At 41.7% G+C, this 288,358-nt stretch overlaps 2 protein-coding genes across 3 annotated transcripts; both read right to left on the bottom strand.

The window, feature by feature from the left end:
- Nucleotides 1-45,620: 45,620 nt before the first annotated feature.
- On the bottom strand, nucleotides 45,621-48,206 carry CBLL2 (Cbl proto-oncogene like 2). The gene is given in 6 exon segments (XM_059158520.1): nucleotides 45,621-46,168; nucleotides 46,170-46,230; nucleotides 46,475-46,626; nucleotides 46,628-46,740; nucleotides 46,858-47,149; nucleotides 47,151-48,206. Coding segments are annotated over 6 exon segments (1,002 nt in total). The 5' UTR covers nucleotides 47,313-48,206; the 3' UTR covers nucleotides 45,621-45,946.
- Nucleotides 48,207-73,733: 25,527 nt separating this feature from the next.
- Nucleotides 73,734-285,514, bottom strand: PHEX (phosphate regulating endopeptidase X-linked). 2 transcript variants are annotated; one of them, XM_059157511.1, is made up of 22 exons: nucleotides 285,144-285,513; nucleotides 279,753-279,821; nucleotides 272,459-272,620; nucleotides 247,485-247,571; nucleotides 246,194-246,420; nucleotides 237,962-238,030; nucleotides 235,159-235,275; nucleotides 232,370-232,453; nucleotides 231,073-231,218; nucleotides 215,734-215,827; nucleotides 213,151-213,279; nucleotides 180,228-180,329; nucleotides 146,492-146,569; nucleotides 137,245-137,348; nucleotides 127,549-127,607; nucleotides 101,393-101,447; nucleotides 95,908-95,975; nucleotides 92,174-92,304; nucleotides 85,595-85,660; nucleotides 84,486-84,590; nucleotides 80,001-80,077; nucleotides 73,734-77,083 (listed from the first exon to the last, which is right to left on the bottom strand). In XM_059157511.1, the coding sequence occupies exons 1-22, from the start codon at nucleotides 285,259-285,261 to the stop codon at nucleotides 76,981-76,983; spliced, it is 2,250 nt and encodes a 749-aa protein (XP_059013494.1). In that variant the 5' UTR covers nucleotides 285,262-285,513; the 3' UTR covers nucleotides 73,734-76,980. The 2 variants fall into 2 exon arrangements, with proteins under 2 accessions (XP_059013494.1, XP_059013495.1); XM_059157512.1 differs by lacking the exon at nucleotides 73,734-77,083 and adding an exon at nucleotides 79,730-79,861 and having other exon boundaries at nucleotides 285,144-285,514.
- Nucleotides 285,515-288,358: the final 2,844 nt, after the last annotated feature.

Here is a 288,358-nt window from a genome sequence, read left to right as displayed (position 1 = left end):
TCTCTGATAAATAAATAAATTTAAAAAAAAAAAAAAAAACTTTAAGAAACAAGACCACTAAGAAGCATGAGATTTGAGAGGACACAGTACTGGAGTTTCTGAGGAAAGAGGAGTAGGTATGAGAGAGTTGTCTCAAAGAACAGGAGAGACAACTGCCCAGGGAAGTATTACAGGATGGTCAAGCAAGGCAACAGCTACAGTTCTTAATTTGAAGATAGGCCAGCAGGGGGGACTGTGTGTTACTCTCCAGTGGCATCCAGCTCCTCAGAAGTAAGATGGGCAGAGATCTGAGTTAAACCCAGGTCAGGAAGATCAGGTAACGGAGAGGCCAGAGGTCTGAGTAGATCTTGGATGCCCAAGCTGCAGAAGAGTCATCACCAGAGCAGCTGTGGAGAGGTGGGGAGGGAGAGTGGGAGAGAGCTAAAGGCTAAAGTCATCTTAGGAAGGAAGGTGACAGGGAGGTCAGCAGATGCAACAAACAGTCAGCAGTGGAATAAAAGGCCAGTGAGATGGTGCCCAACATTGCAAAAGGGCTTTCTTTTCTGGAGTGGGGGGAGGAGCAATAAAGACACAATCCCGGGGCGCCTGGGTGGCTCAGTGGGTTAAGCCGCTGCCTTCGGCTCAGGTCATGATCTCAGAGTCCTGGGATCGAGTCCCGCATCGGGCTCTCTGCTCAGCAGGGAGCCTGCTTCCCTCTCTCTCTCTGCCTGCCTCTCCATCTACTTGTGATTTCTCTCTGTCAAATAAATAAAAAAAAAAGACACAATCCCGGCAGACCCAGAAATCAGAGGGGTGAGGGTTGGGGGCTACAGGGAAAGCAGCTACATCAGCGGTTCTTACCCCCAGGCAATTTTGCCCCAGGGACACTGGTGATATCTGGAGACATGTTTGCTTGTCACAACCAGGGGCAGGGGGAGTGCTGATGACTTCTCGTGGGGAGCAGTCAGAGATGCTCCCAAACGTCTCACAGGGCACAGGACAGTGCCCACGACCAAGAATGTTCCGGCCCAAAGTGTCCACAGCATGGAGGCAGAGAAACCCAGAGTCAGAGCCAGGAGGTAAAGGGAATCTTCATAGAAGGGGGTTTTCCAGCAGGCACAGTGGAAAGGCTTGAGGAGCAAATCGGCCTTGGGAAGTCAGGTGGACGTGGGAGACAGAGACTTACAGGGAGAAGCGCTGGGCAGGCAGAGGGATCTGGGGAGACTGGCTACTTGGTGGCGACTGAGGGGTTAGTCCTGAGGAGGAGAGGGAAAAGCAGTTCGAGTCACATCCCTGCTTGGGAAGTTGTGCATGGGGGTGAGAAGGGCAGGGTGGGAGCTGGAGGAGGCGGCCCAAGTTATGCAGTATTTGGGGTTCTCACCAAGCACAGAATCCCCAAAGCTGCTCTTCTGTTCTGCTGTCAGGCCCATGGCAGCCAGGGGAAAGGCAGGCTTAACAGGAGCTTAACCTAAATTTCAAACCTAATCCCTGAAAGGAAGACAGAGATTTATTGTACAGTATCAAGATAGATGTCTATAAATGGGCAAAAACTCAAAGTCATAAAATCCTATATTAAAATGTCACATTTTGAAAATGATGGAAACCGACTATGTGCGGTGTGATAAAAAAAAAAAAATGGTAGTGTTACTGTGCCAGATGAATGTAGCTTAAATGTGTCATTTACATTTGACAGTTTCAAATGTTCCCTTTTTATTCCCTCCTTTGTGCTAGAACACTGTAAATTCAGAGGAATTTGTGGCTCTCGGTGTTCAAAGATATTCCCTTCTATTTTCATAGAGTCATCAAGTTGAAAAACAAGCTACACATTTCTTAGAAATGTTTTTTCCCAAAACGGATGAATGATTTCACTGAGATTTTTTTTAAATAAAAATAATGTTAATGAACACCCACCCTGTGCCAAGAACTGTGACCCAGAGCATTTCTAGCTATTTCGTTAAAATCCGTGCTTAATTCTCTCGGGACAAATAAGTAGGCACAAAACTTTAAGATGATTATTCAAATTCGGTTGTAATCTTTTAAACTTCACAAGGATGGTATAATTTGCCCATGAAAGAAATTTTGCATTTTAAGAAGTGCCTCTTCAAATTATTAATCTATCTGTAAGTTAAACCATTGAAAAGGATTTTGAAATCAGGTAGTCGATAGTCAAAGCACTGTTTACAGCCCTGGATTATTGTATTTCAAGTACCACCTTATTAAATCATGCATTCTAAATTCAGATTGCTCAGAGATAGTTTCGTGATGAGCGAACGACCAAACAGTATTGATACCACTGAGTTGTTTGACTGCCTCCAGGCTCCGTGCTGGTGATTTTTTTTTTTTTAAGATTTTATTTTTTATTTATTTATCAGAGAGAGAGAGGGGGAGAGAGCAAGCACAGGCAGACAGAATGGCAGGCCGAGGCAGAGGGAGAAGCAGACTCCCCGCTGAGCAAGGAGCCCGATGTGGGACTCGATCCCAGGACGCTGGGATCATGACCCGAGCCGAAGGCAGCCGCCTAACCAACTGAGCCACCCAGGCGTCCCCGTGCTGGTGATTTTTAAGCAGTCCTCTTAGCTTCCTCCTCTCCGGCTTTGTCAGGACCTGTCTTTGGTCTGGGAGCCAAGTTGTGCCCTGTGGGTAGAGCCACACAAATTCGGCAATACTCCTGGGAAAGCAGCCGAACATTGATAATGAATGGAAGGGAAACAGTTGAAATCTCACTTTAAAATGTCTTCAAAATGTCAGAAGGGTGTTTGGCTCGTTGTGAATGGCAGTGGGTCTGTAAAAAACGGTTTCTAAGTAACTGTTCTCCAGGTGGTTCATCAATTCTGGTGGAGGTCACCTCCTGCTAGGACCACCCGGAAAAGCAGTGGCTGTAAGGGAAGTGGTATCCAGCTCCACGGCTTCTGCCCAACCTGCAGATCAAGATGGAAAGGGATGGAGGTAGGCGAGTTAAAAAGAATAAAGTCATTTGTTCCTCCAGAGTGGGGAAAAAGAAAGGGCGTGGGAGGGAATGAGAACACCAGTCTCTCCATCAAACACACCTCAACTAAGATTTGTTTCTTCTTTTTATTTCTCTGCCTGCTGGAAACATAAACAGGAAGGACCCCAGAGAGGGGGCCCAGGGAGAAGGAGGGCGCCCCCCCCCAAGCCAGAGTGGGGGTGCAGGAGCTGTGCCCGAAAGGGAGCTGGAGAGGAGATGCTGTGTCATTCTCTCCCCTCCGCCCCCGCAGGGCTCCTTCCCTGGCAGCCGCTGGAGACGGAGGCTGAGCTAGAAGCCGCAGTCCTGTTGTGAATGAAGAAGCTAAGAGAACTTGATATCAAAGCAAAGTCACAGAGCAGTACAGGCAGGAGGAGCTCGGTGAGTTCAGCACCACAGCAAGCAGATGAGAAAAAGGAGCCAAAGGGTCCCTTTCTAAAGATGCTGAAGTTAAGAGAGGGGAAGCGCCGGCATTACCCAAGTTGGCACATGGTAAACAAAGGAAGTGTTTTTCCGCTCAGGCTGGCTAACTGCACAGGCTGCAATTAAAGAGCCTTTTTCAATGTTGGGTCTTTTATAATGCGAGTTTAATAAAGAGGTGCGTGTTTGATAATTGTAGTGTACAGAATGCAGTTATGCATTTTGGGGAGGGAATTTGGGCATCAATGACTCCCCAAGCTTCAGGAAAACTGTCGTCCCCGCCACGCTGAACCACGAAGGAGGCTTTGGCACTCACTTGGCATTGAAATATAAATATTCGTGGACTGGATCAATAAATGAACTGTGAGAAGGTAAATGGAGGCGTATTAAACATTTGAAGAGTTTATCTGAACAAAAATCGGTTCAAATAAGGCAGCATCCAACCTAGCAGATGGAAAGGAGCTCAGAGAAGCAGCACAAAAGAAAAGACCTTTCTAGGCAGAAGGGAGCCAGAGCAAGGAAATGATACCGGGGGAAAGAGCACTCTGATCACTGCGAAGTCACTTTCCTTCAAGGGAGGCCAGGGGTCTATCAGGCAGATGACCTAACGAGTGCTGACCAGTGAAGTCACCATGTGGGGAGGTAGGACTTAGCATATGCAACTCCATTTGGGGCCCACTGTCCAGTTTTTAACTAAATGACTAGACGCATGCATAAATGAATAGACAATGCAAGCCAGCTAGTCCCCGGATCCCTGCATTTTCACGAAAAGGGTATCCTGAGAGCACACTCTGGAGAAGAGAAAACTGAAGTTCTAAACTAACAGAAAATGCCTCCTCTGGGGGGTCGAGAGCATCACTCAGTTTTCAATGATAGAGTACGTGCATATTTATGTTGATCTAAACACACGGGTTAGACAGCTTAATTCACCGTGGTTTCTCCTCACCGCTTTGTTTCTTTAGAAATCTGCTAAGCAAGAATTAAGTGCCCAAATGTTTGCAGTGCGGCATTTCCGACATTAAGTGACAACGGACAAGCTCTGTGGCTGAGCACGATAGGCATTTCCTCCCAGGAAAGCTTTCCAAGATGTAAAACTGGCATCCCATTTGTGGTCCTTGAGACTGAGTGATTTGCCCTCCATTAAACATGCTTTGCAGTTAATCCTCTCAAAAGTGTGTTCTTAAGCCAACTGAAGAGCTCTGTGCATTAAGAGATTTGGTTGATGACCATGTTTTAATGACCACCAGATCACCAGGCAGCGGAGTTCTTTTACCCGCAGTTTTCCCCTGATAGGTCCTGCTTTAGATACACAGGCCCTGGAAGATGGGCTGGGGAGCCAAGCCAAGAGGGGAGAGTGTGAATTATAAGCACATCGGAGTCTTACAAATTGGCAAGCCCACTTCCTAAGTAGAAATGTCCCTTAGCAGAGGCCATCTGTCTCATATTCTATGTGGAGTCTTCTACCTGTTCTTTTAAGCAACAAAATAGGGCACAGCAGCAACTGACCACCCAAAGGACATGACTTCAAGAATAAATGAATGGCTCTGTCTAGAAAGCAGTGGAACTGTTAGATATGACTGGGGAACAAGCAGGACTGGCCTTACCACATCCTGCCAACCTGACTTAGCACTTCCCTCTCCACATGGGCCCCCTCCACCACAAAATATCCAGAGGCTCCTCTTGGTCTCCTCTGATATAATTTTGTAATTATTATTTAGTCTTGGTCAAATAATCAAAGACCTTGAATCAGGTGGCTTCTGGATTTGAACCTGACACCTTCCCTTTCCAGCAATGTAACCTTGGAAGAAATAACTTCAAGCTCCCCACGACTCAGTTTCTTCATTTGTCAAATGGGATGAGACTTGTACCACTTTCAAGGGGTTGCCATAAGGTGTGGGATAACACACGTAAAATGTTCAGCAGAGCACCATGTAATACACACTCACGAGAGGCTCAGCAGTACTACCAGTGGCTATCTAGTATTATAATTAGAGTTATCCTATGGAATCGTCACACCTTAGAGGTAGTGGAGGTTTGGAGAGTATTAAAAATAATGACCCCCATTAAAATCCACTGTTATCATGGTTTGGTTTGATTTTTAGCACTCATCTTTCAGGCCCTACCCCCGAAGACTGTGACTAGAGTGATCTAGTGGGGCATCAGGATATATTTTAATCTCTCCCAGTGATCCCAATGTGCAAAAAGAGTTTAAAACAGCTGACATACCGCAACTGCCCCCACCCCACTTTACAAATAATGAGACTGAGGTTCAAAAACTCACTTGACCTCCTCAAGGCACTAGCTATTTGGTATTGTCAAAGAGCGTGTAGAGCTGGACAATAATCAAAAGGGTAAAGCCAGATTTTATTCAGGACTATTGCTCTAGGAGAGAGAGACCTCAGCATGGATCTAGGCTCATCTATGAATACAGCATGGACCAGTGGGAATTTATGGCCAAGGAGCAGAGTGGGAGCTACTGGATAGAAAATTAGTAAGAGGAAACGTCAGAGGTAAGGAGGATTTGGGCTCAACCCAGCTAAGGGGATTCCTTGCTAAAGACAGGACAGAGTGATCAGGCACTGGCTGGAAGATGGGGGGAGGAGGTTGAAAAACTTGATTTGATATCAAGAGGCATCAGATATGGAAGAGGAGGGCTCCTGCTAAACTGACTTAGCAGGGTTTTTGCTAAAATTGGGTTTTACAAGGAAGTGCCCAGATGGGCCTAGGAGAAGATTCAGGAGCCTGACTAAAGTTCCATCAAGCAAAGATTTTGTCAGCATGTCTAAGCCTCAACCCCAATATTGGTATCCCTGCCCCTTGTTTATAACCCTAAAGTGTTTCCTTAGTCAAATTCTGCTTTACAAGACACTACTTATTATCTAAAGTATGTATTTTTGACATGTAAGGGGGCTTTAGAAAAGAAGATGGCCAGTCCTTCACTGATAGGTCACCCACGAGGGGCAGCACAGTTCTTGGTGTAGGGAACCTAAGAGTTCTGGGATATGGGATATGGGATCCAAAGAAAATTCTAGGGTCCTGGCCGGTGATGCACAGGTGCTTGGGATGTTGCTGCCAAAGGCATAGGTGACCTGGAACAATCCTGGAGTGAGGAGATGGACATGAAACAGAGCCTGTTCAATATCTAGACCATGCCTTTGCTTACTTCTATTTCTCTTCATTCCGGACGATGGATGTCTAAATATGAAATCTAAAACTTTAAACCCCACAAATTCGGTTGGACAGTAGCCTCCCCCCAGCACAGGTATAGGCCCAGTCCTGCCTCCAGGCCTTGAGTCTGCTGCTTCACCCTCCAGCTGTGCCCTCTCTTCTCCTCCTTCCTGTCTCTGCAAAATTATACCCATTTATTGAGCTTCACCTTTGTCCAAACTAGCTCCACCTTGAAAAATTTCTCTTCACACAGAGTCAATATCACACAGTCAATATTTAATCTGATTTAGAAACTCAATTATGAGCTCCTAAGGGCAAGGAATTGCAGGAACAGTGTTCTGTATCTAATATAATAATACAAGAATATAGCTGAGCACATATTAGATTCTTGATAAACACTTCTGGTATGCTTTATTTGGGATCTATTTCTTCTGAAAGGGGTGGTCCTGGGTCGGGATAATGAAGGAAAAACATTATAGATTAGCTAGAGATTAAAAAAAAAATCTTAGTAAGTAGAAAAACATAAGAATAGACTGAGGAGGAACTAATATAACAAGGAAGAAAGAAACATGGAAACAATCAAAACCTCTACTCCAGAGTGAAAGTCGGCCTCCTGGAGAAAAACATGGAATGCAAGATGACTCCTTAAAACCCTCATTCTCGATTCCATAGAAAATTTACAAGGAGACTAGAGGAAATGCTTTCTTTCCTTTGAAATCCAGAGGGAAAGTCACTGTACCTTCTACAATAGTTTGGATTATTGTTCAACAAATCTTTTTTCTCCTCCCCCAGCCACTGTGATACAAATAAGGCCTTAAATGTGCCTGTGTAATTGGGCTTGGCTCTTTCATCCCAAAATTCATTCGTGAGAGGACCACACTAGCCAGTGTTCCTTCAGCCTAAGCTCCATAAAATGGTACACTGAGCACACCTGAATCCAGCCTAGAACTTGGAGCCCACTCCAGCCAACCTGCAGCCTGAAAAACAGCCACCCAGCCTGACCCTGCACAACCACAATCAGGATGTATAGAGGCCTGTGAACAGGCAAATAGATACTCCTTTATAAGCCTCGAAGTCTGAGGGTTGTTTGTTATGCAGCATTTCTCCAGCAGCAGCTGGTTAATACACCTTCCACAGCCTGAAGGGAAACGTTGGGTTGAATGTATTGAAAAGGAATAACTCAGATAAATTCATTGTCTGAGTCTCTCACACCTAGTTTTATAGCTCACATGGCTCCTGGCTCTCGAAGCTGGAGCCAGCTAAAAACAAAAGGACCAGGAGGGAGAAAATATCCTCATGCTCACGCAAGCATCTTTAACAGTAGCTCCAGAATTTCCACGTAAAAGGAGGTTTGAGGAGCTAATAAGCTGGAAGAGGTGGCCGATGCAGAGAGCTGAGATCTCTGTTTGTATAATACTTACTTGAGAAATGTGAACTCTCCTCCGTGTCAGAGCTGGGAGCTGGCCAGTAGCAGTTAAAGGGGAAGGACAGAAGGATGTTAATATATTAACATTTGTACCATTTTATGGAGCGTAGGCTGAAGGAACACTGGTTAATTAACAGGTCTGAGTAAGACTCATCTGATACTAGAACAAGGTACTGAACAAACAATAGTCTATTTGGGGGGTTGAAAAAAGCTAAAATTCACAGGAACAACAACAGAGAAAGAAAATGAGAAGGTAAAGATTAAAAGTAAAGGATTCAGGACCTTGATATCTCTGTTCAATAATATACCACAATATCTTATACACATACACTATACACACACACACACACACACACACACTATACACATGTATACATATATATTTACATTTTCAAAAGATATTAAATTCATGTAACTGAACATTTACATATGTATATATATTTACATATATATTTATGTATTTACGTATATATGTGAAAACTCGCCTGCCCACATCAGTCTACTGCCCTACCCCCCTCAAACTCCTAAGTGGTTACTTTTGTTAATTTCTCAAATATATTTCTGGAATTTCTTTAGGCAATAGAAATACAGCATTATAATTTTCTCATTTTTAACACAAAGGAAAGCTCTATACCCATTCTGTTCAATACTTTTTTTTTTTACTTCATAATATATCCTGGAGCTCTTTCCATTTTGGGACACAAAGAATTTCCTCATTCTTTTTTTTTTTTAATAGCCACATAATATTCCATTCCTTGATTGTTATTGTTATAACTCCTAATAAGACTGTGCTATTGCTTGAATGATTTCAAGTTTTACATTTCTTACAGATAAGTGGTTTATCACTACATTTGTTATAAATGGGATAATAATTATTCAAACTGAAAATGTGGTAATTACAGGATGAGGTTTGCAGTGTCTGAAAACAATCTCAGAGATGTCGGGAACCTTAATAAAAAAAAATCTGAAGAATCCCTAAGACTTCTTAGCAGAAAATAGGCATTTAGGAGTAAGAAACTCCTCCGGCGGAGCCATCCTTACAGAATTAAAGAGCGGACCCACATTAATGAAATGCCAACAAGATGTGAGCTAAGAGATCTTGTCCTTAGGTATTCATGTTTTATTTATTTTTTTAAGATTTTATTTATTTGACAGAAAGACACAGCAAGAGAGGGAACACAAGCAGGGGGAGTGAGAGAGGGAGAAGCGTGAGAGAGGGAGAGGCATGAAAGGGGAAGAAGCAGGCTTCCTGCTGAGCAGAGAGCCCGAAGCGGGGCTTGATCCCAAGACCCTGGGATCATCACCTGAGCCGAAGTCTGAGGCTTAATGACTGAGCCACCCAAATGCCCCACGTATTCATGTTTTAAATATTCACCTGGGAGCAAATTAAATTGGGCAAAACAAACACTTGTCTTTTGCTTTCTGTTAGAATTCTGGGAATTCAGATGCCTGGGTGGCTCAGTTGTTAAGCATCTGCCTTTGGGTCAGGTCATGATCTCAGGGTCCTGGGGTCAAGCCCTGCATTGGGCTCCCTGCTCAGCAGGAAGCCTGCTTCTCCTTCTCCTGCTCCCCCTGCTCGTGTTCCCTCTCTCGCTGCCTCTCTTTCTGTCAAATAAATAAATAAATACTTAAAAAAAAAGAATTCTGGGAATTTGGCTATTGTTTTCACATGCCTTTGGGGGCCATGTTTTCTCGTTTCTATTCTCTCCCAGGACCCCATCTGGGTTTGGATTGAATGTCTGTTTAAACTCCAACTTTTATAAAATCAAATTCTTCACTTTTCAAAGAGCTGGAGTTTTAAAAATCTTATATAAATATCTTCTTCCTTTTACTGATTAAATCCTGAGCCTAATTTGGTCTTAAATAAATTATAGCCATCATGATAGGTGTTTTTTCTTTTTTTACAATTTATTTATTTGTTTTTAGAGGTGGGGGACACAAGAGGAAGGGGCAGAAGGAGAAAGGAGAGAGAATCTCAAGCAGACTCCATGTCTAGCATGGAGCCCCACATGGGGCTCAATCTCATGACCCTGAGATCATGACCTGAGCTGAAACCAAGAGCTGGACCCTTAACCAACTGAGCCATCCAAGTGCCCCCACCACAGGTGTTTTAAAGATTTTATTTATTTATTTAACATAGAGAGGGAGATCACAAGTAGGCAGAGAGGCAGGCACAGAGAAAGGAGGAAGCAGCCTCCTCTCTGAGCAGGGAGCTCAATGTGGGGCTCGATCCCAGAACCCTAGGGTCATGACCTGAGCCGAAGGGAGAAGCTTAACCCACTGAGTCACCCAAGCGCCCCCAACAACAGGTGTTTTAATTATCAACTGCTATATAACAAGCTTCCCCCAAAGGGAGGGGCTCGATACAAAACTTGCATTTTCCTTAGGACTTTTTAGGAATTCAGGAAAGGCTTGGGAGGGCACTTCAACTCTGATCAACATCGTATCTACAAGAGAGGAGGGCTGGAGGCTCCCCTTCAAAGATTTCTTTAGTCACATGTCTGGAGCTTCTTGGTATCTGTCTGTCTGTCTCTTGTCACATATATTCCTCCAAGCCTTCCCACATGGCCTTTGCTTCTTACAGCATGGCAGTCTAAGGGTTGACCAGACTTCTTATTTGGCAGCTCAAGACTCTAAGGATGTTCGAAGGGATGGGATGTGGAACTTGCCAGTCTCATCTGGCCTAAGCCCAAGAACTACCATAGGAGCATTCCCATGATACTCTTTTGGTCAAATCAGTCACAGAGTATGTCTATATTCAAGGAGAGGGGAACAAAGAGCTAACCTCCTGATAGAAAAAATATCAAATAATTTGTAACTGTACTTAACTTAGTCAAGTTGGAACATAATCCATTCCATTTCCTAAAATCTTCCACCTTTTAAAGTTTCACTCAGAAACTAAGCCTTCCAAATACTGTATGATCTCATTTACCTATGGAATCTAAAAATGTCTAAGTCACAGAAGCAGAGAGTGGAATGGTGGTTGCCAGTGGCTGGGGGTAAGGAAATGGAAAGTTGTTACTCAAAGGGTATACACTTCTAGTTATAAGATGAATAAGGTCTGGAGATCTAATGTACAGCATGGTGACTATAATTAATAATACTGTACTGGATACTTGAAATTTGCTAAGAGAGTAGATCTTAAATGTTCTCACCACGCACACACACACACACACACACACACCCCAAGCTAACCACATTAGCTTGATTGTGGTAATCATTTCACAATGTACAGGCATATGAAATTATCACATGTACACCTTAAATATATACAATTTTTGTCACCTATAAAAAAACAATAAAATATATTACAAATTATTTTTTTTAATTTTTAAAAGAAATTAAGTTTTCATCATACTCATTTGAATTGGGAGATGGTTTTGTTAATGTGTATCTGTATATTCTACAATAAAGCACAAACCAGCATCGTCTTATGGAGGATGAAAGCAGATACGCCCCTGTCACATAGCAATCTCCCCCCCCGTTGGATGTCACAAAATAAAACCCTCACAATATCATTTCAACATCTCAGCCAGGGGAAGAAGTAAAACTGGTTGGAATACAAAAGCGTATGACATGTGAATTCACCTTAACAAGTTCCGAAACGTAAGTGGCAGTTGAACGTCTCCTGGGACATCATGACAGTGTGCTTGCAAACCGAGGGTTTCAGAGGGGAGGGGGTTGGGGGATGGGTGAGCCCGGTGATGGGTATTGCACTGGGTGTGGTGCATAAACAATGAATCATGGGACATTACACCAAAAACTAATGACGTACTGTATGGTGACTAATGTAATAAAAGAAAAGAAAAGAAAAAAGAAACATGCGTTCTGGAGATGCAAACACTGAGTCTGAATCCAAGTGCTGCCATTTTCTTCCTGTATGACTTTAGGAAACCTACAGAGCCTCTCCTAGTGTCCTAGATGTAAATATATGTGTATATACACATATACAAAATAGGGACGCAGTGAGAATTTAAGCAAATAGTGCACATAAAAAACTTAGTGTGTGACATGTTTTAAGAACTTCATTTAGTGGAAGCCAGGGTTGGGAAAGAGGGATGCTACAAGCCTCCATCCCCCCAAATTCCCACAGAGGGATATGATGAGACATGGATGATTAGCTGGTCATGCAGCATAGGTTTGTGACCCCTAAAGCAGTGGTGTTTGGCTGAGAACAGATTGCCCCTTGGGGTCATTTACCAGTGTCTGGAGACAGTTTTGATTGTTACAACAATGGGGGTATTGGGGCGCCTGGGTGGTTCAGTGGGTTAAGCCACTGCCTTCGGCTCAGGTCATGATCCCAGGGTCCTGTGATCGAGTCCCGCATCGGGCTCTCTGCTCAGCGGGGAGCCTGCTTCCCTCTCTCTCTCTCTGCCTGCCTCTCTGTCTGCTTGTGATCTCAGTCTGTCAAATAAACAAATAAAATCTATAAAAAAAAAAAAACCAACAATGGGGGTACTGTTAGCACCTAGAGGACAGACCAGAGATGCTGCCAAACACCCCACAATGGACAGGTCAGCCCCTCACAGGAAACAAGTATCGGGTCCATAAGTCAATAGTGCTGAGGTTAAGAAACCTTATGACAGAGGTATTTGGCCAATATGGTGATCTCGATCCAAGTAGATTCAGAATTTCAAAACATCTGCTCTGCTACCCCTGCACCCTACACTAGGCGAGGCTCTGCTTTTTCGGATAAGTAAAATCAGAAGGTGACAAAACGCCCAAGATAAGGCACCTATGGTCTGGCTTGCCAATGGGTAGCTTATTTTGGAACGTGACCCCTAAAAAAGAGAAACGGGGGTACAGGTAAGGGTGAAGCAGGGATGGAAAGCCAATCTAAGGGCACATTATTAAACTGTCACCACTGCGAGCAGTCACATCTCAGTGTTTCTGGAGATTCCCTGGGGAGCCATGTAGAACGCACCTCAGAACTGTCTGCCCTAGGGACTAAAATTTATCTACTGACTGCCATTCCCCAGCGGTCAAGGATTCTTCCATGGGGGTTAACTGCCTTCAGGTCTGTACGTCCCCTCAGAACACAGAGGCTGCAGGGAAGGGCTGGGTCAGCTCCTCAGCACAGTTAAGGTAAGTCGTTGTCAGAGGCCATCTGCATAGAGCTGGTTGTCCCCACAGGAATATATATGGGCCAAGAGGATACGAAGTTGGGCACAAGATATGTCCAATACACTCAGTTTAGTAATTTGTTTTGCAGCAGGGGGCCCTGTGTTAAACCCTCCCTGCGGCCCGTTCTTCAGCTTTACAGATAGAAACAAGCAACCAAGCTTCTGGCAATTTTTCTAGCTGAGAGTGAGGCACTAGCCTGGAGGGAGCCTGATTTTCTTTCCTGGTAATATTCCATTTCTATCTGTACTGAATTTTTCCCAAACAACTCGTAGGTGGTATGCTTAGGATGACCCAGCTGCTCAAATAGCATTCTGGGCACCCTTTGTCGTCAGGGCTTTCTCTCCACCTTCTGTCCTCAGGGCTAAGGGCTTTCAGACTCTTGAGGGCAGAGGATGGGCTGCTTCAGCCACCTGATGTCACTCTTTGGCATCCACGATTCTGCTCTCACAGTGAATCTACGACTCTAGGATTTCCAAATGACCAGCTGCTCTCAGTCCTAGTGATCTTCAGATGACCATAAGGCCACTCACTGGACTACTGGCCCTTACCAGGCTGTGTGGCCTGGCCTGCCGTCTCGGGGGTTTTGGTGACGCAAGACTACCACAGTCATCCAGTGGCCTTCCCTCATCCCAAATGACTCTGCCCACCGGTTCCACAGATACCTTGTCTGTACCCCTGGGCGGGACATCTTCTACTTCCGGGGTGACCCACTTGATCTCTTCCTGCTGGACAACAGAAATTCTCTTCACCCAATGTATCAGGTGGGTCCATTTGTGGTTATGACCTCTTGTGTCAAAAGGCTCAGAACAAATTCCACAATGTCACACATTACAGAGAAAATGGAAATTTACCAGGCTAGGATCATAAGACAAGTGAGGACATAAATGTTCCAAATGTTCCTTCCTCCCGTGAGCCACATGGAGAGGCAGCCCAGAGTCAGGGCATGGGTCTACATTCCAGGAAAAAAGACTCTGGCCCTTTCACCTTCACTATTAGCATGAATATGAGGGAAAGTGGCCTTGTCAGAGAGGCCATGGACATACTCCTGGGCACCAAGCTGCCTAGATTTGGCAAAAGTTGTCCAGGACCACCAACTAGCAGGAGTCTGGGGCCTACTGGGGCCCAAAGGAAGTTACTGTCATTTTGTCCACATATGGGAGCTATTGGGAGCAGCTAGTCCCTCTCAAAGAAATGATGCCAACTAGGCTGAATCAAGAATTATATTTAACAATGTCACATTCTGTCAGAAATCTCTCTCCCCATTTCTGAAAAATGTAATGACTTATTTCATAAAATATACAACCTTTTCCCAGATTTATGCAAATCATATAATTAAGAAACAGATATATCGTTTTTCATTTGGTTGCTTCTTAGCTATCTTCATTATTTTTTAAGTAGGCTCCATGCTGGGCATGGGGCTTGAACTCGCGATCCTGAGATCAGTCCCTGAACTGAGATCACAAGTTGGATGCTTACCCAGCTGAGCTACCCAGGCACCCCTACCTTCATTATTTAGGGACTATTTTCGTCCATTTGCTCGTTAATAAATGAGACGGCATGACCAGTTCAATCTTTTAGAAAATAATTTTACAAGCAAGGACGGAGAAAGGATTAGCAAGTAAATATTCGGGACCCGGACACTCCCGCTGGGAGAAAGAGGAGCCCGATCCCAGCCAGGTCATTGACTGCACCACCCAGAGTGAGCCACCTGGGTCACTGTGGTACAATCCAGCTCCTTGCATCCCAGGACCGCTGCAAAATACGAACATCTTAGCAATGTCCCTGTGAACAATTCCAGCTAGCAGCTCTGATGCTATTGCCAACAGTGCCCTCGCATGCATGTGCACCATTCATTTCTCTTCTTTACACTTCCGTTGCTCCACACATATACACCAGCTAGAAATGTCAGTGACACTGATTACGGAAAGGAACGGGACTCTAAGTAGACAGATTTCCCAAGCAACTGCCCATATGACCATCCAATCCCTTCAAAAATAACCAAAAAAATCAAAATTAAATATATAAGAGAGATTCAGTTTATGTTCACATTCCAAAGCCCTAGACGTATGTGATTGCTCAAACACAAGCTGGAAGAGGCAGGGGGACTAATGCTGACTTTAATATCAGGCTGTGAAACAATGCAGTTCCAGTGACAAGCAAAACATTGCTTCTGTCCAGATTCTCTCTCTAGCTACTACGGCAGCCATTAATTTTCTGCCCTGATGACAGCATGCTCCCTAATGTTTCCCTTGCCACCTTTATTGTTCCTGGTCAGCCACAGCAATCCCCTCTCCACAGAAAGTAAAAACAAGTGCCTGCTACGGAAAACACAAAACTTTCATCGGTCTGGACAGACGTGTGCCATCAGGAGCTCTGACAGCAGCCTCAGCAAAGGAGAAGCCAAAATTCTTCCCTTTAGTTCTTTAAAAAGAGAGAGAGAGAAAGAAAGGAAAGATAAAATCATACTGCATAGTGGGGAGACTTCTTCCAATAGAGGAGGTAGTAAAAAAATATGGCCACCGTGTTTGAACACAATTGATTTCCAGGGTGTTTATAACACAGACAAAATAAACAGGAGGAACTGCAAATAAACAGCACTGCAAATGTCATTTGGTCCTGAGGGGTGCAGCACCCGAGCAGCCCAGGGAAGGAACCAGTCATCACGTTTTCCTCAGCCCACGGTTCACAAATCAGACAACAGCACAGGGCTCTCTAGGTATCACGGCGCTCTAAAAATAACCGCCTTGCCTCCTTATGTAACCCGGAGGCAATCTCATTCTGTTCCTAAATTTAGAGCCCTCAGCAAAGGCCAGTCTGGTGGGGAGGTGGTTGGTGGTGTCAGTTAGCAGAATGACTCATAGAGTTCAGCTAATAAAAAATTAAATTCATCTCTTTCTGGAATAATATAGGAAGGGATACAGGTATGGGAAGCATTTTTAAGAGCCCCAAATAAGATAACGCAAGCTCTGTTGTTGCAGTCAAGAAGAGGATGACTCAAATTACCTTGTGATAGAAACAAAAATCATATTAATGTTTATCTGGTAATCTTAGAAGGAGGATTTCTGAAAGCATCAACCTGAAGCCACTGCTCGCAGACTGTTTTTATGTGGGGGTCAGCAACCGGGTGTGTGGTGACAACTTCTCGAGTAAAAACAAGATTTATTGACTTTGAAGTTTTCCATTAAATAGACACACGCTTTCCTTTTCTGACCTTCATTGTTCAACTCTGTTATCGGTTCTAACGGCAAGTTTACAAACAGAACTACACACGCACACCCACACATATCACAAAAGCACGTCTTCCCCATAATATACTAGGACGGTTAAGCAGTGTTTATCCAGCATGCACAGTGCCAGAGAATTCTAATGGCCAGAGCTATTTTGCAGTGATGTTCCACAATAACAAATGCTCCCAATGGTGGCTGAAGCGTTACAATATTCTGAAGTTTCTTTTGAATTACGAGAGAAAGACAGTTTTCTGGTTTGAAGGAAATATACTAAGATTCTCCAAGCAGTGTTTATCTGTAGATAGGTGAAAGGAATTTTCCATGAGCTTCCGGGACTCACAACCTGGGTTTGAGTTCAGACCCGTTGGCAATGCACTTCGGGAGAATTCATTCAAACTTTTCCAAGCCTCAAAAATCCTCACCTATAAAATAGGGTTAATAACAATATCATAGTCAAGTGCTATAAGCATCCAGTGCTCTCTATAAAATTGTTCAGGTTTGTTTTTGATGCTCTAAGTCTAGTAGAATATGAAATTTATCAGCATAACCCTTTCAATAACTGTTCTTGAGATATACAGATTTGTGGTACTTAATTTATGCATTTGTACAGGAACAAAATTGCAAATATATCCACAATGGAAAAAAATCATTTATCAAATTCATATCTTGTGCTTTTATTTACACATCCATTCCCAAGGTGAATTACTCATTCAAATATGAGCATCTTCCCTAAGTAGAGCCTATAGGGAAATGAGATGCCGGAAAAGAAGGAAACACGATAGTAACAGCTAACACTCAGATTGTCCTTACATCACACCAAGCGCCTGTTCTGCACCCTTCTGAGTACTTTAAAATACCCATTTTAATCTTCCTAACAGCTCTCTGAGTAGGTACTATTATTGTCTCCACTTGGGGGGAATGGGGTGAACTGAGCCACTGAGAGGTTAAAAGGTACTTTCTCAAGGTCTGTTAGTCTCTGAGCAGCATGGAGAGACCCCAACTCACCAAGTCCCACCCTCCGGTGTGGGTGTTTAACCACGATACCCACAACTCTGGGTAATTGTAATGGGCTTTCTGGTTGGGTTTTAGAGGGCTGTTTGCCTCTAGGGCCCCAGCATCTGGGAGCTTCTTGCCCAAGAGAAACCCCCAGCAAGGCTTAGACCCTGCAACTGAATAGGGCCCTCAAATCTAAGCAGAAAGTCTGTGATAGTCATTGCCTAGTTTCAGGTGGGTCCGGCAGTTCAACAGAAAACGTCAGCAACCTGAAGCACCCACCTGCCTGCACACACAACCCTCTGCCAGCGACCCCCTCCCCAGTGCCAATCAGAAGCACAGAAGCCACCCATATAGCAAGCCAGACATGGAAGGTTTGGTCCCTGCAGTCAGAGGAAATCATTTCTGGGGAAGGAAAAGCACACATGTGCACACACAAAGAATATGGCCAGAGTTCTCTTGTCTGTGATCACCTACCTAGCTAATCTGACAACACAGAAAATAGGAAATTGCAAGAAGGAAAAAGAGGGGGGAGACAACTGAAACAGATGGTGAAAAGTTCATGTTCAGCTCTCATCAACTTTCCTTGTAGAACAGAGCCTCCACTCCTTATTAGGAATTTATGTGTGCTAATTTCACGTGCTGTTACTTGATTGCCATATTGGAAAAAAAGAGCAAGAATTGTTAAGTCTGAAGAGGAGATGAGTAAAAACGCACACACTGACTGGGGTAATAGATGGGGAGAGCAAAGAAACGGCAACTTAAAATGGGAAACCCGAGTAGTATTCAGTAATGACAGCCCATTAAAGTAACTAACACCTCTTGATTACACCAGTAGGGCCTGAAGACCCAGCATAATGGTGCTCTTCCTGATGATTGTAAATCATCCAAAGCATTTAGACCATGTTCAGAATTTTCAAGGGAAAGAATCACAGAAGATAGAAATACACTATAAATTTGCATCAAACAATTAAAATAAATGTTGACATTATAATTATCCTCTAATGGGAAAATTTCTTTAACTGGTCCATATTATTTCCTCATCGTGTCAATGTATTGAGCAGCGATTATCTTGTGGAATCTTTGCAATGGGCCACGCTAAGAACTTGAACTGACTGACGGTGTGTACGTGAAGACGGTAGGAGAAAATACAGAAGCAGTGTTTAAGATTTCCTCACCGGGCAAGGTTGAAGGAAAAGCTGAACAGGATGAAGAAGGTCACAGATGATGAGACAGGCAAGGGAAGAGTACGTACCACTGGAAAGACATGATCGTGTCAGATATAAAAACCCTGAAGTAGTGATAACATGATCCAAGCCCCCAAATCCTAATCAAAATCCTTATCATGGGCAAAAAGACACTATCTCTGAAAGTTCGATCCCTGGCCCTGTTCGCTCACCATTTCTTGAGACGGAAGCACCAACACCTAGGTTTGAAAGGGATGCTTAGAGATGTCTGGAAGACAGCAGCCTCCCAGTGCGCTGCTGTACTGGTGCGGGGAAACAGATCCCACGTGGGCCACTTGCTGCTGTGCCGGCACCTTTAAAGGGAGGCGAACACGTGAAGCAGCGGGAAGAGATGCGGGGGTAGAAGGTGGCCCAAAAAATCTTCTTTACTTCATACTTCAAGCTGGATGTGAAGCGCTAAGCAATACGGTGCCTGTCTTGTGCCACCGGGGCCAGGAAGCTCAACACATCTGCTGTACATACACATGGAGCTGAGTCCACAATATAAATGCTCTTTATTTCCTCCTAGAGGCGCGGACTATTGATTTGACTGCTATCCCTGGGCAGAGAGAAAGAATTAAGATTTCATCTATTTGCCTTTGTACAGAAATCCTTTCCATCCAATGGGGCATGGAGGAATGACCTACACAAACAGGGACTGCTATGTTTACCTTTCTTTCTCACATATTTGTGTTTTCTCTGTGTGTGTGTGTGTGTGCGCGCGCGCACGCGCGCGCATAGACACCACAGCTTCCCCCATGACTACACTGAACCGAAAGAAGCTGGAATAAGGTGATGGAAAATCCCCTTACAGAAATCCCTACTGTCAAACAGCATCTCTTACTGAGTCATTTACTCCTCTAACTGCCTAGAAAATGGCCTCTTCCAGGGAACTAAATGGCATCTCAAGTTGCTTGAGGAATCTAATGCACCTCCTTCTACCAGGCAATCTGTTCTCTTTTCATATGTAGCATTAGGCCTATTATCCTTAATTCCACGCCCACGCAGGCTGTTACCTAGGCAACAACATCCTCAGATCGCAGATTGGTCAACCCCAAATTTCCATCTATCTTTGTGAATCAAATGGGTGGCTAATATGATCAAATATACCAAAATTAACTTTCAAGCAGCTATAAAAAGAAATTTGTAAAAATAGCTAGGGTGTCAGTGGTCAAAAGGAAGGTTGATTTCTACAGGGAGGTGTTAGGCTGTTGTCAAGGCATAAGAAGGTTTCCGCAGAATGGCTTCATCTCCCCAATTAGAAGCTGAGAAGATGCTGGTGGTTTGGGGGATTTTTTTTTTTTTCTGTTCCTTAGAGGAAACGTGTGTTACTGTATGTTTGGGATCTCCCAGAAGCAGATCCAGAGTCAAAGATCTGGGTTGAGTAGTCTATTTGGGAGGGGATTCCAGGCAGGCAGAAAGGGGAAAGAAGCCAATAATGCATTAATGAGCTGGTTATTGCTATAGGCAATTGGGACTGTCAAAGAACAAAAAAATTCAACAGAGTCAATCTGAAGATCTAATTGGCTTTATTAAGTGATTCACGGATTGGGCAGCATCCCATCTAGCAAGCACTGAGATGATCTGAGGAGCTGTATAAACTGGGAGATGGGGGTGGGGGAACCAAGGAAGTTACTAGCAAAAGAAAGACTGTTTGAGGATAAGACCTCTTCTTTTTTGCAGGGAAAGAAACCTACAGGGTTTTTCCCAGGCAGAAGACCTCAGGAGTGCTGCTCAGGAAATTTTAGGCTGACTGATACAAGGTCACATTCCTGGGAGAGGGGAAAATAATAATTGTAAAGACTATAGTTACAATTATAGTTGTAAACTATACAAAACAATCAAATCCTTCTCCCAGCACCAATATCCACATGTGAAAAACAAATGTTTCCATGACTTTATGAACTCCCAGGCACTTTCAGTAATTTCTCTAACTTCTCCAGTTCCTCATCCGTAAAATGTGGATAATACTAACACCTAACCCCGGGATTGCTGCAAGGGTTCATCTTTGTGCTATGCTTATGTAATGCCTCAGCACTCACTAAATGGCAGTGGGGAAGAGGGGGCTTGAGCAGGTTTGGAGACTGAGGGTATGGACGCTGCGTAAAGTGATTTATTTAATGAAAAAGTTGGAAAACAACATCCTAGAGGGAGAGAAAGAATGGAATTGGGAATTGAAAGCTTTATATTCCCTAGGGAATTCTGTTTAAAACTCTCAGATAATGATTTATCCTGATGTATTATAATTAGTTGTTTATGGGTCTACATTCCCCACTCGACTCAACTCCTCCATAAACCTCTACTTCCTCAGCTCAACCTATGTGTCGGGCCCTGCTATGGGCACTAGAGTAGTGAATGGCCGGGGTGAGGAGAGACAGACCTAAGTAAAGACATAAACAAATATATGACAGGAAAGTAGTCATGACAGCAGAAGAAAAAAAATGAGGACCCAAGAGCGAGGAAGCTCAGGGAAGACTTTGATGATATATTGACATTTGAGCGATAAAGGCAGGCCGGGTTTGGGGACCCAGAGAGGGGGGTCCCACAGGACTAGCCAAGGGTGTCCTTGGCTTCGTGATGGATGGAAATCAAATATGAACCAGCAGGAAGTGAAAACAGGGTTTACTGATAGATAGATATCTATATCTATCTATCTATATCTATATATATATATGAGAATGTATGTGTGTGTGTGTGTATGTGTGTACAGATTACTTAAATAAAACGTAAAAAAAAAGCTCTGGCTTTTACTGAAATACATATATATATATATACACACACACACACATATATATATGTGTACACACATATATATATATATATATATATATATATATATATATGAGTGTGTGGGTGTACAGATTACTTGAATAAAACGTAAAAAAAAAAAAAAAAAAAAAAAACAACTTGGGCTTTTACTCTGAGAAAGGAACCCGTTGAGGGTTTTCAGCAGAGAAGGGACCTGATTGGTAGATTTTAAAAGGCTCACCTTGGTTGTTGTACATAGAACAGACTCGAGCAGAGATGGGAATGACAAAGCTAGAGCAGTTAGGAGGCAAAACACTGTCTTACTTTCCGTATCCCCTGGGTCTAGGATAACTGCAGACTTAAAATTAATATCCGAAAGACAATTCCTCTGCCTGAAAGCTTTCTCCAGATAGGTGCATGGTTTGTCACATAATTTCTTCAGAGAGTTGCAGATAAAATTCAAGATGTCTAGGTAATGTTAATTGTGGATAAACAATGAATAATTTGCCATATATCATGAGACATACACTTCAAAAGTATTAGTTGTTTACTGGATATTCAAATTTAACTAGACACCCTGCATTTTTATTGCTAAATCTGGCAACCCCACTTTAAGGACTTACACAGAGGAAGCTTTCCCTGACTGGCAAACATGAACATGAAGTACTGTCCCTCCAGGATTCTCTAGTTCTTTTAACCCACTTTACTTATTTGCAAACTTCTGATCATTATCTGACATGATATACATGGATTTCCTTCTCACTTGTCTCCCCAACTAGAGGTGAGCACAGAACAGGAACTCTGTTATCATCACTGTGGTATCCACAGAGCATAGAACAGTGTCCAGCATATAGTAGATTCTCAACGGATCCTCATAGAAGGGAAGAGAAAGGCTGGGAAAAAGGAAGAGAGGGAGCAAAGCTAGGAGGGAAGAAAAAATGAATATATGTAGATTAGGAAGAAAAGAATGGATGAAACTATAGCTAAGTTTTCTGGAGGAAAAAGGGGAGTTTAGAAAGCTCAGTTTTGGCTCCCCCCCCACCTCAGGGCACAGGAATTGAGGTTATCTGCTGAAACTGAGGTAGACAGAGTTGGGTAGAAAATTCAATAAGAGAGACAAATGTTTATAAAGTCACAGTGGGTAATCACATCAATAAGTGAAAAGATAAGAAGTGTAGGATCATTTCAATAGATGCAGGGAAAAACATTTGACAAAGTACCCCATCCATTCATGATTTAAAAGAAAAACCCCTCAACAAAGTGAGTTTAGAGGGAACATACCTCAACATAATAAAGGCATATATGAAAAACCCACAGCTAACATCACCCTCAGTGGAGCAAAACTTAGAGCATTTCCCTTAAGGTCATGAACAAGACAAGGATGTCCATTCTCACCACTTATTCTTTTTTAAAGATTTATTTTTTTGACACAGAGAGCACAAGCAGGCGGGGGTAGTGGCAGGCAGAGGGAGAAGCAGGCTCCCCACAGAGCAGGGGGAGCCCAATGTGGGACTCGGTCCCAGGACCCCAGGACCCCAGGACCATGACTGGAGCCGAAGGCAGATGCTTAACCAACTGAGCCACCCAGGTGCCTATCACCACCATTATTTAACATAGCATGGGAAGTCCTGGCTTCAGCAATCAGACAACAAAAAGAAGTAAAAGGCATCCAAAATGGCAAGGAAATAGTCAAACTTTCACTATTTGCAAATGACATGACTCTCTAGGGAAAACTTGAAAGACTCAACCATAAAACTGCTAGAACTGATAAGGTCACAGGATACAAAATCAATGTACAGAAATCAGTTGCATTTCTATATGCCAGTAATGAAGCAAGAGAGAGAGAATTAAGAAAATAACCCCATTTACAAGTGCACCTAAAATACTAAGATACAATACTTAGGAATAAACCTAACCAAAGAAGTGAAGGACCTGTACTCTGAAAACTTAAAACTCTGGTGAAAGAAATGGAAGATGACACAAAGAAATTGAAAGACAGGGGCTCCGTGGCATCTCAGTCGGTTAAGCTCAGCGTCTGCCTTGGGCACAGGTCATGATCCCGGGGTCCTGGGATTGAGCACTTCATCAGGCTCCCTCCTCAGCAGGGAGTCCACTTTTCCCTCACCCTCTGTCCCAGCCCCCTGCTCATGCTCTCTCTCTCTTTCTTGCTTTCTCTCACTCAAATAAAGAAATGATTTTTTAAAGATTTTATTTATTTCTTTATTTGAGAGAGAGTGAGAACATGCATAAGCAGGGAGAGTGGCAAGCAGGGGGAGGGGGAGAAGCAGGCTCCCACTTAGAGGGGAGCCCAGTGTGGGGCTCGACACCAGGACCCTGGAATCATGACCTGAGACAAAGACAGGCACTCAACTAACTGAGCCACCCAGGCACCCTATAATTAAATAAATAATCTTAAGAAAAAAAAAAGAAATGGAAAGACATTCCACGCTCATGGAACAGAATATTGTTAAAATGTCTATACTACCCAAACCAATCTACACACTTAATGGACTCTCTACCAAAACACCACCAGCATTTTTTCACAGAGCTACAACAAACCATCCTAAAATTGGTGTGGAACCACAAAAGACCCCGAATAGCTGAAGCAGTCTTGAAAAGCAAAGCTGCTGGCATCACAGTTCTGTACTTCAAGCTATATTACAAAGCTGTAGTCATTAAAACAGAGGGTACTGGCACAGAAATAAATGCATAGATCAGGGGAACAAAATAGAAAACCCAGAACTAAAAGCACAATTATAGGGTCAATTAATCTTTGACAAAGCAGGAAAGACTATCCAATGAAAAAGAGCCTCTTCAACAAATGCTATTGGGGAGAATGGACAGCTACATGCAAAAGGATGGACCACCTTCTTATACCATACAAAAAAAAATAAATTCAAAATGGATTAAGGATCTAAATGTGAGACCTGAAAACATAAAACTCTTAGAAGAGAACACAGGCAGTTTACTTCTCTGACCTTGACATTGGCCATAGGAATGTTTTTAAGACAGGTCTCCTGAGGCAAGCAAAACAAAAGCACAAATATTGGGACCATGTCAAAATAAAAAGCTTCTGCATGGCAAAGGAAACAATCAACAAAACTAAAAGACAACCTATGGAATGGAAAAAGATATTTACAAATGACAGATCCAATAAAGAGTTAGTCTCCAAAATACATTAAGAATTTATGAAACTCAATACCCCAAAAATGAACAATATAATTAAAAATAGGCAGAAAATATGAACAGACATTTCTCCAAAGAAGATACCCAAACAGCCAACAGACACATGAAAAGATGCTCAACATCACTCAACATTGGGAAATACAAATCAAAACTACAATGATATATCACCACCTCACACCTGTCAGAATGGTTAAAACCAAAAGGTCAAGAAACAACAGGTGTTGGCAAGTATGTGAAGAAAAAGGAACACTTGTATACTGTTAGTGGGAATGCAAACGGATGCAGCCACTGTGATAAACAGCATGGAGTTCCCTCAAAGAGTTAGAAATAGAACTACCCTACGATCCAACAATTGTACTACTGGGTATTTACCCAAAGAATATAAGAACACTAATTCAAGGGGATATGTGCACCCTTATGTTTATAGCAGCATTATTTACAATAACCACAACATGGAAGCAGCCCAAGTGTCCATCGACTGATGAATGGATAAAGAAGAAGTAGTGTATATTTATACAATAATATTAGTCTGCCATAAAAAAGAATGAACTCTTGCCATTTGTAACAACATGGATAGAGCTAGAGAGTAAAATGTTAAGCAAAATAAGTCAGTTGGAAAAAGAGAAATACCATATGATTTAACTCATAGGTGGAATTTAAGAAACAAAACAAATGGAGGGGTGAAAAAGAGAGTGAGAGACAAATCAAGAAACAGACTCTTAACTCTAGAGAACACACTGATGGTCACCAGAGGGGAGTTGGGGATGGGGATGAAGGCTTGTTGTGGTGAGCACTGGGTGATGTATGGAAGTTCCGAATCACTAAATTGTACACCCGAAAGTAATACAACACTGAACATTAACTAATTGGAATTTACTTTTTTAAGATTTTTATTTATTTGAGAGAGAGCACAGAGGGAGAGTGAGGGAGAAGCAGACTCCCGGCTGAGTGGAGAGCCCGATGCGGGGCTCGATCCCCGAACCCTGAGATCATGACCTGAGCCAAAGGCAGTTGCTTAAATTACTGAGCCACCCAGGTGCCCCAACTAACTGGAATTTAAATAAAAACTTAAACAATGAATTGTGGAACACTGAAAAATTTTTAAATAATCTAAAATAAATAAATAAATAGCTTAAAAAAAAAAGAATGTCACAGTGGGGAAATGAGGAAGTGAGTATACAGTGGAAAACATAAAGAACTATTAGAATATGAAGGCCCTACCTGAGGTTGACAAGCATAATAGTAATGAGGCTCATCTCATTAGGCTCACAATTATCTCCAATGGGGCTCAGAGGCTTGGGATTCGGAGAAAACACACATAAAACAGTTTGGGCAAAGGGTTGAACTTTGAGAAAGTCAAGTGATCAAAGAATTCAGAAACTAACTCATAAGACAAAATAACCTAAGATTCAGGCTGGATTGGGAGAGGAGAGGGTCTTGAGGGAAGTTATTAGACTTGTACCTGAGGAAGGGACTGAATGCAAAATCTTGGTGTGAGGATGTATACAGTTAGGATATTGGAGTCAGAGAGATGAATTTGAGAGTATCACTCACTGGAAGAGATAAAGTGGTATCAAGGGGATTACTTGTTCCACCTGTGAAGCTGGACTATTGCAGTTTGAAACCCAACCCTGCCACTTACTAACTGTGACTTTGAATAAGTTATTTAATATTTCTGTGCCTCAGTTCCCTCCTCTATAAAATGGGATAATAGTCATATCTCATAAATTATGTTATAGTAATCGAATTACTATATATAAAGTACTTAGAATAGTCCATAGTAAGTCCCTGGTAGGTAGTATTAGCTATTATAATTCTGTATGTGAGTTTTCACCATATAACAGAGATGAAAGTGATTGTAATACAGGAGGTCCACAGTGCCAGATGGGTTTCATTTTTAAACAAAAGGCAAAAATAACTCCAAGAAAAATTAAGGTGAAGAAAATGTAGAAATAAAACAGACATATGGAAAACAACCTGAAAACATCATAACTGAACTGATCAATTCAAGACTTAGTTCTTTGAATAAAAGTGTTGGCAAGGATATGGAAAAAAGAGAGTGCCTGTGCATTGTTGGTGGGGATGTAAGTTGGTACAGCCACTCCGGAAAACAATATGGAGGCTCCTCAAAAAATTAAAAATAGAACTAACATATGACCCAGTAATCTCATTTCTCAGGAAATGAAACCCCTATCTTAAAGAGATAATCTGTATCCCATGTTCACTGCAGCATTATTTGCAATAGCCAAGACATGGAAACAAAGTCAGTGTCCATTAACAGATGAATAGATTAAAAAATGTGATACACACACACACATCCAAAGAAGAAGAACTGTCTTTTGTGACAACATGGATAAATCTTGAAGACAATATGCTGAGGGAAATAAGTCACACAACAAGGACAAATGCTACATGATTTCACTTACATGTAGAATTTTAAAAAGCTGAACTCCTAAAAACAGAGAGTTGAATGATGGTTGACACAGGGTAGTGGGTGGGGGAAATGGGGAGGTATTGGTCAAAGGGTACAAAGTTCTAGTTAGAAGATGAAAAGGATCTGGGGATCTAGTTCACAGCAAGGTGATTATCATTAACAACACTGTATTATATACCTGAAAGCTGCTGAGAGTAGATCTTGATGTTCCCACCAAGAAAAATAAAATAAAATAAAACAAAACCCAGGTAATTATGTGATGTGATGGGTGTGTTAACTAACCTTACTGGGGCAAACATTTCACGATGTATATGATATATCAAATCACCATGTCGTAACACCCTAAACTTACACAGACTTAATGTCAACTAAATCTCAAGACTGGAAAAAAGGCTTGGTTCTTGGGGAAATTAGCATATCTATTTTTTAAAAGTAAAACAAAAATTTAAAATAATGCAGGGCATAAATACAATATACTCATGTTTTTTAAAAATATTTTATTTATTTGAGAAAAAGAGAGCAAGCAAGGGGGGAGTGGGGTGGGAAGAGGGAGATGGAGGGCTTGATCCCAGGATCCTGGGATTATGACCTGAGCCAAAGGCATAACTGACTGAGTCATGCCCAAGATATTCACATTTTAATCATTATAATCACAGATAAGCTATTAAGAAGGAAGGAAGGAAGGAAAGTCTGTTTGGAAGTATGGGAGAGCTGCTAGGGCAAACAAACACTAAAAAGGGGGAATTGACAGGGAAGTCCTCTGGCATTCTGCTTCTGCGTTTTCCAGAGGGAACTGAGGAGATTCTACTCATGGAGCCATAAGCTGAGAAGACAGGCTTTTCCCAGGGAGGGGATGCTGCTAAGAGGCAGGGAGACCATCAGAGCATTGGCTGCCTAGGATTCCAGTGAAAAGGGAGAAACAGAGATCTGAATTTTGCTCCTGCCCAGTTTTCCCCTCAAAACCTCTACGGAGCTCTGAAGCTGCCTAAGACAGGAGGCAGGATGCTAGGCAGAAAGCCTCTAAAGAGCAAACGGTTGTACTTAGCAGTTTTTCCATGCTGAGGACATTAGGAGCTTGGGACCAACCACAGTAGAGGAGCCTCCCAGAATACCTCAGATTCTCACTTGGAACTGGGCAAGGGCTAGTCCATCCCCTAGGAGCATGAAGCAAACAACTGGTAGACAGACACCAGAGAAAACACAACCCAACCTTGAGTCCATTTCCCTGATGGAAGGGAACTAATATCTCCCTCCATTTGTCTAGAAGAGGAAAGATGAAACCTCTCTGGGGAAAAATCACATCATCCTACACCTCTAAAACTTTTTATACACAACATCTGACATGGAATTGAATACTACCAGAAGTAAAGGGTTCCCAAGCCAAGGGGAAAAGAGCTACTACTCATAGACCCCCACAAATGATCTGCATTTTAGAATTAGCAAGAACTTTGAAATACCTAAGATTAATATTTTCAATAAAAACAGCAGAAAAGAGGGCAAATGGATGAAAAGATGGGAAATATCCTCAGAGAAATAGTATCTATAAAAAAGCAATCAAATTGAAATTCCAGAACCAAAAAACCACAATATTTGAAATTAAGAACTAAATAGTTATGTTTAGCAAGAGGTAAGACATAACAAAAAATAGAATTCATAAATCAGAAGACAGGTTAATAAATATATATATATATATATATATATATATATATATATACATACAGACTGAAGCACAGAAAGAAGGGAACAGTGAAATATCTAAAACACAGTTGCAGATAAAAGGAAAGATAGAACATGGCAGAAACGATATGTGAAAAGATAATAAATAGTGTAAGAATTTTCTCAATAGATGAAAAGCACCAGCCCACAGATTCAAGAAGCTTAGCATACTCCAGGCAAGATGAACTCAAAGAAAACCAAAGCTAGGCATCCCAGAGTAAAACTTGTAAAAAGCAAAGATAAAGAGAGAACTTTAAAGCAGCAGTGAAAAGATACATGAAGGGAAAACACTACGATCTCTAAAGTGATAGAAGGCGGAAGGCACGGAAATGAAAATAAGTGCCAACCTAGAATTCGATATGCTGTAAAATACTCCTCAACCATGTAAGTGAAATAAAGATGTCTCATGGCAAAAACTGAGAGAATTCATCACCAGCAGTCCTACAATACAAGAAATAGTAAGAACAGTTTCTCAGGGAGGAAGAAAATCATCTCAGAGGGAAACATGGAAATACAGGAAGAAATGCAGAACAATGACAAGGTAAATATAAAGGTAACGCTGAGTACTGAATACATAAAATATTTTTAAAAGTCTTGTGTTTAAGATCTATGTAGAAATTGCATAACAGTATCACAAAAGGCAGAAAGGGAAGAAATAAAGTTCAACTCTACTAAGATCTAGTAGGAAAGTAAAACTTACATTATTTATAGTAAAATGACAAGTTAAGGAAGCAGGCCATAATCCTTAAGGTAACCATTAAATGAACAGTAAAAAGGTATGTAACTAACAAGCTAACTGAGGTGGGACATTGAGTTAAAAACCAAATGCTGATTATCCAAGGGAAGGTAAGGAAAGAAAAAGGATCACAAAACAGGTAGGTCAGTTAGAAAACAAAGTAATTTGGAAGAATAGAAACTCAAATATACCAGTAATTGAATTAAATGCGATATGTCTTAGTGAATTAAAAAAATCAAATCCCAAGTATATAGTGCCTATAAGAGAAACATCTTGAATGTAAAAACACAAAAATGTTGAAATAAAATTATGTAAAAATGAAACATCATGTAAACAATAACCAAGAGAAAGTTAGCATGGCTATGCTAATAAGCAGAAAAAGTGCTAGAGAAAACACACTGATGGTTACCAAAGGGGACGTGGGTGAGATGGGAGCAAATAGGAGATGGGGATTACAGGTGCACTTATTTTGATGAACCTTGAGTAATGTACAGAATTGCTGAATCGCTATATTGTATATACACCTGAAACTAATATAACACTGTAGGTTAACTACATTGGAATTAAAGTTAAAAATAATTTATGACCTAAAAAGAAAAAAAAGAAAGAGTCAATTCTAAGGCAAAAATATGATAAGTCAAGAGCAATAAAAACCTAAAAACATAGCTTGAAAATATGTAAAGTAAAAGCTGACAGAACTAAAAGGAGAAACAGATCCATAGCTACAGTTTTTAAAAGACTTTATTTATTCATTTATTTATTTGTTTTAGAGGGAGAGAGAAAGTGAGTGAGCTGTGGGGGAGGGGGAGAAGAAGAGAGAAACCCAAGCAGACTCCATGCTGAGTGTGGAGCCCAACCAAGGCCCAATTCTACAATCCCACAACCCCAGGATCACAATGTGATCACGACCCAAGCCAAAATCAAGAGTCAGAGGTTCCGTGGACTGAGCCACCTATGTGCCCAGATCCATAGTCACATAAAGAGGATTAAATTTAATTAGCCATTCATGTAATTGGAAAATTAAACCTTCAAAAGTATTATCTCACTTAAAAGCTTTTTCCCAAACTATTCCTTTTCTTTTACTTCACATATGTATCATTCATATCCTGCCCTTTTTAATGGCTGTATGTCAGATGCTATTTTATTTTTTAATGCTACTATTTTAAACTAAAAAATTAAATAATATAAATGTATTTAACAGGGGCACCTGGGTGGCTCACTCCGTTAGGCCTCTGCCTTCGGCTTGGGTCATGATCCCAGAGTCCTGGAATCAAGCCCCACGTCGAGCTCTCTGCTCAGCGGGGCGCCTGCTTCTCCCTCTGCCTGAAGCACCCCCTGCTTATGCTGTCTCTCTCTCTCAAATAAATTGATAAAAATCTATAAAAAAATATGTATTTAACAGTCATGGTAAACACAAAAAACATGATGCAATCAACTCAAATCAAATGGTAGAGTGGGGTAAGAAAAAAGGATACTAATTGTATCATTTCTCAAAATAAAAAATCAGTAGATACTTTCTAAAAAATAGAGACAAAATAGATGAATATAGGGGAAGGGAAGAAAAAGTAAAATAAGTTAAAAACAGAGAGGGAAACAAACCATAAGGGACTCTTAACTCTGGGGAATAAACTGAAGGTTGCTGGAGGGAAGGTGGGTGGAGAGGATGGGGTAACTGGGTGATGGGCATAATGAGGGCACATGATGGAATGAGCACTGGGTGTTGTATGCAACTGATGAATCCATCCATTCTACCCCTGAACCTAATAATACACTAAATGGCAACTAACTGAATTTAAATTTAAAAAAATAGAAAAATTAATATATAAAGTTATAATTATAAAGCTTACTACAATGTCAAATATATGTATATTTCTAATTATCGGAATAGACTCACAAAAAAATAAGAAATAAAACTAACCAAGCCAAAAAGGACATTTTAAAGATATAACACCAAGCAACTGTAACCAAAAGAAAAAAAAGAAAAAGGTGAGTGGACTTTTGCTTCCACTAATGACAAATTAGGTCACTGTGATAAACTCTCCCACCAAAAACCACTAGAAAAGTATGACAAAATACTTTTTTACTCTGCCTAAGGACCTCACAATATTAATAGGATAGGGAAGCACTACCTGGACAAGATCCAGGGGAGAACGGATGCCCTGAGAAATGAACCCTTCTTTAGAGTCTCTACTCCTGAAAGTATTACATAGTCCAGGAAGGGATGGCTGACAGGCTAAGGAATAGTTCAATCAATGTGGTGGCACTAAAGGAACAGACAGTGGTGTCTCGGAGCCACCAAAGAATCCAGGGGCGGGGAGTCCTGATCAACCTTCCTCACTTTGGATCAGATCTCCAAAGGTCTGCGCCCTAAAAATCAGCATGCACTGAAAGTACATAGATGGGGCACCTGGGTGGCTCAGTGGGTTAAGCCGCTGCCTTCGGCTCAGGTCATGATCTCAGGGTCCTGGGATGGAGTCCCGCATCGGGCTCTCTGCTCAGCAGGGGGCCTGCTTCCCTTCCTCTCTCTCTGCCTGCCTCTCTGCCTACTTGTGACCTCTCTCTGTCAAATAAATAAATAAAATCTTTAAAAAAAAAAAGAAAAGAAAATACATAGATGAATGCCGGAACTGCGGGCCATCTTCAAGTCCTCCCCATCCCTGAAATTGGACAGAGGTGATCAAGAATGCTCATGCCTCTAGGCCTCTATTAGAAGCAAATGGGAATCCTCTCTGCAGGAAAAGAGCATAATCTTGGGCCTCAAATTATTTCTACAAACCATTTTTCTAATACAATGTCCAACATGCAAACAAAAGCAGATAGGCTGGAGATATGACAACACGAATTAAGACCAGCGGGGGGCGGAAAATAGAAATGCAAGGGAGGATATTGGAGTTACCAGACAAACGCTTTAAAATAAATGCGCTCACCGAATTCAAGAGATAAAAAGCAATTTTGAGAATTGTAGCACAGAAATGGAAACTATACGAAACGATCAAAGTCCTTCTCCCAGCACCAAAGATCTACATGTCAAGTAAAAAAAACATAAAATCTATAACACAAGTGGGTATTTTTTTTTTTGTAGCATTAGTACATGAAATTATATATTCACTTCTTTACCAGGCATAGAGTGAGCTTGTTTTCTGTCTAAGCCACAATTAGGTACTGAGGGAGATAGGCAGATAAATAAAACATGGTACTCTGCTATCAAGGACTTTATAGCTTACAGCCATATTTATCGCACATTATTCTTTAAAAACAAAAAACAAAAGCACTGATTGGTGATGCCCTAAGGTTCCCTCTAGGTTGTTATTGAAGGGGGAAGGAAAAGGAATATGTTTTGATGTTCAAATGGCTTGGTCCTAAATCTATTCCCTGTGGAAGCTGCTAAAGTTGAATAGATGTAAAGGCATCACTGCTGTGGGATGTGTACAAGGGCTGGTCACCTTAATCTAAAATGTTGAGAAAAGAGCCACAATCATTCATGCCCCAGAGCACAATGGCTTCAGTGTAAGTACTATGATCACACAGGCCTTCAGGTCAGTCCATTCCTCAGCCCACATATGAAGCACAGAAAACTTGGTCCCATTTATGTTTGAAACTGTATTGATTTGGGGGCTGTTGAAAGCAATATATTGCTTTTCAATTTCTTTAAAACAGGAATCTGTTTGGGCCTTCTGGAGAAAATAACCTGTTCTCGTTGCTGAGCAGATGCTTGAATTAAAGCATAAGTTACTTAACTTCCATGATAAATATCTCTCATAGCAAATATGGCCTTGAAAAGTTTCCACTTGGCATCTAGGAGGGAACAAAGTCATTTCTTAGAAGCATAAACTTCTTTAAGGCTGATTCATGAACAAAGGGAATGAAAGCTGGTCTGTTCAAAGAAAACACATCCTACGAATCCCCTTTATTAAAGCATTGTAAGAATGTGGAAAATCAATGTTTTCTTATTTCCCTCTCCTAATCTATGTTCCCATAGAGCAGGTAGGCCAGGGTCTGACTCAGGTAACCTCTCCCAGGTGGCCAGGCAGTTGCTGCGTGGGTGATGAGAGAGGCATTACACTTCCAGAGTGAATCTGTAACCATAGCCTTTAAACTTCTGCAAGTTTAGAACAGTTCCCTGTTCTAACAGTGCATGCAAAGTAAAGCCAAAAAGTTACCTAAGATGAGAACAAAACAATGGATTGTCCTAAAAGAAAAGACATATCCAGGCAATGAATCAGAGGTTCTGTGCCTGGATTGGCCACGAGATTTTCTCCCCACTTCTCTACCTTCAGTTAAAAAATCCCAATCCTAGCTAGCATCAACTCCCTTAAACTGAAGGAAATTTGTTCCAGCCAAACTCAATGGCTCAGGGTACTGTTTGCAAGGTCTTTACATTCTGATGTAAGGTGACGGTGACAAGGAATGTTAGGTGGGCCGAACCTAGTACACATTGCTCCCCTTAACTATATGTTGGGGGAGGGGGTTTCGATTGAGGATCTGTAAAGATTTTTACAATTAAGCATTGAATTCAAAGTACAGGATAAACTCAGTTTGGTTCATAGTTAATTTAATCATATTCTATAAAGAAAACAACTATAGATACTGGGCATGCACATTCATAGAAGGTTGAAAAGGATTCTGATTTAACTACCCATCCTTTCTCACTAGGAAATGGATAAAAACATTGATTAAGGATAATCATATTTTCCATTGACTCAAAATGGATGAAGGACCTCAATGTGAGAAAGGAATCCATCAAAATCCTTGAGGAGAACACGGGCAGCAACCTCTTTGACCTCAGTCGCAGCAACTTCTTCCTAGGAACATCGCCAAAGGCAAGGGAAGCAAGGGCAAAAATGAACTATTGGGATTTCATCAAGATCAAAAGCTTTTGCACAGCAAAGGAAACAGTTAACAAAACCAAAAGACAACTGACAGAATGGGAGAAGATATTTGCAAATGACATATCAGATAAAGGGCTAGTATCCAAAATCTATAAAGAACTAATCAAACTCAACACCCAAAGAACAAATAATCCTATCATGAAATGGGCAGAAGACATGAACAGACATTTCTGCAAAGAAGACATCCAGATGGCCAACAGACACATGAAAAAGTGCTCCATATCACTTGGCATCAGGGAAATACAAATCAAAACCACAATGAGATATCACCTTACACCAGTCAGAATGGCTAAAATCAACAAGTCAGGAAATGACAGATGCTGGCGAGGATGTGGAGAAAGAGGAACCCTCCTACACTGTTGGTGGAAATGCAAGCTGGTGCAGCCACTCTGGAAAACAGCATGGAGGTTCCTCAAAATGTTGAAAATAGAACTACCCTATGATTCAGCAATTGCACTACTGGGTATTTACCCTAAAGATACAAATGTAATGATCCAAAGGGGCACGTGCACCTGAATGTTTATAGCGGCAATGTCCACAATAGCCAAACTATAGAAAGAACCTAGATGTCCATCAACAGATGAATGGATCAAGAAGATATGGTATATATACACAATGGAATACTATGCAGCCATCAAAAGAAATGAAATCTTGCCATTTGCGATGACGTGGATGGAACTAGAGGGTAACATGCTTAGCGAAATAAGTTAATTGGAGAAAGACAACTATCATATGATCTCCCTGATATGAGGAAGTGGAGATGCAACATGGGGGGGGGGGCTAAGTGTGTAGGAGAAGAATAAATGAAACAATATGGGACTGGGAGGGAGACAAACCATAAGTGACTCATAATCTCACCAAACAAACTGAGGGTTCCTGGGGGGAGGGGGGTTGGGAGAGGGTGGTTAGGTTATGGACATTGGGGAGGGTATGTGCTATGGTGAGTGCTGTGAATATGTAAACCTGGCGATTCACAGACCTGTACCCCTGGGGATAAAAATACATTATATGTTCATTTAAAAATTAATTAATTAATAATTAATTAATTTTTTTAAAAAGAAGAATAATCATATTTTCCATTTGTAATTCATTTCCTCTCTGATGCTACTGGTATACTGTCCACAAATACATTTCTGTACTGCCCAATGCTGGTCCAAACTGGTCCATGTTGGACTGGGCCTGCCTCATATGAGGTGACATATATTGCATTCAAACAGTATTCTCAGTTTCTAAATGCTAGCTTATCAAAGTTCGCTACTTAAAGTTCACAACCTTCATCAAATGCATTACTTTGGTTCCATTTCCATCATTATTTGCTAGTGCACAGATCTGTATGAATGACAGACACGAAGGTGCTAACTCTTCTGTGGTGTAAGTGGGTTCTCGAATACCTTCTGTCAGAGCCCTACAAGGCAAAGCCTCCTGCAGGGTGTCTGCAGTGATCCTGCAGCCCTTTCCATCTTCCAGCAGGAAAAGAACAAGTTATGGTTTGAAGGTTGCCTGCCAGAGATTCCCCATTACTCATAACACTCTTCTCTGTAATATTGCTTCTGGTGTCTCCCTGTCAGAGAGCTCCCTGCAGGGCAGCAGCTAAAGTTAAGGGCCGGCCGTTAAGATGGAGATATTGAAAAGTTTTGTATCTCTTACACTTACACTTACATGTAAGTGTAACTGGGGACCCACACTTTAGCAACTGGGATCCCACACTTCTGATATAGTCAAGACTGTGGAAGCCAGGGCTGGGCACAAAAATGGGATGGGGATCCCTCTCAACTAGGATGCGTGGAACTGCAGCTGTCTGGCAGGACAGGGTCATGGGGGAAGGCAGACCAAAGAAGACACAGACAACTCAAGAGAGCCCCCAAACCTAAGGCGCACGGCAAAGGAAAACCTGGTAGGGTGATAAGGCAGCCACTGACCACAGTGCTTTGGACACTATGGTTCAGAAGGCAGACAAGAGGTAAATGTGGTTCATAAATACAAGGGACTTTAAAAAAAAAAAAACAAAACTTGTGGTCTTCACTGTGAATGAAAAGGGATGCCAAGAATAAAACACTAGGTGAGTTTGATATAAAACCGGTCTCTTGAGAAGTTTTAAAAAAGCATTTACCTGCTCCTTCTTCAAAGATATGTTATTTAATAACACATTATTTCCCTTTTTTAAATATTTAAATCTGACTTGTTCTGATTTATTTTTAACATACAGACACACTTATTTTCATGGATCTCATGGTCTCTAGTTGTCACCTGGGATGTTTCCTTGGGTAACCTTGAGTGAAATTCACATTTTACATTCACAGCTATAAAGCCTTTGTAGGGGGCGAGGGGGAAGTCTTCTTTTCAGTAAAATGTTCTAAATCAACACAAAAATTTCAAACTACCGTCTTCACAAGAATTTACAATGTGGAAAGGGAAACCTAAATCTTTCCAAAGAACCCATCTATTAAGGCAAAAGGCAATATCAGTTTTACCTAAATCTCTAAAAGACAACAGTAAATGTCATGGTAAGCAGAGTAATTCTCAATCCCCAAATGGGACAGAGAGAGGCAGAAGACTGGAACCATAAAGACGGCAACCATGAGAAAGAGTCAACTGGCCATTGCTAGCTTCAAAGATGGAGGAAGAGGTCACGAAGGAAGGTATGCAAGAAGCCTCTAGAATCTAGAAAAACTGAGCAAATTGTTTCTTCCCTACAATGTCCAGAAAGAGCTCAGACTTACCAACACTGATTTTAGCCAAGCGAGACCCACTTCAGCCTTGTGACCTCCAAAACTGTAAGATAATAAATTTTAACTGTTTTAAGCCACTAAGTCTGTGTGAATTCATTGCAGCAGCAAATACAAGTGTTAAAATGCTTTGGGGCATTTTGGACTTCCTTGCTGTTGCCATTCTTTTTAAGAAATTTGTCATGGAAGACAGTATTCATGCAATATTCATGCATCTTCTTCCAAACAATTCCCATATTTCTTAGCATGTCAATAGGGCCAGTCAGCCTTCCCCTATCGTAAGATATTAAATGATTTGCTTCCAACACAAACTGCTGTATTCCATCCCCAGAGTTCCTGACTGATGGTTGGGTTGGATGGGGAGGTCTAAGAATGCATTTCTAACAAACTCACAGGTGAAGCTGATGCTACTGGTCAGAGAACCACAGTTTGGACCCACTAGTCTAGAATAGAAAGGCATATAAACAATTAAAATACCCTGTGATAATTGTCGTGATGTAAACAGATATAAATGGTACCTTTACCACAGTGCAGAGGCATGAAAATCATGCACTTGGGTGGAGAAAGTTTTATAAAGAAGAGCTATTTCTGTGGATACTTGAAAAGTATGACCTCGAAGGAAGGAAGGAAGGAAGGAAAAGAAAAGTGGAGGGAAAAACAAGAAAAGGGGTATTTGCCAGAGGGAAACCTGTATGGACAGATACAAAGAGAGAAACTATCTTTCTTTCTTTCTTTCTTTCTTTCTTTTTTCAAGAGGACACTGACTAAAGAAAGGGCTGCCCATGGGTAAGTGGTGGGAAATGGGGCCAAAGGGGTGAGAGGGGATACAGGCTTGGTATAGAGACTTTTCCTGGTATTAGAGACTAAGCAAAGGAATTGGACTTTATCTCAAATGCTAGAGCTGTGCATTGATGTCTATAAACAGACTTATACATCACTGGGCTTCCTTGGCAGTGTTGGTGGAGGAATGAGGCTGGTGTTGAGATCAGAAGCAAGGAAAGAGATAAGGAGTGTCTTCCAGCAGTACCCAGAGAAGCAATGAATGCCTACTATAGTGAAGGTGGAACCTACAAGGCTTGGTTACCAATTAAATATGGGGAATGAGGAAGGAGTGTGGAGGACTAAAGAATGACCACCAGTACATCTGGTTGCCTAAGGGAACCATTCACCAAGAGAGGAAGCACTAGAGGAGAAGTCCCTTGTCTGGGAGATGATGTTGTAGTAATGGCTTCATAGGGGCTGCAGTGTCTGGATTATAGCCAAGGGAAGAAGGCCAGATGATAACTGTAAACAACTCTGAGTTGCTAGTATTACCAAAGCACAAAATGAATTTAATGTTCAAATATAATACAAATATTCACTTATACACTTGTGAAAAGAACAAAAGTAGTTTTATTTTCATCAGATACCTTTTGTAGAACAGTGTGCAGTGTCCTCCCATTCTTCCCTGGCTTAATGAATGGCCAGCCCCTTTCAGATTCATTGGCATTGGGAAAGAAAAGAGACTAGGAAAGGATTTAATAACAATTCATTTGTGATAAAATATACTTTTAAAAGATTTTATTTATTTATTTGAGAGAGAGAGAGTGAGCAAGGAGAGGGGCAGAGGGAGAAGGAGAGAGAGAATCCTCAAGCAGGAGGAGAATCCTGTGCTGAGTACAGAACACGACTAGAGCCTCAATCTCACGACCCTGAGATCGTGACCTGAGCTAAAATCAAGAGTCCAACATTCAAGTGAATGAGACACCCAGTGCCCCTGTGATAAAATACACTTAATGGTAATCATACTGACTGAGGTAGGTGCTCTTTCTCAAAGCACCTGTTTTGGAGGCTGCTACTTTGCTCTTAGTCCCCTATAAATACACATGGGCTTGTGGATATGTTCTATCTTTGCCCTAAAGAATTTCATTTTATTTATCTTTTCCTATGCTGTATAAATGTTTAATGATAAACATGTTCTGCTTTTATAAACTAAGGCAATATTATTTTAAGGTATTTTCCCTAATAAAGAATAGAAGTATTTCAAATTTTATTTTAAAGTGTATTCTAAACTGAAAACCTAAGATTATGCAGACATCTGTCCCTAAAACATGTTTGCCCAGCTGCTCCTCACTGTTAAAATGTAGCCAAGTGGTATCCAAAGTGATGTCGGTCTTGGTGGCAGACATCTGGGCTTATGTAGAGCTCGGAGCTAATAGCCTACTCATATATAACTGAGATGTAACAGAGAGAGGTGGGAAGGCTGGACTAAAAAGAGAAAAGGAAATTTGAGGGGCACCTGAGTGGCTTAGTCGGTTAAGCCTCCAACTCTTGATATTGGCTCAGGTCATGATCTCAGGGTCGTGAGACTGAGCCCTGAGTCAGGATCCATGCTCTTTCCCTCTCCTTCTGCCCTTCCCCTCCCAACTTGGGTGCATGCACACTCTCTCACCCTCTCTCTCAAATAAATAAATCTAAAGAAAAGAAAAATAAATAAATTTGTTTTAAAAAAATTCGAGGACATCAACTTAGAAAGCTATTTCGGATTACTGAAATACTGGGAGCCATGAAAGGATGAGCCTCCTTAGAGGCAAAGATAAAGAACATGTACCAGACTGACCGTAAGTCAATATACTCCTGAATATAGATCTGTCAGTCATAAAGCACACAGCTAAATCTTTCATGTAAGAATAGGCTACCCTCCATAGCTCATCTACTGCACAAATGTCTCTCAAGATACCAATTCAGAAGAAAAAGTCTGGAATAAGGATTTATGCGGATAAGCACAAGACTTTACATACAGCCTTCAGTAATCTGATCACCAAGACTCTAGGAAACACCAGGCCTATATGTAATGTCTGCTTAAGCTAAATTTCAGTTTGTTCACGGTTCCTGTCAGTTTATTGCAGGTCAATCATTCTTACAACTTGGATAGTAATGAGAACACTGAAAAATGAATAAGCAAAGAGGACAAAACCTGAAGAAAATATTTAGTATATTAACGCATTCCAAAGGTGAACTTTCTCCATGTCATAACAACAAATGTTTGTAATTCGTGTTTTCAAACACCTTACGTTAAAGCAAACTTTAATCGTAAAACTGGATAGTATGCAATTCTCTGATGAAAAAGAGAAAGTGAGGGCAAAAATGGCTCATATTAGTTAGCTACTGCTGTGTAACAAATCATCCCAAAACTCAGTGACTTAAAGCTCTAAGCATTTTTATGATTGCTCATAACATAACAGGTAGTCTGGGTGGTTCTTCTGGTCTCAGATGAGCGCTTGCCTATGTCTGCGGTCAGGTGTGGGTCGGGTTGGTAGCCCTGCCCATTTTGGCCGGCACTCACATGTTTTGAGGTTGGCAGACTTTAGGTTTGTCTAAGATGGCTGTGAAGGGGGAAAAAATGAGCTCTCCTCAAAGTGTTCTCTCGTGTACCAGCACTGGAGGCCAGGTTTGTTCTGAAGGTGGCAGGGCTCTGAGAGACAGTGGAAGGACACAAGGACGCTAGGCTCAGAGCTGGAACACTGACACTTCTATACCATTCTGCTGGCCAAAGCAAATCATCCAGCCACATTCAAGGGACTGGGAAAAGAGACTCCACTTCTTTATAAGAAGAATGGTGAAGGCGTGCTGAAAAGGATTGATTTAGGAAGGAGTGGAGAACTGAAGCCAATGTGGCCATCAGTCTACCACGTCATAGACCAAAGAGAATATCCGAGTCAGATATGAGGGGAGAAGTTAAAGCTCAGTGAGTGACGGTTTGTGAGGTAAACAGACTGCCCAACTCTTTCCTATGCTGAGACGACATGTGATTAAAAAAACAAAACAAAACTAGTTTCATTCAGCAGAGGAAAAAGCGTTCTATAACCCCACTTATGCCACCCAAATATGAACACCATCTGTAGCACATTTTTACTTGGTTCTGATCTTGAAAGATGCTTAAAACACAACTGAGTTCCCCCTACTGGAAATGAAATCTATCTCTTGACTATATTGTCAAGAAAAAATGGCATGATTTTATTCGGCATCATATTGTTGAAACTGTAATGAGGTGTCCTGAATTTTGACACTTTTCAGAATGATTTCAGATAATAAAACTTTGCCAAGAGAAATCCAATACTTTTTTTTTTCTGAATTATCCATTTAGTCACTACTTCCTCCCCTTCCTTAATTTTTGCAGACTCAATCCAAGCAGAATTGCCTTTTAGTGTCTTGGGTTCCCGAGCTACTTGTAAATCAAGAATAGTTGGATCCAAAGTAGTAATAAGGGATATTTAGCCAACGGTATGGCGTGGCACGATTCTGCTATGCTCTGAGTCCCAACACCACCACCCCACTCAGAAGAAGGGATGAAAGATGCCTCCCCCTCCAACTCCTGGGAGAAGGGCACTTTGATGAGACCGCTGAGAGGGCGGAATATGCAACACTGGGATCAGCTGGCAGAGCCAGAGTTGATTAGGAAAAAGGAAGTGTGTTTCTCGTGGGCCAGACACTGTCCTTCACTAAAGGCAGCCAGTATGGAAGTGATCTTGGGCCCTGGTACCAGAGAGCCACCTGGGGGGGTAAACACATCTCAGTGCACAGAAACTGTAAGGATCGCCAAGTTCTCAGAGGCCGAAGAAGAAATAAAGAACTAACTGGAAGAGAGAGTCATTCATCTTCCTCAAGGAAACTTCAGGGAAAGGTGTAGAGCAATGAAAGCAATTCCTATCAATCACAAAAGTGCCCATAGAAGACAGAATCAATTCTTAAAACCTGTGGTCAGGCCCGGAAAGCAGTAACCCGGTTTCATATAGTGCCGATCAAGTGAGACCTTTCCCAGTCTCTCACCTCTCCCCCTTCAATCCCTTGCACATCAATTCTGGAGGGCAAAGACATCCACTTAAGGAAGCAGAGGAAGAGACATAAAACAAATATGGGTAAGGAAGGGAGTTGACCACAACATCCTCCCCTAACTGTTAGTTTTACACCAGCCTCAGCTGGAAAAGTAGAGAAAGACCTCACCCTTCCATCAATTCCAAAGTCTGACCATCACGTTGGACTGGACATTTTACTCACAGATCTGCGGGCTTTCCATCCTCTAAGAGCGTAGACATAGTTTTCAGATGGCCCCAGTTTTCACTCCAAGTGCAGCATGCAAAGGCAGGAACACACTTGGTAGTCTGTGTTTTGAAGGAAAGTCCTGTGGCTAGATGAGCGGGAGTAAGGAAAGAACCGCAGGTCAAGAGCTTAGAAATTCAGAGGAGCCGAATTGTATGGCCACGGAGAAGAAATCAGACATGAAGTACAATACGAAATCACCGAGGACCAATTTCCATTCTCAAAGGATTGCCTTGGTTACTGTGTACAGAAAGGAGGGCGGGCAGCCGAGAATGGGGACCAGTGGCTGAATTTGTTAGGCAGCTGCTCCCAAATCACCTCGAATACTTACTGAAAGGTCACATTCCTAAACCCATCCACCCCACAAACCTACCGAATCAGAATTTTGTAGGAACAAGGCAAAGGCTGCTATTCTCAGCTGACTCTCCAAGAGATTCTCTAATGCGGTCAGTATCGAGAATCACCCCCCTCTGTCACACACTGGCCATTCTATGGGCACCCACAAAAGATCTTTTGCTCACTGTTAGATTTATGATCTCTGTGAAATGTGCATGTTTTTAAACCTGCTTCTTTGCTTCAACCACATTTCATCCATCATTAACAATGTGCAGGATTTTCTGGCTCAAATATTTTTGGTTCCAAATTTAACTTGGGCTTAATTTTACTACTTATTCTACCTTTATATTCTCTTTCCCTGATTTTTTATACATGCTATTTTTTTGTATTTATGCATCCATTTTGTCGTTTTTAAGAATTAAACTGGGGCACCTGGGTGGGTCGGTTGGTTAAGAGTCTGCCTTCAGCTCAGGTCATGATCTGAGGCTCTCTGCTCAGCGGGGAGCCTGCTTCCCCTTTCTCCCTCTGCCTGCCTCTCTGCCTACTTGTGATCTCTCTCTCTCTCTCTCTCTCTCTCTCTCTCTCTCTCTGTCAAATAAATAAATAAAATCTTTTTTTAAAAAAAGAATTAAATTGCTACCTAAGCTGTTTTCAGAACAATAAAATCCACTGTACAAACATTTCATTTAGACTATTATAGCTTTAAAACCTCCAATATAAGGCAGAACTCACATTATTGTTTTCCTTAAAGAAAGGAGCGTTCACCTTAATTGTATCTTTCTGTCCACCAGTCATTTGAACAATCCCTGAATGAGTTGACACCTAAAGCCATTTAAAGGTTTTGTCTGCTGTAAACACATTCATCTGATCTGCTTTGCTGCATAACATCGTATTTCCTAAACCTAACTGAAAATAAATCATCTCTTAAAATTCTACCTCTTGTAGCCTGTGAAATTTTATCACGATACTGCTGTTTCATCCAGTACATCATCTAAGTGGTTTCCTATCACATTGAACCCCTGTGAATTTAGATAAAAGCAGGAGAGTTCTTCATTAACAGTTAAGAAGATGTAAGGTGAATTTGACTTATCTTCTTATTACAAGAAACAAATAATGGGATTGTATCTTAAGAGTAGAGTTTTAGCTGCTCCTGAACTTGGGCAAACTAGGGAAACAAGTTTGTATCAGTCCACGTACCTACAATAATATAATAGAAACATTTAGCCCTGGGGCACCTGGGTGGCTCAGTTGATTAACCCGTTGACTCTATTTCAGCACAGGTCATGATCTCAGGGTCTTGGTTTTGAGCCCCATGTGAGGCTTTGACGCTCAGCTGGGAGTCTGCTCAAAAAGTCTCTCTCTCCCTTTCACTCTGGCCCTCTCCCCGCTCACATTCTCTCTCAAAAGTAAATTTTAAAAACCTTTAAAAAAAGAAGCATTTATCACCAACAGTTCACAGTATTGCGCTCTGTGCTTTTAGTAACAAGGCTTTCTCACTAGAAATACTGCATTAACGTTGGACTCTCAAACTGCTAGCTGTGATACATCTCTTACTTAAAAATATATATATTAGTTATTTTAGGCTGACCAAGGTTAAAATGGCTATTTATATGATTTCTTACTTCAGCTCTAAGCTCAGATATGTGTTTGCATCTGATCAGCCAAAAAAAAAAAAAAAAAGAACTTGCTTTGCCTGCATCCAACAGAATAAAATGATAAATTAGCCATCAGTTTATCCTTTGCCAAAAAGAAATATGTTCTAAATTTATATACTATAAACTGCCTAATAAATTATATCCACATACTACACATTTCATGTTTCTATTATATACCATTTAAGGGAGAAAAAAACCACAGATGTTTATTCAAATGACATATAATAAATCCTAAGACATATGTATTCTGTATAACATGTAAGTGGTTACCTTACCAGGAAGATAACAAGTCCTTGTAATGCAAAAAAAAATGATTAAAGTGAAATTCAAGCAGTTTAGTAATCACTTTTATCTTTTCCAGTACAGTACAAAGTCCTCTGGCAGTCTTCACTGGTAATTTCATGCTAAAATGTTCCAAGTTTAGAATACTTCACCAATAAAAGAAATAGGAAAGTATTTTTTTATCTCAAGTTAAAGGAAAACACTTATCACACATGATAAAGAAACCCAAGCAAATGTGAGTTTGTGACTACACGAACGAACAGGTATCATTAATACATTATTTGAATTCCTCCATGGCACCTAAATTGTAATTTAAAGCCCAATAAACAAAAACCATAAAACAGGCCCAAACTCTACCATGAAATGGAGAATCATAATAAAATCCATTTATCCCTAGGGGTGTCTGGGTGGCTTAGTTGGTTGAGCATCTGACTCTTGGTTTCGGCTCAGGTCACGATCCCAGAGATGTGGGATCAACCCTGCTCTGTGCTCAGTGCAGAGCTTGCTTGAGATTCTCTGCCTCTCCTTCTCCCTCTGATGTTCCCCCTGCTCACTCATGCTCTACATCTCTCAAATAAATAAACCTTTTAAAATACACAAAACTAAAAAAATCTATTTATGCCTAAATATTTAGTTTAAGACAATGATAAGAGTAGCACACACTTCATCTAAATAATGCCATTTAAACAGTGCTAGGACATAATGTTACTTAAGACTAATAAGTGTGATGCATTATGTGAGTCCAACCATTCTGAAAAAAAGATATTAACAAGTAACAGCATCCCCATCAACTTGGAGCCTACAAAGTCAATTACTTTGCCCATATCTTTCCAAATGATTTAGTAATACCTTTTAATATTACAGAAATAAATCCATCAAAGAACTGCAATTCCAATGTATTTTGGTGCTTTTGGAACTGCCTAAAAATGGAAAAGCATGCGAGTGAAATGCATTATATACTTATTATACCTCAACATTTCAGTGTCTAACATGGGAAATAATTCCCTACCATTTAGCAATCTGTCTTATGTATATTCTTGATTTGTACTTACAGGAATTTTACTATTCTTTCGGAAATTAGTGTTAAAACATGGTTTTCAAAAAACTAATATATGATTATGCTTAAATTCACAAAAATATAGCACTTTTACAACCATACTGAAATTCCATCCTTTCACACAGGTTCACAAAATACATCACAAAAAAAAATAAACAAAAACAACAGTTTTAGAAGTCAAACAATGCAAATTTATTTCAGGAACACACACTATAAAAAATCACCTCTAGGTCCATTAATAATGCTAAGGGAACAAAGTTGTAAAAAAAAGGTATGCTCGACTGAGTCATTTATCCATACCACAGTATAGAACTTGAAATAAATCCTAAAATCAAGGTTTAAAACCAATTTAAGAGACAAGATCCTAAGAGTTCTTTGTTTGTCAGTGAGCTTTACACCCAGTGTAGGGTTTGAACTCAGGACCCCAAGATCAAGAGTCAAGTGCTATACCAACTGAGCCAGCCAGGTGCCCTGTAAGTGTTTAAGAGTAATTTTCCTTCCCCAAACAATGTTTAATTAAAAAGTTAACTATATTTAAGGTTTTTTCTTCAGCTCTTCAGTTCGAAATATTATTATCGTTGTTAATATGATGTACATCTTCTGTCTGATCTGAATAATGAGATTGAGGAAGTAGGGCTGGAGAAAGTGAACCTTGCATTGGTGAAGGAGGTAAAAATACTTTTGACATAGGCCATATTCCAGAATTTGTTCCACATGGTTGTGTAAATGGAAGGCTCAGAGTTTCTTGCTCTTCAGTGAACTAGGGTAAAGAGTTAATGATTATGATGGTTAAAAGGGAATCCACTTACAGGTGGGCCACAATTTTGAGAGGAGGACATCCTGGAAGAGGAGAATTCATCTAAGGTAGCACATGAGCAATAATATATCCAGGAGAAGAAGTTAATGGTGATAGACCAGAAGTCATGGGTGGAGGTGGCACTTGACTACAAACCAAGTAAGGAGTACCTGAATCCTAGGGAGATACGACATTGGCTGGCTTAGTGGTGGTGGAGAAGATGGGGGAGAGGGGTACCCAAGCTCTAGAGGCATAATAGGATGAGGGTACCATTCCACTGATTGATTTCAATATTCAGGATGATGATAAGCGGGAGCTGGAACAGGTAGAGAGGGTTCTTTTGCACCAGGATTTGAGTCATTCTGAATAGGGATGATGAGCAAATTGCTGTGTTCCCTTATTGAAATACTAAGGGTTTCTTGATGGACTGAAGGAAGTGAGGGTGGAGACAACTGCTGAAGGAGCACATAGATCCTCCCATGGCACAGGATGCACAGTAGGTGGTGACGTCATGATGTGCTGCTCTGATGGGATACAGCTCATAGGGTCCTTGTCTTAGCAGTGTTGCATGAATATCAGCTGTCGGTGAAGCAATATGATGATGAACCTTCCCCAGTGGAGCACAGTTAAGTTTTTCGCTTTCTTATGGTGGTGCTTGATAAGAACTCATAAGTCTTTTTCAGACATATATGTTTGCTTGCATCCTTGGACAGTGCTGCCCATGAGGACAGAACTTCGCATATGCTCCCTGATGAGTGGTACAAGAATACTACAGCCTAGATACATCTTATCTTCATTGTCATCATATAAATTAGCACAGTCATAGCAAAAGGCATATTTGTGCAGAATCACTGGCCCATAAATTTGAATAGGCAAATCACATTTGTCACAGAAATGCACTGGCGAATCATCCTTTTCCCCTGTGATGTTCATCTTATAGTCCTCCCAAAGGCATTTGGGAATGTTTTTTCTTTTTTCCCAACAGTTCCCCTCCTTTACAGTCATACTGCCCATCTTTGTTATATTCAAACTCTTCTTCACCAACAGGCATCCCCTTCATAGTTGTTGCAATTTGAGACACCAATTTGGCTTTGCTCGCATGCTTGAAAATGAGCTTTAAAGACATTTGTCTGCAAACATCAAGGCAACCTCCTGATCCAGAATTCTCTGTGCCCAGTAACCCATCATTAGAGGCAGTGGAAGGCACATTTCAGCTCAAACTGTAGCTGGGAATAGGAGCCGAAGACTCACCTTCCTCTGGCCCACATAGCTTGGACCTCCAGGGTCTGTCTTCTTCTCTCTCCTGCCCTATCTTACTACTCTGGTGAAGGATTCAGGCACAGGTTGGACAGGGGAAGAAAGAGCTTTAGTTGAGCTGTTGAGATTGCTAAGTGATTCTTCATGAGCCACAAGAGAAAATGACCTCTAACTGTGGAAATAGACTGATGGGAATGGGGAAGGGGAACACAGTAGTAACTCATAGACCATTGCCTTCTAGACTTACTTATTTTTATACAAATGCATTTCTGTAAACTGCCTTAAATCCCTTGATGGTGTGTGTGTGTGTTTGTGTACTTCTATCTGTACAAGCATACACAAGCTTACACAGATATATATACAGATAGATAGATACATATCTATATAGATAGATAGATAGATAGATAGATATATCTATGTATATATACACCTCTAAGATTTTGTTATGATACTATGAATTTAAAATCATCTTTGGGGGTGCCTGGGTGGCTCAGTTGGGTAGGCAACTGCCTTCGGCTCAGGTCATGATCCCGGGGTCCTGGGATCAAACCCCATGTCGGGCTCCTTGCTTGGCAGGGTGCCTGCTTCTCCCTCTCCCACTGCCTGCTGCTCTGCCTGCTTGTGCTCTCTCTCACTCTCTGTCAAATAAATAAATAAAATTTTTAAAAAAATCATCTTTGTCCAGAGGAAGGGAGCACGGTATTTATCTTCTCAAGGAAAAATTATGTGGAAGTAGTGAACATGGTAATTTCACAGGGCTAGACATTTGCTATTCTTTCTTTAAAAATGTTTATGGGGGGACGCCTGGGTGGCTCAGTGGGTTAAGCCGCTGCCTTCGCCTCAGGTCATGAACTCAGGGTCCTGGGATCAAGTCCCGCATCGGGCTCTCTGCTCAACAGGGAGCCTGCTTCCCTCTCTCTCTCTCTACCTGCCTCTCCATCTACTTGTGATTTCTCTCTGTCAAATAAATAAATAAAACCTTTAAAAAAAAATGTTTATGGGTGTACAGGCCAAATTTCCCCAGGTCTCACCTTCCTGCAAGTAGGAACTGGACTACCAAAAGAATAACAGACCATATTTACTTGGCTCTACCCTCACCCAAAACTGTGGCTCCTCTGCACCTCAGAGGGTCTCTCCTGAAGTTTCAGACATTCAACCTTTTGGCTTTGTTGACTATCAAGTCTCCCCAAAAAATACCCCCTAAAATTAATCAACCGAAGTCAGGATTTTAAGACTTACTACAGTACTGGAGAACACTTCCTTAACAGAATCTATCATCTTGAAAGTGGGATAGCAGGGTGTGATCTTGGGGATCAGGCTCGTAATATTAAGATAGGTCTTGTAGGCTGGATTGGGCAGATTTAATAATACGACAGCTATAGATCAATAAGTATAAGGAGTTGTGAAGAGTGAAGCAGTATGCTATAAGTGAACTCTTTCAGTTGGCTCACAAATTTATCTTCCAGGAAGAAGTATTTCCTGGAACAAATAGTTAAATTTGCTTATTCTCAGAATTGTTTAACATAAGACCAGAAAACTATCCACAGTCCCATTATTGTTTAACACAATGACACATGATCCCATTGGTTTCAGTACTCAGCCACCAACCTCTTTTCTCTGGCTCTGGTTTGTTCAGATTCTTGGTTAAACCAATGTTGGAAACACAGCAATGCCCAGAGAGCCACCAAGGGCACCAGCACCAACCTATGCCCAAAGTCACTGCTTCCTCAGCAAAAAAACGATACTCATTGAAGGTGCTCCTAAGTGCAAGAAGATAAATGGGCTTCATTGCCCTTCTTTCTTCCACTCTGTTCCATGGGCTACAAAGTACTTCAGACTTTTTCTCCCTGAAGACATAAAGAGATTTTTCAGAAACAATCTTTTTGGAAAGGAGAAGGGAGTTGAGGGAAATTGGAGGGGGAGATGAACCATGAGAGACTATGGACTCTGAAAAACGATCTGAGGGTTTTGAAGGGTCAGGGGGTGGGAAGTTGAGCCAGTCTGGTGGTGGGTATTGTGAAGGGCACATATTGCATGGAGCACTGGGGGTGGTGCATAAACAATGAATTCTAGTGCACTGAAAAGTAATCAAAAAAATAAAATTTTTTTTTTTTAAAAAGAAACCATCTTTTTCACTTGCTCTCAGTTATGTGCGCCCCCTCACCCCTGCCACCATACTCTGCACTGCAAGGACTCTGGCAGTGCAAGCAAGCTCACTGTAGTTGGTTTAAATCTGAATATACGGTGTCACTCGCCTCTCACACTTTCCCCTAGTTTTTCAGCTTTCTCGTATTCCAGCAATGGGGTCTCTCTAAGGATTCGTTCACTTACAAGAGGCAATATGCTACTTCATACAAGTAACTTCTTCATGGGCCTACCTCATGGAGTCTCCAAACACACCTCCACCTCCCCAAACACTAAGGCCAAGGCACTTCATTCTCTCAAACCAGGCCTCCCATTACAGGCTGATTTTGTTTTTAGAGAGCTTGAAATTTGGGGGGCTTAAAAAAAAGATGCACTTTTTCATAAGTCAGAGTAGTTCTTGGAACAGTATGGATATTCTGCCCCTATGGTAAACAATGAACCAGAATTCTGAGCCCAAACTAAATAGGACAGCATTCAGATCTATGCACATGTTCCTGCTTTCCAAGTACAACTACTTGCTGGCCAGGCCCTTTATGAGGGTTCGGTATTCTTTCTTTCTTTCTTTCTTTCTTTTTTTTTAGTAATGTGCACATAATCCAAATACTGTGAATACAAAGAGAAAAAAAATCTGTCAGAATGTCCATAACTTATTTCCTCTTCTTTCCTAGAACCAACATTTCTCTGACTAAACTGAGACATTTCTCAGATGACACAATTCTGTCCTGACACTTTAACCTTGAGTGAAAAAAGCCAGTTTTCTTTCCTACTTGGCTCAATTTGCTTTTGTTGTTCATTGCGCCTACTTCAAATTATTTTAGAAATACATTCTCCGAGTTCAGCCTTTGAGTCACGGAAGCATGCTTTACCGCAGACGGGTGACGTTAACTTCTAATCTAGACATTTCACACCCAGAGCTGCTCTGGTTCAACACTTACAAGAGCTTGGCTTTGAGTATCTGTTTGTTTATAGCTGAGAAGCTGGATCTGAAAGCCCTTAATAAATATTATTTGATGAAAGGGTATTGACCTTCCGTTTATGCCCATCAGATTTAAGAAGCTATCTTGCTACACTTGAAAAGTTGCCTTACAAACTGATCCGTATTTAGTGCCTTTAAACGAAAAGTTAAATGGGCTTCCATTCAGCAGTCTCCTTTAGGGCACAGAGACTCTGTCCTTCAATCTCAGTGCTCTTAAAAGTTGCTAGACTTCCATTCGATTGACAAAAGAGAAATTCAGTGTCTGTCAGCCTGTAACAGTGATTGGATATAAAATGGTTTGGGCTTGGAGATTTAAAAGAAAGTGGACCTTTCAGAATTGTTTTGACTCATGGAGACCTGTTACAATTCAGCTGCCTCAAAAGAAATCTGAATGAGGCTGACAACGAAGAATTATGGACCGCGCAAAGCAAGAGTATCGATGTGCACAATTAATGCTAGGAAACAGGTTGAGACATCTCCGTGGAAGCCACATGCCATCTGGCCCAGAAGCAGTCATTCTACCAGAGTGACACCAAAGGTCGGCAGGAGTGAGAGCCCGATGTCCCGCTGCCAGGCTCCTGGATTCTATTTCTCATTTAAGGGAATCTGATCTGTCATTCCTCTGGCTCCTGTGGGCTTTAAATTCACATAATCAACATATCACTGCCAGAGACTTAGTAACAGCTGAGGCAGTTTAAAGGTGAGTGGAGAATAATCTTGCTCCCAAGCCAGATGCCTTCAGTTCTACGAAGAAATAAAAAGTCCATCTTGGGTTCCAAAAAGGAAGGCAAATTGCCCTGTGTGAAAAAGACCTCAGCTCCCGTCCCAAATGTGTCTATTTTACATCCTGGCAAGGGAGGGCTGGCCCTCTGCAAAAGTTGAGAGCAGTGGTTTTCAAAATGTGGTCCACAGACCTCTAGGGATTGCCAAGGCCCTTTCTGAGGGTCCTTGAGGTCAAAACTCTTTCCATAATAATATGAAAGCATTGTCTAGCTCTTCAACCATTTGACATTGGCAATGATGATGCAAAAAGTGATGGTGGATGGAAGAGTTGGCATGTGGGCATGAAGCAAGGCAACGGCCCCAAATTAAACGAATCACCTCTGTTATTTTCTACTGTGACTTGGTAAAAAGAAAATGCCAGTTTTACTTGAGAACGTCCCTGATTAAGTTCAAAAAATTATTAATGGTAACAAATCACAACGCTTGAGTACCTGTCTTCTTCCTATTTGGTGTGACCAAATGGAAAGTACACACAAAGCACTTATGCTGCATGGTTAAGTATAACGGCTGGCTCAAGGGAAAGTATTTATGCCATCATCTGAGTTGGAAGGTGAACTGCACTTACTTCAAATTATCTGCTTTTTTTTCTGGAACACTGTTTTCACTTGAAAGAACAACTGAAAAACTATGGCCATTCAAACTTGAGTATTAGGCAGGCATTTTTTTTTTCAAAAATGAGCAAAATTAGCTTGTCACTTCGAGAAAAACAATGACAACTTGTTGCCAATTATAAAATTCAATCTTTGGAATGAAAATTAGGGTTTCTAAACTTCTATCTGCCACCACGATCCTAATAGCTTCCTAGTACTAAATGAAGACTCACCTGATAAGATCAGTGGTGACTATACTGAAGTTAATTTTTTGGAATTGCATAATGAAACGTGTCAAAATTTGGAAGTTCTGCATAACTCAGTGAACCAATATTTTCCAAATGATCAATGGTTGATGTTATAAAATCATGCATGATTAAAAGACCCATTTAAAATCAAGACAGTAGAGGATTTCAATATAACAGAGTATGAAAACTCACTGATATGTTTTAAATTCCTCATTGCAACTAACTTGGAGGAAAGTACCACTTGTTGAGTTTTGTTTTAGTTTCAAAGTGTATCTACAATGATCTAAAAGTCTGTTTTAATACTCCCCCGCTTTCCAGCACTATATCTGTATGAGCCTGGGATTTTCTCCCTGTATTTAACCAAACCAAATATCACAAAAAATTAAATGCCAGGGTACCTGGGTAGCTCAGTGAGTTAAGGGTCCAACTCTTGATTTTGGCCCAGGTCCCGATCTTAGGGTCCTGGGATCCAGCCCCCACATCAGGCTTCGCAATCAGTGGGAAGTCCACTTCTCCCTGGGCCGCTCCCCCTGCTCACTCTCTCTCTCCCTCTCTTTCTCTCTCTCAAACAAATAAATAAATACTTCAAAAAAATAGATCATAGGCAGATACAGGTATGAAAATCCAGCTATCTTCTAGACACTGAAGAGATTTACAAACATTTAAAACAATGCTGCTCTTCTCAATAATGTTTTTTCTTTTGGAAAATAGATTTTTCACAAAAATGTGTTGTTTATGCTCGTATGTAATGGTTTATTACTGTTATTTTAAACTGAAATAATAAAGATTTTAAAGTTTCTCAATAGATACACCGCACATAAAAGTTCTTTGGGGTCCTCCATAATATTTAAGAAGGGAAAGGAATCCTGAGAGTAAAAGAACATTGGAGAACTCTTGTTCTAGATGGTATTTCATGCCTTTTCACCTGTCCTCTCAGAGACAAAATCTTCCCACCCTCCTCATTCACTCCCCTAAACTCTGTCCCATCCAAACCAAACTACCCAGAAGACCCCAGAACATCCCCATGTTCAAAACTGGCTGATGGTAACACGGGAAAGGGAAAGCAAGATGGAGATCACTTAAATGCCAAGCACTATGTCATGCACCTAATGTATGGTATTTCTTTTTTTTTTTTTAATTTTTTTAAGATTTTTTATTTATTTGACAGAGAGAGAGAGAGATCACATGTAGGCAGAGAGAGAGAGAGGAAGAAACAGGCTCCCCACTGAGCAGAGAGCCCGATGTGGGGCTCGATCCCAAGACCCTGAGACCAGACCCAGGCAGAAGGCAGAGGCCTAACCCACTGAGCCACCCAGGCGCCCCCCTAATATATGGTCTTTCACTGAATCCTCACGAGAGCCCTAAGAGGTGAAAGTAGTAATGATATGTCCAAATAATGGGGCAGCAAGACACAGGGTGAAGCCAAAATTATTTCAAGGGTCAGCAAAATCACAAGCTCACTAAGAATGATGTGTAGACCAAATAAATAAGAACATCTTACAAATCCCACACTACCAATTTTCAAATACCGGTGGGCAGTACATACTTAAATGAAACTTCATTGTAAAGCATTATCAAATTCATAAAACCTTCTGGTCATTTTGGTTTTTTACAACTTCAGTCAATGAATCATGACACGTGCAGGAGATTAAAAAAAAAAAAAAACTGTTGACAATGAACAGGAAACCAAAGAGATGCTCATGTTTGACAAATATTGAGAATCACTGCACTGCAGCATTGTAACCACACTGGATCCAAATCCAAACCAGCAGAGTCCGTACCTTTGGGACAACACTAGACTATTTAGAGTGGCATCCTTACCACTAAAAGCCTACTTTTTGCCATCAAAGTATTTAAGACTGTAGACAATGAAGTAAATACAAAAATATGAAACCAGAAGCCCAGTACAGTACAGGGTTGGATGAGGGTGGTAAAAAAACAAAAATTCAACCAAGTCAATTTTAAAGATCTAAGTGGCTTTATGCATTGATTCCTGAATTGGGCAGCATCCCTGTAGGGGAAGCTACCTAGCCTGTAGGGGAAGCTCCAAAGGACTATGGAAAAAGAAAGGTTTTTAAAGGTAGAGAGGGAGTGGAAAAATAAATTATTAGCAAAGAATCCATTGTTTTGGCAAAGTTGCTCTCCTAAAGGAAAATGAAAGGGTCTATCAGTAAAGTCCCTAGTGCTGACCAGGAAATTCCCATGCTGACTCATTAAAGGTGACACTTTTTTAAAACTAGGGAAATGGACAGAAAGTGCTCTAAGAGTTGTGGGTATGTAGAAAACTTCTAGTAAAGAGAATATGGGATGAACTAAGATTGGATCTGCATCTTTAAAGATAAAATTTAACTGGCCTTCCAAGTCAAGGCACCAGAATAGACAAAGACAGATGTGGAAAGCCCTTGTGTTCAAGGGCAAGATGTTCAACTCAATAGAGGGCTCATACAAGGAAGCAGTGGGAGATACAGTTGGAAAAGGAGTTTAGCACCAAATGGTAGAGGGTTTGGATGGACGAAGGAGGGGTATAAACTTACCTCAACAGGCAATTCAGAATCATCGAGTAAAGATCTAAAAGAAAGAAAGCGGAGTGCTATGTAGTTTGGCAAACTGGAAGAGGCATCAGAAGATCTTATTAGGAAGCAAGTTACAGTTCAGAACCGAGATTTTTCAAGTCAGAGTAGAGCAATAGAAGGCAAAAGGAACAAATACAAGGGAGACATTGGAAGGCCACAGTTTGGTGACTAATTTAATGGGAGCAGCCTCCAGAAAGAAGGGAAACAGAGGACTTGAAGTTTTCAAGTCCAAAAGACTATCACATGCTCTAGTCAAGACCGAATTAGCCTGAAACACGCAAGCTTACTCAACATCCTCGCAAGTCTGGTGCTGGTCCCCTAGAAGGTCTGAGGTCTATGTTTAATGACATGGAAGAATTCTGCCTTAGTCGGAAAAGGTAACAAAGACAACATCCTGAACTGAACTCATTACTGATCAAGTCATCTGCCATTGTCATCCCGACAGTGAGATGAATTTATCTTACAGGCTGTATCTGCCCATTCAGTACCCAGGCCCATGTCCAGACTGCTCTCTTAAGACACTGAGCAATTCTGCTGGATTCTTCCTGGACTGCTGGACTATCAAGGCCTTTGGAGTTGGTTTTGGTTTTGTGAGGATGCTACCTGGGATTAGGGGCCTTGCTTTTGAACTGACATCTTGGGCTTCTAGCCCATAACTCAATTGTGCTTGACTTTACTCCACAGCTGTGGGTGAGAGGCACGTGTCTCAACTCCCTCTCAAAATTTCCCAGACTCTCCCTAACTCTACATTGCCCCCTAGCGATGGCTCAGTGAGCAAGATAGCTGGGGGGGTTTGAATAGTACTAGGTCTGGTTCTAAATGGTGTTGGGCAAGAGTTAAAAGAGAGAGGATCAAAGAAATGACAAGAAGAAAAATGACAAGGAAGAAGCTCGAGATGAACACTTTGAGGGTGGAGAAAGGGAAGGAGGTGGCATGACGAGCTAGTACAGGAAGGGCTCTGCTGGAGAGAGGAAGTCTGGCTGTCCTCCCGTCTGGCAAGGGCAGACCAAGGGCTCAGTTACAGCATGAGGGATTTACAGAAGGTAGAAGAATTTCTTGGACAAATGCAGAAATGGGTTTCAGAGGGCTTTTGTGTAATTACCTTTGCAGGAGATGGCTGAGAATAGCAAGTTTCTTCCAGCAGCCAGAAGGTGAAGGGGCCTTAGCTTGTTGTCCCTTCTGTAACTCCCCTCTTCTTTTACTATGGGAATAGAAATTTCTCACACTCTGTCTAGGCCCCTGTGGAAAATCTCTGAACCCTTCTCCAGAGCAAAGGCTCTTGGCCAATTTCTGATATTTTTAGAATAAAATCAGCGAGTAAAGCTGTCGCCCCAGTGGTCATCAGAACACTGCAGTGGTGATAATTCCAAAAGTGATAGAGGCAATTTCGGACTAAATGATATCCTAGGCAGACAAAAAATTGTTTCTTTAACTGAAGGATTGCATGGCTGAGTTTTAATTAGAATGGATTAATATAGTGTTCCCGTTTATAAAAACCAAAATTGAAAGGAAGGAAGTGCAATGAGGTAATTAAAGTAAGGAAAATATCACCCAGATCCTCTTCCACCCAAACATCACCCTTAAAAAAACGAGGGGGAAATTAAAAATGTATGTTGTTCTTTCTATACCTAGATAATCTCTGTATCTAAAATCTCAGGAGTATCACATACTTACATATATTTCCAGTCTGTCTGTATATACGTGTGTGCGTGTACATTTATATATGTGTGTATGTTGATTCATACTTTTTTTTTGCACCTCTATAATCATACAAATGCATGCATCGATTGTTTCTACAATGGTACATGACAGTGTATATAAGTACCACATGTTTTCTAGTTCTACAACAGCATTAACAGAGGGCTTCTCAAGCCAATTACCTTTTCCCCCTCAACTGACTCATTTGGCCAAATGAAGTGCGCACGCTAGTACAGATGACCTACATGTTCCTCTGATGAAAACATACAAAACGTGTCACTGAGTGTTCATTTATTTCAAGATTTTATTTATTTATTTGAGAGAGAAAGAGAGTGCACAAGTGCGTAGAGGGAGAGGAGAGAATCTTCAGAAGACTCCCTGCTGAGCACAGAGCCCACTTGGGGCTCAACCCCAGGACCCTAAGGATCATGACCTGAGCCGAAGGCAGACGCTTAACCAACTGAGCCACCCAGGAAACCCAATGAGTTTTCATTCTAAGAAGCAATGGGAAGTAGTTGACAAACTTTCTCATTTGTCACGGTGGTGTCTTTGGCCTATGAAACTGTAGAATGGCGTTAAGGGGGAAAAAAAGAAAGACAGGAAGAAGGCTAGATGTGTTTCATTATTTATCAAATTAAAGGATACCATATTTTTTAATAAAAAAAAAAAAGCACCATACCTACATGTAGATTCTGAACCCATCCATTACCAAGTCGTCAGAAGAAGTCTCCTCCTTGCCCACACCCCTTCATCTCAAGCCACCAGCATGTACTATCTCCCGCAGATTACTGCAATGGCCTCTTAACTGGTGTCCCAGGTTTTAGTCTTATCCCTCGCCAAGGGCTCTCCACACCGCCACCAGCTTACTCTTCATTAAACAGAAATCCATTTGTGTCACTGGTTTGATCTAAATTAAGTGGCTTCCAAATGCCTACCCGATCAAGTCCAAACTCAGCAGCGTAACCCTCCAAGGCCCTTCTCCATCTGGCGTCTGCCAAGCTATTTTGTTTATCACTAACCCCTCCTTGGCCACTCTTCAAGATCCAGCTCTGGCAAGCCATTTCCAGCCCCTCCCAATGGGTTCTATTTTTCCCCATCACATCTTCATGCTTTCTAGCAGCCTGGCCTTTCTGCCTGGAACTCTCTGCTCTTTGCTTGTTCCCTGTCTCTGGTGGACACTACAAAAAATCAAGTCCAGCTTTATCTCTTCCAAGAAGGCCTCCCAGAGGGGCACCTGAGTGGTTCAGGTTCAGCTTAAGCAGCTGCCTTCAGCTCGGGTGATGATCCCAGGGTCCTGGGATCAAGTTCCATATCGGGTTCCCTGCTTAGCAAGAAGCCTGCTTCTTTGTTTCCCTTTGCCTGTCGCTCTGCCTACTTGTGATATCTATCACTCTGTTAAATAAATAAAATCTTTAAGAAAAAAAAAAAAAAAAAGAAGTCTTCCCAGACAGAACCCATATCTGGTCTCGTGTCTTGCCTATATTCCTATAACAAATCTAGAATTCCCCAGGAGTACCAGCAAAAGAAGAGCTCAAAAATGGGCAGAGAAAAGATTCTTGGAGTTTGATATTATTTCCCTCAAAAAAATCAAAGTAGTTATCGTGAGGAAGAACTCCAAACTTGAGCGGACCTCCCTGTATTTATCTTACTGTTATTTTTTAAAAAGATTTTATTTGTGTATTTGAGAGAAAGAGAGGGTGAGAGAGCACACAAGCAGGGGGAGCAGCAGGTAGAGGGAGAAGCGGACCCCTACTGAGCGGGGAGCCTAACACAGGCTCCATTCCAGGACTCTGAGATCATGACCTAAGCTAAAGACAGATACTTAACAGACTGAGCCACCCAGGTGTACTTTTACTGTTATTTTTAATTTTATAGTGAAATATACATATATAAAAGTACACAAGTCGTTAAATTAAATAGCATCCTAATATTACCAATACCTCAAAAGCCCCCTTTCTCGGAACTTCCAGTCACTAACCCTCAAAGGGCAACCATTCCTTTGACTTAGCACAGTCTAGTTTTACATATTTTTATATTTCAAATAAATGGAATCATAAAGTATGTTTTCCTTTGCGTTTAGCTTCTTTTGTTCAATATTATGTTTCTGATACCACTCCTTTGTACATAGTTGTTTGTTCATTCCTGTTATTATAGACAAATATTCAGTTACTTACTGGCTGCACTGTTGATGGACATCTGCATAGCTTTCAGTTTAGGGTTATTACAAAGAGTACTTCTATGAACATTCTCCTACATGGTTTTTGGTGAACATATGTGTGCCCTTCTACTGGATTTACATTAGGTTAAGCAATATAAAATTGTCAATATTTGGCCATTTTCCATCTACTAAGATGTCAGCTTAATACCTAGAGGTGGACTTGCTGGGTCACAGGATGTACGTCTATTTAGCCTTGGAAGATATGGCCTAATAGTTTCCCAAAGTGGTCGTGTCAATTTATAATCTCACCAGCAGCATTTGAGAGTTCTGCTTGCCTAAATCCTTTTTTATTTTAGCCACCCTACAGAGAGGGGTATATAAATGAATCCCATTGTGGTTTTAATTTGCATTTCCTTAATGACTAGTGAAGTTAAACACCTTTTCATATATTTGTTGGCAATTTGCATATCCTCTTTCGTGAACAAGTTTGTCATCTGCCCAATTTCCTATTGAGTTGTCTGCCTTATTCATTTCTTATTATTATTTTGATTTCACAGCTGAGGGCATTGTAATTATTTCATTGCTGAGTTCTATAAATAGTTTTATCCAGTCCTGTTTCCAAAGAACCCTGCGTTCACCTCTATTCTATGATATATTACACTGTTGAAATTGTTACTTACATATCTACTTTTCCTTATGAATTGTATTTTTTAAAATTGTTAAATAATTAGGAGCTAGAACTCTTATTCATCATTGTATTCCTAGCCCTAGAACAGTATCTAGCAAGCAGTTCAATAGTTCAAGAAATATTTATTCAGCTAACTGATATGCATTTAACAGTGTATTCATTCTAAATTTGTGCTTTTTAAAATACTCCCTTGTATAAAGTTTATTCCAGCAAGGCAAATCATATGAAGTAGAGCATTCTGCTAGTCTCTGCTACCTTACAGAACAACACTGCGAATTGCCAAAAAACAAAGATAAGAATGAAAGCATAGCAGTAGATTTTTTTCTATTTAAATAAATAAGTACAAATAATAAGCAATAAAAATCTCTTATAATTGAAAAGAAAAGAAAATCAAGATCTTAAGAGCTTGATAGACAAAGGACATTGATATGTGGGTAATTTACATCAAGAGAAGTAAAAAACCAAAAAGCTAATTAGTAAAACAACTAGTCACACTTTTATATATTTGAGAGGTGCAAAATATTAGTTTAGTTGAAATTAGTAACACCTGGAGCTAATCACATTAGTAAATGGAGCACCTTCTCATATTATGCTTCCTCGTGTTTGATATTAGAATTGTTGGTTTAAACATCTACCAGAAAAGGGCAGGACCCTTTTCTGATCTAGTCCTGTTGTGGAATGATGTATGTACCCCCATACATACAACCTTGTTAACAAGCAGTTTGTCATTATATTTTTAAAGCTTATATATGCGCCCCCTTTGATGACGTGAATTCACGCTCAAGTATGAATTTTAAGGAAAAATCAAGAGGAAAGGAAAAAACTCTACATGTTATTTATCTCTATTACTTATAATAGTTTAAAATGAAATAATAAATTTCTAACAATAAAGAAATGACTGAATAAAATATGCCACAGAAACTCTAAAAACGTTATAATGCCTTCAAAATGGAAGATCATGAAGCATCATGGACACCTGCCAATACTCTTAAATGAAAAACCATGCAAAATCATTATGCTCTAAAATTACACCATGCATGGAGCCAGAGAGCAACATGGAAGAGGACACATACAAAAGAAATAATTGGAAATATTAAGGTAGCAAGATTACAAAGAGTTTTTCTTATATTTTATTATTGATCCTTTGGTCACTACTTCCCCTGCGACTCTCTTGGACATGGCCGCCATGGTCTCTCACCTGGATGACTGCAACATCATCCCGACTGGTCTTCCTTCTTCTTCCCTTGTCCATCACGGTTCATTCTCAGCATGGCCAGAGTCACCCTAGAAATCACAAGTCAGATCTTGTCACTTGTCTGCTCCAAAGCCTCCACTGGCTTCCCATCTCACACAGAGTGAAGACAAGAGTTCTTACAAAGGCCCACAGGACCATCAATAATCTGAACGCCTGCTTTCATTCTGACATCATCCTGTTCCCCACTCTTTCTCATCCCACTCTGCTCTAGCCACACTAGCCTCTTTCTTCTTCCTCAACAGCTAAGGGATGCTCTTATCTGAGTACTGGGAAGTTTTATTTTATACAGAAGCCAATCCTATTTGTTCACAGTTATGTTAATAAAACAAGCATCATGAACATTTGGTATTTTCCATTTCTCCAGAAGACATATAACTTAGTCTTGGGAGAATTCATTTGAGATGAGAGGACTGGATCTCTGTTGACCTTCCGGAGTTGCCTAGGAATACGTCTAGGAGAATGCTAGAGTGGATTTGTCACGAATGCTCCAGAGGAAATTTTTACTTATCAACAAGGGCTAAGAAAGAAAGAAAGAAAAAATGAGTGTGTGGGTGGGGAGGGGATAGTGGGAGGGGGAAGAAGGAAGGAAGGAAACTGGAAAGTGCAGTTAGATCTAGGATGGTGTAAGCTAGGTGAGGTGATGGAAGGTAAGGTGAGGGGCTCTGTCTGTGCTGGAGTCATAGGAAAGACATGCGAAGACCATTTCAAGCAAAGCAGTGAGGACCGAGACTGAGAAGTTAGGAGAAAGCTTAGTAAGTTTGAGAAATGGAAAAAAGACAAGTGTAACTAGGAAAACAGCAACAGAGACAGGACAAGGGAAAAATGGAGAGCCAGGTCATGCAGTGCCTTTAGGTCAGCGTAAGTTGTTTGGACTTTATTGTAAATGCTATGGAGAGATCACTGAAGGGTTTTAAAACATAGGAATGACAATGCTGCTCTTGCTTTATTGTTTGTGAAGTTTGGGCTTGAGGTCACCAAAGCACCAGATTAATCAAAATACAGTATGACAGCTAGCACTGTGCCTCACGTGTTGTAGGCAGAAGTTAAATAATAGTCGGTTTTTCTTTCTTATTCTACAGTAAACATTATTTTGTACATATCACTGGTGGGACTGGGGGAGGGAGCAACTTTATTTTTGCTAGTATTTGCAGAGTGGGTTTAATAGGCTGAATGCTTGAAAATGGTTTTAGTCGATGCTTACAATAAAATGGAGGCACTGAGCCTTCAGTTCCTAAAGAACCATTTATGCTTTAAAAAGCTTTTGATTGATTTCTTCCCAACAAGCTATGTGTATTAACTCAGACTCAGTCTGCACCAAGCCTGTGTATGTGTGTGCAAAGGAGAGTTGAAATGTGAATCTCCAAGGACCGAGCTTGGCCCCTGTTGATAAGTAAAAATTTCCTCTGGAGCATTCGTGACAAATCCACTCTAGCATTCTCTTAGACGTATTCCTAGGCAACTCTGGAAGGTCGACAGAGATCCAGTCCTCTCATCTCAAATGAATTCTCCCAAGACTAAGTTATATGTCTTTGGGAGAAATGGAAAATACCAAATGTTAATGATTCTTGTTTTATTAAAACAACTATGAAAAAGTGGAATTGGCTTCTGCATAAAATGAAACCTCCCAATATTTAGCAGTTTAAAGGAAGCTGTAGGCTCTTTAGTTATAGATATTGCTGGGTAGAGATAATAAATTCAGTATAGAACTATATAGCAGCATTTCTTTCAAAATAGATTTTTGTTCTTTTTCCCATTAGAAAACAAAATGTAGACTTCCAGTGACTCAGACACTGACCTACACTCTCTCTCACAAGAAAAGACAAAAGTGTAAAAAAAAGGTATAAGCCCAAAGGGGCCAAAATAATAGACCACCCCAGCTCCTAAAAGCAAGCTAGGGAGGAGGAGCAAGATGGTGGGGGAGTAGAAGATCTAATATCATCAGGTCCCCAGGAGTTCAGCTAGTTATCAAACCATTCTGAACACCTGCATTATCAATAGGAAATAGAAAAGAAAAGCAGCAATTCTAGGAACAGAAAAGTGACCACTTTCTAGAAAGTAGGATGTTCAGAGGAGTGACTCTGAGGTGATATACAGGAAGATAGAGCATGGGGGGCTGGGCAGCTCCCGGCAAGCGGTAGAGCAGCAGAACACAAAATCAGAACTTTTAGAAGTCAGCTCCGCTGAGGGATGTTGCTCCAAGCCTAAGCAGGGGGGTAGGGTGTGGTGGGGTGGTTTGGAGCCCTCGTGGGGACAGTATGGTCTCGGGACCTGCAGTGTAACTAAAAGACCGGGGTGACTGAGTGTGGCAGAGATGCCAGGTATCAGAGCAGGGAAGCTGGCTGCAGAGACAGAGCTGAAGAATGAGCTCTCAACTTGGAGTTACCTTGAACTGTGATACAAGGTGCAGTCAGACCACTGCTCTTGAAGCAGGGATCCAACAAGCAGCAAATACGGGGAGACTCACCTTCCTTCCCTGGGGGGGGAGTGGCACAGCAGTGCGCCACAGGAATCTGCTGGGTTTGGAGACTCCAAACGGGGCTGTGCGCCAGAGATAGAAACGCTCAGTCACAGGCCGGGTGACCTCGGAGTGCGGATGGAGACCAGAGAGATGGGAGGGATTGACTGCTTTTCTCTGAGTTCACGCTGAGGAGTGGGGCCCTGAGCTCTCAGCTCCTCCAGGCTGGATATTGGGAGGCCACCTTTTCATTCCCGTCCTCCAGAGCTCTATGGAAAGCCTTCAGGGAAAAAAGCTCCGAAAGCAAAACCGTGCGGATTACTTAGCCTGGCCCCTGGCAAGCATGGTGCAATTCCGCCTCAGGCAAAGACATTTGAGAATCACTGCAACAGGCCCCTCTGCCAGATCAACAAGAACATCCAGCCAAGACCAAGTTTACCCATCAATGAGAACTGTAAAACCTCAGATATATGGGAATACAAAAAATGGAATTCATGGCTTTTTTCCCATGACTGTTTAGTCTTTCAAAGTTAAATTTTTTTAATTTTATTTTTTTCTTATTCTATTTTTTAAATTTTTTTCCACTTTCCTATTTTAACATTCTTAACTATTTTATCTTATTAATACCCTTTTAAAAATCTTTTTAAATTTTCATTGTTATAGTCATATTCTATCCCTTCATTGTATTTAGCCTTACTTTTTGTAAACATATAGGTTTTTCTTTCTTTAAAATTTTGGGATACAGTTTCTTCTAACAGATTAAAATATATCGTAAATCTAGAACATGGCTTTGTTCTAGTCTCTAGCCTGATCACATTCGTTCCTCTTTTTTTCTTTTTTCAACCAACTTCTTATCTTATCAATTCCCTTTCTAGAATCTTTTTAAATTTTCATCTTTACAGTCATACTCCATCCCTTCATCGTGCTTACCCTTATTTGTGTGTGTGTGTGTGTGTGTGTGTGTGTGTGTATTTTTTCTTCTTTCCTTAAAATTTTGGGGCACAGTTTCTTCTAACAGACCAAAATATACCCAAAATCATGTGTGTGGCTCTGTTCTATTCACCAGTGTGTGTGTATATATATATACACACACACACACACACACATATGTATGTATGTGTATATATATATATATTTTTTTTTCCTTTCTTCTTCCAGTTTCAGGTCTTTTCCAATTTGGTTAGTGTATCTTTTTCTGGGGTGGGTGCTACCCTTTTGATATTTTGTTCTCTAATTCATCTGTTCTTATCTGGATAAAATGACAAGGCAGAAAAACTCATCTCCAAAAAAAAAAAAAAAAAAAAGAACAAAAGAACAGGAGGCGGTATTGATGGCTAGGGACCTAATCAATATGGACATTAGGAAGATGTCAGATCTAGAGTTCAGAATGATGATTATCAAGGTGCTAACTGCACTCAAAAAAAAAAGCATGAAAGATACATGGAGAATCCATTTCTGTAGCAATAAATCACTTTCTTGAGAATAAAAGAACTAAAATCTAACCAAGTTGAAATTTAAAAAGCTGTTAATGAGATGCAATAAAAATGGAGGCTCTTACTGCTAGGATAAATAAGGTGGAAAAGAGAATTAGTGATATAGAAGACCAAATGATGGACCATAAAGAAGCTGATAAAAAGAGAGATAAACAACTACTGGACCACGAGGGGAGAATTCAAGAGGTAAGTGATATCAAAAGACAAAACAATATTAGGACAATTGGGATCCCAGAAGAAGAAACAGAGAGAGGGACAGAAAATTGGAGAAAATTATAGTAGAGAATTTCCCTAATTTGGTAAAGGGAACAAGCATCAAAATCCAGGAGGCAGAGAGAACCCCCCTGAAAATCAATAAAAACAGGTCAACACCCCATCATCTAAGAGTAAAACTTACAAGTCTCAGAGTCAAAGAGAAAATCCTGAAAGCAGCTCAGGACAAGAAGACTGTAAACTACAACATTAGAAATATTGATTGGCAGCAGACCTATCCACAGAGACCTGGCAGGCCAGAACGGACTGGAATGATATATTTAGAGCACTAAATGAGAAAAATATGCAGCCAAGAATATTATATCCAGCTAGGCTGTCACTGAAAATAGAAGGAGAGATAAAAAGCTTCCAGGACTAACAGAAACTAAAAGAATTTGCAAACACCAAACCAGCCCTACAGGAAATATTGAAAGGGGTCCTCTAAGCAAAGGGGAAGCCTAAAAGTAACAAACCAGAAAGGTACAGAGACAATGTACAGTAACAGTCACCTTAGAGGCAATACAGTGGCACTAAATTCATATCTTTCAATAGTTACCCTGAATATGAATGGGCTAAATGCCCCCAATCAAAAGACACAGGGTGTCAGAATGGATTAAAAAAGAAGACCCATCAATATGCTGTCTGCAAGAAACTCATTTTAGACCTAAAGACACCTCCAGATTTAAAGTGAGGGCGTGGAAAATAATTTACCATGCTAATGGACATCAAAAGAAAGGAGTGGTGGCAATCCTTATATCAGATAAATTAGATTTTAAGCCAAAGACTATAAGAGATGAGGAAGGACACTAAATCATACTTAAAGGGTCTATTCCACAAGAAGATCTAACAACTTTAAATAGCTATGCCCCTAACATGGGAGCAGCCAATTATATAAACCAATTAATAACAAAATCAAAGAAACACGTTGACAATAATACAATAATAGTTGTAGGGGACTTTAACACCCCCCCTCACTGAAAGGGACAGATCATCTAAGCAAAAGCTCCACAAGGAAATAAAGGCTTTAAATGACACACTGGATCAGATGTACATCACAGATATATTCAGAACAGTCTATCCCAAAGCAACAGAATACACATTCTTCTCTAGTGCACATGAAACATTCTCCAGAATAGATCACATCTTGGGTCACAAATCAGGTCTTAACCAGTACCAAAAGACTGGGATCATTGCCTGAATATTTCCAGACCACAGGGCTTTGAAACTAGAACTCAACCGCAAGAGGAAAGTTGGAAAGAACTCAAAAATACAGAGGCTAAAGAGCATCCTACTAAACAATGAATGGGTCAACCAAAAAGTTAAAGAATTTTAAAAACTCATGGAAACAAATGAAAATGAAAGCAAAACTGTTCAAAATCTCTGGGACACAGCAAAGGCGGTCCTGAGAGGAAATTATATAACAATACAAATCTTTCTCAAGAAACAAGAAAGGTCTCAAGTACACAACCTAACCATGCACCTAAAGGAGCTAGAGAAAGAACAGCAAAGAAAGCCTAAACCCAGCAGGGGAAGAGAAATTATAAAGATTAGAGCAGAAATCAATGAAATAGAAACCAAAAGAACAGTAGAACAGAGCAACAAAACTAGGAGTTGGTTCTTTGAAAGAATTAATAAGATTGATAACCCCCTGGCCAGACTGATCAAAAAGAAAAGAGATAGGACCCAAATTAATAAAATCATGAATGGAAGAGGGGAGATCATAACCAACACCAAAGAAATGCAAACAATTATAACAACATATTATGACCAACTATACATCAGCAAATTTGACAATCTGGAAGACATAGATGCATTGCTAGAGACATATAAACTACCAAACCAAACCAGAAAGAAATAGAAAACCTAAACAGACCCATAACTAATAAGGAGATTGAAGCAGTCATCAAAAATCTCCCAACAAGGGGCACCTGGGTGGCTCAATGGGTTAAGCCTCTGCTTTCAGCTCAGGTCATGGTCTCAGTGTCCGGGGATTGAGCTCCACATCGGGAATCTCTGCTCAGCGGGGAGCCTGCTTTCCCCTCACCCTCTGTCTGCCTTTCTGCCTACTTGTGAGCTCTCTCTCTCTCTTTCTCCCTCCCCCCACCCCCATTAAATAAATTAAAAAAGAAAATCTTTTTTTAAAAATCTCCCAACAAATAAGAGCCCAGGGCCAGACTTCTTCCCAGGGAAATTCTACCAAACATTTAAAGAAGAACCTGAGGGACACCTGGGTGGCTCAGTTGGTTAAGCAGCTGCCTTCGGCTCAGGTCATGATCCCAGTGTCCTGGGATCGAGTCCCACATTGGGCTCCTTGCTTGGCAGGGAGCCTGCTTCTTCCTCTGCCTCTGCCTGCCATTCTCTCTGCCTGTGCTCACTCTCTCTCTCCCTCTCTCTCTCTGACAAATAAATAAAATCTTAAAAAAAAAAGAAGAAGAAGAACCTGAAACTGTTCCAAAAAATAGAAATGGAAGAAAAACTCCCTAATTTTATGATGACAGCACTTCTTTGATCCCAAAACTAAAGACCCCCACCAAAAAGGAGAATTACAGACCAATATCCTTGATGAACATGGATGCAAAAATTCTCAACAAAATACTAGCCAGTAGGTTCCAACAGTACATTAACAAGATTATTCACCATGACCAAGTAGAATTTATTCCTGGGCTGCAAGGGTGGTTCAACATCCAGAAATCAATCACTGTGAACAATATATTAATAAAAGAAAGAACAAGAACCATATGATACTCTCAATAGATGCTGAAAAAGCATTTGATAAAGTACAGCATCCTTTCTTGATCAAAACCCTTCTATAGAGATAGAGAGTACACACATCAATATCATCAAAGCCATATATGAAAAACCCACAGTGAATAACATTCTCAATGGGGAAAAACTGAGAGCTTTTCCCCTAAGGTCAGGAACATGGCAGGGCTGTACACTATGATCACTGCTATTCAACATACAAATAGATGTCCTAGCCTCAGTAATCAAACAACAAAAGAAGTAAAAGTCATCTAAATTGGCAAAGAACTCAAACTCTCACTCTTTGCAGATGATATGATACTTTATGTGGAAAGTCCAAAAGACTCCATCCCAAAATTGCTAGAACTCATACAGGAATTCAGCAAAGTGTCAGGATATAAAATCAATGCACAGAAATCAGTTGCATTCCTATACACCAACAGCAAGACAGAAGAAAGAGAAATTAAGGAATCAATTTCATTTATAATTGCACTCAAAGCCATAAGATACCTAGGAATAAACCTAAACAAAGAGGCAAGGAATCTGTACTCAGAAAACTATAAAGTACTCATGAAAGAAAGTGAGGAAGACACAAAGAAATGGAAATGTGTTCCATGCTTATGGATTGGAAGAATAAATATTGTGGAAATGTCTCTGCTACCTAAAGCAATATACACATTTAATGCAATCCTTATCAAAATACCATCCTTTTTTTTTCAAAGAAATGGAACAAATAATCCTAAAATTTATACAGAACCAGAAGAGACCCCGAATAGCCAGAGGAATATTGTAAAAGAAAACCAAAGTTGGTAACATCACAATTCCAGACTTCAACCTCTATTACAAAGCTATAATCATCAAGACAGTATGGTACTGTCACAAAAACAGACACATAGATCAATGTAACAGAATAGAAAGCCCAGAAATAGACCCTCAACTCTATGGTCAACTAATCTTTGACAAAGCAGGAAAGAACATCCAATGGAAAAGAAGACAGTCTTTTCAACAAATGTTGTTCGGCAAATTGGACATGCAGAAAAATGAAACTGGGCCATTTCCTTACACCACACACAAAAACAGACTCGAAATGGATGAAAGACCTCGATATGAGACAGGAATCCATCAAAAATCCTTGAGGAAAAGACAGGCAGCAACCTCTTCAACATCAGACACAGCAACCTCTTCCAAGAAACATCACCAAAGGAAAGGGAAGCAAGGACAAAATGAACTACTGGGACTTCATCAAAATCAAAAGCTTTTGCACAGCAAAGGAAATGGTCAACAAAACCAGAAGACAATCGACAGAATGGGAGAAGATATTTGCAAATGACATATCAAAAAAAGGGCTAGTATCCAAAATCTATAAAGAACTTATCCAGCTCAACACCCAAAGAACAAATAATCCAATCATGAAATGGGTAGAAGACATGAACAGACATTTCTGCAAAGAAGACATCCAAATGGCCTACAGACACATGAAAAAGTACTCAACATCACTCACCATCAGGGAAATATAGATAAAACCACAGTGAGATACCACCTCACATCAGTCAAATTGGCTAGAATTAACAAATCAGGAAATGACAGATGTTGGCAAAGATGCAGAGAAAGGGGAACCTCCTACACTGTTGGTGGGATGCAAACTGGTGTAGCCACTCTGGAAAACAGCATGGAGGTTCCTCAAAAAGTTGAAAATAGAGCTACTCTATGACCAGCAATCGCACTACTGGATATTTACCCTAAAGATACAAATGTGATCATCTGAAGAGGCACATACACCTGAATATTTATAGCAGCAATGTCCACAATAGCCAAACTATGGAAAGAACCTAGATGTCCATCAACAGATGAATGGATAAGGAAGATGCAGTGTATAAATATTTATTTACATACATACAATGGAATACTATGCCGCCATCAAAAAGATGAAATCCTACCATTTGCAATGATGTGGATAGAACTAGAGGGTAATATGCTAAGCGAAATAAGTCAATCAGAGAAAGACAATTATCAGGTGTTATTTCAGATATAAGGAAATTTGAGAGGTGGTGTGGGGGCTTTTCGGGGGTAGGGAAGGAAAAAATGAAACAAGATGGGACCGGGGAGGGAAACAAACCATAAGACGCTCTTAATCCAGGAAACAAACTGAGGGTTTCTGGGAGGTGGGCGGGGAGGGATAGGGTGGCTGGGTTATGGACATTCGGGAAGGTATGTGCTGTGGTGAATACTGTGAATTGTGTAAGACTGATGATTCATAGACCTGTACCTCTGAAGCAAATAATGCATTATATGTTAACTAAAAAAAAAAAAAAAAAAAAAAAAAAAAAAAAAAAAAAAGCTAAAGCTGCTTGTAGAATACCACAGGTCTCAAGACTTGGACACTCCAAATCCCAGTGAATGTCAGTAGGCACAATAGGGTTAAATACAAGGTTATTGCTTTAAAGTCAGTAACTGTAGCCACATGCCCTCAACTGCCCAGAGGCAGGGTCACAAAGGTTTTATTCTGTGGAGAAGTGACTGGCAGACATTCTGGTGTTAGAAGACTGAACAGAGAGTGCACAGGCAGTCACAGGACTGAACACAGGTACATTTGGGGGAATCCATTAACTGAAATGGGGGGATAGCTCAGCCCAGAAATCCTGGGCTTAAGGTCATCAAAGCTCTATGTCTGCCCAAGGGAACACATGCATAAAATTGGGACACAAGTTTGGCCCTGCTACTTTCTAGCTAAATATAATCAAGGGCAAGTCATTAACTTCAGTTCCCTTATCTATAAAATGGGGATAGTAGGTTTCTGAATGATTGGAATGATTAGAAAATGAAAATAGAGTATTTGGTGCACACCTGGCACATGGGACAAGATCACTGAATAGTAGCTGGCCTCATCAGTGAAGAGCAGGTAGTAGAGAGGTTTCTGGAGGACTCAGGACAGAACTACCATCAAGTACAAATACCTGTAAATGGACTCCTTTCTTCATGTTATTTTCTAACAGATGACTCTGGAACACAATGTGAAAATCGGGTTTAAAATCGGGTTTGTGAACATTGTTCCATATGCCCCGTAGACCACTGGAGAATGGACTTCGAAGTCAGACAAAATTAACTTTATTCCTGGCTCCTCTAATCACTAATGTGGTCAATCAAGTAAGGATTCCTCACCTGTGAAAAAACAGCAACAATTCTTTACAAGATTGTTGTGAGGATTGGCTGTAAAGCATGGAAGACCCTGGCAGAGGGCCTACACGGGGTGGGTCTCCAGAAATGGAAGCCATTTTCATCAAGACTGTTATTAGGGAAAAAAAAATTCATTACAAATGTCAATTAAAAATCTGGTTAATTTTAAAATAAGTTTGCTGTAGGCTTATTTTTTTCGTTCATCAAATGTCAATGGGGTGGAAGGATTGTGCAACTATAAGCAAGATACTGATTCCACTGACTACTAAGTCAGTTTGAAAATTGCCAGAGTGTACTTCTAGATGGTAAACTATATGTCTCTTCTTGCCTAGAACATCTGCAGACGTTTCAGCCCACCTGCCAGCAGAAATGATGCTCAATATTTTAGGTAGCTTTTATATGGGGGATCGTAATTTAATCACTTGGTTCTTCATTCTCTATAAAATGGATCTCAAGCCAGAATGAACACAAACAGTACTTCTATGGTTTGTAGACGAATACTCATCTTTCTTTCTTGGACTCTTAATTCTCAGTTTGTCTTTCAAGTGGAGAAAGCTCAAAATAAGAATATGAGGAGTAATTTCTCATCTCGTAATGGAGAAGTAAAAACAATTTTCACCGAATTCTCAAAAAATATTAGAAGATATAGCACAAGACTTTATTTCATAGGTTGTTTTATTTACTGTCTCAATGGAATATATTTTAAAAGCTTAGAATATATTATACATATATGGCATAGCCACAGAATCTTATATTCCATTATCTTTCTAATTGAGGCAATTAACAAAACAAAATGCACATTCAAACGAAACATGTATCTAAACCATTTAGAAATTATTAAAATTATAGATCAGGTTTCTTTCACTGATCACAAATTATAGTAATGCTTTTGCGGTACTCATTTCCGGGCTCACTTTGGTGTGTTTATTAAAGCTCGGTATTGTCAGATCACAGGGAGTATCTCATTTTCATTTTCATATCTCCAATTCTAAAGGGGATTAAATTATCCAATTAAGCTGTTAATTAAAAAGACTCCTAGAGAATAAACTGCAGGCTACCAATGGCATTTTAAAATTTCCATTGTGCTGTGTCCAAAAGCAATCTCCCAGAATTTAGACAACTCCAAGTTACTGTCCTGTATTTCACCTTTGAAGGTGTGGCTGGGATTCCCAGCTGATGGCCAAACCCATTTCCTCTTCTTCCTGGGCACATAGCTGGACTATACATCCCAGTCTTTCCTGTGGTTAGGCTTAGCCACCATGACTGAGCTTTAGCCAATGGCACAGGAGCAGAAGTGACAGATAGTTCCTGGAACCAGACCAAACCTTCCACTCAGTATCTTCCATGGCCTCTTCCCCTCTACCCACCAGCTTCTTGTAAGATGAGCATGTATTCAATCATGTTGAAAATGGCTGACTCACAATGTGGAAGGAACCTGGGTCCCTAAATCACCAACTGGAAGAGAGAGGCTCACTGACCATTAATAGCCATCTTGTATGCAATGAAAACAAGAAATAAACCTAAATTGGATTAAGCCATTAAGTTAATGTTTCAACAGCTAGTGTGATCTTAATTAAAAAAAAAAAAAAAAACTGAACTTGAGGGACATGCAAATACCTTAGAACTAACTGAAAACATTTGCCTCCTTCAAATTTTGATCAGGTCCACTTAGATATTTATCTAACAATTGAATCAGACTCAATACGTCTTGGGTCTCATAAAAATTTATCATAGAGACCACAGCATGAGAAATTCTAGACTCCTTGCCTCCATTCCCCCAAAGCTCCTCCTTCCTGCCCATGCCCCCAGAGACCACTCATCAACTATCATTTCTATGCATCTTTCCTTCTGCCACTACCCCATACACAAGAATTCTTATTTCGAGGATCAGCTCAGAAACTAGAACAAACTCTCTAAGAGAGGCACTAACAGGCTACACTCAGCCACTTATTCCCCACCAGTTCTGTCACCCGTCTGATACTATCTCCCGCACACGGTCCCTATGGCACGCCTATGAAAAACCAGTGCTTTTTCAGATCTTAGAACATTATCAGTGCCAGAAAAATGTTTAAGATAATCAATAAGGGACTCTACTTGTCCTACAGGCCTAACCTCAAAATGTCCCCATAGAGCCGTATGGGTTCTATGGTACACCTCTAGATTTGTCTGGACTCAGGCAAGACAGACAGGCTTGTGTTGTCCAGCATCACTCATTGTCCAAAGGTCACCGGGGGATACAAAAATCCCAAGCACTTCCAGTTCTCTAAGTGTGTGTCAGGCAAAGAGGCTCCAGTAGCATGAGTGCAGCTCCCCTAGAGAGCCTGGGCCACTTAGAAAGAAAAGCACCCAGGTGAGGTTAGAGTGCCCAGGGAAGGGGAGTTGCTGTGATTTGGGCAGAGAGAGAGCACCGACAGCAGCCACCAGAGGGGAGTTGAGTAATTCCTTTTCTGTGCACCGAAGCATAACCTGATGTCCTTGAATATCACCACATTCGCCACAAAGCAGGGTAATTCTAACAGCTTACGGGCCTGTCTCCCACGTAAGACAAGACTATTCACTGAGGCCCAGGGACAGCATCTAATCTGCCTAATACAGCTAGTTCCATGAGACAAACAGAACAGGTGTTCAGTTATGGTGTGCTGAGTGACTATAAATGGACTAGATCGTTAAAGAAAAGTGAGAGCCCAAAGAGATTCTTTGGTCTGATACTAACTGTAATGTTCACCGTCATTTTGTTAAGATCAGCCCTATTGTGGCTCATAATTCCCTCAGAAGCCTCCCTTTTCCTCAATAGGAATATTACTGCATAAGCAATAAGCCACCTCTGCTGACTTACATTCTGGAAAAAAATACAATGACCACCTTGCAAATCTCTCACTGTCTGCCAAGTTAAGGCATTCAAATCCCACTTTCCTAGACCAAGACTACGTTTCTTTGGGGGGCAAACAGGACTGTCTAAAACAGAACTGAATGTGTTAACAGATACAATCAATTATATTTTTTAAAAGAGAGTAAAACACACATATACACACATACATAAAAATAAAGAGAGAGGAAACAGAAAATCTTCAACTTTTTATTGTCCTTAAAATGACTGTTCACATTGTTCTACAAGAGAAGAAAATACAATGACCATTTAGATATAAAATGCATCATGCAGGTACACCTTTCTTCAGACCAGTGGGGGTACAGCCACCAGTAACGAGAGTGTAGCTGCATGTAGCAAGCATATTCTTCCTTACCTTAATATGCCACTGAGACATTACATTAAAAATCTCAAGGAAGAAGCCTATCAAATGCTAAGTGATTATGGAAATACTAAGAGAATAAATGTATCTAGAAATGGGGTGATCTAGGGATGAAGGTTAATGCAGAGGTCAGTAGCCCACAGAACAAAGACTCTGCCTTTCCTGATTCTGGGATACTCAACAAAGCAATTTCAAACCTCTCTCCACTTCTCTGGCATGAGCATAACCTGTGTGGCAAGCCATCATTCCTTGTTGCTTTTTAGTGATGCTCCAGGGCTAAAAAAGATAAAATTTATGTGCTATGCTTTAAGCTCCATTGAGGAAAGGCACTGAATAAACTTCAGGATAATTTACGAATCCTGAGCTTGCATCTGTCATGTCCAAGTCCATCTCATAAAAGGCAAAAATGGAAATAGGAGGCCAGTGCTGTGTGGCTGGTGAAAAGCTGAACAAACTTTGGGCAGTGAAGATAAGCTCAAATAATACCACTTTATATACATAAAATCCTTGACTAATCTGGGAGAATTTTCAAAAAAAAAAAAAAAAACCTAACTCCTTCCAACACGCAGACAATAGTCCATTGGCAGAACATCTGGTATATGAATCAGAAAAGTATGTGACGGCAGTTCTAGTCTGTGATCCAATATCTAATTTCCTTTTGACTTACGATTATTTTTGTAAAACTTTATGGCTGTACTCCAGTGGATGAGCTTAGCAAGGATTGCCCAAATCCTGTCTTCTTGTCAGCAACATATTCTTCTCCCTACTTTTTTACCTTTCCTTCCACTCGTGTTTTACCTTCTTCCCTCTACCACTTACTCAAAGTCTGCTTCCTGTAGCGATCTGTATTAAAGAAAAGGAACAACGAGAGTGTCGTCTGAAAATGTAAACATGAGCATGTATTTGGAAATCCAATCCTACCGCAATTATTGTTCTAGCTAGTACTGAGGATTTGGTATCGCTGCTTTGGGTTTATTTTGTTTTAATAACGGCCGTCGTATCCGCAACTTTCTGGATAGTGGACTTATGTCAAGTCAAGTTAATCAGGACAAGGCAGCCACATCATTTAGAAAGTGTAGGACCCCAGCTGATCACCAACCAGCTGTCCTCAACCAGCAAGTGACTGATGCGCATTTCTACAATCCTCAGCCTGTGCTTTCAGAAATCAAACACTTTCTCTGACCTGCAGGAATGTGTTTATTTGGAGTCTAAAAAGAGAAATCTAGAAGGAAAGTGCTATTCATAAAAGCACAAGAAACCACAACTGATTTTAAATGTCCAAGTACTGGCGTAAAACAAGGAGCATCTTGTACTAGAAACAAATCAGAATGATTCCTCCAGAGAAAACACTTGTCCACTCCCAGCAGACCCACCCTAACTGCCCTTGCTTTTAAGAATATGAACAAAGGTTACATTAAGCCTTGGTTAAAAGGAAGAAAAACTAGCTGCACTTCAAAAGTTGATTCATTCAGAGAGGAGGAGGTCAAGGGGAAAATCACTCTCCCCTAAAGCAGTGTAACTGTTTTCCTCGTGATGCTGCCCCTGCAATTTTCCCCCTTCAGAAGTTCCCACAGTGACAAAAAGACATGGCACGAACTTAACATTTAAAAAATAAAAAAGGACAACAAATCACAGGGGTGCAAAATGGCCCCACAGTTAGTCTGAACTTGTCCTTTTGCTTTTGAGATTTTCCTATCGGCCAAAACTGCATATACAATGAATAATGCACCGGGAGGAAAGTTATTTTTAAAAACTTGAAATGCCAGATTAAGGCCATCACAATTTTATCCTACAGATACACACTAATAAGAGATGGACAAGTTCACATGAAAGCATCAAGTCCTGAGGATCAAAAACTTAGTCCTGCTCTTTCTAACAGACTCTTTAGAAGGCTTAGACGGTGAAAATTATGTTTCTTTGGACTATGCAGGGAATTCTAAATTTAATCAATAAATTCTAAAATGTCTTCAACAAATTTTTCAAAAAGCTTTTTTTCAAAGAGCAGTAACATTAACCAAGCCAAAACACAAGGTTACTTCGCACCCACTTCAATGTAGTATCTGTGCCTTTAAGCTAAAGGGGGAATAAAAGCCGTTAGTTCCTAACAGAGAATCAGAAAATCATTTTCTCAATGTCTTCTCATTTCAGAAACAGAAAAATGCACATACATGAGGGTAACGAGACAAGTAAGAATTGGACAAAGGAAAAGTGTCTGTCAGAGAGACATAATCATTGAGGCTTGGGCAAAAGAGATCAAATGGTGGAGATTTCATCTCCTCGTGTCTCTACTGTTGCGTGATGAGGAGTTTTGACTTCTTCTGGGCCTTAAAGACACATCCTTTTTTCTTTTTTCTATTTGAAGAACTGAAACCCTTTTTCAAGTAGCCTCTCGGCCAGCTTTGCTCATGCTGACTTAAACAGGGCCATCAGCTACGTCAGACCGAAGCTGCAAGATGCATTTTCATCCCAACAAACTTCTGAACTGAAGGCAAAAATATCAGCAAAAATTGTAAAACGAAGCTCCAACACATTTCTAACTTAACCACCATTGAGTTAATAAACGTGGTGGATGGCGATACGTAAAACCTAGCAGCAGCACATTCCGTAGAGCAACAAGAACTACCAGGTGTTCCAGGAACATGTCTTCATCATTGAGGGTTACACATTCAATAGACTGAATTTTTTTCTGGATAAATTATGCTTAGGTCCCTGCGAAGCTGTGGCTTAAGACGGTGTATACCACCTAGCTGTTTTCACACTAAAAATGGGCAAGAGCAACAATTCAGCAGATAATGTTTTAACAAAAGTAGCCTAGAGATTTATTTCTGTTAGTCTGGTTTTGTCAAGAAACATACTGAGATCCCTTCTTAGATTCCGAGCCCTACAATTTGAATATACTCTTTCGATCCAACCAACACCCAAATACGGAAGATGCACTAAAAACTGGAGTTCAGCGGGGTGGGGCGGGGAATACAGGCTGACAGCAGTGGTGACGAGCGCTCCGTGTGGCCTCTACTGGTACTGCGTGGCTCTTGGGATGGCAGAAACCAGCGGTCCAGCTACCAGAGTCGGCAGGAGTCCGGGCCTCTGTTCATCGTGGAATTCGATGGACAGTTAAAGGCTTTCTGGAATTCTTCGAAGTTGCTAACTGCACCATTGACCCTGGAAAAGATATGTCACAGCTCATGTCATTTAATTCTTCCATCGCAAGAGGTTCTGGAAAAAAACTTTAACAGTGTACTGCTCACAGGGATGTTGCATTCATTTCATCTGTTTACAGGGGAGACAACTGAAGCCCAAAAGGGAGAAGTAAATTTCCAAAGAAATTCACAGAGCTGAGACTAGAACCAACACCTCCTGAAAGTCAGACAAATGCTCTGATTAATCTTCCCAATACCCTCAAATTCCTATCAACTGTAGGATTTACAATTCCTATAAATCATGTATGTGATTGTATAGTCCTATAAATCTACAGATTCCTATAAACTGTTAGATTTACCAATACCTGGGCTTTCTATTTTTTTAACATTTATGGAAGGTATAACTGATATAAAGTGCACACACCTGAAAGGTAAAGTTCACTGATTTTGTTCATGTGTGTATACTCATGTTACTACCACCCAGAACAAGATATGGGATATTTCTAGCACCTAGAAGGCTCCACGGTGTGCCCTACCAGTGGAGCTTCCAAGGATAACTACAGTCTGACCTCTATCACCACTGATTAGTTTTGCCTGTTTTTGAACTTCGTATGAATGGACTCCACAGTACACACTCTGTTGTTCCTGCCTTCTTTCACTCAATATTATGTCTGTAAGATTCATTCATGTCATTGCTACCTACGACCTCACCCAATCTACAAAAACACTTTTGCTTCATTCCTATTACATTTGAAGGTTTGTATTTACCTCAAATTCAGTCCAGGCAACAAACTAATGAATGATATCTACTCGTTATTGATGAGCAATGTTTTACCGGAGTTGGTTCCAAAATCTGGTGTCCTTACAAGTTCCCTGACTGCAGTAAAGACTGTGGATTCCTACTCAGCACTTTGGTTGGCAGTGCTATTTCCATTGTGTGATTTCTGCTGTACTCAAAATCTATAGTTACTGCAGACATCACTAACAAGCCAGCAAAAACTGCCCCCTCATCTATTTCTTACTCAACTGCATGTTCAGAGTGTTGACTAGAGAGACTCAGCATTCTTAGTTACTATTTCTTCCCTAATGACTATGTGACCTATGGGCATGTGAAGGAATATAGTGGCCTATATTCAAACCTCCTGTGTTTTAACTGGGATATATGAGTAGGGATGCATATATATCATAGTGTGATACACCCTGGGCAAATGCTAAAGAGAATTTAGCTGGTAATTAGTAAGTATACTCTGTAAATTATCAGCTAAAATCCAATATTACAGGCAACTAGTTAGTAAAAGGAAATTAGTTTCTAAAAATCTTACCTGTTAAGTAATTAATCTACTGTGTGCTTTCTATCTGCACCACTCATCAGTGGGAGCATACTTTAGTTCATTAGAGACTGTCAGCATTTTTTGACAGTTTAGACCAGTGGGTAGAATTTTCTAACACTGTGATTAGATTTTTATGCTCCTGGGTAATTTAGAGTCAATTTCTGGAACATTTCTAAAGCAAGGTTTTAGGAGTAAGCTTTTTAAATATAGGAGAAAATTTAGATGATTTTCCTACATTGTGCTGATGGATTTATTTAAACATTAAACATAAGGATATCCAGGTATGACAAGCTCTAAGGAAAGAATTGGGCAATAAAAAATTACTATGGTTCCTTATATAGCCCCCATTATACTTCTCTGACCCCAACTACAGAAAATCTCAAACGGGGCTAGAAACCTAGCACTGGGTAAACACCCTAACCTTAATTTTATTTTCACTTATTATTTCATCATTCTGACAATTAAGATTGCAGGTCATCATCCTTTTCCCTTCATTTGAAGCAACTGTTTCAAAAAATGATTCAAACTAAAAACCAAAACATAGCGCTCTGACTTCAGATATGAATTCTAATAGCTAAATATCCCCATACATCCCGTTTTGTGTTCCGAGCTATTCCGAAAGCGGGCATTCATTCATTCTGCCAGCCGGCTGCGTGGAAGAACAAGAGGCTTTCATGAAACAGGATACTCTAGAACACAAAATTCACCAGAGCTCTGTGTGCTTTAAGGTATAGTATGTGAGCTCTCATCCTTGTCTAAGGAAAGAGACATTCGTGCCCCTCCCCCACACACAAAAAACGTAGGTGGTTGAATCAATCAAATATTCCCATTTACTAAGCAGCCATGGTGCTCATGGCACCCCTGGACTGGGGCCTGGCAAAAACTGGAAGATAATAAATGAGAAATAATACTAAAGTTGTGATTTGGATTCTAAATTACCTTTGGAGTCTTGTACTAGCTCATGGATCTCCTGCTATAGCAATGGGCTAGAGGCATGCACAAATGCCTACCATGGACATTTTTTTTTAAGAGAATGCGGACTAGACTAGCTTCCTGCTAGTGAAAGAAAAGGTACTCAGCTTCTCTTTGGCCAAGTATTTCTTTTTTTTTTTTTAATTTTTTATTTTTTATAAACATATATTTTTATCCCCAGGGGTACAGGTCTGTGAATCACCAGGTTTACCCACTTCACAGCACTCACCAAAGCACATACCCTCCCCAATGTCCATAATCCCACCCCCTTCTCCCAAACCCCCTCCCCCCCAGCAACCCTCAGTTTGTTTTGTGAGATTAAGAGTCACTTATGGTTTGTCTCCCTCCCAATCCCATCTTGTTTCATTTATTCTTCTCCTACCCACTTAAGCCCCCATGTTGCATCACCACTTCCTCATATCAGGGAGATCATATGATAGTTGTCTTTCTCTGCTTGACTTATTTCACTAAGCATGAGGCCAAGTATTTATTTCTGTCTGCAAAATGGAGAGACTGCTGTTCACAACACAGGCTCTTGTTCCGATCTCCTGTTTGGTATAACACTCGGACAGTTGAGTCAGGGAAGAGGTAGGACATGCACAGTTTAAAAAGAGGGTCACTGATTTGCCCATTTACCTAAACTGAGGGGGGCTGTGAGCACCAATTTGGATTTGTTCTCGGGCAGCTTCTGGTCTGTAGGAATTACACCTCACCTAGAAGAGAAAAGCATGCCAATAATTATGTTTCCTTTCCAATTACACACTTTCTACCTCCTTAACTGCTCCAAATTATACTGAAGAGTAATTTTGGACTCAGTGGATGACAAACAGTTTTAGTAGATCAGGTAAAACCTTCACCAGTAACAGCATCTATTATTCTAATCCCCAGTGTAGAAGGTTTTATTGTTGTGCATAATTCCACAATTTGAGTAAATTACGACAGGTTCCAGACACAATTCTTAAATCAAGAAAACACTGTATATGTCCAGGAATCGACCAATGTATTAATTCAAATAATATAATGCTTGGAAGAGGACTTACCAAATTCAACCATATTCAGTCCAACAGGAAAAAAAAAATGAATCCATCATCTATTACAGAGTATGGTCATGGGAAGTGAGTGTTTTGCACCCTAGGTGCCTTGCTTGTGTCACCCCTAGTCAGGGCGTTGGATACGAAAACACTTCTCCATAGACACAGAAGTTAGGCAAAGCTCTAAGACTTGCTCTGATCCATGAAATGTGAGCAGAAGTATAGACAGCACATCCTTGTGGAAGCTTTAAAAACCTAGCAGAAGTTCTAAGCATCTTAAGAACAATTTAAGAAGCCACATGAAGGTTCACTGTACACTTCCTCATACCAATTTCCTACTCCAATGGTGAACATGTTAAGCATGTGTTGAAATCAAGACTCCAAAACCCAGGTCCTTGAGTAAAAACTACAAGCAGAGCCCCTCTCTCAACCCGCATTCGATGGGGGGCATGAACACAAAAGAAACTGTCTTTGTATTGCTTGCTCCTGCACTGTAACTTACTCGATCCTGACTTGCAATGTGTCTGGAAACATGATATAATCTTGAAGTATGAAAAGAACGGGGAGACAGGCAATGATGGGGTACATTCCAAGGGCAGAAGAAAATAGAAGCAAAGACCTACCCGAGAGGGAAAAAAAGCGAGACATTCCCTGTAGCTGGACTGCGTGGTACATAATGGGCAGTGATGGGAGACCAGGGTAGAGAGAGGATGTTGCCAGATTTCTGAAGTCTTGAGCCCCAAGCTAAAGAATTTAAACTATATTTAAACATTGTCTGTGAGCAAGAAAATGATAAAACCATGTTTTTAAAAGACTTATCAGGCAGAGGAAATTAGAGATCAGTTTGAAGAGTATAAATTTATGGGAAGGTTCTCGATGAATGGCCACTAAATAAGGATCAACAGGAATGGAGAGAAGTAGAAGGATAAGATTATCTGAGGGAAAAAAATTAGCAGGTAACACAAACTACAGGAACACAGGAAGTGGAAAAGGTGATGTGCTGCTATTGCTTTTGATGAAGAGAAACAGTCTGCATGTGACTGTGAAGACGCTTTCGTAATATGATGCCTTCAGTTCCTCAGAGGCTAGCTAAGTTGAAGTTGTTTCCCACATTCGCCATTACCTCACTTTTTCTTGTGTTATTTCTTCTTATATTCTTACATCATTGTATGGTATTGTTTTAGCGCTGTCTTTGCTTCACAAACCATTTAAGAGACTTCTGAAAACACACTATGGTTGTCACTGTTTTCCTAGAATCCTCTCAGGAGGGAAAATAACTTCACTCCCTATAAGCAGACTTCTTCCAAAGTGCAAAAGACTGAAAATCTCCTCCTTCTGTCAGTAGGAAAACCTCCAAGATAAATTTCTCATTAGTAACATAAAATAGCTTTACATTTTTTCCCTAAATCTCTTTAGTTTAAAATAAATCAGATATGCTTCGGAATTTTATTTGAAGACATTTCAAAAATTACGAAGGTAATGTTGCTACCAATTAGTTTACACATGAAAAGATATAACTAGGATATAACTAAGATGGGCTTTAATTAAGTAAGTTAACATCTGAAGGAAGAACCAATGGACATTGTGCTTTGTCCTCTCGACTAAGGGTCAGCACATTTTTTCGGTAAAAGGGAAGACGTTAAGTATTTCAGGTTTTGCAGACGAGAAGGTCTCTGTTTCAACTCAGTTCTGCCACCGTCACACAAAACCAGCTACCCACAACACAAAGGAAAGAGCATGGCTCTTTTCCAATAAAAGAGTTTTACCAAAAATGGGCAGCAGGCCATATTTGGCCCATGGGTCCTAGTTTGCCGACCCCTGCTCTAAAAAATTCTAACTATATTGTGTGTGTTTTTTGAGATATCTGACCCAGTACTGACTCCCCCCCACACACCAAAAAAAAAAAAAAAAAACCCTCCTTAACTGAACTGTTACTTACTCTTACCATTTTTAAGCAATTCATCTAAAAATGTCAAGATTTTCAAGATACCCAGCATCTTTGCTGGGTGCTATGGGGATACATAAGAAATACAGGGATCCAGAAGATTAACTATGGAGATAAAACTAAAAGTCCTCAACATTTTGAGAACATTTAAGGACTAAACTGCATAGTAATGAAGAGAAGTGTAAAGGAGCTGGAGATTCAAAAGACAAGAGAGAGAAGGAGAGAGCTGGAGTCCTTGGGGAAGTTTGTGGGAAATGTGGAGGAGGTGGAACTCAACCTGGAGCCCGAAAGATAACGACAGGATTAAATCATCTGAGGGGGCGGAGTACGAAGGAGGTCACATTACAGAAGGAAAATCACAAGCAACGCCCCAGAGACAGTAAGAGGCCTAACACTGCCGGGTGGCCAGGAGGACGCCTGCCTGGCTAAGGGTGAGTGTGGCGGAGCCGCCAAGAACTCAGAGCTGGTTGTGTAGAGTGGGGTAAGACTGGACACGATGATGAGAGCCAGCGGCACGTGCTTGGCCTCGATGTGGGAGTCACTGCAGTTCCCTGAGCAGGCCAGTAATGAAATAAAAAGTAGTATTTCAGGGGCATGTAAGATAGTGGTGGAAAGACCCCAAAGGCAGAAAAACATGTCTTAAGGCTGTTGGGATAATGCAGAATAGGAGAGCTCAAGGGCCTTCTACAGAGGATGAGATACAGGGTAACGGCGAGAAAGAGAGGATGAATCTAAAGATCTAAAGAGGAGATAAAAGGATGAAACATCCAGCTTTGGGAACCCATGTCATAAAAACAAGGACAGACAAATCAAGTAAGAGAGAAGAATCTAGATTTTCTAACCGGGAAGGCCCAAAGACCAGGCTACGTTGAGAACAACAGAAAGACTAAAAAGGAAGGTCATTTCAGTGACTCCAGGTACGCTGCTGTCATGTTGATAAAGCAACATTTATGTAGTGTTGTCATGTCAACTTTAAGAAATAAAAGATAGCAGAAAAATGGGACTCCTTTAGCCGGGCTCAACCAGAGAAGATGTGGGAAGGAATCAGCTTACTGAGGAGACAGTGAAGACTGAGCAAAAGAAGGCTGTGCTGGTAACAACCGTGGTCTTAGGGCTGCACGTTTGCCCACCGTGAAGCCATGTGTTAGAACCTTCATTGGCTCCTCCCTGCCTGCTTTGAAAATGAGGCCTACACGTTTGTGACATAAGCCCGGGCGATAACCAATAGCAACCAAAAACTGGCGCTTATCTCATTAGCCAGAGACTTGAACTCAGAATTGTGTGTTTTTTAGTACACATCTTCTTTCGCTTTCTGTTCGGAAAGCCCATCAAAGTCACAAATGGGTGAGATGACTCTCCTTGTTTTGTTTTTTTTTTAACATTTAAAAAAAATTTTTTTTTATTTTTAATAAACATATAATGTATTTTTATCCCCAGGGGTACAGGTCTGTGAATCACCAGGTTTACACACTTCACAGCACTCACCAAAGCACATACCCTCCCCAATGTCCATAATACCACCCCCTTCTCCCAACCCCCCTCCCCCCAGCAACCCTCAGTTTGTTTTTGTGAGATTAAGAGTCACTTATGGTTTGTCTCCCTCCCAAGGGGGTAGGAGAAGAATAAATGAGACTCTCCTTGGTTTTGATGTTGTTTTCAGCTCAGGCCGTCTTCACCAGTCCACCTGGCTGTGGGAAACGCAGCTTTGGGGGCCCTCCACGGGTTGATAGTGGTGGAATACAGTCGGCCAGTGACGCAAAAAAAAAAAAAAAAAAAAGAGAGAGAGAGAGAGAGAAGAAAAAAGAGAAATGCAGCAGAAGGCAGAGTGCCAGAAGCCAAAGAAGGAATCACTAGAAATGGTTATAAAGTGTAGTGCATACATTAAGAAGTCAGCATATATTAAAGAAATACCAAGTGGGTTATGATAGGACTGGTCACCCACTTGACAAACAACACCGATAAACCCTGACTTGACTGGTTCATTAATTATGTCTCACAGAACATTAAGAAGGTGAAATTTATCCTGAAAATAAACAGCAAGATCACATTTCAGCTAAAATCAAAGCTATACCACTGAACTTCTGACCACGGGAGAAGCCAAAATCCTACATTTCACCTTGGCAGCCCCTTTCTGGGCCTACTCACGTGCGCGTAACTCAGGAAGAAGAGCTGGTTGTTGGTGAAGACGATGCCTGGGAGCAGAGGCTCTTCGACTCCCTGCCTCTGGTCGTTTATCCACTGCCTGTAAGCCTGGGGAGGGAAGCAGAAAGGCTGATGCCCTGCAATGCTGGCCCTCCTCTTTTCTCATCCAGGGCCTGAGATCCTAAATAGATCCCCCACCAGGAACAAAGTGCAGCCTGTCAGAGTTTTCCTTTAACAAACCAACCCCTGGAAATGCAAATCAATGTTGTGTAGCTTAACAGTGGGGCAGCTGCACCTGTGAGAAGACCTCACCCTCACTAGATACCAGAGCCCCTGGGCCAAAGCAGTCACGTGTTAAATAATTCCTCCCGGACCAAGAAGCTATTCTTTTCCTAACGCAATGGCAAGGGCTGTGGAAATAAATTTGGGGGTTAACCTATGGGGCCAAATTTTTCTTTTTCCAAATAAAAGGGAAAACTCACCGTCATTTTAGAAAATATATGTTAACCAGAATACAGGAAGGGTGTAACCTCAGATTAATACTCTGGTCTTGACGTCAAATGCATTTACCTTTTTGAAAATCTTCCCACATCATCCTTATATTTCTTGTTTAACCAAGGACCAGTGGATGATGGAAACATTATTAGGGACTCTCACCTGCCCTCCCCCCACTATATGAGAACTACTAGCCTCTGGCCACAATTCAGAAGTTTGGTATTTTAAGAGAAAATCGCAAGAAGGGCTATAGAGACAGTTTACTCGGGGAAAACTCATATGAACGTAGCCCTGAGGAGATTTCTGTAGCATGTTTTGATATTCTTGTGAATGCATCTACTGAAAGCTATCTTTTAAATACATGATTCTTAACATTTATTATTCTTTAGGGTGACTTTAAACCCTAAAAAGGAAAAAAAAAAAAAAAGAAATGCAGCTCTATTCACATAATAAAGCAGGACAGCATTGATGTGGAAATATAATTCTATTTACAGAAATTCACAGAATTGACAGAAATCTAATTCCTCAAGAATATGTCTGTAGTGTAAATTGAGGGACACTCACATGGCACTCAATAGTTTAATTTTAAAAATCACAGCAAATGTTGCAGTGCGTACCCTAAAAGCTTCCCGCAGACCTCCATTATCAGCAATATTTTCTCCCAGGGTCCTCTTCCCCTTCACCTAACAAAGAAAAAGAAAAAAGAGTGTTTCTCAGCCAACTATCATTCAGCAAGAGGCATAAATGTGATAGCTAGGGAGAGTACCATATTTTAAAGAGAAAATTACATGGACTAAATCACAGGTAGTCATAATATATTGTGAGATGGCAAACTAACTCCAGCAAGGTGCTTCTGAATACAATAATTTCTATTTTATTATGCTACACGTTTCTTTCTCACCCACCTCTGTATTCTCACCAATTGAGCCAACTCCAATAAAATGTTAACAATATTCTGAGTGGCTCTGGCTTAATGGAGTAAAAGTAGAAATGTCAATACAGACGACTTTCTCTGATTCATTCATATCATTCGAGTATTCTTTTCGGTGTGCTTTGTGTTTCCAAACATTTACGATCCACACAGGAACAAAACTTCATGAACCATCGCCATTTTACCTCAGCTACGTCCATGAAAAATTAAAGGGAGGGTAGTTCTCATGGGTGGGGGAGGGGGCGGGGATCAAACAGAAGTAGCCCAGGCCACAAGGTCAAGGTTTGCAATGTGCAGGATAACCGGCCAAGCGTGGTGAAAAACTTCCTCCACACCTTTGAAGACGGTTTCTGAAATCCCTACGCAGGACAGGACAAAAAAGCGTTCTAAACCAATACAGCCCACAAGCCAGAATCCAACCTGCCCCTTTCTTCTATGTAGGCTACAAAGTGAAATCAGACTTCACGTGGCTCAATGGGTGGGGTGTGGGGAGAATGCGAAAGAAGGAGAATATTTTGTGGCATGTGAAAATGACACCAAGTTCAAATTCAGTGTGCATAATTCAAAGTTTATTCGCGTACAGCCATGCCCAGTCGTGGACGTACCGTCGCAACCATGCTCCTGCTACAGCAGCAGAGCTAAGTAGCCATCGAGACCTGTGGCCTGCAAAACCATGCTTATTTACCATAATTACTCTTTGCAGACAAAGCCTGTCAATCCCTGCCTAAGGGGCAAAATAATACCTCCCACCCATCCACCCAAGGTGTCTATGTCCTAAATTCCTGGAACCTGTGCAAATGTTACCTTACGTGGCAAAAGAACTTTTAGACTATGATTATATAAAGGATCCTGAGACATTAGCCTGCATTACCCAGGCAAGAGCAGTGTAACTAGAAGGGTCCTTGTAAGCAGAGGAAAAGGGGGTCAGGAGAGTGTGTCAGAGTGATCCAATGTGAGCTGTGACCAGCCACTGCTGGCTCTGAGGAAAGAAGGGGCCAGGAGCCAAGGAATGTGGCCAGCCTCTAAGAGTGAGAAACCACAAGGCGACAGATTCTTCCCAGAGCAGCTAGAAAGAAAAGCAGCTCTGCTTACACCTCAGCGTAAGCCCACTGAGACCCGAGTGGGACATACAGAGCTGCGGGACAGGGTTTGTGTTCTTTCAGGCCATTAAGTGTGTGGTGATCTGTGATGGCAGCAACAGGAAACGTACACACCCCGCTCTCAACTTTAAAGCCGTGAATCCTACGCACTCTTTACTTTTAAGCTAGGCCAGTCACCCAGGTATCAAGCAGTCACAATGGATAAAAACAACTCTTCAGATAACATTTATTTCTGTAATCACCCAGGACCCTCCTAGCTTCGGTCCCCCGAAGTTCCCCTCCTGCTCTGACATACATTCTTTCTTTTACGACAATCCTCCATCGTAAGTGCTGTTACCACCACCTTGCTTAACACATGGGGAAAGAAGAGCTCAGGGCGTGTAGCACAAGTCTTTGGTGTCGCAGCAGATCCCCATTTCCACCAGGACTACACACCCATTCCTACAACTGCTCCTAGCTGGAGAAGGTTAACCTTAGCTTAGCAGAGTCGTCTCACCTGAAGATTCCTGGCAGGTGATCCCCTACTTCTCAAGAACTAACTGATGTGCACTGAGAACTGCCTAGCCCCTTACCCCAGGCTGAACAATTTCTGTGGTGTGATTCAGGCTCCAGAACCTTCTATGGGATCAGGCTGAGGCTAAACTCCTGAAAGCAACATGTTTTCTCTTATAGGTTTCTCTTGAAATCAACCACCATCTTACAGGTTTATCCTGAAACTACCTCCTAAATAAGTCACTTACCTACGAAATCCCTTCCTGGGCTTTGCTTCCAGTGAACTCCAGGGATTAAAGGAACTGCCCACATTTCACACAGATTTAAACCCAAGCAGTTTGTTTCCAGAGTCTTTGCTTCATAATATGCTCTCTTGTCATGTCGCAACTGCTCTTGATTCTGGCGCTTCTGTTTACACATCTACTCACACTGGAATTTAATCTCCTTCCTCTAAGCTTTATCAAAATCGGAGGTCTGGGGAGTAGCCCTCCCCCTTTGGCTCCTCCCACTCTAGACCACCTCAGTAGACCATATAGTCATAGGTTTGCCTCCAAGCCCCACGAGCTGCTCATGGTCTTCTTCTGTGGCACTCTGCTGGAGCCCTCTCCAGTTCACTGCCAAGGATTCAGGCACAGGGGACCGGCGTCCATGAATGGAGCCAGAAAATAAAGCACAGAATCTTATATCCACAAAGAAAGTCAACCTTTCTTCTCTGCGAATGAAACTGAAACTGTTTCCTGATGGCTGAATGGATGGATGCTGACACAGGCGTCCCCTTTCTATGGTCCTTGTGACAGAGGTACACATTTGCCAGAATTCACTCTCAGTATCTGACATTTTAGCCCATATGGATGCTGTAGAATAGTCCTCCCACCAATACACCAACCAGGACTAAAATAAACGTAAAAGAAGAGAACGATAGCATGATATAGGGGGCAAGAATATGGATCTTCGGGGGTGCGGGGGTAGCTCAGTCAGTTAAGTATCTGCCTTCAGCTCAGGTCATGATCCCAGGGTCCTGGGATCAAGCCCCCCATCGGGCTCCCTGCTCAGAGGGGAGCCTGCTTCTCCCTCTGCCTGCCACTCCCCCTGCCTGTGCTTGCTTTCTCTCTTTCTCTCTCTCTGGCAAATAAATAAATAAAATCTTTAAAAAAAAAACAGAACATGGATTTTTTAAAAGATTTTATTTATTTATTTGACAGACAGTGATCACAAGTAGGCAAGGAAGGCAGGCGGCAGAGAGAGAGAGAGGAGGAAGCAGGCTCCTCGCTGAGCAGAGAGCCCGATGCGGGGCTCGATCCCAGGACCCTGGGATCATGACCTGAGCCGAAGGCAGAGGCTTTAACCCACTGAGCCACCCAGGTGCCCCCAGAATATGGATCTTGAAATCACACCAATCTAAATTCTAATCTAGGTTCTACTGTGGGTTTTTATCTCTTTGAGTCTTGGTTTTCTTACATGTCAAACAGGCTAGCAATATGTATACCTCTTGGGACCAGTATGAGGATTAACTTTGTTTTAGGTAGGCAAAAAGTATAGCACCCAAGCCTGCGGTAACAATCATCAGGAAATATGTATTCCCTTCATCGAAAGAAACTGCTCTTCTATTCTTCTTTGTTTGGTTTTCAGCCCCCAAATCTTTGCCTTTGTTTTCTCCTAGGATGGAGTACCTATGAGTATGTTGCAAAGTAGTAGTAATATCAGCTACAATTTACTTAGCACTTACTGCACGTCAGGCATGATGCTGGTGTTTTACATAGTCTCTGTCATTTACTTCTTACAAATGAGTGAGTTCCAAAACACTGACCCATTTCAGAGATGAAGACTCTCAGAGTCAGGAATGTCTAGGAACTTTCCCATGTTCACAAAACTTGTAACTGGTTGAGTCAAGATTTGAACCTCTATCTGACTCTAGAACCCCTCCCCTAATCTCTTCCTGAAGCAACATATAATCTAGATGGATTTTCATAATGTGACAACCTCTACATTGAATATAGATAAACGGGGCACCCATTTCATATCTTCTCATGACTTAATTGTAGATATTAAAGAAATATATGGGCAGAGAAATAAATGGCTTCCCAGAACAGTGATGAAAGAGCTAGAGATACTATTCAAGGATACAGCCTCTGGTTCCATTGCCTGGACAAGGAATGGCATTCCTGGTGCTGAACATGGCTGAAGAACCAGGAGGACCAAGACAGTTTTGTGTGTTCTCTTGCTTCTGTTATGGGCTGTCCCCTTGACTGTACAGTGTAGGAGCATACAGTGTGTGCATCTATATTTTAGATTAGTAAGGGTTTCCTACAGATCCATACCCTACCAACAATTCTTCATTACTAGTCTCTTACTGTCAAATACAACAAGAGAAACCCATTTTTATAATTATGAAAGCAGGAGCAGAAAATGCAATTAAAAAGTACATGAAAAAGTTAATAGTACGGAGAGGGCATGAAAACCTGACCAAACCAGCAAAATAAGGAAAACGAAAAAGAAGTAAGAACAATGTGGAGGAGATAAAGTATATACAGAAAACTGTAGAGTTGTATTGGAAAACTTAAAACAGGTATCAAGCAGATAGAAAGGCATACCATGTTCTTGAACAAGAAGACTATATTACAAAAAATATCAATTCCATCCTCTGAGTATGATTTAACTTAGAATCCCAATGGGATTTTCTTTGGGGAACAGGGTGAGAATGGGTAACATGATCTTGGAACATATACAGAAGTATATTTGCCTGAGAATGGCCAAGCACATAAAAGAGCAGTGAGGGAGACCTTGTATTGACAGATACCAGAATAATCCATATAGCCATGGTAATAAGACCTTGGTGTAGAACTGAACATGCATACCAGCAGAACAGAATAGCTAATCCAAAAATTGATGTCAATATATAGGAGAATCTAAAATTTGACAAATACTCAATTCAGTGAGAAAAAAATATCTTTTAATCAATGATACTGGATCAACTGACTATCCTTTCTATGAGAAAAGAATTCTCATATTAAACTCCATAAAAATGGGGCGCCTGGGTGGCTCAGTCATAAGTATCTGCCTTTAGCTCTGGACATGATCCCAGGGTTCTGGGATCAAGCCCCAGGTCACACTCCCCGCTCAATGAGGATTCTGCTTCTCCTTCTCCCTCTGCCTCTCCTCCCGGCTGGTGTTCTCTTTCTCTGTTTCAAATAAATAAATAAAATCTATAAAAAAGAAAACTCCACAAAAAAGTTAAGTTTCACATGCATGAAGATTTAAATATAAAATTAAAAAACCAAAGAAACCTTCCCAGAAAAGCCAAGAGATTATATATATATATGTTATAGGGTGGAAATGCAGAAACTATTTTTTAAAGTTTTTTTAATTTATTGATGTGAGAGAGTGAGAGAGAAAGAGCTTGAGCAGGGTGAGGGAAAGAAGCGGAGAAGCAGACTCTCTGTTGAGCACAAAGCCTGATATGGGGATATGGGGCTCAATCCTGGAGTTCCAGGATCGTGAGCTGAGCCAAAGACAGACGCTTAACCCACTGAGCCACCTAGGCACCCCTATTTTTTAAGAGAAATAGGTATCTTTGGATCTATAGCAATGTTTAATTTTTGTATGTCAAAAGATGCCACCCATCTAATGGGTGCGTAATATATTTGGGAGAAAATTCTGTAATGGGAATGACAAATTTCTAACACCTGTAATATCTTTAAAAAGTTCTGATACATTGGTGAGAAAATAACTGAAGAGAGAAATGCTCTTTCATATACCACTGGTGGGACTATGAATATTATAACTTCTTGGTGACAGTAGGAATCTACCCTAGATGGATAAAAAGGATATGTACACAATGAGAGGTTTTGTTACAGCAGCATTTACTGTGGGAAAAGAGCTGGAGACAAAGTGTGACCTATCTCAATAAGAGGTTAGGTGAATATGTTAGATTACGTTCCCACTATGGACTTCTATTGCATGAAAACCATGCAATAAAGGGGCCTGTGGTGTGTGTCCATCTCTTCGCGAGTATGTGAAATAGTGTACCAGGGTGATTAAGATGAATGACAGGCAGGGAAGAGAAGAGTGATGAGAGCAGAAGGGGTGAAGACAAGAAAGAAAGAAAATCTGATGCACATGAACGACAACTATAAGACTTCTTTCTTGCCTTCATGGACATGTATTATGTACGTATAATAGACAATAAATGCTTTAGAAGTACATTTCTTTTGTTCAAAATTCTATAACTAAGATCTCTTAACCAATTCAGAGTCATTAATTCAAAATAATGAGATTTATTTCAATGAATTAAATAATAATTTGGAAGGAAATTTTTAAAAATGATATGGAGTGTAGATTCATAAGAATTGTATGGTGTGTTTGCTACAAGATTTTCTACATTTATCTAAATCTAGGAAAACAAACTCATGTTTAGGCCTGTGAGTCTCAAACTTGAGGTTTATTCAGAGTCACCTGAGGGCTTGGGAAAAGACAAACACCAGAAGACCAGTGCCCACCTCCCTCCAGAATTCTGGGTCAAGAGGTCTGAACTAAGACTCAATTTGCATCTCTAACAAGTTTCCAGAAGAGGCTGATGCTGTTGTCCTGGGAACCACACACTGAGAACCAATGGTCTAAAGCCAGTAATGTCCAAAAGAGAAAAAATAACCTCAAAACACCATAGTTGTACTTACATTTAAGCCAGCTTTCTTCCAATAGTAGTTGCTATATTGGTTAACCATGCACTTTGTTTTTTCTTTAAACTTTTCTTCTGAGTCAGTAGACCACCAAGGATCCAGGTTTCCATTTTTATCATATTTTCTACCTAACAAAAAGGAAAGTTAAAAGATATTTGTACCACCTATGTTCTCTTCTAGGGTTTTTATGGTTTTAGGCCTCACATTTAGGTCATTCATTCATCCATTTTCAACTTATTTGTGTATGTGGTATAAGAACACTTTCATCCTCTTGCATGTTGCTGTCCAGTTTCCCAGAAGCATTTGTTGAAGAGACTGTCTTTTTTCCATTGGATTATTTTTTTGCCTGCTTTGTCAAAGATTAATTGATCATGTATTTGTGGGCTCATTTCTGGGTTTTCTAGTCTGTTCCAATGATCTATGTATCTATGTTAGTGTCAGAACCATACCGTCTTGATGACTAAAGTTTTGTAATATAGCTTGAAGTCTGGAATTGTGATGCCCTTGTGCTTTGTTTTTCTTTTTCAAGGTTGCTTTGGCTATCTGGGGTCTTTTGTGGTTCTATATGAATTTTAGGATTGTCTGCTCTAGCTCTGTGAAAAATGCTGGTGGTATTTTGATAGAGATTGCATTATTTTTCCAAAGAAAACATACAGATGGGCAACACGGATATGAAAAGATGCTCCATATCATTCATCAGGGAAATGCAAATCAAAACTACAATGAGGTATCACCTCACATCTGTCAGAATGGCTAGTACCAAAAAGATAAGAGATGACAAGTGTTGGCGAGGATATGGAGAAAAAGGAGCCCTCCTGCACTGTTGGTGGCAATGCAAACTGGTGCAGCCACCGTAGAAGACAATATGGAGGGTATTCAAAAAGCTAAAAGTAGAACTACCCTATGACCCAGCAATTACACTACTGGGTATTTATCCAAAGGATACAAAAATACTGATTTGAAGGGGTACATGCACCCCAATGTTTATAGCAGCATTACCTACAATAGCCAAATTATGGAAACAGCCCAAATGTCCATCAACAGATGAATGGATAAAGAAAAAGTGGTGTTTATAGAGAAAGTGGAATATTACTCAGCCATAAAAAAGAATGAAATCTTGCCATTTGCAACAACAGGGATGGAACTAGAGAATATAATGCTAAGTGAAACAAGTCAGAGAAAGAAAAAAATATGATTTCACTCATTTGTGGAATTTAAGAAACAAAACAAATGAGCAAAGGGAAAAAAAAAAGAGACAAACTAGGAAACAGACTCTTAACTCTAGGGAACACGCTGCTGGCTACCAGAGGGGAGGTGGGGGAGAAGATGGGTGATGGGGATGAAGGAGCGCACTGCTCCTGATGAGTGCCGGGTGATGTACGGAAGTGTAGAATCCCTACAGTGTACATCAGAAATCAATAATATACTGTATGTTAACTAACTAGAATTTAAATAAGAACTTAAAGAAATGTGTAATATTTGTGGAAACTAATTTATTCATTCTCCCTTTCCCTCAATTCAAAAAGCCTTGAAAAAGCAGTCCCCAGGAGCAAGGGTCATGCCTGGGAGCAGCTCCCACCTTCTCTCCAATGTCACATGTTAATTGTAAAAAGAGGGGTTGATAAAGAGGTTTGAGGAAGTTCTTTCCTCCTGAGCAACAAAGAACATTTTAAAAATAAAATTCATCAATTTATGGCATGCACACCGTGAAACAGTCTTGAATTCTTTGTTTTCACCTGATGTGACCCATAATGTTCTCTGGATTATGAAATGAAATGGCTTCATTCAGAAAGCCCATGATGGGAGCTGGAGCGTCACTACCAGTGAAATTCCAAATGATCCAGAGGAAGAACCCAGTGAGTCATTCACACAGATCCATAGGCACAGCCTTGTGAGTCATTCACACCGTGAGACCACAGCTCCTGACTCAGCCCTATAGGAACGTGTTTCCTCCAAGTTGCCAGGAGCTGAGAGACACATAAAACCTCTATTATGAATCATTCCACAGCCATCAGTGTGCATGGAAGGCCCATCTGTCCTGCTTTGACAAGGCAGGTTGCTCTAAAAAGAGAACTTGGAACAAGAATGGAAATCTCCAAAACATAATGAAAAAATGATTAACTATACATGGTTGTTTGCTTATTTGTTTGTTTTGGTTTTTGGTTTCTGGTTTGGTTGTGGGTTTTTTTTTTTTTTTTGGTTTTTTGTTTGTTTGTTTGTTATAGCCTCACTCTTCATTTGTCTACACCCTTCAAAAAAAGTTTTGAGTAGATCTGGACTATTGTCCATACTCAAGATTACTACTGGTTTAAATTTAATTATGGAAAGAACTCTTCGTTGGACTTGTAAGACAGCCCCAAAGAAAAGGTGTTAACTGGAATAACCCAAAGCTCTTTGTCAAGGATGGATGCTACTACCACCACCCCTGGGAGAATATGGAGTCACTGTCCTCCATGCACTATCCAATCAATCATTGAACAGTTACTGGGCACGGAATTAACTATGTAACTACCTGTTCTAAGTATTGGCTACGGAGCGAAATTGCTGTCATTAGATTATGTCCTCTGAGAATGGCTCCAGAAGGCCTGCAAAAGATTCAGAGGGACAACTGTACATAAATTTCCCAGGAAGAAAGGCCCAGAACCAAGAGATCACTACTCGATTAAGTTTCTTAGCTAAGACACTCCTCTTAGATAACGTGAACACGCAAAGACAGAAAGCGTAGCTCTGGAGATTGAGATGACAATAAGGAAGTTACATTTTTAATAGGGAAGGCCGAGATTAGAGGTGCAGAGACCCTAGGTAATTCAGGAAGGGCTTGTGGGAGCCCAAGAAGAACTGTCCAGAGGGAGAAGAACCAGGAGTCTCTGGCCCTGGGGTAGGCATCCAGGAAAGGATGCTGCAGACACCACAGTCACGGAAGAAAGAGGGCCGCCTATGCAATGTTGCCTTGTGCCAGCCAGCTCCTTGAAACTGCCTGCAGATCATTGTGCAGATATGCACCTGATTGTAATTTGCTGCTAATTCATAAATTTTAGAGATATCTTGTGGCTTTCCAACAATGCTCAATGGTAAAGGAGAAAGGGGTGCCCATCAAAAATGATGAGGACTCCCAAAGGGCACTGGTGTTGGTAGTTTATATCCCACTCTGCTCTTGTGCTTAAATATCATCAGGATACAAAGCACATTATTCTATACTATACATTATTAGGAAAGCACAGCCTCCTAACAAAATTCTGAATATATGCCAGCATAGAGAAAAACAGAGCTTAAGCCTTGCATAATCCTTGCAACAGTATAAAGGGATCAGGCAGCTGAGCTCCAGAGTCCTAACTTGGCAGCACATATAATCATCTTGGGAGCAGAGCTCACACCTCCAGAGAGAGCATCTCATGATGGTTAATAAAGAAATGACAAAGGGGAGAAGCTATGAAGCAATTCCTGTAACTATCATGGCAGCTACAGCAAGCCTGATCTAAATGCAAAGCTAATTTCATTGAAATTACAAGGTCTTTCTTTCATGTTATCCCGTCACCAACGGGAACAATTATTTATTTATGGCAAGCTATCACAGCAAGACATGGGGGAAAGTTTTCAATCAGCAATCGTACTGCTTTGGATAATCTTCAGACTATGATGATGCCACTATGCAAAGATAATAGCAACAATTAACATCCTTACAATCAACATTATCATAAAAGCAGCAGCTCATATGATGAACCAGCACTTACCATTATTATCAAATCCATGTGTAAACTCATGTCCAACAATTACTCCTATAGCTCCGTAACTCAGAGATCTGCAGTACAAATGTATAATTTGAAGAAAATTAAAAGCATTAATCTCAGAGCATAATCCTTTGATTTTTTTTTTCAATGAAAGCCAAGATACTCGGTTTTCTAGTAACCACAATAACAACTTCATAACCATACCCACAAAACTGTAAAAAAAAAATCTAAACACACCCTTCTCACCGAAATGGGCAAAGAAAATAAATTCTAACACTGTCGCTATGACCTATATGATATTAGGGATATGAAAGAGATCATTTCTAAAGTCCCTTCCAGCCCTAAGATTTCTATGATTCTGCATCTCTGCTCTAGTTAGCTGATATCTATAAACATCCAAAGTGGCAGCAGTAAACATACCATTTATTTTTTTTTAATCTGAGAACTTGTTGAAAAATCACTCTAGACTTAAAAGGTAAGTTGTTTCCCAAATGTAATCATAAAAAAGGAACAGAGCAGAGATTAAAAGGGATCACTGCTTTCAGAAGGGAGTCACGTTCCCTTCTTCGGTGACAGACAGACAAGGTCACGAGTGAATGGCAAGGATCTTGAAGCCTTAAACAGATTTGGACACTGCAGAATCATGAGCCAATAGTGGTTGTGTGGTAGCACTTGCTTATTAGGTAGCAATATGTAACTCAAACAGCGCATATTAATGATAGAAGAAGAAATCCACAAAGAGGCTTCTGGATGTGTGTGGGGGTCTGGAATGTTCTCTCTCAACTACAAGTTCCGAGAAGGCCATACCCTTATGTGCTTGATCACTGCTAAATTCTCTAACTAGTACACACTAAGAAAGTAGCAGTGATTTAACTCATTGGTTAATTAACTTTACCATTTCACGCAAGTGACAGGTCCACATGTAACTTATTTTAGTTATTTAACATGTGCATGAGGATTAAAGACGATTTAAAATCCTCGTTATGAGGATTCTTCCTGAGATTTGCAATTATGCTAAAAATATTTCGCAGTTGGCTCCTGACAAGCTAAATCAAAGTCACCCGGCAAATGGAAAGGACCCATAAGTGGAAAGAACAAAAATTTTTGAAGCAACATGTTATTACAGGACATAATGATCCTTAACATGCTAATTGTTTGTCTCAACTATACCCAAGGAAGTGCTCTAAGATTTAATTTTTCCCCTCGGTGGCAATTCTTTCCTTTGTTATTTCTTCCCTGCAAGGTAATTTGCATTTGAAAAAACGCTTCCTACTGTTTTTACATCATTGCAAACCTTCATTAAGGAAATAAGAGTAAAATTATGCATTTCAATCATGGAGCTCCCATGACAGTGTGGGACAAACTTATAATTTTACATAGTGCTAGTTTCTGCAGCAGGAGCTATCGCTATGCAGCCTGTAACACTGTGGTTTTTTTTTCATGCCTCTCAGCCTCTATGACCACTGGTCAATGTTGGTGACCGGCGAGCTGAAGGGATGAACACTGGAAGTTTATAGGAACTGCACTGCAATAAATGTCCCGTAAGAGGGGCTGCTCTGATGAACATCCTATTTGCAGAGGGTAATAAAGAATTCAGAAAATAACTGAATCACTGTAAGTTCCAACTCTCAGTCACATAATCGTGATCCTTTGGAGGGGAGACAAGGAAGAGTAATTTTATATGACTGAGCCTTCCAATGATAATGTTTCATAATGCTGAAGGCCCATCTTCCATTTCATCAATGGACATTATTAGATGAGCATGCCATAAAAATAAATAAATAAACTCAAAAGCCTTTTAAAATGGGACTGGCTGGCCAGAAACAAGAAGACTGCTGCAGAGAAAAATTGAGCCTTCCAAAAACGAAATAGAAAAAAATGACCATTTTTCCACCTCCTCGATTTCTCTCGTGTTCTTACTACCCCCACGGGTTTAACATGTGCCCTGGATTCTACTCTCAACCAGAGGACAGCCAGGCCACTGTCTGCAGCAGCTGTGATCTCACACTGTCACCAAGTGAGGGCTACTCTGTGCCTGAATCAAAAACTCAATCAAAATCTCTGATTCAAAAGTGGCGTTCAGGTTATCTACATTGACTCCTCAGCAGAGGCACGGACCTCCTCCACAAAAGCCCGTTTCCGTAGTCTTGGGACTTCTCCTGGGATTTCTAATAACTGGGAGCTCCTATGGGGACCGGTCCCTCTTCAGGGGGGTTCTAAATAAAACAGCTCTCCCTAGCACTGATCCATAATCTCTTTTCTAAGTCTTCGATCTGTTGGTCTCGGACAGTCTCTAGCCGAATATCCCCTGGCCCCTCTGAACACAGTAAATCGTCTGCCGACTTAACTCTCCTTCAAAAATGTGAAGACATTGGGGCGCCTGGGTGGCTCAGTGGGTTAAGCCGCTGCCTTCGGCTCAGGTCGTGATCTCAGGGTCCTGGGATCGAGCCCCACATCGGGCTCTTTGCTCAGCAGGGAGCCTGCTTCCTCCTCTCTCTCTCTCTCTGCCTGCCTCTCTGTCTACTTGTGATCTCTCTCTGTCAAATAAATAAATAAAATCTTTTAAAAAAAAAAAAAAATGTGAAGACACTTAGAAGGCTCCCCTTCAAGTGTCCTCAAGTTCTTTCAATTGTTTTTTCTTCAGCCCTGAGTTCTAGAGAAGCATTTCCCAAAACAAAGGTAAAGAGGGAGCTTAGGAACCTCTGAGTTAAACACATTTAAATAGGTTTCTTTCTTACAGGTCTTCTTGGAAATTCTTATGCTTCAAAACAAAAGGGAGGGTGACTTACCTCTATTACTACTTCGGGGAACAAACACTTTGGGATGTTGTCTTAGACCACTTACAATCCTGATTCCTTACTCTAGGAACAATTTTGCTTTTTAACGTCCCCAGAATTAGACCCCAAATTCAGGGAAGGACTAAGCTGACTAGTGTGAACATAATGGATACCCACTTCCTGGTCTGGAGGCTATCCATCCAAAAGAGATGTATGGGAATCCAGCTGATTGGACTAGGGTTCCCACATCTCCAGCATCTCCATCTTTCCAATGCCAAGTACCCAAAATATGCTTAATAATTATTCATTGAGCAGATATCATAATAGAGGACGGAAGGCTTCAGTGAGGACCTAGAACTCTTTAGGAAAAAAACACAAATCTCTCTCCCACTAAAGTATCAAATATGGCTCAGCATAAGGCTGAACCCAGAGACACTAATGTTATTTCCTAGGTTTCTATGATTTTGACTTTTAGACTAGAAAATCGTGCTCATGGACCCAATAAACAAATTCACTGAATCAGTAACTTCAAAACCTAACCAGACTGTTTTTCCAAGTCTCTAGGTATATAACCATAATCACAGAAGCTCAGTTGAATTGCTAAAGATAAGCAGAATCGAAGAGTTCTAGGACATTTTTAGTTTGAAGGAAACTTAGAGAATATTTAGCCTAGATCTTCATTTTTATAAAAATAAATGCAAGCTTTTAATTTGAATAATAGGGGAAAATCAATTCCAAATACCTGACCACTAATAAGAAACTATAAAGCTGAGGCCTGGGATGATAGTAAGGGATTTGGTTAAAGCAAACCAAGAATTTTCATTTATGCTAATGGAGTGCTTCCCTAAAGTAAGCTTTACTAATGCCTGCTCCTGGTCCCCTTGGTACTCAGCATTTTTGAGCACACCAATCCCACATCTTCCAACTGCCAACACCTGAAACTAGTTGCCTGAGGACTTTTTCTGGCTACCAGAGCCCTTGTGGCTGAGAATGGGGAATGCCAGAGAATTAATACAGCAGGTGACAGCCCTCCGATCAATGAGGGAAGGGGAACTGGATGATCAACACCCCAGCAACCTTGCCCCTAAAGTGGGATTATGCCAAAGCATGCTCTACAGTTCCCCAGCAAGACTGAGCCCCAATTGCTCACAGTGATAACTGGATCTGAAACACAGATGTGGTAGATAGAATAATGGCTCCAAAAGATGTCTGCATGCTAATACCCAGAAGCCATGATCTGTGATGTTATCGCATAGCAAAGGGGAATTACAGTTGCTAATCAGCTGGGCTTAAAACAGGGAGATTATCCCGGATTATCTGGGTGCACCCAATATAATCACGAGGGTCCTTCCAAGTGGAGGAGAAGACAGAAAAGGAGAGTCAGAAGGAAATCTGACTATGGATCTATGGTCAGAGAAATGCAACTTTGCTAGTTTGGAAGATGGAGGAAGGGACAAAGAGCCAAGGAATGTGGGCCAACGTTAGAAGCTAGAAAAGGCAAGGAAACAGATTCTTCCCTAGAGCTTCCAGAAAGGAATGCAGCTGTGCCGGTATCTTGTGTTTACCCCAGTGAGACACAGGTTGGACTTCTGACCTATAGAACCATAAGCTAATAAATTCCTGTTTTTTGAGCCACTAAATTTGTGGTGATTATGGCAGCCACAGAAAACTCACACAACACAATTTATTGGCTTCCTTCCCTCCTGTCTCCACTCTCCTGCTGATGTTTTGTGCTGTCATCTCCCATAAGAACTCCTCAAACTCAAGTCCTTGCATAGGGTCTGTTTTGAGTCCAAATCAAAATATTGCTACCATATTTCTCTTACTTTTATAGGTACGTGATCCCATATGTTTTTTTAACCTACAAAATATTTAAATTGTCACTTATCCAAACCAAAACAAAAGACACTAAACGTCTAAAAGCAAGACTAAATTTTCTGTGTACTAAAGCACCAGAGCAAATAAAGACACATAATAAAAGTGGTGCTATTACCAACAACGAATATTATCAGAATTCCCACTATATATGTAAATTCAGCATTACTTAAGTCTACAATCTGTTGGTATTAATGACCTTTAATATCTCAAACTCCAGAGACTGTCCATTTTTGACCTATTGCATCACTACCCAAGTTTTATTTTAAAAGACAAATCTGATTTTCTTTACTTGTTCAAAAACGTCAGTATTTTCTATTGCTTGTTAATGTCCAGGCTCCTTACCTGGCACCCAGAGCCCTCCAATATCAAATATTAAACTTATTTTCCAGATGTCTTTTCCACTACTTCCCTTCATATACTACTTGGACCAGCCAAACTAAAATCTTTGCTATTCTATGCACACTTCCCTTTCCTCTTCTCACATTATTTCTTCTATGGTGTTTGACCCATTATCATCAACTCAAATCCCAACAACCCTTTAAGGTCTAAATATTTGCACTACGAGTCCATGCACAAGTGAATAAATGCATAAAAATGAAAGCTCCATGTGTAGAAGTTGTCTCTCCTATCCAGAGATACACCCTCGGAGAAAGACCAGGAAGACAAGTACCTAAAATGATGAAAAGGGGGACTGACCCACACTGAGTTCCATGCCCCTCTTGGGCATGAACAATCACTGGCTTTGTTTTTTGTGACTTTATATTCTATTCTCTGCCAAAGCAGCACGTTCTCCCCTATTTGTCAAAAACTGGATTCTTCACTCATTTACTTACCGAGGATATTCTGTTCCCCAAAAAAAAGGCTTCTGGAGCTCTCCCGCTGGAAACCCTGGGAGAAAGATAGGCAAAATCGTAAGGGATACAGAGATTGATTCGATGACGAGGACTTGGTTCATGCTTTAGCCTGGAAGTTTCAAATGTCCATCTGAAAGGTCCTCCTCATGGAGCTAGGAGCACTGTAAGAGAGTCAACTGTTTCTAAAATGATATGAATTCAACGTTTGAAATAAGGGCATCACATTAGTTTCAAGGAAACCACTTTGCGTGAATACTCTCTTGACACTGTCCAGCCTGCGGTGAACCGGACTCCTTCATACAGTGTGTACAGGAGGCTTCTGGCTGTCCAGCAGCTTTCCCTCATATAGAAAGGGCCAGCTACATGGATACACAACCTCTGTGGCCAAAGGGGCTCCCCCCCAGGTGCCCCACTTGCATGCAGCATTCTTCAGACTTCCTATGAACACATAACTCCACTAGACCCACAATGTGTGGGAATCCAGTGAGAGGCAAAGTGAGTACAGGCAAAGCGTGTGACATTTAGGACTGAGTAGATGGCGCCTCTTGGAGGCCATTTCCATTGGAACCAGGATTTGATTACCCAAAAAAGAGACAGTGGCATTCTAAGAAACATGAATGACCAAGGAACCCTATCATATCCTTTCTTACTTCAGTTACTACTTCTCTGTATTAGCCAACCACATACACTGAAAATTACATAGAAGGAAAGGAAAGACAGGACAACCCACAGCTCCTTCTCCTTTCAGTCCTCCCTTACTCCATTACTCATCAGTAAACCAGAGGCAGAGAACGTGAGTAGAATGTACACGTATTAAGAAATAACATCAAAGCCGCTGGGTTAGTTTTGGGCAGCGTTCCCACTGGCCTGGTAAGAACAAAATTCCTATGCATGTATAGGTTACAAAATACAAACTGTAAAATTTTGGTGATTCCACACACAAGTTAAAAGCTCTTATGTTTTCATTTAAAACTGACATTGCGGGTGCCTGGGTGGCTCAGTGGTTAAAACTGACATTGCACAATATATAGATGAACCGTAAACTTATGCTGATGGCTGAAAATGTTGATTTTTCTTACAACTCAACAATGACATTAAAGAACAAATAAAAAACCTGACAAGTCTAGAGAAAGAGAGGCCACGGAAGGCAGGACAAAGCTGCATCCTTGAGCACCTTCAACTGCACTCCTTCTGGCTCTCTGAACAGGGGGCTCCCATATTTTCATCCAGCACTGGGCCCTGCAAATTAAGTAGCAGGCTTGGTGCAGATGAGCAGGAGAAATGTTTGTTTTTTTTTTTTTTTTAAAGATTTTTATTTATTTATTTGAGAGAGAGACAGTGAGAGAGAACATGAGCGATGAGAAGGTCAGAGGGAGAAGCAGACTCCCCATGATGCTGGGAGCCCGATGCGGGACTCGATCCCGGGACTCCGGGATCATGACCTGAGCTGAAGGCAGTCGTCCAACCAACTGAGCCACCCAGGCGCCCCGAGAAATATTTTTTTAACCCTGGGCTGATCCTGAGAGCTGCATTCCCAAGTCTTAGCAATCAGGAATGCAAATAGTAACAGAAGCCACAACAGCCCGAGAGAGCGAGCGAGGATGAAGACAAGTGAGCAGCGCGTTCTTCAATGTCCTCGCCTGCTCCACTGCTCCAGCCCCAGTGAGACTGAAAACTCTTTTAGGATTCAAATATTTTCTCTTCCCTCTCTTCCTCTCCACATTCTGTCTACACCCCAGCCACGAGATGATACCACAACACTGGGAGAAGAAGCGAGGGTGGGAAAGCAAGTTCTTAGTTTAGAAGTGAAATGTTAATTCCGTATACCCATTCTTTATATTTTCTTTATATCAGTTTGAAATTTCAAGGGACAAAAGGCTCATGGCAAAAACAGAGGTGGGTCCAGCTGGAGTTCTCTCTTCCTGTTACTTTCATATAGAGGAAAACACATGACTTTGAAGGGGCAACATCATATTTATCTTCATCATTTTAAAATTGCCTTAGATTTTTTTTTGCATCTTTACATCAATATTCCATCCTTTTTTGGTGATTACTTGTAGCAAGTCATTCAAACTTGGAGAAATATATGCAAATATATATTACATATATATGCAAATCACAGTGTTTATATGAAAGTCTCATCTCACATAATACATCATCAAAAAGCAATGATATTTCCTAATAAGAACAATGATCATGAACCAATGGGATCTAATTATGAAGTCATTACGGCGTTCCTGCTTGGTGTGGTGCCCAGCTGGAAGCACTTCTGTCCACTGCCAACCTCTTTACAGGAAGACATCTGACACCTGCACACTCTTCCGTTTCTGTGGCTTTTGCTGTCAGGGGTCCCTCAACTCGGAGGCCTTGGCCATCGCATGCCTCGGGGCAGCTGGATCTGCTCAGCCTGTCGGGGCCAGGGAACCCTCCACTGATCAACACAAGAATCTGACGCCCTTACGGCTGTGTTGCTGAACTGAATGGCTTCACAGCATAAGCTGCAGATGTGGAGGTGTCTGCCGCCCCCCCCCCTCGCCGACAGAGTGATAGATCAAAGCCCAACAGCACCAACTCGGTATCTTATCTCAGGAAGTGGGTAAGCTGTATTTCACAAAGGTAGAAGTAAAAAAATAATTAAATAAACAGGAAATTCTCTGTTTATTTAGAGAATAACAGACAGGCTTTTTTGTGTGGGTTTTTTTTTTTTTTTTTTTTTTGCAAATCCATTTTATTTCTTTTCGCCCCCCATTTCAGCACTGTGTCACCAGTTTCACACTTTTTTTTTTAAAGATTTTATTTATTCATTTGACAGACAGAGAGCACACGAAGGCAGAGGCAGGAAGAGAGAGGGGAGAAGCAGGCTCCCCACTGAGGAGAGAGCCCCATGTGGGGCTCGATCCCAGGACCCTGGGATCATGACCTGAGCCCAAGGCAGAGGCTTTAACCCACTGACCCACCAGGTAGCCCAAGTTTCACAGTTTTAAAGCCTTTTTCTTAAAGCTCCTTTTCCTATTAGTATATTTATGGGAGGCATCCTCATAATGTAAATGTATGTATGTACACACATCCATGTGCTTGCATCCATATTACATACAGACACATGATGCCTGCAAACATGGAGATATCCACATGAGAAGAGAGAGGGAGGGAGAGGAAGGAAAAAAATGTAACTATTAGACTGGCAAAAATTAGTCAGTTGCTAATGGGTAATACTGGCCAGGATGTAGGAAGGATGCTGGTGTGAGCGTAAACTGTTGCAAGCATTTTTATGAGCAATTTAGTCATCTCTCTTTTTTTTTAAGATTTTATTTATTTATTTGACAGAGAGAGATCACAAGTAGGCAGAGAGGCAGACAGAGAGAGAGAGAAGAGGAAGCAGGCTCCCCGCTGAGCAGAGAGCCCGATGCAGGACTCGATCCCAGGACCCTGAGATCATGACCTGAGCCGAAGGCAGCGGCCTAACCCACTGAGCCACCCAGGCACCCCAATTTAGTCATCTCTTAATGCTTTTTTTATTTAAAGATTTCATTTATTTATTTCACAGACAGAGATCACAAGTAGACAGAGCGGCAGGCAGAGAGAGGGAGGAAGCAGGCTCCCCGCTGAGCAGAGAGCCGATGCAGGACCCAATCTCAGAACTCTGAGATCATCACCTGAGCCAAAGGCAGAGGCTCAACCCACTGAGCCACCCAGGCACCCCCTCTTAATGCTTTAAATGCCACTTCTATAAAATAAATAACTATGAGCTGACACAGAAAAAAAAAAAACCCAAAAGATATTAAGTGGAAAAAAATATTAAGCAAAAAAGCTGCATTCAGTCATGTATGTGGTCCTTTTCTGCAAAGCATATGTATAAACATATGCATAGGTACATTGAGTCAGGTCTGCTGTAACGCTTTCCTGGAAGAGGCAAATTTGCTCAAAGGTGACTGATACACTGGGGAAAAAACTGGGGCCTAACTCCCAATTTCACATTTGCTTATGTGTGATTTTGTCCTCCAGAAATGCTAGATGAAAGCAAGAAATGCACCAAATGAACTGAGCCACACGGGAATACACAGAACTCACACATCCCAACGCGGGCCACTTAGTCACCTCAGCTCGCCGCGTGTGTGAGAAGCCCCAGCCACCCCCGCCTGGTGCTCAAACGTCCTTCCAACTTCAGCTCACCCTCCTTCAACCACGACACACTAACTCACGAGCTCCTCCAGCACCCACTTCCACAGGCCAACTTCAAGTCTTTCCAGGGGAAAATGCCATATTTACTGTAGTATTCATGTATTTACTCATTTAACACCTGTAAGACTGTGCTATCGTTTTTTTCAAGATCTACTTTTGGAGAGAGAGAGAGAGAGAGAGAGAGACACACGGAGACGCAAGCATGCGCGGACGATGGTGCAAGCGGGGGGAGGGACAGAGGGAGAGATGCAGACTTCCTGCTGAGCCCAGCGCCTGCTGTGCGGCTCAATCTCAGGGCCCTGAGATCAGGACCTGAGCTGAAATCAAGAGTAGGAGGCTTAACCAACTGGGCCACCCAGGCGCCCCTGTACTATCATTTTTATTAGGCTCCCGGCTTTTGTTTTCATGCATCATTGATCATGTTTTTGACTGTTGTGTTCCTAACTCCATTTTTCTCATAAACCTGTGGCTTTTATTGCACAATTCTGCATAACGTAGTGACATTTAGGAACTTGTGTGTCGCGTTATAGCAGAGCTCACTGTGTAGGTACATGTGGGCATCTATGTGTGTATGGATACATATACATTCCTGCCAGTGGCCCTCAAATTTTATCAGGCATCAGAATGACCTACAGGGCTTAATGCAACAGACTGATGAGCCCCACTCTCAGAGTTTCTGAGTTAGTAAGTCTAGAGAAGAGGCTAAGAATTTGCGCCTTTAACAAGTTCCCTTGTGATGCTGAAGCTGCTGATCTAGGAGCCACACTTCAAGAGCTGCTGCCCAATCACTGGTTCATGTGTACTGTGGAGTCATGGCTAAATATGTTCATTGCTGCATCGCTGTAATTGAGAAAAGTGTGCCGCAAGCCAGATATCCAACAGGAAAAAATGACTTAATTATGGCATAACTGTACTATGGACTGCTCTGCAGCAAACAAAAAGTAAGAGGTAGGTCTTAATGTTCCAGCACAGAAAAAAATCTCCCAAGACATGTTGTTAAAATAAAGCAAAGCACAGATATAGATATATAAATACCATTTCTATTTTTAAAATAAGTACCATATCCACGTAGTACATGAATGCAAATGCACAGAAAAGGTCTGTAAAATACATATCAAAAGGATCATAGGGACTGCTTCCTGGAGCTAAGGGGGACTAGAAGGTGATGACTGGTTAAAGGGATTTGGGACACAGATGTAATATTGTAAATTTTAACCAGTCACAGGTAATCAACTTGTGTAATGAAAATTAACTCTTATAGACATGTGTACACATTGTAGAAAATTCTTCTAAAGGTTATACAAAAACTTAACAGTTCACTAAGCTTACATAATAGCATTTTCCTCTGACATTTGTCAACACCAGCAAATTCCATTCCCATTTCAAGCAAAAATACAAGTTGTTGGTATGTAAGTCAAAAGACTAAAATTCTGACAAAGGAAAATATTATCTATATGTTGTAATAACCTCATTGTTTGTTACTAAAAATTTCTCTTTCTCAGATCTGCACCCAGCAACACTACTAAGGCCTGCTTTTGGCTTTCTACTAGAGTCAAACCTTCCTTTTTTGCTGGAGTTTCCCTACAACTCCCACACCAGTGAATAACGGACTAACCTTGAGGGCTTTTGTTTAGGACAGACATGACTGCCAAAGAACCAACCATATTCACTGTGCAATTAACTCAGGCAGGTTCAACTTTCTGGCCTTTGAACTCACAGAGTTACATCTTAACTGTAGCAACAGCTTTCCAAGGAAACTTAAATGCCTCAGCACATTTCAGTTTCAGTATCTATTTTGTTACAGGAAAATCCCACCGGTTAGGTTCTTTAGTATAGACAAATGAGGAGAGGAAAACAAAATGAGTCCATAATCCCATAGCTCAGATGCAAGAAAGCAAAAATACATACGTACTCAGGGATAGCAAATTCATGCTGTATGAAGAGACATGAACAAAATCACTAATTTCCCTTCTCTCCACTCCTCTTTCCCAATGCTGGAGCTTTCTTTCCACTACTATCTGAAGAGCTTGCTTCAGATATTCATTCAAATGTCAACTTCTCATTCAGGCCTTCCCTAGTGCTTTTTAAAGGAAAGGGGTGTTATCCTACCCCTTTCTTTCTTTATGTTTCACCATAATGCCATCATCTATAACACTCTACATTGCGTTTCCTTTGTATAAATTACTGTCTTTCTCCCAACTAGAAAGTAAGCTCCATAACAAAAGGGATTTTTATTTTCACTACGCTTTCACTGCATTATCTGTAGAGCCAGAACATGAGCTGGCATGTGATAAGCACTCAGTAAATATCTGTTGAGTGAATGGAATCTGCACCGTGTGAAACTTGAAGGTATAATCGGGGTTAAGCATTACCTATGATTATGAGCATATATCATTAGCCAAAGTGGAAAACATTACATGGTACTATTGGTATCATCAATGTGCTACTTCCTGAACTTTCCATATGCAATACCAGAACAGAGAGATGTTCCATTATTCAAGTTGTTTTTCCTTCTATATTAAGGACTTGGTTGATTCCATTCTCTTGCATTTATAGCAGAACTAGTATAGTTCTGAGGTTGGCACTTTTTCCCCAAATAGACTCTCATTTCAAAATGCAGATTTTAACAAGATGAAAAGCCCTGTCCAGCTCCCTGAAAGTTCCATCACCCCTGTGTACTCTTAGCCCCCCTATGGCCAAGGAATAAAGTAGGGTATGCTCCCTTTCTATGGTTGTGACATGTGCTGAAAAGAGAAATCAAACAAAATGCTGGTTTAGATCAGAGTCCTTTGGTCCCAACAGTACTGGATGACTATATTCTCTTTTCCCTACATCCTTTGCATGCTTTCATGTAACTGCCACATTAAATTTCATACCCATAAAAGCCTATAATACAGTAAAGTTATCATACAGCAATATTTTGAAAGTGTGACTTTCCAAGGTATTATGTTATGTGGAAGCCTGAGGGATTTTTTTTCTTTATATTGACACTTAAAAATGGTGATTCTTTTAAGAAAACTGTGCTCAGATTCAACCATCTTTTCCTGTTGTTTCCATGTTTGGTCAGATTTAACAAAATGGGAGGCCTCCAACTTTTACTTGCCAGGCGTTAAAACCCAGACTGGATTATCAGCTTCTTCCCTTTTTCTACAGCAAACTTTTGTAAATATACTAACACAATGGAAGACAACTCAGACTCAACTAAATTGGGAGCAGTTCATTCTTAAATTCAATCTATCTTTTGACTTCTTTAAAGAAACTAGCATTAGTTAATTTGTTCAGTTAGGATCCCTCCAGCAGCCTCTAGGGCAGAAGAGGCACATCCAGGGCCAAATGATAAAGGTTCAGTTCAAAAGAAGGTGATGCGGATGGGCAGGGGTGGGGGGGGGAGGACAGGATTCTAAAGAAAAATCCAATGGGCCAGAGAATGTGCAAGCCAAAGTACATACTGACCTCTTTATTATTCAATTCATTTTCATATTTGCTATAGCTGCTTTCTCCGGAGATGTACTTGGATTTTCCACTGAGTGTGTACCTGTGTCTGTTTTCTTTTCACTATGGGTGTTTGTGGTATTTTTGCTAAGGGGCTGACTGTATCAATGCAATGTATTATTAATTTTGTCAAATAACAGGATGTTTAGTCTTTCGCATGGATTCACTAATGTATTAACATGGCTTTATTCTAGTGCATGTTATGACTGTTATTTTCAAAAGTCTTAAGTATATACTTGCATTACTGAGCTAATCCTTGTATCAATCTACATTTCGGGACTTACTGCTGATGTATCATCTTAGCAACATTATTATACTTCTTGGTGAGATTCACTTGTAGTTACTTCTGCTGGCTTGATTATTTTACTTGTCCTACGCAATAATAGCTCCTAGTTCTACAGCTCACTAAATGAATGTATTTTAGGACCCAATTTTTGGAGATGTTAATATAATTAAAATGCCATTATAAAAACTACCAGGAAGAGCTGAGTTTGCTTATGATGATGCTACTTGTACACATAATCATTGGTCGCTGACATTTACGAAGCACCTGTGATGTTCCAAGCCACACAGGGAAGCTGTGAACATACAAATGTCCTCAAAGAACCTACTATCTAGTGAAGGAAAAGAGATGTAACAAAAAAATTCTGTATTGTAATATCTAAAAAGGTGAACTGATATCAAAGCTCTCTAAAGTGTATGTTTTCAGTGACATTTGTTTTAAATTCAGTAAAGACGCATAGAGGTGTTTTGGGAGAGGGGGAGCTATACACATGTCTACACTAATGACTAAATATATGATCAGTGACATCAGTTGAGGTTTGAGGTAGAAATGGTTTAAGAGAATGACACTTGGTATGTGGTCATGGCCCAGCAGCATCAACATCACCTGGATGCTTGTTAGAGACACAAATTATTGGGCGCCACACCAGACCTGCTGAGTCAGGAACTCTGGGGGGGTGGGGTGCAGAGTTTTCAGCAGGTGCCCCAGGTTATTCTGGTGCATGCTAGTTGAGACCTACTGGTTTAGGTCAGGGTAAAGATTCTCAATCCCAACTGTACCTCAGAATCCCTTGGGAAGCTTTTAAAAAGTAGACCCACGTCAAAGGCCCTGCCCAGACCTACCAAGCCATAATCTCTGGGATGGAGCCTTGAATGTATGTATGTTTTAAAAGCGCCTCAGGTGATTCCATTATGCCAAGAAATTCAGAACTCTCGGGTTAGGAAAAATAAGTCACTGCTTATACTGAACTCATGGGTTTAAACCAGCCCTCCCGTCTCATTCTCCTCTCCTCACCGCTTCTCAAGACTGTGTAACATCCAATCAGATATTTTTCTTATAATTTTGCAGATATACTTTAAAAACTGAAACTTTACATGGTTAACAAATTATCACTATACAAGGACAAAACCAGTTTTAATTTCAACTGCTTTGGAAAATCCAGAATGAATGCTCACACTAAGCGGGAATGAACGTTACGTCTCCTTTAGGCTTCGTTCTCATAATCAGGTAAGCTGGATAGCATTCTTTCAGAATCTAGAAGACCATCAGTTGGGACATGGAAATTGCTGTAATTACAAAGCACTTCTGGTTATATTTTCTGCTGTAAAGAATTTCATTGTCATCACTGCTAAGATTAATAGTGGCTCTTTTTTTTTTTTTTTCAATTTGGCATCTTGCCGTAGTTTGGTGAATGCCAACCTTCCCCCTTCCAGAAAGTATCCAATACTAACAGCTGTGACTCATGTCAAGGGATTCAGCAAGATGCCTTAGCCATCTGCTGGCTTCCTACAGGTAACCTCCTGCCACTGTATCTATCAGCCTAGAACTGACAAGCAGAAAACAGCTTCTAAAATCTGCCCTCCATCTTGAAACTTCCTCTTCTGGCCTTTCTGTTCTTTTTCTGCCATAACCACCTTCAGGCTGCAACAAAGAGAACCTCCTCTCTTTTACCAGTGTGATGAACCACCTATTTGCCCAAGTCTGAGGAAGCTCCTGAGACACAGAATTTTCAGTGTTAAAATTAGGACAATCCCAGGCAACCAAGACAAGTTAGTCCCCTACCTTTACCCAACCAAGTTGACCTCTTTTGAATTTGCTGCATTTTTATACCTCAGGGGTTCTCAAACTTCAGCAGCTAGCAGACATTTGATGGTTAAAATCTTCTTAAAATATAAATTGCTGGGCCTATACCCAGTGTTTGATTCCACAGCTTAGGGGTGGGACCAGGTAATGTTCATTTATCCCAAGTGATGCTGACACAGATGATCCAGGGACAACGCTTTTAAGAACCACTGCTACAGTTCACCATCTGGCAGAGAAAACACAAATTACCTCCCGCTATAAAGCTCAGTATCTCCTATTCTACTATTATGCCAACAGGTTGTTTCATACACACAACTGCTGTACTAGGTATTCAAAACTGACACCAAAGGCTGTGATGTTTAGCCCAGGCCTGGGATTATAATAGATATTCAGCAAACACCTGTCTGAGTTCCCTGAGCCATATCTGGGTTTGAGATAATGGTCTTAAGAATCAAAATATGACTAATATTTTCTCTTATGTCAATTCAACAACAACAAAAATCTCTTTCATCTCCTCCAACAGCATCTGTACAATGCTTAACTCAAGAAAAGAAAACCATCTCATCTGTTGTTAATGGAAATGTGAACTGGTACAGCTTTTCTCAAGAGAAGTTGCATAAGATGTATTAAAAAAAAAAAAAACCCTAAAAGGGACATACCATTAGACTTAGCAATTCCTCCACATCTAGGAATTTACTCTAAAGAAATATACTCATATTTGCATAAAAACATAGACACAAAACCTACCACAGAGTTTGTTTTTTTTTTCTTTTTAACAGAAAAGCAAACAGCCTAAGCATCTATTGGTAGGAAATCAACTGAAGAGGGGCATCTGGGTGGCTCAGTCATTAGGCATCTGCCTTCAGCTCAGGTCATGATCCCAGGGTCTTGGGATCGAGCCCCGGATCAGCCTCCCTGCTTGGCGAGAAGCCTGCTTCTCGCTTTCCCAATACCCTTGCTTGTGTTCTCTCTCTCACTGTGTCCCTCTCTGTCAAATAAGTAAATAAATAATCTTTTTCAAAAAAAGAAATTAACTAAAGAAATCAATGTGTTTTTATTTGGTAGAATACTATACATGATAACTTAGGATTATATGTTATAAATGGAAACAATATTCATGTTACAATGTTTGGGGGGCAGCATTATTGGATGAGTCCATATTTAGTTTTAATTTTTTAAAAATATTTATTTACTTCACAGACAGAGAAAGAGTACGAGCAGGAGGGGAAGAAGGAGAGAGACCCTCAGCAGACTCCACGCCGAGCATGGAGCCCAACACAGGGCTTGATCTCATGACTCTGAGATCATGACCTCAGCTGAAACCAAGAGTCGGACATTTACCAACTGCGCTGCTCAGGCACCCCTAGTTTCCATTTTAAATGTGTAGATAAACATAAGTTTGAGAGGTGTTCAAAAAATCTTTAAATAAGGGCAAAACTTTAATATTTTTTAGCTTAAAAACATGAAAGAAAGACAAGAAAGGATCAGAGAAAATCTTCAGAAACAACCACAAAACAAGGAATAAAATGGCAGTAAATACATTCTACCGATAATCATTTTGAATATAAATGGACTAAATGCTCCAATCAAAAGGCATAGGGTGTCAGAATGAATTAAAAAAATACAAGACCCCTCTCATCTATATGCTGCCTACAAGAGACTCATTTTAGACCTAAAGACACCTGAAAATCGAAAGTGAGGGGATGTGGAAACATCCATCATACAAATGGATGTCAAAAGAAAGCAAGGGGAGCAATACTTATATTGGACAGAACAGACTTTAAAACCAAGACTGTAACAAAAGACAAAGAAGAGCGTTACATAATAATAAAGAGGACAACCCAACAAGAAGATATAACTATTGTAAATATGCACCCAACACAGGAGCACCTAAATACATAAAACAGTTAATAAAAAGTGTAAAGGAACCCATCAATAATAATACAATAATAGTAGGGGAATTTAACTCCCCAGTTACATCAGTAGACAAATCATTTAAACAAAACTCACAAGAAAACAATGGCTTTGAATGACGCACTGGACCAGATGGACTTAACAGATACATTCAGAACGTTCCATGCTAAAACAGCAAAATACACATTCTTTTCAAGTGTACACAGAACATTCTCCAGAACAGATCACATATTACCCTACAAAACTAGCCCCAACAAATTTAAGAAGATCCAAGTCATATCATGTGTCTTTTCTGACCACAACAGTATGAAACTAGAAATCAACCACAAGGAAAAAATCTAGAAAGGCCACAAATACATGGAGGTTAAACAACATGCTACTAAAGAATGAATGGGTCAACCAGGAAATAAAAGAAGAAATAAAAAAAAAAATACATGGAAGCAAGTGAACATGAAAACGCAACAGTCCAAAACATTTGGAATGTAGCAAAAGAAGTCCTAAAAGGTAAGAAACAGCAATATAGGTCTACCTCGAGAAGCAAGGAAAATCTCAAATAAACAAGCTAAAGGAGATAGAAAAAGGAGAACAAACAAGACCTAAAACCAGCAGAAGGAGGGAAATAGAGACGAGAGCAGAAATAAATGATACAGAAAGTAAAAAACAAACAAACAAACCCCAAAAAACAAAAAACAGATCAATGAAACCAGTAGCTTGTTCTTTGAAAAAGATCAAAAATGTTGATAAATCTCTCGCCAGACTTATTAAGAAAAAAAGGGAAAGGACTCGAATAAATAAAATCACAAATGAGAGAGGAGAAATAACAACACCAGAGATATACAAACAATCATTAGAGAGTATTATGAAAAGATAAGTGCCAACAAGTTGGACAACCTAGAAGAAATGGATAAATTCCTAGAAACATAAACTACCAAAACTGAAACAGGAAGAAATAGAAAACTTGAACAGATAGATAACTGCAAAGAAACTGAGTGAAAAACAAAACAAAACTCCCAACAAACTAACGTTAGGGACCAGATGCCTTCACAGGCAAATTCTACCAAACATTTAAAGAAGAATCTACTATTCTTCTCAAACTATTCCAAAAAACAAAAAAGGAACGAAAACTTCCAAATTCATTCTATGAGGCCAGCATTATCCTGATACCAAAACCAGATAAAGGTGCCACTAAAAAAGAAAACTATAGGGTAATATCCCTGATGAACGCAGATTTAAAAATCCTCAATAAAATACTAGCAAACTGTTCAACAGTAAACTTAAAAAATCATTCATCATGATCAAGTGGGACTTATTTCTGGGTCCTAAGGGTGTTTCAACATTTGCAAATCAATCGACATGATATATCACATCAATAAGAGAAAGGATAAGCATAAAATCATTTCGGTAGGCACAGAAAAAGCATTCACGATAAAAATCATCAACAAAAGTAGATTTAAAAAGAACATATGTCAACATAATAAAAGCCATCTATGAAAAACCCACAGCCAACATCATCCTCAATGGTAAGGAACTGAGAACTTCTTGCTGAAGATCAGCAATAAGTCAAGGATGTCTACTCTTACCACTTCTTTTGACATAGTACTAGAAGTCCTATCCCAGCCACAGCAATCAGACAACAAAAAGAAATAAACGGCATCCAAATTGGTAAGGACAAGTAAAACTTAAACTGTTTGCAGAAGACATGATACTCTACATAGAAAATCCAAAATATTCCACCAAAAAACTAACAGAACTGATAAATGAATTTGGTAAAGTGACAGAATACAAAATCAATGTATAGAAATCTGTCACGGGGCGCCTGGGGTCTCAGTGGGTTAAGCTGCTGCCTTCGGCTCAGGGCATGGTCCCAGGGTCCTGGGATCGAGTTCCACATCGGGCTCTCTGCTCAGGGGAGCCTGCTTTCCTCTCTCTCTCTCTGCCTGCCTCTCTGCCTACTTGAGATCTCTGTCTGTCAAATAAACAAATAAAATCTTTAAAAAAAAGAAATATGTTGCATTTCACTATGCCAATAATGAACCAGTGAAAGAGAAATTAAGAAAGCAATCCCATTTACAATTGCACCTAAAATAGTAAGATACCTAGGAATAAACCTAACCAAAGAGGTGAAAGACTTGTAACCTGAAAACTATAAAATGCTGATGAAAGAAATTGAAGATGATATAGAGACATTCCACACTCATGGAACAGAAGAACAAATATTGTTAAAATGTCCATACTACCCAAAGCAATCTATATATTTAATGACACCCCTAATAAAATACCACCAACATTTTTCACAGAGGTAGAACCAACAATCCTAATGTTTGTATGAAACCACAAAAGACCCTAAATAGCCACAATCTTGAAAAAGAAAAACAAAACTAGAGACATCACACACAATTCCAGACCTCAAGTGATATTACAAAGCTGTAGCCATCAAAACAGTATACTGGCACAAAAATAGAAATGTAGGGGCGCCTGGGTGGCTCAGTGAGTTAAGCCGCTGCCTTCGGCTCAGGTCATGATCTCAGGGTCCTGGGATCGAGTCCCGCATCGGGCTCTCAGCTCAGCAGGGAGCCTGCTTCCCTCTCTCTCTCTCTGCCTGCCTCTCTGTCTACTTGTGATCTCTCTCTGTCAAATAAATAAATAAAATCTTAAAAAAAAAGAAATGTAGATCAGTGGAACAGAATAGAAAAATCCAGGAATAAATCCACAACTATATCATAATTAATCCTTAACAAAACAGGAAAGAATATCCAATGGATAAAGGGCAATCTGTTCAACAAATGGTATTGGGAAAACTAGACAGCAACATGCAGAAGAAAGAAACTGGACCACTTTCTTATGTCACACACAAAAATAAATTCAAAATGAATGAAAGACTTTAAGGTGAGACCTGTAACCATAAAAATCCTAGAAGAGGAGTGCCTGGGTGGCTCAGTGGGTTATGCCTCTGCCTTCGGCCCAGGTCATGATCTCAGGAGGTCTTGGGATCAAGCCCCACAGCGGGCTCTCTGCTCAGCAGAGAGCCTGCTTCCCCCTCTCCTTCTGCCTGCCTCTCTGCCTGCTTGTGATCTCTCTCTTTCTCTCTGCCAAATAAATAAATAAAATCCTTTTTAAAAATCCTAGAAGAAAACACAGGCAGTAACCTCTTTGACATCAGCTGTAGCAGCTTCCTTCTAGATATGTTTCCTAAGGCAAATGATATCAAAGCAAAAATAAAACACTGGGACATCAAAATAAAAAGCTTCTGCACAGGAAAGAAAACAATCAACAAAGCTAAAAGACAACCTGTGGAATAGGAGAGAAGATATTTGCAAATGACATATCTGACAAAGGATTAATAAACAAAATCTACAAAGAACTTTATACAACTCAACACCTCCCAAAAACAAATCATTCGATTAAAAAATGGGCAAAATAAATAAAATCTTTTTAAAAAATGGGCAGAATACATGAAGAGACATTTCTCCAAAGAGGACATATAGATGGCCAATTGATACATGAAAAAATGCTTAACATCACTAATCATCAGGGAAATGCAAATCAAAACCACAATGAGATATCAGCTCACACCTGTTAGAATGGCTAAAATTAAAAGGACAAGAAACAACGGGTGTTGGTGAGGATGTGGAGAAAAAGGAACCCTCTTGTACTGTTGGTGGAAATGCAGACTGGTGCAGCCTCTGTGGAAGACAGTATGGAGGGTCCTCAAAAAGTTAAAAATAGGGGCGCCTGGGTGGCTCAGTGGGTTAAGCCGCTGCCTTCAGCCCAGGTCATGATCTCAGGGTCCTGGGATCGAGCCCCGCATCAGGCTCCCTGCTTAGCAGGGAGTCTGCTTCCCCCTCTCCCTCTGCCTGCTGCTCTGCCTACTTGTGATCTCTGTCAAATAAGTAAATAAAATCTTTTAAAAAGTTAGAAATAGAACTACCCTATGACTCAGCAATTGCACTATTGGGTATTTATCCAAAGGATTCAAAAATACTGATTTGAAGGGGTACATGCACCCCAATGTTTATAGCAGCATTACCTACCATAGCCAAATTATGGGAACAGCCCAAATGTCCACTGACTGATGAAATGATAAACAAGAGGGGTGTGTGTGTGTGTGTACATGTGCACGCATGCACACATGTGCCTGCAGTGGAATATTACTCAGCCATAAAAAGGAACAAAATCTTGCCACTTGCAATGACATGGATAGAGCCAGAGTCTATAATGCTAAACAAAATGAGTCAGTCAGAGAAAGACAAATACCATATGATTTCACTCCTATGTGGAATTCAAGAAACAAAACAAAGTGGGGGAAAAACAAAAGAGAGAGAGAAAAGCCAAGAAACAGACTCTTAATGCTAGAGAACACACTGCTGGTTAGGGGGGGGTGGGTGAAACAGGTGAAGGGGATTGAGGAGGGCCCTTGTCCTGATGAGCACCGGGTGAGGTACAGAAGTGTCCGATCACTATTTTGTACGCTTGAAACTAACATAATACTGTATGTTAACTAACTGAAATTAGAATCAAAACTTAAAGAGTATTTTTGCTGGAAAAAAACTTTTTTCAGTTTAGCTTAACACTTTCTAGATTTTCTATAATAAATATTAACTACTTTTGTAATGAGGGTGGAAGACTACGGATTCTTTCAAGGGGGCACAAGTGAGATTGTGACCACCAAGATAAACGAGTGAGCTTTCGCCCTGACTTCCCATCTCCCACCACCACAGCTTTGCGCCAGCTTCCTGATGCTCGCCTCACTCTGGCTCACATCCGGGTCACCCCCACGGAGTGTCCCACTCGCACTCTGCCTCGTTCATTAGACTGCACCCAAAACCATGCCACGCTTCCTGCCACCAGCCCTGCAGCAATGCTGTACAGTCCTGTGTCTGGAAGCCGCATCTGTCCTGCCCCACGAGTATGTTTTCAGAAGTTCCCTGCAGGTGGCAAATGTGTCTCCCCCCAGGCACTGGCCCTGGGAGTCGCCACAGCAAAGGGAAGGCCAATGCGACTGACTGCAGGGCTTCCCGGCTGAGGGTACCTTTGTCCTCTAGGGGCAGTACCTAGAATGTCCTTCTCTGCTGCCTCCTTGGATAGGCCTCAGAGCCAGGGATGGAGCAGGGTTGGAAGTTTGGAATGGACTGTATTAGGAACTCCAGAGTCCTTGACTAGGCCAGGGCAAGAACATCTTGAAGCAATTGTAGCAGGCGTCCCACAACCTCCTAAGTGCATGACCTGGCAATTGTGCAAGCTATTCTAAGTCTGTTTATGACAACTTCAGCTCATTGAACAAAACTTCTTAAATCTCATAGGAAATTTTATGAAGGGAAACATTTTTGGAGAGTACATCGGAACATGCTTTTTGAGGTGGCTGAAGGGATCTTTCAGGTAACACCTGTTCCACTCTGCCCAAACCCAAGTCTGCACAGAGACAGTGGGCCTGGCTAAAGGGCCTGCAGTAATAAACTACTGCTCCTGGCCACAGCCCATTGGGATCTGACATCGGCGGGACCTGGGAACCATCTGACCTTCTGACCCTCACCTCCTGGGTGTCCCCAGATCTTGTAGCATCTTCTTCCCATACCAGATGGAAACAATCTTCCCACCACACAGGTGAGGGTATGACATAATGCTGATAGATCCTCTAGCAACCATTACATTCTTCACCTTTTCATGTGGGCTCACATGTCTCAGTTCATGTAATTCCCACTTTTCCAATGCAGCAACGAACAGCATGGGGTACATGCTATCAGAGAAGCGAGGCTACGACTCCCAACTCTGCCATTTGCTCGCTGTGTGGTTTGTGGGAAGTGACTTTAGCCTCCCGAAACTCAACTTCCTCTTCTGTAAAATGGGCCCACCAGGCCAAGATCACAGAGCTACTGGGAAGATGTTAAAGTAACTGTCACAAGGCTGGGCCTGTGAACAGCTCTTAGTGAGGAGGAGCTGCAGAGAACACCGAGAACCTCCATTTTTATGGGAGTCCTTTGCGGCATCGCCGGACAAGTTACAAAACTGGCACACGTATTCCCACCGCATGCCTACCTGGGAGCCAGCTTTCGGGATCTGACTTAGCCACTCCCTACTCCAATCACTGTCACTGCCTGAATTTAGGCCTCTCCATCCTTCTCTTAAACCACTTGCCAAAATCCTAACTGGTCTAAGTGACCTCACTCTTTCTCTCCAAAGGATGCCACAAGCTTTAAGACAAAGGAAGAACCTCTTGTCGTCCCCTCTTCCTGCAGGGCCCACGCTCCCTTATTGGCCTAGAAAATGTCTTTTTCCTTTCACTGGCAACTCAAACATTGCCATCACTGTGAAGCTTCTCTTGATTCCCCCCACCCCCTACCCCTGATCAGCTACCCCTGCTCCGTGGCTCCCACGAAACACTGAATGCCCTTCCGCTGCACACTCACTGTGCCGTATAAATAACTGGTCATCTTTGTCTCTCTCAACTCCTCGAAAGCAAGAACTTTAAGAGCTAAAATTTATTGAACACCTGCTAAAAACCAGTCTCTCTTTCACTTACTACTATTACCTCTACTTTACAGAACATTATACTGAGGCTTAAAGATGTTAAGGCACTTGCTTGAGGTTGCAAGTTACTAGTGGCCAAGCCAGGATTCAACATCAAAGCCCACGCTCAGTAACTAGCATAATATATTACAGTATAAGACCTAGCAGCAAACTCAGTATCTAGCAAGCCGTAGTCTCTATTATTTCTCTTGCTGTGTAAAGAAGTGTTTCGAAACACAGTAGCTCCAAACAGTAAGCAGTTACTATCCCACCGTTTCTGAAACTCAAGAATTCAGAAACATTTTCTATGGGTGATCTGTCTCAGGGTTGCTCAGGAAGTTTCTGTCAAGATGCCAGCTTTGGCTGCCATCGTCTGAAGGCTTGGCCAGACTGGAGAATCTGTTTCCCAGACGGCGTGCACACGTGCTAATGGTTATGGACAGGACGCTTCCGGCCCTTCGCCTGCAGACCTCTCTGCCAGCTTCTTGAGTGCCCTTAAGTCATCCTTGCTGGCTTCCCCCCAGAGTGACCCATCCAAGACAGCAAGGCAGAGAAAACAACGTCTTTTGTGACCCAGCCTCGGACGTCATACTCCATCATTTCCACGGTATCCTACTAGTTACAGAGGTCAGCTTTATTCAGTGTCGGAGGGCACTACACACCAGGGTGAACATCAAGAATAATCAATGGGAGATCCATAAACGCTAAGTGAGTAAGTGGGAAAAAATCCTAACAATTGCTACGAGCGTCAGAATCTCTTCTAGATAATGAGAAATTTGGATAAGTTAACCACTTAAGTTTCCTCCCTTTTACCTCCAAAACCATTAGAAGACTATTCCCAAATTGTCCCCAAACAGAGTATCAAATGCATTCGAGGCTTTACTTCCATTAAATTCTGCTAGAGGCTACAGGTGAGTATTTGCTAACTTGGCTTCTACTTTATGGTTTTAGGCAGAGTCAACGAAGTATAAGAAATTCTCTCAGTTTGAAATATAATCGTTTCCTTAACAGCAAAACAAATCTATGTTTGATTTCAGGATTAACACTGTAGTTTGATGCCAGTGTAAGCCCAGCCTCTGGTCAAAGGCTTATCTTCTTTAGCAGAATATCTGTGATTAAACCCAGGTAACCAAATTCCTTGTGTATTACAACAAAAATAATAGTATCTTTGGTTTTAGCCCTCAGCCCGTACTTATTTCAAGCCAAGGTTTTACTGGCTTGCAATAATTCTTTAATATGATTTAAGACATAGGATGAGAAAAACCAATACTGAAATGAAGCATTTTATAGATACACATTGAGACTGAATACATGAAATGAACTTTATTCTAAAGACCAGTCCATGTCAGCAGAAATGAAAGCCAAATATGAGCTGTGCTCTCTACTGCCCTTGGTGCCACGACATGATTGGATCCGAATTAGTGTGTAAGCTGCGTCAGAGTACTCTTCAAGTCTCCCTGGGTCCCATCCACTTGCAGTGCTCTCTACCCGGGGTTGGCCAACTAGAGCCCATGTAGTTTTACTAAAAACACAGCCGTGACCATTTGTTTATGAACTCTCTATGGTTGCAGCAGCAGAGGTGAGAACTGACAGCAGAGAATGGATGGCCTGCAAAGCCAAAAACATTTACTATTTGGCCCTTTACAGGAAAAGTTTGACAATCCCTGATCTCTTCCTCTGGATGCCTGGCCTAACGTAAACTGTTACAAGCCCAAAAATGTGTATGCATGTTATATGCTGTTATAAAACATTTTATGGGAGGGGGGGTGTGAGAGAGTGTTATTGTTGATGTATGATATGCACATAGTAATGGCACAAATTTTAATGGTGGAACACGATGAGACTTTATACCCAGTGCAACCACCTCCCATATTGGGAAAATGATCCCTGTGGCCCCTCACAGTCAATACCCCCAGCAAAGGTAGCCATTGTTTCCAATTCCATCACTTAGATCCTTTTGCCTCCTCCTGAACCTTAGATGGCCGGAAGCATGCAGTGTGTCACTGAGCACTGAGGCAGTGGCCTTCTCCCATACTGCAGCATGGAGCGGTTTGTTCTTCATTGCTGTGTAATAGTCACTTATACGAATATACCATGATTTATCTACCAATTCTACTTGTGGATATGAGGTTCTCTCCAGGTTTTTGCTGTTATGAATAAAGCTCCTATGAACAGTCAATGTTCGTGTGTTTTGATAGGCATAACAACGGACTTATTTTATGAAGATGGAATTTCTGGGTAATAGGAGATACCAACAGGAAGACCAGTTGTGCAGGTATCACAAAGTTAGGAAAGGCCAAGTTCAGGCAACACTAACCCAGCCTCCTGGTTGTCCTCTTTAACCACCATATCAGTTCAAATATAATTAAATTCTGCGACAGCTCTTCTCTGTAACTCCTCCTATAGCAGACTGTACTCATTATTATGTTACACGGCACTCTGTCTGAAGACACTGCTCCCCAGCTTGACGAGGGTAGAAAAATAAGAAGCATGCCCATGCTGCAAAATTCTAACACTGAAATATGGCCACAAGTCATAGGGTTTCAGACAAAGGCAGGAATTTGCAAACAAAGAACAAACAAAAGCAGAACAAACCGAAAACCTATAGGCTTTTGTGTTTTCTACTTGAGTCTCTATAGCGAGCAGAAGTGGACTTAAGTGGCATAAATCAGAAAATAATAACGGAGACCGAATAAAATTCTCATAAATCATGTTACTAAGTATAGTTACGTCTTAGATGTGAAACCCAATTAAACAGATGGCCACATGCTGTCAGAATCAGCTCCTAATCAATAAAGATGTTCATTTCAGAAAATCACCTTAATTTTTCACTTCTTCAGTGAAGGAAAAAGAAGACAGTTAGGGGTTTGGGCAGGGGTGGTGGGGGGAGTCCTAACAAACCCAGTGGGGAAATGTCTCAAAAGGAGCTCCACCTGTCTTAATTTGTAGTCCAGAAAATCAGAAGAGAAAGAGAGAGAAAGTCACCCAAAGGATTCCTTGTCATCTTGCCTGGGAATGTAATTTACAATGAGAGCAAGCACTGGTCATTAGGAAAATAGAAACAGCTTGAATCTCTTAATTAAAACACTGCTTCAAATTGTTCATTTCAAAGCCCTCTGTTCCTGAGCTTTCCAGAAACCAATGGGTTACCCCGAAAGGGCTGTTTCTTCAGTAAACCTGTGATAGGATCAGCTCTTCCAGACAAGAAAAAGGCTGAGCAGGAGTGAATCCCAGAGGCAGAATATTATTAGGCATACTTAAATCCCCAAAGCAGCCGTAAGCATTCACTGACATTGGAAAATAAGCGTGAGAAGAATCTGTTAACAATCTATCTCAATGCCGCTAGATTGGGGAAAATGAAGTCTACCAATGCCAAGAGGTGGTAAAAACAAGAGTTGATGAAAACACTTCTGGACTTTGAAATACTCTCTTTGCCACCCATTTGGTGTTATCTGGTAGAGTTGAGTATTTGCACACTTTACAGGCCAGTAATTTCATTCCTAGTATACACCCTAAACACTCGTCTCAGGGGACATGAACAAGAATGTTCACAGTAGAGACACTGTTTACAAGCGCCAAACCCTGGGGTGGGGGAACACATTGGTCTGTCAACAGATAAAGTCTGTAGTACAAGTAAGCAATCTGAGATACAGTCATGCAATGAAATATTATACAGCAGGGAAAATGAAAACCCCACTACCACATGCTACATGGATGAATCTTAATAACATGTAGATTAAAAAAAGCAAACCGGCTTGACACTTCATGCAGTATGATACTATTTTATCATGCTATAAAAATAAACGAATGGCTTAAATTTCATTAAAAAAAGAAAATGATAACCATGAATATCAGAAAAGTAGTTACCTCTACAGTGAACAAGATGAATGGGATGGGGAGAAGCATGGACAGATGCAATGAGATCAGGAATGTTCTAGTTCTTGGTTGGGTGGGAGATTCATAGGAATATAATTTATATGTTTTAACATGTTACATATATTCTTTGGCATGTACCAAATATCACATAATAAAACATCTTTTAAAATGGATAATCTAGTCCAAATTTGGGCAGTTTCTGGACCCAGATGAACCCTGACTGGTCAGGTTTTATTCTCCGCTGGACCCAGTCTGATTCCTGCTGGTTTCTGGACCCCATCAAGTCTGAAAGCTCCTAACAGAAAAGCTGGGCAGCTGGGATCCAGGCTAAGAGAAGGACTTATCCACCTGCTCCAGAAACAGAAAGAACGCACTAGCTCAAGGAGCTAGGAAGGCATCTGCTTCAATTACCAATAAGCAAGTTGAGGAGCACTGTGAAGCAAGATCCTCGCAGCAACCCCAGAGAGCTCCTCGTGGCCAGAACTGAACACTCTTGAGCAATGACACAGAGATTCAGAGTATTGGATTAGAACCCATAGAATAAAATAAATACCCATGGGTGAATGGACAGTCCCTTCCTTAAAAGAGAATTCACAGCAATACAAATGCGGAAGGGAAGAAATGGAAATTTCCATTAGGCGAACAGTGCAGGGACACTCGTTGCTTACAGGTTTTAATAATGGATGCTAAAATCAGTGAGGGAAAGATTGGTGAGAAAGAGGATACATGCAGTCTCAGAGATATAGTTCCCAACATATTGCCACCTCTTCATCAGGGGGAACAGCAGCTTTATGGTGGACTAACCCAGCAGAATCCACCTTCCCCAGGGGATCGAGGGTCACGTCGCATCAACAGGAAGAAGACACACAGATAGCATAAACTTGATAATATGACTCACTAAGGATGACACAACATCACTTCTGTGACATTCGTGCCCCAAATGCGTTAGCTTCACTCTGATCATGTAAAAACACTAGACAAACACAAACTGAGGGCTCTTCCACAAACTAACTGACCAGTACTCTTCAAAGGTTTCAAAGTCCTAAAAGACAAAGACTAAAGAACTATTATACTCTGTAGGAGACTAAGAAGAAATAATGACTAAAGGCAATGTGGGATCTTGACAGGATTCTGAAACAGAAAAAGAACGTAATTGGCAAAACTAGTGACATTTCACTAAGGCCTTCAGTTTAATGGTGTTACAGCAATGTTAATTTTCTGGTTCTGATCATTGCACTATAGTTACATGTTAACATTTGGGTGGTTGACTAAAAGATAAACGGAAACTCTGTGTTCTGGCTTTGTAACTTTTTAGTAAGTTTAGAAGTAGCTCAAAATAAAAAGGCGGGGGCGGGGGTGGAGCTGGGTGGCTCAGTGGGTTAAGCATCTGCCTTCGGCTCATGTCATGATCTCACAGTCCTGGGACTGAGTCCCGCGTTAGGCTCCCTACTTAGCAGGGAGTCTGCTTTTCGCTGCCACTCTGCCCTCACCCCCTGCTCAAGCTCTCTTACTCTCAAATAAGTAAAATCTTTAAAATAAATAAACAAATAAAATAAAAAGGGGGGGTTAGAGCAAAGGATAATCTAAAGAATTGTACATTGCATAATAGGTTATTCCAACTATTATAATTAATATATAATTATTATTATAAATAGTAGTTAAAAGTTAAAATCTTAAATATCCTGGGGCACCTGGGTGGCTCAGTCAGTTAAGCGTCCAACTCTTGATCTCAGCTCAGGTCATGATCTCAGGATTGTGAGATCAAACCCCACATCAGGCTCCAGGCTCCATGCCAAGCATGGAACCTGCTTAAGATTCTCTCCCTCTGCCTCGACCCCTCCCTCCCCCACTCATTCTCGCTCCAAAAAAAATAAATAAAATAAAACAATATAAAATTAAAAAAGTAAAATCTCAAATATCTTTAGCTCCTATGTAACATATGGGTCTCAGTTCTCAGTTTGGAGCTATATGAAATCATCACGGTGCACATATACAGACACACACTGTCAATTAGACGGCAATGACACTGTAGGGAGAAGAAAGCAAGTCTTCATAATAATGAGTATTTCTATAGGAAGGAGTGACATTCAAAATATTCAAAATATTTAACAACTTATTTGATTATACAAATTAACATAGAAATCCAAAATTACCACCATCTGCTTGTTTCCTTCTATTTATTATGTTCTCAGACCAGTCCTTCAGAGACTGCCATTCCCAAAAGTGGCCACACAAGGGCGACTCTAACGAGCTGTGCCTGCTGGGAGTTGGCATTCAGAGCACCAGAGCTGTCCTGTCTGGCCAGGGAGCCCTGTTGGGATGAGGGCCAGCAGGGCGGACCTACAGAGGGCAGGCAGGGCCCCTCACCGAGAAGGTGGCATTCAAGCAAAGATTTAAAGGAAATGGGAGCATGAACCATGCAGATCACCTGGGGAATTTTCCAAAGCAGACAGCCTCTTGTGTAAATGCTATGAGAGAAGAGTCTCATGTTCTAGAAACAGGAGGGAGGCCAGTGTGGCAGGAACCAAGGTGACATAAGACAGCAGTAAGAGGCTTGAGGGCCATTACAGGTAGTTAGGCTTTTATTCTAAATGCAAAGGGAAGCTGATAACCGGTTCTGAGCAAAGGAGAGACCTGAGATGACTGTAAAACATCTTTAAATGTCTGCAATATTCGATTTAGAACAGCTTGAAGGGGAATACAGACGGAAGCAGGGAGACCAGTGAGGAGGCTATGGCGGGTACGTAGTGAGGAGGAGATGGTCCTGTGGCCAAGGGCGGCAAGTCTTTATAAGGTCCATCCCCCACATTCAACAAAGTGCACTGAGATTAAAAGTGTGAGATTAGATGTTATCACCACACGAGGGAGTAAAGACGAAGACCAGGAGAAATGCAGGAGGGAGGAGAGAGCACCAGGGCCTGAGCAACAACAACAGGTCACTGCCAACCTCAACTCAAATGTCTGTCGCTCTCAGGAATGTCTTCATACTTTCACTCGAAAAGCTATACCTCCAGACAATATACAGAAGTGTTTTTGCATGCTCTTCAACTTTTTTATATGGTATCATACTCGATATATTTTCCCCAGTTGTCCTTTTCCCCATACAACCAATATTTATGAACTTTATTCTCATTAATACCGGTTGCTCTAGGCTCTTCATTATTCACTGATACCTGGAATTCCTTTGGGTGAACATGCCACACTTGAGCCATGTTCCTGCAGAGGGACACAGAGGTCACTCCCCTTTTTCTGCTATTACGAACGACACCGGTATGAGCATTCTCACATGGGCCTCCTCAGGGAAGACCTCTTGGCAATAGTTCTCAAACTATGCAGAGTCACCTAGAAGCCTAAATAAAACAGATTTCTGAGCCCCACAGGGTTGTTTTTTTTTTTTAAATAGACTTAAGATGGGGCCCAAGAATTTGCATTTCTAACAAATTCCCCCACGATGCCATTGCCATTGGTCCCAAGACCACACACTGAGAGACACAGCACTGAGGCCCACGCCAGGAGTGCAAATGGTGGCCGGAGACAGGCATGGACACCTTGCCCTTCTCCAGGCATTGCCAACGGCTCTGCAAAGCTGGCGAATCGATTTACCTTTCCACCCGTGTAAGTACATGTGTCCCTGCTGCCAACACTTGGTGCTGTCTCATTTTTTATTTAATCTGATCTTTAGTTATTTTTTAAATTTATCATGGCATTTATAATTTTATCTACTCAACACATGTAAATAAAAGCAAGCTAAGACTTTACATCCTACGGCTTTTCTTTATAGCTAATCCCCTCAGGTTCTGTCATCCGCCCAGCTACCGCTTGTTCTTCCCATAAATCCTAGAAAAAGACATGGTTTGGACAAAATCATTAAGATCCTGTTGAAAGGAAAGTGGAAGCTTGCTCCTTTTCATGGCCAACTGCACTGTGTTTTACTTATTGCCTTTTGTTTGTTTGTTGACTCAATAAGGTGAAGGGAGAGGGGAAAATCTGGCACGTGGGGAGGGCAATAAAGAAATCATAGGGAGGGAAGGGTTCCTTCCACTCCGTGCCAGGTTAACAAGGAGACAAGAAGCTGGGTACTCACGGATCTGGTTGGTGGACGCACTGTAGAAGGCGTTGACGGTTGTTGGATTTGTGAACCACCTGTAGAAAGAGAAGCAAATACCACCAGGCAATCACCATGATCCATGCAGAAGGGCAGCAAGAATGAACACGACGTGGCAGGACTTATTAGCAAACAACCAGGGAACACTGGGGAAGTGGGGTGTATGGGCAACTTCTCACCTCAGTTTAGGGTTATTGCTCTGTGCAGTGAACAATGTCGTCCTGAATTGAACAGGGCTCAATGAGAATATATGATCATATGCCTGGTTATTCACTCCTCCTAATGTAATGGAAAACATCAGCACCGGTGCTTCTGAAATAGCTTTCAGGAGAAATTCTAGAATCTAGGAGGCTTTCCCCAGAAATGGAAAGAGCAACAAGCTGATGTTCGGTAAGACCTGCTCAGTGGGTCCATGGGACAGCTAAGTTTCTACAAGGCATCACCTCTGAATTGTCCTTTAGAGGTTTTAGACTGATGACAGCATAGAGACCCACATAGAGAGACATGACTAAAGCATGACCATGTTGCCCAGAGGGTCTGTGGGCTCCAGGCGCGAGTTCATGGATTTTTTTTTTTAAGATTTTTAGTTATTTCTTTCAAAGAGAGAGAAAGTGAAAGAAATCACAGAGGGAGAGGGAGAAGCAGACTTGCCACTGACTGAGAGGAGAGCCCGAGGAGGGGTTCGATCCCAGGATCCTGAGATCATGACCTGAGCTGAAGGCAGATGTTCAACTGTCTGAGCCACCCAGGTGCCTCTGAGTTCACAGATGTAAGCTCCAGATCTAAGGGCTCATCCTGCCTCTCTCGCTAAGTCGCCGGGTTGTGTTGCAATAGCTGCCCACCTTCCTGGGGTGTGGTTTTAACTATAAAATTTAGGTACTGCATTAAGAGGTCTTGGGAGTATTTTCCGGCTATAAAGAGCCTACATTCCATTTGAAATGCATACATTACTTAGTAGGGCTTGGCAAGTTTTTTTCTGTCAAGAGTCAGATGGTAAACATTTAGGCATTTTGCAGGCAAAGAGGCAAGAATCCAAGATGTTATATAGGTACCTCTAGCGTAGGAGCAAAGCTTCCACAAAATGATATTGATGAAATTAAAAATGTAATAACTGAGTACAATTTTTTTTAAAGACAGGCCATTATGAGAAGAATAGAATTCTTCTGGGGCAGAATAACATTTTTGCTTAATTGGGATTCAAGGTTAGTGCTTCCTATCTTCAATCGACTGCAAATATTTATCTCTCAGAATCACTCTGCATTCACGGGCCATACAAAAACAGGCGTCAGGCAAGATTTAGCCTCCAAGTTGCAGTGTGCGGACCCCTAATTTAGATGCCAGTGAGTTTCTGCCCTTTAGGATAAAAACCAAGCTATCTGAAGCTAAATTGTTCAAAATAAACTCGTATAAATCCCTTTGTGGAACAATCATTTTAGTAGTTTATATTTAATAGGAGAATTACAACAAGCTAATAATTTATGTCAGACTAATATGAAACTGGTAGGAAATCCAAGTGTTGATTCTTGTTGATCCACACATACCTTCTCCATATAAAGAAGTCTACAAATAGGTCATGGTGTTATTCTTATTAGTGGTAGTAGCAGCGGCAGCAAACCTTCACTGAGCACTCACAATGCCCTAAGCATGCCCTATTCCTCAGGTTTTCTTCCCCACAGCAACTATAGAAATTATTGGCCTATCTCACAGACGAGGACAGTGAGACTTAAGCATTACATAACTGCATAAGGTCCGGTCTGAGTTCAAGCCAGTTTTTTTTTCCCCCCCAAACCAGTTCTCTTAAACATTGTATCCTACTGGACACATTCCTGGATATCAAGAAAACGAGTGCCTCCTCTAGTCAAAACTGAAACCTATACTCCTTTCCATAAAATGCGTACTCTTTGCCTTCAGGTTTAAGAATAGTATTTCAATAAGCACTAGTGTTTAGCAAACAACCCTACTGACTGGTCTACTTTCTTGAGGAAGTAAGTGAAGGCAAAAGCCCCTTCAGTGCCCTAACGTCACTCCCTATAGTAGGTAGAATTAGGGCTCCCCAAAAGATGTTCATGTCCTAATCCCTGGATCCTATGAATAGGATACATTACATCCCAAAAAGGACACTGCAAATATAATTAAGGGTAAAGTTCAAAACAGAGAGATTACCCTGGATATCCAGGTGGGCCCAATCTCTCACTAGTCCTTAAAAACTGAGACTATTCCTTGGCTGGAATCCAGAGATGCAATTGAGGAAATCAGATTCCAAGAGTCAAAAGGATCCGACATGCTGTCGTTGGCTGAGATGTAGGGGCCATCATGCAAGGACCAGAGAGAAGTCTCGAGAAAGGAACAGCAGCTCCCAACTGACAGCCAGCAAGGAAGTAGGGATGGCAGTTCTAGAAGTACCAGGTGGAGGAGGTGCCAACATCTCGGCTCAGAACTGAATTCTTCCCAGAGTCTCCAGCTACAAGCCCAGCCCACTGACACTTCAATTCCAGCCTCATGAAACCTGGATCTAAGAAAGCAGCGAAGCCATCCTGTACTTCTGACCTCCAGAACTGTGTTTTGAGTTATTGTGTGTTTTGAGCTGCTAATGTTGCATTAGTTTGTTACAGCAGCAACAGAAAATTAACACATTACCCAAAGAACCCAGCATTTCTATGCCTGAAGTTTGAGTCAAGACAGGAGAATCCAGGTGCCTCTGAACTTGGCCTCTAGATGACACTGGTCCGAAGCATACTATGCACCAAAGATGATGTGTATTCCTAGAGCTCATCCCTTCTCTTCTCCCCCTCCCAACCCCCCCTTTCCTTTAGCCAACAATCAACTTGCAAAACATGAAGATAAGGGTCCCTGCACGAAAAATGTTTTTAACTGCTGATGGACAAAGGTGGACAAAACAAAGAAATCAAACGATCAGGTGGGGCCCGATGGGGCCTCTAAAGCTTCAGCAGGAGTGGCTGAAACATCCTATTTCATACACATGATCTCACCTCTCCTGACTTCCCATTGCTCTTGCTATCTCTGTGCTATGTCTGGAGTCTTGATTATACCCAGAGCTGATATTAAGTTGCTGCACCAGTACATCCTAGCACTTGCAGGCACTAGTATTTCTTCTCATTGGTCAGTGCCCACGCCAAATCAGCCATTAAATATGGCGTCTATCTGCCTCATTATAGCCAAGTTTATTATACATTCAGTTTTACTATTCTCTAATATAAGGCTACCAACCCTGGTTTTAATATGTGTTTATAATTTTTTTCACATTCCTCCCATTAAGAAGTGGAGCCTAAATTCCTCTCCTCTGGATTATGGGCTAGCCTTGGTGACTCGGTTCTACAACATAAAATGCAATGGAAATGACACCACAGGACTTCCCAAACTAGGCAATTTAAAGGCAGTACAACCTCCCCCCTGGTGTACAAACACGCTCCCTTCCGCTTCTCTTTCTCAGGAACTTGCCCTTTGATGCTTCTTGCCCAATCAGCATGCTGTGAAGAAGCCCAGTTCGCAAAGCCACAGGAGGCGCTCCAGCCAACAGCCATCATCAGCCACTAGATGTGAGAGAAGCAGCCTCCCCACGACACCAGTACCAGCCACTCTCTGACTGCAGTTACATGAAAGACTGGAAGCAACAGCCACCCAGCTGAGCCCAGTGCTGGCCAGAGCCACAAGACGGGATGAGAGAGAGAGAGAGAGAGAGGGAAATCTTGTTGTTTTAAGCCTCTAAATCTTAGAGTGGTTTGTTACACAGCAGTAAATAAATGAAACATTGAAAAGTTGGTTGTCCATAGATTACATTGTAGCCACTGGGTTGAATTTTCCCATAAAGATGTTTAATTTGCCCAACATGACCGTCTTTTAAAGAACTGAATTGGAATTAATTTAAATGAGGTTCTCCACAGTCCCCACCACCCCCTAGCATTTATACTCAGGAAGGTCACCATTTGCTAACTGACTGAGCCTGGAAAGTGTATGAGTTCATGCAAATTATCTCCCAACAAGATTTTAAGCTCCTTATGGGCTAAGACTATTGTCTAGTGGCATGCACTGAACAGAAGATCAGTACATCTATTTAAATGACTGTATTGCTATATATACATCTGCTTGAATAAAAAGTAGCTTTAAATTCAAGTGCTTCAAATTCTTCTTACCACTACTTTGGGATGTTCTGTGTTTGGGGAAGGATTTGATAGAAAAGGTATGAAGAAGCCTCATATAAATTTCAAAGGGAAACTATATGGGGATGAAAAGATCCTGGACAATGGAATACACAAAAGGGGTATAATAATAATAATGAAATACAATTGTCTAAAGACAAAGACATTGGTACCCTAATTTCTACGGACCATATAAAAGAGATGTACACATCAGGCTAAAGTTTGACATTTTACCCATCAACTCTTAGAGATAGTTGCAGGAATGGCAAAACCACAGAATATTTATTGCCTTATTTCTAATATCCTATAGAATATATCCTTCCCATTTCATAGATAATGCTTTTGCAAACAAAAATTATGGGCAAAACCATAATTTGTATAGACATTTCGTGTATTTTTACGTATTTTTAAAAGTTATTTATTTTTACTTATTTTAGAGAGAGAGAGCAGGGGGTCGGACAGAGGGAGACGGAATCTTGAAGCAGGCTCCCTACTAAGCACTGAGCCCAATGCAGGGCTCAATCCCAGGACCCTGAAATCAATGACCTGAGCCAAAATCAAGAGTCAGCCACTCAGCTGACTGAGCCACCCAGGCACCCCATATTTTTAACATATGTTTGAAAAGATAGAGAAAGAAGACCCAGCCAAATGAGAGTGAGTTAATAGGGAAGCTGACTTAAAGTCATTTCTGTCAATGAGAGGGGACGCTAGAGGGAAAGAATTACTTCTGATTCAAGCCAAGCAGTAGACTAAATCCTCTATTTTTAAGCAATCTGATGAAGTGACAATTCTGAGAACCAGCCCCTAAATATGCACCTTCAGGGATGACCACCCAATTAATTCCATTCTTGCTGACATTTCCCACTGTGCTAGAAACTTCTTAATACACATTAGTTCAGCTGAAATGAATTCCACAAGAATGAAAGATAAAGGGTATTTATCTCCTATACCCACAAAGAAGCAAAACGGTATTTCAGGGCTTTGTGGAAATAAAATCATGACGTGCTGTTCAAAGTAAACTCGTGTAGTGGAGCTACTCCCAAATCATCCCCACTAGATTAACCCATCAATTTTCAAAACTAAAAGATGTCAATTAAAGCCAATGTGTATCACAAAGCTAAAATTTCCTACGATGCCTGAAAAGGAGCAGCCCAAAAGTTCTTTTAAAAAACTAACTATCCTATCACTTTACTACACAAAGAGGATCTCCAATTTCTTAATGTTGCTTTCCCTGAAATACACGTATGGTCTGAGGAAAGAAGAATTAGTACTACTGAGAGGCGCCTGGGTAGTGCAGTCAGTGAAGCATCTGACTTGGTTTCCAAACAGGTCCTGATCTCTGAGTCACGAGACAGAGCCCTGGATCAGCCACTTCACTCTGCGCAGAGTCTGCCTGAGATTTCTCTCTCTCTGCCTCTCCCTCTGCCCCTCCCCTCTGCTTGCACGTGCACTCACTCTTTCTCTAAAATAAATAAAATTTAAAAAAAAAAAAACTGTTAGTGCTATCGCACTGATTTTCATTGCTAGATAGATTTTCCAGAAACATTAACCAATTTAATGTCCTTGTGAAAGAGGTATTGCAACAGAGAAGAAAACTACCCAAGATCACACAGTTCACCTAAGTCCACAAAGTCAGCCAGCATTTTTCTAAAGCATAAATAAAATATTAGAAATAGTCAAGGCCATTAGATTAGAATCTGACAGTCCATCAGTATTTTAGGATGATGTTAAAGAGGACACATTTAGGGATTTTTCAATTAGCAACCTGGGCCTTGCTACACAGCCAAATGAAAAACGCATTTTGAAATTAAAGAATTACTTTGACAGCATCTCTAATATTGAGAAGCCCAAAGCCTGAAAATTCAGAAAAATACTGGTGACAAAAATACCTTGAATTTTCCACAAATTCCAAGAAGAGTTTGAACTGATCTGAAGTAGATCTGAAAAGGAACCAGGATGATTCACAGAGATCTGTGACGACCATACTACATGTAGATGGCTCATCAGGATACTGGAAAACATTTGCTGAACTTGTCAGATTCAAGAAGCTACTTTTAGAAGCCTACATCTAAAATGTCTATTGAATAACTGAGGTTAGGAATGAAGCAGGAGAGATGGACGGAGAGATGTTGGGATGACAGGAGAGAACCAAGGACAGTGGAACACAGAGCTTTAATGCAGCTTCTGTCATTTCCAGAGATGTATGAAAGCCTTCTAGCCTCCTCTGTTCTTTTGATTGGAGTCAGGGATGGGCAGGGGAATAGTTCAGCTGTAGGCCCCCTCCTCCAAGTCCAACAATTGTAACTAACTTTGTGGGTATGTGTTGTAGGAAGGCTAGAAGGGCAAAGGGCAGGGATTGGTAGGTGGCAGCCATGGGGAAGAAGGACAGGCAGTAATCACGGCTTAAACCAAGGGTTGGTACACTTCCTAGAGTTTCTACAGTCTAGAAGAGAGCAGAGAGTTGGAAGGGAGAGTAACAAGAGACCCAGAGTATAAAAGGTCTGGAGACCAGAATATCAGCCAAGGTTAAAAAGTGGTCCATTAAAAAAAAAGAAAAAAAAAAAAGTGGGCCATGGGATCCAGGTTTCCAGCTAGAAGGATATTAAAAAGTCAGCAAATACTTTCCATAAAAATCAAGAATAAAACTGGACAAAATCACAACAAACAACCACTTTAGGGATCTGGGAATTAATCATCAAAGCCAACAACACACTGAAAAATGTTTATTTTGAAAAATTGCTAGAACTTAGGAGTAAATATAATAGAAGTCTGTGGCCTTCTTGCCAGGGGCTGCTCCCACCCTTCCCAGCTTGGCCAGTGAGAACTTATTTCTATCAGGAGAGGTAAGGTAGTGGCACCTGGGTGGCTCAGTCGGTTAAGTGTCTGCCTTGGCTCAGGTCATGACCCTGGAGTCCTGGGATTGAACCCCACATCGGGCTCCCTGCTCAGAAGGGAGCTTGCTTCCCCCTCTCCCTCTGTCCCTGCTTGTGTTCTCTCTCCCCATGCCTTCTCTGCCAAAGAAATTAATTAAATCTTAAAAAAATAAAAGGTGGGGCTGGCTGGAAAACCAGCAGCTTCGCTGCCACAGGGGGTGGACTTGATTGGGAGTGGAGGTGAAAACCTTCAGCTTTGTCAGCTAAAAGTGGCAACCTTGGTGGAAAACAAAAAGGAATACCCACAGCTCCACGAGCCTGAAATTACAGTTCCCACTGGGAAGATGGTCAGACAAGCCAAAAATTTAAAAGGGAGATCTTGAAAATGAAAGAGTCACAGAAGGTGAGATCAGCTCACTCTGTACCCACGGCTGACTGGGACACTAGGCACGTACACAGGGGAGACGAGAGAGCCCAGTGGCAAGCAGACTTTGAGGCTGATGGAGAAAGGTAGTTGCAGCCCCCGAACAGATCAACAGGCAGAGAGCAGAAGCCCTACAGACTCAAGGTGTCTGAGCACAAGGTCTGCCCCAATCCCTGGCTGAGCGCTAAGCTATGCACAGGGAAACCTCAAGTAAGAGAAACTAAAAAATAAAAAAAATAAGAATTTTAAAAATGAGCAGAGACATCCACGGCTGCATACTATGGGGGAGATAGATTCTGCCGTCTAAAAGTTACTTTTTTTTAAGATTCTATTTATTTATTTGACAGAGAGAGAGAGCACAGGTAGACACAGTGGCAGGCAGAGGAAGAGGGAGAAGCAGACTCTCCACTAAGCAGGGAGCCCAATGTGGGGCTCGATCCCAGGACCCCGGGACCATGACCTGAGCCACCCAGGCACTCCTAAAAGTTACTTTTTAAAAAGCCCCAGAAAAATAAATCAGAATCCACAGTTGTTACCATATATTATCTGAAATGTCATTTTCAACAACAAAAAAATTATGCTATGCAAAGAGAGAAAAGTGTTAGGAAAAAAAAAGTCAATAAAAACTGACAGAGCAAAGCCAGGTATTAGATTTAGCAAAGATCTGAAAGCAGCCATTATAAATAAGTCCAAAGAATTAAACTATATTCCAAGAATCAATGGTAAATAGAACGAAAATGACTCAACCAGTAGAAAATCATGGGGCACGTGGGTGGCTGAATCAGTTAAGCATCGGCAGGGTCGTGAGTTCAAGCACCATGTTGGGCTCCATGCTGAGTATGGAGCCTCCAGAAAGAGAAGAGAAGAGGAGGGGAGGGCTGAGGAGGGGAGCGAAGGGGAGAAAGAGGAAGAGAAAGAGCGGAAGGAAAGGAAAGGATGAAGGGAAGGAAGGAAGGAATAGAAAGAAGAGAGGGGAAGAGAAACAGAAACTAAAAAACAATCAAAGGGAAATTCTGAAATTGCAAAGTACAATACCCAAAATGAACAAACAGAAATCTAAACCTCACACGTAACACTCTGTCAAGTATATTGTCAAGTAATCAAATTTTTGAAAAAGTAATCTAAACCTGAGCTGAAGGATTTCTCAACTGTAAGCCTCTTATTCATTTGTTAAGTGGGGATGGTGTTATTTATTAATAGTACCCATGCCTCACAGAAATGAAGAGAGGATACAATTAGTTAGAACAGGTAAAGTACTTCCTAGCACACTGTGAACATAATAATTTTAGCTGCTATCAGTTATCTTCATCATACATATTTTGCTAGGGAAGGACATCATGACTGCCCCCGTTCCAGAAAGTTCCTCGGGAAGATGTCTTACCTAGGGAGACAGTCCCTGACAGGCAGCTGGGAAGAAAGAGGGTAAATCCTAACTTATACTGGAGAAAAATAATACAGCCAGCCATTCTCTGACACTTATTACTTTGATAAAAATCTCCTAGTTACTTCATAATTATATAACTACTTCTACATTTGTAACTATACTGTATTTTTTAAGCATTTGTTCTTTTTTAAGATCTTCGCAAGTTTCTACTTGAGTGTGAAATTCTAGGCAAACTTGTTTTCTATATACATATATTCATACCTACATCGAGAAATGACTTAAACATCTGTATCCTAATAAGCCCTCTTACATCGTTTTGGTACTAGGAGTGGGGCAACCATCATCAGAACGGAGAAGTGATTCATATCATATCAGAAATAAGAGTTATCAAAACCTAACATGCTTTGGCCGAACCAAGGTAACCTGCCAGCCGGCTACTTTGACCAGGGGGGATTACCCAGGTTGACCCACCAGCATACTTATTTCTTTCCCTTTCGGGTTTTTATGTTTTTTTTGTTTGTTTGTTTGGTTGGTTTGGTTTGGTTTGGCTTGGTTTGTTTGTTGTTGTTGTTGTTTATTTGTTTTGTTTTTTAAAGATTTTATTTATTTGACAGACAGAGATCACAAGTAGGCAGAGAAGCCGGCAGAAAGAGAGGAGGAAGCAGGCTCCCTGCTGAGCAGAGAGCCCGATGCAGGGCTCGATCCCAGGATGCTGGGATCATGACCTGAGCCAAAGACAGAGGCTTTAACCCACTGAGCCACCCAGGCACCCCTTGGTTTGTTCTTTTTGTTTTGTTTTGTTTTGGTTTTTTTGTTTGTTTGTTTGTTTTTACTCACTCTGTTTTTGGAACCGCTTTTCGCAGCCAGAAGAAATCAGACTGTGCTAAGTACTTGCGGGTTTGCAGGACATTGCCAAAGTAGTCGGATTCTGAAAACTTGATCTGAATAAAACAAACCACAACCATCATTGTTCTAAGTGCAGATAAAAGAAACAAAGTCTGAACAAAGTCTTCAGCACACAAACGAGCAACCAACAGAGAAGCTACACTCCTCCGGACACCTCTCAGCCATCACCAGTTAACCCAGTATCCACAGCGCCATGGAATTTAATCTCCGTGATTTTCTTTTACAAGAAAAAGTCCCCAAATTGATATGATTATTTCTGGATCATGGTAAACAACAAGAGATGTTGTAGTAATTTATGATGCATTTCATTTGCTTTATAATTGAAAAATCTACTTTAACCTTTATAGGACATATCCTCTTAGGTTTAAAATTTCTTGGCTCACACAAGTCCTTTATCTTTTCTGAAATGTGTTCATTTATTTGTCACATAGGTTCTTCTAATAACATTCAGTTTAGTCAGCTGAAACCTCATTTAGCTTATAGATGATGATTTAGTCAAATGTTAAGATCCAATTTACTGTAATCAGCATTTGTTCATGAAGGGAAACAATGCAAGTGGTTCGGAGATTTATTTCTCCCACTAAGCACAATGGAGTCAATGGAATCATTTCATTATTAACAGAATTTGTCTCTTACCACTCAAAAAATTCTCTGGTCTCTAAAAATTAATGAAACTACAGAGGCAAATCATAGATTACAGCTTGCATAGAAAAACAGAAACTTGATGCATCACAACAATTTGTGTATTAAAATAGGGAGACAGACATAAATGACTCCTGAGTTACTTTTCTTTTTTTGGAAGGAGAATGGTAAACAGCTGGAATTCTCTAGGCATTCTATCTACAAAACAAGCAGTACTTAACCTAAATATTGCAAATAGTATCTGCATAACAGTAAAAGCAATGGGATGTAGTGATGGCTAATTATTTGGTTTGAATATACCTGGGTGGCTCAGTCAATTAAGCATCTACCTTGGGCTCAAGTCATGATCTCAGGGTCCTGGGATCGAGCCCCACATCAGGGCTCTCTGCTCAGCACAGAGTCTGCTTCCCCCTCTCACTCTCCCTCTGTGCTATCTCTCTCTCAAATAAATAAATAAATAAATAAAAATCTCTAAAAATATATACTACTGTGGCAAATAAAATTAAAATACATGTTTGAATAAGCAAATAACCAAGAGTAACCAAAGTCTTACTAGTTGTAAGTTTTTAATAAATTTAAACCATACTCTTCTAAAAGGAAAAAATTAAAATATAGCAAATACATGTATGTGAAATCCACAAGCATTACATTATAAATATGAATACATGCATAGCAACTTGATGGCTATAGATTTGACAGTCATCTATATGCTGGCCAACATCTGGCTCACATTCATCTCTTCCCTAACATACGAAGGATACTCATTATATCTGTGGAGTAACTTTTGTTAATGATTCATCTTGCTCTTTCCAGAGGTCAGGCCAAAATGTAAAGGAAGGAGCAAAATAACTAAAGGCACAGGGAGAAAGGCAAGAATGCAAATATCGATTCCTGGCATCTTTGGTGTTCTACCTGACCAACCAGCTATAAAGACAGGACTTTAAGTTGTCCCTCCTTCAAGCCTCTTAGCGGAGTGGCTAATAAATAATTTGAGGTATAGTTTCATAGTGGAAAATAATACAGCAGTTTAAAGAATGGTATATATGCATGAATATGAGATAATCTCAAAAGCAATGCTGAGTGAATAAGGCAAACTGTATGTATGAGAGAATTTAAAGTTTTAAATCATGTAAAATGATACTGTATGTTGTTTATGGACACATACCCATATAGCAAAAGCATAAAGAAATACATGGAAATAATAAACACTGAATTCCAGATAACATTTATATTTAGGGAAGGAGGTAGGCAGGAAGAAAGGACATTACTAGATCAAGGTGGATTACAAAAAGAATATCCGATGTATCTTGCTCATTTCAAATGTCTATGTGCATTATAAAGCTAATACAACAATGTTTAGTATTTGTTAGAGGTGTTCCAAATAGGACTTTACAAACTCTTCCAATGTTTGAAATGCTTCAAAATAAAATCCTATAATTGACTGTATTTAAAAATAGAAGTTTAGGGGCGCCTGGGTGGCTCAGTGGGTTAAGCCGCTGCCTTCGGCTCAGGTCATGATCTCAGGGTCCTGGGATTGAGTCCCGCATTGGGCTCTCTGCTCCGCAGGGAGCCTACTTCCTCCTCTCTCTCTCTCTGCCTGCCTCTCTGCCTACTTGTGATCTCTCTCTGTCAAATAAATAAATAAAATCTTTTTAAAAAAATAGAAGTTTATAGTCAACCTCAGAAGAAAGAGAGTAAGCTCCTTGTTTTAGCAAGCAGCCTTAACCAACATCCTAATGCATTCCTGGGTCATATAGTTAAAAGATGTGTCCACTGTTCAACCCTTAGCATTTTTTTTTTAGCTTTTGTTCCCAAGACAGCTCTGACAGATCCTTCAGAATATGAGTGCAACTGATGAAAAATTCAGATTCACTCTTGGGTTCACAACACTTTCTGGGAAATTCTCTCAAAGGAATTACCTTTATAAATATTAACTTTTCTTTTTGGTAATATCAGTGGGGTCAGTTGTTACTTTTGGAAGAGTTTGCTAATTGTGATACTTTCCTGTTCAATTTGAAAAAAAAAAAAAAACAGAAACCTTGATATGCAGGTAGTTCTATAGGTATTAAATGGAATACCATCCAAAAATTTCCTTAAAAAGAAGAGTACCAAGTAAAAATATACTTTAAAATAAATAAGATCCTACCATTGCCTTTAAAATAATCATGGGGAGCAAAACTCAGAGGCAAGTAATTACAATTAGCCAATGGCGTATCTATGTTTAGAAGGGCAATTTTAAGGTTATTTTAATTATTAAACAGAATATATGCTATTTCTCAGCCTAATTTAATTGATCTATTCCATTTATTTAGTGGAAATCATGGGTAATAGGGGACAAAATTTTACTTCTTCCTGTGATACCGGTTAAGTGTTTGTGGGTAGGGAAGGACTAGCCCCTGTTATTCCCAAATAATAGATGGGGAAAAGAGCTGAGGAGATTATGGAACTTGGCAAAGCCATACAGTTCAAATCATGAGTTTCCTAACTGCAGTGTTTCTTTCATTAATCCTTATAAGGAAAACCGTGATTAGACAAAAACAGTACAGGGTGGGTGGCTCAATGGGTTAGAGCCTCTGTCTTCAACTTGGATCGTGATCCCAGGGTCCTGAGATGGAGCCCTGAATCGGGCTCTCTGCTCAGCAGGGAGCCTGCTCCCCCCCCCCACCGTTCCCTCTTCCTCTGCCTGCCCATCTGCCTACTTGTGATCTCTGTCAAATAAATAAATAAAATATTTTTTAAAAACAGTACAAGGAAGGAGGAGGCAAAGGTAAGAATTAAGGGTGGGAGAAGAAGCAGTGACTAAATAAGTGATGGCAGTTTACTTAACATCATACAGCTGTTAAAATAATGCTAATTTGTCTAGGGAAGTCAAGACCAAAACAACGGGTTAATGGTAAAGGTCAATAGACAAAATTATGTATGTGTCAATTTCAGCAATATAAAAACAGAAAGGCAAGATAACCATGGTGAAATAGAAGTATGTATTATTATGTTCTAGTACCATTATGGGTGCTTTTTCATGCCTTTTCTCTATTTCCCAAATTTTCCACCATGTGATAATACTTTGATAAGTGTAAATATTTCAACAGGCCCTTGAACAAAAGGAGAAACAACCATGAAACCCAGCTACCACTGGGAAAATTCCACTTGTGGAGACAGCAACAAGAACAAATGCACATGAATATTTGAAAACCACCTGTAATCTTCAAAAAAAAAATGCTTAAACCCTGAAACAGACCATAATTGGCTTGAAAGCCTCTTGTCCTACCCATTACTGGTGAAAATGTAGGTCAAGTTGATAATGACTTTCAATCACTTACATCTCCTGACTTATCAACTGGGTGATCTCTGGGAAACTCATTGGGGCTCTTGTTGTCATATCCTAGGAATAGTTGTCCAGATCCTAAAATTCAGGGGAATCTGAATTTCTCCTCCTGGAAATCCTATCCAGCATATGAAGTACCAAGTGTCACAGACTAAAGGTATAAAGGGATAAAGCTTTTACGACCCCTCAAAGGTGAGGAACGTGTAGTAAGGGCAGAACAAGAAAATGCTTGTAGCTTCTCAGTAGAATAAGTACATGTTGATAAGATACTACGTGAGCCAACAGGAGAAAGAGATTCTAGAATACTTTTTAAGTTAAAACCATTTAAAGATACTCAAGAGATATATCTGAGTGTCCATAAGGATTTTGTTAGGCACTCACAGAATTTTCTAAAAACTTGATGGAATTCAGATTTTGTACTTATGTTTTCCCTAATTTATAGCAATGTAATATTCAGAATTGCTGCATTTAGACAGCTTTGTCCTTAAGTACTCTGTGTGTGTACATACATACATACCTACACAGAGACGATATCCAAACTGTTTAACAACTTACATAGATACTACACTGTGGATGACGCAGTTCCCACAAGCAGCCACCTAAGGGTAACTCTGAGGAGTGCCAGCTAGCACACTACCAAGGAACCAGGTACCCCGTAACCACCACTGGGGGACAGGGGACGACTTGGTCTGCTCTTTGGGAGGGAACAAACAAGATGGAGGCCAGCATGTGGGAGTTACCGGAGACTGGCTGGAAGGCTGGTAAGCACCAGGGCACTCCCCTCCAGTGCCCACTCTTGGCTCTTCTGGGCCATGGCCAGAGATGACTTGGTCAAACTTAGGACCATGTTTGATTTTGTTTCTTTACTTATTGTACAGAATTACTTCAATATTTTAGCAACCTGTTTCTCTGGAGCATGTCACCTAAATCTCACCTCACTCTTGGACAGTGGCAGTAGCACTCTCTGTCACTGGTACATAAGCACGCGTGCGTGTGCGCGCGCACACACACACACACACACACATTCTACTGGCTACAGCAGACCAGGACCCACCCCAGAGAACATTATGCAGGTTCACACATCTGTATATCTCTATACGCATACTGATATGCTTACGTATGTGTGTGAGAATCACACACCAGAAACACTGATCTTCTCTAAAGAAGTACCCAGATACAATGCTCCTAAGTAAATAGAGGCCAGCTGGGACTCTGACTTTAGCCCTTAGTCCAGTTCTCCACTGGCTTTCACAAGAATGAGTGAAATACCCAGCAGGGCTAGTTACTTACCTACTGTCTTTCTCAGCTACATGCCTAGCCTTTTACTCTGTTCTAGAACGATGGGGCAGGGAATCTGAAAACTTTATTTACCGAGTGCCAGTTGGCTTCCTGCCAACAGCAGGCACTGGGTGAAGTCAGCAGGTGGCAGGAAGGGAAAGAATGCTGTGTCTGTCATCTTTCATTCTCTCTCCTCTTTCTTCTGACAATGATTCTAGAAGAATCTTCAGCCCCTCTTCCTATGAAATCTCCTCTCTTTGAAATACCTAGTATGGTTCTGGTTTTCCTGACTAATACAGCAACTTTCCCCAACTGGTCTCAACTTGCTCTTGAGTCCATTTTCATGAAGGATCAGTGAAGGAACCCTTTGTAAGGCTAATTTGAAAATGGACTGATGCCTACGTATTTAAAGCTAACCAGTAGGTTTTCCCTGCATGCTACCAGGGGTTCACACAAAGGGTATCTCCTCTCTTCTTGCTCTTTTCAAAGACTAAAGTAAGATTGTTGTTCAGAAATACTCGGCTGGGTATCTCGGTTTACCCTGTCAATCTCAGAGAGAGGAAATGTTTTTTCTGAATTCTTTACATTTGCCTCCAAGTTCTTTTCCATTTGCTCTTATCTCCACATGAGCCCAAGTTCAGTCTTCCGCCTTTCTCCTTGACCTTCATCTGATCCATTACTTAATCTCTATCCTCTTTCGCCTTTCTGCCTGATGAAGCATATCTTCGCTTGCGTCAAATAAAGTAAGCTGTTTCTCATTTCTAACAGCCTCTTGTGCTCAGAGCTTGTATTACCAGAAATTTCTCACAGACCCTATAGTAGTCCTTATCTACGTGTTTCTCAAAACTGAAAACACAGCCTTATTATACCCCAGTAATACTCTAGCCCTACTGCTATTCACCTTGGCGACACTATTACTGTCTGTCACATCAAGCATCCTTTACCTATATTCAGGTTGGGTTTTATTCATTTTTTCTACCCATTTCTGAACACAAATGTATTTCGACTTCAGTATTTGGATGTTTTTTCACCGTCTGTTTTTGTTTTTTTTTTTTTTTTAACTGTCAGAAACTCCTGGGTACAACTGTGTCTACTCTGGGTATGAGTCAGACAAAAGCTGTTTCTTGACTAAAGTGCTTAAAAATCTTGGTGTGCAATGGCTTCAGCTCAGACCCTGGAGAAAGAAGGAAACCTACCTAATACTGCAGCCTGTCTGGCATCTGGTTTCTTTTCACAAAAGATGCCGCATTCGGCGAGTACTCACACTTTTGGGCACTCGCTTCAGACAGGAACAGACTGCCAACAAAACCTGATCAGCTGAGCATTGTGAGTGAGCCCTGAATGCTATCTTACTTGATTAAAGCTTGAGACTGTTCCATCCGTATAGCTTTTTAAATCAATTTGAGGCACCTGGATTCTGCACGGGTCAATTCATAATGACTTTTCCTCACCAAAATAATGTCTCACATACAAATTGAAGATGTTACAACTAACACTTAGACTATGCTTACTGCGTGCCTGGGTCAGTTTTCCAAAATGCTAAATATGTTAACTTCTCTGATCTCAACAGCCCTATAACGGAGAGGTTATTATTCTCAATTCCATTCTGATATGAGAAATCTGAGACACAAAGACGCTATATAATCTACCCTGGGTCACATAGCTAGCAAATGGCAGACAACTTCAGGCACCCTGATCCCAAAGTCCATGTCACCAAAATGCCTCTCACACCTTCTCATCCGCATCCTTAACTTAGGATGATTGCCAGTCTCATCCAGGCTTTCCTTCAAAGGCATTTTGTGCCCCAGTGATGGACTTCTCAGCAGCAATGGTTCAGATACTGATCTCCAAAGTACCAGTGAGCACTTAAAAGGAAACTACTTATGCACCAAAGCATTATGTTAGGCACTTTCATAATTATATACTCTCATTTCATCCTCTGGACAATACCAAGACTTGGTTATTATTCTTTCCTGTACCAAGGGTTGGAGAAAGTCATCGAAAATTTGACTACAACTTGACCTGTGAGATGGACCTGGGCAGTCAGAGGCTTCCCACCCCCTATTCCCAGGAATGTGGCTTCTACTTGCCTTTCCCGCTCCCAGGGGCCGCTCAGGGGACACAGCCTTGAGAACGGGATGTGGTGTGGGGAACATCTGCACACTGTACATGACTGAACCTAGTTAGGGTCTCTATATAAACTTTTAAAATCTGGCAGGCAGGTGCGGGGATCCACTCGTCTTGCTGCCCTTGTATGTACGCTGCCTTGGCTTGTGAAACCCACCACCTACCAAACTGGAAGGGCCTGCCTCTTCAGGGGCTGGTTTTGGGATACCCCCAGGAAGGCAAGCTAACTGAACCTGCGCAAGCACAAACAACTAGTAAATGGAAAAGGCAGAAGCACTCTGAGGTCTGTGCTCTTAACCACTTAACGATTTGACCTCCCCTCTTTTCTTCCCTTCCAACCAGCTCCGGAAAGGCAGCTCCCACCAATTCCTCAAACCCACTACTCTTCCTCCGGGGCAGGGGCCTGAGAAGGACCTTGCAGAACCCCTGCTCTGATGAGAGGCAGAGCTTTCTGGGCCCGGATTTCAGTCCTGGCTCTGACACTATGTAGGACACTGAGGAAACCACTTAACATCTTTGCGTTTCTACGCCCTTTTCGGCAAAATGGAGATAAACACCATCCACTTCACAGGATTACTGTGGAGGTCACAATATAATGTGCGTATGTGTCAAGTGCGTCAGTATTTTTTTTTAATTTTATTTATTTATTTGACAGGCAGAGATTACAAGTAGGCTGAGAGGCAGGCAGAGAGAGAGGAAGGGAAGCAGGCTCTCCACCGAGCAGAGAGCACAATGCGGGGCTCAATCCCAGGACCCTGGGATCACGACCCGATCCGAAGGCAGAGGCTCCAACCCACTGAGCCACCCAGGCGCCCCAGTATTTTTAATTATCATAATAATACTGAGATTTTTCAGCAACAAAACAATGTATGAGATGGGCTGAAGTGTATTATCTTCCTCCAGGGCAGCTGGAGTAATCCTTCAAAGGCCATATCTTGGACCAATGGAGAAACTTTATAATGAAAACTTCTCTCACTTTTGAATAATCTTATAAAATTCTGATGTTCATCTAAAAATCCAGGACTGCTTTTAGTTATGTGACTTGTCAAACCACAATTTCAGGAAAGACCTACATCTCAGAACCTTACTTATTAAACTCTAAAAAACTACTTTTTCAAGAAAACGTAGTGAATGGTAAAAACAGGGGGTTTGTGAGGAAGAGAAGTTCCTTATCAGGACTATTTGTAGGAAAGGAAATAAACAGTGGTTGTGATTAGAAAGGCCTATAATGAATGAATCTACTGGAAGATACATGTCCCAAAATATCAGAATACAAAAGAATTATTACTATTCCTCCATAAGTAGGGTACTGCAAATATACAGTCCAACTCACAATAAATTAGAGGGTCATATGTATATGCACTTAATCTGCCAAAACACTCATAAAGTTTAATGAAGTTAACTCCCAGCAGGCAGATTTGCTACTAGTCATTTAGTATGAATGAAGCACATGAAGAATGTTTGACAACAAACATCATGCGTTTTGCATTAGAACATGCCCACTAATTATAAAATATTCAGTTTGCTTAATTCTTTCCTTTATGATCAAATCAGACCAATCCAAGTCCGTGTGCTTTACGGTACCCACTCAGCTATGCATTCTTTCTGACACTTTCTTTATTTTGAATCTGTGCTAAATCTTGTGATTCGCCTGGCATATCAAAGCTCATATATAGCCAAGGGATGAATCAAAAGTTGGTGCTTTCTGGCACTACCCAGTCTAAGTGCTTGGGCTTGGGTTAGCTGAAAGGCATGAGGCCAGTAAAAGTTGCCAAAAAACAAAAATACAGTATATTTAGCACTTACTGCCTTCAGGTCTTCATTAACATAAGTGTCATTCATTATAAACTCAGGATAGCCAACTTTCGCCAAAACAGCTCTTGCCTATAAGAAGGAAAAAGAAAAATGAGGTCAGAGTTTCAGCACTTAAATCATTAATAATCACACAATGTAGGACGCGATGTTCATCTGAAAACTCTCGTTACCGAGTGTCTAGTAAATGCAACCCACTATGAAATGCAAAAAAAAAAAAAAAAAAAAAAAAGTAACTTAGTCCCTGCCCTCAATACACTGACAATACAGTGAATGCACAAACACATAGAAAAAAACACATAGAAAAAATAAACAAAGTAAAAGTTTCAAAAGAAACACAGTATTGTTATCAAATTCCTGCAGAGAGACTAATTCCTCATGAGGAAAATGCTTAACGGAGATGATCAAACTGAGACTTCGAGAATGAGTGGGATTTCAAACCGCAGAGGTGAGAGGAAGGACACTGCAGGAGGACACAAGGACAAAGACAGGGAGCTGGAAAGGAAGGTCGCTGCACAGAGAGGGGCAGGAGATGTGCTGTAGCTGGGCTAGAAAGCACCAGGAGGGGAGAGGTAGGGAGACACACGTAGGAAAACTGGTTGGGGCCAGTTCACAGGGCTTCCCGAATGCCGGGCAAAGAGTCTGTTATTTTCTTTCACAGATAGGAGAGAAGGAAATGTTTTTAGCAGGAGTAAAATGCGATGAGTCACCTTTCAGCCAGATTATCCCGCCACACTGAGAATGATGGCTGGAATACCAGAAAAGATTGCAAGTAGGGGGTCCCGACTAACTTAAGATCTGCCATAACCATCCTTTTGATAGACAGAGGACTGACTCCCTGTGCTCTGTAGCATAAAGGGAATGGATGAAGGAAAACTTACCTGAGGCACATGCAAGGAGCTCTCCACAGCTGGACTGGCCAGCTATGGCCCCGGCCCCATCTACGGTCCCCTCTACCCCGCCCCCCGCCTCCGGCTCTATACACTTGTATCCGAACACAGCCAAAACCCCTCCTTCACGTGTAATCTGTGGCGGCTTTTACACCACCAGTGGCGAGTTGAGAAGTCGGAACAGAAACCCCGCAGCCCACAAAACCTCCAACATTTACTACCTGGCCCTTAGAGAAAAGGTTTGCCAACTCTGGCTCTGGAGAAACTTTACAGTTCCGCATGAAAATGTGTCTCTTTTCTCTCCCTGGATGCTGCATTGCACAAAAACAGAAGAGTGGTTTACTCCAAGAGTAAGTACCTGGTAAGGAGAACCTGCCCAGACCTCCACTCCTGCCCCCCGTGCCAGGGATCCCTCGTATTGCTTCTGTACAGACCTCTCCAGTATCTAATGTTCTTTTCTTCTCAAATGGCCAGCACTTCAGACTCCTAGCAGGCCTGCCCTAGGGCTACTGGTACCCGAGACCGCACAAAACGGTTCCAGGGAGTTGATCTGCCTTGGGAACCCACCCCCACCCCAACCCACCCCAGTGGCCTTCAGCCAAAGACCGACTGAGGCAGGAGACCCGAAGTTCTGCTCCTTCGCCTCCATGAAGGACAAACCGTGAGGTCTAACTTGCCCTCCAGAGGTCCCCTGAACGATCAGGCTGTCTGAGACTTCCCCTGAAGTCACACCCTGGCTGGCCTCCCCCATCGCCTTGCTGCTCTCTCGGGAACACTTGCTGCACGACTCCCAAGCCACCTGCACGCGCAGCTTCATCTCCAGCTTGGCCTCCAGAAGACCCAGCGGAAGACACCAGGCAACCGCAAACACGTCGGTTTTATTCCAGCACAGCAAACCAGGGACCTCTGCACATTGCTCTCTCAACAAGTTCTTTCCTTCAGTCCCTTTCCATTTTCCTCACCCATCAAAGAAATGGAACAACATAGTATGTTTTTCTTATCTTCCTTGAGATAATTCAAACATTAAATATCACCAGAAACCTGAAACTCAAGACTTGAAGATTTTACAAGTGCCGCACAACCCAGTCATAATGGGTTTTGCTGTTGCAGACTCAAATACAGCACAGATCCAATCCTGCCTTTGAAACCCTGTGAGTAAAACAAACAAACAAACAAACAAAAAACAACAAAAAAAAAAACCAACCCTGTGAGTGACACTGAAAGCCTGAGGTGACCCTGAGAGCCGATAGCTAGCCATTAGGACTCTCCCCCAACACCAAACAATACCTCCTATGTCTGTAAGTTACCTGGTTTCAAGCCCACTGTTTCATTTCCCTCATTGCACTTAGTTCCTCAGTGTCTTTTATGAGCTCACCACAAGTCACAAGCATAACCTAGAGCAAATAAAGAGCTTCCGATAGTTACCCCAAATGAAGAAAGAGAGAGAAGCCGAGTCATCCGCAACTGTTTTCTGAACACTGGTCTTTCTGGAGCATGCTGATGAATTATGCATTGTTTTGCAGACCTCACGCTCTGGGACCCCCACTGCACGGTGCAGCTTCACAGAATATATTACCTTCTACACTGTGCATGCGGGTCACTGAATCCTCTTTATTATTTATTTAGCAATACCATGACTCAAACAGAGCCGGCAGAGAGATGCAAAGAATCTCTAAATTCATCTCCCAAGGACACGCAGAGAGAATAAGGTGATGATACTAGTAAAACACGGCCAACATCTGGACACGGCGCTCTTCTTCCCCAAACATGTGCCTCCATTCAAACTCAAACGTCCTTCTGTCAGACAGTCCGGGGTCAGCCCCACGTCATCCCTCCCCAGGCCGTTCTACATTGTTCCCTGAGAAGCTTCAGAATTCCATCTTCAACCCATCCCACAGGGCACGGCTCCAGGTCAGCATCTGCCAGTGAGAAGCACTCACAGAAGCCTGGAAAGGCAGACAAGGAGACACCATTTTCTCACCTGCCATTGGCAGCGATGGGCAGACGCAGACACAGAGGCCGCTGTGCCAGCAGCTTCCAGGCAGTCTCCTGAGGAGACCCCTTCTGCGAGTGGGAAGCTGCTCACTGGGAGATCGGGCCCTTCCCCCTCCGGCCCTCCCAGGGACCGCATGAGCTCCGAGTGCCTGTATTACACAGATTCCTGTTGATACACTCAGATGGGCATTCACACTCCTGCATGAACTCTGATACACCCTTTAAGGCAAAGAGCGATTACTTCACTTCTTAACCTCTCAAGAACAAGATGAACAAAGCTCCAACAGTCTGATGGCTTGTTGAATGGCTAAAGTATTGGTGGGAGGTCTGCAATTAATCACCCCCTGGGCTGGTTACATGGACAAGAAGGAAAGGCAAGAACCAGGGCAAATACTGAGAGAAGAGTGGAATAAACAGAGAAGGGACCGCATATCGTGTTCTGCAAGCAGTATTTCCGGGGCTGCTTGTGGCTGATCAAAAGCTCCCCAGTTTTCTGTAACCACTGCAGGCATTTCATCCCTTATTCACACAAACTTCTGAAAAGGCACTGCACATCACAACCAAGCCTCCTTCCTCCAGAGGCTCGAGCCACTGCTAATCTTCAGTAACTCTGTGACCTTGGGCAAAGTACTTATTTTCTGAAGCAAATATGGCCTACTGTCTGCCCAATATCCATTCTCCTTTCCTTCTCTTAGTAGCAGACCCCTATTCTGCTCAGGGTGACAATGGAGCAAACAAAAAACAGCCACGTCACCCAGCATCCTTTCCAGCTAGGACTGGCTATGGAAGGAGATTCTGGCCAATGGCACATAACAAATTCCCTGTTCCCCTTACAGAAATCCATTTTCTCAAAAGGACAGATTTGGGGAGCACCTGGGTTGGCTTGGTCAGTTAAGCATCTGCCTTCGGCTCCAGACATGATCTCGGGGTCCTGGGATGGAGTCCCCAGGTTGGGCTCCCTGCTCAGCTGGGGGCCTGCTTTTTTCCCTCTCCCGCCTGCTGATATTCTCTCTCTCTCTCTCTCTCTCTCTCTCTCTCTGTAAAATAAATAATTTTTTTAATTTAGTTCTAATACAAATATAATGAAGGAGAGTTGAAAGAAATACTGGAATAATAAAGTAACTCAGAAAGGAAAAGTTGAACCACCTAAATCAAGGGTGAGCAAACATTTTCTATAAATGACTACTTAGTAAATATTCTCAGTTTTGCCAGCCATATATATGGTCTTTAATCCAACTATCTAATTCTGCTGTTGTACCTAGGAAAGCAGCTGTAGATAACACATAAATGAACAGCTCTGTCTGTGTTCCAATAAAACTTTATTTGTGGACACTAACATTTGAATCTCAAATGTCTTTTATGTACCATGATACATTCTTCTTTTGATTTCTTTAAACCATTTAAAAATCCATTCTTAGCCGTGGGCCAAACAAAAGTAAACAGCATGCCAAATACGGCCCAAGAGTCATAGTTGGCTGCGTTGATGTACGTTATTCGGTGAAAGTAGACTGTTCATTGAGTTGCCTCAAAGGTAGCACAGGGCCTAGTACACAGTAAGTGCTCAACGATGCTTGCCAAACTGATTCATGCGGAACAGTGGAGGGCAGTGGGCCTGTATGTGCATGTGCTTGCATTTTTAGCTAGTTTGTGTTTCCATCTTGCTCCTTGCTATTACTAACATGTACATACAACTAGTCTTAATCACTTAAGAGTTTATTCCTTGCTCTAAAGTCTTAGGGCTAGAGCTCTAAAAAATTACAATTAATTCTATGGAGACAACAGAGAGTTCATAAAGTGAGGATTATTACATTGACAGAGAGAGAGAGAATAATCGCCACAAACGAACTCTGAAAAGCAAGGAACGTCGGGAGTGTAAAACACAATGTGATTTAAACACTCAGGTCACCCCTCCTCCCCAGAACTTTCTACAAGGTACACTACAACTTGATAGGGCCAGTGGCAAGCACAGAACAGAACATAATTCTACTTTAGTTGGCTGCAACGATGAAACCGTGTCTAATTTTTACACAGATGACCAAAGTGATTTAAAGACTGGTTATGATGATGGCTTTACTCCAGAATTTTCAAAGCCACTTAGTATTAAGCTGATTGGCGAAAAGCAAGATGGAAAACTCATTTTTTTTAAAGATTTTCATTTATTTATTTGACAGACAGAGATCACAAGACAGAGAGGCAGGCAGAGAGAGAGGAAGGGAAGCAGGCTTCCTGCTGAGCAGAGAGCAGGATGCGGGGCTCGATCCCAGGACCCCGGGATCATGACCTGAGCCAAAGGTAGAGGACTTAACCCACTGAGCCACCCAGGTGCACCGAAAACTCATTTGTTTTTTTTTTTGTTTTGTTTTGTTTTTAAGATTTATTTATTTATTTGACAGACAGAGATCACAAGTAGGCAGAGAGGCAGGCAGAGAGAGAGGAGGAAGCAGGCTCCCTGCCAAGCAGAGAGCCCGATGTGGGACTCGATCCCAGGACCCTGGGATCATGACCTGAGCCGAAGGCAGAGGCTTAACCCACTGAGCCACCCAGGCGCCCCCGAAAACTCATTTGTTTTAATCCCCACTGACTTGGCTGCTGAGGAGAGTCAGGTAAATTCTCAAATGTCTTGCATGTGTTACATCAAAGGGATCACTTTAATCACTTCATTAAACAGCTTTGTGTTTCCGCTACCTAGTTAAATCTCTTAGTCTCTTATTTTTTTTTCTTTTTTATTAATTTAACCAACATAAGAAAAAAAGGAAACTGATGATCAGCTGCCCTTCTACATGCAACTTACAGCTCGGCTTCCAAAGGCTCTGCAACAGCTCTGAAAGCTTCTGCCAGGCTTAACCACAGCGAGGCCTCATTTTCTCTGATGAGTTCTATAATAACTCTTAACCATCAATCAAAACTCTGAGCTTTAAGCATATCCGAAGGTTCAGGAGACCGTAGGTGAGTTACACTATCCTTCAAAACAATGGCAGTTTTCATATCAAACAAATGATCGACTAGAGTAGATGGCTTGGCTGGAGATACTATCCTAAGCAGAGCTGATGGTATGGATGAAAATTAGCCCTGGGGAGCAGGCTTTCATATCCACTGGGGCTATCTGGATCCCACAAATAATAACAATGCATTTATCTAAAAGATCATATTTTATCTACTCAGTAAGGATGGCACTGATTTATTAGGAGTCGTGGGAAACTTGAACTTTGCAAATTGCTTTTGGGTGTGGCTCAGAGGCTCCTGCATCACGGTGTGTGGAGGACCAGTTAAGAGCCCCTATGAATCAGAAGGCTTTATAAGTGCACATCTCAGTAGGGATTTTACAAGAGCTGGAAGACAGGAATGCTCGGATTTCAGCTCTTCCATCTTAAATCCTGCCTGAGTAACGCCCTGGTAGAGCAGACAATCCCCATTTCTTGCCAAACACAGACAATGTTCTCGGAAGCATTCCAAATCACGAACCAGCTCCATCTAGCCTCTCCTTTCTTGACAACACCAACTCCATGCATCTTGGAGGTGGGCAGTCTTTTCAGTCTGGAAAAAGGAAACTACGCAGGCGTGGGTAAGCTATAATTTCGCCTGAATGACACTAAACCTTTCCCCAGGGTGTCTGCGTCGGTCCCCTGGTCTCACTTGGTGAGCGCTGCACCAACGGAGTGAAAGAAAGAAACGAACGTTCAGGTTTTCTTTGTAAATAAATGGAGCAGGGAACAGTAACAGAGGTAAGAACCTGAAACCATCTTATGATTAATCCATAAAACAACAATATCCCCCTCGGGGTGGGTAAGGGCATTATTACCTTAAAAATAGAGGTAGGTCTCATATACTCCCTTTAAAACTGGATAGGAGAGTAACTAGATCATACACTTAAAAAAAAATCAATGTCTTTCTATACTTTCAATCACATATAGTAAACTGCTTACAAATTTTTGTAAATAGAACAGCTGCCAGACCTTCTCAAATAAAGATCCTAAGCCTCAATTAGCTAAATTCATTTGTCCAGACATAGCCAAGATGATAAAAGCCCAAGAGCTAGAACAATCTTATATTGTAGTTAGGCTTCTATATGGGCCAAAGTAAATGTTGTTTTTCTCTGTCTCCCCCATACAGGGCTTTACATCAGGTCAGCAAACTATAGCCTACAGGCCAAAACCAGCTCACCACCTGTTTTTGAAAATAGTTTTACTGGAACACAACGAAGGGGTCCAGAATATGTCATCATGGCCTAAGAATTATTTTGAACTGAAGGCATTTGAGAATCATCCAATGCAGGAAGAGGCTTTCTCTGCACCGCCGTTATGTGCTTAAAAGCAGAGCCTTCTAGAAGAATTCCACTGTCATAAATCCCTTTCAAGGGAGGCTTCCTAATACCACAGGGAAAGACTCCTACAACCAGAAGTGAGAACTTACTAAAACAAACTTTACCTTCCATTAGTTTCCCCCATATATTTCTCAGTCATTTCCTACCTTTCACTGTCCCTTGAAATCCTAACCCACGCCCCTTGTTCCAATGGTATATAAGCCCTAAACTTTCAATGGGGGTATGAGCTACATTTGAGCTACATTTTCTGTAAGCTCCCACCTACTTAAGGAATAAACTTTGTCTTTTTCTCTTGGTAACCTGTCTCTTGTCAGTTGAGTTCACAGGCCCCCAAAGACCAGACCTCGAAGGGTAGAGGAAAATCCTCTACAATAGCCAAGCTTCTTTGTTTACTTGTCTCTGTCCACTGTCATACTCCAGCTGCAGAGTTGAGTAACCACAAAAGACACCATGGGGCCTGCAAAGCCTGAAATATTTACTATTTGGCTCTTTGCAGAAGTAGTTTACCTCTTCAAGATAAAGGTTCCCAGACTTTTTCAGAACTAATAGTAAAGACAGCAAGGGTAAAATAAGGGACAAAGCATAAGTCTTTGGACAATTTTGTCAAGATATAAACATGTGACTCAACTGTCATACTTCATCTTTTGTTGACGTAAATACCTGAATTTTAAAACAGAGCCAACATAGGAATATTAACCCAAAGCAGGAATTAATACCATGGAAAAATCAAAGAAAAAATGCAAATAAATTATTAAAAATCATTTTCAAATGTCAAGATTCAAAGGGCTTAGAAATGCACAAACAACAGCTAGTCCCTAACACCTAACATTTCTCGGGTAAATTTAATCAGCTATTTAATCTTCCTTCAATTGTTAAATCACATATTGAAATGGCAAGCAAACTGGAGATGAACTTAAATAAACACATCCCACTCTCCCATCAACACTTCAACTGAGAGGGTATCGCGGTCATTCCTTCCATTAAGGTTTACCTTGGACATGAACAATTCTCCGCCAATGTGAAAAACATCTCAACCACCTCCCTCATAATGTGGGGCAAAGGTCAAATGAGGTCACTTTGAAGAATTATGAAATCAGGCCAACATGAACTGTCATGTAGCTTTCCTACAAGAGAGGGGTGCTGTAAGGCCACTACCCAGTCAGATTGTGCGTGCCTTTGACACTCTAGGCCTCTAGTTCAGGGCTTCTCACAAAGCTTTGTCCCTGGACCGGTGGCAGCAGTAGCAGTCCTTGGCAGCTCGTGAAAAATGCAAATTCGTGGACCCACCTCAGACCTACTAAGGCACAGTGCCTCTGGGTTGCAGTCCAGGAATCTGCATCACTGTGAGGCAGGGTCTCTCAGCCCTGGCACCAATAACATTTGGGCCAAACTATTCTTATTTGTGGGGTTCTGTCCTGTGCCCCGGGGGGTGTCTAGCAGCATCCCTCATCTCAACCTACTAGATGCCAGTAACGTTCCCCCTCCGCACGTCACAGCTGTGAGCAAAAATGTCTCCAGGCCTTGACAAATGTTCCCTGGGGGTACAATAGCACCCTGGGTTAAGAACCAGTGTGGGAGTGGATTCTCCTGCATGCTCAAGTTTTTGCTACATTGCTAGATGCTTTAGACTGTGATGCTTACCAAGGCTTCCAGACTCCCTTCTGAGAGCCCCTGATATATATTATCCATCCACTTCTTCAATATTCCTTAGGCATCTCACTAGTAGTCACCACTATTACGCCAGCAGGAGTACTTTATGAAGAAAATAACATGATCTTTCCCAACAATTTCTGAACATGCCTCAGACACTTGCAACTCCACATAATTTCTGGTCAGTGCCACTCAAATCCCAGGGTGACAGGGGCAAACAATTAATCAACAACTGGAAAATGCTTTGCAACTACAAGTCAGGATACAATTATACCCCCAAGATCTCAGAGATGTTTAGATCAAAAGTTCTAACAACTTTTCTCTCAGGAACTTGGCAAAATCTATTTTAAGCACTTTGAAGCATCTAAAAACCACGTTAATACAATTACAGTTCACTGAAAAATTAGCATGCAATCCAGTTTGAAAGCTAAAATCACTCATAGCGGGGTGATATTCCATTTAATTATAAAGATTAATTCAACCTTCACTTATTTGTGCGTGTGCTTGGTCTTTTCATTTTTCAAAGAACACCCAAGATTCAAATGCCATCTGGCAGAATTGCCACACACTTGTCAGTGGCATCTATTAGAGTCGTGGATTTCATTTCCAAGTATTGATAAAAGGACAAGGGAGGGAAGGAGAAGAGGGAGGTGGAAGCAGTAGAAACTCGATGAAAAAATGAGGTTTTTCACCAAGTGGATGGGACTCTTTGGTTCCACCTGCACAAATGGTCCCAAATAACAAACCCTATTTTCTAGGTTTTTTGCAAGAGCCAGGTAAAGATTGAAGCAGTGTTGTGAACAACTAGTGTGAAATCTAATTATGATACCCCCTGTGTTTTTCAAAATGTATGTTATAACTGCCTTAAAATTTGGCCATAGTCCCATGGTGATTAAGACTGAACACTTCATCATATCACCCATTCAAAAGTCAACCTTTTATGGAATGACGAACGATTACCAAGTAAGTACTGTAGACTGGAAAACACCTTTCTAAATTTTTAGTGAGCTGTAACATACACAAAGTACATAAATATTAAGTGCACAAATCAAAAAAAAGTTTTCAATGCACACACAGGCCTGTGTTCATACCTCCAAGACAAGATTTAATACATTTATAAGCACCCAGAAGTCTCCTTTGGGTGCTCTGCCAGTCCATAACTCCTTCGCCCCAAGACAAGCACTATTCTGACCTCCACCTCCACAAATGAGTTTTGTCTGTTCTTGAACTTCAAACAAAGTGTGTACTCTTGGTGTCTGTCTTCCTTCACTCAACAGTACATCTGTGAAAATCATCCATGTTGTTGTGTCTAGCAGGAGCTGAGACAGAGAGTTTAACAGATTGCATTCCTGTCCTCAGGGAGTTCACAGTAGATCATATATGGAGAACAAAATGCAGAAGGAAGAGAAGGAGAGAGGAGAAGGAAAGGAAGGAAAAAACACTACAAGAATGACGAGGATGGGGTGTGAAGGGATGGGAAGAGAACAACTTTGCGAAAAGGTCACCTTCAAAGAGATCTCAGAGCCCAAAATGAATTAGTAACAGCAGAAATAACATTTTTCATAATAACAAAAGTAATTCTCTTTATTGAACCCCTACTATGGGCCAGGTACTGGGTTAAAGGCTTCATTTCTTCATCAGATCTAAATTTTACCTCAACTCCACCAGGTAGGTATAGGTCAGTCCATGTCACAGCTCAGGGAGCTGAGACTCAGAAAGGGTAATTAACCTCCCCATGTCCTGACATTTGAGAGCCAAAACCAGCCTCTTAACCCAGATACATTTAGCTTTAATCTGACTTCAAAAAGCCCATGTTTTCCCAACATACACCATCTTCTGAGGAGTGAAAAATAGTATTCTATTATATGGATATGACTCACTTTAAAAAAATCCAAATGAATTGAAAAACATGTAATGTACACACCTCTGCACCATATTCAGCTGTAACCATATTCAGCACGCCCAGACAAATAATCTTTTCAGCTACAAGAAAGACAAGACGCATGTAAACAGGGTTCAAGAATACCTTTAAGAAATTTCCATCCATCCCTAAAAATCAGAGTAATGAACTTTTGGTTCTGGACACCAATAGAACTAAAGTTTCACCAAGAGCCCCTAGCAGACCAAGAGTTGGCCAAGAGGGGAGGTCAAAACAGAAAAGGAAAGGCAAGAAAGTATTTCTAGGGGTGCCTGGGTGGCTCAGTGGGTTAAAGCCTCTGCCTTCAGCTCAGGCCGTGATCCCAGGACCCTGGGATCAAGACCCGCATCGGGCTCTCTGCTCAGCAGGGAGCCTGCCTCACCCCCTCTCTCTCTGCCTGCCTCTCTGCCTACTTGTGATCTCTGTCTGTCAAATAAATAAATATAAAATCTTTGAAAAAAAAAAAAAAAAGAAAGCATTTGTACTCAAGAAAATCAGAGCATCTATTCTTCAGACTAGTCAAGGTAATGAGACCAAAGAGATTTCACCAGTAGAAGGAAGGTTCTAGGCAACGGGGACCCAGCAAGAGAAGGTTATCAATCTCCTGGAGGAGATCCATTGGCAAAGAACCACCATGAATAATGGTCTATCACGAGCATCCCTGGCCTAAAGAATCCTGGCCTTTTTCCTCCTGTTTTGAAAGAGGAGTAACATCTCTCCCTTCGGGATTTAAGCACTGTCATAAAGACAAATGAGAGCCTGTTTCAATTTTGAACCAATTAATTTTTTAAAAAGATTTTATTTATTTATTTGACAGAGAGAGATCACAAGTAGGCAGAGAGGCAGGCAGGGGCGGGGGGGCGGGGAGCAGGCTCCCCACAGAGCAGAGAGCTCCATCCCAGGACCCCGGGATCATGATCTGAGCTAAAGGCAGAGGCTTTAACCCACTGAGCCACTCTGGTGCCCCATGAACCAATTAAATTTAAAACTTTCCTATAAAAGGGCAATGATCTCAGCTCAGGTCTGGATCTCAGGGTCATGAGTTCAAGCCCCACATTTGGACCAGCTTAAAAACAACAACAACAAAAACAAACAAACAAACAAACAAAAAACACTTTCCTAAAGCTCAACCCTAACTAGCTTTGGAGTTAGAAATGAAAAAAATGCACCATATGCACCATTTGGACCTTACCCCAAAAGCTCATGAGATGGAACATTCTGTTCCACATTTGGGTCCTCCAAAACTCACAACTTGGTCCTGCACTGTCTGTCTGGAAGAATATATCATCAGCAGCGTGTAACTTTCTGCTGCCAGAATAGCCAGACCTATGAGTAGGACATACGTCAATGTAAACTGCGTGGGTCCAGGTCCCTTGTTGCTCTCCACCTCTCTGAAAGCCAGAGTACCAGCCTCTGTCCCTTGAGAGTAAACTCCAGGGGTGAGTGGCGGAAGACAGATAAAGGGACTGAAATCCCCCACAGTGACTCTGCCTCCAGAGTTCGGCCGTGGTTATTTATTCTGGATGCCCATGGGTCACATTTTGGAACAAATTTTAGCTTTGTTTTGATCTACCTCTGAAAAGGCAGTCTAGGGAAGGAAACCAGAAAGGCCACCTATACTCAAGGAAAGCAATGAGCCACAGCCAAGGGACCGTGTGCACTGTTTGTAAACAGCAGCCTAAATGTCATCATCAATTATTCATCATTCAACAAAGCGAATGAGTAACCTCTTATGAAACCATTTAATTCTTACTCGAGATGTGGCCCAACGAGAGGAAAGCAGCAGGTGTTGGTCAAAAACTTGAGACTAAGAAAGCTCTAGACCAGGTTGCCACTCCTTGGCCTGCATGCCCCATTCTGGCTGCTGCCCGGTTTTGTCAGTGAAGTTGTGTAGACACAGCCACAGCCATTTCCACATGTTATCCACGGTAGCATTCACGCCACAAGAGAGAACTTGACATGGCCTGCAAAGCCCAAAATATTTCCTATCTGGCCTTTTACCTGAAAAGTTTGCCAACTCCTGCTCTATACTCTTAGTCCTCAGAGTGCGGTTCATGGTCTAGGGCCGTCAGCCTCACCTGGGAGCTTATTAGAAATGCAGGATCCCAGGCTCCACTCCAAACTTACTAAAAATCTGCATTTTAGCAAGGTCCCTAGGAGACTGGTGTGCACATTCAAGTTTGAGCAGTGCAACTCTAATAAGGCTCTGCTTCTCAAACTTGACTGTCTCATTATTGGTAATAAATAGCCAAGATATGGAAACAACCTAACTGTTCACCGGTGGATCAATGGATAAAGACGTTGTGATACACGTACATATAGGGGAGTATGATTTAGCCATAAAAAGGACAAACAAACAAAAACCCAAACCCATAGCAAAAGAGATCAAACTTGTAGTTACCAGAGGCAGGGGACGGGGGAAAGGAGGAATTGGGAGGAAGGTTTCCAAAAGGTACAAACTTCCAGTTGTAAGATAAATACTAGGAATGTGACGTGCAGCATTATGAGCACAGCTAAAACTGCTGTACACTATATAGGAAAGCTGTTAAGAGAGTAAATCCTGAGAGGGGCGCCTGGGTGGCTCAGTGGGTTAAGCCACTGCCTTCGGCTCAGGTCATGAGCTCAGGGTCCTGGGATCGAGTCCCACATTGGGCTCTCTGCTCAGCAGGGAGCCTGCTTCCTCCTCTCTCTCTCTGCCTGCCTCTCTGCCTACTTGTGATCTCTCTCTGTCAAATAAATAAATAAAATCTTTTAAAAAAAAAAAAAGTAAATCCTGAGAGTTCTCATCACAAGCAAAAAATTTTTACTCTTTTTTTTTTTATTGTACCTATATGAGATCATGGATGCTAACTAAACTTATTGTGTTCATCATGTCCCAGTATGTGTAAGTCAAACCATTATGCTACACAGCTTCACCATGTATAGTAATGTCTGTCAATTATAGCTCAATAAAGCTGGACCAAAAACAAACAAACAAACAAACAAACCTTGGCTGCTTATGACATTCACCTTGGGAGTTGATTTTTAACTACTGATGGCCTAGGTCTGAGGTGACCCCAGGATGAAAAGTTTGCAGGAGTTTCCAACTCCTCCCAAGGTCACCCACAGAGCTCTCACTGTCATTAGACACTAAGATTGGACACTCAAATAAGCAAGCAATTGTTGGGGGAGGAGGCTTGGGAAGAGGAAAAGAGGAGGAGAGGAAGAACTATGTTTCTCTTCTATATCTTTCTCATTTCAAAAATATTCTCTCTGTACTTTCGAGTAATTTTTAATGGAAATCAGCAATTGCTTGGAACCAATGACAGGACTTCATTAGAACATGACTTACTACAGATGTATACAAACTGCTTTGCCAAACCATAGCTTACATTTTCAAAAGCCTAGAAGAACTAGTCAAATTCGTCCATAAACTCATAAATTCATTTTTATAACTAAACATCAAAATTAAGCAAAGTCTCTGTTTCTGTGGCCCTAAAGGACGCAACTTCCGCACCATCCTCCACTTGACTCTGTTCTGGGACATTCAGCTCATTAGTTTAATCCTTAACAAACCCCTGGTCAGAAACTCCATTAGTCACCATCAGTGCTGGGAACACCATAATATATCAAAGGCAGATGATCAGCCCCCTTTACCTTAGGCCACCAAGGACATGGAGTGAGGCACAGCCTTTGCCAATGCCAAGAGTCTTTGGTTATGGAATACAGGAAGTCAGTGTAAGGAGTGTCTATGCTGAAAGTTAATTTTATTTACTAAGGAAGTCAATGTAAAACTGAAAAAAATAATTTGTCTATTAGAACGGGGCTGGGTTCCTGGTAATTTAGTCCAACTCTGGCCTCCAAAACCTAGTAGGAATTTCTTACACCTGTGGAGGAAGGTCTGAACAGAATGAGCTTCAGTCATTTCCCCAGCACAGCTCAATAATTAGATTACTCAAATAATTCTGTGAGAGAGAGAGAGAGAGTGTGTGTGTGTGTGTGTGTATACACACACACATATATACTGGTCTTGAGCTAAGAAAAAGAAATCAGTCAATAATAAGAAACAACCTAACCAACCAAACAAGAAAATAGGAAAAAAAATTTAATGACACTCGGTGGTCAGGTGTTAAAGACAGAGAATAAAAATAATTCTAAATTCTCTAATATAAACAATGAAAAACTGAACACAGAAAAGAGAAGCAAAGGTAGGCAGCTTCCAAACATGGCTGCCAACAACAGCTCCTGTCTTTGTATGCTCACACTGCTCTTCAACCCAAGAGATGAAGTCCATTCTAGGGATTGCCCTGGTCCCCAGCTTTGACCAAAAGCATGTAGCAAAAGAAAGCTGGGACTTCTGAACCTAGACCTTAGAAACTTTGGCTCCCTCCCTCTTGGAACCCTTAGTTTCCATGCCACCCTGCTGGAGAAAGCAGCCATATGAGGAACAGTGAGGCACCAGATAAGAGTGAAGGAGCCAACTCAGATGCCCAGCCATGACCAATCTATGAATGCAACTGCACGAGACACTCCAGGCGACCCCTCTAGAAGAGCCATCCACCTCGGCCCCAGGAGCCCCACAGAATCATGAGAAATAATAAGATATCTTCTACTCAAAGCCAGGAAGTTTTGGGGTGATGTGTTACACAGAGCACTGCCGTGGGTGAGCCATTCTATCTGCACGAAGAAAAATAAAACCCGCTCTCTTCCCTCTGGCAACTGGCCGACGCAGAGCCAAAAGGAACAGTAAATAACTCCAAAATCTCCTATGAGGAATCAATCGTTCCATAAATTCTTTTTCTTTTAAAGGAATTTTGTTTATCCAAAACACCAAGAAAGATAATATTTAAAATAAAGACAAAATTTAATCTGCCAAGTTGCCAGAGCTTCTATCCAAATAATTGGGTAATGTCTTTTTTTTTTCTAGCACCACTTCCCCAGACTTCTCCAAGCCCCAATCATTACCTTTTTTCCCCAGTTTCACTCACTCTTTTTTCTCTTGGTGTTGGGTTGTTTCTCTGGCTCATAAATAAGATTCTCTCAGAGGTGGTTTTGCTGTCATGCCCTCGGACTGCCTTGGCCCAGCTATGCTAGGGTCGAGAAAAATGACACCTCAAAAAGCCGAGCTAAATACAATTTCTTTCTCTTTACCCATTTTCCACTATCTGCCTGTCCGGTCCTTGGGTTATTAATGGAACTGACATTCCCGTACAACTGAATGAGCGGGACTCGTAGCCAGATAAGAAGGGAGCCGCTGACAGCAGCAGACGCGGCCCCAGAGACAGCAGATAAGCAGATGCGGCAGGGCTCTTAGTCTCATCTTGGGCCAGAGAAGAGCATCACAAAATGTACACAAAGAACTTGAACATTCCTAATGAACTCTTTTCCCATTAAAGTAAAAATCAATATATAAAACGGATTCCTTTTCACTATGTTGTACACCTGAAACTAACATAATACTGCGTGTCAAATATACTTCAATTCAAAATACCAGTTTTAAAAAAGTTTTTTAAGTGATTCTTTTTCTATCAAATCAAACTAAATTTCTAACATACCCAATTTGTATTTGGACCAAAAAAGGATAAACAGAGACATTAAATCTCTCCCACTCATCCCAAGAATAAAAGTAACAAATATTTCCCGTAATATTTAAAATGCAGCTCTCTGCTTTGGGCCTCTGGAATTTCATTCCAAAGCTCTCATGGCATTTTCCCAACTGCTTTCAAAGTCCTACAACCAACCAATTCCTCAGCCAAAAATAATAACTAATAGACTCTTAAGAACTAAACATTTTTACAGTTCTGTATTCAAACCATTAAGGGTTGCTGATATTGTTAGATTTTTTAAATACTTACTATTCCAACTTTCATCTTTTAATAGAGTTCCATTGTTCCACATTGTTCAAATCAGTTCTATTTCTGGACACTAGCATAATTTTTTTCATATATGGCACGGTCATACACTAGTTATCAAGACTCATTTATATTCTTAATGATCAACAGGGAACACGACGCTTAAGAAATCACCAAAAACCATACAGTGAGTATTACATGTATGTCCACTGACATGAGCTAGTGCTCATCACAAATAAAAATTCACATAAATTTCTAACTCCAATTTATGCAGATTTATTATTGAAACTCTGTATTTCAAGTTGGTAAGGAGTCTCTCCTCCATCAAGAAAAAAAAAATCAATACATTGCTCATAGGTGGAGAAACTAATTAAGGCACTGATTTATAATTGTTCAAACCAGTCTGTGATTAAACAGAGCTCAAGCATTAAAGAGGATATCTTGTCATGCCAGGACACAAAGACACTATCAGAATCAACTGGAGTCACATCAGAATTCCCTAAAGGGAAAGCTTCGGGTTGGCCAGTATGGGGCAACTGTGCTAAAAAAAAAAATAAATAAATAAGGCAAACAATCAAACAAGTCAAATACATAAAATTCCCTGAATTTATCTAGACACTTTAAAAAAAAAATTGCTTTGTACTTCCTGAGAAGATGGCAGGGTAGGAGGAGCCTAAGTTTACTCCTCCCACTGAGAGAACTAGATAACACCCACATCAGTGTAAATAACTCTGAAGATGGCCAGAAGACTAGCAGAACAGACTCTCCACAGCTAAATATAAAGAAAAGGCCACACTGCAGAGGGAGGAGGGGTGGAGACACCATTGGAAACTAAGTGGACCCGTGGGAATGTCTGCAGGGATAATGTAGCACACAGAGGGGAGAAAACCACACCCTCACACAAGAAACCCCAAGTAAGGGAAACCCACATTGGGAAGAGGAATCCCCAAAACATTTGGCTTTGAAAACCTGAGATGCATAATCTTTCAAGTTCTTCCAATCAGAAAGGCTTACCACCTAGAACTTGAAAAATCAGTGGGCTCAGCTCTGGGAGAGCTAGGCCAGCAAGAGGAAACTAAGTCCCCACCCTTAAAGAGACAGCACAACAGTCCACAGGGATACAGCAGAGAAGCAACAGTTTGGAAAACACATGGGATGTCCAGGAAGGAAATTAGCTTCCTAAACTCAGAGCATATGCTAGAGGGGCAGGGATCCTTGAGAGACTTCTCCATGAACAAAGGAACTGGCAAGTGTCATTTCCACCCCTGCCCTCCAGGCTAGATGCACAGAAACCTGTGGGAACCAGCAGAGAACCAGTAAGTGCTCCCTAACTTGCTAACAGCACACTCTGCCTCCTCATTCTGCTGCAGACATGCCCCGTCCAGCCAGGTCTCAGCGCCATGTCCCCTCCCACAGCAGACCGGCTCACGATCCTTGCTAACACCATGTGCTTCTTCCCTACTTTCTACTGATGACAGACCCTATCCAGTATGCCCTTGACCACAGCCCATCCAATGAGATGTCACAGGCCTGGCAGGGTGAAAGCAGCTCCAACAGGTACCCCTACCTATCCAAAGTGACTCTTCCCCACAGAGAGGGGACGATAACCACACACACAGCATCCCAACTGCAGCCCCAACACTGGGCGGGAAGCAGACATTTGGTCTGACTGCAGGCCCCACCCACCAACAAAACCTTCTCAGGGCCAGACTCATCAAAGGTGGGGGGAGGGGAGAGAGAGGAGGGGAGAGAGAAAGAGAGAGAGAGAATTCCAACAAAGTAAGAAATGAAAAAGGATAAATAACAACCAGCAACACAGAAATATAAAGGATTATAAGAGAATATTATATATAAAAAAAAAAAACAACTGAAGCCAACCTAGAAGAAATGGTTAAATTCCTAGAAACCTATAACCCCCCAAAACTGAATCAGGAAGAAACAGAAAATTTGGACAGACCAATTACCAGCAATAAAATTAAAGCAGTAATCAAAAAATTCCAACAAACAAAATTCTAGGACCAGAGGAGCTTCACCTATTTATTCCACCCAACATTTAAAGAATTTTTAACACCTATCCTCAAAACTATTCCAAAAAAGAGAAAAGGAAGAAAAGCTTCCAAATTCATTCTAAGGCCATTACTACCCTGACACCAAAACCAGGTAAAAACACTACAAGAAAGTGGTGCCTGGGTGGCTCAGTCAGTTGAGCATCTGATTCGTGGCTTGGGTTCATGTCATGATCTCAGGGTTGTGGGGTGGAGCCTGTTTGGGATTCCCTCTCTCCCTGTGTCCTTCCTCTTCTCTAAAAATAAACAAATAAATAAAAACACTGCAAAAAAAGAGAATTACAGGCCAATATCTCTGATGAACATAGATGTAAAAATCCTGAACAAAATATGAGTAAACTGAATCCTACAATATATTTAAAAAATGATTCACCACAAGAAAGTGGGATTTAGTCCTGGGTGCAAGGGTGGTTCAATATTCACAAATCAATCAACGTGATACATTGCATCAACCAGGGAAAGGATAAAAACCATATGATCATTTCAGCAGATACAGAAAAAGCATGTGACAAAGTACAACACCCATTCATGATTTTAAAAACCATCAACAAAGGGCACCTGGGGGGCTCAGTAGGTTAAGCATCTGCCTTTGGTTCAGGTCATGATCCCAGGGTCCTGGCTTCAAGCCCTGTGTTGGTCTCCCTGCTCAGTGGAGAGTCTGATTTGCCCTCTCTTCCTGCCCATTCCCCCTACTCATGCTCTCTCAACTCTCTCTCTCTCTTGCTTACTCCCATTCTATCTCAAATAGATAGATAAAATCATAAAAAAAAAATAAAACCTCAAAAAAGTAGGCTTAGAGGGAACATACCTCAATATAATAAAGGCCATATATGAAAAACCCACAGCTAATATCATGAGAAATGGTGAAAAACTGAGCACTTTTCTTCTAATATCAGGAAAAAGACAAGGATGTACACTTTTATTCAAAACAGTACCAGAAGTCCTAGCCATAGCAATCAGACAAGAAAAATAAAAGGCATCCAAATTGGTAATGAAGAAGTGGAACTTTCACTATTTACAAATGACATGAAACTACATAAAGAAAACCCTGGAGACTCCACCAAAAAACTACTGCAACTGATAAATGAATTCAGTAAGTTTGTAGGGTGCAAAATCAATATACAGAAATCTGCTGCATTTCTATAAACTAATAATGAAGCAGCAGAAACAGAAATTAAGAGAGTCCATTTACAACTGCACCAAAAATAAACTTAACCAAAGAAGTGAAAGACTTTTACTCTGAAAACTATAAAACACTGATGAAAAAAATAGAAGACAACACAACAAATGGAAAGATATTTCATGCTCATGGATTGGAAGACCAAATATTGTCAAAATGTCCATACCATTCAAAGCAATCTACAGATTTAATGCACTCCTTATTAAAATGTCAATGGCATTTTTCACAGAACCATCCTAAAATTGGTAAGGAACCATGAAAGACCCTGAATAGCTAAAGCAATCTTGAAAAAGAAGAACAAAGCTGAAGGTATCACAATCCCAGATTTCAATATATACTACGAAGTTGTAGTAATCAATACAGTATGGTATTGACACAGAAAAAGATACAAAGATTGATGGAACAGTATAGAACACCCAGAAATAAACCCACATTTATGTGGTCAACTAATCTTTGACAAAGAAGGCAAGAATATGCAATGGGAAAAAGATGGTCTCTTCAACAAATGGTTGGAAATGGTGTTGGGAAATATGTCTGGACACCTACTTGGAGAAGAATGGAACTGGACCACTTTCTTACACCACACACAAAAATAAACTCAAAATGGATTAAGGACCTAAATTTAAGATCCAAAACCATAAAGATCCTAGAACACAGCACAGACAGTAACTTCTCTGACATTGGCCATAGCAACATTTTTTGGGCATATCCCCTCAGGCAAGGTAAACAAGAGAAAAAATAAAGTATTGGGATTACATCAAAATAAAAAGCTTCTGCACAGTGAAGGAAACAATCAACAAAACTAAAAGATAATCTACTGAATGGGAGAAGATATTTGCAAATGACATGTTCAATAAAAAGTTAGTATCCAAAATATATAAAGAACCTGTACAACTCAACAGCAAAAAAAAAAAAAACAAAATAATCTAATTCAAAAATAGGCAGAGGACACAAACAGGCATTTCTCCGAAGAAGACATCCAGGTGGCTGACAGACACATGAAAAGATGTTCAACATCACTCATCATCACGGAAATGTAAATCAAAACTACAGTAAGATATCACCTCACACCTGTCAGAATAGCTAAAAACAACAACGTAAGAAACAACAGGTGTTGGTGAAGATGTGGAGAAAAAGGAATATTCATGCTTGGCTTGTGGGAATGCAAACTGGTGCAGTGAACCGTGGAAAATTGTACAGAGGTTCCTCAAAAAATTCAAAATACGGGCACACGGGTGGCTCAGTCAGTTAGGCCACAGACTCTTGATTTCAGCTTGGGTCATGATCATGATCTCAGGGTCTTGGAACTAAGCCCCGTGTCAGGCTCCTCACTCAGTACTGAGTCTGCTTCAGGAGTCTCTCTTGCCCCCTCTGCCTCTCCCACAATTTGCACACAATCTCTCTTATTCATAAATGAATGAATGAATGCGTGAGTGAATGAATCTTTTTTAAAAACTCAAAAAAGAATCACTACAGTATGATCCAGTAATTCTACTACTGTTCATTTACCCAAAAAAATACAAAAATACTAATTTGAAAGGATATATGCACCCCTATATTTACTGCATTATTATTATTATTCACAATAGTCAAATTATGGAAGCAGTACAAGTGTACATCAACAGATGAATAAAGACGAGGTGGTACACATATACAGACACACACACACAGTGGAATATTACTCAGTCATAAAAAAGAATAAAATCTTGCCATTTGCAACAACACAATGGATCTAAAGAGTAGTATGTTAAGTAAAATAGGTCAGTCAGAGAGAGGGAAATACCATATCATTTCACTTATATGTGGAATGTAAGAAACAAAACAAAAAAAGACAAAAAACAGACTCTGAACTATAGAGAGCTCTGGTGGTCACCAGAGGGGAGGTAGGTGAGGGTATGGGTAAAACAGGTGAAGGGAATTAAGAGTTCACTTACAGCAATAAGCAGTGAGCACTGTATTAGAATTCTATGAACCACTGCAATGCACACCTAAGACTAATAGAACACCATATGCTAACTATACCGCAATTAAAAAAAAAAAAAAACTGCTTTGGCACCTTTGGAGATATTAAGGGACCGACTCATTATACAAATTAATAAAGACAGATGTTTTTGGTGTCTTTCATCAGTTTACGTCAGTATAAACTATGCATCGGCATATTTGAGTTGCTGATGAGAAGAAATCTTTTTTTTATAGAATTCCAGCTAATAAATGTGACAGAATCTAAAAATCACTCGTTGCAACACTTACTGAACTCACGTACCTAGGCAATATTATCAATGACTGTGAAAATAATTAGGACAGTGGTTTTCAGCCCTGGCTGCATATTTTTATCTCCTGAGGAGCTTGAAAAACTGCTGACACGCCGGGTAGTCTGGATGCCATTGGCCTGGGGAGCCACCTCAGCGTCAGGATTTTCTTAAAAGCTTCTTAGGTGATCCTAAGACACAGTGGAGAAAAAAGGATTCCCACCTGAGGCGAAAGGTTGATGGGTGAGGATCGGGCTGACAGTCCCCAAACCCACGGACCAGGCTTCTCGCGAGCAGCTTGGTTGGCTGCGACAGGAAGCTGACAGCACCGCTCCCCCCCGCCACGGCTTCCTGCCAGAAGAAAATCGAACCTGAATCTTCTCAAACCTCTAGATTCCACTAACAGGAAATGGAAAGGACAGAAGAACGCGTTAAAAGAAAACACTAGGATACAATCAGCCAAATCAAGACTGCTAAAAACTCGACCAGACCAATGATACAATTTTTTCAAGAAATACATAATTCACAGATAAAACAGGAGTGGGAGCTCTTAACATTTTCGAAGCCTTGAAAGACGGACCTATGAACTGCAATATGTGTACTCCATTTGGATTGTGATGTGAATTGATATTTAAAAAAAAAAAAAGAAACATTTTTTAGATAATTACAGAAAACTATACACGGGCTACCCATGAACAAGGTATTGTTAATAAATATTGCTGGGTATGTTCACAGTTCTGCACTTAGTTAAAAATACTCATCTGGGGGAGACACATAATGAAATGTTTTTAGTAAAATGTCAAGGATTAGCTTTTGAATTCTCAAGCATAAAAACAGGTGGGATGTGGAGTGTATGACTTCAGAATGGCAAACACTGGTGAGACTGGTGGGGGTGGCCGAGGAGGACCCGGGGATTTGTTAGGTATACTCTGGGGCACATCAAAAAATTTAATAAAACATTTAAAATTTTTGAACTGAGTCAAAGTCACTAAAAGTCCACTCTGTACCTCCGTGCCAAAGAAAGCAATTGAACTGGCATCAGCTTTTCTTTCCCAACTTTAAGAGACTGTAATGGCACATCGCATTATTTGGTGAGGAGGGAATAAAAGGCAACTTGGAGGTAGAAAACAAAAACCTTATCTTACTAACACTGAGCATTTGTTCTCTGCCAGCACTGTGCATACCTTACTTATAGAATCCTCCCAAGCACTCTGTGAAAATGGTAGTATATTTGTTCTCATTTCACAGGTGAAGAAACCAAGGTCCTCAAAAGATGTGCATCTCGTCTATGTGTTTGCAAGAGCCGAGATCCTTGCTAAGGTCTGCCCAGTGGCCACAGAAGGGAGTGCCAGACCATGTCAGGTTCTAAGCTTCTAATAATCAACCAGCCAGCCATAGTTCTTCCCTTACAGGGGTCACTTCTGCTCAATAATTCTCTATTCTGGGGTAAAGTTTTCTAGTTATGAATAAACACTATGACGCTATTTCAAAAGCTCGGAGAAGACATGAAAGACTTCACTATCGGAAATGTTTTTTAAGAAGCCTATTCTGTAATTCTCTTTCCAAGACTAAAAATGAGGAAATGGGTTAAAAAGGATGAACTTTACAACATGGGCGAACCTATAAACATTATACTGAGTGCAAGAAGCCAGATATAAGAGGTCACATATTCTATGATTCCATGGATATGAAATATATAGAACAGGTGAATCCATAGAGTGAAAGCAGAATGGTGGCTGTCTAGGGCTGGGGGAAAAGCAAGAGTGAGGAGAGACTGCTAATAGTATGAAGTTTTCTTTTGGGGTGACAGAAATCTTTGGGGACTGGAGAGCAGTGACGGTTGCACAGCACTATGTGAGTACTAAAAGCCACTGAACTGTAGACTTTAAAATGGTTACTTTTATGTTATGTGAATTTTACTTCAATTTGTTTTAAAAATTAAGAAAAAGAAGTATGAGAAGCTAGGGGAGGAAAGAACTATGAAACAGAAATGATAAAGATTTAAAAGTTGTTAGAAGACAGACTCAACAGGATTTGAGTGTTTCCAGTTGGCTGGGAGGGAATATGAGATTTCTGGTTTGGGAGTCTGAAGAGTTGGCTGTACCCCCACGGAATGATGTAATGTGTACTGAGGATAACACGGGATCTTAGAAAGAATGGGAGCCCAGTGAATGTTCAGTATCATCAGGATTCTCTCTCTCTCTTTTTTTTTTCAAATAACACTACAGGGGCGCCCGGGTGGCTCAGTTGGTTGAGCATCTGACTTTGGCTCCAGTCCTGATCTCGGCATCCTGGGATCAAGCCCTGTGTGTCAGTGGGGAGTCTGCTTCTCCTTCTCCCTCTCCCTCTCTCTCTGCTGTTCCCCCTGCTCATGCACTCTTTCTCTCTCCCTCTCTCCATCTCTCTCCCTCTCTCTCTCTCTAGTAAGTAAATAATCTTTTTTTTAAAAAGGACACTAGTAAAGCAAGGAATATCCAAATGCAATGTAACTGGGCTCTATCAAGTCACGCTAAATCTGAGCAGGCAGAAAGGAGGAAGTCGATGAGAGTTCCAGGGAGTTGTTCAAAGGAGAACAACTGGACTAAAAATCTACTGGTTAGTGAATTACTTAGCACCCAGCAAAAGACCTGCCACAGAGCAGATTCTCCATGAATCTGTAGATCAGTCTAGAAGGAGTCTCCAAGGGATAAGCAAACATGTCGATTCCACCTCCATTTCATAAGCATCCTCATTGACAATGCATAAAAACAATCCAAATCAAAGAACAGATTTCTCCCATTATGAATGATTTACAAGTGGAGACAGTAGTTGACACACTAACAGACCCGAGATTTTTAATGGCTTTTTAAGATCCCATTCTAAGCAATTCGTTTGGAACTTGGCGAAAGATTTACTTATGCACAAAATGTTTATCATAAGAATATCATTAACGGCACAACCTAACTACCCAACTATGGAGAACTTGTAAGTCATTTCATATACAGCCAATGGACAAAATAGTCAATAACAGTGAAAACTCTTATAAAGACAATGTAATAATAGAATATTTATAATATAAAGGAGAAAAAAATCAAATTCATATCTATATCTATATCTATGTCTATACCTATATATGGCATTATTCAAATCTACGGACAGGGAAAAAGCCAAAGAAAGTAGTAACATCAAGATGTTTGTGGTGGTTATGTTTGGATGATGGAACTAGCGATAATTTTTTTCTTTCTCCTTTTGCACTTTACTTCCAAGATTTTCTTCAATGAGCACAGATTTTTGTAACAAAAATAAATAAAGAGAAGGTCCAGAAATATGTATGTATATATTTATATATATACATATATGTGTATATATATTTTTTAAAGCTGAGCCATGAACCAAAGGTAAATGGATTTAAGTAAGAATAAACATGAAGTTCTAGGATAAGGGTTTAAAAAAAGAAAAAAAAAAAGCCAAGTTTAGGGCTGGAGAACAGGGCCTAACAACAGTTTCTGGGGGGATAAAAAAAAGACCTAGAAATTAACTGACTGCAAATTCGTTATGAGCGCACAGTGACATGGCTGAGGGGAAAAGATAGCCATAATATAAACTTTGGATTTTTTAATATAATTTGTATGCAAAACAAAGGCAGTAATAATATTCCCATTATGCTGTGTGAGTTAGACTGTATCTAGAATATTGTGTTCGGCTTTGAACCTGAGTTTTAAAAAAAGATGTTGAAACCTGGACAGCAGCCAGCAGGACGAAGCAAGAGAACCATAGCGCGGAGCAGTGATTCCCACACTGGCTGCATCAGAATCACCTGGAGGGCTTACTCAAATGCAGATTCGTGGGCCACCTCCCAGGGCTCCTGAGTCTACAGAACTGGAGTAGGACCAAGAATCTGCATTTCTAGAGACTTCCTAGGTGGTGCTGATGCTGCTGGTCTGTGGCCCACACTCGGAGAGATCCCCCAGCAAGTATAGTTAAAAGCACAGCGCGGCCTGCCAAGGACACAGTTCCAGGCCTTCGGCTGTATGACCCTGGGTAAGCCGGCTGGCACTCAACATGCTTTAGGTTCCTAAAACCTGTGAAGGAAAAAACTTTGGCCCACCTCATACAGATATTAGGGCGTTGAAGCAGCTAATACCTGTGGAGCATTTAGAACACGCAGCCTGGCATATAACATCTGGTAATTCCTGATGAACTCTAGAGTTCTGAAATAGAAACACATTCAACATCTTCGATATCAGGAGGGCTTTCCCATGGAAGACTCATTCTGCATAGTTCCTGGGGACAGTCAGGGATTTGGGGGTTAGAATTGACAGAGAAGGAGGCTTTGGATCTCTGCCAATGAGGGCTTTTCAGCAGGCACAAGAGCAGTGGTGTAGATGGCTGGGCTGGGTTCTGACAGTCTAGGGTAAGGGTAAGACGGGCGTTTGATGAGTGTTAGCTTGTTCTAGTTACACAGGCTTCGGAGAAGGCAAGTGTCACCTGTGATCACCAACAGTTATCAAAGTGTTGGCGCAAGACCAACAGTGTCACCGAGAACTTACCAGAAATGCAAATTCCGGGGCCCCACCTCAGAGCTCTGGACTCAGAAACTCTGGGGTGGGGCCTGGCAATCTGCATTTTAACAAGACCTTCAGCTGGCGCTGATGCCCCTTACGTGTGAGAACCAATCACCTAGAGCATCACACAAAACAATACTTCCATGAGGCTCTAGAAGACCAAAACTCAATTAAACTCACTCTAATAAGGTATTAGGCATAATATGTCTTTGATAAACACATGCATCAAACTCCTCACATGAAACATTTGCTTCTGTGTTTAAAATACATAAAATAGGGGCACCTGGGTGGCTCAGTGGGTTAAGCCTCTGCCTTCAGCTCAGGTCATGATCTCAGGGTCCTGGGATCGAGTCCCGCATCAGGCTCTCTGCTAAGCAGGGAGCCTGCTTCCTCCTCTCTCTCTCTCTCTCTCTCTGCCTACCTCTCTGCCTACTTGTGATCTCTTTCTGTCAAATAATATAAATAAAATCTTTTAAAAATAAGTAAATAAAATAAAATACATAAAATATATATACTGCTGGCTACCAGAGCACAGGAGGGGCAGGAAGATGGGGGAAACCGGTGATGAGGGTTAAGAGTACACTTCCTGTCATGGGCGCCGAGCGGGGTAATAGATTCAAGGCACCCCTGTGGTCCACACCTGAAATTAATGTAACATGGTATGGTAACTACACTGGAATTCAAATCAAAAAACTTAATAAAAATAATACACCAGAAAACGTGTCACAAAGATAATGCTCAGTTTGTTCAAAACCGGAAGATCCAAACTCCACAAAGAAAAGCAGCGGGCCCTCCCACCCCCTCTCAGCAGGGACCGTCCACTCTCAACTGCCTTTCGGCAGATGCGGTGAGGAGAAGGGCAGCGTTCGCACCAGGAGCAGCGGGGCGCGGAGGGGGCGAGAGGCACTTGGCGGCGTGTGGTCTTACGTCCCCTACCTTCCTAGCCCCGACGAAGAGCCCGACCCAGAAACACACACAGGGACCCTGACTTCCCATCTCTCTCTCCTCGCCAGCCAGTCTCGTCCGAAGCCTCGCCTCTGCCACAGGACAGCAGCTTAGAAGAAACAGCTGAATACACTGAGACGTTCTCGTGCTGCAGGGCCTCTTCTAAGTACTTTAAGTATATTAACTCCTGCATAAACAATGAGGTAGGTACTCCTCTCCCCATTTTACAGGTGTAAAAAGTGAGGGTCAGAGACGTTAAGTAACTTCCAAGGGGTCACGCAGCTAAAAAGGGCAGACACTGGCTCTGGGCTTAAAGAGTCTTTCTCCACAGTCTGTAGGCTTAATGACGTCTATGCTGTACTTCCTGTTGAGGCCACTTAGAGAGAGGGGACACAAGTCTGAAAGCTACTCCCTTGGCCAGGATGTACCTGTGAGAGAAATGGGGAAACATGGGGGCAGAGAGATGGAGCCCGAGAGCGCCAGCTAGCTCAAGACGGCAGCAGGGCAGCACTTGTGAACCAAGGTTCTACCAGAAGTGGCGAGGGATGCTGAGAGATGTTTACTTGCTGCTCTGTCCGTTCCTGCGTGTCTCTGGGGCAGCACTGGAGTAGAGGCAAGAACCCAGCATTCTGGAGCACATGCAAACGGCCTTGAATCTGGAACAGGGGAGGGCAGGAGACACTCTGACAAAGGTCTTGTCTTTTTTCCACAGACCAATTTAAAGAGAAAATATGAAACGAAGCAAGAGTGAAGGTGCCAAGGGAAGTGATAGCCGGGCGCAGAGCTGTTGAGATCCACAAGGAGGAGCCAGAGGAAGTCTTACCCACAGGCTACAAGGGCAGAGGCACTGATAAAAAGGGCGACGCAGAGTGGGCCGTGCCCAAGTCAGGTGCCCCCACATGTGGGCTTGGGCTCCTTAGAATCTTCCTCCCCTACAGCGACAGGCAGGAGCACTTTGTCTCTCCACTGCATTAACGAAAATTTCTCCCCATCTGCGCAGCACCCATGTTCCTGCTATCCTCTCCCAGGACAGTGAAAGCCCTTGCAGAGAAAGGAAGCCACGGATCATCTTTGAATCTACAGCTCCTGCTCCAGCACCTGGCATGTCATTGGTTCTGGAAACGTCTGTGGAAGCGAACTTGCTGAAGTGCTGCGCACACAGACATGCAGTGAGATGTGTTGTCACCTTAAGGCCGGCAAGGATGGAGAGGATGCATACCCCAGGGTCTGTGCCCTAGTCTGAGGATCCCCAAGAGGAGACCCCAAGACAAGGACTCGAGCATGAGCAGTTCACTTCGCAAGTGAAAGAAACATCAAACACCAGGAAGGGACTGCGGAAGGCTGGCTGTCCGGAAAAGGCATCTTCTTGAGCCAGCTGACCACGTGAGCTAGTGGAGCTTAGCCGGCTAGGGAAACTGCAGGAGCCCTGCTGAACACATCCCTGAGGGAGGAGGGGGCATACACAGTAACTCCCATCAGTTATTGAGTGTGTTCATTCATGGGCCCTCTGTATGAGTGGCATAGAAGGTTCCAGTGGGAAGAGAAAGCTCTTGGGCAAAGTGCAGGTGCCAGCAGCTGGAAGCCAGACAGATGTGCGATGAAATGGTAACAGCAAGGCCGTGGGCCTCCCGCCACCACCCCAGAGCGCAGCAGGTCTAGGGAGACCCAGGAATTTGCATTTCTAATGCATCTCTCACCTTTCTACCTGGAAGGACAAAGGTGAATCACCAAAGACAACTTTAGACCCTATCCACCTGGAGATAGCACGGGAGTAATCTATGTAACAGACTTCACTAACTAGCCTGTGTCTACCATTAGTTTCCGGTATATTTACCTTTCCATATCTGCTGCTCTCAGAAGTCCAAAACCACTTTCCTTTGTCATTTTTCTGCAAATTTTGTCTGCTTTGTTAAGGATGCTATACAAGCTGAGGTTTGAAGCCACCTCTTTGAGTTATTCATTTTTCTGAGTTTCTCTCATGTATGTATGAGATATACACATTAATAAACTTCTGGTTGGGGCGCCTAGGTGGCTCAGTGGGTTAAAGCCTCTGCCTTTGGCTCAGGTCATGATCTCAGGGTCCTGGAATCGAGCCCCACATCGGGCTCTCTGCTCGGTGGGGAGCCTGCTTCCTCTTCTCTCTCTCTCTCTCTGCCTGCCTCTCTGCCTACTTGTGATCTCTGTCTGTCAAGTAAATAAATAAAATCTTTGAGAAAAAATAAATAAATAAACTTCTGGTTGATTTTCTCTTGTTAACCTATCTTTCATCACACGGGGCCCAGTCAAGTACTTAGAGGGGCAAAAGGAATGATTATTTTTCATCCCAAATAGAGACAAAGCCAAAGAGGTAAAATACAATTTTGTTTGGTCCTCTGCAGGAAAACTCTTCCCACCTTGCTCAAAGCCTATGTTGCATGCCTGTGGCAATAGGACCATGTAGCACACTCCCAGGAACCATGTGTACCTGCTGTGGCCAAGGTTAAGGCCACTCACAAGATCCTGAGGAGGCTGCCTTCCTAGCAGTTCCATCCAAGTCTTTCTCTCTAGGGGTGGCCAGGCAAACATAGATCCCAGAAGTAAAGAGGACAAACAAACAAATATTTCAGGAAGGACCCAGCTTTTGGATACAGAACTGAATCCAGCAGGGGACTAGCCCAATTCAGGAAGCTGTTCCTCCTGATCTCAAACAGAGCTCTCCAGCAGAACTCCTGCCACTAGGGCAGCCAAAGGCAGTGCTGCATCCCTTCCTGCCAGGCCTCAGAATCACTACGTAGTGACCTTGAGATCCTCCTACTCTGTTCTGGAAAAGGCAAATCTTCCAGAAGACACCCCCCCAAAATAATTTCCATCACCTTACACTCATCCCCCACCTGTGATAACCAAAAAAATAACAGGCTTCCTGTCCTTTGCTGCTAGTTTACAGTAAAAGCATATGCTTGCAGGAAACAGAATCCTGAACAAAAATTGGTGCTTATTTCACAATACTAAATTTCCAGTTGAAACCTACGCTGTCAGTTTAGTGGTTTCTAAACCACTCGTGACCTCTTAGGAGATGAGAGGAGCAAGGCCAGGAGAGTGAGACAACAGATTTACCCTTCCCCAGAGCAGAGGCAACCCTGTTGATCTTTTTATGGTGATCACCCCTACTGAATAACACGACAGAATCACATCCCCACAGTTCCACCTTGAAACCAGGGTCACTGACACACAACCCAAGGTGTTAGGCCTCGAGTCACTGCGGCATCTGGGCCTTCCACATTCAGGAGGCCTGGCACTAGAGAACACTTAGGTCAGCACCCAATACAGGAGGCACTGTCATTTGTTGCAGCCTAGAGCTTCGTGGTGAGGCAAAGAAAAGCCTCTCCCACTCGCAAATCGGAACATTTTCCCAGCTTTCCCAAGGGGTTGCCAAGTGACTCAGCACTGGCCCAGTGTGGGCACTATTATTGATGAGAAATCTTCCGCCTCGGTGATATACTGCATACAACACATGCCCAAAGAACAGTGCCAAGTCATACCAGGAAGAGCAGGCAAATTATTCACCTCCACTTTCAACACAGGCAAATCCTGTCTTAATGCAGAAGCTACTCAGTATCAGAAAGACAAAGCCCCTAAGATTGTCAGAGATTTCCATCTGAGATTCAAGGAATTAGTAGGCAGAAACTGTCCTTTCTTGTTGACTATTAAAAGGCAATCAAATTGAGGACAGCAGAGAAAAAGGGCAAGAAAAAAAATAATTTTTTCAAAAACAACCCCAGAGCCGAAAGCTGCATAAATGCCTTCAGCTTCCTAAATTCTGTCTTTGCGAGTCTATGAGCTCCGCCCAGAGGTCATTTCCAGAACTGCGTGTTCATTTAATTCAGAAAAAGAAAATCTGCATCTTCTGGGGTCCAGGGCCTGACATGCTTTGGGAAACTGGTGAAAATTCTCAGACAACATCCCCTCTTTCTTGCCTTTTGTTAAAGGAATGTCCCTGAACTCTGAAATACAGGATATTCAGGGAGCCTGGTGAGATCCAGGAGGAAAATTCTCTTTGATATTTGTACCTGTCAAGGAACTAGTTGAGTTCCTGGCAGGTTGAACTCAGCGCAAAGAAAGCAGTGTGTTCAAAGAGTTCTTTTAGAAGAAAAAGTGACAGCTCTCACTGAAATAAAATATAAGACCAGAGAGCAACTCGGGGAGCAAACAGGAACATGTCTAATATTAGAAGAACTGAGAATAATGTGCCTTCAAGAAAGACCCATGCGCCACTTGCCTAGAAGACCCAACTGTAAGGTGCCCACCCCTTTATGCAAACTCAGACGATCTCCCCCTGAGGCAACCAGTCATACTTCCCAAAAACTGACTGCAGTCCCCAGAACATTCCTCTGGTGTCCGTCCTGTTCAGCACTTTCACACAGGCTTCATCACTCCACCCCAGCCACAAAGGGTCAGGCTAGGATCAAGAGGCCCAGTGCTCTGCACTCTCGACTGTGCAGTGCAAGACACGTTCTGTTCCAGATATCACAAGCTAGCCCAGCAAATAAATGAAGCCTTCAAAAAAAACAACAATATGTTGGTGCCAAAAGTTTCATCTACCATCTGGAGAGTTTCTCATCCCAGCCCGCGTGTTCCTGCCTTCATCAGCTTGCGCCTTCCATGACTTAAGATGGCTTTGACAGATTCTCGAGGGGAAAAACATCCAACTTTCCCTTTGTCTTCTTCCAACACCTGCCACCCCCGGCCACCCAAGTTCTTCCTTCACTACAAACAGTGAACAGCCTTTTCATGTATATTGACAAAAATATCTATGGCAACGTTCATCCATCTCAGGAGTATTAAAGCTCTAGAAAATACCCTTGCTAAACCTCTGTACATTCTCATTTCAGTGAGGCTAAGCACTCCCAGAATGGTGCCCTCTTTGTTTTTTGTTGTTGTTGCTGTTGCTGTTGTTGTCGAATAGACTTGATTTTTTCGAGCAGTCATACGTTCACAGCAAAATTGAGGTGAAAGCACAGCGATCTCCCATAAAACCCCTGAGCCCACATGTGCATAGCCTCCCCGTTAACAAACTCCCCCACCAGAGAGGTGCATTTGCTACAATCAATGAACCTGCACTGGTACAGCATCACCACCCGGAATTCAAAGTTTATATTAGGATTCACTCTTGGTGCTGCACATTTTGTGGGTCCGGATGCATGATGACTCCACGTATCCACCCCTATAGCATCAGGGAGGGTAGGTTCACTGCTCTCCCCTCTCCCCATTTCTCGACCATAGGGCAAAAAGATCTGTACTCAGCATGACTCAGGAGGACTCCAAGCAGTGTTCCCCAGGCGCCCCCCTCCCGAGCAACAACAATCAGCAGGGGGACTGGCTGAAGTCACAAACGTTCAACTGCACCATCTGTCCACTAAATCAGACCTTGCTGGGGACGCAGGAGGGATTCCCTACCCCCTCAAGCTCCATCGGTCTGAGTCTTCATTGTTCAAGCAGCACGGCTGCCAATACTTCTCTCACTCATTCCTTCGTCTTGTTACATGGGACCAGAAAATTGTACAAGGCCCACCAAGCGTCTACTTCTATTAGGCAACATTTTTGCATTCCTACACCATGGTCTACTACTGATCTGTAAGTTCATAAGCGTGCCATTTAGATCATTTAGAGCAAAATGATGGGTTAGGAAAGTAGACCTGCTTGGTTGCGGGAAAGGATTTTCCCGAGGACATGTGCACACATCGTGCACAGAGCAGAAGGACACACAGCCAGTATGGGGTTTTCTTCTTTGGGCCTTGAGGGCTCTTCTGCCAGCTGCTGCCCATGGTTCCCCACTGCTCTGCATTCTGCCACAGCCAATGACTGTTTGTGGCAAAATCCGCTGGGCAGTGGGCCATGTGGCTCTTAGAAACAGCAATGGAGAGAGAAGGAAAGGCTGAATTACAAGGTGTTTGAAATGCAGTTCGAGAAAGAAAAAAGTCAGATCTTATTTTCTCTTACCTCCTGGTGATGAAATCTATATATTCATCCCAAAACAGACACCTGACTCTGGGGTCATTCGGAGTCAAGAGCTCAGTCAATATAAAAATCAAGTACACAATACTGAGCATGAAAATCCATTACACGGAAAGTCGTATTTTTTTTTTTCATCAAAAGAACTCTTACCTTTTCCTTGGCCTTCCTTTTTGTCCCTGCATCCATCCACTCATTTTCTGTCTCCAGCATGTCAATAAAGGCCCAGCGAATACCCTCAATCAATTCCTCCATCTGCAAGGAAATACCCAGAGAGACAGGTCAAAACCAGGAAGATTCAGACAGGGTTTTCTAGGGCACAAGAAAGAGTTCAGTGCCAAATGGGGTGGGAAACAGCTTCCTTTCAGCTTGACTCCAAGCTCTGGCAATATTTCTTTCCCCAGGAAAATGTGGGTTTTTTTCCCCATCACCAGAAGATAATTAACCATTCCTTTGCAGAGAACAATTTGATGGTCTAGTTGTAAAAGGATTGTATGTGGAAAGGAATCCACCATAGGTTATAACTGACCTTTCTCCATCTACTAAATTAAGCCATCCTTACCAAGGCGGCAACTAATTTCAATAGTTAAGGCTCTGGGAGAGACATGCGAAGGCATGGGCTGTGTGTTTCAGGTGGGAATTCCAGAAGCAAGTGAGTGAACAGTTGAAGGCGATACTGTTAACAGGCAAACAGGCAGGAAGAGCCAGCACTCCAAGGGACTCCTTCCCAGTCTAAGTCAGGCTTCTGTCAGGACCTAGTTTTCCCCAAACTGAGTGCCCGTGGTCACGCCAAATGCTTTGCTGTTCTCTGCAATCCTCTTGCTCTCCTCTCTATTCCCCTGCAGCTTAAAAAAAGTCTTAGGTTATTTCAGACCTAAAATGGTAGGTCCGAAGGAGGCTTCTACAGGAAAGCAGTCTCCAGAGAGACCTGTTCCCAAGTGTTTCAACAGTGAGACCACATACCCACAGCGATGGTATGTTTGCCCTGGCTTTTCTTCCCATGTTTATGGGCCAGCAGAGAGAACTAGGGAAGAGAGATGCTAACTCTTGCCTTCAGAGGCCCACGTAGAGGAGTCTGGGGAGGTCCTGCCTGTTTCTAGGGACAAATCCCCCAAAATGTCATTCTCTCACAGAGATGCTTTGATTTTCTTGACAGGATACTCAAGAAAGAATAAATACTAGGTTTGGCACCAGAATTAAATTGTTCCCTTAAGATTAGGGGGTTGATGGGCACCTGGGTGGCTCAGTGGGTTAAGCTGCTGCCTTCGGCTCAGGTCATGGTCTCAGGGTCCTGGGATCGAGTCCCGCATCGGGCTCTCTGCTCAGCAGGGAGCCTGCTTCGCCCTCTCTCTCTCTCTGCCTGCCTCTCCATCTACTTGTGATTTCTCTCTGTCAGGTAAATAAATAAAATCTTTAAAAAAAAAAAAAAAAAGATTAGGGGGTTGAAAATCCATTTTTAGCCTTAATTCTAGAAGGAAAGTTTAGATGTTTCCTTGGTTCTATAAGGAATTGTCGGCACAAAGCTCAAAATAATTTTTTTTCTGTTTAATAAGTTTTCAGCTATGTTTTCAGTTCAATAACAGTTGTAAGGGAACCAGAACTGTAAATCAGTGGGCTGGGTTCCATCGTATGTAAATAAGAACAAACAGCAGATGGAAGGGGGTGCGGGGAACTTCACAGCTATTTTTTTCCAACTTAGAAAAACATTAAGGGAACTCTCAACTTCAGTTTGGGGCATGACTGAAAACACGCAATGATAGAAGAGTTGTGGCCCTTTAAAATCATGAAGTCAATGGTTCTCAAGCCTGGCGACACACTATCTCTGAGCGGAGCTTTCAACCATCCTGAAGGCGGCAAGGCGGGAGGCTGATGTCAGGGTTCCAGGGTGTAGCCTGGGCTGGGAGGTCCAAACGCCCCCCCACACACACACACACACACCCCAGGTGATTCTACTGCATAGCCAGGGTGTGGCCTCACTGCTCCAGGGAAGCCACTTATTTTACAGATAAAGAAACAAAGAGTCAAGAGAGTCCGTGATCTGTTCCAGCTCTTGCAGCCAGGAAGGGTCAGAGCCAAGACTCAACCACGGAGCTGAATGACAGCTGTGAGCTCAGAACTTCCCGGACCAACGGAGCTGTGCCTCATACAGGAGAGGGAAAACACCAGGGAAGTAAAACGGAACCAACTGAGAGATGTACAAGTCACAATTTCAAACAAAGCCCGCACAAGGAGGATGTTAGAACGACAAGGAAATCTCCAGTGTCTAGAATTTTCGCCTGTTCAGTCATCAGCACCCTTCAGTCTTTGTGACCTCATGGCACGGCAACCCCCATCAGCCTGCCCATGACCTTCCCATAAAAACTGAAACAGTATCTTCCCAAGTTAACTAAGGAGTGAGCAGCCAGGGTGGGGAAAAGTGGGGCAATTAATTTGAGAGAGACTCAGTGACCAAATCAATGGAAGCAGGTAATTAACCTTATGTGAAGAAGTGAGCAAAGGACAGGTCAGATTACTTCCCAGGTTTGAGGCATGGGCAACTAGGTGAATGCTACTGTCATTTTCTAAGACCAGGGATGCTGGAAGAGAAAGAGGGCTGGGGACAAAAGCCTCACCTCGGTGGGATGAAGGGTGCACGGGCAATGGAGGCAGCAAATCTGGACAACCTGGTCAAGGAGTCTGTCTACTCTCAGAGGGCAAGAATCCCTGACCCCTTCGAGGGTCCTTCTAGCTGGACTAAGAATCAAACTGACATGAGACAGGTTAATAGGAGAAAATCAAATTTAATAGAGTATGTAAGGGGAATCCCCATAGATGTGGAAATTCCAAAGACAGGCAAGATGAGGTACACTCGTCATTCTGAACTAAGGACAAAGGGTCGGGGTTCTGGGACTTCAGAGGAAAGGGAGGCACTTCACAGGGCAATAAAAAGAGCAAGTGTTTGGTAATTAGATGTTTGTCCTGCCATGCAGATGAGTCATTCAAATAAAATCTATCTCTGCTAATAACCCTGACTCTGGGAAAGACTCCCATTTAGATTCTTCTCTCTGGTTAAGGGAAGGGCGAAAGCCCATAGGGTCTCAATGGCCTTCAGTTCAGACTAATCTCCATGCCGATGCAGCCCATCTTGGGGAAGCCTGTCCTGGGTTTCTACACTATGAAAGACAGAAAGCAAAGATAAGGCAGAGGGAGATGTAGGGTTAAGAGAGGAGGCGGAGGGTTTGGGGTTTGGGGTTTATTGCTGCCGCTGCTGCTGTTGTGTTATTGACCATGTGAGAGATCTGTGTTTAAGCGTCACTGGAAACCCTACAATGAGAAAACCACCAAAGTGATTTTAAAATGAGCCAAAGACATAAGTCAATCAGAGAAAGACAACCATCATATGGTTTCACTCATAGAGGACTATAAAAACAGGGCAGAGGATCACAAGGGAAGGGAGGGAAAATGGAATGAGATGTCATCAGAGAGGGAGACAAACCATGAGACTCTTAATTATGGGAAACAAACTGAGGGCTGTGGATGGGGAGGTGGGGGGTTGGGGTAACTGGGGGATGGGCATTAAGGAGGGCACGTGATGTGCAACTGGGTGTTGTACACAACTGACGAACTATTGAACACTACATCTGAAACTAATGATGTACTGTGTGGACTAACTGAATTTAAATTTAAAAATAAAGAATAAACCTAAAACGAGCCAAAGACATTAACAGTCACCTCCCAAAAGAAGACATATACATGGCAAGCATAGGAAATGGTACTTCCCATGATTGGTCACAGAAAAATGCCAACTGAAACCATGAGATACCACCGCCCACCTATTAGAATGACCCAAACCCACAACTCTAACACCGCAAAATGCTGGTGAAGCTGTGTAGCAACAGGAACTCTCATTCACAGCTGGTGGGATTGCGAAATAGCAGAGTCCCCCTGGAAAGCAATCTGGCAGTTTCTTAGAAAACTAAACATAATCTTGCCCCAGGAACCAGCGACCATGCTCTTGGTTATTTACCCTAAGTAAAGGAACTTACACCGACACAAACCCGGCCAAGGATGTTTAAAGAAGCTTTATTCATAATTATGGCACCTTGGAAGACCCCAAGATGTGCTTCAGGAGGTGAGTAGATAAACAAACTGTGGTACTTCCAGACAACGGAATATTATTCGGCCCTGAAAAGAAATGAGCTAGCAAGGCATGAGAAGACAGGAAGGAACCTTAAGTACCTATCACTACGGGAAAGAATCCAACCTGAAAAGGCTATATACTGTATGTTTCCAACAACAGAACACTGTGAAAAAGGCCAAACTACGGAGGCAGTGAAAAGACTGGGTTGCCAGGGGGTGAAGGCAGAGCAATGAACACACATAGCACAGAGGAGTTTTCAGGCAGTGAAACTACACTGTATGACAGCATAATGATGGATACAGGTCACTATGTTTTTGTTTTGTTTTTTCCCAAACCCACAGAACGTGTGACACCAAGAGTGAACCTTAAACTGTGGGACTTTGAGTGATATGTGTCAACGTACATTTTCCATTGGTTAAAAAAAAAAAAATGTACCAATGTTGGTAGCGGGGGAGATTCTGTATGTGTGGGGTCAGGGGGTGCATGAGAAATGTCTGCATCTTCCTCTCAGTTTTGTTATAATCATAAAACTGCTGTTTTAGGTCTTTTTAAAAATTACCCAAAAACGTACTGACAGAAAGGATTCAGCGAACAGGAAGAGACTGAACACACAGGAGCTGGACCCAGAGAGTACATGAGGCAGGATTATGAGAGGAGGCTAAAATGATGGACAGGAATGCAGAAGAATCTTTAGATTAGATGGTGGAAGGCTGACAGTCTTCGTGCAATGGTGTCTTTTCCCCATGAAATAAGAGCAAGATCTTCGGCTAAAAGGGTGTTTCTTGGAAAAAAAAAAATCAATTTCTTCACATTCAGCTGTGTGCATCCTAGCAAGGTGAACATACTGGTAGGAAGAGAGGTATTTACAGATGAGAACAAAGCGGGCAATGAAAGAGTTGCTCTCAGCACCCTGGCCAACATGTGGTGATACCGAAAGCACCTAAAGAATACATAAAAAGCTGAACATGTCCAAGGAAAATACCTGGAGTGAGGAGTATGAGAACTAGTCTGTTTCACTATGGTTTAAAATAAATGACTTAATCAAATAGAACAAAATAAACACTACCCAAGCCAAAGAGATCTTTGACAAATACATGTATTTTGGAATTTCTGGACTTCTACAGAGTATCTTAAGTTCGTTTCACCTCTATTTGCTTCGGGGCATGCTTTGCTCCTATTTGCTTCGGGGCACTTTTATGAAGTATGTACCTATTATTAAACTGAGGCTAGGGCACCTGGGTGGCTCAGTCCATTAAGTAAGTGGCTGACTCTTGATTTCAGGTCAGGTCAGGTCATGATCTCGGGGTCATGAGATCAATCCCTGCTTCAGGCTCCCAGGTTCAGCGCGAGAGTCAGCTTAAGATTTTCTCTCCCTCTGTCCCTCCCCCCATTCCTAAAAAAATTAAATTAAATTAAATTAAATTAAATGACACTGAGTGCTTCCAGATACTGCTCTCTAAGCACCTTGGTTTTGTAGGTCCCTCCCTTGCCATCCCTGGGCATTAAAATGGCTCTCGAAATCACTAACATTTTAAACATGTTCCATGGACGCTTAAAGCTCTCAGTCTCTACCCTGTTGATTTGCATTTCAAGTGGAAATCTCTTAAGACCTGTAGGGGCCAAAGACAGGCTGCTCCAAAATGTGCCAGTTTAACATACTGACATTTTAAATAAAAGTTCCAATGGGGCAGTTAACCATTTGCCTTCAGCTTGGATGAATCCCAGGGTCCTGGGATCAAGTCCTGCATTGGGCTCCCTACTCTGCAGGGGCTCCGCTTCCCCCTCTCTCTCTGCCCCTCTCCCCAGCTTGTGCACACACATAACCTCTCTGTGTCAAATAAATAAAATCCTTTTTAAAAAAGTTACAAAAGAGCCTCCTCCATCCCCCTGAAGGCAGGAAATATATTTCCCAGGCAAAAAGTACCACCCTTATTCCAGGAGGTAAAGAGACATCCTTATCACCGGAGATGGGAAATTTAGAGCCAAGAAGGCTGTATAAACAACGCTGGTTACTTTTTACTAATTTACTACCCCAGCCCAAATTCTGTCTAGAATTTCTTACTGTTGAAGCTCCCAAAGTTAAGTCTCCCTTGTCCTGTCAATTCCTCACAGATCTATCGTCTCCTTGTCTAAAAAGTATGAAAACTCACTGTTGATTTCTTTACATCCCAATTTCCTTAGAGAGCCTTGGTGCACATGTAATAAAATTTGGGATTGTTCTTCTGTTAATCTGACTCATTTAAATTTCATTCCTAGTCCAGCTAGAAGACCTTGAAGGACAGAGAAAGACAATTTCCTTCCTTTCAAGGGCATAAAGATTTCGGCCAATTGCCAAGACGCAGGATGACGAACAGCTGACTGTTGACTAAGGGAGCTTCCTTTCCTGCTCTCCCCTCTCCCCTCCCCCCACCTCCACAGTCTTTCCTAAATCTCTACCTTGGTAACTCACTCACTCTATGGCCCTCCCACAGATGTCAAAACCCAAGCCATCACCTCCCTCTTTGCTTTGCTGTGAGCCTCATCTGGCCCAGCCCTAGACCTCTCAGGTGCCATCATCCGCCCCCCCCCACAACAGCACTCCCTCCCCCATCCCCCCCACCCCCATCTCAGACTCCACTGCAGGGTTGTTTTGTTTTTGTTTTGTTTTTGTTTTTACAGACTTTACAGATTATTGTGTAACATTTTCTGTGAAACAGTGCTGAGCCACCCCAGCAGAGTTCTAGAACAAGTGAAATCTTTTATAGTGATTAATGTCATTGGTTGTCATGTCAATGCAAATAAAAGAAATAATGAGCTTAGCATGTCGGAACTAGGAAATCACTCAGCACTTCTGATTTTTATCTTTAGACTTCTCTACAGCATCACATAATAACATTGCCTTCAGTTAAGCCATGTTCCCTGCAGCACAAAGGCCTGCTAGAGTTTCAAAATAAGAAAAGAGAAAGAGTAATTCTTCACCAAACCTTGACCTAACGACCCCACCAGGCAACATTTAACGTTAATAGAAATCACTTAAGGTAGAAATCCTAAATTGAAGTTTCCCAAGGCAAAAAAAATTTTTTTAGACATAAAAATAAAAACAAAAACACACTGAAATTAACTCAATTGTTTCTATGGTAAAGTATGCTACATTGAGAAGAAGGGCCCTCTAGGCAAAACAGCATTTTCCTAAGCATCTATTTATTTCAGATCTCAGCGATCCACACTGAAAATACAGTTCATTTGGGGCCCCTGGGTGGCTCAGTTGGTTAAGCATCTGACTCATGATTTCAGCTCAGGTCATGATCTTGGGGTCATGAGATTGAGCCTTTGCACTGGTTTCTGCACTCTGTCTACTTGACATTCTTTCCCTCTGCCCCTCCCTTAGCACTCATACATGTGCACGCTTTCTCTTTATAATAAATAAACCAAATCTTTTTAAAAAATAAAAGAAAATATACTTCATTCAGTTAGTCTATGGGCAGCTGTTTGCTCTTTTCCTCAACCAGTACTATTTAAGAGTGGCTCCACGGGTGCCTGGGTGGCTCAGTTGGTTAGGCAACTGCCTTCAGCTCAGGTCATGATCCTGGAGTTCCAGGATCGAGTCCCGCATCAGGCTCCCAGCTCCACAGGGAATCTGCTTCTCTGTCTGACCTTCTTCCCTCTCCTGCTCTCTCTCACGGTCTCTCTCTCAAATAAATAAATGGAATCTTTAAAAAAAAAAAAAAAGTTTAAAAGAGGTTCCGCATTTCAATCTTTGCACTCCAGGATCTTGCCCATAATGTTCTAGGCCAGACACTGGGGAGTTACACTTGCGTATGTGTGCACCTGCTACCCTTCCATGGAAGATTTTCCTTTTAACAAGAGTCTTCTACCTTAGTAAAATTCAAGTTGTCTCACCTACTCCCTCTTTTGACCTCTCCTTACCATTTCCCCTGTTGCACGGACATAGAAACTTAGTGTTTTATATAAATGAGTCAAGATTGTTCTAGTAATGCACTTGAGGAAACGTATGCCACTACTGCTCCACGAAGGAGTGAACTCATCCCACTCTCAGCTGTAGTTTCCTTCAAAGCTGTGTCTCTAGCAATAAAAAAAAAAAAAAATCCTACATGGCCAACTCAGATCCTTCCTCATACCCATGAATCCCCCAAATTTAAGCCCATACTTTCAGTCCCTTCTCAGAGTTCCTATGAGGGTTATGATCAGAGCAATACAGGTGTGTGTTTAACTGCCATTTGCATATATTTGGTCTCCACAACAACATCTATAAGCTTTGAAAATAGCAATCACAATTTAGATTCAATGAGATGATGGATATGTAAACGCAGAGATCACTGGCAAACCAAACCAAATAGGCCAATTTAGCACAAACATTATTTTGAGCCAAAAACAATCAAAATCCAGCAGATTCAGGAATAGCTCTTTACCTCCGGGTTAACTGCTTGATTATACCGAGAAGATAGCTATTCACAGAAATGCCTCTTTCCTATAAACTTAACTGCATAATAAAGCAACCTATGTCTTCCAAACATCTTCTCTAGGTTTGTGCTAATAGTCTTTGTCCTCTTCACATCCTGACTCCTCCCCTCTCCTGAGCTCAGATAAGCCTCCTGGTACCTCAAGATCTTCAGAATTTCATGGCTGTGTGGATTCCCCACTCGTAAAAAACTAAATTTGACTTTCTCCTGTTAATCCTTTCATGTCAAGTGGATTCTTAGTCCAGCTAGAAGGACCATGAAGGGGAAAGGAAATTCTTCCTCCCCAATGGCTGGTGTAGTCAGCAAGACAAGGACTCGCTAGACACGGCTCGCACCAGACACAGCTACCGCAGAGAGATCCTTGCGACATCAAACAGTTAAGCAGAAGGCAGCATTTCTTACCATGTTGGTCTCCCAGAATCTCTCTGGGTGGAGTCTGACAGACTCTGGTAGAGTACTCTGGTTTCTGATCCATTTCCTCCCAAATATAGCCTTTGTTTTCCTTTGTGTCTTTTATGTCATTTTTCACACAAACTTTGTTGTGGGTTAATATGCACATGAGGCAAAGGCTGCTGCTAAGGGACATCTTGGAAGATGAAGCCCTAACACTAGTAGGCACAGGTAGAGCCCTTAAAAGCTGTTAGAGTGCTCCCCACCTAACGCAAAGACTCCCGTATTAGGATACGTTGGTCACAGAATGGGTCAGACTGACACGATGTGATCTGCCACCTCAAGAAAACTTCTGCGCAACAAGGCACCCTGTAAAACAACACGCATCCCTCCTGGGCATTAGTGTGGCTCCAAGAGACCCGAGGCTCAGCTGAAACTATAATGTGCGTTCAAGACAAACCTTGCTGCAGATTATGATTTTTCCTTTTGTCGTATTTTGTGTCCTAAGAGCTTGGTTTTGTGACCAGTGAGAATGTTCTCTTTGGCCTCCACCATTCAGAGTGCACTTACCAGGGTGCACCTTGGTGGCCAGATAGACCAGGAATCTGAGTCTCAATGTCTCTCCGTGCAACTGTGCCCTCTATCGGGGAAGTCTGTCATGACAGGTTCCAGCCCAGAGGAGCCTCTGCTCTCTCAACCTTCGTTGCTCGTGCATGCAGGAAAGTCCCATTCCAGGAGCACCTGTCCCGTATCACTGATGAGCAGGTCTGTACTTGGAGGAGGCGTCTCACGGTTTCATGAGGACTGGAGACACTGTTTCCACTACACCATCCTTACTGCCTATGCAAGGCACACTTTTGCTTTCTTAGATAAATTTTGGGAATCAACTATTGGATCATGGAGACTGCTCTCTTTGGATGCCTCTTAAATCTTCATTATGCCATTAAAAGGATTATTGTGGTTTGAGTGCTATTCACAGATCCTACTGGCCAATGGCCAGATGATGGCTCCTCCAAACTGGCTGTACCGAATAGAAAAATAAACGTTATAGAAAACTCTCAATTCTCTTTTAAGTAAAATGGCTAGCCTTAAGGGAGACCTTGAAAAGATGAAAGAACAGAAATCAAGCTTAAGATTTAAAAATAAATGTCTACATCCAACCTAAGTTCCCCTTCTTAAAAATCTAGCCTCATCTGCCTGTTGTAACCTCCCTTTCCCTACAAGATTTACAGGAAGCATTCCAGCCTAATCTCTGGGCTCAAAGTACACAGGTTGCTGGTGTAAATGCTAAAAGCCAAGAAATGAACTTAACAAAAGCCTCTGAGACTGGCAATAAGGCTTTGCTCCTACCTTCCAGGGCTCTGCAGTCAGGCTCTGCCAGCTTCAGGCATTCCTATGCAAGGTCCTTTGCTGGTGTATCCTAGACGTGCCCCCCCAACCCCAAAGAATTCATGTCCCTGGACAGCAGAAGAGCTTTTCAATTATAAAGTCCTTTTACCTCTGCTTTCAGAAGATGCTACCAAATTTAGAAAGGAATTAGAAAGACTAATGACTATTCACAACTCTTCACAGAGGAAGCAAGACCAAACTTCAACCCACCCCTCCTACTAACAGTCTGAGAAAGGCCAATATTCATCGGCCGAGGTTGAACTCTGTACCTGGAAAGAAGGCTTTTGTTAAAATGTTTTATACAGATTGACAAAGACATAAATCCCCCAATTCTCATTTTTAAAAAGATTTATTTATTTGAAAAAGAATGAGAGGGGAAAAAATGCGCTTGGGGGGGGGGGGCGAGGGCAGAAGAAGAGGGAAAGAATCCTCAAGGAGACTCCCTGCTGAGCACAGAGCCCCCCCAACACAGGGCTCGCTAGATCCCACACCCCTGAGATCATGACCTGAGCCCAAACCAAGAGTCAGAAGCTTAACCAAATGAGCCGCCCAGGTGCCCCTCTTGATTCTCATTTTAGTTAAAAATTTCCTTAATATAAAAAAGTAAATTTAGTTTTAAAAAATGGACCCGCCCCTTGATTTCCAGGCTATGATCCAATTCTTTGGGGGATTAGAAAGAACTGCATGTTTTACAAATCTCTACAAAACCAGAAATGCAACTCTAGAAACAAGTCAAGGCCCACCCAGCTTTACCACTCCCCAAAACTCCCCTGTTCTTCTCAGAATAGTTGTAGATATTATAAAAGATCAGGATATTGGAACAAAATTGTCCTGTACTTTTTTTTTAAGGGCGAATTTTAAATAGCAGTTACTCTGAAAACTAGAGAAAAAAAAATTGCGTTCTTTTTTTGTCCCTTGAAATTATAAAACTTACCATGTCTTTGAAATGTAAAAACACCCCATAATCACCTGAGACTAAGAAAAAAATGGGTAAGGAGTCTTTTTAAAATACAAAGTGGAGGGCGCCTGGGTGGCTCAGTGGATTAGGCTCGGGTCATGATCTCAGGGTCCTGGGATCGAGTCCCACGTCGGGCTCTCTGCTCAGTGGGGAGCCTGTTTCCCTCTCTCTCTCTGCCTGCCTCTCTGCCTGCTTGTGATCTCTCTCTGTCAAATAAATAAATAAAATCTTAAAAAAAAATACAAAGTGCAAAAAATAAATAAAATAAAATAAATAAAATACAAAGTGCTGGAAGGATTCTTGTGGCCAGATTCTAGCGCCCCTGATAACAAGCAGACACATTCCAAATCTCCACCCTGGAGAAAACTTGGAGACTTTCTGTGTACCTTTATGATGTAAATTATACCTCCACTGTCTCTACCTGTAAGAGCCATTCCTTGAAATTCGAACTTTAGGAAGAGTTCTTCATCAGAAAAACAAAGAGAGAGGGAGATATCTGGAAATTGGGCTTTCAGTGTTCTCTCTGATGAGGGAGCAGAAGGCTCACTGAAGGAAAGCCCAAGCTGACCTCCTGCAACCTCTCCCAGCCCTACTCCTGGGTGGGACACGTGGGACATTCTTCCAGGAATCTCGCAACTATCTTAATATTAGTGCCTTAATAGAGGGGAAAACAGCCTTAACTTGACAATGGCAAAGCCTCCATTATCTTGTAGGGCCTCTTCAGCATATGAAAGTTCTTTTGAAACCTCTCTTTTCCTTACATCCCCCCAAAACTGGGTATATAAGGAGCCATTCCTCAAGACCCCAGCACAGCTCTGTCCGCCATGGCCCTGTCCTCGTGCTTTACTAAAACCACCATTTTGCAACAAAGAACCATCAAGAATTCTTTCTTGGTTCTCAGTTCCAGACCTCACCCCTCCAAACTTCATCTATATTCCAAAACCACATCATCTACAAAAGTATCAGTAAAAACAAAAAGCAGGGGTGCCTGGGTGACTCAGTGAGTTAAAGCCTCTGCCTTCGGCTCAGGTCATGATCCCAGGGTTCTGGGATCGAGCCCTGCCTTCGGCTCTCTGCTCAGCAGGGAGCCTGCTTCCTCCTCTCTCTCTCTGCCTGCTTCTCTGCCCACTTGTAATCTCTGTCTGTCAAATAAATAAAATCTTTAAAAAAAAAAAAGAAGATTTTTTGTTTGTATCTTGTCTGTGTATGTGTGTCCACATATGTTGTTAATGCAAGACAGTCTCTCTACTTCTGGATGATTTTGCTAAAATTAACTTGTAAGAAAACTCTACGTAGTTGGTTTGAAGGCAAGCGTTTATAAGGCTGGGCATCTAACACTCAGAAAGACAGAAACTAACCCAAATGTTTTTCAAGTTCATGTGATGGGGGAAAATATTCAGTATTAAAGCTTATTTAAGATTGTTGGTTTAATTAAATGGACATATATTCAGAGTTACCAGCATAAAATAGAAAACTTATCCTGCCCGTGTTTACTAGAAGTTGAACAATTTCATGTTTTCCCATTTACAACATTTACCAGGAAAAAAAACTTAATATAATGGTTGACTTTGTCTAATGCCTCATGAAGTTTGTTGGGTAATCTAAACAGAATTGTTCAGAACAACTCAATTAAATTGATGTAAATAAGACAAAAAGACTTGTAGACTTATTTTTAAATAGCTTCCAAAAGCTACCAAAAGCTGTGGCAACCTGAAATTTTAAAGTTTTGGCAACTTAAGTAATAAATTAAATTCATTTAACATCTAAATCATTTTCAAATAATATAAAATAATGAAGCCTTAACTACTAAACCTAGGTTTATCTAACTTTTGTCTTATGACAGAGAAACTAAAGATAAATTTGGGTTTGTTAATAAACATGTTTTGTGCCTTATTGAAAGACTATGCTGGGGCGCCTGGGCCTTCGGCTCAGGTCATGATCCCAGTGTCCTGGGATCGAGCCCCGCATCAGGCTGTCCACTCCGCGGAGAGCCTGCTTCCTCCTCTCTCCCTTTCTACCTGCCTTTCTGCCTACTTGTGATCTCTGCCTGTCAAATAAATAAATAAAATCTTTAAAAAAAAAAAAAGAAAGACTATGCTATAAAGAAGTGCATGTTCCTAGAAATTATAAAACTTATTCATAAATTTGTCGATCTAAAGACTACCAGTATAACAGTTCACAATTGCTTACTACTTAGTTTTCACTAGAAATTAAGCCTTCTAAGAATTTGTATGAATTCTAATAAATATTACTACTGGAGATAATAAGGGGCACAACTCTGTATACAAGGAATATAAAATGTGTTTTTGGCAAGAAGTAGTATAAGGAAACAGAAATACATTTTTGTTGAGGGGAAAAAAATAATTTTTCCTAAAGTGAGGCTGGTTATTTATTTATTTTTTAAAATATTTTTATTCATTTATTTGACAGGGAAAGACACAGCAGAAGAGAGAACACGAGCAGGGGGAGTAGGAGAGGAAGAAGCAGGCCTCCTGCCAAGCAGGGAGCCTGATGTGGGGCTCCATCCCAGGACCCTGGGATCATGACCTGAGCCAAAGGCAGACGCTTAAAGCCTGAACCACCCAGGCGCCCTTAGGCTGCTTATTTAAAGAGGGAAAGTAAGATAAAATCTGAATATAAAGAAGAAAACTGTAAAAGGTTAACGGGGGGAAAAAAATCTTTGGAAAACCATTTTTCGCATGGTTGGTACTGACTAAGATTAGGATAAATTTAAGTAAGTAAATGGGTTAATATCAAGAATAAACTGGTGTAAAATTAAAATTTTGTCTTTGTTAAAAGGACAAAGTTCGGGGCACCTGGGTGGCTCAGTGGTTTAAGCCTCTGCCTTCAGCTCAGGTCATGATCTCAGGGTCCTGGGATCGAGCCCCGCATCGGGCTCTCTGCTCGGCGGGGAGCCTGCTTCCTCCTCTCTCTCTGCCTGCCTCTCTGCCTACTTGTGATCTCTCTCTGTCTATCAAATAAATAAATAAAAATCTTAAAAAAAAAAAAAAAGGACAAAGTTCTCCTGAACTACTGGTCTCCTCTTAAAAAGAAACTATAAACTGGGGCGCCTGGGTGGCTCAGTGGGTTAAGCCGCTGCCTTCGGCTCGGGTCATGATCTCAGGGTCCTGGGATCGAGTCCCGCATCGGGCTCTCTGCTCAGCAGGGAGCCTGCTTCCTCCTCTCCTCTCTCTGCCTGCCTCTCTGCCTACTTGTGATCTCTCTCTGTCAAATAAATAAATAAATAAAAATCTTTAAAAAAAAAAAAAAAAAGAAACTATAAACCAAACTTTTTCTTTGCCTTTAAAGTTATCTGCCTAGAAGCACCTGGGTGGTTCAGCTTGTTGAGCAACTGCCTTTGGATCAGGTCATGATCCTGGAATTTCTACAGCCAAGTCCCCATCAGGCTCCCTGCTCAGTGGAAAGTCGGCTTCTCCCTCTGACCCTCTCTGGTCTCATGCGCGCTCTCACTCTCTCTCTCAAATAATAAAATATTTTTAAAAAAATAAAGTTATCTGCCTAGAGAACTAGCATTATGTGTTTTGTCAAAATAATTACCCTTATTTATCAAGCCTTTGATTACTTAAGAAAACTGAGTCTTATTGTATAAAGAGCTAAATTTTGCCCACAACTGCATAACATTCTGCATTTGTCTTTGAAGTCTTTTTATTGTCACTTTGGTTAAATGGATAATTATATATTGTTTCATAATAATCTGTGATCCTATTTAACCAAATGTACATACACACTTGAATATTTTTTGACATGCTTTCCAAAATCACATTCTAAAATAAAGTCTTTTGGCCACAATCTGAGGTGTAACACAGACCCCATGGAACATTTCAAAGATTTTGTGAGACATTTAACTGATCAGGCTTATCTGGCATGTTAAATTACAGGAGAAGCATTGTCAAATAAGTGGTACTAAACCCTCTTGGATTTTATTTGTGTAGATGTGTTATTAAGTGGTCTAAAAATGGTATGGAAACTCCTAGAAATCCGATGTCCTGGTATGTTATTATCTTAAAGTGTTGTGTGTCACAGACGTAACCAAATTTCCTTGTCAACTGCATTGTAATGAACTCTAACCAGATCTCGGACCACGGACATTTTTCTACCTTATCATTTAGTTACTGATTTATTCTAATGCTGTTACAAGGTAGCAAATGTACAATAAATGCACAAATGTACCTCATCTTCACTGAGACCCATAAAAAGAAGTCTGAGGACAAGTTTCTGATAAGCTTAAAATCATAAAACTTACCTATGTAAAAATTTCCAGAGCTAATGGAAAAACTGGACTCAAGCAGAACCGTAATGGAATGAGGAGGGTAACTAGTTTTTTATGCATTTGTTTAAAACACTGCGGACTTTTGGGGGGGAGCCTGGGGCCAAATCATTCATAGACGACCTGCTTCTGGGTTGGGATTTCACACAAAGCAGAGCAACTCCCTCACTGTGGTCTGTTGAAAGTCAGCCCTCGACACAAGCGTTTGTTAAATAAATAAATAAATAAAACCATTTCTTTAAAAAAGTAAAATAAAAAATAAAACATTGCTGATTTTTTCAAATGCTTTGTTTCTATAGATTTAAGGAAACTTTTCTCTTAAGCTAACTTACAACAGTTCATCTGTGAGCATTTTGTCAACAAAATGAAACACTTCTCTTTTTCTCCTTATCTGAGCCCTCCAGAATTCAGAAGCTCAGGGAGTATTATTCTATTTTCATGGCAACATATATGCATAAGTTCAATAAGAATTCTTCTCCTTGGGGCACCTGGGTGGCTCAGGGGATTAAGTCCCTGACTTCGGCTCAGGTCATGATCCCAGGGTCCTGGGATGGAGCCCCGCATCGCATCGGGCTCTCTGCTCAGCGGGGAGCCTGCTTCCCTTCCTTTCTCTCTGCCTGCCTCTCTGCCTACTTGTGATCTCTGTCAAATAAATAAATAAAATCTTTTTTTAAAAAAAAGAATCCTTCTCCTTATGACATGACATAACTGGAAACACTGGTTATATTATCCAGGCTTTGACTGGAATGTCATATTTGAGAGAGACATGCACAGACTCAGATATGACCAGACAGCTTTAAGGAACTAAGGTTGACTTTATTGAATCAATAAAGCCCCTTGGGAAATGACAGCCTACTATCTAGCTTACTAGGTGAATAAAGAAGGTCACTTTCCAGCAGTTACAAAAACCTCAAGATATTGGGGGGAACCTCAGGAAAAGAGGAATTAACCCAAATCTACAGGCAAAATCTTACGGCAAGTATTTGGCTTGGCTTCTGGCCTCAAAAGGCTGTTAAAAGTTCAATGTAGAAACCCCTTATAAAAAGTTGCAGCAAAGCAAGTTAAAAAAAAAAAAAAAGAAAGAAAGAAAAGGAGAGGAAAATAAGCCTTGGCCATACCTGGTGGCTGAGTAATTCCAGACATCCAGAGCCCTGAAGACAAGGGGTAACACCACAAAATACAGATTCATTTTCTACTCCACCTGCACTGGCCAAGCAGCTGCTAAGCACACGGGCTGCATCTCCCGATACCTGGCAAACAAATGCAATACTGCCTCCAGAAGTAAGTCTTTCTCTGAAGTGCCCACAAGTACATTTGGGGAGAAGCTTCCAGAGCAAGTCAAGAAGCACCTGTCCGTCTAGGAGACTGGAGAGACTGCATGAAAGGATCTGGATGCCAGGAAGGAGGCAATGGTTCAGGCAGAAGAAGTGGCTGCTAAGACTGCTGGGAAGCTGGAGAAACAAGAGAAGTTCTACATGAAGAAAGCAAGTAGCAGCTGGCAGCGAGCACTCTCCTGTCTTCAGAAAACAGCAGCAGTACCCCTGAGGAGAAAACAGCGGCAGTACCGCCGAGGAGACAGGTGAAAGGCCCAAAAGAAAGCAAAGGCCAAAGGCCTGAAAGGCTCCTCAGGACAAAGAAATGGAAATCCCAGCTGCCTCTGTCTCCTTCTCCAAACCCAAGAAAAAGAAATCTGTTCCCAAGGAGGAGATGGTTAGTGGTGATCTTGAAGAGAAGGTTGGCAGTGGAAGTCTTCCCAAGAGGAAGAACTCTTTCCCTGAAGAGGAACCAGTTAATGATCCTGAAGAGGCAGGAAGCAGGAGGGTCCCCAGAAAAAAAGATTCTCTTTCAAAGAGGAGTTGCTCAGCAGCAGATCTGATGAGGCTGCTGGCAGCAAGAGCAGCAGCTCCGAGAAAAAAAAAAAAAAAAAGAAAGTTCCAGAAGCTGTCCTGGGAAGATCAGAATGAACACTTCCCTGGTGGGGACATAATCCACGGTGACATTTCCCAACCCAATCCATCTCTTAGAGCCCAATAAAAACGAATTCACAAGAAAAAATGATAATAAAATTTAAAAGTCCTGGGGCACCTGGGTGGCTCTGTCATTTAAACATTCAACTCTTGATATCATCTCAGGTCATGATCTTAGGGTCACAGGATCCAGCCCTGCACTGGGCTCTGCATGGGGCTTAGAATCTGCTTAAGATTTTCTCTCTCTCCCCCCTTGGCCCCTCCCCTCCTAAAAAAAAAAAGTCATAGGATCAACTGCTATTCTTGCTGCACTTATGTAAATGATCAGGCTAAGGTTTTTTGAAGCTAGGTTTTTCACAAATGAATATTAATTAGGCTATCTTTGAAAAACATGAGGGTAATTATACAGAGAAAATATGTTTCAATAATACTTTTGAATAAATATTAAATCCTAATACTAATCATTATAAACTCACCTAGATACTAATTCTTCCTAGTTTCCTCCAATGCCTGGCTACAACTCTCCAAAATAATGTTTTCCATGCTTCTCCCATCTTTGTGAGTTGAATTCATTTGAAAACTAAAACTGCTCTTTCTCCTAAAACCCTGCCAACAAGTAGGAAAGATTTGATGCAAACTTCAGAGAAACCTCCAAAATCTCACACATAGGCAACCTTCGCACGCACCTGTTGCTCTGTGGGCCTTTCAAAAAGATCACCACAGATATTCAAGCTACAGACTAGAAAAATCAGACTTTCACTGCCTGCTCTCACTCTAAAGATGCTTCAAGCTTGACATGTAGAAATCATCTCAACTACCTATCCTCAGACTCAAAGTGATTTTTAATTTGATCCAATCATTAATCATTGTCTTTGTATCCATACAAATGCCTCTCGTTTAATATCTGAATGGCTGGAACCATGGGCCTAACTTTGAGAACACAGCTGTATCACCGTCTCCTAAAATGAGTTTAATTTAACTGACCTGTTGTCAGGCATAGGAGACCGGTTCAACAGATGGAACAACCTACCAACTCAAATTTTACTGTGTGAAACTTAAGGGAAGTTTTAGAGGAGGAAACTGTAGGGCCCAAGGCAGGCTACCCCAAGATGGCCCACTCTGGCAAGGACATTATTTTGAATCACAAGCCATCAAAACCTAGCATAAACAGGGAAAGCTCTTTATCTCCCCCCTCAACTGTCTGCTTAAACCAAGAAGACAGTTGTTTACAGAGATCCCCCTTTATCTAAGAAACTTACCTGCATATGGGGCAACCTCTGTTATCTAAACATCTCTCACCTGCCACCAAATGGTCTCCCTTCCCTTTATACCCTCAGACCCCCACCCCCATTCCTGAGCTCATACAAGCCTCACATTACTTGACTGTCTTTGGATTTTCATGGCTTTATGGATTCCCCCTACTTATGAAAATAAATTTGATTTGTTGCTGTGAACCTATCTCCTATCAATTTGATTCTTAGTCCAACAAGAAAGGCCTTAAAGGGCAGAGGAAATTCTTGCTCCCTTATATAAGTAAACTTAAGTGTTCTACCAATTTTAAATTGTTAGTTTTGTGATTTCATAGCTCATGTGATATGATTTTTCAGACATGATTTCATATCTCATAAAACATATAGCAGATGTTCAATAAATACAAGTTGATTTGTGCTTTTCAAGCCTCTGGTGGCATCTAGCAAAGAAACGAAATTGAATCTGAGAAATTGAATCAACTATCTTTCATATATGCTAATGTATAACAGCTCTTCAAGCAGTTATTCAAAAACAGACTAATGGAAGTCAAATGACTTGGTAAGTTAGCCCAGTCCGTTCTGACAGGGATGATGCTAAATGGTACAGGACAGATGGCTAAAAATGGCTTAAAAGATACATACTGTGTATCTGGTAGAAATAATCATGGGCTGCTAGAGCTCTAAAAAAAAAAAAAGAAAGAAAGAAAGAAAAAGAAAAAAACCTTTAAGTTTGATTGTGCGCATTAATCTCTTTTTTTAATTGTGGGCATTAATCTTAAAATGATATAATTTTAAGAAAATTCTTAAAGCCATAATGTTGAATAGGCTTTCTGTTTTAATGTGGATTTAGAAATGGTAAGTAGTATCTCACTTAATAAGATAGATTCGAAAGTCTTGGGTCTCCCCACTGGAGCAGAGCAGGACAGGTTCCCTTCAGCTGTTATCACTAGATTAGTGAATGTGAAAAATGGAAATCATTATCAATAATTTATGTTGTTAACCCTATAAGAAACTGGCTGAGGGAGGTTTCTAAAACTTCTCTTTCTGGTAATTGTCACCTGACTAAAAACAGACACATTATATAAATCAATGTACTAATAAGTATTAAATATTTGTTATTTATACCCTAACTATTTATTAAAAGGAGTCTGAATTGGCTGGTAAAAACAGAATAATGGCATGAAAGTAAGAAGTAAAGAAGAGACCCATATTGAAATGGGAGAAGGGGTTAAGCCAGAAAAACGAAGGATAGCTAGAAAATGCTGAGATTTCTAGAAGCCAAGCAAGCTAATAAAACAAATCATACCAGTTTGTTGGGATTAACAAACTTGCATAGCTATTAAATATGTTGGCAAAAGAAAAAACATTATTAAGTTATTTGGGTCACAGATATGCTATAAAGCATGTTGGCCGGTGGTGTAAGAGTTCTGCACATCCTTTTATGAAAAACCTTAAGACTTGGGTGGAGATAATAAGGAGTAAGATCTTATTTACTGGGTATAAACAGAAAGACTGTGTTCAAATTTTGTAACTTGTCTTTTCCAGTTTTCTACTTCCTGCTCTAAGAGGGAATGAAGCAGAGACCAGAATAATATTTAGAAATCAACCAGTCTCGTGAGGCCTAGCCCTTGGCTGTGGGTAAATTTCCCTGAGCAAGTAACTGCCTGGTCACTTCTAAAATTCAGCTCTGTTGGAGGTGCAAATGTTTTTTTTACAGTGAATGAATTTTTAGTACAGGGTCTTCTCAGTCCACAGGCCTGATCAGATCTGATCAACAAGACTATGGCCCATAATTTGGGACAAAGGCAACACGGTCCGATGTTATCCAAGACCAACAAGAAAGATGAGCCAAACATGTCATGGTTGTGGCAACACACTCAAAGCCAGAAGCAAGGGTAGTGTCCACACTTTTTTCAAAAGAATTCCCTATGAGCTATCTAAATTACTTGTTTTGCCGGATTTCATTTTGCCAAAGGTTCCTTAAAAAAAACTGTCGGGACTAGGGTTAGATGATGACCTTTGTTGTAACAAGATTTAGCCCACAGGGAGTTGTGAAACCTGGATCTGTTCTAGGAATTATATTTGGCTCCTTGAGCTGTTTCCTGAGACTCTCCTGTGGGCCAGATTTAGCATTAAATGATAGGGCAGGTTCCGGAGTGTGGCCAGGACACTAGTATTAAAAGGACCTTTTCCCAAGTGAAGGCTACTATAGTGGGTATGTGTGGAGGATAAGGAAAAGCAGTAACCTTCAGGTACCTCCCTCCCTCTCACTCTTCTGAAGAGAAATTAGAAAGAAGAGATTTCAGGGCAGGAGAGCTGCCACGGTCTATGCCAGCACTTTGATGGTATGAATTCTCTCATTAGGATTCATCTTCGGCATGTCACGTAGCAGTAACAGTAGCTAACAACCACCGGGCACTTACCTGCACACCAGGCATCGTGCTAAGTCTTCTATGTGGATTACCTCGCTCGTCCTCCCCACAAACCTCAAGGAATCTTTGTTTCCCTTATCTGTGACTCACTGTAATGGTGGCTTTAATTCTAGACCCTTCCTTTGTCCGCGCCCTCTGCTGTGTGACTGCACCGTTCTTCTCACTAAAAACGCAGGCTCTGTTTCACCAGTCTGTCAATCTGGACCAGCCCTATGGCTTGCTTTGGCCAACAGAATGCAGACCTGACATCATGCCAGTTCTGCGCCTGGGCCGCAGGAGGCCTCACGTGGTCCTGCCTGCCCACAGTTGCACCCCTGCCATCGCTATGAGAACACACCCAGGCAAGCCAGCTGAAGGAAGTGAGCCATCCCGATCCCCACTGCCAAAGCCAGCCTAGACCCGCCAAACCCCAGACATTTGAGAAGCCCAGCCAAAGTAACCAGAGCTGCCCAGGGGCCCACCGACTGACTCCGCACGCATCTGCAATAACTGCTCATGGGGAAGGCCCCTGAGGTTTAGCGATTGATCGTTGCACAGCATCACCGTAGCAGCAGAAACTGGTGCACCATTTATAAACCGGAAGACAGAGGCACAAAGATGGCAACTAACTCACCCCAACTAGTAAGAGTATAGCTGGGCTCTGAGATGCTAAAGCAACTTTGCAGGAAACTGGATGTAATTTCTATACAGGGCCAATATTTTAGAACTATATTAAAAAGCCATTGGAAACTCAAATCACTTTGGTTTGCCTTCATTCAGACAGGTCTTCCGCAAAGAACCAAAGAAACTGATCTTGACATGATGGCTAATAGCCCTGACCAGACAAACAGAAATGGACATGGTCGTCAGAGAGGACAGCCTCGCTTTCCAAGACTTGTGTTGAAGGGAACTTTGTCTGTATCTGTGCAACGGCTGGACTGAGAGCAGCCCTCGTGAGTTAGCAGCAACGGCCATAGACGAAGAACCCCTCAGTATAAGGGCGTTGCTACAATGCGCAACACTGACTTTCATGTGACTTCTGCCACCAACATTAGAGTTACATCTCATTTATTCAACCACTGAGAGAAACAGTGAGCAGGGGAACTGGAGAACTTCAATATTAATGGCAGCACATCAATTCAATTATCTTGGCTCACTAATGAGGTGAATTCCTAGTGTATGGAAGTTGCAAGTTCAAATTCCACCACTGCAATTGGACCCATGAGGGTACTTAAGCCTCTGGCACCAGCTGCAGCAGTATGGGCTGGTAGGAGAAACCTGTTTTGGGGATAAACATTACTATTGGAATTGGTCACACAGAGCAGCTCAGAAAATCGGAAGATACTGTAGGTCATCTACAGCATTACTTGGGGACATGAACAATGTCTTTACCAGAAAGGGAAAAAGAAATAAGTCCCTAGAGTGCCGGTGAAATTATTGAATTGTTTTACATAGGAAATAAAGTCTTAATTCCTCACTTAATAAGGTCTAAACTCGAAGCATAATAAAAGATTCATTCCTCTTTAACTAGACTAACCTGCATACAGAATATTTTCATGTATAAGTATTATGTATGTTTTAACAATGTAGTAATGTTTTAAATGTTTTTAAAATTTAGTAATTTTTTTGTGTTTTTTGTTGTTGGTTTTTTCTTTAGAACTATTTATTTATTTGTTTGTTTGTTTAACAGAGAGAGACATAGCGAGAGAGGAGACACAAGCAGGGGAATTAAGAGAGGGAGAAGCAGGGTTCCCACCAACCAGGGAGCCTGATGCAGGGCTTGATCCCAGGATCCTGGGATCATGACCTGAGCAGAAAGCAGACGCTTAACGACTGAGCCACTCAGGTGCCCCCAAAATTTAGTAAGTGACTTTAGCTTTGATTTGAGAATTGACCAAGACTCTTTTCTTGACCAAATCATAGTCGGGTTCCTCTAAGCCCTATTCTTGACTAGGCCTTGACCTTGGCCCCCATCCTGTCCTTGCCAAGCCTGTGTAGCCCAATGTTAGCAATAATCCCAGTCAGTCGGTCACTCGTCTAGAGAGAACCCCCTACCCTTGGTATCAGAGCATCCTCTATATCTAATCAAATCCCTCCTCCCCCACCCTTGCTATCTGATCACACCTGCCCGCCTTCAGCAAAAGCCCCCTCACCTCTGAGGTCTCATCCTAGCAGTTTTCCATCTACTGACTCCACAGCTCTCTTTGTTGGATATAAGTCCCCATTGGTCTTTCCTCTATTCAGAGTTGAGCCCAATCTCTCTCACCTACTGTGACTAGTCCTTGCATTTTCTACAACAGTACTGAATAAATTCTTCCTCACCATTTAAAAAAGTATAAAAAACAATTTTTTTCTTTAACAGGGTTCACTCTGTAACAAAAACATAGAAATACGCAGTACCAACAAGAACGTGCCTACTGGTATTGGTAGAGCTGAGATACATGAATAAAGATAAGTAGAGTTTGGGGACACAGTGACTGAAATGAAATGAAGTGACATGGTTTCAGACCAGAAGAACTTAGCACAGCCAAAATGTTCAAATGTGAAACTAACTTCACTGAATTTTCTAGAAACTACAGTTAAAGCTGAAAGACCCTTTTTTTTTTTTTTGCATTAACACTTAATAGAAAATTGTTCTTTAAGATATATGCTCACATTTCTGTTTTGTTAACTAAAGAATTACGAACATTTTTAAAAAGCATTTTTTGATGAGAATGCTTACAGAGCCCTGGGTCACCATTCCAAACATCAGGGAACACTCCTCAGACTGATATATGTAGAAAATACTTAAAATTGAGCTCACTGTGTAGACTGGACCAAAGATACACCTAGAAAAGTTGCTCTTGGATGAAGTCTCTGATAGCATCTGAATCAGCTCATTTCTTATTATTTTCCTCTTTCTTCTGAAAATTACATGAACATGAAAATGTGATGTCAACTGGCTGGACTTGAATTAAGCTTTTACTGTATTTATCTTTAAAATACTGAAGTATTAGAAGCAAGACCTATTCCAATTATTTCCTATCTCTAAAACACTAAGAAATAAACATGTGCCTTTTATTTTTATAAGATCTTATTATTAGAATAAATAATATCCTGATAAGGGTAAATTAATTATAAAACAAGCCACTTAGAATTCCTCTCACTGGGGCACCTGGGTGGCTCTGTCAGTTAAGTGTCTGACTCATGACTGACTCACGATTTCGGCTCAGGTCATGATTTCATGGGTCCTGAGATTGAGCCCCATGCTGGGCTCGATGCTCAGCAGGGAGTCTGCCTGAAGATTCTCACTGCCTCTCCCTTTGCCCCTGCCCACTCACAAGTTCACTCTTTCTCTCTAAAATAAATAAATCCTTAAAAAAAAAAAAAAAAGATGACGAAGTCTCCTCATCTTGACTGGTTTCCTCATTCCAGATATAAGATCAGTGAAGATCTGAGGGTTGTTTTATTTTCTTTTGTTTTGTTTTTCACTGAGAAGCAGGGGAACAAAGCACGAGTTTAAAGCTAGATTGTCTAGGCATGAACATCACCTGAACCATTTTTAAGCTGTCTGATCTTTGGATTACTTAAACTCTTTGAGTCTCAGTTTGCTCATCTGGAAGATGGGGGGGCAGTAGAAGCAGATATAGGACCATTATGAGTATCAAAATGAGTTAACAGTTAAACACACTTAGAAGAGTACCAGATATCCAGTTAAACCTCAGTAAAATTAGCTACTTTATTATTATTGCCAGATTATTAAAGCATAAAACCCTTACCACTTTAGTCACACTAGGCCCATGCTGACCATCCCTTCTCTTCCTGGCTATCGTTGGTATCTTCACCTACCCTCCATGGATGCAGATACTTCTATGGGCATTTAATGATGTATTTTAGATATAAATCATCATCAATAATTTTAAAAGGGAGGGGCACCTGGCTGGCTCAGTTAGTAGAGTGTGCAAGTCTTGATCTCAGGGTCATGCTTTCGAGCCCTATGTTAAAGGTAGAGTTTACTTTAAAATTAGTAACAGAGGTGTCTGGGTGGCTCAGTTGGTTGGGCATCTGACTCTTGATTTCGGCTCAAGTCCTGATCTCAGGGTTCTGGGATCGAGCCTCACATCAGGCTCTGTGCTCAGCAGAGAGTCTGCTTGTCCCTCTCCCTCTGCTCCTCCCCCTGCTCACATGCTCCCACATGCACGTGTGCACTCTCTCTCAAATAAAAATTCAAAAATTTTTTTAAATTAATAATAATAATTTTATAAAAAGAAAGTGGAGGGGCACCTGGGTGGCTCAGTTGGTTAAAGCCTCTACCTTCACTCAGGTCATGACCCCGGGGTCCTGGGATCGAGCCCCTCATCGGGCTCTCTGCTCAGCGGGGATCCAGCTCCCTCACACCTCTGCCTGCCTCTCTGCCTACTTGTGATCTCTGTCTGTCAAAAAACACATAAAATCTTAAAAAAAAAAAGAAAATGGAAAAGCAAAATACCAAGTAATACTCCAGACATCCTTCCTCCCCCCACCCACAAACACACCCCTAGTCTTCCCCTGTCATTTAGGTCATGAGCATTTAGATCAGAGTTTGTTACCATGGGACAAGAGCATCATCTCTGTTTATAGCAACAATACATCATGTATTCTTTGAGGAGTCCCACTTTCCTGTGTAAAACTTTCCACAAAAGCAACTTGTTAATGTTCAGCTAATACACTGTATTTTAAAATTATACATGGTGTTCTAAATAAGATTTAAGAAATTAAAGAAGATCTCTACTAAACAAGGTCCTGATTTTTGTTTCTGAAGACTGAGGGGAGAGAGAGAATGTTAGTGTAAAAGACACAGAATGGTATGCCCAGGACATATTTCATTTAGCCTCCAAAGTATTGACCAAGATTTAAAATATGGGAGATTCCACATAAAAATCCCTATTTCTGAATTCTCTCAAAAAAAAAAAAAAAAAAAGAAACATGGCTTCACAGACACACACACACACACACACACACACACACCAGAAACCTAGCAAGGCAGGCATTCTGCATGAATATAGTCTGAGCTGAATCCTGAATAACATACTCATTCTTATTCACCACTACTGTGTCTCAGACACCAAGTTCCAGAGGCAATTTCCTCTCATCATTGCACTTGCCCTGGCTTTTGCTGATACCTAGCCAGCTTTATTTCTGTATGTTATTTAATGTTATTGCCTGTAAGGGTATCTGATCTTGGAACCCCCGGCTTTCAGCTTGACCAAGACCTTTGCAACTTCTAGGCACTGAATGCCTTTAAATTGTAGACTTCTCTCCATCCAGCCTATGAGCCAATGAGAAGCAAGATTCCCAGGTGCTAACTGCAGAGAAGCATCTGGAATCTATCTCCTTTATGCTGGTATACCAGGGAACCTGAAACACCCTCACCAAGTAGCAGCCTGACTCCAACTCCAAATCCTGGTTCCCAAGCCATGAATCCTGGTATTGTTTGAGTGCTTCTCCCCTGATATTAGAGCCCTCCGTGAAACCCAGCTGGTCAGGGACCGATGATCCTACCCTCCCAAATCTGGCGATGAGCATGCTCTCATCAGGGACGAAATCCCCAGCACACCGAACTCAACAGGTCCCTCTTCAAGTCTTTAAATGGGCACTATCCAATATGGTAACTGCATGTCCAAAATGGTAGCCACAGTGGCAAAGGAACACTTGAAATGTGGCTAATCTGAAGTGAGCTATCCTGTAAGTATAAAATAGACATGAAATTTCAAAGATTTAGCTTGAAATAAAGCATATAAACTATCACATTAATAATTTTTATATTTATTACTTGTTGAAATGATAACATTTTGAACATACTTAGTTGAACAAAATATATTAAAATTAATTTCACCTGTTTCCTTTTACCTTTTTTTTTTAAGATTTTATTTATTTATTTAACAGAGAGTGAGCGAGCAAGCACAAGTAGGCAGAGCAGCAGGCAGAGGGAGAGGAGAAGTGGGCTCCATGGGGAGCCCGATATGGAACTCAGTCCCAGGGCCCTGGGATCACGACCGGAGCCAAAGGCAGACCCTTAACCGACTGAAGCACCCAGGTGCCCCTTCCTTTTCCTTTTTTAATGAGGCTGCTAGAAAATGTAAAATTACATGCATGGCTTATGTTGAAGTTCTTTTGGATAGTGCCACTCTAGGTAACAAAGACAACTACTGCCCGAAGAGTTCTGCCACTCTTCTCACTCCACTGGCCTGGCCTACAGCCAGTCCCACCTGCGTTAAGGCCCTATCCCGGTATCAAAAACCACAAGAGGGTGCCTGGGTGGCTCAGTGGGTTAAGCCGCTGCCTTTGGCTCAGGTCATGATCTCAGGGTCCTAGGATTGAGTCCCGAGTCGGGCTCTCTGCTCAGCAGGGAGTCTGCTTCCTCCTCTCTCTCTCTCTGCCTGCCTCTCTGCCTACTTGTGATCTCTCTCTGTCAAATAAATAAATAAAATCTTTAAAAAAAAAAAAACCACAAGAATCTTCCCTGTGCATCTTTAGGGGGCTTTGCATTGAAGAACTCTCCTTTTTGACATGCTATTCCCTCCCATTTCTAATTAAATCTGTAAAACTCCTGTAGTTCTGTGTAAGTAAAATAGTATGAACGTATATTTGTGTCTGTGTGTGTGTGTTCATGTGTGCACGCGTGCACATGTGCTCACATGCACACTTGCCTATGGGAAGTGGAAAAGAAAGAGCAACTTTGAATTGCGTGTTTTCCCCAGTGAAAAGGAAGAGATCCCTGGTTGGTGGGGGGCTTACTCCTCTACAAAGGAAACCTCAAAGGGAACTACTCTCTCCTGCCCTCTATAACAAACGATGCCAAGCAGAGGTAGTTGGGCCAAATCTGCCATTAATAGACTATACAAAGAAAAAAAAAGAGAGAGAGAGACTATACAAAGGGTTACTGAGGAGAAGCAGGAAGCCCTTTGGAAGAATCTAAATACCAGCTGTCAAAGGAAAACTAATCAGTTCCTCGGAGAAAAAACAAGAGGCCTGGAGACCCCTACCCAGGGGTCCTTTTAAACCAATCTGAACAAAGTCCTTTTAAACCAATCATCTGGACAAGGAAGTTTTTCAATGGTTTGAAAAAACTGAAGCACTTACTTGCACTAAAGCAACAGGCTTTGGTAAACAAAGTACTGGTATCCCAATCAACAGCCTACCCCACTCACACGAATCGCCAGGGTCGGGCTTCTGGTGGAAACTGTTGGCAAGCAAATGAGTGCTGCAAAGGCCTTGCTACTCCAGATGTGGTCCGGGGATCGGCAGCATCAGCACCACTTGGGAACTTGTTATGCAAGTTCTCGGTCCTCACCCAGATTTAAGTTAAAAAGATCCTTCGTAAAATGCAGTGAGATTTTGCATTTTTACAAGAGCCTCGTTTGATTTGTGTATACATTCAAGTCTGACAAGCACCTGAAATTTAACCTTCTGAATGTACCCATCTGCTTAGCAATTTTTTTGTAAATAGAACAACAGCAGCCTTCCTTCGGAGTTAGAGTCTCTGCAATTTGTCCCACTGGGGATCTTTCTGGTTTTCTTTTTCTTTGGGCTGTAGTTAATAATACAGAATGGTTTTTCAAGTAAATCAGTGGTTCCAGGTGGTTCTTGGATGAGAGCCCTGTAGCAAGGCTATAAAAAGTCAGATATTTCTCTTATAAGTTTCCAACTTAAGTATTCCCTGAGGCAAATAGCTTCAGCTTAAGGGAGGAAAACAATTTTATGTAAAATAGATGAGTATCTGTGTAACTATCCCACTACTTCCAAGTCCCATGTATATCAAAATAAGGGGGGGGACTGCCAAAATCAACTTTATTTTAGAATATTACACCCTAACACATGAAAAGGGGACTTTCACACCAAAACTGAGAAAAACAAATTAATCCACATACCTTTCATATTACTTAAAATTCTTCTACTGCCAAAAAAAACCACACACAAAAAAAAACCTTCTGCTATGCCTTAATTGTTTTTATATCCTTCCCAAAGCTTATAATGTTACCACTGTGATTATCTGAAAAATTCTCAATCCATTTACTCTAAGCAAAGAGTGAAAGAAAACACGCAATAGGAATATTGAGCATTCTGAAATAAGACATTAATTCTCCAGTGGAATTATTTGCAAGAAGGGGAATTGGACGTTCCAATACAGTCTCAAGCTTGGCAGAAAATTCCCCAAAGCATTAAAAAAAAGGGGGGGGAGGAAGAAGTCCAGGTAAATATACTTAGATTTAAGGTATTCCAAGGCAAACTTCAGCAAATACATAGTTATGTGTTACCTACTGTAGGGGCCAAGGCCTACCTGCCCCAAGATGGGGCCAGCTTGGCAAGATTAATTTGAGTCCAAAGCAAACAAAATCCAGCAAATTCAGGAAAAGTTCCTTACCTCCCCTTCAGCTGCCTACATTTACAGCGGTAGGCCGAGCCTGTGCCTGAGGAAGAGAGCTATTAACAGAAATTCCTCTGTACCTAAGTAATCTATGGGCATAGCAGGGCCAGCTCGTTTTTCCAAACATCTTCTCTCACCTTCCTGCAAATGGTCTTCTGCCCCTTTGTATCTTCACACCCTCCCCTTTCTCCCGAGCTCAGGAGCTCATGGAAGCTTCACGGTGCCGGTCTTTAAAATTTCTTGTCTGTGTGGATTCTCTATATGCACAAAGCTAAATTTGGTTTTGTCCTGTTGATCCATCTCATGTCAATTTGATTCTTTGTCCAGCTAAAAGGACCCTGAGGGAGCCTGGGTGGCTCAGTTGGTTAATCGTAGGACTCTTGATTTTGGCTCAGGTCATGATCTCAAGGTCATGAGATCAAGCCCTGCTTCGGGCTCCCTGCTCGGTGTGGAGTCTGCTTGAGATTCTTTCTCCCTCTGCCCCTTTCCCTGCTTATGTGCACACATGTGCTCTCTCTTCCAAATAAATAAAATCTTCAAAAAAAAGGGGGGGGGCTTTGAAGGGTATAGGAAATTCTTCCTCTCCCACAGTATTAACACATAAAACCAAACAGTTCGTACTATGTAGCAGCGCATAATACCAATTACTTGAAATATTGTGATGTAACAGACTTTACGTGTTTGCCTTTAAAATCAGTGATTGTTGAGCACCTGCATCCAAGCTGCTCATATATTCTCATCTGAATGACTACAACAGATCATTATTAGTGAAATATACCTAGAATATATCTCTTGGGCATACTGATTATTTGGGACGGATTATTTTTGAGAAGTTACAGACACAGGGAACCCTCTCAAAACAGAGTCAAAGCTACCCTTTTGTGAGAGAAATTAACATTTAGGAGGGAAATCTCCCTTACAAGGGTATCTTCCTCCCTGTCTCAGGAAAAGGAGGATGACTCCCATCTCTAGAAGCTCTGATCAATGGAGAAGAGCATGGACTTAAATCTGCATAATAACCTTATCTTTTGTCTACTGTGCTTTTCCTGGTAACCTCCCAACACTGGCCTGCCCACCCCTGTGCCGCCGTATTGTCATCTTCTTTTTCCTTAGCTGGGGATGGTAATTAAGGTGGTGGCCTGGGCCACTTCTGGGAGTTCCTCGGTTTTTCTGAGTCTCTCCCTTGTATACAGGAGGTATATGCCTTATTAAACTTGTTTGGTTTTCTCTTGTTAATCTGTGTTCTTACCACAGTGGGATCTCAAGAACCGGGAAGGTTAGAGGGAGATGATTTTTCCTGCCCTATATTATAATTATGTCTAGATATTTTGCTTCATGGCATTCATAAACCATAACTCATCACAAAGAAAATACACACCAAAAAACCCCCACCATGGCTAAATCCAAGTTTCTAATTCAAAATACACTCTCTCCTCCCATGCAGCAGAAACAAATGAAGAAGAACACACTGTGAGGGTAAGGAGTCTTTCCATTCAGGACCTTCAACCTCATCTACACCATTACTGCCTCCGGGTAACCATGTTTCCTCAGTTTACTCACTATCCCACTCCCCTGGACAACTGTTTCACACCCTCTCCTCTCTTTCCCAACCTTGAACCCCAACCTCTGTCCTCAAGCCAAGATTCATACCTACTGCCTCCTTGACATCTTCACAACTGCAAGTCTGATAACCTGTCAAGTTCAACATGGCCACGACTAACTTCCTGATCTCTCCCAAACCCAAATCTGGTTTCCACAGCATTCCTCTTCTCAGTTAACAGCAACTTCATGCTTCCAAAGAAATCAGACTCAAAGCTCTCAGTCTCAGATCCCTCACTCAATCTGTCAGCAAATTATGTTGGTTCTACTTCAGAATCCAACCCCTTTTCCCAACTTCGACTGCTACCAACTGGTCCAAGCTACCATTATCTCTCACCTGGTCCCTCCAATGGTCTTTTGTTTTGTTTTGTTTTAGGTAGGCTCCACACCCAGCATGGAGTGCAGTGCAGGGCTTGAACTCACAACCCTGAGATTAAGACCAGAGCTGAGATCAAGAGTTGGACGCTTAACTAACTAAATGCCCCAGGTGCCCCTTTCTTTCAACAGTCTTCTAATTAGTCTCCCTGATTCTGTTCTTGACTCCCTTCAGTCTCTTCTCAACACAGCAGCAAGGAGATCCTTTCAACATAAGTCAGGTCACATCAAGCCTCCTCTCAAAAGCCCATATTAGCTCCCCACTGCGCTCAGGATAAAAATCCACAATGGCCCGTAAGACCTTACAAAATGCCACCGTCTCTATTATTGCTCTGACTGCAGCGCCTACTTCTTAAGCTTACTCACTCCGTTCCAGCCTCATGGGCCTCCCTGCTATTGTTTGAGTGCTCCAGCCTCAACCCGGCCAGAGGACTTTTTGCACTAGCTCTTCCTTCAGTCTGGAACACTCTTCCCCCAGATAGCTGCCGTATCTAAATCTCTCACATCCTTCAAATCTTTGCCAAACGTCAGCCTCACAGTGAAGCGTTCCTTGACCACCCTAATGAATCCTGTAACCTGCCCCAAACACCCTCACCTTACAGCATTCCCAATTCCTTCATACCTTGATCTCCTTTTCTCTTTTTTTCCAGGGTCCTTACTATCTTGCAACACACTTCTCTGTCCCCCACCCAACAGAATGTCAACTCAATGAGGTCAGGGACCTTTTTTCCTGTTCTCGGCGGTTTCCCAGGTGCCTGGAACAGTGCCTGGCATATAACAGGTGTTCAACAAGTATTTGTTGAGTAAATTAATGAAACTAAATCTCATGTTTTATTAGCAGATAGATCTGGTTGGACCATTAATGCCATTACGGCAACTGCAAATTACCACAGATCATAGGTACAGAAAAGCTCATTACATTGCTCACTCCATTTTTTGTATATGCTTAGGAATTCCCAAAATAAAAGGATTTCTTTTTAGGTTAACAACAAAAAATAGACACACAGTATTGTCTCTGAAATAAATGTCACACCTCTGAAGATTCCAGAACACAGCATAAGTAGAAAAAAAACTTGCATTTTATTTCTATTTCTAAACCATTTAATAGTTATTAAATACATTACAAATCTCTTTGTCTCAGGGTCTGCAGCTTCCTCATCTCTAAAACAAAGAGGCTCTACCTTCTGTAATTACAAAGTCCAATATCTATTCATAAAATTTTCTAGGCCCTCTTTGTTCCTAAGCATCGACTTTACACATTTAACTTCTACAGGAGAAATTCAGATACTGGGTGACATAACATCATGCTTCTTTTCTCACTTCTAAGTTGCCTGAACTTTCAAGACTATATTCTAGGTTTGAAGTTGAACTATTATTCTATCTAGGTTCATCACTCTCAGAGCTGCTATGGGCCTGCTGGCCATGTCCACGTTGGACCCGGCAGACTGCCATGGCTCTTACCAGTGGGTGGAGCAGAACTTACCATCTCCTTTTTGTCTTCCTGGAAGTGCACATCCACAAACATTTTCCCAACAACATAAGGGAGGGCACTTTCGATAAAGTTTACACATTTGTCCCATTGAGGCAATAGAGTTGTGGTTCCCTGAATTACCTGTGGGAGACAATTGATCTGGATTGAGGTTCACTTGGATAAAACCTATGGCTGAAAAAAAAAATTCACACAACCTGAAGAAAACAGGCTACAAAATATCACACACCCCAACCCATATACATGGTCTCATGGTAGAGCAGACAATGAAATCAGACGAAGAAATAAATTCTGCTTGTTCCTAGTTAGACTTAAAACTGAATGAAAATATTTTGATGGTAGAAAATAATGTATTTATTCTTTCCTTTCAATTTTCCCCATTAAATGAAGGATTAGGAGAATGGCACAGTTTTTTTTCAGTTAGCAGGGAAATGAGTGGATGCTGGCCCATCCAAGTGTCTAGACAGCCTTTAAAAGCTATTGGTAGAGGCACCTGGGTGGCTCAGTGGGTTAGATCCTCTGTCTTCAGCTCGGGTCATGATCTCAGGGTCCTGGGATGGAGCCCTGCATCGGGCTCTCTGCTCAGCAGGGAGCCTGCCCCCCCGCCGCCTGCCTCTCTGCCTACTTGTGATCTCTGTCTGTCAAACAAATAAATAAAATCTTTTTTTAAAAAATAGCTATTGGTAACTGAAGTTCCACTAGGAAAGGTCTACTATCAATGGGTGATCAAAGTTCCTGCCCGGCAAGGGTTTCTTTCCTCTGGGTAGTACACTCACAAGTCCAAGGACAACATGGCCCATGTGAACAACCCAAGAGGCTTATTTAGCAAAGGACACACCCGTAACAAAGTAAAAAAAAAAAAAAAAAAAAAAGGATGAAAATGTTCTTCCCATCTGTCCCAATTAAGTCATTATAGGAAAACATTTACAAACAAGCGAGAGGGTTCCAAAGCAGGACTTGGAAGGCACAAAGGTTTACTCTTGGTGATGAAAGCAAAGAAATAAATAGTGCTTAAAATGACCTTGGAGGATGGAAGTTCAGCACTCAAAACGCAAACTGAAGGCAAGCGGCGAGGCAGGGAGGCCCTGAGCACGGTGGCTGCGTGGCCTGCACCACGCTGGCCCCAGGCTGCGGCTGACGCGGGCTTAATGCTTAGAACCATTGCTCCGTCCTTCCCCCCCGCTTTGTGGCAACATAACCCCTCACAGACAGAAGAAATCGATGTATTCTTTAAATCTCTAGAGAGGGAGATCCTACAACTGTCTTTGGCAGCTCCATGTTATATTTAGCTCTTTACACTGAAGAAACATCCCCTCCTCATACCCAACCCGCCCATTTTCACACACTACTTCTTACACCGTTCTCTCTTATTCGCTTCACAGTAGGGCTGAAAAGCAGGTGGGTACTATCTTTTACGTGATCCACAGGAGTTAAAAATACACATGCATATATATAAACATAAATATATATATATATATATATATATATATATATATATATACACACACATATATATATATAGAACATGTATATATAGGCACATATAAAAATATATATTTATATATTTAAATAAAATCTACTTGTTTTGTAACTTAACCTTTTGATATGACCTCAATAAATATAGCTGTTTTATGATGTTCTCTATAAAACTCAATAATCTAGTGACTTTGAGAGCCAAAATGTGTCCAAAATAACTGTGCTACTGCTCAATAGTAATGACCCTCCAAAAATTCCTGTATTTACCTGTTTCTCTAATAACCGAAACATCTGTTAAATGAAAGCACTGTTATAAAATGTCATTCACTTCTAGTTGAGAGAAAAATAAATTTAAAATACCTTTTAAAAGTCACACAATATTTAAAATGCAAAACAAACAAACAAACAGAAAACCATTAGGTCCTTAGTAATGGGAAAATTACTCAGACAAAAGTTTGTGAAACAAAGGCAAAATAATACCTATGTAAGTGAGGGAGTGAAGCGAAAATCAAAGAACCAAGTGAGGGGGGAAAGAAGCAAAGTGTTTGAGGCAGCTGAGCTGGGTTCCCCGGGGAGACTAGATTTAGGCCTCTTTGGCCTAGCAGAATTAGGATAAATTCAAAGACTGAATGAAAGTCAAGATAAAGACAAAATTCTACCCCTAAATTAAGATGAAACTTTATTATCTAATATGTGTATTATGCTCATTTTGAATATTTATAATAACGAAAATGAAAAATAGTTACAAATATATCACTAAGATACATTTGAACTATAATTTCAGTGACCCAGTTAAAAACACTGGGAAAAATGGGAATAGGTCGATAAGAGAGAGTGAAAACAAGATGCCAGTCCCAAATATTGCCCCAAATATCTTTATATGGCCTCATCAAAGTACAGCTTGGGTGTAGTTTACAGTACATAAGGTTTCACTTAATAAAAAGAAATAAATCAAAAAAAAAAAAAAGAGTAGAGTTTGGGCTGCAAAATTCCCTCTGTCCCATCCCTAAAGATGATTTTTATTGGATTAGTCAATATACAGACTGTTCCAGCATGTAAAGTTATCCAGTGATGTAACATTGCAATCTTCTTCAAACTTACCCGTGAGAATTCAAGCCACCTATACTGAAAGCGCCTGCTAAGGTTTGGAATTCTGGAATAAACCATCCTCCACACCAAATAGTTGGCAATGGTCCTGTTAGCAGAGAGAAATGTGCATTTATTACAATTAGGTTGATACCTGATACTCCACAGAACACCCTGGGGAAAACTGCTTGCCAAGCTCCACGGAGGGACCTCTGCTCATAGAAAACTGTAGAACTTGCACTTGAGAAATGATATAAGATGATACAGTGTCAATAAGCTCAACCAAAACTGGCTTGCTTTTCACCACTTAAAACAGGGAGATGAAATGAAGATTCCAGCCCGAGGCCTTAAGCGTCAACGTTTTGCTTTCCCTCTCAGGGCATGGAATCCATTGTTGAGCCTAGACTTTTCTATCTAGAAACTGTCCATACACTGGAATTATTAGGTGACCTCAAAAATACAGATGAATTCTTACTTTTGGGAAAAAACATTAATATATTGGCCAATACCAATTATCTAGATTTGCACCCTGATTCTATACTTATATGTGCTTGAGTTTGTCACTTAAACTTGCTGATTTTATGGTTTCTTATCATACAACGAGGATGATCACTAACTTATAGGTTAACTGTGAGGTTCAAGTAAGTAAAAAACCCTTAATAAAGAGTAAACTCCAGATTTTTTATTGTCATTATTTCCAAACATATGAACAAGCCCATATACTCATGTAGTGCCCATAACAGTTATTTTAAAAAACCCATTAACTTTTGTTAACTGTTGCCTTTTTCTATAAGCAAAAGATGTCCTGACCTCAGAAGGATGTGTGATCTAATTTCTAATCCAATAGTGACGATGAATTTTTAATGACCCATCCACTCACAGTTGCGCCATTACCATGGTGGCTAATAATACACATTCCTGTGATGGCTCTTGGGTCATCCAGCCATGTTAGATCCATGTGACATGAAGATGGCATCTGGCCCATTAAGAAAAATCAACTCTCTTACCCTAAAACCCAGCAATCGCACTACTGGGTATTTAACCTGAAGATACAAATATAGTGATCCAAAGGGGCATTGGCACCCGAATGTTTATAGCACCAATGTCCACAATTTCTAAACTATGGAAAGAATCTAGATGTCCATCAACAGATGAATGGATAAAGATACATGTGATAGGTGATAAAATATATATGTGACGGAATACTATGCAGCCATTAAAAGAAATGAAATCTTGCCTTTGCAACAACATGGATGGAACTAGAAGGTATGCTAAGCAAAATAAGTCAATCAGAAAAGGACTATTATCATATGATCTCTCTGATATAAGAAATTTGAGAGGCAGGGAGGTGGGTCGTGGCGGGGCAGGGATGGGAAAAAAATGAAACAAGATGGGACTGGGGGGAGGAGTCAAGATGGCGGAGAAGTAGCAAGCTGAGACTGCTTCAGCTAGCCGGAGATCAGCTAGATAGCTTATCTAAAGATTGCAAACACCTGAAAATCCATCGGCAGATCGAAGAGAAGAAGAACAGCAATTCTGGAAACAGAAAAACAACCACTTTCTGAAAGGTAGGACCGGCGGAGAAGTGAATCCAAAGCGACGGGAAGATAGACCCCGGGGGGAGGGGCCGGCTCCCGGCAAGCGGCGGAGCAACCGCGCACAAAATCAGGACTTTTAAAAGTCTGTTCCGCGGAGGGACATCGCTCCAGAGGCTAAACCGGAGCGAAGCCCACGCGGGGTCAGCGTGGCCTCAGGTCCCGCAGGGTCACAGAAGGATCGGGGGTGTCTGAGTGTCGCAGAGCTTGCGGGTATTGGAACGGGAAAGCCGGCTACAGAGACAGAGCCGACAGTAAGCTCGCAGCTCCGTGTTACCTTGAACCGGTCGCAGGCTCGGTGAGCTCGGAGCGCGGCCGGAGGTCAGGCAGACGGGAGTAACTGGGCGCTGTTCTCTGAGGGCGCACTGAGGAGTGGGGCCCTGGGCTCTCGGCTCCTCCGGGCCGGAGACCAGGAGGCCGCCATTTGTATTCCCGTCCTCTGGAACTCTACGGAAAGCGCTCAGGGAACAAAAGCTCCTGAAAGCAAACCCGAGCGGATTACTCACCCCGGCCCCGGGTAAGGGCGGTGTAATTCCGCCTGGGGCAAAGACACTTGAAAATCACTACAACAGGCCCCTCCCCCAGAAGATCAACAAGAAATCCAGCCGAGACCAAGCTCACCTACCAAGGAGTGCGGTTTCAATACCAAGGAGAGCAGCAGAATTCCAGAGGAGGAGAAAGCCAAGCACGGAACTCATGGCTTTTTTCCTGTGATTTTTTTTAGTCTTGCAGTTAATTTAATTTTTTCTTTTTCATTTTTTTTTTTTTTTCTCGCCTTCGGGTAAAATTTTTTTTTTTTTTTAACTGTTACCTTTTTCTTTTTTAACGATTTTTTACTAGTTTATCTAATATATATATATATTTTTTTTACATTTTTCTTAGGTGTTTTCTTTTTTAAAAAAAAATTCTTTTCTTTTTTTTTTTTTTTTTTTTTTTTTTTTTTCTTTTTTCTTTCTTCCTTTTTGAACCTCTTTTTATCCCCTTTCTCCCCACTCACGATTTTGGATCTCTTCTAATTTGGCTAAAGCATATTTTCCTGGGGTTGTTGCCACCCTTTTAGTATTTTACTTGCCCCTTCATTTACTCTTATCTGGACAAAATGACAAGACGTAAAAATTCACCACAAAAAAAAAGAACAAGAGGCAGTACCGAAGGCTAGGGACCTAATCAATACAGACATCGGTAATATGTCAGATCTAGAGTTCAGAATGACAATTCTCAAGGTTCTAGCCGGGCTCGAAAAAGGCATGGAAGATATTAGAGAAACCCTCTCGAGAGATATAAAAGCCCTTTCTGGAGAAATAAAAGAACTAAAATCTAACCAAGTTGAAATCAAAAAAGCTATTAATGAGGTGCAATCAAAAATGGAGGCTCTCACTGCTAGGATAAATGAGGCAGAAGAAAGAATTAGTGATATAGAAGACCAAATGACAGAGAATAAAGAAGCTGATCAAAAGAGGGACAAACAGCTACTGGACCACGAGGGGAGAATTCGAGAAATAAGTGACACCATAAGACGAAACAACATTAGAATAATTGGGATTCCAGAAGAAGAAGAAAGTGAGAGGGGAGCAGAAGGTATACTGGAGAGAATTATTGGGGAGAATTTCCCCAATATGGCAAAGGGAACAAGCATCAAAATTCAGGAGGTTCAGAGAATGCCCCTCAAAATAAATAAGAATAGGCCCACACCCCGTCACATAATAGTAAAATTTACAAGTCTCAATGACAAAGAGAAAATCCTGAAAGCAGCCCGGGAAAAGAAGTCTGTAACATACAATGGTAAAAATATTAGATTGGCAGCTGACTTATCCACAGAGACCTGGCAGGCCAGAAAGAGCTGGCATGATATTTTCAGAGCACTAAACGAGAAAAACATGCAGCCAAGAATACTATATCCAGCTAGGCTATCATTGAAAATAGAAGGAGAGATTAAAAGCTTCCAGGACAAACAACAACTGAAAGAATTTGCAAATACCAAACCAGCTCTACAGGAAATATTGAAAGGGGTCCTCTAAGCAAAGAGAGAGCCTACAAGTGGTAGATCAGAAAGGAACAGAGACCATATACAGTAACAGTCACCTTACAGGCAATACAATGGCACTAAATTCATATCTCTCAATAGTTACCCTGAATGTGAATGGGCTAAATGCCCCTGTCAAAAGACACAGGGTATCAGAATGGATAAAAAAACAAAACCCATCTATATGTTGCCTCCAAGAAACACATTTTAAGCCCGAAGACACCTCCAGATTTAAAGTGAGGGGGTGGAAAAGAATTTACCATGCTAATGGACATCAGAAGAAAGCAGGAGTGGCAATCCTTATATCAGATCAATTAGATTTTAAGCCAAAGACTGTAATAAGAGATGAGGAAGGACACTATATCATACTCAAAGGGTCTGTCCAACAAGAAGATTTAACAATTTTAAATATCTATGCCCCCAACGTGGGAGCAGCCAACTATATAAACCAATTAATAACAAAATCAAAGAAACACATAAACAACAATACAATAATAGTAGGGGACTTTAATATTCCCCTCACTGAAATGGACAGGTCATCCAAGCAAAAGATCAGCAAGGAAATAAAGGCCTTAAATGACACACTGGACCAGATGGACATCACAGATATATTCAGAATATTTCATCCCAAAGCAACAGAATACACATTCTTCTCTAGTGCACATGGTACATTCTCCAGAATAGATCACATCCTCGGTCCTAAATCAGGACTCAACCGGTATCAAAAGATTGGGATCATTCCCTGCATATTTTCAGACCACAATGCTCTAAAGCTAGAACTCAACCACAAAAGGAAGTTTGGAAAGAACCCAAATACATGGAGACTAAACAGTATCCTTCTAAAGAATGAATGGGTCAACCGGGAAATTAAAGAAGAATTGAAAAAAATCATGGAAACAAATGATAATGAAAATACAACGGTTCAAAATCTGTGGGACACAACAAAGGCAGTCCTGAGAGGAAAATATATAGCGGTACAAGCCTTTCTCAAGAAACAAGAAAGGTCTCAGGTACACAACCTAACCCTACACCTAAAGGAGCTGGAGAAGGAACAAGAAAGAAACCCTAAGCCCAGCAGGAGAAGAGAAATCATAAAGATCAGAGCAGAAATCAATGAAATAGAAACCAAAAAAACAATAGAACAAATCAACGAAACTAGGAGCTGGTTCTTTGAAAGAATTAATAAAATTGATAAACCCCTGGCCCGACTTATCAAAAAGAAAAGAGAAAGGACCCAAATAAATAAAATCATGAATGAAAGAGGAGAGATCACAACTAACACCAAGGAAATACAAACTATTATAAGAACATACTATGAGCAACTCTACGGCAATAAATTTGACAATCTGGAAGAAATGGATGCATTCCTAGAAACATATAAACTACCACAACTGAACCATGAAGAAATAGAAAGCCTGAACAGACCCATAACCAGTAAGGAGATTGAAACAGTCATTAAAAATCTCCAAACAAACAAAAGCCCAGGGCCAGACGGCTTCCCGGGGGAATTCTACCAAACATTTAAAGAAGAACTAATTCCTATTCTCCTGAAACTGTTCCAAAAAATAGAAATGGAAGGAAAACTTCCAAACTCATTTTATGAGGCCAGCATCACCTTGATCCCAAAACCAGACAAGGATCCCACCAAAAAAGAGAGCTATAGACCGATATCCTTGATGAACACAGATGCGAAAATACTCAACAAAATACTAGCCAATCGGATTCAACAGTACATTAAAAAGATTATTCACCACGACCAAGTGGGATTTATTCCAGGGCTGCAAGGTTGGTTCAACATCCGCAAATCAGTCAATGTGATACAACACATCAATAAAAGTAAGAACAAGAACCATATGATACTCTCAATAGATGCTGAAAAAGCATTTGACAAAGTACAACATCCCTTCCTGATCAAAACTCTTCAAAGTGTAGGGATAGAGGGCACATACCTCAATATCATCAAAGCCATCTATGAAAAACCCACCGCAAATATCATTCTCAATGGAGAAAAACTGAAAGCTTTTCCGCTAAGGTCAGGAACACGGCAGGGATGTCCATTATCACCACTGCTATTCAACATCGTACTAGAGGTCCTAGCCTCAGCAATCAGACAACAAAAGGAAATTAAAGGCATCCAAATCGGCAAAGAAGAAGTCAAATTATCACTCTTCGCAGATGATATGATACTATATGTGGAAAACCCAAAAGACTCCACTCCAAAACTGCTAGAACTTATACAGGAATTCAGTAAAGTGTCAGGATATAAAATCAATGCACAGAAATCAGTTGCATTTCTCTACACCAACAGCAAGACAGAAGAAAGAGATATTAAGGAGTCAATCCCATTCACAATTGCATCCAAAACCATAAGATACCTAGGAATAAACCTAACCAAAGAGACACAGAATCTATACTCAGAAAACTATAAAGTACTCATGAAAGAAATTGAGGAAGACACAAAGAAATGGAAAAATGTTCCATGCTCCTGGATTGGAAGAATAAATATTGTGAAAATGTCTATGCTACCTAAAGCAATCTACACATTTAATGCAATTCCTATCAAAGTACCATCCATCTTTTTCAAAGAAATGGAACAAATAATTCTAAAATTTATATGGAACCAGAAAAGACCTCGAATAGCCAAAGGGATATTGAAAAAGAAAGCCAACGTTGGTGGCATCACAATTCCGGACTTCAAGCTCTATTACAAAGCTGTCATCATCAAGACAGCATGGTACTGGCACAAAAACAGACACATAGATCAATGGAACAGAATAGAGAGCCCAGAAATAGACCCTCAACTCTATGGTCAACTAATCTTCGACAAAGCAGGAAAGAATGTCCAATGGAAAAAAGACAGCCTTTTCAATAAATGGTGCTGGGAAAATTGGACAGCCACATGCAGAAAAATGAAATTGGACCATTTCCTTACACCACACACAAAAATAGACTCAAAATGGATGAAGGACCTCAATGTACGAAAGGAATCCATCAAAATCCTTGAGGAGAACACGGGCAGCAACCTCTTCGACCTCTGCCGCAGCAACATCTTCCTAGGAACAACGCAAAAGGCAAGGGAAGCAAGGGAAAAAATGAACTACTGGGATTTCATCAAGATCAAAAGCTTTTGCACAGCAAAGGAAACAGTTAACAAAATCAAAAGACAACTGACAGAATGGGAGAAGATATTTGCAAACGACATATCAGATAAAGGACTAGTGTCCAGAATCTATAAAGAACTTAGCAAACTCAACACCCAAAGAACAAATAATCCAATCAAGAAATGGGCAGAAGACATGAACAGACATTTCTGCAAAGAAGACATCCAGATGGCCAACAGACACATGAAAAAGTGCTCCATATCACTTGGCATCAGGGAAATACAAATCAAAACCACAATGAGATATCACCTCACACCAGTCAGAATGGCTAAAATCAACAAGTCAGGAAATGACAGATGCTGGCGAGGATGCGGAGAAAGGGGAACCCTCCTACACTGTTGGTGGGAATGCAAGCTGGTGCAGCCACTCTGGAAAACAGCATGGAGGTTTCTCAAAATGTTGAAAATAGAACTGCCCTATGACCCAGCAATTGCACTATTGGGTATTTACCCTAAAGATACAAATGTAGTGATCCAAAGGGACACATGCACCCGAATGTTTATAGCAGCAATGTCCACAATAGCCAAACTATGGAAAGAACCTAGATGTCCATCAACAGATGAATGGATCAAGAAGATGTGGTATATATACACAATGGAATACTATGCAGCCATCAAAAGAAATGAAATCTTGCCATTTGCAACAACATGGATGGAACTAGAGCGTATCATGCTTAGCGAAATAAGTCAAGCAGAGAAAGACAACTATCATATGATCTCCCTGATATGAGGAAGTGGTGATGCAACATGGAGGCTTAAGTGGGTAGAAGAATAAATGAAACAAGATGGGATTGGGAGGGAGACAAACCATAAGTGACTCTTAATCTCACAAAACAAACTGAGGGTTGCCGGGGGGAGGGGGTTGGGGAGAAGGGGGTGGGATTATGGACATTGGGGAGGGTATGTGATTTGGTGAGTGCTGTGAAGTGTGTAAACCTGGTGATTCACAGACCTGGGGATAAAAATATATGTATATAAAAAATATATGTTTATAAAAAATAAAAAATAAAAAAAAAAAAAAATGCCAATGCCCTCATGCCAAACTGAGGGACGTGAAAAAAAAAAAAAAAAAAAAAAAAAAAAAAAAAAAAAAAAAAAGATGGGACTGGGGAGGGAGACAAACCATAAAAGACTCTTAATCTCATGAAAGGAACTGAGGGCTGCTGGGGGCGTGGAAGGGGATAGGGTGGCTGGGTGATGGACATTCGGGAGGGTGTGTGCTATGGTGAGTGCTGTGAACTGTGTAAGACTGATGATTCATAGACCTATACCCCTGAAACAAATAATACATTGTATGTTAATTTTTTAAAGGGGGGAGGGGCTCCTGGGTGGCTCAATTGGTTGGGTGGCTGGCTGCCTTCAGCTTGGGTCATGGTCCCAGGATCCTGGGATCGAGTCCCACACTGGGCTCCCTGCTTGGTGGGGAGCCTGCTTCTCCCTCTCACTCTGCTCTCTCTCTTGTGCGCCCCCTCGCTCTCTGTGTCAAATGAATAAATAAAATCTTTAAAAATAAAATCAAATAAGACAGAACAACCAATTCTCGTTTGCATGGTACTCTAACCCAGTGAATGTACACTCTCGGCAATTAAATACATTCCAGTGTATTCACCCAGTATTTGTACAGCTATTTTAACTTATATAGAGATATACTAATGTACTAACATATCAGGAATGCTTTTAACAAATACATAAATAGGAGTTTCAAAAGATAAAATGAAACAAAGATATTTTTAAAAGCCCAAACACTATTAGTTAATTCTTCAAGACACATTATCCACATAGGATTGGGTTACTACAACAGTAACAGTGGATACAAATCCTATTTCATAGAATGTTCCTGATTATTTCAAAACATTTTGAACATATCCTGGTCAGATCTGGTTAGACCACCATTGTTTTTTTTTTTTTTTTTTTTTTAATATTTTATTTATTTATTTGTCAGAGAGAGAGGAGCAAGAGTGAGCACAGGCAGACAGAGTGGCAGGTAGAGGCAGAGGGAGAAGCAGGCTCCCTGCCAAGCAAGGAGCCGATGTGGGACTCGATTCCAGGACGCTGGGATCATGACCTGAGCTGAAGGCAGCTGCTTAACCAACTGAGCCACCCAAGCGTCCCAAACCACCATTGTTTCTTACCTTGTCATCTGGCTAACCAAGATAGCGCACTAGACTGGCAGAAGGCTCACTCCTGCCATTTTCCTGATGTTCACTTTGTTCTTACATTATGAGTAATAGCTTTGATTCCTGATTCTCTACAAGAATTTTTTAAGCTGATTGTCCATTCTGTGGGGGTTAAACCACTTGAAACAATTCATTAATATACAGGTATAAAGTGGGCGCCTGGGTGGCTCAGTGGGTTAAGCCGCTGCCTTCGGCTCAGGTCATGATCTCAGAGTTCTGGGATCGAGTCCCGCATCGGGCTCTCTGCTCAGCAGAGAGCCTGCTTCCCTCTCTCTCTCTGGCTGCCTCTCCATCTACTTGTGATTTCTCTCTGTCAAATTAATAAATAAAAAAATCTTTAAAAAAAAAAAAAAAAAATATACAGGTATAAAGTAAACGGCTTGAGATTATTTTCTCAATGTACCAACCGAAGACAAACCCGTGAGGGTGATGGTGTTCTCCCTCTCATGTGCGCCATACAGATCAAATGAAGGATCCATGACCATCTATATAGGACTCAACTGAGCCTAATTCTCTTTTCAGTGGAAAAAAAAAATGAAGATACACAAAAATTCTCTAATTTTCTTCTCAGACCCAGTGGACCACGCTGAGGTATGCATACTTCCCCCTCAGAGACAACACTCTCAGCAGCGACATCCAGCCTACTACGTTTCAGCCTACTATGGTAAATATGTAGTTGCAGTTCACTCCTTTGGATCTTCTCAGTTCACATTTGTATTCTTGAGCAAGAAGTGCTTGCTGAGCACTTCCCGTTGGCCAACCATCATTCCAGATGCCCTGAATACAATAAAGAAATAGGAATCTGGCACCTACATTCAGAGAGTGAAGGGGCTCGCTGGGGCACACAGAACTTCAGATTTCCATTTGCTCATATAATTGGGTTTTTTACTTGAAGAAATATATTTTAGGTGCGCGAAAGGAAGTATAAGTACTTTCTTTCACTCATTCAGCACATCTTGACCACCTAGATATGTGCTACTAGTTCTAGGTGCTGGGGAGATGGAAAGGTGAGAAAGATACAGTCCTTGATCTCCTTGGAGCTTTGAGCTGAACAGGAGAAACAAGGTTAAGGTTAAGTACATACTTAACGACGTGGCGGACCCTAGCACCCAGACGCACATGCCGGACACTTCACCAGAAGAAGCATACCCCAGACTGAGGTATAAGATTCAGCCTCATGAGAGGAACAAGATTGGAGCCAGGCCTAAAGAATGGAAGGTTTAGGAGTGTGAGGCAGGAATATGAACTCCGGACAAGCTAATCAGCAATAGCTTATTTACTGGAGAAGATGGCGAGCAGGGTCATCACTCACAGAGATACGCAGAAAGTTCTGCCCCAGAGAAGACAATGCAGGTAGCTAACAGAGCCCAGTGTCTGGAGTGCCAAAGGAGGCGAGCCTGGGACACAAGGTCAGTATGTTCTTCCACCTTAAAATATGGCCTCCCAGGTTTGAAAGGTGTGGTGGGACAACGGGTGCAGATTAGAAAACGGTCTATGGCCAGGAGACACACTTCCAGGGGTTTAGAAGCTATTTCCTCAAGGGCACAGTGATAAGCCAGGCTCCCTGGGGATGCTGGTAGGATGGGCCCGACGGCAGTGGCCGACAGTGGGTGGCGGAAGAGGCAGTGCGGGGCACGTATGCTGGGGTTGGAGGAGTGTGGGCGCCCCCACTACAGGGGAGGTGTTACTGGGCCCGTCTCACACACAAAGAAACTCGAGGCCCCGAACCATTAAGGGACTCCTCGTGACCGCATAGTCAGTGCACCTCCAACTTGCTAGGATCACATGAGGTGTTTAAGAAGTCCAGATAAATGCCCAGGCCACTCCAGAGCAACAACATCAGAATCTCTAGGGTAGGATCCAGCATAAACACTGTGTTTAAATTTCTCCCAGCTAAGTTCAGTATGCAAACAAGTTGGAGACCCGGCGTAATAAGCGATGGAGTCTACACCAGACGGAAGTGGGTCTAACCCCAAGGGCTCTGTGCTTTTCCCCAGGCCATACGGTGATAAATTAATGCCTCTAATTCAGCACAGATTTCCTGGCCAGTCAAAAGACCCCAAATGCTTTGTCCGAAGAAAGAACAGTGTGTGAGGCCTTCATGGGCAAGGCATTGCTAAGAGGACAGCAAAACAAGCCCTCTGAGAGCTGGAAGATGGAATGCAGGGAAGCTCGCACAGCAAGACAATGGCGCTGATGAGCTGCTCCGGTGGGTTATAAATACGCCGACAGAACGCTGGGGAGCCAGGCTTCAGAGTGCTAATATCACCAGGCCAGAAACAGATCCAACAGTAATGACCGAATCACTGCCACTTAATGCTCAGATATATCAAAAACAAAAAAACAAAAAAACAAAATAAACATCATATTCAGCAACAGTCCTTGAAAATAACACATAATATCTTTTTTTTTTTCCAAAAAGCATTTTCAGCAGTATGGTAATTTCCCCAAATGGCAATAAATAAAGCGGAGGAAAGCAAAACCCAGGAGAGAACCCACCATTAAAAGAGCAACATGAATTCATTTCCCAAAGCCTCTGACTGGGAAGAGTTTTGTTGTTTTGTTGTTGTTGTTGTTGTTGTTTACAGAGGCTCTTGCTGCCCCTTGTCAATTAGTGACAGCTTGTATGTGTTTGCATTCATTAAGTGCCTTTTCTGATCCTCATGGCACTGTGATGAGCCGGTTATTATTATCCTCATTATCAGATGAAGAAAACAAAGGTCAGAGTTCGAGGGACTTGCAAGTCTGTGGCAAACACAGAACTAATATCTGGTCTTCAGATTCCAGAGCTGGCGTATGCTCCTCTAAGTCAAACTACCTGAGGAATGCCAAACAGGTTCTTCTTAAAGGTTCTCAAAAGCCAAAGGGATCTTCTTAAAACCTAGAGACTGCTCAAACGTACACCTAAGGCAGAGGTCCTCAAAGTGTGTCCCCGGACCAGCAGCTTCAGCATTGCCGAGAACTTGCTAGAAAATCCCTAGGCTTCACCCCAGATCTCATCAATCGCAGCTGCGGGATGGGACCGAGCAGTCTATGTTAACAAGCCCTTCAGGAAGTGCTGATGCTTGTCAGGTTTGAGAACCACTGGTCCAGGAAAAGTCTATCTTCTCCTCTTTCTGCACACGCAGCTGAACCAGGGATTTCTAAATCCCAGATCAGTGCTTCTTAAACTTTAGTGTGTATATGAACCCCCCGAGGAGCTGACTAAATGACAGATGATGATTCAGTAGGTCTGGAGTGGAGCCTGATTTCTGCATTTCTAACAAGCTGCCAGGCCAGGCCTGTACTGGTCTCCATGGGTCCTACTTTGAACAAAAGGCCCCAGATGACCCTCAGCAGCACTGAGCCCTGTAAGAGGTCCACATAACAGCACATTTTCCACGCAAGCCTCTGCAAGCATATGTCCAACGAGAATCATCTCACTTTAATGTACATTGTGCTTGCTTTGTATTAAAATAAAACTGAAGACAGAAAAGATCAGAGGCTTGGATAAATCTCCAACGGTTTGCTTTCAGCCAGCCTGCTGAAAAAAAGAAAGAAAGAAAAGAAAGAGAGAGAGAGAGAGTACTGATGCAGACGATCTCCATGAGGCCAGGCCTTGCCCAGAGGAAGACCCCAAGCAAAATCTCTCTAACCCCATCCTTCCTCAGCCTCTCCCCTCCTCCCACTTTGCTCCTCAGACCGAATGAGATGGTCAACTGTCTGAGGCATCTGCAAGTCAGGAGTCGGGGGAGAGCTGAGGGAAGGACAGAGAGGAAGGGACCTCTGCAGCACCTCTCAAACAGTGATGTGCTAGTAAATGTTTCACAAATGGCTTTCCAAGAAAAAAAAAAAAAAACTTGATTTGTAGCATTTGCCAATTTCCGTGGTGTGAATATTCCCATTTCCAACTGTTCACATGAGCTCACTCAACACAGAGTTAGGAAGAGACGGGCATAACGTGAAGGACCCAGCACATCACAGCATCTTCAGGCCCTTTCCACCTTGAACACCAACACCTTGTCCTCACAGGCAGCCTCCAGCTTAGCCCTCCAAACGGCCCTGGCCCGACCGCCTACTCCCTTGAACTGCAAGGGCCAGTGCAGCCTCTGGCGCCACCTCGGGGCGGGGGGGGGGGGGGGGTCTTGTTGCTCCCGTTTTTTTGTGTGTGCCTGGCACCACAGCCTGCCGGGAGGGGGGGGGGGGGGCAGTATCACCACCCCCACAGCCACTCCTTCCGAAAGAAAAGCCTAACACGGCCAGGTCAGCAGGGGGCGCGACACAAGAGGGGAAGCCACAGTCAGGCCGTGACCCACTGAGACCAACCCTGGATAGGTTGGAACCCTGGAACCCAGGCAACGCTAGGGGAACCGACTATCGGCAAAACTAGCAGCGAACGGTCTGCAAAGGGTCTCTTTTCAATACAGCGACTTGTGTGCCAGAGGCAGGATGTAGAAATGAGGGCGACCAATTTAGACTCTCAGTTCTACCCCCTCTTCAAAGTCTGTCCTGCAGAAGTCACTTTACCTCAGTTTCCTCATCTATAAAGTGGGAACAACAATATTTTTAAAAGATCAAAGGAAACTGTTAGGCATAATGGTGTTTAACATGAATCGGTCTTCAAACCCAGTGATTCCCCCCAAAAGCACTAAATGAAAGATTCTCCAGGGGTGCTTGTTAAAATTCAGATTCCAGGGCCTCACCCCAGAACTGCTGTTCCCGCCTCTATGGAGGAGGGGCCTTGGATTCAATATTTCCACCAAGGGTCTGAGGTGATACTGCTGGCATTACTGGTCTACAGAGCACACTTTGTTTTTTTCGTGTTTTTTTTTTTTTTTAATTTAAATTCTAGTTACCACATAGTGTAATACTGGCACAGAGCACACTTTGAAGGGCAAGGCTCTCCCCCACACATCCACTAACCTACCTCTAGATTCAATTTTCACTTAGAAAATTTGTATCGAATCGCTGCTTATCTCTAAATGGTAGAATTTTAAGTAAATTTATCATTTCTTCTCTCCCTTTTCTGTATGCTTTCCTCAATGAACACATACTGCTTTTATCATAAAATATCATCTTAAAAGGAAAAGGAGCTCTTCAAAGGTGTTTAAGTGTTTCCTTAGGTAGGGATGGAAGCTAAATTTTATTCCTAGGACTTCTGCAGGCATCTTTTTTTTTTTCTTTTTACATAATTCCTGGTAAGACAGCCCTAAGTCCAAATAAGAAAATACGATTTTTAATTGTGGTCTGGCAACTAGCTTAGGAAACTGCCTTTGCAAATCTACTTGACCTTGCTGTGCTTCATCTTCTGTAGTCAAATCTGAAGAGCTTCAGGAAGATGTAAAATTCTCTTTCATGGACATTTTAAGGATCTTCTTGTCTATAGCGCTAAAGTAGGAAAGCAACCAATTCTAAAACATTCTTTAAAATATGAAAAACCACGGGGCACCTGGGTGGCTCAGTCAATTGAGCGTCTGCTGTTTGGCTCAGGTCATGATCCCAGAGTCCCAGGATTGCGCCCTGCACTGGGGCTCCCTGCTCAGCGGGGAGTCTGCTTCTCCCTCTGTCTCTCCCCCTGCTCCTGCTCTATTTCTCTCTCTCATTCTCTCTCTATATATATCAAATAAATAAATAAAATCTTTACAAAATAATAATAAATAAGTAAAATAAGAATAACCAAGGTGCCTGGGTGGCTCAGCCAGTTAAGGTTAAGCAGTTAATTGTCCACTGTGTCCCACTCTTGATTCTGGCTCAGGTCCTGATCTCAGGGTCGTGGGATTGAGCCCTGCCGTGTGGTCATGTTCTGCGCAGAGTCTGCTTGTCTCCCTCCCTCTGCTCCTCACCACCGCGCCCCCATGCCACACACGCGTGCTCTCTCTCTCTCAAATAAATAGATAAAGCCTTTAAAATACATATGAAATAAGAAAAACCAGACAGTTCCTGAAGTTATTTCATCAGTGCAATTTTTCTACAGCTCTCAGAGTACTCTTATTCAACACAGGTCCTTCCCTATATTGCAACAAAGTGACTTACTGCTGAAAAGAAAGCAGGAAAAAAAGCAGCCAAGGGCCAAGAATGAACTGGAAAAAAAAGAGATGCTCGTATAGAAATCTCAGAAAATAACATCATTACATAAGTAGTTCCTAAAAGTAGGAAACAATTGAGGCTTTCAGAGAGAAAAATACGGAGAAAGGCCAAAAATAAGGGGCAGAAACATTGTGTATCTGCTGCTATCATAGCAAATAAATGACACCAGACTATGTTTGGGGCCAATTTGTCACAAAGGGCACCACCATTTTCCCTAAAACTCTTTTGAGGTAACTTTCTTTAACAACAGGACTCCAAGGATGGGAGAGGGACGGCCTGATAATTTAAAAGGAAAAACAGAAGTCATGGTAAAATACACAAGAAAGCTCTTACTTCTTCCTCTCAGAGCCCAATATCCTAAACAAATCCTTAAAGTACTGCGGGACACGGACGACCACGTTCTCTGAGGGGCTAATGTCTTTTAGGCCGGGGTAGAGTTTCACATCGATGACCTTCTTGATGTAGCCCAGCCAGTCAAACTGAGGAGAGAGACAGAAAAACACAGAGTGAGGGGACATCTGCCGGGCAGTAAGCAAGGAGAAGGGCAAAGACAGCTGACTGAACATGCTCCACGGCCTGTCATTTCTGACCAAATAGTTAGAGATGTAACTGCTCAGCTCTAGAAAAGAAACTTCTGGTCACAGGCTACCCAGACCTACCGCCTGTATCACACACTTCCCGTGCGTTCTGTACCATCCGCCCGAAGACAGCACATTCCCGCCCTTTCCCTTCCCCCCACGCTCCTCCCCGCCCCCCCCAATGCTTCCCCCCCCCCACTCCTCTCCCTCTCCCGCTGGCCCTCACACCCCGCCAGCCCACAGCACTCTTCACTCAAGGATACACACGGATGCTTCAGGCCAGGCTACGCTACTGGTCTCCCCTCTGGGGCAGCTTTACTTATGCAGGGGGGAACTAGGAAAACAATATGTGTCCCCTCCAGAGCATGACTCTCTGGGCATTTGTAGCTGGCGACCCCAAAAGTCATTTCCAGCCTTTTTTTTTTTTTTTTTAACCTCCCTTGCCTGCATCCACTACTGAACTGGAAAACCAGTTACTCAGTCGCAGCCTCCCCTGTAAGCAGGGATGGCCACAGGCCCCAGTCCTACTTAAGACACAAAGGGAAGACATCTGGGAATATGCTGGAAAGGCTTTGGTATTTTTTCCTGGTAAAACAGAGAAACCTATCACTGGCCCTTCCCCTTTCTTGCTGGCTGATGGCAGACGTGATATGCGGAGCTACCGTAGCCACCTCGAAAGCCTGAGTCATCAAACGGGAGGTCAAGAAGCCGGCACACTAAGGAGAGCTGAGTGGAAAGAACAAACGTGGTTCTTTGACAACACTGTGCAACAGCAAAAGCAACACCAACAACCACCTCCGTCTAGACCTCGGTCATGTAAGAAAATGGGCTTTAAGTTTTTAAGCCACTCTTGGAAAGGTTTTCTGTTCCCCACAGGAGGAAGCACCCTAATGCACCGGCAGGGGATATTTTAGGTGGTGACTCACGAACATGATGATAACCACTAAGACTGATGGTAGGTTTCACAAAGGCAAAAACTCATACACAGAGGATGTACAATCGCTTGTAAAATGACCAGTTAAGATAACATTTCCTAGATCATTTTCACCAACCTGGGGAATCATAGCACTCAGCTGGGAAATGTTCATTTTGTTGTACATGGCCTCGCTGGTTCGGTTTTCATGTGGAATCATTATCTGTTGGAAAGAGACTTCGGTTATTTTTTCAAATGAACCATTTCTTGATGCATGACCACGTTCTACATGTGCCAAAACATCTGCCGAGTATCATAAAGCTTTTCAAGATTTTGGTGCAGTGCTCCACTTGGGAGAGAGAGGGGAAAAAAAGCCATCACTTCAGGCAAAATTAACATGAAGATAATAAAAAGAATCTTTCCTGTCCCGTTCAGTGTGAAACACTGCCCTCAATCCAAAAATAACTTCCTAAATCCATTCCTCACCTCTAATGTGGATGGATAAAAGTCTATTCCTGGCGCAGGTCTGACAGCCAAACTGAGATTACGCAACTGAGACAAACACTCCACCTCCACCTGTGGGATCCAGAAAAGGACCCAAAGCGCTCATGAACCACAGGCCATCCCTCATTCCTTGGGACACATTTTTACTAAAGAGCACTAGACTACCTGGATACCGCCGCCACCTGTGATCATTCTGTTAACAGCTCATCACATTACCTCCCCTTCCCTCTTCCCTCTGCTTTCTCCGACCTTGAGACCCACCCCTGTCACCACTGCTCGAGGAATGAGTTCAGTTACCACTCAAACACATATTTGCAAGTCTGTATCTCCAACCTTCACTCTTGACACTTTCTATTCCTAATACTCGTGCTCCTGGCCACTGTGCCAACACCAAATCTAAGCTGTGTTGAATCAAAGAAAAGTAGCAATGATTATCTTCCTCAAGGGCCATCTTAATCACTTCTGTGGACAGGAAGGAGCTCCTCATAGTCCTAAACCACACCGTGCTCTTAAGGTCCTCCATCCTCTGGCTCCCTTGCATTAAACTTGCCGCCTTCTACCTCACACCTCACACAGGACTCTCCTACCCGGGCACCCCCATCCACCATCACTACTCCCACAGTTTGAACTAAAATTCAAGACTTGGCCCAAATTCATTTTCTCAGTCAAGCCTTTCCAATTAAACTCTACTTGGCTCCAATCACAAGGGCCACTCGATCAGTGTGCCCTCCCTTTGTGAACACTTCTCTCTAGCTGGTATTGGTTAAATGCACACTTACATGGCTATATTTCCAAGGACGTTTTTGTGCTTGGCTAGGCTGTCCTGTCTCTCTAGCTTCAGAAGTTTCCCTAGTACTACGTGTTCCACTAATTTTGAATGGCCTAGGGGTATAAAACATGGAAGTAAGAGTTACCGGCTGGCCAAAAATCCGTGCACCACAGATTCTTGAAGACAGAAGTCCCACAGGGCTGAGTGACGGACATCTGCCCCCTCTTTTCTATGCTTCAGTGCCCTCGGCTTCTCCCCCCTCACCCTCCACAGGAGAGAGTTCATGAATCTTTCAAAAAGCTTCCTGGCTCTATCTGAATCATTGCCTCAGAGAATATCCATACTCCTCCCTCCCCCACTAGGGCTCACAGCCCCAGATTGAAGCCCTTTGGCCTCAGAGCTGTTTTCAGCTCCCTGCCAACTACGTTTCCCCCCCCCCCCCCCCACCGCATGGATTTGTCACTTCATTTAGCCTCTCAACAATTCCCAGTCTTGCCTCAGCCCAGCTGTTTTTAGTTCCCTTTTTGGTCCAAATCCCTGGCTCAGGGCAAGGCCTCCCCCCGCTACACCAGAGCTTCAGTCCAAATTAGAGCTCTGGGTCTCCTATTTGCCTGGGAAGGGAATCCAGATGGCCTCTAGACATGGCTCAGAGGCCCGGTCTTTGACTCCAGAACATCTGCAGCAGTGTTCACACAGCCTTCAAAGGTGACATGCATGAACGAACTTTCTGCTCCGCAAGTAAGAGTTTAGAGCGATGTATGCATGTACATCACTGCAGCTGAGAGAAACTACTTCCTCCTGACCCTTATCAATCATCCCTACTTCATACCTCAACACCCTCCCACCACCTCATCAAGCACAAAACCAAGCAACACCTGGACTCACATCCAACTAAGGGTTTCATTTGTTCCCTCTGGTCCTAAGAATAGACAGGGATTTTGCACTTTGGTTCTTCTACCAAAGAAGTTACGTTCTGAACAAAGTTAAACCTGTGAGAATTTCTCATTATTTGCCCTCAAGTTTGTTCTTGGGTCTCTACCCTGAGCCTGAACTTAAGGCAACTTACAAAGAACTGAGCATGTGCCATAATGACATTTAAGTGGGGCAAGAAAAGAATAAAAAACAGGGTTAGGTACAAGGAAGCACCAGAATGGTCGCTAAACAATGCTTACGAGCATGTCCTCTACACTTTCTTCATCCAACTGTATATCCAGAATTAGGAAGGGTGAACAGACTTCCCAAAGCCCCGATTTTAGGTCAGACTGAGCCTGAGTGGAACTGGTATAAAAGGTAAATGAAAAATAACCTTCACTCAGGCCAAATCAATATGAATTTCTTAACTAACTATTCTTCTCTAGGATCCACACAGAAGTCTTTCAGGAAAAGGTAGTCAGAGGATCTCCCAGATGCTGTTCTTTGGCCATGGCTGGGGGGTATATGGCCCTTGGACTTAAAGCAGGGAGGCAGAAGGAAAGAAGAGCTCTTCTTTCTGTCATGATTCTTCTTCCTGTTCCTTTCCAGAGCGGATGCTATGAGCTCTACCTTGGACCCAAAGGACAATGCCACAGAATGTCATTTTTATATATATTTTCACTTATGGTATACTTCTTTTAAAATAAGGAGAAGGAAAAAAAAGAGTTTACATTAAGACTTACCTCGGCTATCTTAATTTCCAGTCTAAGCACTGACTTCATGTCATGCTCCGCTCGGGAGCTATTAGCTCCCAAAAGCACAGCCGTGTCCACCATGAACTTGTAAAGGGCATCCCGATACTGTAAGAGATAAAGAAGCAAGTGACCATGACAGCCTATTAGAAAGTACGTTTCAGGGACAGAGAAGAGCAAAAACAGCAGGTGGAAGTAAATGTTCTTCAATATCACTCTATACTCAGGCATGGGGCAAAACGAACCATCCACCAACCACTTTGGGACAAAGAAGAGTGGCAGCTACGGGGGGGCTGCTTCCATGAGAGACAAAGACACCAGCCACCAAGGATCAAGGGAACTAGTTTTCTGGCAACCAGTGATATTATAGATACATGAAACATCTCCAAATAAGCCCAGAATGGAAAGTTAAAGGTCAGACTCCTCTTTCCAGGCAATGAGGTTTTAATAAAATAATGGGAAAGAAGAGGTGCTAAAAGCAGGAGGAATTATCCATGAAGACTAGTGGAAACTGATTGATTCTCTTCCAGCTCAATGTATCCAACTTCACACTAAGCAATAAAGGACCAGTGATTGCAGCCCTATGTCTCTTCAGTTTTGTATGGATTTTAGAAAGTTCTCCTCACTACTCAGGGAAAAAAGAAAGAAGAGAGGAATGATAAAGAGAAACCCAGCAAATATCAAATACAGTGTTTGTAAACCTATTTTCAGGCTATTCATATGGCACTGGAGAGGCAACTTTCTCTGTGGAAACTGTAGAATCTTGTTGAGGGTAACCTCTCCTTTCAGACATATTTGTGAGAACTCAATACACCACATCATAAACTATTGCACAGTTGTGCTATGGGACTACGATTTCCTTACATCTTGATTCTATATGCTATTCTTGCTATGCTTATGACCTCGAAACTTATACAGTCCTTGGCATATAGCAGGGTCTTAATAAATATTTGCTAATCAGTAAGCAAGCTTTGCAAATAATCTTTTTTTTTTTTAAGATTTTATTTTTTTGAAAGAGATCACAAGTAGATGGAGAGGCAGAGAGAGAGAGAGAGAGAGAGAGAAGCAGGCTCCCTGCTGAGCAGAGAGCCCCATGCGGGACTCAATCCCGGGACCCTGAGATCATGACCTGAGCCGAAGGCAGCAGCTTAACCCACTGAGCCACCCAGGCGCCCTGCAAATAATCTTAATCAGAAACAATGCTTTCTAATTCTCAACTCAAGTTAAGAAATTATTTATTCTATTAACACATGTAGAGGATGTCTTGCTAGGCATTCTGTGCTTATGGGGGGGCACAGATGAAAAAATTACATACTGCATGTGTCTGGTTCTCAGTGTGTAATCCAGTGATGGCAATAAACATGAAATTACTAACTGCAGCGTTAGAGACACCAAAATCAGTTCCTTAACAAAGCTGCTAAGCGTTTGGGAACTCAAAGAGTAGAGAAGAATTGCAGACTGGAGAAATGAGCATAGAGCACTGGAAGGAGCAGTGAGGAGCCCTCCTGTGCGGTGCACAAGCTGCCTTTATTGGGAGAAAAACCAAAGTAAATGAGGCTGCAAACATGCTCTGGGATCACGTCATGAAGAGGCCTTGGATTCCCTCTAAGGAATTCGGAGCCTAGCATGTGAGCAAAAAGCATGCTGAGAGCTACGCTCTAAGAAGAGAATTTGTCCATTGGGGCTAAGGAGGCAGTGAAACAAAGGGGAGGAGGTAACGGTTAAAAGCTACTTGTAGTCAAGACGAGAGTTAACATCGAGTACCTAGAGCAGTAAAGACAGAGCGGGGACCAGAGGGAACAGAGATTTTGGAAGTAGAATCCACAGGACTTGACTGATTGGTTACATGGTTTCAAGCCTGGTTGCTGATAGAGTGGTGACTCCAAAAAAAAGGTAGGTGCCCGCAGACTGGCAAAAGTTCCTTCTATCCACTGTTGAACAATACAAACATGCCAATCTTCTTTGATGAGTGTCCTCACCGAGGAAGTTGCCTAAGATCTTACCTAGCTTCCTGCCCTCTAGAACCTTCTAGATACAAGGTTTAGTATCAGCAAAGGGGCAGGGACTTTCCTTGGGATCCAACACTTCCCAGTCTAAGTTCTTATATTCTTAGGCTGGCCCAGAAACCAGTGAACTCCCTAGTCAAGGATCCCCTGGGTCTGGGACTCCTTTGGAAATTCAACCATGTTTCCAAAATGAATTTAAAGTGTCAGGAATGAAGCAACTCTACTCCAATCTCCAGGAAACTAGTAGGTTTCCCAGCTACCCAGGCGCCCCCCATCTGGCTCTCATTAACCTTGGATTAACCCATGGCATCTGTTAAGAAAACAGATTCCGGGGTCCCACTTCAAGTCTCCTACATGGGCCTCTCCTGGGCTGCAGCCCAAGAATCAACATTTAACAGGATGTTCCCAGTGATTCTTAAGCCATACGATTTGAGAGCCACTCACTGACTATGTGAACCCAGGAAAATCCCACAGTTTACTTCTGCAATGTACAGTGAGCTCTCTACAGTTCTAAGGAAAGGTTGCAGGCTCATTTCTTGGTTGCTTCATTTGGGTGTGCTGTCTCCCCGGCTCCATCATGAGGGCAGGGAGCCTTGATGTCCAGACTTCCCAAAGAGAGGGAGTGCCATTTGTTTGAGTGAATAAAAAGCCTCTGCTTCCTGCATTGGCAACATGGTCATTAAACAGTCACGCTGTTCATTTCCAATAAAGAGTCAGGGATTTTAGAACAATTTATGAACCCAACAACAGTCTGACAGGGCACAGTGTCGAATATGAGGAAAACTTACAGACTTGGCTTCTGTGGTATTATCCAAGTAGTCTTCCCTCACGGCTAGGGAGAGAGTTGCTTGGTCCAGCTGTTGAAACAAAGCAGAAAGCATTCTGCTTATAATAGAAATTCTTACCAACCACTTTAACAATAATCATGGAATCTGCATCCCAGGGAGAGTCTGAGTCTCTGTCACCAGTACAGAAACAGTTCCCTGCACTCAGAGCGACAGGCAAAACATAGTTCAGCAAAGACAGAAATCAGAAAGTATCAGAGACTGGCCCCTACTTCATAGATTCTAACCCTTTTGAGGCTCTACCAATACTGAATAGCATCAAAGTTATCTGAACTGAAATAGGTCTTAGAGATGCTTTGGTTTTCCCCCTGCTTGTGGAGAAACAAAAGCCAAAGAAATAGGTGACTTTTCCAAGGTAACATGGCCGGGCAGAGCTCAGAGGAGAATCACTGTCTCCTGTCACCAGATCCAGTATTCTCCACACTGCAGTATTTTACAAAATTGCCAATCCAGAAGGAGTTGATTATCCAGATTTTCTACCTCCATACCCCTAAAATATTGTTCTGCATTGATTGATTTTTTTTTTAATTTTAAAGGAATCAAATAATTCCGCTTTGAGAAATCTCTGCAAAATTTAGAACTCTCTCTGGAAAGTTTAGGATAGGTGATAAAAATACAAATAATAATCAGACAATAAAATAATTGGAGTTATTATGGAAAAGTAAAGCATAATTTCTCAAATTAAACAATTTCACACCTTAAAGGCAATCAAAGGGGAAAAGACAGTCTTTTTGAAGAATGTGTTAAAACAACTGGACATCCATTTTCAGAAAAAAAGAAAAAATGGACCTTGACCCATACCTCACATCTTACACAAAAAATAACTCAAAATGGATCATAGACCTAAACGTAAAACTTAAAACTATGAAACATCTAGAAGAAAATACAGGGGGAGCTCTTGTGATTTTATTTATTTACTTGAGAGAGAGAGAGAACACAGAGGGAGAAGAAGATGACTTCCCACTTAGCAGGGAGCCCAATACAGGACTTGCTCTCAGGACCCTGAAATCACGACCTAAGAAGCCAAGGTCAGACACTTAACCAACTGAGCCACCCAGGTGACCCTAGACAGAGTTATTAGACATAGTACCAAAATCACAGTCCATAGAAGAAAAAAGAAATTGGACTGCATCATCATTAAAAAAATTTTGCTCTGTGAATGACACTGTCAAAATAAAAAGAGCTATAGACAGAGACAAAATATTTAAAAACTACATATATGAAAAAGGATTTATATATAAAGAGCCCTCAACATGCAACAGTAAGAAAACAACCCTTTTTAAAAGCAAGCAAAAGATCTGAAGAGACAATTCGCCCAAGATATGAAGATGGAAAGTAAGTTCACAGCACTAATAATTGGGAAAATGTAAGTCACAAACAAGACAATACCACTACCTGTCATTACAATGGCAAAAACAAACAAACAAGCAAAACCTGACAATGTAAAAGCTGTCTAGGAGGTAGAAAAACTGCATCAGTCGCACACTGCTGGTGGGAACGCAAAAGGGCAAAGCCACTTCAGAAACCAGTTTGAGGGGCACCCTCTCCCACTCCCCCTGCTTGTGTTCCCTCTCTTGCTGTGTCTCTCTCTGTCAACAAAATAAATAAAATCTTTAAAAAAGAGAGAGAGAGAGAGAGAGAGAAACCAATTTGACAGTTTTTTGTTTTGTTTTGTTTTGTTTTTTTGGTCATAGAGAGAGAAGTGAGAGCAAGCACAGGCAGACAGAGAGGCAGGCAGAGGCAGAGGGAGAAGCAGGCTCCCCGCCAAGCAAGGAGCCCGATGTGGGACTCGATCCCAGGACTCTGGGATCATGACCTGAGCCGAAGGCAGCTACTTAACCAACTGAGCCACCCAGGCGTCCCAATTTGACAGTTTCTTAAAAAGTTAAACATACACTTACATATGACCTAGCAATCCCACTCCCAGGGAGTTATCTAAGAGAAATAAAAACTTCATGCTCCCACAAAAACCCACATGTAACTCTACTCATCATCGCCAAAGACTGGAAACAATCCAAAAGCTCTTCAACTGGTGAAAGGAGAAACTGTGACACACTCCGGAGCAGTCTTCAGCCACAAGAAGGAATGAACTACTGATACATGGAACAACACAGGCAAGTTTTACTCACATTCTGAGAAAGGCAAAACTACAGGGACAGAGAACAGTGTTTAAGGATGGGGAAAGTGGTTAACTACAAAGGGGCAACATGAGGGAATTTTGTGGGGGGGGTGATGGAACTGCTGTGTGACTCTATGCACTTGTCTAAACTTCTAGAGGCACCTGGGTGGCTCAGTCGGTGAAGTGTCTGCCTTCAGCTCGGGTTATGATCCTGGCATCCTGGGACACAGCCCTCTCTTTGGGCTCCCTCCTAAGTGGGAAGGCTGCTTCTCCTTCTCCCTCGGCCCCTCCCCCAAACTGTGCTCTCACACACACGCATGCACACTTTCTCAAATGAATAAAAATTCTTTAAAAAAAAAAACCCTTATAGACACATGCATCACAAAAAGTTAATTTCATTGTACGTAAATTTAAAAATAAGTATTATTTTTTAAGTTCCAGAATCTTCTCTAAATCTATGGCTGTTCTTTCTTGAGTTTCAGCAACTGCCTAGAGACTGAATAAAACAAATCCCAACAGCAGATTTTCTAAATTTAAATCTGATTCACACAGAAAAAAGTTAAGTCAAATTAAGAACATACAAAATCTAAGTAACACCTCAAAAATTAGTAGCAACTGAATAGAAACTGGATCCTACATGCCTGTATCATTAATTTATGTAACTCTACATTATTTTTATCTATGTATTCTAGTTCTTGATTTTACTGTATCTCAACTATTTTCTTTTTTTCTTTAATACGTAAGATTGGTATAGGATCACAGTTTTCCATGAGGAACTCCTTCATATGCAACAAATACTACAAAGACCAAGTTAAGAACACGGAGGGCATGGGGAGATGGAAAGTAGAAGGAAGTTGGGAGAAATCGGAGGAGGGAGATGAAGCATGAGAAACTGTGGACTCTGAGGAACAAACTGAGGGTTTTGGGGGGGTGAGGGTTGGGTGAGCCTGGTGGTGGGTATTAAGGAGGGCATATTGCATGGAGCACTGGGTGTGGTGCATAAACAGTGAATTTTGGAACACTGAAAAGAAATTCCAAATAAATAAATAAATAGGGTTAAAAAAAGAGTTAGTGATGTTATGAAAATTCAAAGAAAAACACTGCTCTTCTTTCAAAGAGAAAAAAAAGAAATTTTCATAACATCTATCTTGCCTGCATGTATTACTAAAATCTTTAAATTGTGTGTTCAACCATCTTCTCTAATTGGCCCCACACAACCACATCATAAGCCAGCCTGGCTTCATCCTACTAAAACTCCCAATCTACCACCATTTCTTCCAAAAATTAAGTAAGCCAGAATCGTGAAACACAATATTATGATTAAGATGCTTTGGATTTCAATTAGATCTGGACAACTTGGAGCAGTCTTTGGAGATTCAGTCTCATAGGAAAGGAAACTAAATAGACAACATCAAGAAAGCCAAAGCTTCCCTCTGAAGAAATGAAGTTAAATTCACTTGTTGTAAAAGTTTGGATGACTCAAGAGAAGTTACTGGACCTTTTTTCAACCTCTACATTATTATGGTTTCCAGGAAACATTTTAAATACACCAAACAGAATAAGGTCTGACAACTAAATCTCTTTAGAAACATACAAACTCTTGAGGCAAAAGACTTTCTCAAGAGACCAACATTAGGACACTGCGTTATTGCAGGTTTTTTAATCCTTGTGTTTACAAATGATCTGAACATCCCAAGTAGAAAATAAAGTATGTGTTTAGGAAATCCAACATATTGAACTCAAAGATGATTTTTTTTTCTCTAACTACAACAAACCTCAGGTTAGGAAACAAAGCACTAATGCAAAAAGAAACATCTGCCAAATTAAGATTTAGGGGGAAAAAAGGCAAAGCAAACTTGGAAACTTTATTTCCAAGAGGGTCTCTCCTTGTCATTCTTACAGATTTTGCTAAAAAGTCAGAGAAAAAGCAGGCCACTAATGATGACTTAAAGTCAGTTTCAGTAACACATACTTAGACAACCTGGTCTTCCAAATGTTTTTTCAGGATCCCACATATTCAAGTCCGTTGTTGTCCCTAAAGTCCTCATTCTTATTATCTCCTTACATAAAATAAACCCAAACCCACATGGCAAGGTATGTTTGGGGGCTTTCACTTCTGTTGTTTCCTATATTTGTTTAATTTCCTTTCTCCCATTTCAGCCTGTGACAAGTCCTATGCCATCTCCCCACAGGGCAGCTTGACAGAAGACCCTGGGTGGGTCTGGGCAACCCCTGCTCACCAAACTGCCTGGCCTTGGCATGGTGATGCTTCTGCCCACTGGAGAGGTGCCTTTTTTCTTTACCCAAAAGTACCACCTGCTCACCCAAAGGAATCACCACAGTGCTGTGCCTTCCCAAAGAGAGTCCTTTCTCTTAAGAGGGAGGAACAAAGAGCCAGGGGAATACAACAACACAGAATTCTTGCCCTTTTTCCCCATGATTCTTTAGTCTTTCAAAATTAAATTTTTAATTTTTTTAATTTTCGTTATTTTCTTTTTCTATATTTTGAAATTTTTCCTCTTTCCTATTTCAACCTATCTTAACTATTTTATCTTATCAATACCTTTTTTAAAAAATCCTTTTTAATTTCCATTTTTATAGTCATATCCTATCCCTTCATTGTATTTAACCATATTTTTTATAGACATGTAAATTTTTCTTTCTTTAAAATTTTGGGATACAATTTCCTCTAACATACTAAAATATAACATAAATATAGCATATGGCTTTGTTGTAGTCTCCAGCCAGATCATACTTTCTCCTTTTTTTTTTTCAACCAAGTGCTTATCTTATCAATTCCTTTGCTAAAATCTTTTCTAATTTTCATCCTTATAGTCATATGCTATCCCTTCATCATGTTTATCCTTACTTATAAACATTTATGTTTTTTATTCTTTAAAATCTGGGGAGGCAGTTTCTTTTTTTAAGATTTCATTTATTTATTTGACAGACAGAGATCACAAGTAGGCAGAGAGGCAGGCAGAGAGAGAGGATGAAGCAGGCTCCCTGATGAGCAAAGAGCCCAATGCGGGGCTCGATCCCAGGACCCTGGGATCACGACCCGAACTGAAGGCAGAGGCTTTAACCCACCAAGCCACCCAGGCACCCCAGGAGGCAGTTTCTTCTAACAGACCAAAATACACCCAAAATCAAGTGTGTGACTCTGTTCTATTCACCAGCCTAATCATATATTTTTTCCCCTTTCTTCTCCCCCTGGTTTCAGGTTTCTTCCAATTTGGTTAGTGTATATTTTTCTGGGGCCGTTGTTACCCTTTTAGCATTTTGTTATGTCATTCATCTGTTCTTCTCTGGACAAAATAACAAGACAGAAAAAAAACCTAAAAAGAAAAAAAAAGCAGTATAGACTGCTGGGGACCTAATCAATATGGACATTAGTAAGATGTCAGAACTAGAGTTCAGAATGATGACTGTAAAGATGCAAGCCAGGCTTGAAAAAAGTATAGAAGTTACTAGAGAATCCCTTTCTGGAAAAATAAAAACTCCTTTCTGGAGAAATAAAAGAACTAAAATCTAACCAAGTTGAAATTAAAAAAAAAAAAGCTATTAATGAGATGCAATAAAAAATGGAGACTCTTGCTGCTAGGCTAAAAGAGGCAGAAGAGATAATTAGTGATATAGAAGACCAAATGATGGACAATAAAGAAGCTGAGAAAAAGAGAGACAAACAACTACTGGACCATGAGGAGAAAATTCAAGAGATAAGTGATACCATAAGATAAAATAATATTAAATAATTGGTATCCCAGAAGAAGAAAGAGAAAGGGGACAGAAGGTATATTGGAGCAAATTATAGTAGAGAATTTCCCTAATTTGGTGAAGGGAACAAGCATCAAAATCCAGGAGGTACAGAGAATCCCCCTCAAAATCAATAAAAATAGGTCAATACTCCATCATCTAAGAGTAAAACTTAAAGGCTCAGAGTCAAAAAGAAAATCCTAAAAGCAGCTCAGGACAAGAAGACTATAAACTACAAAAGTAGAAATACTGATTGGCAGCAGACCTATCCACAGAGACCTGGCAGGCCAGAAAGGACTGAAATCATATATTTAGAGCACTAAAGGAGGAAAAAAATATGCAGCCAAGAGTTCTATATCCAGCTAGGCTGTCACTGAAAATAGAAGGAGAAATAAAAAGCTTCCAGGACAAACAAAAACTAAAACAATTTTGCAAGCACCAAACCAGCCCTACAGGAAATATTGAAAGGGGTCCTCTAAGCAAAGAGGGAGCCTAAAAGTAACAGACCAGAAAGGAGCAGAGACAATGAACAGTCACCTTAGAGGCAATACAATGGCACTAAATTCATCTCTTTCAATAGTTAGTCTGAATGTAAATGGGCTACATGCCCCAATCAAAAGACACAGGGTATTAAAATGGATTAACAAAAAAACAAAAAACAAAATTAGACCAGAGCACCTAGGTGGCTCAGTGGGTTAAAGCCTCCGCCTTTTGCTCAGGTCTTGACCCCAGGGTCCTGGGATCGAGCCCTGCATCAGGCTCTCTGCTCAGCAGGGAGCCTGCTTCCCCCTCTCTCTCTGCCCGCCTCTCTGCCTACTTGTGATCTCTGTCTGTCAAATAAATAAATAAAATCTCTAAAAACAAACAAACAAACAAAAACAAGAGCCATTGACATCCTTCTGCAAGAAACTCATTTTAGACCTGAAGACACCTCCAGATTTAAAGTGAGGGGGTGGAAAACAATTTACCATGCTAATGGACATCAAAAGAAAGCTGGGGTGGCAATCCTTAAAATAGACAAATTAGATTTTAAGCCAAAGACTATAATAAGAGGTGAGGAAGGACACTATATCACACTTAAAGGGTCTGTCTAACAAAAAGATCTAACAATTTTAAATATCTATGCCCCTAACATGGGAGCCTCATTATATTAATATATAATAATATATACTAGTATCTATAAACCAATTAATAACAAAATCAAAGAAACACATCAACAATCATACAATAATAGTATGGGACTTCAACACCCTACTCACAGCAAAGGACAGATAATCTAAGCAGAAGATCAACAAGAAAATAAAGGCTTTCAATGATACATTGGACCAGATGGACATCACAGATACATTCAGAACATTCTATCTCAAAGCAACAAAATACACATTCCTCTCTAGTGCAAATGGAACATTCTCCAGAATAGATCACATCCTGGCTCACAAAGTAGATCTCAACTAAAAAATTTTAAAAAGTTGACTTACAGCAGAAGAGAGTAATATACTCTTAATAGCTGTTCTACTTCTACGACTTGATCATCAATATATCACTAATATTTGATGGTTTGACAAAGGACAGAACTAGGAGGAAAAAATTAGTGATTCAATAAAGTTTTCATTATTAGTCAAAGAAATTATGGAAGTGAGGTGCCTGGGTGGCTCAGCTGGTTGAGCATCTGCCTTTGGATAAGGTCATGATCCTGGAGTCCCAGGATCAAGACCCACATCAGGCTCCCTGCTCAACAAGGTGTCTGATTCTCCCTCTGCCTCTGGCCCTCCCTTCACTCCTGCTCTCTTTCACTCATTCTCTCAAATAATTAAGTTTTTAAAAATCTTAAGAGGAAAAAGTAACTATGGAAGCACAAAAAAAAAGAGTAGGATCAAGACACAAAACAATTTTACGAAATGTATTTGAATCCTTGCCAAGCTGTGTCATTGATGAATCTTTCAGTATTATTTCTCTGTCAGGGGAATGAGGAGGTGTGGGGAAGAGCAGAGCTCAGAAAGTCTTTGTAGCTTGCTCCCCACTGGAATTTAGGGACCCCACACATGCTCAGAGTAGATATTTGAGGACCAGGTCAGAGATGACTTAAATTTACCCACCAGCTTCCTGAAAGGCTGACAAAATTGGTTTGTTCATGATTTACACTATGCAAATCGGGAGGAAGGAATATTCTAGATCCCGAAGTTCAACAGAATTTTTATCCTCTTATTCCACTAAGGTAGGATGAGTCTCTCTCCTCGGAAAGACAACCCAAAAGGCTGACCTTGGACTGAATAAACAGAATGAACAAATCCTCACTATACCTTCAAAATGTGCTCATTGGACACCTTGTCATCAGGGGACACATACAACCGGATGAACACAGAATTGCTGTATTGACCACGAAACGTTGCAAGGGTATGCAAGAGACTGAACTTCCTCTCCGACCAAATACCTTCGGGACCAATGTTAGATTCGAGCACAGGCCAGCGGAAAGGGGAATGTCGCAGGATGTGTAGCAATGGTTTGGCATCTGCTTTTTCGATCGCTTCTGAAAGGGAGCAAATACAAAGAAAGAGTTAGAATTGCAGATCGGATCACCAAACTAGAATTCAAGTACATCTTCTTAAAGAACATTCCCTATAAGACCCCAACTTCACATTTCACCTGTTAGAGAGAGATGCAGTGGACTGAGCAGGACCACAGAGACAGAACTAGCTATGGCTCACACTTTAATGTGACTGCCTGAACCAGGTATTCTTGTCAGGAGAGCGGACTACAGAAGCTGCTGGATATTCCCAACAAGAAAAGATGGGCTTGTTACAGCCCAATGAGTGATATTAGGCTGAGCATACCCTGCAAGATGTAGGAACAATCCTAAGTAAAAGAAACCATTCAGTAAAACCAACCACTCCCCAATACACGTGAATTAATGCTTCCAGACTCCTTGACCATCTATTATCACACTCTTCCAGCTCACCAAATAATACCCCAAATTCTAAACAAGGTAACACACTTCCCACAGGCACTGGCTTCTCTTCCTACAGTGGTCTTGAGGAAACACACCAGATCAAATGGCAAGTGTTAACCTTAACTCCAATCAGACCCAAGACACCAAGACAGGCCCAAGACACCCACCTAAGATATCTGTTAGGCTGATGGAGAAGCAGAAGGAGCCTGGCCCACCTGGGAATCAGGATTGTCCTAGGCCTGGGTAAGCTTCTGTGGGATACAGCAACACTCCCAAATGCCCCCTCTCCCAGGCTCCTTCCCACACCGGACAGGGCCTCTGGATTCTCATTTCCACACCACATATGGTGGGGTTTGCCCTCCTGACCCTACGCAAGTTTCTCATGGAGGAACTGCTCCGTAAGGAATCCAAGCCAAAGAAATAAAATTATATTCTTATTTTCTCTATCAAGCCAGCAACAGAACATTAAGACAGGGAGAGTCAAGATTCAGTCCTTGAGAATTGTTCCCTTTCTCAAACAACACTTTTAAACATTAATCGGAATCTTAGTAGTTCTCGTTTTCCTTAAAGAACATCTTTAAACATTAATAGACTCTCTGAAGGATAGGGTGTTAAATATTTCAGTTATTTCCTTTATTACTCACTCTCATTCATGCAAGATGAATAAAGGATTTTGGCTTTCTGTATGGCTTCGGTGTCCCGCCTTCTACTGATAGATTTCTCCAAAAGGGCTGGGAAAGTTAAGAAAGGATTCATTAGTATCCACCCATACAAGGTGCAACTTAGAGGTCATTCCATAACCACAGTCCCGGCCTCCGGATAATTAAATGTAAAGACAGACAACCCTGGAAAAGATACATCTATAAAAGATATACAGACAGCACGACCAAGTCCAAGTTGCTTGAGGTTCAAATTAAAAAAAAAAAAAATTAACCTTCTCTTTTCCCAGGTTCTCTTAATTCAGAGAAACCTGAAGTTCAATTTCCAACTCAGACTGGACCTGCTGCAGGGGTTAATGTTTTTGCCACCTACATAAAAAGAAACAGAATTCATTTATTCAAGAACCAAAAATAACTGAATTCTGTTCTTTGTTTCTGCACGGAGTAATATTCTCAAAGGACGCAATTTCATCAGGGTCGGGTTTCTTAAGATTTCCTCACCGCCCAGCCTCTCCAGGAGGTCACCTGGAGGAAATTGCCCATTAGAAGTTTTATTCGATGTTGCATAAACATGCTGTGGACATGGGAGAAGTTGTTTAGACAGGAAATGGAGAGGCGAGATTGGAAAGCCTACCCAAATTGCCTGAAAACTTGTCCAATTCCCCATGCGGAGTCCTGGCCATTGAAATGAGGTCATGTGTATAAAATGGCTGTCAGCGTAGACATGAGCCCACCCAGAAAGTGATGTGCACTTTGCAACATCACTGATGCTCTTGCTTGAAGGTGGAAACTGGCAGCTGTCATGATTAAGGGGAGAAGGAGGGAAAGGCAAGACTCAATAAAAACTGCTCCCCCTCCCCGCCAAAACACACCTTGGATGTACCGGCAAGTGCTCATTTACCTACATGGAGCCAAGAGGAAGCATCCCCGAGCAGTACCACAGCTGACATGGAGCTGTGGCAGCCTCCTGCTGTCAAGGCATGTGGATTTTATTTCTGAAACAACCCAGCTGCCTCCCAATGATGGCACAACAGATGCCCCCATTGTATTCTGAAGAGCTTCAAGATACATACAACGGAGAGTGCTGATCCAATTAATAATTACATATTCCCTGAAGAGGAATCTCCACTTCTAAACTAGAAGTTCTACCTTTCAAAACAAAACACAAAAAAAAGGCAATACAGAGCTCCTGACCAGTTTTTTATCCACACTTGTATATCAAACAAGTCCAATGAACTCCACAGATTCAAATAAAATAAATTGAGTTGGATGTGGGTGTTTTCAATTGTTTTGACTTGTTTGGTGTTTCTTATGTATTATCACAGCAATAAAAGCAGGATAACTAGCCCCAAGGATCGAGAAGGAAGATTGTTTTCTTTTTTTAATAAACACAAAGCTCTAAAACCATACTCACATACATTTCTATTCAAATCAGATCAGGTGCCTTTCCACTGTATTACCTCCACAGTCGCTGGACTGTTGGGGAGACACATTTGGAAGTAAATAATCCAAATTCCATTTAGGGATGTGATGTTCTTCTGATGCTATAAACACTCCACAGATTGTAAACAACAATGCCCTGAGGACCCAAACAAGCCTTGGGAGCGAAAGAACTCAAAGTAGTACGTATGTACCTGAGTGTGCACCCAAGGCATTCTGTGTATGACAAGAAGGTAAAAAGAGGACATGCAATACTAAGTAGGGCATTCCCAAAACCCTAACAGCGCACAAATATCAATAATTTGTTAAGGCACATCCCAGGGATACCATGGGTTCAGTTTCAGATTACTGCAAAAAAGTACATATTGCAATAAAGCGAGTCAAATTAATTTTCTGGCTTCCCAGTGCATACAGAAGTCATGTTTACACTGTAACAGCAGATGATTAAATGTGCAATAGCACCGTGTCTAAGAAACAATGTAATACCTTAATTTTAAAAAATACTTCATTGCTACAAAATGCTAACCATCATCTGAGTGTTCAACTCATTACATTCTTTTTCGCTGGTGGAGGGTTTTGCCTAGATGTGGATGGCTGATGACCGATCAGACTGGAGCTTGCTGAAGGTTGCGGTTGCTGTGGTAATTTCTTAAAATAAAACAACAGTGAAGTTTGCCACATAGATTGGCACTTCCTCTCACAAACTATTTCTCTGTAGTATGAGATGCTGCTTGATGGCATTTTATCCACAGAACAACTTCTTTCAAAACTAGAGTCAAGATGCTCCCTGGTGGTCTAGTGGTTAGGATTTGGCGCTCTCTCAAAACTAGAAGTCAATCCTCTAAAACCCTGTCACCACATTATTAACTAAGTTTATGTAATTTTCTAAATCCTTGATTGTCATTTCAGACCTTCACAGTGTCTTTGCCAGGAGTAGATTCCATCTCAAGAAGCCACTTTCTCAGGGCGCATGGGTGGCACAGTCAGTTAAGCATCTGACTCTTGTTTTCAGCTCAGGACATGATCTCAGTGTCGTGAGATCGAGCCCCACATTGAGCTCTGCACTCAGCAGGGAGTCTGCTTGAGATTTTTCCTCCCTCTCCCTCGTCCTCTCCCACTCGTGCTCTCTCTCTCTCAAATCAATTAATTAATTTTTTAAAAAGACAAAACCACTTTCTCTGTTCATCTATAAGAAAAAACTCCCCATCCATTCAAGTTTGATCATGGCATTATGTCAATTCAGTCACACCTTCAGTTTCTACTTCTGATTCTAGTTCTCTTGATATTTCCACCACATTTGAAATTACTTCCTCTCCTCAAGTCTTGAACCCCTCGAAGGCACTCATGAGGGATGGAATCAGCTTCTTCCAGACTCCTGTGAGTGTTGGTATCTTGACTTGTTCACAAGGATCACACATGTTCTTAATGTCATCTAGAACAGTGAATCCTTTCCAGGAGGTTTTCTATTTGCTGTCCCCCGAGCCATCACAGAAATCACTACCTGTGGCAGCTATAGTCTTGTGAAACCTATTTCTCAAATAATAAAACTTGAAAGTGAAAATGACGCCTTGATCCACGGGCTGCAGAGTGGATGTTGTGTTAGCAGGCATGAAGGCAACATGAATCTCACTGCCCATTTCCATCAGAGCCCTGGGTGATCAGGTACACTGCCATTGAGCAGTTCTAAGTTTTTTCTGAGCTACCAGAACTCAATAGTGCACTTAAAATACTCACTAAACTACGTGTGAACAGATGTGCTATCATCCAGGCTCTGCTGTTCATTGAGAGCACAAGCAGGGTAGACTTAGCATAACCCTTAAGGGCTATGAATGGTCAGAATAGTCAGTAAGTGCTGGCTTCAACTTAAAGTCACCGGGACTGCCTCAGCCCCCTAATAACAAGAGAGCCTGTCCTTTGAAGCCTTGAAGCCAGGCACTGGCTTCTCCTCTCTAGCTATTAAAGTCCTACATGGTTTCTTCCTCTATATAAGGCTGTTCCATCTACACCGAAAATGCATTGTGTAGAGTGTAGTCATCTTTGTGAATCATCTCAGCTAGATCTTCTGGAGAACTTGGATACCTGGGTAACTGGGAAACACTGCTTCACCTTATATCAGGGAGAGAGCTTCTTTCCTTAAACTTCATGCATCCACTTCTGCCAGTTTCCAACTTTGCTCCTGCAGCTTCCTCACCTTTCTCAGCCTCCACATAATCCAAGAGAGTTAGGGCCTTGCTCTGCATTAGGCTCTGACCTATGGGGATGTATATGATGGCTGGCTTGTCATCTTCTGTCCAGACCACTGCAACTTCCTCCAGATCAGCAAGAAGTCCGTTTTGCTCTCTTATCATTCATGTGTTCACTGGAGGAACACTTTTAATTTCCTTCAACAATGTTTCCTTTGCATTCACAACTTGGTGACCATTCAGTGCCAGAGTCCCAGGTCTCAACATTATCTTCCTCACTAGGCTTAATCATTTCTAGCTTTGATTTAAAGTAAGAGATGTGTGAATCTTCATTTCACTTGAACACTTACAGGCCACTGTAGGGTTATTAACTGGCCTGATTTCAATATTGTTGCATCTCAGAACAGGGAAGCCTGAGGAGAGGGAGCAAGATGGGCAAAGAGCCAGTTGGAAGAGCAGCCAGAACGCACACAACATTTATCAATTAAGTCTGACATCTTCTATGGTTCATGAGGCCCCAAAACAATTACAATGATAACATCAAAGCTCACTGATCGCACGCAGATCACCGTAACAAATATAAGAGTAATGAACAGGTTTGAAATATTCTAAGAATTACCAAAACATGACATGGAGGCATAATGTGAGCAAACGCTATTGGAGAAAATGGCACCACATAGATTTGCTCCATGCAGGGTCACCATAAACCGTTACTTTGTAAAAAAATGCAGTACCTGCCACCCCCAAGAAAGGGAAGTCCCATAAAGTGAGGTAACCCCTGTCTATGTCAAAATTCTGTCTTCTGTACCCTTTCCCTTCTCCTCACCTCCTCATGCCCAAGCAGGCGGGAGAGCATTGATATGCAGACAGTGTCCTGGCAATCAGCTGGCGGCATCCGTTTTCTTTATCTCTGTATTTGAATTAGTGGTAAGAGCAATAAAGCCTGGAGAGTAATTAATGAGCAGAAAACAAAGGCTGCCTATCAAAGGCAATTACGCAAGTTATTAAAATGTCCCTAAAGCACCCAGAAGGGCTCCTGGGTCACCCACACAAGGGCATTCCCGTCATCCTCTGTGTTGTTTCTTGGACCATTTCTCAATCTTCACCCTCTTCCAGGTATTCTTAACCATATTACAACAGAAAAGGAAAACTCCAGTTCATAAAAACGTATCATGCACCAAACCTGAGACTATAAAGCTGGATTCAAAGTGCTTCTGATCATCAAATTCGAACAGAACACAAAAATATTATGTATTTTTTCTCATTAATATTAATCAAATAAAATCATCAAATTCTTCAATATAATCCAAGTTCCCCATTTTTCTGTGTATGGTTAGTGTATTTTGTGTCCCATTTAAGAAACCTTTGCCTGTCCCACTCATAATCTATGTTTTTTACAGAATCCTTATTGTTTCACATTTGGATCTACAGTCCACATAGAATTAGTTTCTGCCCATGGTGTGACAGTAATGCCTTTGTAACACAACCCTGGCTTTATAGGGTACACCTAGAGGGAGAATTTTAATGAAGAAGGTACTTTTGGTCATTGAGTCAAGTCCTGTGAGACAAAAAGTAATCTCGGTACATAAAATTGGCATCCACAATGACTAGTCTCCGTTAAACTGAGTAGTCTGAGGGGCAGGGGCTGGGTCCCATTCATCTTAAGCACCCACGGCCTACTGCTTGGCGTGGCTGGTGCTCAGTCCACAACTGCAGAGCTGAATTCCTGAAAAGGTTAAGTCTAAGAGTTTTTCACCCAACAGAAAAGGAACTGTAAGAAGTTGCACTTCTTTTATTATTGCTTGTTATAATCAGCAATGTCCCGATTACACAAACATCCACAATCTGCTTTTCTCACATCCTAGTCTCTGTATCATACAACGAAATCCAAGACTTCATTGGTTTTCATGAACACCAGGTTTTGGGATTCCTAGGTTTCATCTTACCAGTGGTCTCAGTTCAACTATCTGCATCCTGGTCTTCCATTTGGGGGTAAATACTTAGTTGGCATTCAACTTCCTTTAAGTTCAGAAGCTGAGACAGGACCACCAATCTTTCTCATTCGTTTCACTTCTCCTGCTGAGACAGGGCCTTTATTGGGGGCTCTGGAACAGGAGAAGAGCGTTCCAAAGAAAGGCCAAACTCCTGAAGACTCGGAAGGCCCCTAGTAAGTCAAGAGCTCACAACAGTCAAACGCAGCTCAGGCCAGTCATTTGAAGTTTCTACTATATTTAAGACCTTTTCACCTAAAACCGTTTTCAAACATTTCACGTGCACAAATGAGGCCAATGAGCAAACACCTCCCAAGAATCTCGGGGCTGAACTGATGCCGTTTGAAGGAGATGGCCTCAGAGCTCAGAGACTCTATCAAAACCTGCTCCTTTGTGTTCTCTCTCCCCACCCCGCAACCCTGCTATGTGTCTGGGCTACAGGGAATCCTCCGGCTACCTACTAGGAGGCCGAGGGATGCTGAAGCTGGGGACCTGATGTGCTTAATGCAAACAGCAACTGCATCCTAAAACCTTCCCATCACATGTCATCAATGTGAATTCTCGACCTCACCGTAGATTATGCCAACACTTCTCTCTTAGAAGGAAGGGGGAGAGTATCTTCTAAGTCTAGATACAAGGAAAAAAAAAACAGGAAAAATCAAAACACTGACAAGTCGAATCCACATTCTAAGGGAAGTTACGTCCTTCCATACCTATGTAACAAGCACAATGTTCTCCAGAAATTATGTATATATATATATATTTTTTTTAAACAATTTTATTTATTTATTTCACAGAGAGAAAGACAGCGAGAGAGGGAACACAAGCAGGGGCACAAGGAGAGGGAGAAGCGGACTCCCCACGGAGCAGGAAGCCCAATGCAGGGCTCGATCCCAGGACCCTGGAATCATGACCTGAGCCGAAGGCAGACACCTAATGACTGAGCTACCCAGGCACCCATAGAATTTATTTATATATATATATATATATATATATATATATATATATATATATATATATATTTTTTTTTTTTTTAGCCTATCTTATGGCCTGGTTTCTCCTTTGGTGGTACTTAAAAACCATCTTCGGATGGTCCATGGCAGACTGTCACCTCTAATCTTGCTATTTTTAGTCCTTGGTGATTTTCCAGGCTACAGACTTCAATTTGGTTTCCAGGCTCCTCAGTTTATTTACCATACAAAAAAATTTCATTTTTCTAACTCACACTGCACGGGTATTAAACTCTTAGGCAGCTGGACCTGGAGACTCTAAATCAGCTTGCAAAGCCCGTTGTTATTCTCATTAAAAAATAAAATTCAAGTTAACTAAGTCACGGTCTGTGGATCCCATAGCCCTGGTGTTTTCACACGACTGGTGCGCTCAACTCTGCCCAGAGCCGGGCAAGCATGGCGTCACTGGAGTCTTTCTGACACACAGAAAAGACAGGACAAACTGCTATTTCTCATTCTTCTGGGAAACTCCCACCTCCATACAGAGAGAGACCCTGTCAAAATCCTTTTCTTTGTTCATTTTTTATGATCATCTTATAAATGATCGTTGTTGGCTGGCATCAGCTTCAGAAAAGGGGACAGAGATTATTTTAGGGGCACTAAAAATCCTCTATGTCATCGATCTAAATCATGGGTTACCAAATAACATAAAAATACCCCCCATTTAACACAAAAGACCTCTTTGCCCATAATGAAATCAATTTTATAAAACTGCCAGACACTACAAAAGTCTAATAGAAGGTAACTCTTTTATTATGCCCACTTGCAAGCAAATTTATAAGGATTACACTTATCAGGGTTACACTTCAAAATAATTTAAACTAAATTTTCATATTACTCTTTGACAGCATAGAATTGCAATGAATCTACCAATATGATATTTTTAAAAGATTTTACTTATTTATTTGACAGATAGAGATCACAAGTAGGCAGAGAGGCAGGCAGAGAGAGAGGAGGAAGCAGGCTCCCCGCTGAGCAGAGAACCCGATGTGGGGCTCGACCCCGGGACCCTGAGACCAGGACCTGAGCTGAAGGCAGAAACTTATCCCACTGGGCCACCCAGGCACCCCCCAATATGATATTTTAACTCATAAAAGTAGCTTTCCTAGTTAGATAATTTGGATCTTAGCAGATAATTCAATGAAAGGCCTGTGGTGAATTTAAAGTCACTATAATCCATCTTCACATTTTTTTTTTCCTTGAGTAAAAACCCTAATTATTTACTTTGTCCTACCTATTTCTACCATCTTACTGTTATAAAGGAAAGACCATGTGTGGTTATATTCCCCCTGCAGGGGTCCTTCCTCAGTAGTCCTAAACATCCAAGGACCCAAGGTGATATCATTCCTTTATTAAACATCTGCTCTGTACCAGGTGTATGGTACACGACCTCAATTAGTCCCCCATAAAGCCCGGTCATGCTCTTATGACCAGGGAGACTCACTCCTGAGGAACCTAGCCAGGGATTGGAGGCCATGGTGAGGTTAGGTAGGGCAGGACATAGTTAGCTGGTCCCAAAGGCTTTTCTTCATGTTATGTCTAGTCTAAACCAGTGGTGTCCAAACTTGAACAGGCATCAGAATCATAAAACACCGAGTTCTGGGTCTTCCCCGAGAGTATCTAACTCAGTGGGTCTAGGGTGTGATCCAGAAATTTGCAATTCTAACAAATTCCCAGCTAATGCCAATGCTTATAGGTAGAGGGAACACACTCTGAGAACCAACAGCAGTCGCCCGCACTCCTTACCTCCCCCAACTTTAAACGAGGTATAGTTGACAATTTTCTCCAGTCCTTCTTGATGCCTGTGATCCCAGAACATCACCAGCCCAGATTTCCTCCTCCCCCATTCCCCGTCCCACTCAAAGTCAAGGTTGATTGCTGATTTCCTCACTCCACAGCTTCGTTTTCATTAAATGTCAACATTCTTCAAGGAAAGCACTACTTTGTTTTGTTCTGGAGAGCTCTCATCATACTGGCCCATTTAAGTCTAAGTTAGTTCCTCAGTTCTGCAAAAGTCCACCTTTAAAAAGTTCCTTTCTCAAAGGTGAAATGCGATGGGGGTTTAAGGCAAGGGTTGATGCACTCGCTCAAGAGCGAAAACAAAACAAAACAAAACCAAAAACTACACAATGTCAGGAATACTTCCAAAGTGAAAAAAAAAAACAAAAAAACAGGACAGCTATTTTCAACTCCAGCTAATACCACGCCCCACGGCAAAGAAGAGTGAGATAAATACTGCATCCCTCAAATCCTAAAAAATCTGAGCTCTAGACTTCACAATTCCTCCCTCATCTGTGAAAGTGGCATCAAAACACTGTAAACATAGGTTTAAAAACCCACTTCCCAACTAACCCCTGTTTTCACTCCCACCTTCCTTGAGGAGGTAAGAGTAGCAGTGGTTCTATTCCTGGCTGTTCAAACTACAGTGTGTGGTCAAGGAAGGCTGTCCTTTTTAAAAAAAAAAAAAAAAAAAAAAAAAAAAAAAAAAAGACTTTATTTATTTGAGAGAGAGAGAGGTGGAGGAGCAGAGGGAGAGAGACAAGCAGACTCTGCACTTAGCTCAGAGCCCGAGGCAGGGCTCGACCCCACGAGACCCTGAGATCGTGACCTGAGCTGAATTGGACTCTTAACTGAGCCACCCAGGCTATCCTTTTTAACTGGGGTTTCTAACAGTGAGGGATTAGGAACTGGGATCTTTTCCTTCCCTTCTTTATCCCAAAGAGGGGAAGCAACAGCACCTTCAGCATAAGTCAAAGCAGCGAAAGGGCTGGCAGGGAGACAGCAAACTTCCCTGCTCGCTGCCTGCTGCCGGGGCTTCCCCAGCAGATTCTGGGGAACAGGACGTGCTTGGAGAAGTACGCTCCTCGGGTCAAAGAAACTGGGGGCTACAGAGAAGAAACAATGACCCTTTATGCTGCCCTGAGGAGAACACAGAGAAAAGAATATCCAGTAACGCTTGGGGTTTTCTGTAACAAGGAAGACCGACTCTATCTTCATCTGGATCCCAAGCTAGAAAACAGAACAGCATGGCAGGGCCTTGACAACGGTTCTCCATATACCAGCTCGCCTCTCCAGGCCATTCTCTACAAGTGGCCAATGTGCTCTGGCAAAACCCATCATGCCCCTCAGTGTGACATTTACAAATGGGCTCCCAGTGCCTGAGGACAGAGGAGAAAACCTTTACACCGCCTATAGGGCCTGAAGGCTCTGGCCCCTCCTTTCTCTTCAGTCTTGTCTTTTGTCCCTTTTCCCTTCTGACTCTGAGCTCCAATCACACTGGGCTTCTTGGGTTTCCTCAAAGGCACCAGCTAGACAAAGCCTCTGCTCATGCAAGTCTTTCTGCCTGGGTTAAAATTGGAGACATTTGAAATGTTAGACCCATAATCTGTGGGGGACAAATTATATGGCTGGATTGGTTTGGGCAAGTCACATAATTTCCTTGACCTTCGCTTCCTCGGATGTAGGGCAAAGACAGAAATAAACAATGATGGCCAACAGCACCAAGTTAGAGTGAGGAACCAGAGAGAAAACAAATGATAGGCCAAAGGAATAAAATTAGTAACAAGAAATGTTTGGGCCTTGGGGAAATGAACTTAAGAATTCAGAGCAGACAGCAGGTAGCAGTTGCTCCATTTGGAACGTAACCGACCTGACCACTGGAGGAAGCAGACCTGTGAGCATACCGACCGGCACGTACTCGTGTGTGTTTCTGAAATATCGGTTCCCACACTGAGCTCAGCTATTGATGAAAACAAAATCCCCTTCTCATTTTCTAAATTAAAAGGTCCATCCATGTTTTAAAAATACCTCTCATTGTATAAATATAAACACCAGTGAGCTGTTCCAAACAAACATTTCTTATTTGTGACAAGCTATTCTCCAACCGGCATATAATTAATTTTCCTGTTATGCGTAGTGCCTTTTTACACAGAATGTTCTCTTGACAATTTAAAGCAAATAGTCCATCATTACTAATTCATTAAGCATTCAAAGAGATGCTATTAATCACAATGAACTAATGTGGTATTAATGGGTAGGTTATTAATCTGCAATTACATGCAGATTTCCTAATAAATTCAAGTTGCCCAAGTTTTTTGAGGAGGAAGGCAAGGAAAAACAAAATGAACAAATCTTTCAGAAAACAAATTAAGGGGAAGAAATATCTCTCCCTGAATCATAAAACATTAGACACAGACTTCCTGTTTTCTTTTTATCCTAAGAAACCTTTGTTTTTACCCAACTTGACATTTGTAAGTCACAGATTTTCATCAGAATCATACTGTGAATGGAGGAAAAACAAAACCACTCATGCCCCCAGGAGAGGTGAGTTTCCTCAGTGACATACTGGGTCCTCAGTTGTAGTAAAGCCTGGTCACTCATCACGTGGTCCCTAGACCCTCAGTGTGGGCATCACCTGAGAGCCTGTCAGAAATGCAGACCCTTGGGTCCTTTCTCAGACCCACTGAATCAGAATCTTCACTTTAACAAGATTCCCAGGTGATTTATGTACATGCTCAAGGATGGAAAGTCCAGCATTACAGTCTGGCTTTGTAGCTACTCATTAGAGGCGAAGAAGGAAGTGGGGGAGTTTGCTTATACACCAGTGCACATGAAAACCTAGAATACAGAGGAGGGAACATCATGCAAATCTCACTGAGTATTGTTTAAAGCACATAAACAGAGGCACCTGGGTGGCTCAGTGGGTTAAGCCTCTGCCTTCCGCTCAGGTCATGATTTCAGGGTCCTGGGATCGAGGCCTGCATCAGGCTCTCTGCTCAGCAGGGAGCCTGCTTCCCCCTCTCTCTGCCTGCCTCTCTGCCTGCTTGTGATCTCTGTCTGTCAAATAAATAAATAAAATATTTTTAAAAAATAAAGCACATAAACAAGGTGGATGGACTAAGCAGTTGGGGAGCCTGGTTTAGTGGAAATACAATTTACATAGCATAATTCATCTGTTCTACGAAGCACATTCCTTTCCACGTCTTCACATCTCTGAAACTGGAATCCATCTGAAAACTGTCAGCTGGGCACAGTCACTGCCCGCCTGTGTGGGAACGTGATTGAGCAGTTCCCATAGTAGGCCCTGGAAATGAGTTGGCTGCATGGCCAGTAAACTGTCACTTAAAAGGTCCTCAGAAAGATTTCAATATGATTTGGGCATGAAATGAAAACTTATTGCATCTCCAAAGAGGCAATCAGGGAGCACTTTTTTAAGGAATGCTGAATCACGGCCGCTATGGACAGAAAGAAGACAATGTCTTGTGAGAAAACAAAAGCGCTGATGACTTGAAATCAAAAGAACTGGGAGGAAGTTTTAGGACGACTCGAACCAATCTCTCCTGCTTGCATTTCATGCAAAAGAGTCCTAAGATAAAAAGTAATGTCTGCAAGAACTCTTTCAATGAACATAAAGTAAAAATGTCAGGGGAAAAGATGGCCCAGGGTAGGAGCGCCATCTTTGTTGGCGAACATGAAGTAATGGCGCCTCTTACAGGTGACGGTATTTCTAATTCAATGAACTAGAAAGGTATTGATTTAGTTAAGGCTATGAAAGACTCAGCCATGGGTGCGAGTTCTCCTGCTTAATTACAAGTCAAATGAACATAACAAATTTGCATATAACTAGAGCACTGTCATCCCAGAAGACCCAGCATTTTTCCTTCTGAAAAATAATCAGTGTGTCCGGAGATGGAAGGCAGTATGGAATTTAAATAAAAGAAGGCAATGTAAAAATGTTTCCAAATGACTCCAAAAGCATTCGAAGGACACGTGAAGCTGTGGCGAGGGGAGACATTCTGAGTCCCGCATGGCAGGTGCCACAGGCACATGGCGGCTTTGGCTGAGGGCGCGGGCAGGCACACGGGCCCTGGCAAGAGCAGTTCCTTGGACATCCCGCCGCACCATGGGCTGTGCAGCCTTCAGACCTCAGCTGGAGCCACAATTGCCTGCTTTCCTCACCCAGCACTTCCCACATGTTCTCCACCAGACTTGTTTCATTCTGGCAATGACCTGAAGCCGGCAAACCCTAACTTCCTCTTTTCCACAGCTTAAAGTTTCCAGACAGACGGTGACACCTCAGACCTCAATTAAAATAATAGACCTTCAGGTCTTCATTTACTTGTACTGGTGTGTATCAAGACCAGTGTGCAGATCAAGGTGGGGAAGAACTCCCTTGTCTTTTCCTGCATTATTCTGGGACTTGGCCAAAAGGTTGGAAAATGTAAATTGAAAGAAATTCATGAATTCGGGCATTGCCTGGCATTCTTTAATGTCGACTAGCAAAGCATATTGCCAGAGCAGTAGTTTTGAATGGGTCTCAGTTCATAAAACTCAGAGAACTTTCTCCAACGGACGGTGCCTATAGTTCTTGACTCAGTTGGTTTGGTTTTTCACCCTTGAGTAGGTTTTCAAATTGGGCCCCATGATAAAGTCACCTGGTGGGGGAGGAGTGGTTAAGAAATCCAGAAGGCCAGGCTCCATCCCAGACCAATTACATCAAAACCTCTAAGGCTGGGCCCTGGGCATCTGTGCTCCCTCATGAATTCAGCATGCTGCCATCAGTGAGAGGCACGGGTCTAGAACGGCCCTGTCCACTGCAGAACCAGGAGTCACGTGGGGCTACTGAGTAATGGAAATGTGGCCCATCCACATGGAGATGAGTTACAAGTATAAGAAGCATACCAATTCCAAGACTTAGGAAAGAAAGAATGTGAACTGCCTTGTGAATATGTTTTTATATTGATTACATGAAATGGCAATTCTTTGGGTATGTTAGGTTAGACAGAATCATGGGATTTTACCTGTTTCCTTTTTCTTTTCCTAACATGGCTATTTAAAAATGGAAAATTACATGTGACTTGCATTTTTGACTCACGTAACATTTCTTCTGGACAACAGTGACTTTATAGGTTACTAGCTGTGTGAATATGAAATACTTAACCTCTCCAAGCCTCAGCTTTCTCAACTGCAAAATGGAACAGCGCCACCTTCTTAGCTGATCTTAGCGTCACCACCTTAGCTCTGGGTGGCTCAGAGGGTTAAAGCCTCTGCCTTCAGCTCAAGTCATGATCTCAGGATCCTGGGATCAAGCCCCACATCGGGCTCTCTGCTCAGCAGGGAGCCTGCTTCCCTTCCTCTCTCTCTCTGCCTGCCTCTCTGCCTACTGTGATCTCTGTCAAATAAATAAATAAAATCTTTAAAAAAAAGTTTAAAAAAAATAAAGCAGGTTATCCCTACACAGTGCCAGGCTTGCTAGGCCCTTCTCCATGTGTATTCCTAGGATTTTTTTCTTTTAATCGTTAAAAGTTCACTACACAGTAAGGAGTAGAAATCCTGCCCATTTGTAATACACTGGGGGAGAAATGGGGATTTTGCCACATCTTAAAGATGCTCAACCCATTCCACACTGTCAAGTTGCAGTTGAAATTGAATTGCAGTTGCAGTTGAAATACTCCCAGAGTTGAAAGTGAGAGTACAGCTGAGGCTATCTCATCAGGGAGATTGGAAATCCAAGGGTAGAATTTTCAACCCTGTTTGGCCACATATTTTTATGTGCAAGCAACTTTTTCAGTTTTCTGGTGCCTAAGTTTTGCCACTGACCAATCAGAAGTACAGTAAAGGTAAGTGACTGGCTCATTTCTCTGAAGATGCAGGTTTCACAGTCCAGGAGATCTGAGTCATCTGCTTCTGCTGTGAGAGCGGGATGAGCCTGGGAAGCTCCTGCCAAACGCCCACATTCTCAGCTCCGTTATCATGCCAGCCTGTGGCGACCAAGAGCAAGAACACGTGGGGACCCGGAGGAGCTCCTGGAATCATGACCGCAGCTCACGTGGGCACACCTCGGGACTGTTACGACCAAAACCAGCTAGGATTTTTCTTTCCTGTCCAAACAGTCACCATCTTTCAGGAAGTGGCTTTTCAAAAATATACAACCCTCCTGAACAACTGCCAAGCAAAATACACTTATACGCACCAACCATGCAAAAACGGGGCCTGGGTGTGGGCAAGCTGAGAAGTATTCTTGTGTCTCTCTCAGGATGCCCATATCCTGTGTCATCAGTCAGGCCAAAGAACTTGCATTTAGTCAAAAGAACCTAAATTTAGTCAGCACTCTTCTAAAGTAAAAATGTTTCTTCCTACAACATTCAAGCTAACTAGCAGGAAACTTTTTATAACGTGTTGCAATATTTATACTATAAAAATGCCCCCTCGTCTGCTTCCCCGCTCCTTTTTTTCAGTCGTTATTCCTAGGCACAGCATTCCCAAGCTATAGCTTCACTGCTCAGAAACCTCAGCGTTCTCTGTTGGTCAAAAATCTCACATCCTTCATTGGCCCATTTCACTCATGTCACCTCTCACCTAGGCATGTCCGTGTCATCCTCCCAACAACGCCAAGTTTCATGGATTCGGTCTTTTCCTTGGAACTTCATTCACAGCCTCCGGATCTACGGTCCCCTCTACCTCTACCCTTTCAAGTTGTACCAACAGTCCCTGTCTTCAAGGATCAGATGACAAGCAAACTCTTTCATGCAACACGTATTGTGTACCTGTGAAAGAAGACTCTACTTTGTGTTACTATCTTCAATCATTTGGCATTGCTTCTAAGTATTTGTAACTGTACCACAGTAAAAGCTGTATCATCTCCAGCTGGGCACTGACTTTTAACTCTCTGCTCTCATAAGAGGCTTGTGACAACACTCAGTCATTTCATCTATAAATATATTTATTCCATGGCATAGGTAATCACATCATAATCAGTTCAACATCTGGCACTGGCACAAATCTCCAAACACAAATCTCTGGTTTCCTCTAATATCCTTATAAACATACATGAACTGTTGGTAATGTGTTCATTACCCAGGGATTCAAGACTATGGACTGTTCAAAGACCTGGGCATTGAGTGGACCCATGGGGTCCTGTAATAGCCAACTCTGCTTGAAACACCTAGATTAGGATGCATCAAAAGACTGGAGTTCAATGAAACTGTACCTTCTTGAGGCCTGCCCCAGCAACCTTCACACAGGCAGGGGTTCTTCATCTTTTTTGCACCATACATTTCCTGGGCAGGCTCTTAAAACCTAAGGACCACTCTCAAACTAATGTTTACAAGTGCATAAGAAACACGGGTTTACAAAGAAACCAATTATTCTGAAATACAATTAATCAAATAGTTGTTTTACTGTTTGTCACCATAATATGTGTGCTACTTTATTAAGTCATTAAATACGAAGATCTAGCATTAGGTCTAAACATTGCTAGGATTTTGAAGCGGGGACGTACGTAGATAATATTTCAAGATACTTGGAACATTTATAACAAGACAGAAAAATAATGCTTTCCATTGCTAGCAGGGTCACAGCCCATAATACCAGGGTTTTGCCTACTTTCATAATTAAAGAAAATGCTGAAGTTCCATCCGAGGTTAGCAAAAATAAACGTGCATCTTTTCCCCTTCAAGTCCCTGGAATTCTATAGACAGCCCTCTTGAGTTAAGAATCCCGGAGGGAGACGTGAAAAAATGAGAGAAGAAAAGCAAACCAGTGTAAGCAACAAAAAGTGGCATCTAGAAGATCTAGAACAGCCTAAGATGACACTTCTCCTCGTTTTCACCAATTCTCCTTTCCTCTTCTCTCTTTTCCTGCAGGAGGGATTTAAAATGCTTTTCCCCCAACCCATGTGTTGTCCAACAAACAGATTATCAAAACCTTCCAGGTTTGAGGTCATGACCAAGGTCTGCCAATAAAAGCTTGGAATACACACAAATGTCCTAACCTACTATTTCCACCTCCAGACTTGTCCCTTTCAGGATCAGCTGCCTTATTTATAGGCATGGTGAGACTTTCAGAAAAAAACTACATCCTACAGTTTTACTTTAATGATGCTGGTAAGGTTTTCTTATCAATTTGTAATTTTTATTTGGCTAGGAATCTAACATTTCTCAAGCATCTACTACATGCCAAGTGCTTTCAAAATGTTAATTTAATCCTCATGAAATTAACAATAACAGCAGATGTTATTTATTGAATTCTGTGTAGAAGACATTTGATGCACCTCATTGAATTAATCCAACAGTATCACCAGATAAGAAACTCCACCTCAGAGGAAAGTGGTTTGCCAGCAGTCACAGAGCCAATAAGTGGCAGAATCCCAACTGCTTTTCAGAGCCCAAATGTAAATGCTGTCTTGGGAGTTTTCCTTTTCCTTACTGTATCTTACACAAGATCACATCCCCAGAGAGTCTTGGAGCCCCAGGAAGGGCTCTAGCCTGTCTCACTTCCATTCTCCTGTCCTGAAGAATAACTGATGATTATTCTTCCCCTTCCATCAGGGGCAAGCTCTGGCTGCATCTCGGGACGCTTCTGGAACAGCATGCTGGGCCCTCGGCACAGGTGGAAGGGGAGAAAGAAGAGACGAGAAAGCCACCCCTCTCCACTGAGTCAGCCAGCCACCCTCACCACTGCCCCCAGCCACTCACAGAGGGCACAGTCTTTCTCTTCTCTTTAGCAAGTGTTAGTAAGCACCAACTACGTGCCAGGCATGATGCTGGGTGCTGAGTCACAGTGAAGCCCAAAATGGCAGGAAAATATACACAAGCTAATTCTAACGGTTATAAGTGCCACAAAGAACACTAATAGAGTAATAGGATAGAAAGGGACTGGAGATGGGAGTAGAGAACTATTTTTACTAAAGGTGCTCTCTGCCCCTTCTCTATTGCTCAACTCTATAAACTAACGTAAACTTGAACTGATTCAGATAGCTCACCTATCCAACGGCCTATTCAGGGCTCTAGAACAGCACTGATAGAAACATTATCTGAGCCATACAGGTCATTATTCATTTCCTTGTACATTTAAAAATTAGAAAAATGAAAGAGGTGAAGTTGTTTAGTAATATACTTTAACCAAATAGATCTTAAAATATTATCATTTCAATATGTAATTGAGGAAATAATTTCTTGGTGAGATATTTTATATGTTTTTAAAAATGAAGTCTTTGAAATTTGGTGGTATTTTTTATTTATACCACATTTCAATTCCAGCTAGCCATACTTCAAGTACTCAAGAGCCCCAAGTGGGGGACACCTGGATGGCATAGTTGGGTAAAGCATTGAACTCTTGGTTTTGGCTCAGGTCTGATCTCAGGGCTGTGAGACTGAGTCCCACATCAGGCTCTGAGCTCAGCACAGAGTCTGCTTGAATTTTTCTCTCCCTCTTCATCTGCCTCTGCCCCTCCCTACCACTTGCATGCTCTTTATCTCTCAAATAAATATATAAATCTTATTTTTAAAAAAGCCACAAGTGGCTAGTGACTACCATATTGAACAGTGCAGCTCTAGACTTCTGATTACAGTACTTACTGAAACGCTTTGTGATGTGCAGATTTTTAAGTTCCACATGGGTAGTCTTGGGGGCCTTATTAAATCTCTGCACTTCTGTATCTTCCTATGTCTAATACAATGCCTCTTGCTAGATGTGAATGAGGAAGTATAAATTTTGGTTGCTATTGACACGGATCTTAGGACCAAAGAGACTTAGAAACAAATTATGAGACAGTGAATGTCAAAGCACAGGGAAATCAAGAAATATGATCTTTAATGACATTCAGCTGCTGGATCAATCCTTACCTGAAGTCTGAATTATTACTAAACATTTTGGTTACATGGACCAGAAAATTTTCTCTATTTTTAAGACAGGTGGAATTGGAATTTCTGTTACTTGTGACTGAAAGCAACTGGTACCAAGAAAAAAATAAATGCCAAGTCAACAGTCTTGAGTTCACAGATTAATTCAGTCAAAACACTATGCATTTCAATCTCTTTGAAGTGAATATATTTTCCCCAAATTAAAGAGCACACAACCCAGAATGAATCTAATGAACATATCTGGTTCTTGTCAAGTGTACCCAACTTACTTGTAATATTAACCCCTATGAAAGAAGAGCTACGTGAAAGCCACAGGGAGAAAGATCAGATCTTAAAATCAAATGCTTGGAGTAGAAAAGAGTTAAAAAGACAAGGACATGTACTAGGGGTAGAAAAGAAGACACAAGAAGAAAACCTGAAATTCTAACGATCAGAACTACGGGAACACAAGCTTTCACACATGATGGCTGTTCTCATGGCCTCTTCACGTCCTTTGGCTATTTAGAAAAATACATTCTGGATCTACATATAGATTTTTCAAAGAGGCTTCAGGGAGAAATTCATGTGTATATTTCAAGGGGGTGTTTCCTAACAAGAAATTGCTTAACTTTTTAAATCTTACAGCTTCTTTCCCTTTCCTTACACTCTACACACACACACACCCCATGCTCAAATGGTATCCCAAGATTAGGAAAAATGCAAACAACAACAAAATAGTTTTCAAGTAAAATCATGTCATTTCACATTCTGAATGTCTTCTAGGGGCGCGTGGGTGGCTCGGTCAGTTAAGTGTCTGCCTTCCGCTCAGGTAATGATCCCAGGGTCCTGGGATCAAGCCCCATGTTGGGCTCCCTGCTCAGCGGGGAGCCTGCTTCTCCCTCTCCCTCTGCTGTACCCTTTGCTTGTGCTGTCAAATAAATGAATAAAATCTTTGTAAATAAATAAAGAAATGTCTTCTATACAGGCCCAAATCTTCACACAGCACCTCTCTATGCATGTGGGACCTAATGATGACACATGTATAATTTGGCAATTTACTACTCCATGTGTGGCCACATGAAAAAGAGCCACCATGGTCACAAAAACAGGAATCTATTAATAGCAACCCTTCTACCCCCTATTTATACAGCAGATTCACTGAGATTTACCGGGGCTGAGTTTCACCAAGAATAAAAAGCCCACCCCAGTGGCTGGCTGCTTCATAGCATTTCTCTACTGTGTCCCCATTTTTTTTTTTCTAATCTGAGGTCTGTTTCAAAGAATTTAATGATGTCGAAGCTCAGTGTGGTATATCATACTATGTTCAAGGTTTGAGGAAAATGACACAATTCACAGTCTTCAATCGTCTCAACTTCTTAATTATCAAATGACGTTACAAGATCTGAAATTTTCAGCTTTCCACTATCTGCAAAAGACGATTTGGCTAGGATCATTAGAGCAAAAACAAGATTGGGGGGGGGGGGTATTTAATTATGAGAACCATTTGAATCTTAGCCAGCAAATATTTACAAATAAATAACCCATCTATGAATCATAACCACCTTTCTTTGCTCATTAGTGTATAAATCCTACTTCCTCTTACTGTTCTGCTGGTGCTATCTGTGCTTGAATATAATAATACACTGCATTTCTTTACAAAATATTGGCAAAGATTGCTACTTCATAATAGAGATGAGCTGGCCCTACCTTGAGTCATCTGTCTTCTGTTTGACACAAGTGTTCTATCTCACTTATTGCCTCATGTTTCATAAGTGCTCATTTGCAAAATTTTCATCTGCTCGTTCATAAGCAACACATGCTGTGTCATCTTCACGGTCACATGAAGACAAATTTGGGAGGTTTTGTAGGAAGGAAATTTTGAGACATTCAAACACATGACTATATTCGTCCTGCTTTTAAAAAAAAAAAAAACTTGCTTCTTGGAGAGAATAAGAAATAATTTTATCTTCCAACTAGGAATCTGAGTCTTATATGCCACTTAAAGAAAAAATTCACGAAGCCAGGCTGCTGACTTCAATAGAGGGCAATTTTTCATCAGCCCGATCTGTCAAATCCATTTTATTTCACAAATTGGACAGCCGTATCTGTGTGCTCTCTATCAGCCATAAGAAAATGGTATTCTTTTGATTGGTGGTATTGGGTTTTATTTTTGGATGTTCTCGCTTTTTATCAAGGGTGAGGAAAAATATCTAGACGGTATTCAATATTTTTGAAAGCACATGATATTTACAAACGATAAGACCAGAATAAAACCTCAGGCATTTGGTAGACACTATTTCATGAGCCTCAGAACTAGCTGTGAGACAAAATAGAGGCAGAGACAACAAATTTTTACTGAGGGCCTGCTGTATGCCAGGAAAGTGTCATTTATAAGCGTCATCTCCTCTAGCCCCACAAGCCCTAAGAAATGGGTTCTCTTAACCCCTTTTGAAAGGTAAGAAAACTGAGCTAGGGAAAAGGAGTGGTCAAAAGTGGCACAGAGGAGAAATGTAAGGAAACCAGGATTCAAATGTAGGTCTACAGCTTCAACACTCATGCTCTGAGCGCTTACAATGAGGAAAAAAAATCTGGAAATAATCTAAATGGCAACATGGGAATTGACTGAATCAGCTAGAGTGTATCCATACAAAGCAGTCATGGCAATGGATAGTAAAGATCTACTTTTATTGACACAAAAATATGTTATCATGTCAAATAAAATATTATAAACAGAGAATATATGATCCTTTTGACATATACATATAACTTTGTATGTATATTTGCATTTAAAAGGTTATCACTGGGGGCGCCTGGGTGACTCAGTGGGTTAAACCTCTGCCCTCGGCTCAGGTCATGATCTTGGGGTCCTGGGATCGCGCCCCGTGTCGGGCTCTCTGCTTTGTAGGAAGCCTTCTCCCCCCCCCAACTCTCTTCCTGCCTCTCTGCCTACTTGTGATCTCCCTCTCTCTGTCAAATACATAACATCTTTTAAAAAAAGGGGGGGTTATCACTGGATGGCAGGACCAAATTAGGTTCTTCGTGACTTGTTTTTACTTTTTTTGTGTTTTTATTATTGAAGTTCTTTTTGCAAACTAGGAGTAACAGAATACAATAAAGAATACTTACTCAAAACAAAAAAAATATGTTTGGGGGCCAAGGGAAAATACTGGAGGCATCACCAACCAAGATAGGCATAAAAAAATTACATCCATGGTTATTGCTACTGTTCAACACTGTTCTGGAGGATCCAGGCAATACAGTAAAAAGAAAGGGTGAGACAAAAACTCTAGTTCTTAACTTTAAGATTACCTATCTAAAAAATTCTAAAGAAGCCACCAAAAAGCTATTATTTAATAAGACCATTCCATGGGTGCCTGGGTGGCTCAGTCAGTTAAGCACCTGCCTTTGGCTCAGGTCATGATCCCAGGGTCCTGGGATCCAGTCCCACATCAGGCTCCCTGCTCAATGGGGAGCCTGCTTCTCCCTCTCCCTCTGCCTGCTTGTGCTCTCTCCCTCTCACTCGCTCTCTCAAATAAAGATAATCTTTAAAAAAAAAACAAAAAAACAAAAAAAAGACAGTTCTAACGTGATCCAATATAGATATATCAAAGCTTTACAATGGGCACCAGGAGTTGGCAAATTTTTTCCTTACAGGTCAGAGGGTCAATACTGTAGGCTTGTGGGCCATGTGGTCTCCGTAGCAACTTCCCATTTCTGCTGCTGTAACACAAAAGCAGCCATCGACAATGCCTACCTGAACGGATGTAGAGCCTTCCAATGAAACTTTAGTTCCAAGAATAGGCAGTGAACTAGATTGGGCCCACAGGCCATGCTTTGCTGACCCCTACTTTACACACCAAACCACCCCCCTCCAAAGAAAACCAGTTGATGGAGACGACTTACCATTTAAAGCAGCAAGAAAATATATAAAGACCTAGAAATAACTTTCTGAAGGGCTATTCAGCTGTACGTACACATCAAAAATTAAACTGTGACAACTCTTTCAATACAACAACTCCACTTCTGGAATACACATGGATCTTTATGACAGTGTTATATAGAATAAGAAAATATATCTATTGACATTAACTGTGTTTATGAGAAAGACACCATTTTTAAAGTCCATGACAGGGTAGTACGCCTAATTTTAGCTAGGTTTTTAAATAGATGGGTGTGCACATGAAGGTTTGCATATATACCCACAAATGGAAAAAAAAAAGAAAAACTAGAAAGATGTATACCCAACTGCTCCATTAGCAGTTATTCCCATGGGTGGATTTATGAGCAACTTTCTTGTTACTTTTTTTGCATTTAATTTTTGGTTCTTTGTACTTTCCCAACTTAGCTTAGAAGTAAAGTTTTCCATTTTTAAAAGAAGGAAGTGAACAAAAAAACCTCTGTGTGCCTCTCAACAATTAAGTCATAGTTCTATGAATGCTCAAGGAACTCATACACAGTGTCCTCAAAGAAAAAGCACATTGGTACTGATTTTCATTTTCACATTAAGACATCCCTAGGAAGAGCTTTAAATTATTCTAACTGCTCTGCTTCGATGCCCTGAAGATAGAAATCTTCTGACTCTAACTAACATGTAAGGAGCATCTATCTGCAAATCTTTTTCTTATCCTTCAGTGACACCTGTGTACACTTCTCTCTGTCTAGGAAGAAAAGCCAAAGAAGGTAAACAGGAAATAGGCAAGAATGGTAGGTGAAGGATAAATGTGTGTTAATATCATACAGGGAAATCATTATTAGCAAATTCATTTCTCAATGTCTTATCGTTCTATAGTATGGGAACCTGTCCTGTTGGGTTAGGGGGAAACCGACATTATAGCACATACTTATTCTAACTTATGAAACTTTTAAGTCCTCCTCGAGAGTTTAGGTCCATACAATTTATATTGTGGATAAGCTGTGAAGCTTAAGTACATTTTCCTTACAATTGACAATAGGTATCTAATTACTATGCCAATAGTTACAGTTATTAAAACATATGTAAATTGAGACATTTAATTTTCATGTACTTAAAATCTTGGGGAAATGGAGATGGAGTAGAAAGAAAAATGATGATTCTTCCAGCTTCTCAGAAATTCCTTCTGGAGTTCTAAAGTCTCAAATATCCAAAACAAGGGAAAAAATTTCAATAATGGAAAAGAGAAAACATACCTTTTCACTTCACATTTGATCTGGAAGTTTCTCGAAAAGATCTTTTCTAAAAGCTCTAGATCCTATTATTTTACATAATGGATGAAAAACAAAAGCTTTAGGGGGCCCAGTTAATCAAATGCAATGCTCTAAACCTCAGGCTACAGCACAGGACTACCTCAGGCTACCAGAGAGAGCGCGGGAAGCCTCTGGCACTAGAATGGCGCTCCCTCCCTGCTCAAGGATGTCTTCACCCCTGTGCCCAGACCTGTGACTGTGCCACCCTATATGGCAAAGGCACCTTGCAGGTGGGATTCAGTTAAGGATCGTGAGGTAGAGTGATCAGGTCACTGATGGGGCCTTACCTCTCTAAATAGAAGAGACTTTTTTCATCAGAGAGAGAGAAAGAGATGTGAGGAAGGAAGTCAGAGGTCAGCTTGGAGAGAGAGCTGAAGATGCGACAGTGCTGGCTGTAAAGATGCAGCAGGGGCCACAAGCCAAGGAGCGAAGGTGGCTTGCACAAGCCAGAAAAGGCACAGCATTCAGTCACCCCTCGAGCCTCCGGAAGCCCTGCCAACTCATTCAGACTTCCAACCTCGAGAATTTTAGGATGATAAACTTGTGTTGTGGACAACCAAAAAGTAAAAAAATAAAAATAAATGAAATAATAAATAAATAAAATTCTAGGTGTTATTCTAGGAGCAACAGAAGGAGAGAGAGAAGCAGACTCCCCACTAAGTGGGGACCCCCCCCCCAATGCAGGGCTCCATCCCAGGACCCGGGGATTAGGACCTGAGCTGAAGGCAGACGTGTCACCAACTGAGCCACTCAGGCACCCTAAAATATACACATTATTGTTTTCCTGAAACAGTTACCTTATCTGGCCTTAAAATTTCCCTACTTCCATCCTGAAGTGCCTTCCTCCAATAGCTCAGCATAAAAAAATAAATGTAATGCGAACAGAAGTGCCTTTAGTGAAAGACTTTTCCAAGTTTTGAAGTGTGCGTGTACGCACGCACACATGTATATGTGTCCTTAGGCATATGTGAGTATGTGTGTGTGAGCCTGTCGTTACCACAGAGGCCACGGGAGAAAAGAAAGTTCCCCCAGAGCCAAGTCAGAAGTTAACAGGAACAATATGACAAACACAAGGTCATCCTGAGTTCTCAAAAGACAATGAGGTGTTAAGTACATTTTGTAGCCATGAAAATCCAGGACATAAATAAACATGTGACCGTTTGCTCTGAACACAACCAATAAGTGTATTATATAAAACAACTTTCATTAACTATTCCTTTGTTCCCAATCTCAAGGAAATGCTAGTTATCCTTCAGCAGAATTTAACATTAGTGAATGCAAACAAAATGAAGCCTCTGCTAGGCTTGTATTTGAGATCTGGGAGACTGAAATTCCACAATTTTCCTTTTAACCCTCCATTTTAAAAAATCTTAGAAATGAAATTTAATATAGTTAAAAAGCAAGCAGGCATGCTTCAAATCCAAAACTGTGTTTTTCCTGTCAAGTACTGCTCTCTGTAAAGTGCGTCACCAAACCCCCGTAGAAACTTACCCTTCAACTTGAGGTCAACGTTATGTCTCAGCCAAGGGTAAACCCCATAGCTTGGCATATCTTCAGGAATCGGATTACTGTTTATCCAGCCATCACAAGCAAACCGGAAGAAATTATCACAGGGGTCCACAGAGAAATTTACTTTGCTCAAGATGGCAGCAGCTATTTAAAAAGAAAATCATAGGATTAATGAGAAGCAGTGAACGCTGTGTACTGTTCCCTTCCAAATTAAACAACCGTTTCCTATCAACCAGTTCCCCAGCCTTGGCTTTTACTTTGCCTCTCAAATGACTCCTTGAATCAACTTCACTCTATTAAATTACTGTATTCAGATTGAGTGGGTAAAAGCTTGGTGGTATTGGTGTTAATGGTTTTTGCAGGACCGCCCCGGACATCTGCGCAGCATGGGATAGGAATGCAGATGGAGTTTACGGTAAATTGTTTGCAAGGACGTGTGCAGTGTTTCCTTCCATCCCTCTCAACCTTCTCCGGGGTCACTCGCAACTCATCCCATCCAGCGACAGGATCTATTTTCCCTGCCTTGAATCTGGGTTGGCCTTGTGACTTGCTGTGACCAACAGTATACAGCTGAGTGACTGCTGGAGTTTCAAAACTAGGCCTTAGAAGGGCCTTGTTATGGCCCTTTGAAGAAGCCTCCCGGAGGAGGTGAAGCAACATGGAAAATAACCCATCAGCACCAAGTGCCAGACCTGTGACTGAAGCCATCATGGACGTTCCAGGCCAGAGGACCCTCAAGCTGAACGCAGCTGTATGAATGAGGCTAGGCAAGAGCTGCAGAGGAACCCCCAATTAACCCACAGAATCAGAAGAAATACTCAATCACTCGTGTTTCAAGCCTCAAAGGTAGTTTGTTCCACAGCATAAGCTGAAGGTGAAAGCGAGGCCCATAAGTCATATTGAAACATTTAAAAGAGGTATGTACAATATATCTCCATAAAGACCTGGAAAGCCACCTATGAATTCCTGAGCCCCTGGACGTTCAGTGTAGCTCTCAGAGGAATGAACCCCTGGAAGAAACCCCCACAGGCCCTGCAGGGAGGCTCAGGGCCATTTAGCAGGGAATCCAGCCCCGTAAAACGATATAGCTGCTGACCTGGCCCCTGGACCTGGCCAGAGGAGGGGAGTATGTGTGTAAGTTAACAGAAAGACACAACAGACTGATTTACCATTTCTTCCTCTTTCATAAGCCCACACACAATTACATATGTAACACACTCAACAGGGAGGAAGTATCCATGAGCATTTAAAAAATCTTTCACTAAAAAATGAGAAGGTAGGGGCGCTTAGGTGGCTCAGTGGCTTAAGCCTCTGCCTTCGGCTCAGGTCACGATCTCAGGGTCCTGGGATCGAGCCCCACATCGGGCTCTCTGCTCAGCGGGGAGCCTGCTTCCCCCTCTGTCTCTCTGCCTGCCTCTCTGCCTACTTGTGATCTCTGTCTGTCAAATAAATAAATAAAATCTTTTTTAAAAAATGAAAAGGTTCTTATGGCATCTGGGTGGCTCAATTGGTTGAGTGTATGACTTCAGCTCAGGTCATGATCTCAGGACCCTGAGTTCGAGCCCCACATTAGGCTCTACGCTCAGCAGAGAGTCTGCTTGTCCCTCTGCCTCTCTCCCCGCCTTGTGCTCACTCATGATCTATCTCCCGCATGCACATGCTCCTTCTCTCAAATCATAACATCTTTAAAAAAAAAAATGAGAAGGTTCCAAAATTCCTAATATTCAACTCCAACTCCCTGCCAACTGTCATACAACTGCTGGCTACCTCTCTAACGCAAAGATATGCACCAATTTTTTAAAAAGTAGAGGGCAGCCAGTATTTTAATGACATTGGAAAGATGACATTCTGGGTAATTTTCATACTTTAATTAATGCCAGGATATATTTATTTGAAGTAATGAAAACCCAATGAGTTGTCAGCTAAATATGAAGGAATTGCCAAAAAAAAGGATCATCAGCATATATGTATATATGCTGGTTATCAGTTTGGTTACATGTGACCTCCAGGTTTAAAACTAAGGCTATTTTTCCAGCCTAGATTTGCTATGAAAATTTTCAAGAGCTCTTTGTCCTTGATAAAGTGAATGATATAGACATATCCTCAGTTTCTACAGGACTACAAAATCCCCAGAACTTTCCCCCTCCCCCAAAAAATCAAAGCAAAAAAAAACTGGTTTAGAGGGGCACCTGGACGGCTGTCAGTTAAGTATCCAACTCTTGATTTTGGCCAGGTCATGATCTCAGCATTGTGAGACGGAGCCCCGAGTCAGGCTCTGCACTGAGTATTGAGATTCTCTATCTCCCTCTCCCCAACCCCTCTGCTTGTGCTCTCTCAAAAAAAAAAAAAAAAAGTAAAATAAAAAACTGGTTTTAGAAGTTTGATAAATTTAAAACTGGCTTAATATTTTCATCTTTGAGAATTAGTTCAATGGTCTCCAATTATATTTTTACTTACTGCTACTATTTTATTATTAATTACTACGCAAATAAGCTAGGACATACCAAATCTTTATTTCAGTTTGTATTTATAATAATTCTGGCTGTGCCACCACAGAATGAATCTACTATGTGACACCCCAGGTGCAGAGATTATTCAAGTTTCCCTGCCATACAATATTTACAGTCACACAGGGGCGCTTGGGTGGCTCAGAGGGTTAAGCCTCTGCCTTCAGCCTGGGTCATGATCTCAGAGTCCTGGGATCGAGCCCCACATCGGGCTCTCTGCTCAGCAGGGAGCCTGCTTCCCTCTCTTTCTCTTTGCCTGCCTCTCTGCCTGCTTGTGATCTCTCTGTCAAATAAATAAAATAAAATACTTTTAAAAAATATTTACAGTCACAAGAAGAACCTTCACACACATTTTTATTCACATAAGCACATTGTTTTTTGTCAGCCTTCCCAAACCTCCCCCTGCCCCCAGCCTAAAACATATCCAGTGTTCTTGTAGGTACCTACAAAATCTGCAAGATCAGCTCTGACCTCAGCCTTGACACAGAGCGGGGAAATACATCACTCACACAGAATTTGGAAGTCAGCCCGCTAAGTGGGAAAACTCCAGTTTCAACCTCCCAATTCATCATTCATAATTCACAGCTGGGCACAGGGCTGCACTTTCTGGAGGAGAACGGTGACTTCAAATTTCAAGGGACCACAGTTGTCAGGACACCACAACTCCTTTTCCCCTGCTCAGTTCCATGGAGAAAACTCAAAGAGACTTGTTTTAATAAAGAAATATGAGGATCAAAGAAACCTGTGAAAGGCCCAACTATGTGTTCTCTCAAGTTACTGCATATAAGGTCAGGGATTACTGGGTCTCTTACTAGTGCTTATGCCGAGGTAGAGGCACCACACCCCATGTACCAGCCTGAGCCTTTAAGTTTAATCAGGGCTCAAGGGAGAGGGTGGTGCTAACAGTAAAATCATTAATACTGAGCATTTCCTGTGTACCAGGAACCATGCTAAGCCCTTTTCAGAAAGTTCAGCATCATCTGGAGCCAGACAGCCTGGGTTTAAATGCCAACACCACCGTGCAAAGCTATGTATGTAACCTTGCGCAGGTTATTTAACCTCTCAGTTTCCTCATCTATAAAAAGACATAATAACCATAACCCACGGGATCTTCATGAGAATTAAATGAATCAATACACATGAAATGTCCAGAACAGTCTCAGGCACACGACAAATATGGTTGCCAGATAAAATAGAGAATGCCTAATGAAATTTGAATTTCTTATCAATTATAGCTTTTACAGTTTAAGAATGTACCAAATATTGTAGGGGACATATACAAAAAAATAGCAGCCTTGTTGTCTATCTGCAATCCAAATGTAACTGAGCATCCACGTATGCACGTAGCTAAAGCTGGCAACCTTACATACAAATTTTTGCTATTATAATTCCATAAACACTCATTCGAAACTCTTGAGTTACTTTTCAGAGCTTATAGGCTTTCAGGTTTTAGAAAACTAATATAGTGAATAGAACACAGCTAATATACTACCTCTAGCAATGTCTGGAGTGGCACTCCTGAAACAAGCACCTTAATAATTACATAGGAAATATACGGATATTTTCCTAGGTGGTATAAACAAAGTCTACAACAGTCTCACAGAAGTTAAGAGTTAGTTTTGCCACCACAAGAACTGAAATCAGGTCCAGTCTTGCCAACTGACGGTTACAATGTTCTCTGGGTCTGGGGTTAAGAATCACACACTGTAGACCTGGATTACTACTACAACCAGCACTATTTTCTCACAATCTCACACCTAATATGCTAAGTTAAAACAGCATTCCCATTTTATAGATGGTAAACAAGAGGCTCTGGATGGTTATTTAATCAACCCAGGATCATATGGCTTTTAAGTGGCCAGATCATGCTTCAAACCCAAGTCAGCTTGTCTGCCCTTAACTGTATTTGGCACGCCCTTTCCTTGTAATTTTTTCCACCTTTATTTTGAAAGAGGGATTCGGAGAAGAGGAAATGGACAAGAGGAAGGAAAAAAGGCTATGGAGAGACTTTCAGAAACGGGTGGCACCTGCTCAGAAATGGTCCAGAGGTCATCAAACGCTTCCAACTTCTGAGCTTTCATCCTGCACGACTAGACACGCACGCACACGTGCCCCCACCACGCATGCACCCCCACCACGCACGCACCCCCACCACGCACGCACCCCCACCACGCACGCACCCCCACCACGCACGCACCCCCACCACGCACGCACCCCCACCACGCACGCGCGCCCCCACCCCCTCCACCTCCCCCACCTCCCGCGCATGCCTTTGTGCTGCTTCTCATTTGAAACCTTCCCAGGGGCCCATTTATGCAGTGTGTACCTAACAGCTGTTCTGCAGGTCCCTAATCACAGTGAGGTTCATGTTACACTGAAGAGGATATATCCTTGGTGAGCCTTTTGTCACAGAGACAGAAAAATCAGTATTTTTTTTCAGTATTAGAAAGCTGTTCACCAACGTGAAAATTAAAAACAGAACAGCAAGGCAAAACAGACTAGCTGCCAGGAGACGACATAGCAAACGGCATTCTGTAAGGTTTACTCTTGCGTTATTACAATTTGTAATCAAGAGAAAACTCATACGGTATGTGGCTCTCCGTACCAAAAGTTGCCTTCTCAAATTGAAAATTTTTCAGTTCAGAAAATCTCATTTTCATACATCTGCAAGGACCCAACCACAGCAAAATCACAAGGTGACATGAAGTCGAAAATGTGACCTCTGACAGTTCTGCCTGGTGGTCCACTCTACTTCAAGTCATCCCTTTCCATTGAAATCCCCTAGGTCAGCGGCTCAAGCTGCAAACAGGAAAGGGTATGGGAATTCCCAAATTATTCTCACCCTTTCCGGGATGAGATCGAGAAGCTGAAACTGTTATCCAGTCACCAGACTCTGGTAGGTCTATCCTTATGAAAAAGGTAAGACAGGACCAAGGCTGAAGAGTTACCAGGTATGGCCTTATCGCACAAAAGCACTGATGGAGAGCAAACAGACATGAACTTGAAGCCCAGTGCAGCACCAAACTCAGGATGTGATCCTGAGCAAATTATTTAGCTTCCAGAAGCCTCCATATCCTCATCTGTAGTTGGGTCTGGTGAAGGCACTGACATCATGGGGTTCTTATGAAGATTTTATGAGATAGCAGCATATGTAAGTCACTTAACACAATGACTGGTTAAAAATATATAGATAGATCACTTTAAAAAGGGACAAAAAATAACATACTGTCTAATCCATTACCTCTGTATAAGGCCTCTGAATTTAAAAGCTCTTTTACCCAAGTCTTTTCTAACTCAGCTAATGCCACTGCCAAAAATCTAAGCATCACCTTGATTCTCTGCTTTTTCTCACAGCCCACTTCAAATCCTTTGGCAGCCCTCTGGCTCCTAAACCCTCTACACTCTGCCTTTCCATCTCTGGAATTCAAGAAAGCATCGAGTCTCTTCCAGCTCACCAAAATAACCTCCCTCCTGACGACCTGCTTCCATCTTGCTCCCTGTGGTCTGTTCCCCACCCAAGAAGACTCTCCGAGCCCAGGTGTGCACGGAGAGATCGTTTAAATGCTTATAAGATCATGTCTCTGTCTTTACTGAAATCTTTTGGAGGCTTTTCAGCACACTTAGGAAAAACCCACACTCGCTGACACCCCAGTTCCCCACTAAGCCTCTCATCACCTGCACTCTGTCCCCTATGCACTTAAGTTCTTCCGCTCTGGGACCTTTGCCTCAGCTCTTCTGTACCTGGAAAGCCCTTTCCTTGATCTTCACACATGTCCCTTCTCATCATTCAGGGTCATTTCAACATCATTTCCTCAGACTTCCCAATCTAGCCATCCTGTCCTTGCTATCACATTACTGTACTTGAATATTTTAATATTCTGCACAACATTACCACCAGCCGATCTTTTTCTTCCACATTGATCACCTTGTGCTTATTGATGGTCTTTCTTCCCCTACCTGGTCATTCAAGTTCACTGCTAACTCAGTGCCTGACTTGAAATAAATATTTGGCAGATTATTTCATTAATCTCTTAAGACCAAGAGGAAAGTGAAAGGGCCATGTGCTTAACTAATCCTTATGACTCTCCCCTTGGAAAATGCACTAGTGTTCGTGCCCACGTGCCCACTTAAAGAAGAGGGGTGGGCCGCTGGAATCTGGGTCCTGCAAATCTAGGCCCTAGCCCTAGTCCCTCTTCCCTATAGAGGGAATATAAGCTATGCCAAAACGGAGGTGAGTTTAAACACTCATATCCACTGTGGAGTACCCACTGATGCATGGCCCTTTAACCTCAAGACAAGCTTGACTTGTAATGACCCAAAGTGACTTCAGGTGATAGTGGAAGTGATGATTGATGGAGGATCCCTGCTCAGAGGCAGACAGGTCAGACCCATTGACCAAATGATACAGAGAGACTGCTTAGGGTAAACAGGGACCTATATCCAGCTGAGACCATAGGAAGGCTGATGGTCTCTCTGTTCGGGTCTTAAGAAAAGCCATTTGGCCTTCCAAGCCCCTTCTAGATTTTCTTATAATGACTTGGAATACCACACATTTGTTTTTTTGCAAGGAAGGGAAAAACAGGAAACCAATGCTCCACAATTTCACACTGAGCGTTTCCCATCGAAAGTAAACTGAAAGGTTCATCAAAATTGCATTTTGTACTTGGTAAACCTCAAACAAACAGAACACTAAAAATACCACCTGTTTCCTCTTCCTTTTCCCAAGGTACCATAATGATAACTTGACACAGGAAGGAAAACAGACTTACCAGCTTCGATGCATTCTGGCTTCAGGCAGTACTCCTGTTTAGCTTGGAGACTTAAGAAACCTTGACTCACTGGAAAAACAGACCAAAATAAAGAAATGACTGTCTTGTAGCAGACCCCCGTCAGGTAACCCACAGTCAGGCACATATGCTAGACATCTGATATCAGTTCGTCTTTCTCAGCATTGACCCGGAGTTCAAAAATCCAGGGGGCTCGGTATCACCGAACCAGATTCTGGTCACAAGCTAAGTAACCTTGGTGAGACTCGGCTGCTCTGAAATTGGGTTCTCTAGAATATAAGAGGAGTGGATACAATCAGATCAGTGCTTCTCAGAATGGGGTCCCCAAGCCTCTCCGGAGCCGCATCCCCTGGCAGCTCTTTAGAAAGACCTACTGAGCCCTACCGCTGACCTGAATCAGCAAGTCTGGGGGTGGGGCCCAGCCATGTGCTTTTTGGCAAAGCCCTCCAGGTGACTCTGATACACACTCAAGTTTGAGAGCCACTGGGCTAGATGATCTCTCAAGTGTCTTCCATCTCAAGTTATCTGTGATTTAAGTCTCATAATTTCACTCTTGCTGTTTACAACTACATTCCTGTTTTAGAGATGGGGGGAAAAAATGAAATTTACAACTATGTCGTTGGGAGCAAATCCAGACTGGGAGGAGAAAAAGAGTATGCGTGGCATTTAATGTTTAGATAAGATTCAGAATCAGTTCTGATGGCGTGTGTGTTACGGGGGGGGGGGGGGGGGGGGGAGGGTACACCGTATATTATTCAGTCATCTAGCAAGAGAGTCATGATATGCCATTGTACCCCACACACCCTCCTCCCACCAAACTCAGCCTAGCCACCAGACCTGCGGCTCGTGGACCAAGCTTCCACCTACTCCCACCAGAACAAAACAAAACAAAAACCCTGTGAGATAGAATTAGCTTTTCGCCAATGGCTTCATTTTCCCCATCTGGCTGACAGTATTATCTAAACGGATTTCTGCAGAAGTACAGAAGGGCGCCCTATTTGTAAACTCCAGGCAGCACCTGGGCATTAGCAGATGTGAGTTTAGATTTCAAAAGTATTTTTGGTAGCCAAGGAAGTTCATGGAAATTCATGACTGCTGTACTCTGTAAGCAGAAATAAGGAATCCTCGGAGATGTGGCTGCGGAGAGATGAGTGGTGGGGGGTGAAGGGGAGCCGAGGCCTTTTGTGGCATCTCAGCTGAGAAGCAGGATAAGAAAGCATGGCGGTACCCGTGTTTCTGATAGAGACGGAAGGCCTGTGTATATCTCTTGCCAGTGTGGTGATTTGTATTTGTTATTAACCCACATTCTAAGAGGAGCCTGCTTTTTCTTTGTTCTTTTCTCTGCTGCCATCCTCAAACAGCCATTTTACTTGTGTTACATTATACATATAATAAAAAAATAAATTAAAAATATATTAAATTTTTTTTTAATTAAAAAAAAAGAAAATTGCCTATGGAACATCTCAGGTCTATTTTTAAGAAAAGAAGTATCTTAGGGGTGCCTGGGTTTCTCAGTCGGTTGGGTGTCCAACTCTTGATTTTAGCTCGGGTTCTGATCTTGGGTCCTGGGATCAAGCCCTGCATCAGGCTCCACACTCAGTGGGGAGTGTGGTTTCCATCCCTGACCTCCCCTCCGGGGTTGCGTGCTCTCTCTCTCTTTCTCTCTCTAAAGGGAATAAATAAATCTTTTAAAAAAGATTTTATTTATTTGAGTGAGCGAGCATGAGAGAGTGGCAGAGGGCGAGGTAGAAGCAGGCTCCCCACTGAGCAGGGAGCCCGATGCGGGGCTCGATCCCAGGACCCTGAGACCATGACCTGAGCCAAAGGCAGAGGCTTAACACGCTGAGCCACTCAGGCACCCCAGAAACAATAATATTTTTAATATAGAAAAAGAAAATGTTACTTTTCACTGATTAGGTGCTTTAAAAAACACTTAAGGAACTTAAGGAACAGTTTGGTTTCTCATTTTAGATTTTTCTCTAACTAGCAGAAATGACGCAGAATGCAGTGGAGTCATCCTCAGACCAACAGTGTGAGAATGACCATAAAGTGGGGGGGTCAGCAAACTATGGTTCATGAGCCAAATGCAGTCTTCTGCCGGTTTCTATACAGCCCGTGAGCTAAAAATGATTTTTACATTTTTTAATGGTTGGAAAAAAACACAAGAAGAATAATATTTCATAAAACTGATCTGAAATTCAAATTTCAGTGTTCGGAAATCAAATTATATCAGAATACAGTCACGCCTATTTGTGTACATATTTGTCTGTGGTTGCCTTCTTGCTATAAGAGAGTCGAGTAGCAGCACAGACACTGGATGGCCCAGAAAGCTGAAAATATTTACACTCTGGCCCTGCACAGAAAAAGTTTGCCAACCATTACATTTGAGGAATAGACTGTGGGGAGGAAGAAGGCGGGGAGGAGGTAGAGAAGAAAGGACCCCTTAAAATAAACTGGTTATGCTTCTACCTGTCATTTTAAATTCTAGTTTTCTAGCTTCTCTGAGACCCACCCCAAGGCCAGTGGCAGTCACTCTTACTGTAGAAGGACTAAGGTTTAGGAAAGAGATTAGCCCAGAGCCGAAAATACAAAGAAGTAAGGAGGGATGCTAGAAATTGCAGGCATGTGCCTAAATTTGGACAGACAGAAAAATACCAACCAGGAAGCTCCTTGAAGAGAAGAGGACTTAACCAGAAGATTGTCACGAAGAGCATTGCCTTGCAGGTCCCTGGAGATTTTCAGACAAGGACTTTTCACTAAGTGCACGGTGGAGGTGGGTGGCAAAGCCTGGGGGACTAGGCAGTGGAGAAGGCTGGGGGGAAAAGGTCTGAAATAGTGCAGAGATGTTTGACAAAAACCTCCTGAAGACTGTGCATTTATCTGAAAGCAAATATCCCCAAATATAGACATCCATTTTTAGCTCACGGGCTGTATAGAAACATCCATCTAGCTGTTGTCAGCTAGAGCAAGGCTTCTCAGACTTAGTTTGCAAATGAATCACCTGGGGATCTTATGGAAATGTAGATTCTGAATCAGTAGTTCTTGGGGGGGGCGCCTCGGGATTCCAAGTGGGGCGCATGCTGCCAGTCCAAGGGCAACACCGAGTAGTAGCGCAGGTGTAAAGAGGCTATACTTCTATTCTCTGACATCATTAGAGCTCCTCTTAGAAATCTGCAGTGAGAGCCAGGTAACTGGGCATACTGCAAATTATTTTTTTCTGCTCTAGGCAGGCCTCCTTAACCCATAGCATTGCCTGGTTTCATGAATTTTACTGTGCTCTGAAAACTTTAGAGCTGTTTCTGAATAATCATCTCCTCTCAATGAACAGATTTGCTCCCATTGAGAATATTCCAACTAGGGGTGCCTGGGGGACTCAGATGGTTAAGCATCTGCCTTCAGCTCAGGCCACGATCTCCAGGTCCTGGGATCAAGCTCAGCTTCTACCTCCCAGCGCAGTGTGGAGTCTGCTTCTCCTTCTGCCTCCGCCTCTCCCCCTGCTGGTGCTCTCTCTTGTCTCTGTTTCTCTTCCAAATGAATAAATAAAATCATAAAAAAAGAGAGAGAGAGAATATTTCAACTAATACATAACAGCCTCAGAATACAGTCGTTCTTAAACCGTGGAATTTCAAATGCTTCAAGCTGCAGAAACATTGAGAAGAGTGCGGATTTTTACATAAACGATCATCCTTTGGATTTTGAAGTTTGGGAGCGTTCGTGAAACACAAATAGTCTAACTTTGTACTCACTTCCCACATTGTATGCAGTTCCCATATGGGCATGACCATATCATTTTCCTCTCCTTTGAATTTCAGGAGAGGACACATGTCTAAACCCCAAGTGCCGAGAAATCTCGGAAAAGTTTTTGAGATCCACAAATTCAGCTGCAGGAGTAGGAGGTTTAGCTGTAGCAGAAAGTAATAAACCTATCTAATCTCCGAAGTCTGCAGCCACAGAGAACATGGAAAGATGGTTTGCTGGTTTTAGCAGAGTTTTCAGCAACACAACCCTAACTCTTTTCAAGTCGAATCACTGGTTTTCCCTTGCCAGGATAAACATGGCCTCCTACAACCTGTGCGAGCCAAAGAACATTTCCAGGCTCGCTGCATTTCAGACTGCACCTCAAATCCCCTAAGGATAGAGGCTTGTTCCCATATAGCTTTCAAGCTCATGAAATAGTATGGGCTGTATGAGGAAAATACAAAGGCTAATAATCAAGGGTCCAGAATGCCGGCAATTTTAGAAAATCCATCTCCACTTTTTATGACATTTCATTCTTATTCATAGGAATATGCTTTCATCATCATACTCTCTGGGTACATCATTGTCACCAAGGGTCATTAAAATAATTGAATCACAATACCTTTCCAATGTTGGAAGGACAACCTCTGTTTTCCTTCATATTAATTTTTAAATCTAAAAAAACAGAGTTAAAATTTTATCCCACCAGAGTCACTGGATTAGAAAGGCATTGAGGAATATCCTTAAGGTGCACATTTATTATTTTTTAAAGATTTTATTTATTTGACAGAGATCACAAGTAGGCAGAGAGGCAGGCAGAGAGGAGGAAGCAGGCTCCCTGCTGAGCAGAGGGTCCGATGCAGGGCTCGATCCCAGGACCCCAGGATCATGACCTGGGCTGAGGGTAGAGGCTTTAACCCACTGAGCCACTCAGGCGCCCCTAAAGGGCACATTTAAAGACTGCTTTGCATTTTTTTTAATGTATTTAACAGAGAGAGATCACAAGTAGGCAGAGAAGCAGACAGAGAGAGAGGAAGAAGCAGGCTCCCTGCTGAGCAGAGAACCGGATGCAGGGCTCGATCCCAGGACCCTGGGACCATGACCTGAGCCAAAGGTGGAGGCTTTAACCCACTGAGCCACCGAAGCGTCCCTGTATTTTTTTTTTTTAAGTTAAAGTTCATGATTCATTCAGGCAAACATTAGCAAAACTCAAATGGAAAAAAAAAAAAAATTCCAGCATGGTTTTGATCACAACATAAAGTCTTTCCTCGCAAAATAAATGAAGGTATCTGACTATGAATTCATAAACCCTCATTTTGCTAAATGTAAAATGCAATGTGTAAAGAAAAAAAAAAACCGTTTGCACAGTGCAACTGAGTCCTCCAGCTGCTGGAAGCCACTTGAAACCCACTTGGCATTTCTGGACTATACATCTGGTGGCACGTATTTATTTCTTCGACTTCCTAAAGAAAGGGCTCCTTTTCCTTCTGCATATTTAACAGAAGCTAAGGATACACCACCTACTCACACATTCAAACAGCCCTCCACCTGCCTCCTGACCAGGTCTGCCAGAATAAAGCACAAGGAAACGTAACTGCACTTGCCTCATTCCCTGGCCTCCAGCGCCCCACTTACCTAGAAAGAGGATCATACCGAGCACCAGGGTGCCGCCAATGAACACAGCCAGAGCAATTCGAGTGCCTCTGTTGGCGGACTTTCCAGTCTCTGTGCTGCTCCCCATTTCTGCCTCCATCAGGAGGGACGCAGAGGCCACGCAAAGAGAAAGTCACTTTTTGTGGTCTGGTGGCTGGTCTCAAGAGTCTGTTAGGCGTTGACATCCAAGGTCCTCTTGTTCTTCTACTAATAGACAGCTGAAGAAGTCCCGCCAGGAAATCTTCCCTCGCCACCCTTTCTCAAATATTTCTCCACAAATGAAATAAAAGAAACCCCAAATATTGGTTGCCTTGGCTTTCCCCCTGACCAGACAAAACAAACAGTGGTTGCTTTATCTTGGTGCTCTCCCCACCCCACCCCCCCAGCAAAGTCGCTTGCAACCGATGATTTGGCAGGCTCTTCTCTCAGGCGTTCTGAGTGTACATGTTTTACTATGTGGCTGAACAGATGTTTTAGCTATTTAAATGTATAGTCACTTAGGGAGGAAAAAACAATTGTCTTTATCAAAACTGGATTCTCATCAAACTCCCCCAAACCGTGATAAGTTAGGTGGCGAGGATTCTCCGGCCCTGCTCTAAGGTCTCAGTGAATCACGTAAGTCTTGTGCACTCATCATTCTGCTCGCCTCAACTGTCTCCATCCAAGCTATTGTTTCGGTGTGCAAGTCCCTTTTTAAAGCCCTCTAAGAGTTCCTGGGATATCCTGGAGCATTTTATTTTAGGAACTTGGTGTATGACGGCATGTGCCAAAAATCAGAGTCATAGTCCAGTGCAGTGCAAAGCAGCAATTAAGGCAACCTACAGAGGCTGATGGTTTGGACGGGAACTTTTTTTTTTTTTTTTTTTTTAAGGAGAAAGAAAAAGCACTTCCTCTCTGTGGTGAGCATTCGAATTAAGCTTATTAACAACCACAGAAGAAATGGTACAAGATTTTTTTTTCCCTCCTGCATCTTTTGATGGAAAGTGCCCTCGTGTATTTTGCCCTCCAGGCCCACCAAAGCAGCCTTTGGTTAGTACAGTTTTGTGTTTCTGTGATACGCCCATTTCAGCAGATTCTCCAGGATAAAAATCAAAGGTGATTGGTTTCACTGAAAAGACAGAGTGAATGACTGGGTGTTTGATTTGTTCAACTATGCGAACGATTTAAATTATGAAAATCTGCTTTATTTGTGGGGAAAGGCAACTGAGAGTCCATTGCTATGGGTTTTATTAGCCAATGATACAGATAACAGTGTTGTGAACCAATGCTACTACTTAACTGTTTTTGTTTTGCTGATGCTCATAGGACAGCGGGAATGGGGGTGGAGAATTCGTCTGAAAACCAGTAGAGCACAGTTTTCATGCAGAACTTGTGCCCATGGCCTTGTGGGTCCCACCGGAGCTCTGCAGAGGCTGTTGAGCCCCGCATTACGTGGCCACGTGTTCACGGTCCTATCTGGCTGGTCTGGGTCAGGCCTTATACCCCTGGCATGGGGTTCTTTCAAGGTTTTAGACTTATTCCAAAACACATCCTACCTCACTTTCTGCTCGTTTCATGTTGCCCCAAAGGCAGAAGAGCACAAGCCTTTGTCCAAATTATGACACCATAGTATGCTATAGATGTTATGTGCTTATTGCCTATTGATGTTATTTTGTTGTTGTTATTCCATAACACATCTTAGCAGGCCTTTGGCTCTTAGGACGGGATTCTCCCAAGAGATTTTAGACTTGAATCCATAGTACTTCTTAGACTGTGAGCTCTGTGAAGTCAGGAATCACATCCATCAAGTTCAATGCTATAGCCCCAGCATCTACAGTTCATGGCCCACAACAGTGAAGGCAGTAAGAAGAACAATGAAAATCAGGCAAGTGAGCTCCCAGGTACTCACTCTTAAAAAGCAGCTTTAGGACGCTCAGATGTTGGTGTCTGGGTGTCTCGCAGCCTCCCAATCCTTCGCTAAATGCTCAAAGGATAATGATATATCACAGAGGGACAGCACGTTTATTTCCCAGTTTAGCCTCATGGTAAAAGTATATGCTTGATAGCAAACGTCTTTTTAAGTCTGGTGTGCCATGAGAACACTGAGGCCCAAGGACTAGCCTCAAGCAGTACAGCAACTCGGGAAAGGGAAAGTCACTGAGGGACCGCTGCCATACACTGTCGGTCTGCAGCTTGACAGAGCTCCCTGTGCACGAGGGACCGGCCACCGACACAAGTGTTACACCACTTCTTCCTGCTTCCCTTTCTTCTCCAAGTCTCCCCACACTTTCCGGAACCAAACTGACGGGCCATGGTGGCTGCGGGTTGGCAATTAGGACTTATCCTGATGTACAGCTATTCCTCATTGAAACACGTAAATTCATTCTGGAACACTCAACTGCAAAGTGAAAAGCCAGTAAACTAAAGAAGACGTCCATGAATCCTAATAGGAAAACTACAATGCATTCCATCCCAAACAAAGATACGCAAATGCAGAGAAGAAAATACATTAATTGAACAATGAAAACAAGCCTAGAAAAGTAATAACTTTCAAGGTATTGAAAATAAATGCAGTTTGTTCACGTAATGCCAGTAATGAAGTTTTATTTTCCTCACCAAAGGAGGACTTGAGAGCAGGAGAAAGGGGGCTGGTGAATTGTTCATTAGAAGGTGCATTCTTCATTCTGTGCCATTTTCTGCATTAAGTTTTCAACCTTTTGGGAAATGTTGATTATCTTGCACTCAAACTGCATTTAAAAATAAACTTGTAGCACCGAAGGGTCACCTGGCTGTCTCAGTCGGTGAAGGGTGTGACTCTTGATCTTGGGGTTATGGGTTCCAGCCCTACACTGGGAGTAGAAATTACTTAAAAATGAAATCTTTGAAAAAAAAAAGGGGGGGGGGAGAAAAAGGTTGTAGCACAGGGAAAAAATAGAGCAAAATAAAGAAGTTCAAAGTATAGAAAAATAATGAATGCTTACAGGAGACAAAAGCAAGGGTCTGCAAACTCGGGCATGTGGGCCAAATCTGGGCCACCACCTATTTTTATAAATAAATGTTATTGGAACAAAGTCACCCCCATTCGTTTACATATTGTCTATGATTGCTTTCATGCTACAAGGTCAGCGTTGAGTAGTTCCGTGACCCAGATATGGCCCATGGAATGGATTTAGTCCCCGGCCCTTCACAGAAACCCTGAACTAAAGGGTAGTAGAAGA

This window comes from Mustela lutreola, chromosome X, assembly GCF_030435805.1.
Source record: "Mustela lutreola isolate mMusLut2 chromosome X, mMusLut2.pri, whole genome shotgun sequence".
NCBI classification, from domain to species: domain Eukaryota; kingdom Metazoa; phylum Chordata; class Mammalia; order Carnivora; family Mustelidae; genus Mustela; species Mustela lutreola.
Note: the sequence above shows the minus strand (reverse complement) of the source record. Positions and strands in the feature narration are given on the sequence as shown.

Bases quoted from the DNA above. Each gene is read 5' to 3' on its own strand.
- PHEX (XM_059157511.1), bottom strand. From the start codon at position 285,261: ATGGAGGCAGAAATGGGGAGCAGCACAGAGACTGGAAAGTCCGCCAAC. The intron at 272,621-279,752 runs GTAAGTCTGTTT...CTTTTTAAATAG, and splicing joins GCCAGAATGCATCGAAGCTG to CTGCTGCCATCTTGAGCAAA. The intron at 95,976-101,392 runs GTAAGTAAATGA...TTTGTACTGCAG, and splicing joins TGGGGAACAGAATATCCTCG to ATCTCTGAGTTACGGAGCTA.